General features: G+C 46.6%; 2 protein-coding genes across 3 annotated transcripts; one reads left to right on the top strand and one right to left on the bottom strand.

The window, feature by feature from the left end:
* The first annotated feature begins 53,455 nt into the window (after positions 1-53,455).
* NCR3LG1 (natural killer cell cytotoxicity receptor 3 ligand 1) lies at positions 53,456-181,097 on the top strand. 2 transcript variants are annotated; one of them, XM_069739742.1, is made up of 12 exons: positions 53,456-53,577; positions 75,417-75,755; positions 101,999-102,325; positions 135,454-135,561; positions 137,842-138,339; positions 139,540-139,896; positions 140,977-141,285; positions 159,844-160,155; positions 162,175-162,483; positions 168,741-169,055; positions 169,185-169,235; positions 175,876-181,097. In XM_069739742.1, exons 1-12 carry the CDS (start codon positions 53,523-53,525, stop codon positions 176,157-176,159), a joined length of 3,264 nt encoding a protein of 1,087 aa, XP_069595843.1. In that variant the 5' UTR covers positions 53,456-53,522; the 3' UTR covers positions 176,160-181,097. The 2 variants fall into 2 exon arrangements, with proteins under 2 accessions (XP_069595843.1, XP_069595844.1); XM_069739743.1 differs by lacking the exons at positions 53,456-53,577; positions 75,417-75,755 and having other exon boundaries at positions 102,033-102,137; positions 102,241-102,325.
* A 47,477-nt stretch (positions 181,098-228,574) lies between these two features.
* KCNJ11 (potassium inwardly rectifying channel subfamily J member 11) lies at positions 228,575-230,606 on the bottom strand. Its single transcript, XM_069738582.1, has one exon. It carries the CDS (start codon positions 230,366-230,368, stop codon positions 229,205-229,207), a length of 1,164 nt encoding a protein of 387 aa, XP_069594683.1. The 5' UTR covers positions 230,369-230,606; the 3' UTR covers positions 228,575-229,204.
* Positions 230,607-256,376: the final 25,770 nt, after the last annotated feature.

The following is a 256,376-nucleotide window of genomic DNA, read 5'->3' as shown; positions in this document are numbered from 1 at the left end:
CAAGGAGAGAGCCCACCTAAGAGAGACCCAGCAATGCCAGCTCTTGCACCGGAGATGCCTGATGGAAATGTTAGCAATGCCAGTGCTGAGGAGCCTATGGACTGTACTTTGCAAATGGACTTACAACGGCTGGGAACAAGTGATCCCAGTCTGCGCATGCATCTGATTCTACAGTACCGACAGGCTGCTGCTGCAGAACGCCAGGACCGACAGGCTGAGAGAGAGGCTACAGAACGCCGTGAGGAGAGAGCTTTCCAGCTTCAGATGGCTCAACTAGAGCGGGGTATCAGTCCTCAGATAACCCCCTCCCAGGACATAAATTCAAGGAGGCCACGTCTTGAAAACTTCCCTGTGATGGAGAAGGATACGGACTTAGATACTTTCCTTTGGGGTTTGAAAAAAACTGCACGCAGTACCATCTACCCCCGTGAGCAGTGGGCGCAGTATCTAACCCCAGGGTTGAGAGGCAAAGCCCTGGAAGTTTTTGCTGGCCTCCCACCAGAGCTAGATGTGAACTATGAGGCCATAAAAGAGGCCCTGATCAGGAAATACAACCTGACACCAGAAGTGTATCGTAGAAAGTTCCGGAACCTACAACGTGGATCAACGGACAGCTATGCGGATGTTGTGAGCACCTTGAGGACCACATTCCACCAATGGATTAGGGGACTTTGTCAACAGTTTTGAGGACTTAAACAAATCTTATGGTCAAGGATCAATTTCTTCACATTTGCTCCACGGATGTACGACAATTTGTGTGTGATCGGGAGCCACAAACTGCGGATCAGGCTGCAAGGATTACATAGTAACATAGTAACATAGTTAGTAAGGCCGAAAAAAGACATTTGTCCATCCAGTTCAGCCTATATTCCATCATAATAAATCCCCAGAACTACGTCCTTCTACAGAACCTAATAATTGTATGATACAATATTGTTCTGCTCCAGGAAGACATCCAGGCCTCTCTTGAACCCCTCGACTGAGTTCGCCATCACCACCTCCTCAGGCAAGCAATTCCAGATTCTCACTGCCCTAACAGTAAAGAATCCTCTTCTATGTTGGTGGAAAAACCTTCTCTCCTCCAGATACAAAGAATGCCCCCTTGTGCCCGTCACCTTCCTTGGTATAAACAGATCCTCAGCGAGATATTTGTATTGTCCACTTATATACTTATACATGGTTATTAGATCGCCCCTCAGTCGTCTTTTTTCTAGACTAAATAATCCTAATTTCGCTAATCTATCTGGGTATTGTAGTTCTCCCATCCCCTTTATTAATTTTGTTGCCCTCCTTTGTACTCTCTCTAGTTCCATTATATCCTTCCTGAGCACCGGTGCCCAAAACTGGACACAGTACTCCATGTGCGGTCTAACTAGGGATTTGTACAGAGGCAGTATAATGCTCTCATCATGTGTATCCAGACCTCTTTTAATGCACCCCATGATCCTGTTTGCCTTGGCAGCTGCTGCCTGGCACTGGCTGCTCCAGGTAAGTTTATCATTAACTAGGATCCCCAAGTCCTTCTCCCTGTCAGATTTACCCAGTGGTTTCCCGTTCAGTGTGTAATGGTGATATTGATTCCTTCTTCCCATGTGTATAACCTTACATTTATCATTGTTAAACCTCATCTGCCACCTTTCAGCCCAAGTTTCCAACTTATCCAGATCCATCTGTAGCAGAATACTATCTTCTCTTGTATTAACTGCTTTACATAGTTTTGTATCATCTGCAAATATCGATATTTTACTGTGTAAACCTTCTACCAGATCATTAATAACATAGTAACATAGTAACATAGTTAGTAAGGCCGAAAAAAGACATTTGTCCATCCAGTTCAGCCTATATTCCATCATAATAAATCCCCAGATCTACGTCCTTCTACAGAACCTAATAATTGTATGATACAATATTGTTCTGCTCCAGGAAGACATCCAGGCCTCTCTTGAACCCCTCGACTGAGTTCGCCATCACCACCTCCTCAGGCAAGCAATTCCAGATTCTCACTGCCCTAACAGTAAAGAATCCTCTTCTATGTTGGTGGAAAAACCTTCTCTCCTCCAGACGCAAAGAATGCCCCCTTGTGCCCGTCACCTTCCTTGGTATAAACAGATCCTCAGCGAGATATTTGTATTGTCCCCTTATATACTTATACATGGTTATTAGATCGCCCCTCAGTCGCCTTTTTTCTAGACTAAATAATCCTAATTTCGCTAATCTATCTGGGTATTGTAGATCTCCCATCCCCTTTATTAATGAGTATGTTGAAGAGAACAGGTCCCAATACCGACCCCTGCGGTCCCCACTGGTCACAGCGACCCAGTTAGAGACTATACCATTTATAACCACCCTCTGCTTTCTATCAATAAGCCAGTTACTAACCCATTTACACACATTTTCCCCTAGACCAAGCATTCTCATTTTGTGTACCAACCTCTTGTGCGGCACGGTATCAAACGCTTTGGAAAAATCGAGATATACCACGTCCAATGACTCACCGTGGTCCAGCCTATAGCTTACCTCTTCATAAAAACTGATTAGATTGGTTTGACAGGAGCGATTTCTCATAAACCCATGCTGATATGGAGTTAAGCAGTTATTCTCATTGAGATAATCCAGAATAACATCCCTCAGAAACCCTTCAAATATTTTACCAACAATAGAGGTTAGACTTACTGGCCTATAATTTCCAGGTTCACTTTTAGAGCCCTTTTTGAATATTGGCACCACATTTGCTATGCGCCAGTCCTGCGGAACAGATCCTGTCGCTATAGAGTCCCTAAAAATAAGAAATAATGGTTTATCTATTACATTACTTAGTTCTCTTAGTACTCGTGGGTGTATGCCATCCGGACCCGGAGATTTATCTATTTTGATCTTATTTAGCCGGTTTCGCACCTCTTCTTGGGTTACATTGGTGACCCCTAATATAGGGTTTTCATTGTTTCTTGGGATTTCACCTAGCATTTCACTTTCCACCGTGAATACCGTGGAGAAGAAGGTGTTTAATATGTTAGCTTTTTCCTCGTCATCTACAACCATTCTTTCCTCACTATTTTTTAAGGGGCCTACATTTTCAGTTTTTATTCTTTTACTATTGATATAGTTGAAGAACAGTTTGGGATTAGTTTTACTCTCCTTAGCAATGTGCTTCTCTGTTTCCTTTTTGGCAGCTTTAATTAGTTTTTTAGATAAAGTATTTTTCTCCCTATAGTTTTTTAGAGCTTCAATGGTGCCATCCTGCTTTAGTAGTGCAAATGCTTTCTTTTTACTGTTAATTGCCTGTCTTACTTCTTTGTTTAGCCACATTGGGTTTTTCCTATTTCTAGTCCTTTTCTAGTCCTTTTATTCCCATTGATTGATTGCGGACTGCTATGTGGCTAACAGGATGGCTGAGGTGCGGAAGCCATCGGGATTCAGCTGGAGGGGAGGTAAGCCAAACGGGGACCCTTCTCCCTCTGCCGGACGATCACCAGTGCTGTCCAAGCCCACCTTCTATGGTGCCCCGGGAAATAGACATTCTCTAGGTGATGCACGCCGGTGCTTCTCCTGCAACAAAGTGGGACATGTTAGCGCTGTCTGCCCTGATAGGGAGAAACGCCCAACTACCACCACAAAGCCGACTGTGTCCCCACCGTCTGTCCTCTTTGTAGCCGACTCTGATGCGAGGGCAAATGAGAACTGTCAATCTGTCACTGTTGGCAATAAAGTCACCAATGGTCTCAGAGGCACTGGGGCAGAGGTGACCCTGGCGCGTCCAGCCATGATAACCCCTGCCGATATCATACCAGGAAAGACTATGTCTATAACCGGGATTGGAGGGGTCGCCCTGCCGTGCCCATGGCCCGTGTGTACCTGGACTGGGGAGCAGGGAAAGGACTGAGAGAAGTGGGAGTATCAGAGGCTATTCCCACCAATGTGTTGCTAGGCACGGACCTGGGGAGGATGGTGTCCCACTATGTTCCTCCCTTGCAAGTAAATGATGCAGAGAAGGTGGAAGAAAGAGACCCACCTGAGATCCCGTGCGAGGAGGGAAAATGTCCCAATGCACAGGACTGTACGTATGTGGCAGCTGTGACCCGGAGTCAGGCTGCCGCTCAGACTCAGGCCCAGAGATTGGAGGATGAGTCCCAGACAGAACTGCCAGGACAGGAGGCCCATACTGTGATCCCGGAGCCTCCATACATGGCGGACCCACCAAGGTCCCTGATAACAGACACTGAAAACTCAGCTTCAGACCAGGGCCTGGCAGTCACACTAGGCCGGGGCCTGCAGGCTGACCGTCAGAGCTTCCTGGAGGCCCTGCAGACAGATGTCAGTCTGGAGGAGCTCAGATGTCTTGCAGACCAACCCCCTGCTGCTTCTAGCAAAAAGAGAGAGTATACTGGGACCAGGGCAGATTGCATACAGAGTCTATCCCCATGGATAATACAGAATCTTGGGACTATGAACGGCGGCTGATCGTCCCTTATCCATTTAGGGAACAATTATTGAGAATTGCCCATGAAATCCCTTTGGCCGGACACCTTGGAATACAAAAGACTAAAGCTCGCCTGACACATAACTTCTATTGGCCCAAGATGGGGACAGATATTGCCAATTTCTGCCGATCATGTGTAGTTTGTCAGAGAGTTGGGAAGTCCGGGAATATACAGAAAGCTCCATTGATACCACTGTGTGTGATTGATGAACCTTTCCAGCGAGTGGCTGTGGATATCATAGGGCCACTTGCAATCCCTAGCAGCTCTGGCAAAAAGTACATTCTCACAGTGGTGGACTATGCTACACGATACCCGGAAGCTGTGGCACTATCCTCCATCCGAGCAGACAAAGTGGCGGATGCTTTACTGACTGTGTTCTCTCGTGTGGGTTTCCCCAGGGAAATGTTGACCGATCAGGGAACCCAGTTCATGTCTGATCTGATGGAAAGCCTCTGTGAAAGAATACAAGTGCAGCATTTTGTGGCCAGCGCCTATCACCCCCAAACCAAAGGACTCTGCGAGCGTTTTAATGGAACATTAAAGCAAATGCTCAAAATGCTGGTGGAGACTGAAGGGAGAGACCGGGAGCGGTACCTCCCCCATCTGCTGTTTGCCTACAGAGAGGTACGCGAGGCGTCTACTGGATTCTCCCCCTTTGAACTGGTTTATGGGAGGAGGGTCAGGGGGCCACTTGATTTGATTAAGGACTGTTGGGAGGACGACACTAGAACTACTGGAGTCTCAGTGGTCGAATATGTACTGCGGCTCAGAGAGAGAATGCAGAAACTGAGCAACGTGGCCCATGAGAACGTGACCTAGGCCCAAATCATCCAGAAGGTCTGGTACGACCGTAATGCCACACTGAGGGCCTACGAGGAAGGGCCGAAGGTTTGGGTGTTGGTCCCTATGTTACAGAATAAATTGCAGGCCGCATGGGAGGGACCATACACTGTACATAAGCGGCTGAATGATGTTAATTATGTGGAGACACTAGATGAGCAATTGAGCATGCAAAGCGTCAGAAAGTGTTTCATGTAAATATGTTGAAGGCACATCATGCCAGTGAGGCCTGTGTCTTACCTGTCTGTAGCCTGCCTGAAGAGGGGGAGGCTGATCTGTTACTGGATATGGGGGCCGGGACTCAGTGTATGGAGTCCCTGGAGTCAGCAGAGTTTAACCCTGAGCTATCCCACAGTCAGAGGTCTGAGCTGATGGGGGCGCTCAGCGAGTTCACCGAAGTCTTCACAGGGGAGCCTGGGAGGACACACTTAGCAGTTCACCATGTGGACACTGGTACTAATCCCCCAGTATGGCAGTCTGCATTGCGTGTGTCAGCAGAGGTGAAGGCACACATGAGGGAACAGGTAGAGGAGATGCTGAAACTCAAGGTGATACAAAAATCCCAGAGTGCCTGGGCCTCGCCTGTGGTTCTTGTCCCAAAAAAGGACCATACTACCCGGTTCTGTGTAGACTTTAGGAAATTAAATGTACTGACTATATGTGAGGTCTACCCCATGCCAAGGATAGATGTGCTGTTAGAGCAGCTAGCTAAAGCATCGTACCTTACCATCATGGACCTGGGTAGGTGATACTGGCAGATACCCCTGACCAGAGAAGCTCAGGAGAGGTCTGCCTTTATAACGCCATTCGGGCTGTTTGAGTTTCTGGTGATGCCCTTTGGTATGAAGAATGCCCCTGCAACCTTCCAGAGGTTGGGCAATCACTTATTGGAAGGGTGTGATGGTTTTGCCGTCACTTATCTTGATGATATAGCCATCTTTAGTGATTCTTGGGAGGAACACCTCATACATCTTTCGCAGGTGTTGCAAAAGCTTAAAACTGCAGGTCTTACTGTTTAGCTAGGGAAGTGTCAGGTAGCCATGCGGGAAGTACAATACCTGGGACACCGGGTGGGGGGAGGATTGCTAAAACCTGAACCAGGGAAGGTAGAAGCCATTACAGCCTGGGCCACCCTACGAACCAAGAAGCAGGTACTGTTCTTCCTGGGTACGGCTGGCTACTATAGGAGGTTTGTACAAAACTACAGTGCTCTGGCCAAACCGTTAACTGATCTGACCAGGAAGAGACTTCCTAAAATTGTCTCCTGGAGTCCTCAGTGTGAGGAATCATTTTCTGCCCTAAAGTCGGCATTGGTTAGTTCACCCGTCCTGCAGGCCCCAGATTTCACTCGCCGGTTTGTAGTGCAGACAGATGCCAGCACCTATGGGCTAGGTGCAGTTCTCAGCCAGGTGAACCAACAAGGAGAGGAACACCCAATTCTGTGCCTAAGCAGGAAACTCCTGCCCAGAGAAGTGGCTTATGCCCCCATTGAAAAAGAATGTTTGGCAATTGTGTGGGCTCTGCAGAAGCTGCAACCATACCTCTATGGGCGCAATGCAATATGTGTGTAGGGACATCTGTCTAGGGTTATATGTGTGACTAGTGATAATGTAGCATCTGTCCTGAAGGCAAGTCGCACCTAGGTGTTAATAGGTACTTCCTTGGGACCAGTAAGACCTCTGTCTCCAGATCTCACCAGGAGGCCTAGCTAGAGCCAAGAACAAAGGAACACTTGACACCCTCTGAGTGCTTGGAGGGGAGATTCTAATTGCGGCTTGAGGGTTAGCTATTCCTGGGAACCATCTCACAAGTGTCTCCAGAGGAAAATAATATATATTCATTAGTAGCGTGGCCGTGGCCCAATCAATCAGGCAGCAGTTATGATATTGTCCTGAGGGGCCGGTCTAGAAACCTGACCTCAGACCAAAAGTTATAAATGTAGGCTGCAGACAGAGAATTGTGTTCACATGTGAGTGCAGCCTGAGAAGCTGATGTGTTCTACAACTGCATTCACCCCCTCTCAGGGAGCAGAAAGCAGACTACCAGTTAGATGATTTCTGTAAGTTTATCCTGTTTATTTTGACATTGTTTGCATAAGTTGTATGTCTTTTTATTATCATATTTTTATACCTTTTCTTATTGTAAGCATTGAACCTTTTGCTATTAAAGTATATTAAAGTATAAAACTTTAATAAGTTGAGCCTTGAATGTTCTACAGAATCCATAGCCTAGAGGTGTGTGAGCCTTATGAGTGATAAACATATTTTTATTAGTTATTTCTGGGACTCATCGCCCGTGTATTCGATGAGTGGTGGCAGCGTGTATGAGCGGGTGTGTGGCCTGGGTCGGTGTGTGATTTATGCTCCCATTACAGCATAGGACAGAGGTTGAATGCTGGACAGAGAGAGGGGAGATAGATTAACTGTTGCAGGCACAACCCCAAGTCACGTGCTGAGAGCGGATACGTGACAAATTAGTGACTCCACGGAGTCAGGGACCCTTCGTCCAGGACGAAGCTTTCCTCAGCGAAACGCGCGTTGGGTGTCGTGGGTCCCTGACTGGTGGCTTACATTTGGTAACTGTGGTCCTTCCTCTATATGTACTGTGAACATTTTGGTGACCGCACGGTGGTTGTCCATGATGCTGCGTCTGTCGGTGACATTGCACTTGTTACTAAGATATATTTATTCCCTATTAGTCTTTTAATATATTTAACATTAATACATACATATTTCTTATATTCTATTTAAATAATCTTTGTGCATTGTCATCTATGACCGCTGCATTGGGGATACTACTGGCTACACCTGCAGGATTTTTTTTTTCTTTCTTCCGGGTGCGTATATACGCACTATATGATTGATTGGAAGGTTACTCCTGATATATATATATATATATATATATATAGATATATATATCTATATATATATATATATATAGTTATTTGCCACTGTTCCAATCATACCTGTCGGTTGTCTCTGTATTTTGGTTGCTCCATAATTTTATGTGTGTTATATGGTTTTAGATATGTTCAAAATAAAGTTTGTATTTTTTCATATGTTATGGCCTGGTGTTCATTCTTGGTGTTAGTAATAATTATCACTTGGCTTAATTTTGATTAAAGGCGATATTATAAGTGTTAATAACGTTAATGACTAGGCCAATTTTTACAATTCTGACCACTGTCCCTTTATGAGGTTATAACTCTGGAACGCTTCCAACGGATCCTGATGATTCTGACATTGTTTTCTCATTACATATTGTGCTTCATGATAGTGGTAACATTTCTTCGATAAGACTTGCGTTTATTTGGGAAAAATGGACATTTTGGCGAAAATTTTGAACATTTCGCAATTTTCCAACTTTGAATTTTTATGCCCTTAAATCACAGAGATATGTCACACACAATACTTAATAAGTAACATTTCCCACATGTCTACTTTACATCAGCACAATTTTGGAACCCAAATTTTTTTTGTTAGGGAGTTATGAGGGTTTAAAGTTGACCAACAATTTCTCATTTTTACAACACCATTTTTTTTTAGACACCACATCTCATTTGAAGTCATTTTGAGGGGTCTATATGATAGAAAATAGCCAAGTGTGACACCATTCTAAAAACTGTGTGGTGAGCACTTTGACCCACCAAGTGTTTCACAGACGTTTATAATGCAGAGCCGTAAAAATAAAAAATCATATTTTTTCACTAAAAATGATATTTTTGCCCCCAATTTTTTATTTTCCCAAGGGTAATAGAAGAAATTGGACCCCAAAAGTTGTTGTGCAATTTGTCCTGAGTACATTGATACCCTATATGTGGGGGTAAACCACAGATTTGACGCATGGCAGAACTCGGAAGGGAAGGAGCGCCGTTTGACTTTTCAATGCAAAATTGACAGGAATTGAGATGGGATGCCATGTTGCGTTTGGAGAGCCACTGATATGCCTAAACATTGAAACCCCCCACAAGTGACACCATTTTGGAAAATAGACCCCCTAAGGAACTCATCTAGATGTGATGTGTGAGCTTTGAACCCCCAAGTGTTTCACTACAGTTTATAATGCAGAGCCGTGAAAATAAAAATTATTTTATTCCCACAAAAATTATTTTTTTAGCCCCCAGTTTTGTATTTTCCCAAGGGTAACATGAGAAATTGGACCCCAATAGTTGTTGTCCAATTTGTCCTGAGTACCCCATATGTGGGGGGGAACCACCGTTTGGGCGTATGGCAGAGCTCGGAAGGGAAGGAGCGCAATTTGGAATGCAGACTTAGATGGATTGGTCTGCAGGCATCACATTGCGTTTGCAGAGCCCCTAATGTACCTAAACAGTAGAAACCCCCCACAAGTGACCCCATATTGGAAACTAGACCCCCCAAGGAACTTATCTAGATGTGTTGTGAGAACTTTGAACCACCAAGTGTTTCACTGCAGTTTATAACGCAGAACCGTTAAAATAAAAAATCTTTTTTTTTCCACATAAATTATATTTTAACCCCCAGTTTTGTATTTTCCCAAGGGTAACAGGAGAAATTGGACCCCAAAAGTTGTTTTCCAATTTGTCATAAGTACACTTATGCCCCATATGTGGGGGGGAACCACCGTTTGGGCGCATGGCAGAGCTCGGAAGGGAAGGAGCGTCAATTGAAATGCAGACTTAGATGGATTGGTCTGCAGGCATCACGTTACATTTGCAGAGCCCCTGATGTAACTAAACAGTAGAAACCCCCCGTAAGTGACCTCATATTGGAAACTAGACCCCCCAAGGAACTTATCTAGATGTGTTGTGAGAACTTTGAGCCCCCAAGTGTTTCACTACAGTTTATAACGCAGAGCCATGAAAATAAAATATATTTTTTTTCCCACAAAAATGGTTTTTAGCCCTCCAAATTTTTATTTTCCCAAGGGTAACAAGAGAAATTAGACCACAAAAGTTGTTGTCCAATTTGTCCTGAGTACGCTGATACCCCATATATTGGGGTAAACCCCCGTTTGGGCGCACGGGAGAGCTCGGAAGGGAAGGAACACTGTTTTACTTTTTCAACGCAGAATTGGCTGGAATTGAGATCGGACGCCATGTCGCGTTTGGAGAGCCCCTGATGTGCCTAAACAGTGGAAACCCCCAATTCTGACGGAAACCCTATCCCTAGCCCCAACCCTAGCCCTAACTCTACCCCTAACCCTAACCCTAACTTTAGCCCCAACCCTAGCCCTAACTCTACCCCTAACCCTACCCCTAACCCTAGTCCTAACCCTAACTTTAGCCCCAACCCTAACCCTAACTTTAGCCCCAACCCTAACCCTAACCCTAACTTTAGCCCCAACCCTAACTTTAGCCCCAACCCTAACCGTGACTTTAGCTCCAACCCTAGCCCCAACCCTAACCCTAACTCCAACCCTAGCCCCAACCTAACCCTAGCCCTAACCCTAGCCCTAATCCTAACCATAGCCTTAACCCTAGCTCTAGCCCTAACCCTAATGGGAAAATAGAAATAAATACATTTTTTTTAATTTTATTTTTTTTCCCTAACTAAGGGGGTGATGAAGGGGGGTTTGATTTACTTTTATAGCGGGTTTTTTAGCCGATTTTTATGATTGACAGCTGTCACACACTAAAAGACGATTTTTATTGCAAAAAATAGTTTTTGTGTCTCCACATTTGAGAGCTATAATTTTTCCATATTTGAGTCCACAGAGTCATGTGAGGTCTTGTTTTTTGCGGGACAAGTTGACATTTTTATTGATAACATTTCGGGCACGTGACATTTTTTGATCGCTTTTTATTCCGATTGTTGTGAGGCAGAATGACCAAAGACCAGCTATTCATGAATTTCTTTTGGGGGAGGCGTTTATACTGTTCCACGTTTGGTAAAATTGATAAAGCAGTTTTATTCTTTGGGTCAGTACAATTACAGCGATACCTCATTTATATCATTTTTTTATGCTTTGGCGCTTTTATACGATAAAAACTATTTTATATAAAAAAGAATTATTTTTGCATCGCTTTATTCTGAGGACTATAACTTTTTTATTTTTTTGCTGATGATGCTGTATGGTGGCTCGTTTTTTTGCGGGACAAGATGACGTTTTCAGCGGTACCATGGTTACTTATATCCGTGTTTTTGATTGTGTGTTATTCCACTTTTTGTTTGGCGGTATGATAATAAAGCGTTGTTTTTTGCCTCATTTTTTTTTTTACTGCGTTCACTGAAGGGGTTAACTAGCGGGACAATTTTATAGGTGGGGTCGTTACGGACGTTGCGATTCTACATATGTGAATTTTTTTAATATTATTATTTAGATTAAAAAATCTATGGGAACAATATTTTTTTTCTTTATTTAGGAATTTTTTTTTTTTACACATGTGAATTTTTTTTTTTTAACTTTACAACATTGCCTCAGGGGGCATTATGTCATAGGGTCAGATCGCTGATCTGACACTTTGTACAGCACTGTGTCAGATCAGCGATCTGACATGCAGGGCTGCAGGCTTACCAGCGCTTGGTCTGAGCAGGCGCTGGTAAGTCACCTTCCTTCAGGACCCGGATGCAGCCCCGCGGCCATTTTGGATCCGGGGCCTGCAGGGAGAAGAAGGTAGGAGACCCTTGGAGCAACGGGATCACATCACTGTGATATTGTTTTGGGTTAGCTTCGGACCCATTTAATCGAAGCTGGTGGCAGCATACCGTGTGCGGGCCTTTGGGTGTCGTAGCGACTGCGGCGTTGATAATTATTGTTCCTGCCTGAGTGGGAGTAGTTATATCGCCTCACTGCAGCGTGCCCAATAGCCAGTACATAGCAGGCAGCCTTTCTGGCGACTAATTACCCAGGGTGCAGTACATAATCTGACCTGAGAGTAAGGGGGGCGCTAGAGAGCTGCAAGTTTCAAGTGGAACTGTAAGCGGGATATACATAAATCCCTGCAGTTCGTGGTATATTGAAGAGCAGTGGGATACCTAGAATAAGCCCCTGCTGTAAACTAAGAGGTCAATAGTCTTGTATGTTTTTTCATCACATTGTAGCAGTGGAGGGATAACTAAGATAAGCCCCCTGCACATGGGATAGCCGTCTGTTGGCCTAAAGTCACCCTGATCTGTGACGTAGGGGGGCACGGTCACGGTGTGAATCGTGACAAGCAGTGTGTGTAGTGTCGGTATATAGCAGTGTGCGTGTGTTGTCAGTACATAGCCGGTGTGTGTATAGTGTCGGTATATAGCAGTGTGTATAGTGTCGGTTTATAGCGGTGTGTGTGGTGTCAGTATATAGCAGTGTAGTGTCGGTATATAGCAGTGTGTGCAGTGTCAGTATATAGCAGTGTGTGTAGTGTCGGTATATAGCAGTGTGTGTAGTGTTGATATATAGCGGTGTGTAGTGTCGGTATATAGCGGTGTGTGTGGTGTCGGTATATAGCGGTGTGTGTGGTGTCGGTATATAGCGGTGTATGTGTAGTGTCAGTATATAGCGGTGTGTTCAGTGTCAGTATATAGCGGTGTGTGTGGTGTCGGTATATAGGAGTGTGTATTGTGTTGGTATATAGTGGTGTGTGGTGTCAGTATATAGCGGTGTGTGTAGTGTCGGTATATAGCAGTGTGTAGTGTCTATATATAGAGCGGTGTGTGTAGTGTCGGTATATAGTGGTGTGTGTAGTGTTGGTATATAGCAGTGTGTAGTGTCGGTATATAGCAGTGTGTGTAGTGTCAGTATATAGCAGTGTGTGTAGTGTCGGTAAATAGCGGCATGTGTAGTGTCAGTATATAGCAGTGTGTGTAGTGTCGGTATATAGTGGTGAGTGTAGTGTCAGTATATAGTGGTGAGTGTAGTGTCAGTATATAGCAGTGTGTGTAGTGTCGGTATATAGCGGTGTGTGTATTGTTGGTATATAGCAGTTTGTAGTGTCGGTATATAGCAGTGTGTGTAGTGTCTATATATAGAGCGGTGTGTGTAGTGTCAGTATATAGCAGTGTGTGCAGTGTCGGTATATAGCGGTGTGTAGTGTCGGTATATAGCAGTGTGTGTAGTGTCAGTATATAGCAGTGTGTGCAGTGTCGGTTTATAGCGGTGTGCGTAGTGTCGGTATATAGCGGTGTGTAGTGTCGGTATATAGCAGTGTGTGTAGTGTCAGTATATAGCAGTGTGTGCAGTGTCGGTTTATAGCGGTGTGCGTAGTGTCGGTATATAGCGGTGTGTAGTGTCGGTATATAGCAGTGTGTGTAGTGTCGGTATATAGCAGTGTGTGTAGTGTCGGTATATAGAGCGGTGTGTGTAGTGTCAGTATATAGCAGTGTGTGCAGTGTCGGTTTATAGCGGTGTGTGTAGTGTCGGTATATAGCGGTGTGTAGTGTCTATATATAGCAGTGTGTGTAGTGTCAGTATATAGCGGCGTTCGTAGTGTTGGTTTATAGTGGTGTGTGTTGTGTCAGTATATAGCGGTGTGTGTAGTGTCGGTATATAGCGGTGTGTAGTGTCGGTATATAGCGGTGTGTAGTGTCGGTATATAGAAGTGTGTGTAGTGTCAGTATATAGCAGTGTCTTTAGTGTCTGTATATAGCGGTGTGCAGTGTCAGTATATAGCAGTGTGTGTAGTGTCGGTATATAGCGGTGTGTAGTGTTGGTTTATAGCAGTGTGTGTAGTGTCGGTATATAGCGGTGTGTAGTGTCTATATATAGAGCGGTGTGTGTAGTGTCAGTATATAGCGGTGTGTGTAGTGTCGGTATATAGCGGTGTGTAGTGTCTATATATAGCAGTGTGTGTAGTGTCGGTATATAGCGGTGTGTGTAGTGTCGGTATATAGCGGTGTGTGTAGTGTCGGTATATAGCGGTGTGTAGTGTCTATATATAGCAGTGTGTGTAGTGTTGGTATATAGCGGTGTGTGTAGTGTCAGTATATAGCAGTGTGTGTAGTGTCGGTATATAGCGGTGTGTGTAGTGTCGGTATATAGCGGTGTGTAGTGTCTATATATAGCAGTGTGTGTAGTGTCAGTATATAGCAGTGTGTGTAGTGTTGGTTTATAGCGGCATGTGTAGTGTCAGTATATAGCGGTGTGTGTAGTGTCAGTATATAGCGGCATGTGTAGTGTCAGTATATAGCAGTGTGTGTAGTGTTGGTTTATAGCGGCATGTGTAGTGTCAGTATATAGCAGAGTGTGTAGTGTCGGTATATAGCGGCATGTGTAGTGTTAATATATAGCAGTGTGTGTAGTGTCAGTATATAGCGGCATGTGTAGTGTCAGTATATAGCAGTGTGTGTAGTGTCGGTATATAGCGGCATGTGTAGTGTCAGTATATAGCAGTGTGTGTAGTGTCGGTATATAGCGGCATGTGTAGTGTCGGTATATAGCAGTGTGTGTAGTGTCGGTATATAGCAGTGTGTGTGGTGTCAGTATATAGCAGTGTGTGTAGTGTCAGTATATAGCGGCATGTGTAGTGTCAGTATATAACGGCATGTGTAGTGTCAGTATATAGCAGTTGTCACGATATGGTATGAAATATCATAAGTAGTTCTCTTGCTAGCCTGCGTGGGCTAAGCCCCCCTTCTTGGAGTGATACTGCAACAGTTTGTAGCTTCAAATTCCTGGCTTTCCTTCTCAGAGAGTGTGGGGGTTTTAGGAGAGCCAAGGTATTTACGACAGCATTTCCTGCCATGTAAGCTCTTGTCCAGCTATACGTGAACTAGAAACTTCTAAAATACATGAAAGTCCTTTGTTTAGTTTTTGTACGATTTTATGCAAACCATTGACGGTAAGAACACGAAAATATACATTCTTATTCTCCATCGGTAGACCTACCCATCCCTCGAAACACGGGCTTCTAACTCCATCTAGTAAAGAAGTAGGGTTTTCTCTGTAAATATGTATCCCAGATAGGACATATTTGATCTCATTAGAATGCTCACGTTAATCCGAGATGAATGATGGGTTTGTTATGACTATGACATGTTTGGTAGCGAAGTTATAGCAAGTAGATAAATTTAAGATTGAAGTACTCAGAATGTAGAGAGAGGAGGGTCTGGACAAGCCAGCCTTTCTGTGATGTCACAGCCTTAAAGGGACTCTGTCACCTGAATTTGGCGGGACTGGTTTTGGGTCATATGGGCGGAGTTTTCGGGTGTTTGATTCACCCTTTCCTTACCTGCTGGCTGCATGCTGGCTGCAATATTGGATTGAAGTTCATTCTCTGTCCTCCATAGTACACGCCTGCGCAAGGCAAGATTGCTTTGCGCAGGCATGTACTATGGAGGACAGAGAATGAACTTCAATCCAATATTGCAGCCAGCATGCAGCCAGTGGGTAAGGAAAGGGTGAATCAAACACCCAAAAACTCCGCCCATATGACCCAAAACCAGTCCCGCCAAATTCAGGTGACAGGTTCCCTTTAAGGTTTTAAGTTTGTGGCAGACTCCCCAGCTCAGTCTTCTGCTTGATTGCTTCTTCTTGACTTCTGCTCTCCTCCTGAAGCCCTGAGCACGTCCAATGAGCTGGGACGTATGGTTGCCTGCCATGCTTTGAACATGTGAGTGTTACCTTTTCTCATTTAATCCCTGTTTATTTCATAATTACCCTTGTACATATTTGCAATTGTCTCATTTGTAACATCTTTGTAAAATATTTTGATAAAACACTGCCTGAAACTTTTGATGGGGTATATTATTTAATACTAGTTCCTTTTCCTGTTCCAAACCGTACCCTAAGTCTCTTGAAGGGAAAATACGCTACTGTTGTGTTGTGTTGGGTTAGCTTCGGACCCGTTTAATCGAAGCTGGTGGCGGCGATACCGTGTGCAGGCATTTGGGGTGCTGCTGTAGCGACTGCTGCGTTGATAATTACACTGGTCAACAGCATTTTTGGTGCCAAAGATATTTCATCGAATTTAGGGTAACTTTGGGGTGCTGATTCTGAATATGTCATCAGTTTTGCCAGATTGGCTCAAGTTTTTGAGATTTTTGGTATCTTATTTATAGCACTTGTTGGTAAATGCGACGCATCATCTCATTAATTTCTTTGGATTAGTACTTGAACTGAGCAGTTCTCAATATAGTTTTGTGTTAATTAGTGTTCTAAAAGTTTGTTCATAGCTTGATTTTTGCACTAACTTTATGTTGTTGTCTGTTTTCCAGTGAAAAGCATGAACTCATCAAGAAGAAGTTGTCTTAACGATCCAGACTCATTCTGTTACATTTGTGGTGAATACACACTGCCAAAACATAGAAGAAACATAACAGACTTCGTAAAAAAAGTGTATTTTGCCTATTTTGGGGTTATGCTTGGGGACCAAGACAAGTTTTGGGCACCACACATAGTGTGCAAAGCATGTATCGAATTATTACGAAAATGGAGCAAAGGACAAAGAAAGCTTCAAATTTGGTGTTCCAATGGTGTGGAGAGAGCAAAAAAATCATCATGATGACTGTTATTTCTGTGCAGTGCAAGTGCAAGGATTCAATAAGCATAAGAAACGAAAATGGGAGTAACCTAACATGGAATCTGCAAGAAGGCCTGTCCCTCATTGTGAAGATGTGCCTGTACCTGTGTTTACCATGTTACCTGACCTTCCCCCACCTGATGATGATGAAGTGTGTATTGGCAGTGTGTATTCACCACAAATGTAACAGAATGAGTCTGGATCGTTAAGACACAACTTCTTCTTGATGAGTTCATGCTTTTCACTGGAAAACAGACAACAACATAAAGTTAGTGCAAAAATCAAGCTATGAACAAACTTTTAGAACACTAATTAACACAAAACTATATTGAGAACTGCTCAGTTCAAGTACTAATCCAAAGAAATTAATGAGATGATGCGTCGCATTTACCAACAAGTGCTATAAATAAGATACCAAAAATCTCAAAAACTTGAGCCAATCTGGCAAAACTGATAGCATATTCAGAATCAGCACCCCAAAAATACCCCAAATTCATTAAAATATTTTGGACACCAGAAAAAAAAATTTTTTGTTGTTCACCTGTGTTATTGTTCCTGCCTAAGTGGGAGTAGTTAATCGCGTCGCTGCAGCGTGCCCAATAGCCAGTACGTAGCAGGCAGCCTGTCTGGCGACTAATTACCCAGGGTGCAGTACCTAATCTGACCTGAGAGTAAGGGGGGCGCCAGAGAGCTGCAAGTGTTAAGTGGAACTGTAAGCGGGATATACATAAATCCCTGCAGTTCGTGGTATATAGAAAAGCAGTGGGATACCTAAAATAAGCCTAAAATAAGCCCCTGCTGTAAACTAAGAGGTCAATAGCCTTGTGTGTGGTTTTTCATCACATCGTGGAGTGGAGGGATAACTAAGATAAGCCCCCCTGCACATGTGATAGCCGTCTGTTGGCCTAAAGTCACCTCAATCCGTGACATAGGGGTGACGGTCACGGTGTGAATCCTGACAAATTGGGGGCAGCGGTCAGGGGATTCGTGACAAATTGGTGGCAAGGCGGTGGGATATCTTAGAGCATTAGTGATTTGGTTTGAGTAATCATTCCTCTCACTAAAAACTTGCAGAAAGTTCTTGCGAGGACTCTGCGCAAATAAGTTTGGAGAACGAACTTTATTAGTCTTGAGACAATTGCGTACTGGTAATTATCCCCTCCCTTCTCTTCGTTTTTTCTATCCTATCTTTTATTTGGCAACCATGGCTGCGAAAGGGGAAGCCTGGTACAACCAGCAGAAGAAGGACATTCTTGCTGGGATATGCATGTACCATGGCCTGAACCCCCAGGACAAGTCCAAGGCTCAAATGGTCGCTGACCTGGTGCAATTTGAAGCCGACCAAGCCAGGTCACAGAGCTCAGAGGCCGCAGAAGCCAGCACAAGCGAACATGGTGCTGCAGCAGAGGTCCAACCACTGAATGCTGGCCCTGTTAGCAATCCGGGCGAATTGGACCCCCACCTGCAGGCGGCCTTGAACGAATTCCCCACTGACGACCATGAGGGACGTCGGCAGCTGATTCAGCAATACCGGCAGGAGGCCCAGGCCCAGCAAGCCGAGAGAGAGGCCCGAGCTGAGAGAGAGGCACAGCGAGCCGAGCGGCAAGCGGAGCGGGAGTACCAGCTGCAGTTAGCCCAACTGCAAATGCAGGGGTCGTCCCAGACCAACCGTGAGCCCAGCAGCGCTCAGATACCTAAGTGTTATGACCTGGTGGTCAGGACAATAATGGACCTGGTGGTTAAGAGCACACGGAATGACCTGATAGTTACTGATATGTTGTGAATTCTGTGGCAGAGCTCCCTCCTGTGGTCACAAGTGGTACTTCGGCTGATTCTCTCTGTGAGCTTCCGTTGGTGGAGGAAAGTGGTACTGCGGCTTCTGAGTTTCCTTCCTCAGGTGATGTGGTGAAGTCGTTAGGTGCTGCTCTATTTAACTCCACCTAGTGCTTTGATCCTGGCCTCGAGTCAATGTTCTAGTATTGGACCTGTTTCCTCCTGGATCGTTCCTGTGGCCTGCTGCTCTGCATAGCTAAGTTCCGCTTTGCTATTTTGTTTGCTGTTTTTTTCTGTCCAGCTTGTCTATTTGTTTTTTTCCTGCTTGCTGGAAGCTCTGGGACGCAGAGGGTGTACCTCCGTGCCGTTAGTTCGGTACGGAGGGTCTTTTTGCCCCCTTTGCGTGGTTTTTGTAGGGTTTTGTGTTGACCGCAAAGTTACCTTTCCTATCCTCGCTCTGTTCAGAAAGTCGGGCCTCACTTTGCTAAATCTATTTCATCTCTACGTTTGTCTTTTCATCTTAACTCACAGTCATTATATGTGGGGGCTGCCTTTTCCTTTGGGGTATTTCTCTGAGGCAAGGTAGGCTTATTTTCTATCTTCAGGCTAGCTAGTTTCTCAGGCTGTGCCGAGTTGCATAAGGAGCGTTAGGCGCAATCCACGGCTGCCTCTAGTGTTGTTGGAGAGGATTAGGGATTGCGGTCAGCAGAGTTCCCACGTCTCAGAGCTCGTTCTATGTTTTTGGGTTATTGTCAGGTCACTGTATGTGCTCTGACCTCTATGTCCATTGTGGTACTGAATTACCTTATCATAACAGTACTCGAGGCCCAAAGTACTAATGATTCTCAGTAGAGGGAAAAAAGAAGTTCTGAGACCATTTTTTTTTCTCTGCACTGTGTTTTGCCTTTTTTTTCCCCTAGACATTTGGGTGGTTCAGGACACAGGTGTAGCGATGGACATTAAAGGTCTGTCTTCATGTGTGGATCAGCTCACGGCAAGAGTACAAAATATTCAAGACTTTGTGGTTCAGAATTCTATGTTAGAACCGAGAATTCCTATTCCTGATTTGTTTTTTGGAGATAGAACTAAATTTCTGAGTTTCAAAAATGATTGTAAACTATTTCTGGCTTTGAAACCTCGCTCCTCTGGTGACCCAGTTCAACAAGTTAGGATCATTATTTCTTTTTTACGTGGCGACCCTCAGGACTGGGCATTTTCTCTTGCGTCAGGAGATCCTGCATTAAGTAATATCGATGCGTTTTTCCTGGCGCTCGGATTGCTGTATGATGAGCCTAATTCAGTGGATCAGGCAGAGAAGAATTTGCTGGCTCTGTGTCAGGGTCAGGATGAGATAGAGGTATATTGTCAGAAATTTAGAAAGTGGTCCGTACTCACTCAGTGGAATGAAGGTGCGCTTGCAGCTATTTTCAGAAAAGGTCTCTCTGAAGCCCTTAAGGATGTCATGGTGGGATTTCCTATGCCTGCTGGTCTGAATGAGTCTATGTCTTTGGCCATTCAGATCGGTCGACGCTTGCGTGAGCGTAAATCTGTGCACCATTTGGCGGTATTACCTGAGATTAGACCTGAGCCTATGCAGTGCGATAGGACTTTGACCAGAGTTGAACGGCAAGAACACAGACGTCTGAATGGGCTGTGTTTCTACTGTGGTGATTCCACTCATGCTATCTCTAATTGTCCTAAGCGCACTAAGCGGTTTGCTAGGTCTGCCACCATTGGTACGGTACAGTCAAAATTTCTTTTGTCCGTTACCTTGATCTGCTCTTTGTCATCGTATTCTGTCATGGCTTTTGTGGATTCAGGCGCTGCCCTGAATTTGATGGACTTGGAGTATGCTAGGCGTTGTGGGTTTTTCTTGGAGCCCTTGCAGTGTCCTATTCCATTGAGAAGAATTGATGCTACGCCTTTGGCCAAGAATAAGCCTCAGTACTGGACCCAGCTGACCATGTGCATGGCTCCTGCACATCAGGAGGTTATTCGCTTTCTGGTGTTGCATAATCTGCATGATGTGGTCGTGTTGGGGTTGCCATAGCTACAAGTCCATAATCCAGTATTAGATTGGAAATCCATGTCTGTGTCCAGCTGGGGTTGTCAGGGGATACATGGTGATGTCCCATTTCTGACTATTTCGTCATCCACCCCTTCTGAGGTTCCTGAGTTCTTGTCTGATTACCGGGATTTATTTGATGAGCCCAAGTCCGATACCCTACCTCCGCATAGGGATTGTGATTGTGCTATCGATTTGATTCCTGGTAGTAAATTCCCAAAAGGTCGACTGTTTAATTTATCTGTGCCTGAGCATGCCGCTATGCGGAGTTATGTGAAGGAGTCCTTGGAGAAGGGGCATATTCGCCCGTCGTCGTCGCCATTAGGAGCAGGGTTCTTTTTTGTAGCCAAGAAGGATGGTTCACTGAGACCTTGTATAGATTACCGCCTTCTAAATAAGATCACGGTTAAATTTCTGTACCCCTTGCCGTTGTTATCTGATTTGTTTGCTCGGATTAAGGGGGCTAGTTGGTTCACCAAGATAGATCTTCGTGGTGCGTATAATCTTGTGCGTATTAAGCGAGGCGATTAATGGAAAACTGCATTTAATACGCCCGAGGGCCATTTTGAGTATCTAGTAATGCCATTCGGACTTGCCAATGCTCCATCAGTGTTTCAGTCCTTTATGCATGACATCTTCCGAGAGTACCTGGATAAATTCCTGATTGTGTACTTGGATGACATTTTGATCTTCTCGGATGATTGGGAGTCTCATGTGAAGCAGGTCAGAACGGTGTTTCAGGTCCTGCGTGCTAATTCTTTGTTTGTGAAGGGATCAAAGTGTCTCTTTGGTGTTCAGAAGGTTTCATTTTTGGGGTTCATCTTTTCCCCTTCTACTATCGAGATGGACCCTGTTAAGGTCCAAGCCATCCATGATTGGACTCAGCCGACATCTCTAAAAAGTCTGCAAAAGTTCCTGGGCTTTGCTAATTTTTATCGTCGCTTCATCTGCAATTTTTCTAGTATTGCTAAACCATTGACCGATTTGACCAAGAAGGGTGCTGATGTGGTCAATTGGTTTTCTGCTGCTGTGGAAGCTTTTCAAGAGTTGAAGCGTCGTTTTTCTTCTGCCCCTGTGTTGTGTCAACCAGATGTTTTGCTTCCGTTCCAGGTCGAGGTTGATGCTTCTGAGATTGGAGCAGGGGCTGTTTTGTCGCATAGAAGTTCTGATTGCTCGGTGATGAAACCATGCGCCTTCTTTTCCAGGAAGTTTTCGCCTGCTGAGCGAAATTATGATGTGGGCAATCGAGAGTTGCTGGCCATGAAGTGGGCATTCGAGGAGTGGCGTCATTGGCTTGAAGGAGCTAAGCATCGCGTGGTGGTCTTGACTGATCATAAGAACTTGACTTATCTCGAGTCCGCCAAGCGGTTGAATCCTAGACAGGCTCGTTGGTCGCTGTTTTTTGCCCGTTTTGACTTTGTGATTTCATACCTTCCGGGCTCTAAAAATGTGAAGGCGGATGCTCTGTCTATGAGTTTTGTGCCCGACTCTCCGGGTTTATATGAGCCGGCGGGTATCCTCAAAGAGGGAGTAATTGTGTCTGCCATCTCCCCTGATTTGCGGCGGGTGCTGCAAAAATTTCAGGCTAATAAACCTGATCGTTGCCCAGCGGAGAAACTGTTTGTCCCTGATAGGTGGACGAATAAAGTTTTCTCTGAGGTTCATTGTTCGGTGTTGGCTGGTCATCCTGGAATCTTTGGTACCAGAGAGTTAGTGGCTAGATCCTTTTGGTGGCCGTCTCTGTCGCGGGATGTGCGTGCTTTTGTGCAGTCCTGTGGGATTTGTGCTCGGGCTAAGCCCTGCTGTTCTCGTGCCAGTGGGTTGCTTTTGCCCTTGCCGGTCCCGAAGAGGCCTTGGACACATATCTCTATGGATTTTATTTCAGATCTTCCCGTCTCTCAAAAGATGTCAGTCATTTGGGTGGTCTGTGATCGCTTCTCTAAGATGGTCCATTTGGTACCCTTGTCTAAATTACCTTCCTCCTCTGATTTGGTGCCATTGTTCTTCCAGCATGTGGTTCGTTTACATGGCATTCCAGAGAATATCGTTTCTGACAGAGGTTCCCAGTTTGTTTCGAGGTTTTGGCGAGCCTTTTGTGGTAGGATGGGCATTGACTTGTCTTTTTCCTCGGCTTTCCATCCTCAGACTAATGGCCAGACCGAACGAACCAATCAGACCTTGGAAACATATCTGAGATGCTTTGTTTCTGCTGATCAGGATGACTGGGTGTCCTTTTTGCCTTTGGCTGAGTTCGCCCTTAATAATCGGGCCAGCTCGGCTACCTTGGTTTCGCAGTTTTTCTGCAACTCTGGGTTCCATCCTCGTTTCTCTTCAGGGCAGGTTGAGTCTTCGGACTGTCCTGGTGTGGATACTGTGGTGGACAGGTTGCAGCAGATTTGGACTCATGTAGTGGACAATTTGACCTTGTCCCAGGAGAAGGCTCAACGTTTCGCTAATCGCAGACGCTGTGTGGGTCCCTGACTTCGTGTTGGGGATTTGGTTTGGTTATCTTCTCGTCATATTCCTATGAAGGTTTCCTCTCCTACGTTTAAACCTCGTTTCATTGGTCCGTATAGGATTTCTGAGGTTCTTAACCCTGTGTCTTTTCGTCTGACCCTTCCAGATTCTTTTTCCATACATAACGTATTCCATAGGTCATTGTTGCGGAGATACGTGGCACCTATGGTTCCATCTGTTGATCCTCCTGCCCCGGTTTTGGTGGAGGGGGAGTTGGAGTATATTGTGGAGAAGATTTTGGATTCTCGTGTTTCAAGACGGAAACTCCAGTATCTGGTTAAGTGGAAGGGTTATGCTCAGGAAGATAATTCCTGGGTCTTTGCCTCTGATGTCCAGGCTCCCGATCTTGTTCGTGCCTTTCATATGGCTCATCCTGGTCGTCCTGGGGGCTCTGGTGAGGGTTGGGTGACTCCTCCTCAAGGGGGGGGGGGTACTGTTGTGAATTCTGTGGCAGAGCTCCCTCCTGTGGTCACAAGTGGTACTTCGGCTGATTCTCTCTGTGAGCTTCCGTTGGTGGAGGAAAGTGGTACTGCGGCTTCTGAGTTTCCTTCCTCAGGTGATGTGGTGAAGTCGTTAGGTGCTGCTCTTTTTAACTCCACCTAGTGCTTTGATCCTGGCCTCCAGTCAATGTTCTAGTATTGGACCTGTTTCCTCCTGGATCGTTCCTGTGGCCTGCTGCTCTGCATAGCTAAGTTCCGCTTTGCTATTTTGTTTGCTGTTTTTTTTCTGTCCAGCTTGTCTATTTGTTTTTTCCTGCTTGCTGGAAGCTCTGGGACGCAGAGGGTGTACCTCCGTGCCGTTAGTTCGGTACGGAGGGTCTTTTTGCCCCCTTTGCGTGGTTTTTGTAGGGTTTTGTGTTGACCGCAAAGTTACCTTTCCTATCCTCGCTCTGTTCAGAAAGTCGGGCCTCACTTTGCTAAATCTATTTCATCTCTACGTTTGTCTTTTCATCTTAACTCACAGTCATTATATGTGGAGGCTGCCTTTTCCTTTGGGGTATTTCTCTGAGGCAAGGTAGGCTTATTTTCTATCTTCAGGCTAGCTAGTTTCTCAGGCTGTGCCGAGTTGCATAGGGAGCGTTAGGCGCAATCCACGGCTGCCTCTAGTGTTGTTGGAGAGGATTAGGGATTGCGGTCAGCAGAGTTCCCACGTCTCAGAGCTCGTTCTATGTTTTTGGGTTATTGTCAGGTCACTGTATGTGCTCTGACCTCTATGTCCATTGTGGTACTGAATTACCTTATCATAACACTGATAATATAGGACAAGCTCTGAGACGTGGGAACTCTGCTGACCGCAATCCCTAATCCTATCACACACACTAGAAATAGCCGTGGATTGCTCCTAACACTCCCTATGCAATTCGACACAGCCTAAGGAACTAGCTAGCCCTAAAGATAGAAATATAAAGCCTACCTTGCCTCAGAGAAATTCCCCAAAGGAAACGGCAGCCCCCCACATATAATGACTGTGAGTAAAGATGAAAATTACAAACACAGAGATGAAATAGATTTAGCAAAGTGAGGCCCGACTTACTGAACAGACAGAGGATAGGAAAGGTAGCTTTGCGGTCAGCACAAAAAACTACAAAAAGACCACGCAGAGGGCGCAAAAAGACCCTCCGCACCGACTCACGGTGCGGAGGCGCTCCCTCTGCGTCCCAGAGCTTCCAGCAAGCAAGACAACAATCAAAATAGCAAGCTGGACAGAAAAATAGCAAACCAGAGAAAAACAAGCAGGAACTTAGCTTCTGCTGGGAAGACAGGTCACAAGAACGATCCAGGAGTGAACTAGACCAATACTGGAACATTGACAGGTGGCATGGAGCAATGATCTAGTTGGAGTTAAATAGAGCAGCCAGCTAACGAATTAACCTCGTCACCTGTGGAAGGAACCTCAGAAGCCGCAGCGCCACTCACCACCACCAGAGGAAGCCCATGGACAGAACCAGCCGAAGTGCCATTCATGACCACAGGAGGGAGCTTGACAACAGAATTCACAACACCTAAGCCCCGGCCCGATCACTTCCCTGTTATGGAGAAGGACGGAGACTTGGACACGTTTCTGAGGGCCTTTGAGAAAGCCTGCAGACAGTACCGGCTGCCTACAGATGAATGGGCACGATACCTGACACCAGGGCTGAGAGGCAAAGCTCTGGAGGCGTTTGCTGCCCTCCCTCAAGAACAAGATGGTGACTATGAGGCCATCAAGCAGGCTCTGATAGCCAAGTACCAGCTTACACCCGAGGTGTACCGTAGAAAGTTCCGGACCCTCCAACGTGGCCCACACGACAGTTACAGTGATGTGGTGCATGGACTGGGGACCCACTTTGACCAGTGGACCCAAGGACTGTCAGTGACCACCTTTCCACAGCTGCGAGACCTGATGATCAAAGACCAGTTCTTTCATCTTTGCCCGCTGAGGTGCAACAGTTCCTGATGGACAGAGAACCCAAAGACGTGACGAAAGCAGCACAGATTGCCGATGCCTATGAGGCCAACCGTAGATCGGAAGTGCGGAAGCCAGTCACCACCAGCCCGCAACCAACGCCAGTACCCCTTCCAGCCAACACTCCAGAGGTCCTGGTCCCGTGGCCAACAGCACCAGACCTACCACCGAACCTCGCAAGTGTTGCACCTGCAATCAGACTGGTCATATCAGTCCCTCCTGCCCTACCAAGCAGATGAACACCCCAGCCAAGGCCCCAGGGCCTAATGCAGCAGTTCTTTTGGTGGGTGGTGTGGTTGGGAGGGTGTGTGACAACGTACAGCACGTCACTGTGGGAGGCCATGTTGCTACAGGCCTCAAAGACACCAGGGCTGAACGAACCCTCATCCGACCCGAACTGGCGGCCCCTGAAGAAATCATTCCGGGGAAAACCCTAACTGTCACTGGGATTGGGGGCATCAGCTGTCCCTTACCGATGGCCCGGGTTTTTATTGATTGGGGTGCCGGGAGCGGGGTGAAAGAAGTGGGGCTGTCTGATAATTTGCCCACTGATGTTTTGTTGGGGACTGATTTGGGGAGGTTGGTTACACACTACGTCCCTGACACCCCTCCCCAATCTACTAATAAGGGTAACGTTAACCCTGATGATGATGATGATGATGGGAAATCGCATGTGTTACCTGACCATGCTTTATCTTGTAATGATGCATCTAATAACCATTTTTTTCCTAGGATTGATGGTGAAAATGTTGTACCTGTGCCAGCTGAACCTGATAATGATTTTTCTGTGAAGGTTAATGTGTCCATAGGTACAGGCGTGCCCAGCCACGTCGCTCTGCGGAGTGAGACGGCTGAGGAACCCCTAACAGGGGCAAGTGTTGGTGCTACAGGAAATGGGGAGATGCATGGGGACCGTGAGGAAGGTGACGCCATGAAGGTGACCAGTGCCACCGAGGAAGGTAACTGGCCCATAAGTAGCACTGCCCCTGGAGTGTTGGGGGTGGATGGGGAGGTCGAGCCCATAGCAGCGTCGGCTGATGGGACTGTAGAAACCCCCGGAGAGACAGCCTACGTAGCTACTGTCACCCGCAGTCAGAGTGCCCGGAACGCAGATAACTGTCTGCCTTCCGGACCCTCCTCAGTCATCAGTGTGACTGAACCAGAGGTGGACCCAGAGCAGGTCCAAGAGGGTTCCCGTGGGGAAGGGACCCTGACGTCGCTTTTGGCTTCCCCTAGCCAGGAGTTTCAGGCCGCTCTGCACACAGATGCGAGCCTAGAGAGTTTGAGACAACTTGCCGGGACGCTCTTCTCCGAGGCTGATAAGGAGAAGGTGTTCTGGGAACAAGGAAGGTTGTACCGGGAGACAGTACCCGGAGAATCACAAAAGGAATGGTTGAGGGAAAGACAGCTGGTCGTCCCGCAGCAATTCCGGGGTGAGTTGTTGCGGATTGCCCATGAGATCCCGCTAGCTGGACACTTGGGGATCAGCAAAACTAAGGCCCGGCTGTCTCAACACTTCTATTGGCCTAAGATGGGGACAGATGTGTCAAACTACTGCCACTCCTGTATCACTTGTCAAAGAGTGGGGAAGGCGGGGCCTGCTCTCAAAGGCTCCCCTGATCCCTTTACCAGTGATAGAGGAGCCTTTCCAGAGAATCGCGGTGGACATTGTGGGCCCGCTGGCCGTCCCCAGCAGCTCAGGAAAGCGATATATTCTTACTGTGGTAGACTATGCTACCCGGTACCCAGAGGCAGTAGCTCTGTCGTCAACTAGGGCAGATAAGGTGGCGGATGCTCTGTTAGCCATCTTTTCACGTGTAGGATTTCCCAGGGAAATGCTTACTGATCAAGGGACCCAATTTATGTCTCGCCTAATGGAGGCTCTCTGTAAGAGAATGCAGGTGAAGCACCTGGTATCGAGTGCGTATCACCCACAGACCAATGGCTTGTGTGAACGCTTCAATGGTACTCTCAAACAGATGCTACGCATGCTGGTTGAGACTCAAGGGCGCGACTGGGAGCGGTACCTCCCACATCTGCTGTTCGCTTACCGAGAGGTTCCGCAGGCCTCGACGGGGTTCTCCCCCTTCGAGCTTCTGTACGGCAGGCGAGTTCGGGGACCCCTTGGGTTGGTAAGAGAATCCTGGGAACAGGAGCCGAACCCTTCTGAAGTGTCCATAGTGGAGTATGTCATGCGCTTCCGTGACAAGATGCAGACCTTGACGCAGTTGGTGCATGACAACATGACGCAGGCTCAGGCTGATCAGAAGCACTGGTACGACCAGAACGCACGGGAGCGGACCTACCATGTGGGTCAAAAGGTGTGGATGCTGGTCCCCGTACCAACGGATAAGCTTCAGGCAGCCTGGGAGGGCCCGTACGTCGTCCACCAACAGCTCAACCCGGTCACTTACGTGGTCACGCTTGACCACGCTCGGGGTAGGCGAAAGGCCTTTCACGTCAACATGATGAAGGCTCATCACGAACGTGAACCTTTCGTCCTACCGGTCTGCAGTGTGCCCGAAGACGGGGAGGAAGACACCCTCCTGGACATGCTGGCCCAAGCCAAGGCCAATGGGTCCATAGAGGACGTGGAGGTAAGCGCCTCGTTAACTGAACCCCAGCGGTTGCAGTTGCAAACCACACTGGAACCCTTCCGGGTCGTGTTCTCCAACCGACCTGGGAGGACTAAGTTAGCAGTCCACGAAGTGGACACTCCGGGAATCACGCCCCACTACGGCGAACACCCTATCGAATCTCTGACCAGGTGCAGCAGATTATGTGCCAAGAGATCGATGAGATGTTACAGCTGGGGGTGATTCGACGGTCAAAGAGCGCGTGGGCATCACCTGTAGTTCTCGTGCCAAAGAAGGACCGGACCACCCGGTTCTGCGTGGACTACAGGGGGCTCAAAGCCATCACAGTCTCGGATGCGCACCCAATGCCGCGCATCGAGGAGCTGCTTGAGAAGTTAGCTGGCGCAAATTACCTAACAATAATGGATCTGAGTCGAGGATACTGGCAGATTCCCCTGAGCCCTGAGGCACATGAGAAGTCCGCCTTTATCACAATCTTTTGACTGTACGAGTCCACGGTCATGCTCTTCGGCATGAAGAATGCCCCTGCCACTTTCCAGCGGATGGTCAACCTCCTGCTTCAGGGACTGGAGAAGTACGCCGTGGCGTACTTGGATGACATTGCCATCTTCAGTCCCTCCTGGGAGGAACACCTGCAGCATCTCGAGGAGGTGCTCAGGCGAATTCACCAAGCAGTACTGACTATCAAGCCGGGAAAGTGCCAGATGGGCATGAGGAAGGTTCACTACCTGGGGCACCGGTTAGGCGGGAACACCCTGAAGCCAGAGCCTGACAAAGTGGGAGTGATCGTGAACTGGCCCACTCCCGTGACCAAGAAACAGGTGATGTCCTTCTTGGGCACTGCAGGGTACTATAGGCGCTTCGTACAGCACTATAGTAGCCTGGCAAAACCTTTGACGGACCTCACCAGGAAGAAGCTACCCCACATCATCAACTGGACAGATGGCTGTGAGGGGGCCTTCCAGGCGTTGAAAACCACACTGTGCAACGCCCCTGTGTTGAAAGCAGTCGACAGCAGTCGACCGTTCTTGGTGCAGACCAACGCCAGCGAGTTTGGCCTTGGTGCTGTACTCAGCCAGGTTGACTCGGAGGACCAAGAGCACCCCGTGTTATACCTGAGCCGGAAACTTTTGCCGAGGGAAGTGGCCTACTCCACCATCGAGAAGGAGTGTCTGGCCATAGTCTGGGCCCTGCAGCGCTTGCAGCCCTACTTGTACGGTCGCACCTTCACTGTGGTGACCGACCACGACCCTCTGCGCTGGCTAAACACCATGTGTGGAACCAACGGCAGGTTGCTACGCTGGAGCCTTGCCCTTCAGCAGTTTGACTTCACCATTGAACACAAAACGGGCAAAGAGCATGGGAATGCAGATGGACTGTCCCGCCAGGGTGAACCTACTGAGGTGCTCATGGAGGCATACCGTCGGTTTCTACCTCCCTAGCGCACACCAAAAGGGGGAGGTGTCACGATATGGTATGAAATATCATAAGTAGTTCTCTTGCTAGCCTGCGTGGGCTAATCCCCCCTTCTTGGAGTGATACTGCAACAGTTTGTAGCTTCAAATTCCTGGCTTTCCTTCTCAGAGAGTGTGGGGGTTTTAGGAGAGCCAAGGTATTTACGACAGCATTTCCTGCCATGTAAGCTCTTGTCCAGCTATACGTGAACTAGAAACTTCTAAAATACATGAAAGTCCTTTGTTTAGTTTTTGTACGATTTTATGTTAACTGTTGACGGTAAGAACACGAAAATATATATTCTTATTCTCCATCGGTAGACCTACCCATCCCTCGAAACACGGGCTTCTGATTCCATCTGGTAAAGAAGTAGGGTTTTCTCTGTAAATATGTATCCCAGATAGGACATATTTGATCTCATTAGAATGCTCACGTTAATCCGAGATGAATGATGGGTTTGTTATGACTATGACATGTTTGGTAGCGAAGTTATAGCAAGTAGATAAATTTAAGATTGAAGTACTCAGAATGTAGAGAGAGGAGGGGCTGGATAAGCCAGCCTTTCTGTGATGTCACAACCTTAAGGTTTTAAGTTTGTGGCAGGCTCCCCAGCTCAGTCTTCTGCTTGATTGCTTCTTCTTGCCTTCTGCTCTCCTCCTGAAGCCCTGAGCACGTCCAATGAGCTGGGACGTATGGTTGCCTGCCATGCTTTGAACATGTGAGTGTTACCTTTTCTCATTTAATCCCTGTTTATTTCATAATTACCCTTGTACATATTTGCAATTGTCTAATTTGTAACTTCTTTGTAAAATATTTTGATAAAACACTGCCTGAAACTTTTGATGGGGTATATTATTTAATACTAGTTCCTTCTCCTGTTCTAAACCGTACCCTAAGTCTCTTGAAGGGAAAATACGCTACTGTTGTGTTGGGTTAGCTTCGGACCCGTTTAATCGAAGCTGGTGGTGGCGATACCGTGTGCAGGCATTTGGGGTGCTGCTGTAGCGACTGCGGCGTTGATAATTATTGTTCCTGCCTAAGTGGGAGTAGTTAATCGCGTCGCTGCAGCGTGCCCAATAGCCAGTACATAGCAGGCAGCCTGTCTGGCGACTAATTACCCAGGGTGCAGTACCTAATCTGACCTGAGAGTAAGGGGGGCGCCAGAGAGCTGCAAGTGTTAAGTGGAACTGTAAGCGGGATATACATAAATCCCTGCAGTTCGTGGTATATAGAAAAGCAGTGGGATACCTAAAATAAGCCCCTGCTGTAAACTAAGAGGTCAATAGCCTTGTGTGTGGTTTTTCATCACATCGTGGAGTGGAGGGATAACTAAGATAAGCCCCCCTGCACATGTGATAGCCGTCTGTTGGCCTGAAGTCACCTCAATCCGTGACATAGGGGTGATGGTCACGGTGTGAATCCTGACAAATTGGGGGCAGCGGTCAGGGGATTCGTGACAGCAGTGTGTGTAGTGTCAGTATATAGCGGCATGTGTTGTGTCAGTGTCACGATATGGTATGAAATATCATAAGTAGTTCTCTTGCTAGCCTGCGTGGGCTAAGCCCCCCTTCTTGGAGTGATACTGCAACAGTTTGTAGCTTCAAATTCCTGACTTTCAACTCCCAAGCCCCCCTTCCCTTTCATTCAGCCAAGAGCTGCTTTGCCAATGTACTGGGGGGAGTTTTATGGCCGAAAGGTATTTACGACGGCATTTCCTGCCGTGTAAGCTCTTGTCCAGCTATACGTGAACTAGAAACTTCTAAAATACATGAAAGTCCTTTGTGTACGATTTTATGCAAACCGTTGACGTTACGAATACGAAAATATATATTGTTAGAGTCCATCGGAGGTTCTATACATCGCTCGAAACACGGGCTTCTAACTCCATCTCGTAAAGAAGTAGGGTTTTCTCTGTAAATATGTATCCCAGATAGGACATATTTGATCTCATTAGAATGCTCACGTTAATCCGAGATGAATGATGGGTTTGTTATGACTATGACATGTTTTGTAGCCGAGTTATCGAAAGTAGATATAGATTAGGATAAAATGAGTTAACTGAAGAGGTAGGAGGGAAGAGGTGATCCAACCCCTTTCTGGAATGTTACAGGCTGTACTATAACTGTCTGCCCACTTCCCCAGCTCTTGCGTCTTGTCCTATTTTCCTGGAAGAGCTGAGCACATCCCATGAACTGGGACGTATGGAAAACTGCACTAGCCTGGGTGCCTGCCATGCTTTGAACATGTGAGTGTTAGCTTTTCTCCTTAATTCCCTTTATGTTCTAATTACCGTGTACATATTCTCAATTGTCTCATTTGTAACATCTTTATAAAATATTTTTGATAAAGCACTGCCTAATTTTTATGGAATATAATATTTAATATTAGTTCGTTCTCCTGTTCTAAACCGTACCCTAAGTCTCTTGAAGGGAAAATACGCTACTGTTGTTTTGGGTTAGCTTAGGACCCGTTTTTTTTTTGTTTCAATAATTTTTATTTGAAAAATAACACGTTCTCCCAACATGGGAGTTCTGGATTTACAGTAATTACAAAGATATCAACAGCAACTTAATATTATATGAGGGAGTTATAAATGTTAATACATTTAAGACAAGACAATGACAAGACAGAAACAAGAGGGATTAGGCACAGAATCATGAATAATATAAAACTGTTCCACAATCTTACAAAATTGAAAGAGAGAAAAGAATAAACTTCTCCTATGTCAACAAATATTAGTCGGACACCATCATTGGCCCTATCTAGTGTCCTGAGACCGCCACAGAGTCTGAAAAGAGACAATTCGTCATGGAGAAAGGGTGAGAGCCCGCCTCACTTGATCATCCGGGTATAGTTCCAGCCATGGCGACCAAATTTGGAAAAAGGAGTTCCAGTTATCGGTCCTTGTCGCTTGAATGTGCTCATAAATCATGATGGTGTTCATCCTATCTTTAACCAGAGAAATCGAGAGCAAAGGAGACTTCCACTTTGATGCAATGTGTATTTTGGTCGCCATTCCCAGCAAGACCAACAGTCTATATAGATTTTTGGGTAATCCCTTTGGTTTTAAGCCCAGTGGGAAGGTCAATGGGCTCATTGATATCTCTTTTCCATACATCCTATCCACCAAAAGCTTTACCTCCCCCCACAGATTGGTCACCATCGGGCAGGTCCACCATAGCTTCCGACCCGTTTAATCGAAGCTGGTGGCAGCGATAGTGTGCAGACTATTGGGTTATGTTACAGCGACTGCGGGGTTGATAATTATTGTTCCTGCCTGAGTGGGAGTAGTTTATCACGTCGCTGCAGCGTGCCCAATAGCCAGTATATAGCAGGTAGCCTTTCTGGCGACTAATTACCCAGGGTGCAGTACCTAATATGACCTGAGAGTAAGGGGGGCGCCAGAGAGCTGCAAGTGTTAGGCCGGCTTCACACTCAGCATATGAAAATACGGTCCGTATATTACGGCCGTAATACGCTGAAATGTCCCGAAAATAGTGGTCCGTAGCTCCTCCGTAGGCAGGGTGTGTCAGCGTTTTTTGCGCATGGCATCCTCCGTATGTAATCCGTATGGCATCCGTACTGCGTGGTTTTCTCGCAGGCTTGCAAAACCAACATACGGCTATAGAAATGATCCATGTGTCCCAAAAAGAAAAAAAAATATATATATACTGTCTATATATATATATATATATATATATATATATATATATATATATATATATATATATATGTCAGTAGACACATATATGTATATATATTAATATATATTCCAGCGCTATACAGCTTGAAAGCCGGTAATTCAATTACCGGCTTTTTCTTTCTCCTTCCTAAAACCCGACATGATTTGAGACATGGTTTACATACAGTAAACCATGTCTTCTCTCCATTTTTTTTGCAGATTTCACACTACTAATGTCAGTAGTGTGTATCTGCAAAATTTGGCCGTTCTAGCTCTTAAAATAAAGGGTTAAATGGCGGAAAAAATTGGCGTGGGCTCCCGCGCAATTTTCTCCGCCAGAGTAGTAAAGCCAGTGACTGAGGGCAGATATTAATAGCCTGGAGAGGGTCCATGGTTATTGGCCCCCCCCTGGCTAAAAACATCTGCCCCCAGCCACCCCAGAAAAGGCACATCTGGAAGATGCGCCTATTCTGGCACTTGGCCACTCTCTTCCCATTCCCGTGTAGCGGTGGGATATGGGGTAATGAAAGGTTAATGCCACCTTGCTATTGTAAGGTGACATTAAGCCTAATTAATAATGGAGAGGCGTCAATTATGACACCTATCCATTATTAATCCAATTGAATGAAAGGGTTAAATAAAACACAAACACATTATTTAAAATTATTTTAATGAAATAAAAACAATGGTTGTTGGAGTATTTTATTCTACGCCCAATCCAGTCACTGAAGACCCTCGTTCTGTGAAAGAAAAAACATAATAAACCAACAATATACTTACCCTCCGCAGATCTGTAATGTCCAACGATGTAAATCCTTCTGAAGGGGTTAAAACATTTTGCAGCAAGGAGCTTTGCTAATGCAGGCTACTCCTCGCTGCAAAACCCCGGGGAATGAGTCTAAATATAGATCAATGATCTATATTTAGCTTCATTTGCGGTGAGGCGCCCTCTGCTGGATGTTCATAGATCGTGGGAACTTTCCTAGAAAGCCTGGGAGCCTGGGAGCTTTCTAGGAAATTTCCCACGATCTATGAACATCCAGCAGAGGGCGCCTCACCGCAAATGAAGCTAAATATAGATCATTGATCTATATTTAGACTCATTCCCCGGGGTTTTGCAGCGAGGAGTAGCATTGCATTAGCAAAGCTCCTTGCTGCAAAATGTTTTAACCCCTTCAGAAGGATTTACATCGTTGGACGTTACAGATCTGCGGAGGGTAAGTATATTGTTGGTTTATTATGTTTTTTTCTTTCACAGAACGAGGGTCTTCAGTGACTGGATTGGGCGTAGAATAAAATACTCCAACAACCATTGTTTTTATTTCATTAAAATAATTTTAAATAATGTGTTTGTGTTTTATTTAACCCTTTCATTCAATTGGATTAATAATGGATAGGTGTCATAATTGATGCCTCTCCATTATTAATTAGGCTTAATGTCACCTTACAATAGCAAGGTGGCATTAACCCTTCATTACCCCATATCCCACCGCTACACGGGAATGGGAAGAGAGTGGCCAAGTGCCAGAATAGGCGCATCTTCCAGATGTGCCTTTTCTGGGGTGGCTGGGGGCAGATGTTTTTAGCCAGGGGGGGGCCAATAACCGTGGACCCTCTCCAGGCTATTAATATCTGCCCTCAGTCACTGGCTTTACTACTCTGGCGGAGAAAATTGCGCGGGAGCCCACACCAATTTTTTCCGCCATTTAACCCTTTATTTTAAGAGCTAGAACGGCCAAATTTTGCAGATACACACTACTGACATTAGTAGTGTGGAATCTGCAAAAAAAAATGGTGATATGAGATGGTTTACTGTATGTAAACCATGTCTCAAATCATGTCGGGTTTTAGGAAGGAGATAGCAAAAGCCGGTAATTGAATTACCGGCTTTCAAGCTGTATAGCGCTGGAAAAAATATTAATATATATACATATATGTGTCTCACTGACATTATATATATATATACCTATTCTATGTGTACACATTTATTCGACCTATTCTACTGTAACCTGTCAGTGTGATTTTACTGTACACCGCACTGAATTGCCGGCTTTTCTCTCTAACACCGCTGCGTATTCCTCGCAAGTCACACTGCTGGTCCGTATGTAATCCGTATTTTTCACGCTTCCATAGACTTTCATTGGCGTATTTCTTGCGCAGTACGGTGACAAACGCAGCATGCTGCGATTTTGTACGGCCGTAGAAAGCCGTATAATACTGATCAGTAAAATACGGCAGATAGGAGCAGGGGCATAGAGAATAATTGTGCCATATTTTTTGCGAGTTTTACGGACGTAGTTTCTGCGCTCTTACGTCCGTAAAACTCGCAAGTGTGAAGCCGGCCTTAAGTGGAACTGTAAGCGGGATATACATAAACCCCTGCAGTTTGTGGTATATTGAAATGCAGTGGGATACCTAGAATAAGCCCCTGCTGTAAACTAAGAGGTCAATAGCCTTGTGTGTGTTTTTCATCACATTGTTAGCAGTGGAGGGATAACTAAGATAAGCCCCCCTGCACATGTGATAGCCGTCTGTTGGCCTAAAGTCACCCCGACCTGTGACATAGGGGTGACGGTCACGGTGTGAATCGTGACAAATTGGTGGCAGCGGTCGGGGATTCATGACAGTCAGTATATAGCAGTGTGTGTAGTGTCGGTATATAGCAGTGTGTGTAGTGTCGGTATATAGTGGTGTGTGTAGTGTCAGTATATAGCGGCATGTGTAGTTTCAGTATATAGCAGTGTGTGTAGTGTTGGTTTATAGCGGCATGTGTAGTGTCAGTATATAGAGGTGTGTGTAGTGTCGGTATATAGCGGTGTGTGTAGTGTCAGTATATAGCGGCATGTGTAGTGTCAATATATAGCAGTGTGTGTAGTGTTGGTTTATAGCGGCATGTGTAGTGTCAGTATATAGCAGTGTGTGTAGTGTCAGTATATAGTGGCATGTGTAGTGTCAGTATATAGCGGTGTGTGTAGTGTCAGTATATAGCGGCATGTGTAGTGTCAGTATATAGCAGTGTGTGTAGTGTTGGTTTATAGCGGTATGTGTAGTGTCAGTATATAGCGGCATGTGTAGTGTCGGTATATAGCGGCATGTGTAATGTCAGTATATAGCAATGTGTGTAGTGTCGGTATATAGCAGCATGTGTAGTGTTAGTATATAGCAGTGTGTGTAGTGTCAGTATATAGCGACATGTGTAGTGTCAGTATATAGCAGTGTGTGTAGTGTCAGTATATAGCGGCATGTGTAGTGTCAGTATATAGCAGTGTGTGTAGTGTCAGTATATAGCAGTGTGTGTAGTGTCGGTATATATCGGCATGTGTAGTGTCAGTATATAGCGGTTTGTGTAGCGTCAGTATATAGCAGTGTGTGTAGTGTCGGTATATATCGGCATGTGTAGTGTCAGTATATAGCAGTGTGTGTAGTGTCGGTATATAGCAGTGTGTGTGGTGTCAGTATATAGCAGTGTGTGTAGTGTCAGTATATAGCAGTGTGTGTAGTGTCGGTATATATCGGCATGTGTAGTGTCAGTATATAGCGGCATGTGTAGTGTCAGTATATAGCAGTGTGTGTGGTGTCAGTATATAGCAGTGTGTGTAGTGTCAGTATATAGCGGTGTGTGTAGTGTCAGTATATAGCAGTGTGTGTAGTGTCGGTATATATCGGCATGTGTAGTGTCAGTATATAGCAGTGTGTGTAGTGTCGGTATATAGCAGTGTGTGTGGTGTCAGTATATAGCAGTGTGTGTAGTGTCAGTATATAGCGGCATGTGTAGTGTCAGTATATAGCAGTGTGTGTAGTGTCGGTATATAGCAGTGTGTGTGGTGTCAGTATATAGCAGTGTGTGTAGTGTCAGTATATAGCGGTGTGTGTAGTGTCAGTATACAGTGGGGCAAAAAAGTATTTAGTCAGCCAGCAATAGTGCAAGTTCCACCACTTAAAAAGATGAGAGGCGTCTGTAATTTACATCATAGGTAGACCTCAACTATGGGAGACAAACTGAGAAAAAAATTCCAGAAAATCACATTGTCTGTTTTTTTAACACTTTATTTGCATATTATAGTGGAAAATAAGTATTTGGTCAGAAACAAAATTTCATCTCAATACTTTGTAATATATCCTTTGTTGGCAATGACAGAGGTCAAACGTTTTCTGTAAGTCTTCACAAGGTTGCCACACACTGTTGTTGGTATGTTGGCCCATTCCTCCATGCAGATCTCCTCTAGAGCAGTGATGTTTTTGGCTTTTCGCTTGGCAACACGGACTTTCAACTCCCTCCAAAGGTTTTCTATAGGGTTGAGATCTGGAGACTGGCTAGGCCACTCCAGGACCTTGAAATGCTTCTTACGAAGCCACTCCTTCGTTGCCCTGGCGGTGTGCTTTGGATCATTGTCATGTTGAAAGACCCAGCCACGTTTCATCTTCAATGCCCTTGCTGATGGAAGGAGGTTTGCACTCAAAATCTCACGATACATGGCCCCATTCATTCTTTCATGTACCCGGATCAGTCGTCCTGGCCCCTTTGCAGAGAAACAGCCCCAAAGCATGATGTTTCCACCACCATGCTTTACAGTAGGTATGGTGTTTGATGGATGCAACTCAGTATTCTTTTTCCTCCAAACACGACAAGTTGTGTTTCTACCAAACAGTTCCAGTTTGGTTTCATCAGACCATAGGACATTCTCCCAAAACTCCTCTGGATCATCCAAATGCTCTCTAGCAAACTTCAGACGGGCCCGGACATGTACTGGCTTAAGCAGTGGGACACGTCTGGCACTGCAGGATCTGAGTCCATGGTGGCGTAGTGTGTTACTTATGGTAGGCCTTGTTACATTGGTCCCAGCTCTCTGCAGTTCATTCACTAGGTCCCCCCGCGTGGTTCTGGGATTTTTGCTCACCGTTCTTGTGATCATTCTGACCCCATGGGGTGGGATTTTGCGTGGAGCCCCAGATCGAGGGAGATTATCAGTGGTCTTGTATGTCTTCCATTTTCTAATTATTGCTCCCACTGTTGATTTCTTCACTCCAAGCTGGTTGGCTATTGCAGATTCAGTCTTCCCAGCCTGGTGCAGGGCTACAATTTTGTTTCTGGTGTCCTTTGACAGCTCTTTGGTCTTCACCATAGTGGAGTTTGGAGTCAGACTGTTTGAGGGTGTGCACAGGTGTCTTTTTATACTGATAACAAGTTTAAACAGGTGCCATTACTACAGGTAATGAGTGGAGGAAAGAGGAGACTCTTAAAGAAGAAGTTACAGGTCTGTGAGAGCCAGAAATCTTGATTGTTTGTTTCTGACCAAATACTTATTTTCCACCATAATATGCAAAAAAAATGATAAAAAAACAGACAATGTGATTTTCTGGATTTTTTTTTCTCAGTTTGTCTCCCATAGTTGAGGTCTACCTATGATGTAAATTACAGACGCCTCTCATCTTTTTAAGTGGTGGAACTTGCACTATTGCTGACTGACTAAATACTTTTTTGCCCCACTGTATAGCGGTGTGTGTAGTGTCGGTATATAGCAGTGTGTGTGGTGTCAGTATATAGCAGTGTGTGTAGTGTCAGTATATAGCGGCATGTGTAGTGTCAGTATATAGCAGTGTGTGTAGTGTCAGTATATAGCAGTGTGTGTAGTGTCGGTATATATCGGCATGTGTAGTGTCAGTATATAGCAGTGTGTGTAGTGTCAGTATATAGCAGTGTGTGTAGTGTCGGTATATATCGGCATGTGTAGTGTCAGTATATAGCAGTGTGTGTAGTGTCGGTATATAGCAGTGTGTGTAGTGTCAGTATATAGCAGTGTGTGTGGTGTCAGTATATAGCAGTGTGTGTAGTGTCGGTATATAGCAGTGTGTGTAGTGTCAGTATATAGCAGTGTGTGTAGTGTCGGTATATAGCGGTGTGTAGTGTCAGTATATAGCAGTGTGTGTAGTGTCGGTATATAGCAGTGTGTGTGGTGTCAGTATATAGCAGTGTGTGTAGTGTCAGTATATAGCGGCATGTGTAGTGTCAGTATATAGCAGTGTGTGTAGTGTCAGTATATAGCAGTGTGTGTAGTGTCAGTATATAGCAGTGTGTGTAGTGTCGGTATATATCGGCATGTGTAGTGTCAGTATATAGCAGTGTGTGTAGTGTCAGTATATAGCAGTGTGTGTAGTGTCAGTATATAGCGGCATGTGTAGTGTCAGTATATAGCGGTGTGTGTAGTGTCAGTATATAGCAGTGTGTGTAGTGTCGGTATATAGCGGTGTGTAGTGTCAGTATATAGCGGTGTGTGTAGTGTCAGTATATAGCAGTGTGTGTAGTGTCGGTATATAGCAGTGTGTGTAGTGTCAGTATATAGCAGTGTGTGTAGTGTCGGTATATAGCGGTGTGTAGTGTCAGTATATAGCAGTGTGTGTAGTGTCAGTATATAGCGGTGTGTAGTGTCAGTATATAGCGGTGTGTGTAGTGTCAGTATATAGCAGTGTGTGTAGTGTCAGTATATAGCGGTGTGTGTAGTGTCAGTATATAGCAGTGTGTGTAGTGTCGGTATATAGCGGTGTGTAGTGTCAGTATATAGCGGTGTGTGTAGTGTCAGTATATAGCAGTGTGTGTAGAGTCGGTATATAGCGGCATGTGTAGTGTCAGTATATAGCAGTGTGTGTAGTGTCAGTATATAGCGGCATGTGTAGTGTCGGTATATAGCAGTGTGTGTAGTGTCAGTATATAGCGGCATGTGTAGTGTCAGTATATAGCAGTGTGTGTAGTGTCGGTATATAGCAGTGTGTGTGGTGTCAGTATATAGCAGTGTGTGTAGTGTCAGTATATAGCGGCATGTGTAGTGTCAGTATATAGCAGTGTGTGTAGTGTCAGTATATAGCAGTGTGTGTAGTGTCAGTATATAGCAGTGTGTGTAGTGTCGGTATATATCGGCATGTGTAGTGTCAGTATATAGCAGTGTGTGTAGTGTCAGTATATAGCAGTGTGTGTAGTGTCAGTATATAGCGGCATGTGTAGTGTCAGTATATAGCGGTGTGTGTAGTGTCAGTATATAGCAGTGTGTGTAGTGTCGGTATATAGCGGTGTGTAGTGTCAGTATATAGCGGTGTGTGTAGTGTCAGTATATAGCAGTGTGTGTAGTGTCGGTATATAGCAGTGTGTGTAGTGTCAGTATATAGCAGTGTGTGTAGTGTCGGTATATAGCGGTGTGTAGTGTCAGTATATAGCAGTGTGTGTAGTGTCAGTATATAGCGGCATGTGTAGTGTCAGTATATAGCGGTGTGTGTAGTGTCAGTATATAGCAGTGTGTGTAGTGTCGGTATATAGCGGTGTGTAGTGTCAGTATATAGCGGTGTGTGTAGTGTCAGTATATAGCAGTGTGTGTAGTGTCAGTATATAGCGGTGTGTGTAGTGTCAGTATATAGCAGTGTGTGTAGTGTCGGTATATAGCGGTGTGTAGTGTCAGTATATAGCGGTGTGTGTAGTGTCAGTATATAGCAGTGTGTGTAGTGTCGGTATATAGCGGTGTGTAGTGTCAGTATATAGCGGTGTGTGTAGTGTCAGTATATAGCAGTGTGTGTAGTGTCGGTATATAGCGGCATGTGTAGTGTCAGTATATAGCAGTGTGTGTAGTGTCAGTATATAGCGGCATGTGTAGTGTCGGTATATAGCAGTGTGTGTAGTGTCAGTATATAGCGGCATGTGTAGTGTCAGTATATAGCAGTGTGTGTAGTGTCGGTATATAGCAGTGTGTATAGTGTCAGTATATAGTGGCATGTGTAGTGTCAGTATATAGCAGTGTGTGTAGTGTCAGTATATAGCAGTGTGTGTAGTGTCAGTATATAGCGGCATGTGTAGTGTCAGTATATAGCAGTGTGTGTAGTGTCAGTATATAGCAGTGTGTGTAGTGTCAGTATATAGCAGTGTGTGTAGAGTCAGTATATAGCGGCATGTGTAGTGTCAGTATATAGCAGTGTGTGTAGTGTCAGTATATAGCAGTGTGTGTAGTGTCGGTATATAGCGGTGTGTAGTGTCAGAATATAGCGGTGTGTGTAGTGTCAGTATATAGCAGTGTGTGTAGTGTCGGTATATAGCGGTGTGTAGTGTCAGTATATAGCGGTGTGTGTAGTGTCAGTATATAGCAGTGTGTGTAGTGTCGGTATATAGCGGTGTGTAGTGTCAGTATATAGCGGTGTGTGTAGTGTCAGTATATAGCAGTGTGTGTAGTGTCGGTATATAGCGGTGTGTAGTGTCAGTATATAGCGGTGTGTGTAGTGTCAGTATATAGCGGCATGTGTAGTGTCAGTATATAGCAGTGTGTGTAGTGTCAGTATATAGCAGTGTGTGTAGTGTCGGTATATAGCGGTGTGTAGTGTCAGTATATAGCGGTGTGTGTAGTGTCAGTATATAGCAGTGTGTGTGGTGTCAGTATATAGCGGCATGTGTAGTGTCAGTATATAGCAGTGTGTGTAGTGTCGGTATATAGCGGTGTGTAGTGTCAGTATATAGCGGTGTGTGTAGTGTCAGTATATAGCAGTGTGTGTAGTGTCAGTATATAGCGGCATGTGTAGTGTCAGTATATAGCAGTGTGTAGTGTCAGTATATAGCAATGTGTGTAGTGTCAGTATATAGCAGTGTGTGTAGTGTCAGTATATAGCAGTGTGTTTAGTGTCTGTATATAGCGGTGTGCAGTGTCAGTATATAGCAGTGTGTGTAGTGTCAGTATATAGCAGTGTGTGTAGTGTCAGTATATAGCAGTGTGTGTAGTGTCGGTATATAGCGGTGTGTAGTGTCAGTATATAGCGGTGTGTGTAGTGTCAGTATATAGCAGTGTGTGTAGTGTCAGTATATAGCGGCATGTGTAGTGTCAGTATATAGCAGTGTGTGTAGTGTCAGTATATAGCAATGTGTGTAGTGTCAGTATATAGCAGTGTGTGTAGTGTCAGTATATAGCAGTGTGTTTAGTGTCTGTATATAGCGGTGTGCAGTGTCAGTATATAGCAGTGTGTGTAGTGTCGGTATATAGCGGTGTGTAGTGTCGGTATATAGCGGTGTGTAGTGTCTATATATAGAGCGGTGTGTGTAGTGTCAGTATATAGCGGTGTGTGTAGTGTCGGTATATAGCGGTGTGTAGTGTCGGTATATAGCTGTGTGTAGTGTCAGTATATAGCAGTGTGTGTAGTGTCAGTATATAGCAGTGTGTGTAGTGTCAGTATATAGCGGTGTGTGTAGTGTCAGTATATAGCGGTTTGTGTAGCGTCAGTATATAGCAGTGTGTGTAGTGTCAGTATATAGCGGCATGTGTAGTGTCAGTATATAGCAGTGTGTGTAGTGTCGGTATATAGCGGTGTGTAGTGTCAGTATATAGCGGTGTGTGTAGTGTCAGTATATAGCAGTGTGTGTAGTGTCAGTATATAGCGGCATGTGTAGTGTCAGTATATAGCAGTGTGTGTAGTGTCAGTATATAGCAATGTGTGTAGTGTCAGTATATAGCAGTGTGTGTAGTGTCAGTATATAGCAGTGTGTGTAGTGTCAGTATATAGCAGTGTGTGTAGTGTCGGTATATAGCGGTGTGTAGTGTCAGTATATAGCAGTGTGTGTAGTGTCAGTATATAGCGGCATGTTTAGTGTCAGTATATAGCAGTGTGTGTAGTGTCAGTATATAGCAATGTGTGTAGTGTCAGTATATAGCGGTGTGTGTAGTGTCAGTATATAGCAGTGTGTGTAGTGTCAGTATATAGCAGTGTGTGTAGTGTCAGTATATAGCAGTGTGTGTAGTGTCAGTATATAGCAGTGTGTGTAGTGTCGGTATATAGCGGTGTGTAGTGTCAGTATATAGCGGTGTGTGTAGTGTCAGTATATAGCAGTGTGTGTAGTGTCAGTATATAGCGGCATGTGTAGTGTCAGTATATAGCAGTGTGTGTAGTGTCAGTATATAGCAATGTGTGTAGTGTCAGTATATAGCAGTGTGTGTAGTGTCAGTATATAGCAGTGTGTGTAGTGTCGGTATATAGCGGTGTGTAGTGTCAGTATATAGCGGTGTGTAGTGTCAGTATATAGCAGTGTGTGTAGTGTCAGTATATAGCAGTGTGTGTAGTGTCAGTATATAGCAGTGTGTGTAGTGTCGGTATATAGCGTTGTGTAGTGTCAGTATATAGCGGTGTGTAGTGTCAGTATATAGCAGTGTGTGTAGTGTCAGTATATAGCAGTGTGTGTAGTGTCAGTATATAGCAGTGTGTGAGGTGTCGGTATATAGCAGTGTGTGTGGTGTCAGTATATAGCAGTGTGTGTAGTGTCAGTATATAGCAGTGTGTGTAGTGTCGGTATATAGCAGTGTGTGTAGTGTCAGTATATAGCAGTGTGTGTAGTGTCAGTATATAGCAGTGTGCGCAGTGTCAGTATATAGCAGTGTGTGTGGTGTCAGTATATAGCGGTGTGTGTAGTGTTAGTATATAGCAGTGTGTGTAGTGTCGGTATATAGCGGTGTGTAGTGTCAGTATATAGCGGTGTGTGTAGTGTCAGTATATAGCAGTGTGTGTAGTGTCAGTATATAGCAGTGTGTGTAGTGTCAGTATATAGCAGTGTGTGTAGTGTCAGTATATAGCAGTGTGTGTGGTGTCAGTATATAGCGGTGTGTGTGGTGTCAGTATATAGCAGTGTGTGTAGTGTCGGTATATAGCGGTGTGTAGTGTCAGTATATAGCAGTGTGTGTAGTGTCAGTATATAGCAGTGTGTGCAGTGTCAGTATATAGCAGTGTGTGTAGTGTCGGTATATAGCAGTGTGTGTAGTGTCAGTATATAGCAGTGTGTGTAGTGTCAGTATATAACAGTGTGTGTAGTGTCAGTATATAGCGGTGTGTGTAGTGTCAGTATATAGCGGCATGTGTAGTGTCAGTATATAGCAGTGTGTGTAGTGTCGGTATATAGCAGTGTGTGTGGTGTCAGTATATAGCGGTGTGTGTAGTGTCGGTATATAGCGGTGTGTAGTGTCAGTATATAGCAGTGTGTGTAGTGTCAGTATATAGCAGTGTGTGTAGTGTCGGTATATAGCAGTGTGTGTAGTGTCAGTATATAGCAGTGTGTGTAGTGTCAGTATATAGCAGTGTGTGCAGTGTCAGTATATAGCAGTGTGTGTGGTGTCAGTATATAGCGGTGTGAGTAGTGTCAGTATATAGCAGTGTGTGTAGTGTCGGTATATAGCGGTGTGTAGTGTCAGTATATAGCAGTGTGTGTAGTGTCAGTATATAGCAGTGTGTGCAGTGTCAGTATATAGCAGTGTGTGTAGTGTCGGTATATAGCAGTGTGTGTAGTGTCAGTATATAGCAGTGTGTGTAGTGTCAGTATATAGCAGTGTGTGTAGTGTCAGTATATAGCGGTGTGTGTAGTGTCAGTATATAGCGGTGTGTGTAGTGTCAGTATATAGCGGCATGTGTAGTGTCAGTATATAGCAGTGTGTGTAGTGTCGGTATATAGCAGTGTGTGTGGTGTCAGTCTATAGCGGTGTGTGTAGTGTCGGTATATAGCGGTGTGTGTAGTGTCAGTATATAGCAGTGTGTGTAGTGTCAGTATATAGCAGTGTGTGTAGTGTCAGTATATAGCAGTGTGTGTAGTGTCGGTATATAGCAGTGTGTGTAGTGTCAGTATATAGCAGTGTGTGTAGTGTCAGTATATAGCAGTGTGTGCAGTGTCAGTATATAGCAGTGTGTGTGGTGTCAGTATATAGCGGTGTGTGTAGTGTCAGTATATAGCAGTGTGTGTAGTGTCGGTATATAGCGGTGTGTGTAGTGTCAGTATATAGCGGCATGTGTAGTTTCAGTATATAGCAGTGTGTGTAGTGTTGGTTTATAGCGGCATGTGTAGTGTCAGTATATAGAGGTGTGTGTAGTGTCGGTATATAGCGGTGTGTGTAGTGTCAGTATATAGCGGCATGTGTAGTGTCAATATATAGCAGTGTGTGTAGTGTTGGTTTATAGCGGCATGTGTAGTGTCAGTATATAGCAGTGTGTGTAGTGTCGGTATATAGCAGTGTGCGTAGTGTCAGTATATAGTGGCATGTGTAGTGTCAGTATATAGCGGTGTGTGTAGTGTCAGTATATAGCGGCATGTGTAGTGTCAGTATATAGCAGTGTGTGTAGTGTTGGTTTATAGCGGTATGTGTAGTGTCAGTATATAGCGGCATGTGTAGTGTCGGTATATAGCGGCATGTGTAATGTCAGTATATAGCAATGTGTGTAGTGTCGGTATATAGCAGCATGTGTAACATAGTAACATAGTTAGTAAGGCCGAAAAAAGACATTTGTCCATCCAGTTCAGCCTATATTCCATCATAATAAATACCCAGATCTACGTCCTTCTACAGAACCTAATAATTGTATGATACAATATTGTTCTGCTCCAGGAAGACATCCAGGCCTCTCTTGAACCCCTCGACTGAGTTCGCCATCACCACCTCCTCAGGCAAGCAATTCCAGATTCTCACTGCCCTAACAGTAAAGAATCCTCTTCTATGTTGGTGGAAAAACCTTCTCTCCTCCAGACGCAAAGAATGCCCCCTTGTGCCCGTCACCTTCCTTGGTATAAACAGATCCTCAGCGAGATATTTGTATTGTCCCCTTATATACTTATACATGGTTATTAGATCGCCCCTCAGTCGTCTTTTTTCTAGACTAAATAATCCTAATTTCGCTAATCTATCTGGGTATTGTAGTTCTCCCATCCCCTTTATTAATTTTGTTGCCCTCCTTTGTACTCTCTCTAGTTCCATTATATCCTTCCTGAGCACCGGTGCCCAAAACTGGACACAGTACTCCATGTGCGGTCTAACTAGGGATTTGTACAGAGGCAGTATAATGCTCTCATCATGTGTATCCAGACCTCTTTTAATGCACCCCATGATCCTGTTTGCCTTGGCAGCTGCTGCCTGGCACTGGCTGCTCCAGGTAAGTTTATCATTAACTAGGATCCCCAAGTCCTTCTCCCTGTCAGATTTACCCAGTGGTTTCCCGTTCAGTGTGTAATGGTGATATTGATTCCTTCTTCCCATGTGTATAACCTTACATTTATCATTGTTAAACCTCATCTGCCACCTTTCAGCCCAAGTTTCCAACTTATCCAGATCCATCTGTAGCAGAATACTATCTTCTCTTGTATTAACTGCTTTACATAGTTTTGTATCATCTGCAAATATCGATATTTTACTGTGTAAACCTTCTACCAGATCATTAATGAATATGTTGAAGAGAACAGGTCCCAATACTGACCCCTGCGGTACCCCACTGGTCACAGCGACCCAGTTAGAGACTATACCATTTATAACCACCCTCTGCTTTCTATCACTAAGCCAGTTACTAACCCATTTACACACATTTTCCCCCAGACCAAGCATTCTCATTTTGTGTACCAACCTCTTGTGCGGCACGGTATCAAACGCTTTGGAAAAATCGAGATATACCACGTCCAATGACTCACCGTGGTCCAGTCTGTAGCTTACCTCTTCATAAAAACTGATTAGATTGGTTTGACAGGAGCGATTTCTCATAAACCCATGCTGATATGGAGTTAAACAGTTATTCTCATTGAGATAATCCAGAATAACATCCCTCAGAAACCCTTCAAATATTTTACCAACAATAGAGGTTAGACTTACTGGCCTATAATTTCCAGGTTCACTTTTAGAGCCCTTTTTGAATATTGGCACCACATTTGCTATGCGCCAGTCCTGCGGAACAGACCCTGTCGCTATAGAGTCACTAAAAATAAGAAATAATGGTTTATCTATTACATTACTTAGTTCTCTTAGTACTCGTGGGTGTATGCCATCCGGACCCGGAGATTTATCTATTTTAATCTTATTTAGCCGGTTTCGCACCTCTTCTTGGGTTAGATTGGTGACCCTTAATATAGGGTTTTCATTGTTTCTTGGGATTTCACCTAGCATTTCATTTTCCACCGTGAATACCGTGGAGAAGAAGGTGTTTAATATGTTAGCTTTTTCCTCGTCATCTACAACCATTCTTTCCTCACTATTTTTTAAGGGGCCTACATTTTCAGTTTTTATTCTTTTACTATTGATATAGTTGAAGAACAGTTTGGGATTAGTTTTACTCTCCTTAGCAATGTGCTTCTCTGTTTCCTTTTTGGCAGCTTTAATTAGTTTTTTAGATAAAGTATTTTTCTCCCTATAGTTTTTTAGAGCTTCAATGGTGCCATCCTGCTTTAGTAGTGCAAATGCTTTCTTTTTACTGTTAATTGCCTGTCTTACTTCTTTGTTTAGCCACATTGGGTTTTTCCTATTTCTAGTCCTTTTATTCCCACAAGGTATAAACCGCTTACACTGCCTATTTAGGATGTTCTTAAACATTTCCCATTTATTATCTGTATTCTTATTTCTGAGGATATTGTCCCAGTCTACCAGATTAAGGGCATCTCTAAGCTGTTCAAACTTTGCCTTCCTAAAGTTCAATGTTTTTGTGACTCCCTGACAAGTCCCCCTAGTGAAAGACAGGTGAAACTGCACAATATTGTGGTCGCTATTTCCTAAATGCCCAACCACCTGCAGATTTGTTATTCTGTCAGGTCTATTAGATAGTATTAGGTCTAAAAGTGCTGCTCCTCTGGTTGGATTCTGCACCAATTGTGAAAGATAATTTTTCTTGGTTATTAGCAGAAACCTGTTGCCTTTATGGGTTTCACAGGTTTCTGTTTCCCAGTTAATATCCGGGTAGTTAAAGTCCCCCATAACCAGGACCTCATTATGGGTTGCAGCTTCATCTATCTGCTTTAGAAGTAGACTTTCCATGCTTTCTGTTATATTTGGGGGTTTGTAACAGACCCCAATGAGAATTTTGTTACCATTTTTCCCTCCATGAATTTCAACCCATATGGACTCGACATCCTCATTCCCTTCGCTAATATCCTCCCTTAAAGTGGACTTTAGACAAGACTTTACATAGAGACAAACCCCTCCTCCTCTCCGATTTTTACGATCCTTTCTAAACAGACTGTAACCCTGTAAGTTAACTGCCCAGTCATAGCTTTCATCTAACCATGTCTCGGTTATTCCCACTATGTCAAAGTTACCTGTAGATATTTCTGCTTCTAGTTCTTCCATCTTGTTTGTCAGGCTTCTGGCGTTTGCGAGCATGCAGTTCAGAGGATTTTGTTTTGTTCCAATCTCCTCACTGTGGATTGTTTTAGAAATGTTCTTACCTCCCTTCTGAGTATGTTTTCCTGGGTCGTCTTTGTTCGAGTCTAATGTTTTTCTTCCCGTCCCCTCTTCTTCTAGTTTAACGCCCTCCTGATGAGTGTAGCGAGTCTTCTGGCGAATGTGTGTTTCCCAGGTTTGTTGAGGTGTAGTCCGTCTCTGGCGAGGAGTCCATCATACCAGTAATTCACACCGTGGTCCAGGAATCCAAATCCTTGTTGTCTGCACCATCGTCTTAGCCAGTTGTTTGCATCAAGGATCCTGTTCCATCTCCTGGTGCCATGCCCGTCTACTGGAAGGATAGTGTAGTGTCAGTATATAGCAGTGTGTGTAGTGTCAGTATATAGCAGTGTGTGTAGTGTCGGTATATATCGGCATGTGTAGTGTCAGTAGGTAGCGGTTTGTGTAGTGTCAGTATATAGCGGCATGTGTAGTGTCAGTATATAGCAGTGTGTGTGGTGTCAGTATATAGCAGTGTGTGTAGTGTCAGTATATAGCGGTGTGTGTAGTGTCAGTATATAGCAGTGTGTGTAGTGTCGGTATATAGCGGTGTGTGTAGTGTCAGTATATAGCAGTGTGTGTAGTGTCGGTATATATCGGCATGTGTAGTGTCAGTATATAGCAGTGTGTGTAGTGTCGGTATATAGCAGTGTGTGTGGTGTCAGTATATAGCAGTGTGTGTAGTGTCAGTATATAGCGGCATGTGTAGTGTCAGTATATAGCAGTGTGTGTAGTGTCGGTATATAGCAGTGTGTGTGGTGTCAGTATATAGCAGTGTGTGTAGTGTCAGTATATAGCGGTGTGTGTAGTGTCAGTATATAGCGGTGTGTGTAGTGTCGGTATATAGCAGTGTGTGTGGTGTCAGTATATAGCAGTGTGTGTAGTGTCAGTATATAGCGGCATGTGTAGTGTCAGTATATAGCAGTGTGTGTAGTGTCAGTATATAGCAGTGTGTGTAGTGTCGGTATATATCGGCATGTGTAGTGTCAGTATATAGCAGTGTGTGTAGTGTCAGTATATAGCAGTGTGTGTAGTGTCGGTATATATCGGCATGTGTAGTGTCAGTATATAGCAGTGTGTGTAGTGTCGGTATATAGCAGTGTGTGTGGTGTCAGTATATAGCAGTGTGTGTAGTGTCAGTATATAGCGGCATGTGTAGTGTCAGTATATAGCAATGTGTGTAGTGTCAGTATATAGCAGTGTGTGTAGTGTCAGTATATAGCAGTGTGTGTAGTGTCGGTATATATCGGCATGTGTAGTGTCAGTATATAGTAGTGTGTGTAGTGTCAGTATATAGCAGTGTGTGTAGTGTCAGTATATAGCGGCATGTGTAGTGTCAGTATATAGCAGTGTGTGTAGTGTCAAGATATAGCAGTGTGTGTAGTGTCAGTATATAGCAGTGTGTGTAGTGTCGGTATATAGCAGTGTGTGTGGTGTCAGTATATAGCAGTGTGTGTAGTGTCGGTATATAGCAGTGTGTGTAGTGTCGGTATATAGCAGTGTGTGTGGTGTCAGTATATAGCAGTGTGTGTAGTGTCAGTATATAGCAGTGTGTGTAGTGTCAGTATATAGCGGCATGTGTAGTGTCGGTATATAGCAGTGTGTGTAGTGTCAGTATATAACGGCATGTGTAGTGTCAGTATATAGCAGTGTGTGTAGTGTCAGTATATAGCAGTGTGTGTAGTGTCGGTATATAGCAGTGTGTGTAGTGTCAGTATATAGCGGCATGTGTAGTGTCAGTATATAGCAGTGTGTGTAGTGTCAGTATATAGCAGTGTGTGTAGTGTCAGTATATAGCGGCATGTGTAGTGTCAGTATATAGCAGTGTGTGTAGTGTCAGTATATAGCAGTGTGTGTAGTGTCGGTATATAGCGGTGTGTAGTGTCAGTATATAGCGGTGTGTGTAGTGTCAGTATATAGTAGTGTGTGTAGTGTCGGTATATAGCGGTGTGTAGTGTCAGTATATAGCGGTGTGTGTAGTGTCAGTATATAGCGGTGTGTGTAGTGTCAGTATATAGCAGTGTGTGTAGTGTCAGTATATAGCGGCATGTGTAGTGTCAGTATATAGCAGTGTGTGTAGTGTCGGTATATAGCGGTGTGTAGTGTCAGTATATAGCGGTGTGTGTAGTGTCAGTATATAGCAGTGTGTGTAGTGTCAGTATATAGCAGTGTGTGTAGTGTCGGTATATATCGGCATGTGTAGTGTCAGTATATAGTAGTGTGTGTAGTGTCAGTATATAGCAGTGTGTGTAGTGTCAGTATATAGCGGCATGTGTAGTGTCAGTATATAGCAGTGTGTGTAGTGTCAAGATATAGCAGTGTGTGTAGTGTCAGTATATAGCAGTGTGTGTAGTGTCGGTATATAGCAGTGTGTGTGGTGTCAGTATATAGCAGTGTGTGTAGTGTCGGTATATAGCAGTGTGTGTAGTGTCGGTATATAGCAGTGTGTGTGGTGTCAGTATATAGCAGTGTGTGTAGTGTCAGTATATAGCAGTGTGTGTAGTGTCAGTATATAGCGGCATGTGTAGTGTCGGTATATAGCAGTGTGTGTAGTGTCAGTATATAACGGCATGTGTAGTGTCAGTATATAGCAGTGTGTGTAGTGTCAGTATATAGCAGTGTGTGTAGTGTCGGTATATAGCAGTGTGTGTAGTGTCAGTATATAGCGGCATGTGTAGTGTCAGTATATAGCAGTGTGTGTAGTGTCAGTATATAGCAGTGTGTGTAGTGTCAGTATATAGCGGCATGTGTAGTGTCAGTATATAGCAGTGTGTGTAGTGTCAGTATATAGCAGTGTGTGTAGTGTCGGTATATAGCGGTGTGTAGTGTCAGTATATAGCGGTGTGTGTAGTGTCAGTATATAGCAGTGTGTGTAGTGTCGGTATATAGCGGTGTGTAGTGTCAGTATATAGCGGTGTGTGTAGTGTCAGTATATAGCAGTGTGTGTAGTGTCAGTATATAGCAGTGTGTGTAGTGTCAGTATATAGCGGCATGTGTAGTGTCAGTATATAGCAGTGTGTGTAGTGTCGGTATATAGTGGTGTGTAGTGTCAGTATATAGCGGTGTGTGTAGTGTCAGTATATAGCAGTGTGTGTAGTGTCAGTATATAGCAGTGTGTGTAGTGTCGGTATATAGCGGTGTGTAGTGTCAGTATATAGCGGTGTGTGTAGTGTCGGTATATAGCAGTGTGTGTAGTGTCGGTATATAGCGGTGTGTAGTGTCAGTATATAGCGGTGTGTGTAGTGTCAGTATATAGCAGTGTGTGTAGTGTCGGTATATAGCGGTGTGTAGTGTCAGTATATAGCGGTGTGTGTAGTGTCAGTATATAGCAGTGTGTGTAGTGTCGGTATATAGCGGTGTGTAGTGTCAGTATATAGCAGTGTGTGTAGTGTCAGTATATAGCAGTGTGTGTAGTGTCAGTATATAGCAGTGTGTGTAGTGTCAGTATATAGCAGTGTGTGTAGTGTCAGTATATAGCAGTGTGTGTAGTGTCAGTATATAGCAGTGTGTGTAGTGTCAGTATATAGCGGTGTGTGTAGTGTCAGTATATAGCGGCGTGTGTAGTGTCAGTATATAGCAGTGTGTGTAGTGTCAGTATATAGCAGTGTGTGTAGTGTCAGTATATAGCAGTGTGTGTAGTGTCGGTATATAGCAGTGTGTGTGGTGTCAGTATATAGCGGTGTGTGTAGTGTCAGTATATAGCGGCATGTGTAGTGTCAGTATATAGCAGTGTGTGTAGTGTCGGTATATAGCAGTGTGTAGTGTCAGTATATAGCGGTGTGTGTAGTGTTAGTATATAGCAGTGTGTGTAGTGTCGGTATATAGCGGTGTGTAGTGTCAGTATATAGCGGTGTGTGTAGTGTCAGTATATAGCAGTGTGTGTAGTGTCGGTATATAGCGGTGTGTAGTGTCAGTATATAGCGGTGTGTGTAGTGTCAGTATATAGCAGTGTGTGTAGTGTCGGTATATAGCGGTGTGTAGTGTCAGTATATAGCGGTGTGTGTAGTGTCAGTATATAGCAGTGTGTGTAGTGTCGGTATATAGCGGTGTGTAGTGTCAGTATATAGCAGTGTGTGTAGTGTCAGTATATAGCAGTGTGTGTAGTGTCAGTATATAGCAGTGTGTGTAGTGTCAGTATATAGCGGTGTGTGTAGTGTCAGTATATAGCGGTGTGTGTAGTGTCAGTATATAGCGGTGTGTGTAGTGTCAGTATATAGCGGCATGTGTAGTGTCAGTATATAGCAGTGTGTGTAGTGTCAGTATATAGCAGTGTGTGTAGTGTCAGTATATAGCAGTGTGTGTAGTGTCAGTATATAGCAGTGTGTGTAGTGTCAGTATATAGCGGTGTGTGTAGTGTCAGTATATAGCGGCATGTGTAGTGTCAGTATATAGCAGTGTGTGTAGTGTCAGTATATAGCAGTGTGTGTAGTGTCAGTATATAGCAGTGTGTGTAGTGTCGGTATATAGCAGTGTGTGTGGTGTCAGTATATAGCGGTGTGTGTAGTGTCAGTATATAGCGGCATGTGTAGTGTCAGTATATAGCAGTGTGTGTAGTGTCGGTATATAGCAGTGTGTGTAGTGTCAGTATATAGCAGTGTGTGTAGTGTCAGTATATAGCAGTGTGTGTAGTGTCAGTATATAGCAGTGTGTGTAGTGTCAGTATATAGCAGTGTGTGTAGTGTCAGTATATAGCGGCGTGTGTAGTGTCAGTATATAGCGGCATGTGTAGTGTCAGTATATAGCAGTGTGTGTAGTGTCAGTATATAGCAGTGTGTGTAGTGTCAGTATATAGCAGTGTGTGTAGTGTCGGTATATAGCAGTGTGTGTGGTGTCAGTATATAGCGGTGTGTGTAGTGTCAGTATATAGCGGCATGTGTAGTGTCAGTATATAGCAGTGTGTGTAGTGTCGGTATATAGCAGTGTGCGTGTGTTATCGGTATCAGTAGGTGTCAGACTTGTTCTTGTGTTTAGAAGTGAAACTGAAACTGCAGCATGTGAGGGAGGCGACTACACAGCGGCCATTACAAGGAGGAATCTGCTGCTCTCCGGATCACAGAGCTGTGAACGAAATGAAGGATCTCAAAAATCCCCTCTATATACTGCTGATATCACTGGTGACCGCAGGTTAGTGTCAGTACCGGGCAGTGTCGGACTGGAGCACCTTGGGCCCACTATGTAGCTACATAGAAATACATTCAAGACCATCAATTGTGCGGTAAAACACGCTAATATCAGGGCATAATATAAGGTAGTACATGTCTTAATTATGTAGCAGGGGTTGGGGTAACCCCCTCATAGAATATAAAGTAGCCCCCTCAGAGAATATAATGTAGCCTCCCACAGAAAATAATGCAGCCCCCCCCATAGAGTATAATGCAGATCCCTCATAGAATATAATGTAGCCTCCCTCATGGAATATAATGCAGGCCCCCTCATATAGTATGATGTAGCCACCTGAGAGAATAATGCAGCCCCCACATATAATATAATGCAGCCCCTCCACAGAATATAATGTAGCCCCCTCAGAGTATGCCAACCCCTCATAAGGCAGCCCCCAATAGAATATTCTGTATCCTCTCATAGTGCATAATGCAGCTCCCCTCATATAGTATGATGTAGCCCCCTCAGAGAATAATGCAGCCCCCACAGAATTATAATGTAGCCCCCTCATAGGGTATAATGCAGCCCCCCTGAGAGGGTATAATGCAGCCCCCTCCACCATCATCATTTTTCTCCCCCTCCACCATTGTACTCATTACCACCTCCATCATTGCCTCCTTCCCCACCACCATTGTCCTTTCCACCACTAACATCTTTCTCCTTTACACCACAACATCATTGCTTTCTTCCCCACCATCATCATTGCCCCCACCACCATCATCATCATCATTGCCCCACCACCATCATCATCATCATCATTGCCTCCAGCACCATCATCATTGCCCCCACCACCATCATCATTGCCTCCAGCACTATTATCATTGCCCCCACCACCATCATCATTGCCTCTAGCACCATCATCATTGCTCCCACCACCATCATCATTGCCCCCACCACCATCATCATTGCCTCCAGCACCATCATCATTGCCCCCACCACCACCATCATCATTGCCCCCACCACCACCATCATCATTGCCTCCAGCACCATCATCATTGCCTCCAGCACCATCATCATTGCCTCCAGCAGCATCATCATCATTGCTTCCAGCACCATCATCATCATTGCCTCCATCATCATCATCATTGCCCCACCACCATCATCATTGCCTCCATCACCATTGCCCCCACCACCATCATCATTGCCCCTCCACCATCATCATTGCCCCACCACCATCATCATCATTGCCTCCACCACCATCATCATTGCCTCTCCCCACACACACACAGCTGCACACATGGAGGCAGAGACACACACACACATATCACCCACTCACCTCTCCGCACGTTCCCAGCAGCCGCAGCACATCCCGGCAACTTTCTGTCTGAAACAGCCGCGCTAAATGATGACGTCATCCAGCCGCGCTGATTCAGACAGGAAGTGCCGGGCAGGAAGGAGGACGGCGTGGATCCCGGCAGCTCTGCTCTGGTCCCAAGCTCCCGGGATCGCAATCAAGGATCGCCGCCCTTTAGGTGCCCACCTCTGGGGGCCCCCCATTCAGCAGCAGCGGCGGGCAGTGTTAGCCTCAGCCTGTGGCTAACGCTGCCTGCCATTAAAGTGAAATGGTATTCATGCCTCTCCATGCCCATGGGGGCGTGGGGAGGCGTGAATATTCATTTCTCTTTAGCAGCGGGGACAGGCTCCTGTCCATCTGCTGCTCTCTGGCACCAGAAGGGCCCCCCTTGACTCGGGCCCCATAGCAGCTGGGTGTGCCGCTATTAGCGACACTCCACTGGCTGGGGGGCCCCTGGAGCAGTGGGGGCTCTAGGCAGCTGCTGGCCAATATGCCAGCAGGTGTCAGTGCCTGGGCCCACCGGAAAAACCTCCGGTTCTCCGGTGGGCCAGTCCGACCCTGGTGCCGGGTCATTACTGGTGACCTCAGGTTAGTGTCAGTGCTGGGTCATTACTGGTGACCTCAGGTTAGTGTCTGTGCCGGGTCATTACTAGTGACCTCAGGTTACTGTCAGTGTCGGCTCATTACTGGTAACCTCAGGATAGTGTCTATGCTGGGTCATTACTGGTGACCTCAGGTTAGTGTCAGTGCTGGGTCATTACTGGTGACCTCAGGTTAGTGTCAGTGCCGAGTTACTACTGGTGACTCCGGGTTAGTGTCTGTGCCGGGTCATTACTGGTGACCTCAGGATAGTGTCAGTGGCGGGTCATTACTGGTGACCTCAGGTTAGTGTCAGTGCCGGGTCATTACTGGTGACCTCGGGTTAGTGTCTGTGCCGGGTCATTATTGGTGACCTCAGGATAGTGTCTATGCTGGGTCATTACTGGTGTCCTCAGGTTAGTATCAGTGTCGGGTCATTACTGGTAACCTCGGACTAGTGTCAGTGTCGGGTCATTACTGGTGACCTCAGGTTACTGTCAGTGCCGGCTCATTACTGGTGACCTCAGGTTAGTGTCTATGCTGGGTCATTACTGGTGACCTCAGCTTAGTGTCAGTGCTGGGTCATTACTGGTGACCTCAGGTTAGTGTCAGTGCTGGGTCATTACTGGTGACCTCAGGTTAGTGTCAGTGCCGAGTTATTACTGGTGACCCCGGGTTAGTGTTTGTGCCGGGTCATTACTGGTGACCTCAGGATAGTGTCTATGCTGGGTCATTACTGGTGACCTCAGGTTAGTGTCAGTGGCGGGTCATTACTGGTGACCTCAGGTTAGTGTCAGTGGCGGGTCATTACTGGTGACCTCAGGATAGTGTCTATGCTGGGTCATTACTGGTGACCTCAGGTTAGTGTCAGTGCCGGGTCATTACTGGTGACCTCAGGTTACTGTCAGTAACCGTTTAATCGAAGCTGGTGGCAGTGATACCGTGCAGACTTTTGGGTTATGCTGAAGCGACTGTGGCGTTGCTAATTATTGTTCCTGCCTGAGTGGGAGTAGTTTATCGCCTCGCTGCAGCGTGCCCAATAGCCAGTACATAGCAGGCAGCCTTTCTGGCGACTAATTACCCTAGGTGCAGTACCTAATCTGACCTGAGAGTAAGGGGGGCGCCAGAGAGCTGCAAGTGTTAAGTGGAACTGTAAGCGGGATATACATAAATCCCTGCAGTTTGTGGTATATTGAAAGCAGTGGGATACCTAGAATAAGCCCCTGCTGTAAACTAAGAGGTCAATAGCCTTGTGTGTGTTTTCTCATCACATCGTGGAGTGGAGGGATAACTAAGATAAGCCCCCCTGCACATGTGATAGCCGTCTGTTGGCCTAAAGTCACCTCAATCCGTGACGTAGGGGTGACGGTCACGGTGTGAATCCTGACCCAACTAACCTCAGGTTAGTGTCAGTGTTGTGTTATTACTGGTAAACTCTGGTAAGTGTCAGTGTCGGGTCATTAATGGTGACCTCAGGTTAGTGTCAGTGCCGGTTCATTACTGGTGACTTCAAGTTAGTCTCAGTGCCGGGTCATTACTGGTGACCTCAGGTTAGTGTCAGTGCCGGATCATTACTGGTGACCTCAGGTTAGTGTCAGTGTTGTGTCATTACTGGTGACTTCAGGTTAGTGTCAGTACCGGGTTATTACTGCTGATATCACTGGTGATTACACTGATTGCCGGCGGTGGGTTGTTGTTGGTCTTTTTTCCCGACATTACACTGATATAAGGACAGTTGGTGTCGGCTGCAGCGCTTCTTGTTCGGCGCAGGTTACCACCTCTGTGTCACCCCCTGCAGGGAGATCATAGAAATATAAAAAGCTTGACTCAAAGCCTCAATGTTCATCTGAGAATTCTTAATATTACAATGAATTTATATTCTGTTTCATCATATAACGGATTTATAGCTGAGAATGCCGGATCCATGACTAATCCAAGCCTAAGGGGCTCAGTGCAGGGTCCATATGACACTATGTAACATACATAGTAACATAGTTAGCAAAGCCGAAAACAGATATTTGTCCACCCAGTTCAGCCTATATTCCGTCAGAATAAATCCCCAGATCTATGTCCTTCTAAAGAACCTAAGGCTATGTTCACACGTTCCTGATTTCCCTCCTTTTTTTTCAGGACTAAAAACCGCAGCTCTTGGCAGAAAACGCAGGTCCTTTTTTTGGTGCTTTTTTGGTGCGTTTTTTGATGCAGTTTTCTATGCAGAGTCTGTTTGTTTTCCTCAGGATAGTGTCTATGCTGGGTCATTACTGGTGACATCAGGTTAGTGTCAGTGTCGGGTCATTACTGGTAACCTCGGACTAGTGTCAGTGTCGGGTCATTACTGGTGACATCGAGTTACTGTCAGTGCCGGGTCATTACTGGTGACATCAGGTTACTGTCAGTGTCGGGTCATTACTGGTGACCTCAGGTTACTGTCAGTGCCGGGTCATTACTGGTGACATCAGGTTACTGTCAGTGTCGGGTCATTACTGGTGACTTCAGGTTACTGTCAGTGCCGGATCATTACTGATGACCTCAGGTTAGTGTCAGTGCCGGGTCATTACTGGTGACCTCAGGTTACTGTCAGTTCCGGGTCATTACTGGTGACCTCAGGTTACTGTCAGTGCCGGGTCATTACTGGTGACCTCAGGTTACTGTCAGTGCCGGGTCATTACTGGTGTGGTGACATCAGGTTACTGTCAGTGGCGGGTCATTACTGGTGACATCAGGTTACTGTCAGTGTCGGGTCATTACTGGTGACCTCAGGTTAGTGTCAGTGCCGAGTTATTACTGGTGACCCCGGGTTAGTGTTTGTGCCGGGTCATTACTGGTGACCTCAGGATAGTGTCTATGCTGGGTCATTACTGGTGACCTCAGGTTAGTGTCAGTGGCGGGTCATTACTGGTGACCTCAGGTTAGTGTCAGTGGCGGGTCATTACTGGTGACCTCGGGTTAGAGTCTGTGCCGGGTCATTACTGGTGACCTCAGGATAGTGTCTATGCTGGGTCATTACTGGTGACCTCAGGTTAGTGTCAGTGCCGGGTCATTACTGGTGACCTCAGGTTACTGTCAGTTCCGGGTCATTACTGGTGACCTCAGGTTAGGGACAGTGCCGAGTCATTACTGGTGACCTCTGGTTAGTGTCAGTGCCGGGTCATTACTGGTGACATCAGGTTAGTGTCAGTGCCGGGTCATTACTGGTGACCTCAGGTTACTATCAGTGCCGGGTCATTATTGGTGACCTCAGGTTAGTGTCAGTGCCGGGTCATTACTGGTGACCTCAGGTTACTATCAGTGTCGGGTCATTACTGGTGACCTCAGGTTAGTGTCAGTGCCGGGTCGTTATTGGTGACCTCAGGTTACTGTCAGTGCTGGGTCATTACTGGTGACCTCAGGCTAGTGTCAGTGCCGGGTCATTACTGGTGACCTCAGGCTAGTGTCAGTGCTGGTTCATTACTGGTGACCTCAGTTTAGTGTCAGTGCTGGGTCATTACTGGTGACCTTCGGTTAGTGTCAGTGCCGGGTCATTACTGGTGACCTCATGTTAGTGTCAGTGCTGGGCCATTACTGGTGACCTCAAGTTAGTGTCAGTGCCGGGTCGTTATTGGTGACCTCAGGTTAGTGTCAGTGCCGGGTCATTACTGGTGACCTCAGGTTAGTGTCAGTGCCGGGTCATTACTGGTGACCTCAGGTTAGTGACAGTGCCGGGTCATTACTGGTGACATCAGGTTAGTGTCAGTGCCGGGTCATTACTGGTGACATCAGGTTAATGTCAGTGCCGAGTTATTACTGGTGACCTCGGGTTAGTGTCAGTGTCGGGTCATTACTGGTGACCTCAGGTTACTGTCAGTGCCGGGTCATTACTGGTGACCTCAGGTTACTGTCAGTGCCGGGTCATTACTGGGGACATCAGGTTACTATCAGTGCTGGGTCATTACTGGTGACATCAGGTTAGTGACAGTGCCGGGTCATTACTGGTGACATCAGGTTACTGTCAGTGCTGGGTCATTACTGGTGACATCAGGTTAGTGTCAGTGCCGGGTAATAAATGGTGACATCAGGTAAGTGTCAGTTCCGAGTTATTACTGGTAACCTCGGATTAGTGACAGTGCCGGGTCATTACTGGTGACCTCAGGTTAGTGTCAGTGCCGGGTCATTACTGGTGACCTCAGGTTAGTGTCAGTGCCGGGTTATTACTGGTGACCTCAGGTTAGTGACAGTGCCGGGTCATTACTGGTGACATCAGGTTAGTGTCAGTGCCGGGTCATTACTGGTGACATCAGGTTAATGTCAGTGCCGAGTTATTACTGGTGACTTCGGGTTAGTGTCAGTGCTGGGTAATAAATGGTGACATCAGGTAAGTGTCAGTACCGAGTTATTACTGGTAACCTCGGATTAGTGACAGTGCCGGGTCATTACTGGTGACCTCAGGTTAGTGTCAGTGCCGGGTCATTACTGGTGTCACGATATGGTATGAAATATCATAAGTAGTTCTCTTGCTAGCCTGCGTGGGCTAAGCCCCCCTTCTTGGAGTGATACTGCAAATTCCTGGCTTTCCTTCTCAGAGAGTGTGGGGGTTAGGAGAGCCAAAAGTATTTACAACCGCCATTTCCTGTTTAAGCTCTTGTTCAGCTATAAGTGAAGTAGAAACTTCGAGGATCCATGAGAGATTCTTTGTTTAGTTTTTGTTAGATATTAGGCAAACGATTTAAGCTAGACATACGAAAATATATATTATTATTCTCACTCGGTGTACCTACCCATTCCCCGAAACACGGGCTTCTAACTCCGTCTGGTAAAGAAGTAGGGTTTTCTCTGTAAATATGTATCCCAGATAGGACATATTTGATCTCATTAGAATGCTCACGTTAATCCGAGATGAATGATGGATTTGTTAGGACTATGAGATGTTTTGTAGCAGAATTATAGAAATTAGATATAGGTTAGGGTAAAATCAGTAAACTGAAGAGGTAGGAGGGACGAGGTGATCCAACCCCTTTCTGGGATGTTACAGGCTTAAGCTATAACTGTCTGCACACATCCCCAGCTTCTTTCTTGTCCTATTTTCCTGGAAGAGCTGAGTACATCCCATGAGTTGGGACGTATGGAAAACTGCCCTAGCCTGGTTGCCTGTCATGCTTTGAACATGTGAGTGTTGCTTTTTCTCATTTATTCCCTTTATGTTATAATTACCCTTGTACATATTTGCAATTGTCTCATTTATAACATCTTTATAAAATATTTTTGATAAAGCACTGCCTAATTTTTTATGGGATATAATATTATATGTTAGTTCATTCTCCATGCTCTAAACGCACCCTGTCTCTGGAAGAGAATTACGCTACTGTGTTGGGTTAGCTTCGGACCCGTTTAATCGAAGCTGGTGGCAGTGATACCGTGCAGACTTTTGGGTTATGCTGAAGCGACTGTGGCGTTGCTAATTATTGTTCCTGCCTGAGTGGGAGTAGTTTATCGCCTCGCTGCAGCGTGCCCAATAGCCAGTACATAGCAGGCAGCCTTTCTGGCGACTAATTACCCTAGGTGCAGTACCTAATCTGACCTGAGAGTAAGGGGGGCGCCAGAGAGCTGCAAGTGTTAAGTGGAACTGTAAGCGGGATATACATAAATCCCTGCAGTTTGTGGTATATTGAAAGCAGTGGGATACCTAGAATAAGCCCCTGCTGTAAACTAAGAGGTCAATAGCCTTGTGTGTGTTTTCTCATCACATCGTGGAGTGGAGGGATAACTAAGATAAGCCCCCCTGCACATGTGATAGCCGTCTGTTGGCCTAAAGTCACCTCAATCCGTGACGTAGGGGTGACGGTCACGGTGTGAATCCTGACCCAACTAACCTCAGGTTAGTGTCAGTGTTGTGTTATTACTGGTAAACTCTGGTAAGTGTCAGTGTCGGGTCATTAATGGTGACCTCAGGTTAGTGTCAGTGCCGGTTCATTACTGGTGACTTCAAGTTAGTCTCAGTGCCGGGTCATTACTGGTGACCTCAGGTTAGTGTCAGTGCCGGATCATTACTGGTGACCTCAGGTTAGTGTCAGTGTTGTGTCATTACTGGTGACTTCAGGTTAGTGTCAGTACCGGGTTATTACTGCTGATATCACTGGTGATTACACTGATTGCCGGCGGTGGGTTGTTGTTGGTCTTTTTTCCCGACATTACACTGATATAAGGACAGTTGGTGTCGGCTGCAGCGCTTCTTGTTCGGCGCAGGTTACCACCTCTGTGTCACCCCCTGCAGGGAGATCATAGAAATATAAAAAGCTTGACTCAAAGCCTCAATGTTCATCTGAGAATTCTTAATATTACAATGAATTTATATTCTGTTTCATCATATAACGGATTTATAGCTGAGAATGCCGGATCCATGACTAATCCAAGCCTAAGGGGCTCAGTGCAGGGTCCATATGACACTATGTAACATACATAGTAACATAGTTAGCAAAGCCGAAAACAGATATTTGTCCACCCAGTTCAGCCTATATTCCGTCAGAATAAATCCCCAGATCTATGTCCTTCTAAAGAACCTAAGGCTATGTTCACACGTTCCTGATTTCCCTCCTTTTTTTTCAGGACTAAAAACCGCAGCTCTTGGCAGAAAACGCAGGTCCTTTTTTTGGTGCTTTTTTGGTGCGTTTTTTGATGCAGTTTTCTATGCAGAGTCTGTTTGTTTTCTAGGAAGTTTTTTAGGGTTAAAATGGCTGAAAATACCCTAACCCCTACCCCTAACCCTACCCCTAACCCTACCCCTAACCCTAACCCTACCCCTAACCCTAACCCTACCCCTAACCCTATTCTAACCTTAGTGGAAAAAAAAAAAATTCTTAATTTTTTTATTGTCCCTACCTATGGGGGTGACAAAGGGGGGGGGGGGTCATTTACTATTTTTTTTATTTTGATCACTGAGATAGGTTATATCTCAGTGATCAAAATGCACTTTGTAATGAATCTGCCGGCCGGCAGATTCGGCGGGCGCACTGCGCATGCGCCTGCCATTTTGCAAGATGGCGGCGCCCAGGGAGAAGACGGCCGGACGGACACCGGGAGGCCAGGTAAGTATAAGGGGGGAGATGAGGGCACGGGGGGGGGGGGGGGCGTCGGAGCACGGGGGGTGGCATCGGAGCATGGGGGGGTGGCATCGGAGCATGGGGGGGTGGGATTGGGGCACGGGGGGGCAGCCACACTGCAGCGGTTCTGCACCACAAACCGCAGAAAACCCGCAGATATTTTTTTCATCTGCGGGTTTTACTGCGGGTTTGACCTCACAATGGAGGTCTATGGGTGCAGAACCGCTGCAGTTCCGCAAAAAGAAGTGACATGGTACTTCTTTTTTACCGCGGCTATTCAGTGCGGCTTTTTTCGCGATTTTCTGCAATGTGGGCACAGCAGTTCCTGTTTTCCATAGGGTATATTGTAATGTACCCTGCATGGAAAACAGCTGCGGACCCGCGGCGATTCCGCATGAAAAAAAGGATGGTGTGAACATGGCCTAATAACTGTAATATTGTTACACTCCAGGAAGATATCCGGGCCTCTGTTGAACTCCTCGACTGAATTCGCCATCACCACCTCCTCAGGCAAGGAATTCCAGATTCTCACTGCCCTAACAGTAAAGAATCCTATGTTGGTGGAAAAACCTTTTCTTCTCCAAATGCAGAGAATGCCCCCTTGTGACCATCACTTTCCTTGGTATAAACAGATCCTTGGAGAGATATTTGTATTGTCCCTTTATGTACTTATATATGGTTATTAGATCGCCCCTTAGTCGTTTTTTTTCTAGACTAAATAATCCTAATTTTGCTAATTTCTGCAGGTATTGTAACCCATCCCCTTGATTAATTTTGTTGCCCTCCTTTGTACTCGCTCTAGTTCCATTATATCCTTCCTGAGCATCGGTGCCCAAAACTGGACACAGTACTCCATGTGCGGTCTAACCAGGGATTTGTACAGAGGCAGTATAATGCTCTCATCATGTGTATCCAGACCTTTTTTAATGCACCCTATGATCCTGTTTGCCTTGGCAGCCGCTGCCTGGCACTGGCTGCTCCAGGTAAGTTTATCATTAACTAGGATCCCCAAGTCCTTCTCCCTGTCAGATTTACCCAGTGGTTTCCCATTCAGTGTGTAATGGTGATATTGATTCCTTCTTCCCATGTGTATAACCTTACATTTATCATTGTTAAACCGCATCTGCCACCTTTCAGCCCAAGTTTCCAACTTATCCAGATCCATCTGTAGCAGAATACTATCTTCTCTTGTATTGACTGCTTTACGTAGTTTTGTATCATCTGCAAATATTTATATTTTACTTTGTAAACCTTCTACCAGATCGTTAATAAATATGTTGAAGAGAAGAGGTCCCAACACCGACCCCTGCGGTCCCCATTGGTCACAGCGACCCAGTTAGAGACTATACCATTTATAACCACCCTCTGCTTTCTATCACTAAGCCAATTACTTACCCATTTACACACATTTTCCCCCAGACCAAGCATTCTCATTTTGTGTACCAACCTCTTGTGCGGCACGATATCAAACGCTTCGGAAAAATCAAGATATACCACGTCCAATGACTCACCGTGGTCCAGCCTATAGCTTACTTCTTCATAAAAACTGATTAGATTGGTTTGACAGGAGCAATTTCTCATAAACCCATGCTGATATGGAGTTACACAGTTATTCTCATTGAGATAATCCAGAATAACATCCTTCAGCAACCCTTCACATATTCTACCAAAAATAGAGGTTAGACTTAGGCTTCTTTCACACTTCCGTCTGCACGGGGCCGTTACAAAGCGTCAGCGCGACGTACCGATGGATGTTGTTAAAATTCGGCACAACGTGGGCAGCGGATGCAGTTTTCCAACACATCCGCTGCCCATTCAAAAGTCCCGGGAAGGAGCTAGAGATCTCCGCCCGGGCATGCGCATTCCAAAGTGCAGGATGCGGCGTACAAAAAAACGTTCCCTTGAACGTTTTTTCGTGACGACGGTCCGCCAAAACACGACGCATCCAGTGCACGATGGACGCAACGTGTGGCCATATGTCGTGATCCATCGGCAATACAAGTCTATGGGAAAAAAACGCATCCTGCGGGCACATTTGCAGGATGCGTTTGTTTCCCAAAACGACGCATTGTGACGGATCTAAAAAGACGGAAGTGTGAAAGAAGCCTTACTGGCTTATAATTTCCAGGTTCACTTTTAGAGCCCTTTTTGAATATTGGTACCACATTTGCTATGCGCCAGTCCTGCGGAACAGACCCATCACTATATAGTCCCTAAATATAAGAAATAATGGCTTGTCTATCACATTACTTAGTTTTCTTAGTACTTGTGGGTGTATGCCATCCGGACCCGGAGATTTATTTATTTTAACCCCATAACCCCCAGTTTTTTTCGGTTTTGTGTTTTCTTTTTTCACTCCCCACCTTCCCGGAGCCATAACTTTTTTATTTTTCCGTCAATTTGGCCATATGAGGGATTATTTTTTGCGGACGAGTTGTACTTTTGAACGACATCATTGGTTTCACCATGTTGTGTACTAGAAAATTGGAAAAAAATTCCAAGTGTGGTGAAATTGCAAAAAAGTGCAATCCCACACTTGTTTTTTGTTTGGCTTTTTTGCTAGGTTCACTAAATGCTAAAACTGACCTGCCATTGTGATTGTCCAGGTCACTACATGTTCATAGACACCAAATATGTCAAGGTTATTTTTTATCTAAGTGGTAAAAAAAATTCCAAACTTTGCTAAAAAAATTAAAAATTGCACCATTTTCCGATACCCGTAGCGTCTCCATTTTTCGTGATCTCGGATTGGGTGAGGGCTTATTTTTTGCGTGCTGAGCTGACGGTTTCAATTACCGTATATCATTTTGGTGCAGATATGTTCTTTTGATCGCCCGTTATTGCATTTTAATGCAATGTTGCCGCGACCAAAAAAACGTAATTCTGGCGTTTTTTATTTTTTTCTCGCTATTCCATTTAGCGATCAGGTTAATCCTTTTTTTTATTGATAGATCAAGCGATTCTGAATGCGGCGATACCAAATATGTGTAGGTTTGATTTTTTTTTTTTGTTTTATTTTGAATGGGGCGAAAGGGGGGTGATTTAAACTTTTATATATTTTTAATTTTTTCATATTTTTAAAAACATTTATTTTTTACTTTTGCCATGCTTCAATAGCTTCCATTGGATGCTAGGAGCTGGCATAGCCTGACCGGCTCTGCTACATAGAGGCGAAGCTCAGATCACCCCCATGTAGTAGAATTACATCATTGCTATGAGCCCCGATCACAGGGGGGCGCTCACAGCAATCTGGCATCAACAACCATAGAGGTCTGCAGGAGACCTCTGGTTGTCGTGCTCACGCACCGATGACCCCCGATCATGTGATGGGGGTCAGCGGTGAGCGCGATGGCCGGAAGCACTTGTTAAATGCCGCTGTCAGAGTTTGACAGCCACATTTAACTAGTTAATAGGTGCGGGCGGATCATGATTCCGCCCACGCCTATTGCGGGCACATGTCAGCATGTCACATGTTCAAAACAGCTGAAATGTCCCGGCTTTGATGCGGGCTCACCGCCGGAGCCTGCATCAAAGTGGGGGTTCTGCCATCGGACATACTATTCTGTCCGATGGCAGAAAGGGGTTAATCTTATTTAGCCGGTTTCACACCTCTTCTTGGGTTAGATTGGTGACCCTTAACCCCTTCATGACCCAGCCTATTTTGACCTTAAAGACCTTGCCGTTTTTTGCAATTCTGACCAGTGTCCCTTTATGAGGTAATAACTCAGGAACGCTTCAACGGATCCTAGCGGTTCTGAGATTGTTTTTTCGTGACATATTGGGCTTCATGTTAGTGGTAAATTTAGGTCAATAAATTCTGCGTTTATTTGTGATAAAAACGGAAATTTGGCGAAAATTTTGAAAATTTCGCAATTTTCACATTTTGAATTTTTATTCTGTTAAACCAGAGAGATATGTGACACAAAATAGTTAATAAATAACATTTCCCACATGTTTACTTTACAACAGCACAATTTTGGAAACAAAATTTTTTTTTGTTAGGAAGTTATAAGGGTTAAAATTTGACCAGCGATTTGTCATTTTTACAACGAAATTTACAAAACCATTTTTTTTAGGGACCACCTCACATTTGAAGTCAGTTTGAGGGGTCTATATGGCTGAAAATACCCAAAAGTGACACCATTCTAAAAACTGCACCCCTCAAGGTACTCAAAACCACATTCAAGAAGTTTATTAACCCTTCAGGTGCTTCACAGCAGCAGAAGCAACATGGAAGGAAAAAATGAACATTTAACTTTTTAGTCACAAAAATTATCTTTTAGCAACAATTTTTTTATTTTCCCAATGGTAAAAGGAGAAACTGAACCACGAAAGTTGTTGTCCAATTTGTCCTGAGTACGCTGATACCTCATATGTGGGGGTAAACCACTGTTTGGGCGCACGGCAGGGCTTGGAAGGGAAGGAGCGCCATTTGACTTTTTGAATCAAAAATTGGCTCCACTCTTTAGCGGACACCATGTCACGTTTGGAGAGCCCCCGTGTGCCTAAAAATTGGAGCTCCCCCACAAGTGACCCCATTTTGGAAACTAGACGCCCCAAGGAACTTATCTAGATGCATAGTGAGCACTTTGAACCCCCAGGTGCTTCACAAATTGATCCGTAAAAATGAAAAAGTACTTTTTTTTCACCAAAAAATTCTTTTAGCCTCAATTTTTTCATTTTCACATGGGCAACAGGATAAAATGGATTCTAAAATGTGTTGGGCAATTTCTCCTGAGTACACCAATACCTCACATGTGGGGGTAAACCACTGTTTGGGCACATGGTAAGGCTCGGAAGGGAAGGAGTGCCATTTGACTTTTTGAATGAAAAATTATTTCCATTGTTAGCGGACACCATGTCGCGTTTGGATAGCTCCTGTGTGCCTAAACATTGGCGCTCCCCCACAAGTGACCCCATTTTGGAAACTAGACCCCCCAAGGAACTTATTTAGATGCCTAGTGAGCACTTTAAACACTCAGGTGCTTCACAAATTGATCTGTAAAAATGAAAAAGTACTTTTTTTTCACAAAAAAATTCTTTTCGCCTCAATTTTTTCATTTTCACATGGGCAGTAGGATAAAATGGATCATAAAATTTGTTGGGCAATTTCTCCCGAGTACGTCGATACCTCGTATGTGGGGGTAAACCACTGTTTGGGCACTCGGCAGGGCTCGGAAGGGAACATTGGAGCTCCCCCACAAGTGACCCCATTTTGGAAACTAGACCCCCCAAGGAACTTATCTAGATGCATATTGAGCACTTTAAACCCCCAGGTGCTTCACAGAAGTTTATAACGCAGAGCCATGAAAATAAAAAATAATTTTTCTTTCCTCAAAAATGATTTTTTAGCCTGGAATTTCCTATTTTGCCAAGGATAATAGGAGAAATTGGACCCCAAATATTGTTGTCCAGTTTGTCCTGAGTACGCTGATACCCCATATGTGGGGGTAAACCCCTGTTTGGGCGCACGGCAGGGCTCGGAAGGGATGGCACGCCATTTGGCTTTTTAAATGGAAAATTAGCTCCAATCATTAGCGGACACCATGTCACGTTTGGAGAGCCCCTGTGTGCCTAAACATTGGAGATCCCCCAGAAATGACACAATTTTGGAAACTAGACCCCCAAAGGAACTAATCTAGATGTGTGGTGAGGACTTTGAACCCCCAAGTGCTTCACAGAAGTTTATAACGCAGAGCCATGAAAATAAAAAAAAAAAATTATTTTCTCAAAAATGATCTTTTAGCCTGCAATTTTTTATTTTCCCAAGGGTAACAGGAGAAATTTGACCCCAAAAGTTGTTGTCCAGTTTCTCCTGAGTACGCTGATACCCCATATGTGGGGGTAAATCACTGTTTGGGCACATGCCGGGGCTCGGAAGTGAAGTAGTGACGTTTTGAAATGCAGACTTTGATGGAATGCTCTGTGGGCGTCACGTTGCGTTTGCAGAGCCCCTGATGTTGCTTAACAGTAGAAACCCCCCACAAGTGACCCCATTTTGGAAACTAGACCCCCAAAGGAACTTATCTAGATGTTTGGTGAGCACTTTGAACCCCCAAGTGCTTCACAGACGTTTACAACGCAGAGCCGTGAAAATAAAAAATCATTTTTCTTTCCTCAAAAATTATGTTTTAGCAAGCATTTTTTTTGATTCACAAGCGTAACAGGAGAAATTGGACCCCAGTAATTGTTGCGCAGTTTGTCCTGAGTATGCTGGTACCCCATGTGGGGGTAAACCACTGTTTGGGCACACGTCAGGGCTCGGAAGTGAGGGAGCACCATTTGACTTTTTGAATACGAGATTGGCTGGAATCAATGGTGGCGCCATGTTGCGTTTGGAGACCCCTGATGTGCCTAAACAGTGGTAACCCCTCAATTCTAACTCCAACCCTAACCCCAACACACCCCTAACCCTAATCCCAACTGTAGCCATAACCCTAATCACAACCCTAACCACAACCCTAATTCCAACCCTAACCCTAAGGCTATGTGCCCACGTTGCGGATTCGTGTGAGATATTTCCGCACCATTTTTGAAAAATCGGCGGATTTTCCGCGGATTTCCAGTGTTTTTTGTGCGGATTTCACCTGCGGATTCCTATTGAGGAACAGGTGTAAAACGCTGCGGAATCCGCACAAAGAATTGACATGCTGCGGAAAATACAACGCAGCGTTTCCGCGCGGTATTTTCCGCACCATGGGCACAGCGGATTTGGTTTTTCATATGTTTACATGGTACTGTAAACCTGATGGAACACTGCTGCGAATCCGCAGCGGCCAATCCGCAGCCAAATCCGCACAGTGTGCACATAGCCTAATTCTAAAGGTATGTGCACACGCTGCGGAAAACGCTGCGGATCCGCAGCAGTTTCCCATGAGTTTACAGTTCAATGTAAACCTACGGGAAACAAAAATCGCTGTGCCCATGCTGCGGAAAAACTGCACGGAAACGCAGCGGTTTACATTCCGCAGCATGTCACTTCTTTGTGCGGATTCCGCAGCGGTTTTACAACTGCTCCAATAGAAAATCGCAATTGTAAAACCGCAGTGAAATGCGCAGAAAAACCACGGTAAATCCGCCATAAATCCGCAGCGGTTTAGCACTGCGGATTTATCAAATCCGCAGCGGAAAAATCCGCAGAGGACCAGAATACGTGTGCACATACCGAAACCCTACCCCTAGCCCTAACCCTACCCCTAACCCTACCCCTAACCCTACCCCTAACCCTACCCCTACCCCTAACCCTACCCCTAACCCTAACCCTACCCCTAACCCTACCCCTAACCCTACCCCTAACCCTACCCCTACCCCTAACCCTACCCCTAACCCTACCCCTAACCCTACCCCTACCCCTAACCCTACCCCTAACCCTAACCCTAGCCCTAACCCTACCCCTAACCCCTACCCCTAACCCTACCCCTACCCCTAACCCTACCCCTAACCCTACCCCTAACCCTACCCCTAACCCTACCCCTAACCCTACCCCTAACCCTACCCCTAACCCTATTCTAACATTAGTGGAAAAAAAAAAATTTCTTTATTTTTTTATTGTCCCTACCTATGGGGGTGACAAAGGGGGGGGGGGTCATTTATTATTTTTTTTATTTTGATCACTGAGATATAATCTATCTCAGTGATCAAAATGCACTTTGGAACGAATCTGCCGGCCGGCAGATTCGGCGGGCGCACTGCGCATGCGCCCGCCATTTTGGAAGATGGCGGCGCCCAGGGAGAAGACGGACGGGACCCCGGCTGGATCGGTAAGTATGATAGGGTGGGGGGGACCACGGGGGGGGGGGTAATCGGAGAGCGGGAGGGGTGGAACGGAGCACGGGGGGCGTGGAACGGAGCACGGGGGGGCTGGAATGGAGCACGGGGGGGTGGAACGGAGCACCGGGGGGGGGGGGGTGGATCGGAGTGCAGGGGGGGTGATTGGAGCACGGGGGGGTGATTGGAGCACGGGGGGAGCGGACAAGAGCACGGGGGGGAGCGGAGCACTGGACGGAGGGGAGCCGGAGCAGTGTACCGGCCAGATCGGGGGGCTGGGGGGGCGATCGGTGGGGTGGGGTGGGGGCACATTAGTATTTCCAGCCATGGCCGATGATATTTCAGCATCGGCCATGGCTGGATTGTAATATTTCACCCGTTATAATAGGTGAAATATTACAAATCGCTCTGATTGGCAGTTTCACTTTCAACAGCCAATCAGAGCGATCGTAGCCACGAGGGGGTGAAGCCACCCCCCCTGGGCTAAACTACCACTCCCCCTGTCCCTGCAGATCGGGTGAAATGGGAGTTAACCCTTTCACCCGATCTGCAGGGACGCGATCTTTCCATGACGCCACATAGGCGTCATGGGTCGGATTGGCACCGACTTTCATGACGCCTACGTGGCGTCATGGGTCGGGAAGGGGTTAATATAGGGTTTTCATTGTTTCTTGGGATTTCACCTAGCATTTCATTTTCCACCGTGAATTCTTTTACTATTGATATAGTTGAAGAACAGTTTGGAATTAGTTTTACTCTCCTTAGCAATGTGCTTCTCCGTTTCCTTTTTGGAAGTTTTAATTAGTTTTTTAGATAAAGTATTTTTCTCCCTATAGTTTTTTAGAGCTTCAATGGTGTTATCCTGCTTTAGTAGTGCAAATGTTTAGCCACATTGGGTTTTTCCTATTTCTAGTCCTTTTATTCCCACAAGGTATAAACCGCTTACAGTGCCTATTTAGGATGTTCTTAAACATTTCCCATTTATTAAGGGAACTTAATCAACCAAATTAGGGGCATCTCTAAGCTGGTCAAACTTTGCCTTCCTAAAGTTCAGTGTTTTTTTGACTCCCTGACAAGTCCCCCTAGTGAAAGACAGGTGAAACTGTACAATATTGTGGTCGCTATTTCCTAGATGCCCGACCACCTGCAGATTTGTTATTCTGTTAGGTCTATTAGATAGTATTAGGTCTAAAAGTGCTGCTCCTCTGGTTGGATTCTGCACCAATTGTGAAAGATAATTTTTCTTGGTTATTAGCAGAAACCTGTTGCCTTTATGGGTTTCACAGGTTTCTGTTTCCCAGTTAATACCCGGGTAGTTAAAGTCCCCCATAACCAGGACCTCATTATGGGTTGCAGCTTCATCTATCTGCTTTAGAAGTAGACTTTCCATGCTTTCTGTTATATTTGGGGGTTTGTAACAGACCCCAATGAGAATTTTGTTACCATTTTTCCCTCCATGTATTTCAACCCATATGGACTCGACATCCTCATTCCCTTCGCTAATATCCTCCTTTAAAGTGGACTTTAGACAAGACTTTACATAAAGACAAACCCCTCCTCCTCTCCGATTTTTATGATCCTTTCTAAACAGAATGTAACCCTGTAAGTTAAATGCCCAGTCATAGCTTTATAATAATTATAATCTTTATATAGCGCTAACATATTCCGCAGCGCTTTACAGTTTTGCACACATTATCATCGCTGTCCCCGTTGGGGCTCACAATCTAAATTCCCTATCAGTATGTCTTTGGAATGTGGGAGGAAACCAGAGGAAACCCACGCAAACATGGAGAGAACATACTCTTTGCAGTTGTTGTCCTTGGTGGGGTTTGAACCCAGGACTCCAGCGCTGCAAGGCTGCAGTGCTATCCACTGAGCCACCGTGCTGCCCTGTATATAGTAGAGTGCTAACCACTGAGCCACCGTGCTGCCTCTTTCATCTAACCTTGTCTCAGTTATTCCCACTATGTCATAGTTACTTGTAGATATTTCTGCTTTTAGTTCTTCCATCTTGATTGTCAGGCTTCTGGGGTTTGCGAGCATGCAGTTGAGAGGATTTTGTTTTGTTCCAATTTCCTCCTTGTGGTTTGTTTTAGAAAATTTCTTACCTCCCTTCCGAGTATGTTGTCTTGGGTCTTTGCCGCACCTCTTGTCCTTCTTCCGTATATTTTCTGGCTTCATGTTCGAGTCTAACGTTTTTCTTCCCGTCCCCTCGTCTTCTAGTTTAACGCCCTCCTCACGAGTGTAGCGAGTCTTATGGCGAATGTGTATTTCCCAGGTTTGTTGAGGTGTAGTCCGTCTCTGGCGAGGAGTCCGTGGTACAGGTAGTTCACACCGTGGTCCACGAGTCCAAATCCTTGTTGTCTGCACCATCGTCTTAGCCAGTTGTTCACATCAAGGATCCTGTTCCATCTCCTGGTGCTATGCCCGTCTACTGGAAGAATAGAAGAAAAAAGCATTAAGCTACTCACCGGTAGCAGTTTTTTTTTTGGAGGCCCATAACGGCACCACGAGAGAGGGGATCCGCCCATTAGGAACAGGAAACCTACAGATACAAAAGGGCGGCACCTCTCCCACATATCAGTTGTTTTACAGAGCCTGAGAGGACTGCCGCGGTTAATGACAAGCATAATATACAATATGACATTTTTAATAAATTAACAATCCAGATATCACCCGGTGGAAAAGAAACCTTTTTTTTTTATTTTAAGAACGTGCAACCCCCACGTGAAAAGGGAGGGAACTAAGGGTGCCGTCATGGGCCTCCGAAAAAAACTGCTACCGGTGAGTAGCTTAATGCTTTATTCGGACTCCCATGACAGCACCATGAGAGATTTTACAGAGACGTAAACCATCTTAGGGAGGGACTATAGCCTGTAGCACCCTTAGCCCGAAGGTGAGATCAGAAGAGAACCCCAAGTCCAACCGATAATGTTTAAAAAAGGTGGAAGGGGGGATGACCATGTGGCCGCCTTACATATCTGATCTAGTGACGCTCCAGACCTTTCCGCCCAAGATGACGCCATGGCCCGGGTGGAATGTGCCTTCAGATTCCGCGGAGCTGGACCCCCACCTGCTGTGTAGGCGAGAGAGATAGCCTCCCTAATCCATCTAGCTAGTGTATACTTCGATGCTCTACCCCCTTTGCTAGAACCTTGGAAGGAAAGAAATAGTGCATTATCTCTTTTCCAACCATTGGTGACTGAGATATACTGTACAAGACATCTTCTAACATCTAGCGTATGAAGCTCTTCCTCTTTAGGATTAGAAGGATTAGGTATAAATGATGGTAGAACTAAAACTGATATGTGGGAGAGGTGCCGCCCTTTTGTATCTGTAGGTTTCCTGTTCCTAATGGGCAGATCCCCTCTCTCGTGGTGCCGTCATGGGAGTCCGAATAAACTACCTGTGCATCTCGTTCCTTTACTTTCTTCCCCAACTCTTCAAAGTTCTTGCAGATTGTCGGTAGCTCCTTCCTTGCCGTGTCATTGGTGCCAACATGTATCAGAAGAAATGGGTGGACGTCCTTGGAACTGACGAGCTTTGGTATCCTATCGGTCACATCCTTGATCTTCGCACCTGAGAGGCAGCAGACTTCTCTTGCGGTTATGTCCAGTCTGCAGATGGCTGTGGGCCATAACCAGGGGGTAACAAGGGGTCCGTATGACACTGGGGCGCCATAACCAGGGGGTAACAAGGGGGTCACTTCCTCCTCCTGTACAATGACTGATAACACAGTATCCAATGTTCAGAATATATTATGTCACAGCTCACCTCCCTTCACAATGACCTTTTGTTCAGAAGACATGTTGCCTTTAAATGACAGTGAACTATTCTCATGGCATTTAAAGGCATTGTCCAGTAGTTTTTATCAGATCGGTGGGGGCTCTGTTGTGAATTCTGCTCCTGGGCTCCCTCCGGTGGTTGTAAGTGGCACTTTTGTGAGTTCTGCTCTTGGGCTCCCTCTTGTGGTTTCAAGTGGTATGGCTGCTCCTTGGAGTTAGCTGTATTCAGCTGCCTCCACTTATTGTCTCCTCTCTCGCCTATTTAAGCCTGGCTGTTCCTTCAGCTAGTGCCACTTGTAAATGGTTCCTGGTTGGATTCACATCTCTTTGGAGTTCCCTGTTATCCTGACCAGTTCAGCAAAGCTAAGTTTTTGCTTACTTTTTCTGTCCATAGTTTGTGGACTTATCCATTCTGTGCTTTCTTTGTTTGTCCAGCATTTTCAGTTTGAATTGTTTTCTGTCTTGCTGGAAGCTCTGGGAAGCAGATTTGCCCTCCACACCTTTAGTCAGGTGTGGAGATTTTTGTAATCTCTGCGTGGATTTTTGTAGTGTTTTATACTGACCGCACAGTGTTCCATCCTGTCCTATCTATCAAGCTAGACTGGCCTCCTGTGCTCATCCTGGTTTCATTCTGTGTATGTCTTTTTCCTCTCCACTCACAGTCATTATTTGTGGGGGGCTAATCTATCCTTTGGGGATTTTCTCTGAGGCAAGATAGTTTTCCTGCTTCTGTCTTCAGGGGTAGTTAGCTCTTAGGCTGTGACGAGATGCCTAGGGAGAGTTAGGAGCATTCCACGGCTGCTTCTAGTGTTCTGTTGAGCTTAGGGACTGCGGTCAGTACAGTTACCACTTCCCTCAGAGCTCGTTCCATGTTGCTCCTAGACCACCGCATCATAACAGGGCTCAACACCCTGTTGTTGGGGCCAGCGGGGGCAGATATCCTCCTGGGTGGGTCTGCAGTGCCCCACTATACAGGTGACTGATCTGTGTAGGTCCGCTCCAGTACTGAACACATCCGGCTGCCGCCGCCAGCATCGGGCACGGTTGATCGGCATCCACCGATCTGACTTCATCTATCCTGGTCATAGACCCTTTATACACAGACCCAGGCAAACCATTTGGGGTAACAATCTTCAGCCTGTCCTCCAGAGACCAGCGACGGAGGAGATGGCTCAGCTCAATGTGTTCAAGTCTATAAAGCAAAGCCGAATAGTGAGCTGTGAAAACCAGGAGAAACACGGGCAGAATGCCTGATTGGTGTCATACGTGTTTGTTTTCTGACATGTTCTGTTATTTCTTCTTCAGATTGTCTGATCGTCACCATGAAGAAGATGCTGATCTCCGCGATGAGAGGGGACAATGTCACCATCCCATGTGAATTTTCTGAATTTTCTCCTAATAGAATCATTAATGTGCATTGGACAAAATCACAGGATGGAAAATCTCTGGGAGTTTACAACTTTATTCCTGGAAAACCTGAGGCCTTCAGAGAAGGATGTTACATGCAGCAGGAGAGCGACATACAGCGAGGAAACGCCGCACTGCACATCCCACAGGCACAGTTCAGTGATGACGGAGAGTACACCTGTACTGTTATAGTGACCCCAGAGTCCAGGGAAGGGAGAAGCATGCTGCTGGTGTCAGGTGAGCCACATGTGCGGGGGTGTCAGGGGAGCCATGTGTGTGGGGGGTGTCATGGTAGCCATACAGGTGTCATGACTAATTAATACTTGGTACAAAAGCCTTTGTTGGTGAAGAAGCTTCCAGATGCCTCCTATATGGAGAAACTAGTCGCAGGCAATTCTCAGGTGTAATGATGAGTGAACATGCCCCGACAATGTCTTAACCAAGCATGCTCAGGTGTTATCTGAGCATCTGGCTGTGCCCATGTATTATGCGTGTGTCCCTGTGGGTCCATGATTTGTGGCTGATAGACAGCCTGAGCACATGTGAGGATGGTGTGTATTATGGCATCCCAAGAGTTCAATCTTGGTCTCATCTGACCAGACTATATTATGCCAAATGTTGCGGAGCAAACTGTAAACGTGCTTGGCCGTGCTTTCTTGTACAGAAATTGAGTCTTGCGTGGTGAGCATGCATACAGCCCATGGAGGTTGTGTGGTGATTGTGCATATAGGCCATGGAGTATTCCATGGTGAGCATGCATACAGGCCATGGGAGTTGTGTGGTGAGCAAGCATACAGGCCATGAGGGTCGTGTGGTGAGTGTGCATATAGGCCATGGAGTATTCCATGGTGAGCGTGCATACAGGCCATGGGGGTTGTGTGGTGAGCGTACATACAGGCCATGGGAGTTGTGTGGTGAGCGTGCATACAGGCTATGAGGGTCGTGTGGTGAGTGTGCATATAGGCCATGGAGTACTGCATGGTGAGCATGCATTCAGGCCTTGGAGTATTGCATGGTGAGCGTGCATGCAGGCCATGGAGGTTGTGTGGTGAGCGTGCATGCAGGCCATGGAGGTTGTGTGGTGAGGGTGCATACAGGCCATGGAGGTTGCGTTGTGAGCGTGCATACAGGCCATGGTGGTTGCGATGTGAATGTGCATACAGGCCATGGAGGTTGCGAGGTGAGTGTGCATACAGGCCATGAAGGTTGCGAGGTGAGCGTGCATACAGGCCATGGAGGTTGCGTTGTGAGGGTGCATACAGGCCATGGTGGTTGCGATGTGAATGTGCATACAGGCCATGGAGGTTGCGAGGTGAGTGTGCATACAGGCCATGAAGGTTGCGAGGTGAGCGTGCATACAGGCCATGGAGGTTGAGTACATTGCTCATAGTTTTCTGTGAAACAGTTATATCTGCTGATTCCGGTTCTTTCTGTAGCTCTCCACTGGTGTCCTCAGCTGTTGGACAACTCACCTGATAATTCTTTGCGGCTGGTTTATGGTGAAATCTTGCAGGAAACACCTGGTCGTGGTCAGTTTATGGTGAAATCTTGCGGGGATCACCTGTTCGTGGCCGGTTTATGTTGAAATCTTGCGGGGAGCACCTGGTCGTTGCCGGTTTATGTTGAAATCTTGCTGGGAGCATCTGGTCGTGGCTGGTTTATGGTGAAATTTTGCAAGGAGCACCTGTCCTGGCCGGTTTATGGTGAAATCTTGCGGGGAGCACCTGGTCCTGGCCGATTTATAGTGAAATCTTCATTGGAGCACCTGGTTGTAGCCAGTTTATGGTGAAATCTTTCGGGGAGCATCTGGTCGAGGCCGGTTTATGGTGAAATCTTGTGGGGAGTACCTGGTCGTGGCCGATTTATGGTGAAATCTTGTGGGGAGCACCTGGTCGTGGCTGGTTTATGGTGAAATCTTGCAAGGAGCACCTGGTCATGGATGGTTTATGGTGAAATCTTGCGGGGAGCACCTGGTTGTGGCTGGTTTATGGTGAAATCTTGCAAGGAGCACCTGGTCGTGGCAGGTTTATGGTGAAATCTTGCAAGGAGCACATGGTCCTGGACGGTTTATGGTGAAATCTTTTGGGGAGCACCTGGTCCTGGCCAGTTTATGGTGAAATCTTAAGGGGAGCACCTGGTTGGAGCCGGTTTATGGTGAAATCTTGTGTGGAGCACCTGGTTGTAGCCGGTTTATGGTGAAATGTTGCGGGCGGCACCTGGTTGTAGCCGGTTTATAGTGAAATCTTGCAAGGAACACCTGGTCCTGGCTGGTTTACGGTGAAATATTGCGGGCGGCACCTGGTCCTAGCCGATTTATGGTGAAATCTTGCAAGGAGCACCTGGTCGTGGCCGGTTTATGTTGAATCTTGCGGGGAGCCCCTGGTCGTGGACGGTTTATAGTGAAATCTTCCTTGGAGAACCTGGTTGTAGCCGGTTTTTGGTGAAATCTTGCAGGGAGCACCTGGTCGTGGCCGGTTTATAATAAAATGTTCCTTGGAGCAAGTGGTTCTGGCTAGTTTATAGTGAAATCTTTATTGGAGCACCTGGTTGTGGCCGGTTTATGGTGAAATCGTGAGAGGAGCACCTGGTTGTGACTGGTTTATGGTGAAATTTTGCAGAGAGCACCTGGTTGTGGTCATGTTATGGTGAATCTTTATAGGGAGCACCTGGTCCTAGCTGGTTTATGTTGAAATCTTGCGGGGAGCACCTGGTTATAGCCAGTTTATGGTGAAATCTTCTTTAGGCTACGTTCACATTAGCGTTCCGCTAATGTGCGTCGCTGTTGCGTCGGCGACGCAGCGGCGACGCGCCCCTATGTTTAACATAGGGGACGCGTGCGTTTTTTTGGTTGCGTTTTTCGACACGTGCGTCGTTTCCGACGCTAGCGTTGGACGCAAGAAAATGCAACAAGTTGCATTTTTCGTGCGTCCGATTTTCGTCAAAAAACGACGCACGCGTCGCAAAACGCAGCGTTTTTGCGCGCGTTTTTTGTGCGTCGTGCGTTGCGTCGCCGACGCACCGACGCGCAACGCTAATGTGAACGTAGCCTTAGCGCACCTAGTCGTGATGATCTTTCCACTTCATCAGGCAAGGGATCCAGCATGAAGACCTGTAGGACCTCCTTCCCCCAGAGTTAGGCCTAGTACGAGCAGGGGTGCTGCAGCGGTGCCCCTTGGTTGGGGCACCAAGGTGGCTAGGGAATCCTCCGTGGGCTATGGTTCCCGCATCCATGTGCACCTCTGCGAGTATGAGGACGCCTCAAGGAAGCTAAGATCCCTTTGGGGGGAGTTGAGGGTAGCTAAGGAGAGGTCTGACAGGGCTGTAACGGGGTCTAACAAGCTGGGGTACCTCTTTCAGTACCACCCAGTGTTTCAGGAGGTCCACTTTGCTTTTGCTGGATTCTGAACGAAGGACGCTGGCTGGAATTCCTTGGTTACATGAGAGCATATAAAAGCTGACTGCTACCCCACATATTTCCAGTCTAAAAGAACTCACTTTATTTACAGCACACAGAATATATAACACAGATACACAGGGCAGGCCAATAGAACAGGCCAGACATACATTACAATAGCCGCAGGGGGCCGGAGCCTGCTGATATTTACTGGGGGAATTACAAAGGTGGGGGAGGACAGAAGGGGGATATCTTGTCCTCTCTGCCCAGGGGCGCAGCCTGTGGACTGATGCATTTCACATGGAACCTATTATACATAATATATACTGCATAACATATTCTTGGTGCTGAGGGTTCTGTAACAAGGGCCTCCGGCAATAAGAAGGCCGAGCTATCTGCCGCGGTCAAGAAGATCAAAAAATCCATACAAGACCTGGAAAGCCAGAGATGTGAGATCCTGGATGGCAGCGGGCCCTTCCGTGAAAAGTTGGAAAATGATGACTGGTTCAGAGCCATGACCGGTGGGGCTCTGGAGGGGTCACGGAGCTCCGGCCAGGTGGTGGAGGAGGATGACGAGGAAGAGGAATGAGAGGAGGAGGTCGTGCCCTACCCACCGCCTGGTAAGAGACCTCCAGGCCCGAGCAGGTGGCTCTCCCGTCAGATTCTGGCCCTTCAGGGGACAGCGAGGGGGAGGATGAGGATGGTGGTAGTAGCAGTGAGGGGGGTTGCCTCGTCATGCAGCAGATCCGGCAGATCGAGTCCCCGGTCCGTTTTAACCAGCTGGGGTTCGGGGATGAGATCTGCGAGGACGAGGCAACCAGGAAGGGGATGAAGAGAAAGGCTAAGAAAAGGAATAAGCAGAAAACATCTACTGTGCAAATATTCGTGTATGTCCCCTTCTCTGGGGCGCCCCGGTCCCGCTGTGCAGCACCCACTACCCACCCCGGCTCGGCCTCTGTTATGGGTCCGCGGCGAGGGAGCGTGGAGATTACAGGCCATGACACGCAGGGCACTGCCTCTGTTTGTGGTAATGGAGGGAGTAGTGATGTGTCTGATATGGAGCATGATGTGGAGGGTGGCCCAGTGGTGGGCAGGAGAGTGACAGCTCTCCGGCGGTGAGCGCTGGGGTGTCCGGGTCCCCCACTTACGGATTCGTTAAAACTGGATCGCTTCTGGGGACCCAGGCACCTAGTAAAGTAAAGGGTGAGGGGCCTGCGGCTCCGGCAGAACAGGCTCATAAAAAGAAAATGGTGGGGGCTCCCATGGCGGGGTCTGCGGTGAAGTCGGGCTCACCTGCATTGGGGGCACCGCCGCTGGTGGTTGCTGAGGGGGAGTGGCCTAGCCTGGGGCCGGCCGCTGGAGTTGCTGCGGCTAGGCTGTTTGTGGCCCAGGGTGTGGTGGTGGGGGGTGCTGTGCCTCAGGGGACTGGTACCACTGGGGGGATTCCTGGGGGTGGATCCAGCTCTGGGTCGGCTCTGGGGGTCCAGCTGCGGCCGGTCTCAGAGGGCGGGGCGTGGCCTCCTCGGCACCCGCTGCCCATGCAGGTACAGCTTTGGAAAGTTGTGCTGTGCGGCTGGAGGCTGGGGGCGTGGCTTCCCAAGCAAAAGAAAAAAAAAAGGTCTTAGCTGTGGTCAGCAATAGAGCAGGGACTGCAGCAGACAGCAGCAAGGGCGTCTGCCTGGCAGGGTCCCTTGAGTCGGGGGGCTTACCTGCGGTGGGGGGTCCGGCCACGAGGCAGGATGGAGCTGGAGGCGGGTCTGCTCCTGACTTCCTACCTGCCAGTGAGGGAGGAAGCTCTGTGCCTGATGTGGTGGAAAGTGCTGCTTAAACCCTATGGCAGCACGACTCTAAGGCTACGTTCACATTAGCGTCGCGTCGCTGTTGCGTCGGCGACGCAGCGGCGACGCGCCCCTATGTTTAACATAGGGGACGCGTGCGTCTTTTTGCACGTGTTTTCCGACACGTGCGTCGTTTTAGACGCTAGCGTCGGACGCAAGAAAACGCTACAAGTTGCATTTTCTGTGCGTCCGATTTCGTCAAAAAACGACGCACGCGTCGCAAAACGCGCGCGTTTTTGCACGCGTTTGCGCGCGTTTTTCCGTGCGTCGCCGCTGCGTCCCCGACGCAACAGCGACGCGACGCTAATGTGAACGTAGCCTTAAAGGGACAGCAGCACTGTGTGTTCCAAACCCCCAGCAGGGAAGATGACACCAGTAGGTGGCGGTAGCAGTGGGGAAACAAAACCTGGAAATACCCAAAAGGTGAGGCAAAATAATACTGACCCCAGTGTGCATGTGGTTGAGAGAGGGGTGACTGATGGAGTGGATGAGGAGGGTGCAGGTATGGAAGTGTCTATGGTTGAGGATGCGAGTGGCAGTGCGTCTAAGGTGGCAAGTGTGAATAGGGTGGCAAGTGTGAGTACGGTGTCTGATGGTAGTGGGAGAAGGGGGGAGGGGGCCATCTGCCCCCCCAGCCACAGGTTCTCTGAGTTATTCAGGGGAGGTGGCTGGAGCCTCGGGGTCTAGTCAGGGGGTCTCCTGGCCTCTGGACCTCAGGGATAGTGTCTTGCGGCGCCATTTCCTGGAGGACCTCAAAAAAGGAGAACGGACAATCGAAGTAGAAGGAAGAGTGGTGGACTTGGCCTTTTGACTGGATAGACACGGCCTGGCTGCCTTCCAAGATAAAAGGGAAGAGGAAACAGTTTGGTCCCTCCCGACAGCTGGGCAGGGGGTGGCCAGGCGGAATGTGGTCCGTCTTCGGTAAAAGGGCAGTGAAGCGTGCCCGCCAAGGGCGAGGGTTGTGGTGCTCCTTCTGAAGATGGACTTCAGGGCGACGGACATCTTTGCCCTGATTCATCCGTTTGGCACCTCCTTCTTCTATGTCAGTTTTGTTCGGCCAGAGGGCTTGGAGCTTTTCTGGTCGAATTTCGAACTGGCAAGGGGGGAGCCCAGCTGGCGAGACTTTGCCGTGCAGGCGGTGACTCGTCAAAATAGTGTAAAGAGGGTGACCGTTCTGACAAGTAATGAGTCACTCTTTGGGGTCGACATAATGACGTGGCTTTCCTGTTATGGGGAAGTCACCGAGATCCCTAAAAAAATAGGGACGAGTTTTACATTTGGTCAGGGGGCTGGACCTTCATGGTAAAGTTGAAGGTTTCAGGAGGTACGGTCACCCACATCCCCTCCTCAGCATTTCTGGGGAGGGACAGAATCCAGATCTTCTACCAGGGGCAACCGAAGGTCTGCCACAGGTGCCGTGATGCCCGCCACTTCAGCGCAGGCTGCAAGGTGGAGAAATGTGCCTTGTGTGGCGGGGTAGGCCATCTTGCCGCGGCCTGTGGTGACATTAGGTGACACATGTGTGGTGACTTAGGTCACCCGTATAGCCGCTGTCCCCGTTCCTTTTCCAGCATCATCTCTGGCCCGGCAGGGGGGAGCCCAGGGGGGGTCCCTGGTGGTGCAACTTCTGCTGGGGCTGAGGGTGGAGGCGTGAGGGGAGCTGAGGGGTCAGTGAGGAAAGGCAAGGCTGGTACATCTGCCCACCAGTGGCAACAGGTGAGGCGCCGTAAGGGCAGGGGGTAGGATAAGCCTCAGGCAACTGGGGTGATGACTGCCCCCACCCTGGAGGCGGCAGCCGAAGCCTCTGAGGCCCTGGGGGAGAAGGCGGTGAGCGAAGAGATCCGGAGGATGGAAAGGGAGGAGTTGGCTGCTTCTGATAACTCTTCCCAGTATGAAAGTCTGGATGAAGAGGTGGTGGAGCAGCCTAAAATAACGGGTGACAATCGTACCGGTAAGAGTCGGAAGAAGAGGAAGAACAAGGCTAAAAAATGTAATGCCCCCCCCCCCACTGGCCACCAGGGTGCCTACGGAAGGGCTCACTGGCTCCCCTCTGATCCCCCTCGCCAATCGGTTCCAAGCCTTCGATGACTCTGCTGTGTCGGGGGTGGGGGGCCGGACACAACATCTGGGGTGCCTTCGGGGAGTGGTGAGGTCTGTCCTGGAGTGCCTCGGGGTCCAGGGGCGAGGAATCTATTTCTGGGAAGTCCAGTGTCTTTAAAGAGGAGGGATGAGTCGGGCTCCTCCTCAGAGGTGGAGAGGAAATCAGGGGGTATGGTTAAAAAACAGGCCATCTAACTCAATCACCCATGATGGCAGAACCTACCCCGTTGACTCTGGCGTCGATTAATGTCGCCAGCATAAAGTCAGATACGGCTAGATTTACGGCCTTTGATTTTTTCACCCGGGTTGAGGCTGATATTTTATTTTTGCAGGAGACCAGACTAACGGACCTGGGGTCCATCTACAAAGCAAAGAGGGAATGAAGGAGTGGGCCCTCATACTGGTCTCTTGTGGCCGAACCGTATAGCGGGGTAGCGGTCCTTTTTAAGACCGTGGAGGTGGAATGCAGACGGGTGATCGAGGTAGAAATGGGGAGATGTTTGGTCCTTGATGTCTTCATGAGGGGACAGGAGCTTTGGCTTATCAATATCTATGGCCCGCAATCTAAGTGGGACCGTAAATGTCTCTTCCTGAGGATCAAACCCTATCTTTTTACGAGCCGGCAGATGGTCTTCGGTGGGGATTTTAATACTGTAACCAGACTCCGTGATAGGGGAGGCCCCAGAGACCGTCTGGCTTATGATAGCGTAACCTTGAATAGCATAGTAAGTGAAGCTCGCCTGGTGGATGTCCACATCCGGCACACCCCAGGTCACGGGGGTTTCACCTTTTTTAGGGGAAGCAGTAGGTCTAGGATAGATAATTTTTTTTTTTAAGGAGGAAGCCGTCTCTTCTGCAGTGTCCGCTGTTGAGGTGGAGTTTTCCGATCACTGTTTCATTTTCTTTACTTTGAATGTTACATGAGACCCCCCGGATGGGGATAGGCCTATGGAAGCTTAATTCTTCCCTTCTGAAAGAAGCGGAAGTAGGACAGTCCTTTGAGGAATTTCTTCAGAGCCAGGTACCTCTCTTGGGTCTTTGTAGCAATAAGTCTGAGTGGTTGGAGATCTTCAAAAGAAGGGACGCAAGGTTCTTCCGTCAGCTCTCGAGCCTCAGGGGCCTGAACAGGTACCGCCTGTATCGGGAGCTGGGGAAGAAACTCGAGCAGCTCGTCTCGACTGGAGGGGACCGAGAGGAAATCTCCAAGGTGAAGACCTTGCTCAGGGGGTGCCAGTATGATAGGCACACATCCTTGGTTTTTGAGAGGGATTTCGGGAGGTAACGCTCGCCCGACCCTTACAATTCACTTACAACCTGCAATTTATGTAAGATAGTGACAGGACTGATTGACAGTATGGGGTCCCTGAACAGATCCAAATCGGGGATCCTGGAGGTGGCCAGATCCTTCTACTTGCACCTCTTGGGGAGGAGGGATCCTGATCGGGATGAGATGTCGGCTTTCATGACTGAAACCATCCCAGAGCCAGGGCATGACCCCTCTCTTCTTGTTTTGGCAGAAGCAATCAGGGAAGAGGAAGTGAGATGGGCGATTGATGGGCTCCAGCCCAAAAAGTCCCGGTCCGGATGGCTTAACATCTGAGTTCTACAAGACTTTTATGGACTCTTTGGTCCCCCTCTCGGCTGAGGTGTATAATGAGTGCCTCTCCTCAGACATTCTGCCCAGTTCAATGAGGAAGTCAGCCCTGATTATCCTGTCAAAGGGTAAAGACTCGTCCCGTATTGAGAATTGGCGTCCCATAGCGCTTCTCAATACAGACCGAAAGGTTCTGGCAAAGGTTCTTTTTAATCGGTTGGTGCAGTTTGCGCCCTGGCTCCTTTCGGGGGCCCAGCACTGCTCTGTTCCAGGCCGCAGTACATTTAGTGCTGTGCTCGGTGTCCGGGAGGCAGTGGAGCAGGGCAGGGCAGGTCACTGGAAGGGGTACTTGCTGTCCTTAGACCAGGCGAAGGCCTTTGACCGGGTAAACGATGAGTATCTCTGGTCCGTCCTTCTGAGGTATGGTCTGCCTGGGAGGTTTGTTGATTGGTTGACAGTTTTATACAATGGGGCAGAGACTTTTCCGCTCGTGAATGGTTGGGTTGGACACCCTTTTGAGGTGAGGTCTGCTGTCCGCCAGGGCTAACCTCTGAGCCCACTGTGATACGTGTTTGCGATCGACCCCCTTTTAAGGAGGGTGGAGGGTGGAGCGTGGACCCCTGGTGGGAATTGGGATGGACCAGGCGGAGCCAGAGGCTGCCTTGAAGGTAGTGGCGTACGCTGACGACGTTTCCTCTTTTGTATCCTCGAGAAAGGAGGTAGATTGGTTGATGTCTGAGGTTGAACGCTACTCGGGGGCATTCGGGTCCATGATCAACAGGGACAAATGTGAGTCTCTGGCTGGGAGGGGGAGATCCAAGTTTTAACCCCTTTCTGACATCGGACGTACTATCCCATCCATGTGGGGTGGGCCCCTATGACCATGGACGGGATAGTACGTCCAGCGCGATCGGCGGCGCTCACGGGCGATCGCGGCCGGGCGTCAGCTGCCTATCGCAGCTGACATCCGGCACTATGTGCCAGGAGCGGTCACGGACCGCCCCCGGCACATTAACCCCTGGCACACCGTAATCAAAGATGATCGCGATGTGCCGGCGGTGCAGGGAAGCATCGCGCAGGGAGGGGGCTCCCTGCGGGCTTCCCTGAGCCCCCCGCAGCAACGCGATGTGATCGCGTTGCTGCGAGGGTCTCACCTCCCTCCCTCCCTGCTCGAGCCCCGGATCCAAGATGGCCGCGGATCCGGGTCCTGCAGGGAGGGAGGTGGCTTCACAGAGCCTGCTCAGAGCAGGCACTGTGAAGGCTGCAGCGCTGCATGTCAGATCAGTGATCTGACAGAGTGCTGTGCAAACTGTCAGATCACTGATCTGTGATGTCCACCCCTGGGACAAAGTAAAAAAGTTAAAAAAAAATTTTCAAATGTGTAAAAAAAATAAAAAAAAATATTCCAAAATAATGAAAAAAAAAAAAAAATATTAATCCCATAAATACATTTCTTTATCTAAATAAAAAAAACAAACAATAAAAGTACACATATTTAGTATCGCCGCGTCCGTAACGGCCCGACCTATAAAACTGGCCCACTAGTTAACCCCTTCAGTAAACACCGTAAGAAAAAAAAAAAAAAAAAACGAGGCAAAAAACAACGCTTTATTATCATACCGCCGAACAAAAAGTGGAATAACACGCGATCAAAAAGACAGATATAAATAACCATGGTACCGCTGAAAACGTCATCTTGTCCCGCAAAAAACGAGCCGCCATTCAGCATCATCAGCAAAAAAATAAAAAAGTTATAGTCCTGAGAATAAAGCGATGCCAAAATAATTATTTTTTCTATAAAATAGTTTTTATCGTATAAAAGCGCCAAAACATAAAAAAATGATATAAATGAGGTGTCGCTGTAATCGTACTGACCCGAAGAATAAAACTGCTTTATCAATTTTACCAAACGCGGAACGGTATAAACGCCTCCCCCAAAAGAAATTCATGAATAGCTGGTTTTTGGTCATTCTGCCTCACAAAAATCGGAATAAAAAGCGATCAAAAAATGTCACGTGCCCGAAAATGGTACCAATAAAAACGTCAACTCGTCCCGCAAAAAACAAGACCTCACATGACTCTGTGGACCAAAATATAGAAAAATTATAGCTCTCAAAATGAGGTAACGCAAAAAATATTTTTTGCAATAAAAAGCGTCTTTCAGTGTGTGACGGCTGCCAATCATAAAAATCCGCTAAAAAACCCGCTATAAAAGTAAATCAAACCCCCCTTCATCACCCCCTTAGTTAGGGAAAAATTAAAAAAATGTATTTATTTCCATTTTCCCGCTAGGGCTAGGGTTAGGGCTAGGGCTAGGGTTAGGGCTAGGGCTAGGGTTAGGGCTAGGGTTAGGGCTAGGGTTAGGGCTAGGGTTAGGGCTAGGGTTAGGGCTAGGGTTAGGATTAGGGTTAGGGTTAGGGCTAGGGCTCCAGTTTGGGTTGGGGCTAAAGTTACAGTTAGGGTTTAGATTACATTTACGGTTGGGAATAGGGTTGGGATTAGGGTTAGGGGTGTGTCTGGGTTAGAGGTGTGGTTAGGGTTACTGTTGGGATTAGGGTTAGGGATGTGTTTGGATTAGGGTTTCAGTTATAATTGTGGGGTTTCCACTGTTTAGGCACATCAGGGGCTCTCCAAACGCGACATGGCGTCCCATCTCAATTCCAGCCAATTCTGCGTTGAAAAAGTAAAACAGTGCTTCTTCCCTTCCGAGCTCTCCCGTGTGCCCAAACAGGGGTTTACCCCAACATATGGGGTATCAGCGTACTCAGGACAAATAGGACAACAACTTTTGGGGTCCAATTTCTCCTGTTACCCTTGGGAAAATACAAAACTCGGGGCTAAAACATATTTTTTGTGGGAAAAAAAAAGATTTTTTATTTTCACGGCTCTGCGTTATAAACTGTAGTGAAACACTTGGGGGTTCAAAGTTCTCACAACACATCTAGATTAGTTCCCTGGGGGGTCTAGTTTCCAATATGGGGTCACTTGTGGGGGGTTTCTACTGTTTAGGTACATTAGGGGTTCTGCAAACGCAATGTGACGTCTGCAGACCATTCCATCTAAGTCTGCATTCCAAATGGCGCTCCTTCCCTTCCGAGCTCTGCCATGCGCTCAAACGGTGGTTTCCCCCAACATACGGGGTATCAGCGTACTCAGGACAAATTGGACAACAACTTTTGGGGTCGAATTTCTCCTCTTACCCTCGGGAAAATACAAAACTGGGGGCTAAAAAATAATTTTGGGGGGAAAGATTTTTTTTTTAATTTTCACGGCTCTGCGTTACAAACTGTAGTGAAACACTTGGGGGTTCAAAGCTATCACAACACATCTAGATGAGTTCCTTAGGGGTCTAGTTTCCAAAATGGTGTCACTTGTGGGAGGTTTCTACTGTTTAGGTACATTAGGGGCTCTGCAAATGCAATGTGACACCTGCAGACCATTCCATCTAAGTCCTCATTCCAAATGGAGCTCCTTCCCTTCCGAGCCCTCCCATGCGCCCAAACAGTGGTTCCCCCCAACATATGGGGTATCAGCGCACTCAGGACAAATTGGACAACAAATTGTGGGGTCGAATTTCTCCTGTTACCCTCGGAAAAATACAAAACTGGGGGCTAAAAAATAATTTTTGTGGGAAAAAATTTTTGTTTTATTTTTGCGGCTCTCCATTATAAACTTCTGTGAAGCCCTTGGTGGGTCAAAGCGCTCAGCACACATCTAGATAAGTTCCTAAGGGGGTCTACTTTCCAAAATGGTGTCACTTGTGGGGGGTTTCTACTGTTTAGGTACATTAGGGGCTCTGCAAACGCAATGTGACACCTGCAGACCATTCCATCTAAGTCTGCATTCAAATGGCACTCCTTCCCTTCTGAGCCCTCCCATGTGCCCAAACAGTGGTTCCCCCCACATATGGTGTATCATCGCACTCAGGACAAATTGGGCAACAAATTTTGGGGTCCAATTTCTCCTGTTACCCTCAGGAAAATACAAAACTGGGGGCTAAAAAAATAATTTTTGTGGGAAAAAAATTTTGTTTTATTTTTACGGCTCTGCATTATAAACTTCTGTGAAGCACTTGGTGGGTCAAAGTGCTCACCACACCTCTAGATAAGTTCCTTAGGGGGTCTACTTTCCAAAATGGTGTCACTTGTGGGGGGTTTCAATGTTTAGGCACATCAGTGGCTCTTCAAACGCAACATGGCGTCCCATCTCAATTCCTGTCAATTTTGCATTGAAAAGTCAAACGGCGCTCCTTCCCTTCCGAGCTCTCCCATCCGCCCAAACAGTGGTTTACCCCCACATATGGGCTATCAGCATACTCAGGACAAATTGTACAACAACTTTTGGGGTCCAATTTCTTCTCTTACCCTTGGGAAAATAAAAAATTGGGGGCGAAAAGATAATTTTTGTGAAAAAATATGATTTTTTATTTTTACGGTTCTACATTATAATCTTCTGTGAAGCACTTGGTGGGTCAAAGTGCTCACCACACCTCTAGATAAGTTCCTTAGGGGGTCTACTTTCCAAAATGGTGTCACTTGTGGGGGGTTTCAATGTTTAGCCACATCAGGGGCTCTCCAAACGAAACATGGCGTCCCATCTCAATTCCAGTCAATTTTGCATTGAAAAGTCAAATGGCACTCCTTCGCTTCCGAGCTCTGCCATGCACCCAAACAGTGGTTTACCCCCACATGTGGGGTATTGGCATACTCAGGACAAATTGTACAACAATGTTTGGGGTCCATTTTCTCCTGTTACCCTTGGTAAAATAAAACAAATTGGAGCTGAATTAAATTTTTTGTGAAAAAAAGTTAAATGTTCATTTTTATTTAAACATTCAAAAAATTCCTGTGAAGCACCAGAAGGGTTAATAAACTTCTTGAATATGGTTGTGAGCACCTTGAGGGGTGTAGTTTTTAGAATGGTGTCACACTTGGGTATTTTCTATCATATAGACCCCTCAAAATGACTTCAAATGAGATGTGGTCCCTAAAATAAAATGGTGTTGTAGAAATGAGAAATTGCTGGTCAACTTTTAACCCTTATAACTCCCTAACAAAAAAAAAATTTTGGTTCCAAAATTGTGCTGATGTAAAGTAGACATGTGGGAAATGTTACTTATTAAGTATTTTGTGTGACATATCTCTGTGATTTAATTGCATAAAAATTCAAAGTTGGAAAATTGCGAAATTTTCATAATTTTCGCCAAATTTCCGTTTTTTTCACAAATAAACACAGGTACTATCAAAGAATTTTTACCATTGTCATGAAGTACAATATGTCACGAGAAAACAGTGTCAGAATCACCAGGATCCATTGAAGCGTTCCAGAGTTATAACCTCATAAAGGGACAGTGGTCAGAATTGTAAAAATTGGCCCGGTCACCTTTCTTAAGGCAAACATCGCCAACCTCTGGTTAGAGAGGGCTCCTCTGTGGGTATTCTCCTGTAGGGGGTGGTTTCGGCCTTTCTTCCAGAAATGGGAGACAGGAGGGCAGGTGAAGGACCTTCGTACACCTCATGGGCATCTTCCGGCTTATGCTACCCCCGGTTCTGAAGGTGATCCGTCGGTGGGGTCTGGGAGTGTGGGAGATCAGGACCATGTCGAGAACGTTTCTTGACAATAGGGTCCTGTTGACCCACTTTCAGAAGCCCCTGGCGCTCAGGGATTGCCCAAGCCGGGATCTGGAGGTGGGGCTCGGGTTATTGAACTCTAAGCAGATCCCCTTGAAGTTTTGGGACTTGGCTTGGCGCTGCTTCCATGGGAAGCTGTATGTGAGGGACAACCTGAAGTGCAGAAGCTCTGATAGCTGGGATTGTCCCCGCGAGGAGTGTGGCGGTATGCTTGAAAGCATGGAGCATTTCCTGCTTCGGTGTCCCTTTAATACAGAGGTCTACAGCAGGGTTGGTGCTTCCATTGGCTGGCCCAGGCTGGCAGGCCTTTCCTATGCGGAGTGGGCCTATGGGGCATTCAGGTCCCTTGGTGGCCGAGATCGGGGCACTGTTTTCTTAGTTAGTTTAGTAACTAGGTTCCAGACGTGGAATGCATGGTGTCTAGTGTCTACTCAGCGGAAAGTCCTCCCCAGGGAAGAGTTGATTAGGAACATCCTGGGTGACCTGGCAAAAGTGCGCTTACTGGAGTTTGAGAGGCTGGGTGCAGGTAGGGCCTCTCTTCTATGGTTTTTTTTTCTCTTTTAACCCCTTCCCGACCTGTGACGCCACGTAGGCGTCATGAAAGTCGGTGCCAATCCGACCTGTGACGCCTAGGTGGCGTCATGGAGGGATCGCGTCCCTGCAGATCGGGTGAAAGGGTTAACTCCAATTTCACCCGATCTTCAGGGACAGGGGGAGTGCTACTTCAGCCCAGGGCGGGTGGCTTCACCCCCCCGTGGCTACAATCGCTCTGATTGGCTGTTGAAAGTGAAACTGCCAATCAGAGCGATTTGTAATATTTCACCTATGAAAACTGGTGAAATATTACAATCCAGCCATGGCAATATCATCGGCCATGGCTGGAAACCCTGATGTGCCCCCCCCACCTCCACCGATCTCCTCCCCAGTCCTCTGTCCTGTGCTCCGCTTCCCTCTGTCGTCCTGTCTGCTCCCCCGTCCTCCTGCCCGCTCCCCCCATGCTCTGATCCCACCCCCCGTGCTCCGATCCACCTCCATGCTCCGATCTCCCCCCCCCTCATACTTACCGAGCCTCCCGGTGTCCGTCCGTCTTCTCCATGGGCGCCGCCATCTTACAAAATTGCGGGCGCATGCGTAGTGCGCCCGCCGAATCTGCCGGCCGGCAGATTCGTTCCAGGTATATTTTGATCACTGTGATAAAACCTATCACAGTGATCAAAATAAAACAAATAGTAAATGACCCCGCCCCCCCCTTATCACCCCCATAGGTAGGGACAATGATAAAATAAAGAAAATATTTTTTTTTCCCACTAGGGTTAGGGTTATGGTTAGGTATAGGGTTATGGTTAGTGTTAGAACAAGGGTTCGGGTTAGGTTTAGGGTATATGCACACGGTGCAGATTTGGCTGCGGATCCGCAATGGATTGGCCACAGATCCGCAGCGGCTTGGCCGCGGATCCGCAGCGGATTGGCCAAGGATCTGCAGCGGATTGGCCGCTGCGGATTCGTAGCAGTTTTCAATCAGGTTTACAGTACCATGTAAACCTATGGAAAACCAAATCCGCTGTGCCCATGGTGCGGAAAATACAGTGCATAATCGCTGCGTTATATTTTCCGCAGCATGTCAATTTTGTGCGGATTCCGCAGCTTTTTTAAACCTCTTCCTCAATAGGAATCCGCAGGTGAAATCCGCACAAAAAAACACTGGAAATAAGCTGTAAATCCGCAGGTAAAACGCAGTACCTTTTACATGCGGATTTTTCAAAATCGTGCGGAAAAATCTCACCCGAATCTGCAACGTGGGCACATAGCCTTAAGGTTAGGGTTGGAATTAGAGTTAGGGTTGGAATTATGGCTAGGGTTGGAAATAGGGTTAAGAGTAGGCTTGTGGTTAGGGTTATGGATAGGGTTAGGGGTGTGTTGAGGTTAAAGTTGAGGTTAGGGTTGGGATTAGGGTTAGGATTAGGGTTTGGGTTGGGATTGGGGTTAGGGTTAGGGTTTGGGTTGGGATTGGGGTTAGGGTTGGGATTAGGGTTAGGGTTTGGGTTGGGATTGGGGTTACGGGTGTGTTGGGGTTAGGGTTGTGGTTAGGGGTGTGTTGGGGTTAGGGTTGTGATTAGGGTTATGGCTACAGTTGGGATTAGGGTTAGGGGTGTGTTGGGGTTAGTGCTGAAGTTAGAATTGAGGGGTTTCCACTGTTTAGGCACATCACGGGTCTCCAAACGCGACATGGCGCCACCATTGATTCCAGCCAATCTTGCGTTCAAAAAGTCAAATGGTGCTCCCTCCCTTCCGAGCCCCGACGTGCGCCCAAACAGTGGTTTACCCCCACATATGGGGTACCAGCGTACTCAGGACAAACTGGGCAACAACTATTGGGGTCCAATTTCTCCTGTTACCCTTGCAAAAATAAAAAATTGCTTGCTAAAACAATTTTTGAGGAAAGAAAATGTATTTTTTATTTTCACGGCTCTGCGTTGTAAACTTCTGTGAAGCACTTGGGGGTTCAAACTGCTAACTACATATCTAGATAAGTTCCTTGGGGGGTCTAGTTTCCAAAATGGGGTCACTTGTGGGGGGTTTCTACTGTTTAGGCACATCAGGGGCTCTGCAAACGCAAAGTGACGCCCGCAGACCATTCCATCAAAGTCTACATTTCAAAAGTCACTACTTCCTTTCTGAGCCCCGACGTGTGCCCAAACAGTGGTTCCCGACCACATATGGGGCATCAGCGTACTCAGGACAAACTGGACAACAACCATTGGGGTAAAATTTCTCCTGTTACTCTTGTGAAAATAAAAAATTGCAGGCTAAAAAATAATTTTTGAGGAAAGAAAAATTATTTTTTATTTTCACGGCTCTGCGTTCTAAACTTCTGTGATGCACTTGGGGGTTTAAAGTGGTCACCGCACATCTAGATTAGTTCCATGGGAGGTCTAGTTTCCAAAATGGGGTCACATGTGGGGGACCTCCAATGTTTAGGCACACGGGCTCTCCAAACGCGACATGGTGTCCGCTAACGATTGGAGCTAATTTTTCATTCAAAAAGTCAAATGGCGCTCCTTCCCTTCCGATCCCTGCCGCATGCCCAAACAGTGGTTTACCCCCACATGTGAGGTATCAGTGTACTCAGGAGAAATTGCCCAATACATTTTAGGATCCATTTTATCCTGTTGCCCATGTGGAAATGAACAAATTGAGGCTAAATGAAATTTTTTGTGAAAAAAGTACTTTTTCATTTTTTCGGATCAATTTGTGAAGCACATGGGAGTTCAAAGTGCTCAATATGCATCTAGATAAGCTCCTTGGGGGGTCTTGTTTCGAAAATGGGGTCACATGTGGAGGACCTCCAATGTTTAGGCACACGGGCTCTCCAAACGCGACATGGTGTCCGCTAACGATTGGAGCTAATTTTTCATTCAAAAAGTCAAATGGCGCTCCTTCCCTTCCGAGCCCTGCCGAGTGCCCAAACAGTGGTTTACCCCCACATGTGAGGTATCAGTGTACTCAGGAGAAATTGCCCAACACATTTTAGGATCCATTTTATCCTGTTGCCCATTTGAAAATGAAAAAATTGAGGCTAAAAGAAATATTTTGTGAAAAAAAGTACTTTTTCATTTTTATGGATCAATTTGTCAAGCACCTGGGGGTTCAAAGTGCTCACTATGCATCTAGATAAGCTCCTTGGGGGGTCTAGTTTACAAAATGGGGTCACTTGTGGGGGAGCTCCAATGTTTAGGCACACAGGGGCTCTCCAAACGCGACATGGTGTCCGCTAAAGATTGGAGCCAATTTTTCATTGAAAAAGTCAAATGGCGCTCCTCCCCTTCCGAGCCCTGTCGTGCGCCCAGACAGTGGTTCCCTCCCACATATGGGGTATCGGGGTACTCAGGACAAATTGTACAATAAGGTTTGGGGTCCAGTTTCTCTTTTTACCCTTGGGAAAATAAAAAAATTGTTGCTAAAACATCATTTTTGTGACTAAAAAGTTAAATGTTCATTTTTTCCTTCCATGTTGCTTCTGCTGCTGTGAAGCACCTGAAGGGTTAATTAACTTCTTGAATGTGGTTTTGAGCACCTTGAGGGGTGCAGTTTTTAGAATGGTGTCACTTTTGGGTATTTTCAGCCATACAGACCCCTCAAACTAACTTCAAATGTGAAGTGGTCCCTAAAAAAATGGTTTTGTAAATCTTGCTGTAAAAATGAGAAATTGCTGGTCAAATTTTAACCCTTATAACTTCCTAGCAAAAAAAAATTTTGTTTCCAAAATTGAGCTGATGTAAAGTAGACATGTGGGAAATGTTATTTATTAACTATTTTGTGTCACATAACTCTCTGGTTTAACAGAATAAAAATTAAAAATGTGAAAATTGCGAAATTTTCAAAATTTTAGCCAAATTTCCGTTTTTTTTCACAAATAAGCGCAGGTAATATCAAAGAAATGTTACCACTAACATGAAGTACAATATGTCACGAGAAAACAACGTCAGAATCACCGGGATCCGTTGAAGCGTTCCAGAGTTATAACCTCATAAAGGGACAGTGATCAGAATTACAAAAAACGGCCAGGTCATTTACGTGCAAACCACCCTTGGGGGTAAAGGGGATATAATAAAAAAAAAGAGATACAGGATGTAACTGAGGATCAGTAATGTAATGTATGTACACAGTGACTGCACCAGCAGAATAGTGAGTGCAGCTCTGGAGTATAATACAGGATGTAACTCAGGATCAGTAATGTAATGTATGTACACAGTGACTGCACCAGCAGAATAGTGAGTGCAGCTCTGGAGTATAATACAGGAGGTAACTCAGGATCAGTAATGTAATGTATGTACACAGTGACTGCACCAGCAGAATAGCGAGTGCAGCTCTGAAGTATAATACAGGATGTAACTCAGGATCAGTAATGTAATGTATGTACACAGTGACTGCACCAGCAGAATAGTGAGTGCAGCTCTGGGGTATAACACAGGAGGTAACTCAGGATCAGTAATGTAATGTAAATACACAGTGACTGCACCAGCAGAATAGTGAGTGCAGCTCTGGAGTATAATACAGGATGTAACTCAGGATCAGTAATGTAATGTATGTACACAGTGACTGCATCGGCAGAATAGTGAGTGCAGCTCTGGGGTATAATACAGGATGTAATTCAGGATCAGTTATGTAAGGTATGTACACAGTGACTGCACCAGCAGAATAGTGAGTGCAGCTCTGGGGTATAATACAGAATGTAACTCAGGATCAGTAATGTAATGTAAATACACTGTGACTGCACCAGCAGAATAGTGAGTGCAGCTCTGGGGTATAATACAGGATGTAACTCAGGATCAGTAATGTAATGTATGTACATAGTGACTGCACCAGCAGAATAGTGAGTGCAGCTCTGGAGTATAATACAGGATGTAACTCAGGATCAGTAATGTAATGTAAATACACAGTGACTGCACCAGCAGAATAGTGAGTGCAGCTCTGGAGTATAATACAGGATGTAACTGAGGATCAGTAATGTAATGTATGTACACAGTGACTGCACCAGCAGAATAGTGAGTGCAGCTCTGGAGTATAATACAGGAGGTAACTCAGGATCAGTAATGTAATGTATGTACACAGTGACTGCACCAGCAGAATAGCGAGTGCAGCTCTGAAGTATAATACAGGAGGTAACTCAGGATCAGTAATGTAATGTAAATACACAGTGACTGCACCAGCAGAATAGTGAGTGCAGCTCTGGAGTATAATACAGGACGTAACTCAGGATCAGTAATGTAATGTATATACACAGTGACTGCATCGGCAGAATAGTGAGTGCAGCTCTGGGGTATAATACAGGATGTAATTCAGGATCAGTTATGTAAGGTATGTACACAGTGACTGCACCAGCAGAATAGTGAGTGCAGCTCTGGGGTATAATACAGGATGTAACTCAGGATCAGTAATGTAATGTATGTACATAGTGACTGCACCAGCAGAATAGTGAGTGCAGCTCTGGAGTATAATACAGGATGTAACTCAGGATCAGTAATGTAATGTAAATACACAGTGACTGCACCAGCAGAATAGTGAGTGCAGCTCTGGGGTATAATACAGAATGTAACTCAGGATCAGTAATGTAAATACACTGTGACTGCACCAGCAGAATAGTGAGTGCAGCTCTGGGGTATAATACAGGATGTAACTTAGGATCAGTAATGTAATGTATGTACATAGTGACTGCACCAGCAGAATAGTGAGTGCAGCTCTGGAGTATAATACAGGATGTAACTCAGGATCAGTAATGTAATGTAAATATACAGTGACTGCACCAACAGAATAGTGAGTGCAGCTCTGGGGTATAATACAGGATGTAACTCCAGATCAGTAATGTAATGTATGTACACAGTGACTACACCAGCAGAATAGTGAGTGCAGCTCTGGAGTATAATACAGGAGGTAACTCAGGATCAGTAATGTAATGTATGTAAACAGTGACTGCACCAGCAGAATAGTGAGTGCAGCTCTGGAGTACAATACAGGATGTAACTCCGGATTAGTAATGTAATGTATGTACACAGTGACTGCACCAGCAGAATAGTGAGTGCAGCTCTGTAGTATAATACAGGATGTAACTCAGGATCAGTAATGTATGTACACAGTGACTGCATCAGCAGAATAGTGAGTGCAGCTCTGGAGTATAATACACGATGTAACTCTGGATTAGTAATGTAATGTATGTGCACAGTAAGTTCACCAGCAGAATAGTGAGTGCAGCTCTGGAGTATAATACAGGATGTAACTCAGGATCAGTAATGTAATGTATGTACTCTGTGACTGCACCAGCAGAATAATGAGTACAGCTCTGGAGCATAATACAGGAGGTAACTCAGGATCAGTAATGTAATGTATGTACACAGTGACTGCACCAGCAGAATAGTGAGTGCAGCTCTGGAGTATAATACAGGATGTAATTCAGGATCAGTAATGTAATGTATGTACACAGTGACTGCACCAGCAGAATAGTGAATGCAGCTCTGGAGTATAATTCAGGATGTAACTCCGGATTAGTAATGTAATGTATGTGCACAGTGAGTGCAGCAGCAGAATAGTGACTGCAGCTCTGGGGTATAATACAGGATGTAACTCAGGATCAGTAATGTAATGTATGTACACAGTGACTGCACCGGCAGAATAGTGAGTGCAGCTCTGGGTATAATACAGGATGTAACTCAGGATCAGTAATGTAATGTAAATACACTGTGACTGCACCAGCAGAATAGTGATTGCAGCTCTGGGGTATAATACAGGATGTAACTCAGGATCAGTAATGTAATGTATGTACACAGTGACTGCACCAGCAGAATAGTGAGTGCAGCTCTGGAGTATAATACAGGATGTAACTCAGGATCAGTAATGTAATGTAAATACACAGTGACTGCACCAGCAGAATAGTGAGTGCAGCTCTGGGGTATAATACAGGATGTAACTCCAGATCAGTAATGTAATGTATGTACACAGTGACTGCACCAGCGGAATAGTGAGTGCAGCTCTGGAGTATAATACAGGATGTAACTCAGGATCAGTAATGTAATGTATGTAAACAGTGACTGCACCAGCAGAATAGTGAGTGCAGCTCTGGAGTTTAATACAGGATTTAACTCCGGATTAGTAATGTAATGTATGTACACAGTGACTGCACCGGCAGAATAGTGAGTGCAGCTCTGTAGTATAATACAGGATGTAACTCAGGATCAGTAATGTATGTACACAGTGACTGCATCAGCAGAATAGTGAGTGCAGCTCTGGAGTATAATACAGGATGTACTTCAGGATCAGTAATGTAATGTATGTACACAGTGACTGCACCAGCAGAATAGTGAGTGCAGCTCTGGAGTATAATACAGGATGTAACTCTGAATTAGTAATGTAATGTATGTGCACAGTGAGTACACCAGCAGAATAGTGAGTGCAGCTCTGGAGTATAATACAAGATGTAACTCAGGATCAGTAATGTAATGTATGTACTCTGTGACTGCACCAGCAGAATAATGAGTACAGCTCTGGAGTATAATACAGGAGGTAAGACAGGATCAGTAATGTAATGTAATGTATGTACACAGTGACTGCACCAGCAGAATAGTGAGTGCAGCTCTGGAGTATAATTCAGGATGTAACTCCGGATTAGTAATGTAATGTATGTGCACAGTGAGTGCACCAGCAGAATGGTGAGTGCAGCTCTGGGATATAATACAGGAGGTATCTCAGGATCAGTAATGTAATGTATGTACATAGTGACTGCACCGGCAGAATAGTGAGTGCAGCTCTGTAGTATAATACAGGATGTAACTCAGGATCAGTAATGTATGTACACAGTGACTGCATCAGCAGAATAGTGAGTGCAGCTCTGGAGTATAATACACGATGTAACTCTGGATTAGTAATGTAATGTATGTGCAAAGTAAGTTCACCAGCAGAATAGTGAGTGCAGCTCTGGAGTATAATACAGGATGTAACTCAGGATCAGTAATGTAATGTATGTACTCTGTGACTGCACCAGCAGAATAATGAGTACAGCTCTGGAGCATAATACAGGAGGTAACTCAGGATCAGTAATGTAATGTATGTACACAGTGACTGCACCAGCAGAATAGTGAGTGCAGCTCTGGAGTATAATACAGGATGTAATTCAGGATCAGTAATGTAATGTATGTGCACAGTGAGTGCACCAGCAGAATGGTGAGTGCAGCTCTGGGATATAATACAGGAGGTATCTCAGGATCAGTAATGTAATGTATGTACACAGTGACTGCACCAGCAGAATAGTGAGTGCAGCTCTGGAGTATAATTCAGGATGTAACTCCGGATTAGTAATGTAATGTATGTGCACAGTGAGTGCACCAGCAGAATAGTGAGTGCAGCTCTGGGGTAAAATACAGGATGTAACTCAGGATCGGTAATGTAATGTGTGTACACAGTGACTGCACCAGCAGAATAGTGAGTGCAGCTCTGGAGTATAATACAGGATGTAACTCCGGATTAGTAATGTTATGTATGTACACAGTGACTGCACCAGCAGAATAGTGAGTGCAGCTCTGGGGTATAATACAGGATGTAACTCCGGATTAGTAATGTAATGTATGTACACAGTGACTGCACCAGCAGAATAGTGAGTGCAGCTCTGGAGTATAATACAGGATGTAACTCCGGATTAGTAATGTAATGTATGTACACAGTGACTGCACCAGCAGAATAGTGAGTGCAGCTGTCACGATATGGTATGAAATATCATATAAGTTTAGTTGCCCTTCAGCTCATGAGGTGGGCTAAACCCCCCCTTCCCTAGCTGACTCTCCTTGTTTCTCTCTGGGTTACGGACTGTATGCTAGAAGGGGGTTTTATTGCCCTGGGGTCATAAATTCCATGCTCGGACGAAAGTCCCTCACCCCTCCCACCTGCACTAGTTAGAACTGGAAAAGTGGCTCCAAAAATTCATGAAAAATTCTTTGTTTAGTTTTTGTTAGATATTAGGCAAACGATTTAAGCTAGAAATACGAAAATATATATTCTTATTCTCACTCGGTGTATCTACCCATCCCTTAAAACTCGGGCTTCTAACTCCATCTGGTAAAGAAGTAGGGATTTCTCTGTAAATATGTATCCCAGATAGGACATATTTGATCTCATTAGAATGCTCACGTTAATCCGAGATGAATTATGAGTTTGTTAGGACTCTGACATGTTTTGTAGTGAAGTTATAGAAATCAGAGAAAATAGTTTAAAGTTTACTCAGAAGGTAGAGAGAGGAGGGTCTGGATAAGCCAGCCTTTCTGTGATGTCACCGCCTTGAAGTTATAACTGTCTGCACACATCCCCAGCTCTGTCTCTCTGCTTGATTTCTTCTTCTGGACTTCTTGTCTTCTCCTGAAGCCAGCAGCACGTCCTAATGAGCTGGGACATATGGAAAACTCCACTAGCCTGGTTGCCTGCAATGTTTTGAACATGTGAGTGTTATCTTTCTCATTTATTCCCTTTATGTTATAATTACCCTTGTACATATTTGCAATTGTCTCATTTGTAACATCTTTATAAAAATATTTTTGATAAAGCACTGCCTAATTTTTTAATGGGATATACTATTATATGTTAGTTCATTCTCCTGCTCTAATCCGTACCCTAAGTCTCTTGAAGAGAATTACGCTACTGTGTTGGGTTAGCTTCGGACCCGTTTAATCGAAGCTGGTGGCAGCGAGAGTGCGCTGACTTTTGGGTTACGCTGAAGCGACTGCGGCATTGATAATTATTGTTCCTGCCTGAGTGGGAGTAGTTATCGCGTCGCTGCAGCGTGCCCAATAGCCAGTACATAGCAGGCAGCCTTTCTGGCGACTAATTACCCAGGGTGCAGTACCTAATCTGACCTGAGAGCAAGTGTTAAGTGGAACTGTAAGCGGGATATACATAAATCCCTGCAGTTCGTGGTATATAGAAAAGCAGTGGGATACCTAGAATAAGCCCCTGCTGTAAACTAAGAGGTCAATAGCCTTGTGTGTGTTTTCTCATGACATTGTTAGCAGTGGAGGGACAACTAAGATAAGCCCCCCTGCACATGTGATAGTTGTCTGTTGGCCTAAAGTCACCCCGAATCGTGACAGCAGCTCTGGAGTATAATACAGGATGTAACTCCGGATTAGTAATGTAATGTATGTACACAGTGATTGCACCAGTAGAATAGTGAGTGCAACTCTGGAGTATAATACAGGATGTAACTCAGGATCAGTAATGTAATGTATGTACACAGTGACTGCACCAGCAGAATAGTGAGTGCAGCTCTGGGGTTTAATACAGGATGTAACTCCGGATTAGTAATGTAATGTATGTACACAGTGACTGCACCAGCAGAATAGTGAGTGCAGCTCTGGAGTATAATACAGGATGTAACTCTGGATTAGTAATGTAATGTATGTACACAGTGACTGCACCAGCAGAATAGTGAGTGCAGCTCTGGAGTATAATACAGGGTGTAACTCAGGATCAGTAATGTAATGTATGTACACAGTGACTGCACCAGCAGAATAGTGAGTGCAGCTCTGGAGTATAATACAGGAGGTAACTCAGGATCAGTAATGTAATGTATGTACACAGTGACTGCACCAGCAGAATAGTGAGTGCAGCTCTGGAGTATAATACAGGATGTAACTCTGGATTAGTAATGTAATGTATGTACACAGTGACTGCACCAGCAGAATAGTGAGTGCAGCTCTGGGGTATAATACAGGGTGTAACTCAGGATCAGTAATGTAATGTATGTACACAGTGACTGCACCAGCAGAATAGTGAGTGCAGCTCTGGAGTATAATACAGGATATAACTCAGGATCAGTAATGTAATGTATGTACACAGTGACTGCACCAGCAGAATAGTGAGTGCAGCTCTGGGGTATAATACAGGATGTAACTCCGGATTAGTAATGTAATGTATGTACACAGTGACTGTACCACCAGAATAGTGAGTGCAGCTCTGGAGTATAATACAGGATGTAACTCCAGATTAGTAATGTAATGTATGTACACAGTGACTGCACCAGCAGAATAGTGAGTGCAGCTCTGGAGTATAATACAGGAGGTAACTCAGGATCAGTAATGTAATGTATGTACACAGTGACTGCACCAGCAGAATAGTGAGTGCAGCTCTGAAGTATAATACAGGATGTAACTAAGGATCAGTAATGTAATGTATGTACACAGTGACTGCACCAGCAGAATAGTGAGTGCAGCTCTGGAGTATAATACAGGATGTAACTCCGGATTAGTAATGTATACCAGGAATCTGCCTTACACTCTGTATAACAGATAATAGGGTAAGACGCAGACAAGTCAAACACTAGTGGTAACTCTGCTGACATAGTGTTGTGTGAATGGAGATGTAATAGTGTTGGGTGGTCTCTTTTACAGCTCCGCCCTCCGCCGTTCTGACACCTGGAGATGCCGTCACTGTGGAGCTGGGAAGTGAGAAAGTCGTGTCGTGTGAAGTCACCAACTTTTATCCTAAAGATGTTACTATTCATTGGGTGCGACATGAGAAAGATTCGAGGTGTGTGGCCCTGGAGCGAGGAACCTGCACCGGTGACGCCGTCAGTAACCCGGATGGGACATTCAGTGTCACCAGTCACCAGACCTTGTATCCTACCCTGCAGGACACCGGCTTCAAATACTCATGTCTGGTGAAGCACCGATCTCTGCACCAGGAGCTGATGACGAATTTCACCCTGACGGTCACAGGTGATTCCTAAATCCTCCCCGAAATGTAATTTATGAGTGTTAGGTGTGGGCAGAGGCTCTGGAGACCTCATCATCATCTTCTTCTGTGGCCATTATTCTAGGTTTCTCCAATAGTAACTGCAAAATCACCTGAACTCCAGGGACTGTAGACCGAGGTGGAGATATAAGGAGAAAAGAAAAAACACATTAAAACTAGAGATGAGCGAATATTTCAATGTTTGATTTGGATTATGATCGCCGAATTTGCAATATTTTCCAAACATAACCAAACATCATTGGAGTCAATGGGAGGCAAAAACAAACGCATGCACAACACGCATGGCACCAAATGCTGCCAAAACACATCAAATGAGGGACAGACACCAGGAAAGTGGCCTCAAATAAGGTTGATACATAAAATGAGAATAATGGGGATAGGGGAAAATATGTGCAAGTGGGTTGAGAGCTGGCTCAGGGATAGGAAACAAAGGGTGGTTATTAATGGAGCACACTCGGACTGGGTAGCGGTTAGCAGTGGGGTACCACAGGGGTCAGTATTGGGCCCTCTTCTTTTTAACATATTTATTAATGACCTTGTAGGGGGCATTCAGAGTAGAATTTCAATATTTGCAGATGACACTAAACTCTGCAGGGTAATCAATACAGAGGAGGACAATTTTATACTACAGGATGATTTATGTAAACTAGAAGCTTGGGCTGATAAATGGCAAATGAGCTTTAATGGGGATAAATGTAAGGTCATGCACTTGGGTAGAAGTAATAAGATGTATAATTATGTGCTTAATTCTAAAACTCTGGGCAAAACCGTCAATGAAAAAGACCTGGGTGTATGGGTGGATGACAAACTTAAATTCAGTGGCCAGTGTCAGGCAGCTGCTACAAAGGCAAATAAAATAATGGGATGCATTAAAAGAGGCATAGATGCTCATGAGGAGAATATAATTTTACCTCTATACAAGTCACTAGTTCGACCACACTTAGAATACTGTGCACAGTTCTGGTCTCCGGTGTATAAGAAAGACATAGCTGAACTGGAGCGGGTGCAGAGAAGAGCGACCAAGGTTATTAGAGGACTGGGGGGTCTGCAATACCAAGATAGGTTATTACACTTGGGGCTATTTAGTTTGGAAAAACGAAGACTAAGGGGTGATCTCATTTTAATGTATAAATATATGAGGGGACAGTACAAAGACCTTTCTGATGATCTTTTTAATCATAGACCTGAAACAGGGACAAGGGGGCATCCTCTGCGGTTGGAGGAAAAAAGGTTTAAGCATAATAACAGACGCGGATTCTTTACTGTAAGAGCAGTGAGACTATGGAACTCTCTGCCATGTGATGTTGTAATGGGTGATTCGTTACTTAAATTTAAGAGGGGACTGGATACCTTTCTGGAAAAGTATAATGTTACAGGGTATATACACTAGATTCCTTGATAGGGCGTTGATCCAGGGAACTAGTCTGATTGCCGTATGTGGAGTCGGGAAGGAATTTTTTTCCCCAATGTGGAGCTTACTCTTTGCACATGGGGTTTTTTTGCCTTCCTCTGGATCAACATGTTAGGGCATGTTAGGTTAGGCTATGGGTTGAACTAGATGGACATATAGTCTTCCTTCAACCTTAATAACTATGTAACTATGTAACTATGTAATTCACCCACAGTACAAATTGCTGCATGGCACTGGAGTAATCATCCAGACATGAGGTATCGGGGTCTGGCACAGTATTTACAGCTTTCAATTGAACGTCACAGTAAGACGAGGTGGGTGAGGGATCGGTGTAGACCTCCTGTCCTGGGAGCCCTGATACCACATGCAACAGCTCAACCTGCTTTCAGGCTGAGCCACACTCAGGTGGCACAAATATCAGTTTTGTAGACTACCATTGTCAGAAAATTCTAAGGATGGTAATACGGGTAATAGTGACCAAGGAAGTGGAGGCCTGACGGTCTCGGAGGCCTACTGCTACAGGCAACACACATGAAGGACACAACCAGGAGTGTTCACATTTAAACAAATGAGGGCCTAACACCACCGAAGTGGAATAACTGTCACAATAATAGAAATAGTATAATTGGGACTGAGGCATCTTCCACTACAGCTAACCCAGGAGATGCAGACCAACCATGACTGTTCACATTTCCACAAATTTGTGTTAACATCAGCACCAGCCACAGAAGCGACACTAAAGATATCACAGACTGCAGTTACGTGACATTAATGCATCACACTAAGAAATGCAATATCACCTAGTCTGTACAGACTGCGATTGGGGTGCAAAAGACCTTGGAGATCCATGACTTGTTCATCTTGATGAAAGTTAGGTGGTCAACACTTTTTTGGCATTGACGAACTGACGTGCCGGAGGTTGTAAGTTTAGAGCTGCGATGCGAACTGTGTGCTTCACTGCTGTCTTGGGGAAAAGCTCTCTTAAGTTTGTGTAAAAGCATGTTTCGATACTCCAGCATTTGCGGGTCCCTTCCTAGGGCGGGAATCATCTGGCAAAATTTGGTTTTATAACGTGGATCTAATAAAGTGGCAACCCAGTAGTCAGAATTATTTCTAATTATTACTATATAGGGATCATGTTGGAAATAGTGTAGCAAGAAGGCACTCATATGTCAGTCTCTACCAGGAGGTCCAAGCCCATGCCGTGTTGTTGGCTGGGTAACAGTGAGGCTCGTTTCCTCCGTCCCCTCCCGCCAACCACAAACAACAGAGAGGGGAGGATTATCCTCTTCATCTGAGAGTTGCTTTCCCATCACCTCTTCCTCCTCCATTTGTTCTTTGGATCTTGCACCTTTGATAACAGTTTGTCTGTTATCATCAGCCCCCCTCGATCGCAGTAATCCACCCTCCCTTGGCACCCGCCTGTGTGACGACAGTCTTGCACTTAGAGACAATGTTATCACTTCCGTATCCTCCTCTGCTTCCTCTTCTTCTGGGACCACCATCTCCTCCTGCAGCCTATTCAAAGTCTGCTCCAGCATATAGATGACCAGAATAGGGATGCTGATGACGGCGTTGTCAGCGCTAACCATCTTACGTAATGCCCTTGGCCATGTTTACTCGCCAAAGCGTCTGTGGAGAAATGCACCCTGACAGACAGAGATTTAGTCAAGGAACAGGTGATGTCTGCGACATGCTGGTGTAGCGCAGTCACAGCTTTCTTAGAAAAGTAATGGTGACTGGGCAATTGGTACTGGGGGACTCCGATGGCCATCAGCTTTTGGAAACCATCTGTATCTACCAGGCGGAAAGGCAGCATTTCCGTGGCCAACAAATTGGAGATGGTGGAGTTCAACTGTCAGGAATCCCACCGCGCTGCCACTAATATGTTATGGTTCACGGGGAGTATAACTTTATCATCCCCACCACTCACACCAATTTGTCATGAACCGGGTTGTTTGGTTGCCCCTTTTTTTTCTGAAGGGGATTTATCTATATCCCAGTTCCCAGTTCCAGTTTGGCTCTTTCAGCTCTCTGGCGCCCCCCTTACCCTCAGGTCAGACCAGGTACTGCACCTAGGATTATTAATCACCAGAAAGGCTGCCTTCTATGTACTGGCTATTGGGCACGCTGCAGCTAAGGCGATATAACTGCTCCCACTCAGGCGGGAACAATAATAATCAACTCCGCGGTCACTACAAAGCCTCCCAATTGCACAGGAAAAATTTTGCCACCAGCTCCAATTTCTTAATTATTAATGGGTCCAGAGCGAACCCAGATTAGTAGCGTAATTCACTTCAGAGAATGCGACTGTTCGTTATAGAGCAAGGAGAGACAAGCTAGTAATTTTATATTTTTACTCCATAAAACGTTGGTAGTGTGAACAGAGGTATAAAAAGATATTATAAAGAAGACAAATATCATATGTACAATACAATTATAAATAAAATGGGATTAAAGTTGAAAAACACTTACATTTTGTTATGTCATATCATCTTATGGCTGACCGTGTGCTGTGAGGGGGGGAAGGATGAGCATATATCCAGATGCATCACCCCTGTCTCTCAGCAGGACCCCAGACAAAGACACGTGAAGACTATTGCTTCACTCACTTATTTCCTAGCCTAAAACCCAGGCACTCCCCTGTGGTGACCTCACTTAGAGGCTGAAACCTCTCCTTTACTTAGAGTTATGGCACCCATTTTTATGCCTAGCTCGCTGTATGAATCTCTTATACAGAAGACACAAGGATCTGGGTGTGCACCACGTCGGTGCGATTCTTTTAAGTGTAAACACGGTGTAATTACATGACCTGCTTACGGAGAAACCCGCTCTTTACACTCGTTGAGTTTAGCTTCTAGCGATTTCAGGGAGTTATAGATCCCTTGATGGACATCCGGAATATAAAATTCTTATATCCCTAGCCCTGATCGGTGCCAATATATATATAACCTTGAAAGAACAATAAAAGCTCAGGCTTTCTATACCAGTTTTAACCATTACCAGGTGGGATGGAGGAATGAGTAGGGTAGGGAGACTTGTATGCCCACAGCATAGAGCCATATAAATTCTTGAGAGAGGAGGAAAATGAGGGGTTTGGGATTACACACTCACGCAGAGTGGGAAGAGGGATGGGTCGGAAAGGCCCACAGCATGTGTCTGAAAGCTATGGAACTTTTAGGTAGATACTCAAACTGTTGTGAATTCGGCTCTGGGGCTCCCTCCGGTGGTTCTAAGTGGCACTTTTTGTTACGGCCGCTACCGCTACTCACCGCTCCTTGTCTGGGTCCCGCCGCGCTGTCCCCGCTTCTTCTCCTGCTGTCGCCGCTGCTCTTCTCGGCCGCTCGTCTTCTAGGTCACGGCGCGCCGGTCCCGCTTCTTCTCCTGCTGTCGCCGCTGCTCCTCTCGGCCGCTCGTTCTCCAGGTCCCGGCGCGCTGGTCCGTCTTCCTCCATTGCTGCTCGTTCCTGCAGCCCGGCTTCCGGTGGGCGGTACGCTCGTCCTCGGCGGGCCCCTCCTCCACGTCTTAGACATACTGCTCCTGCGCAGGTGCGCAGGATCCTGCGTTAGGCATTCCTTCCTGGTTTCCTGATACCGGATGTGTCTCTCCGGTGTGCTGCAGCCAATCCAGGTAGAGTGCCTACTATTTCAGGCCGCCTCCTTTGCTAGGAGGTGCCTGAGTGTCTATAGCTTTAGCTTTTGCCTCCGGTCACGTTGCTGCTGTGTCTCTGTGTCTCGTGCTGGTTCTCCCCCTTTCCCTTCAGCTCCGTCTTTGCTCTCCTTCTGTTCCAGTTCATCGTTCCTATTTTCACTCATCATCTCTCCTCTCTCCCTACAGCTCCGTCTCCGGAATTCCACTACTCCAGCCTGTCATTTCATTCCCGAGTCCTCAGTCTCCGGTCCCGTAGTCCTCGGTTCAGGTTTTCTGTTTTTGCCTCATCCTCTGTTTTCTCCCTTTCCTGAGCCGCCCCTCTTGGTATCTGCTACCGTGGATAGGAGACCTCTGGGCCTGCTCCTGACAGCCCCTGTATAGGGGTTGGTTAACATCTGGTCTACTCGCCCAGGGGTAGGTCTACTACGGTCCAGAGGGTCCACTCTCGTTCTTGCCCCTGAAACGTTAGAGTACACTCAGGCCATGGACCCCGCAGGTGCCGCGTTCTCTGCTCAGAAGGAGCTAGCACATCTGCGCGAAAATTTACAGCGCATTATGTCCTTCTTAAAGAACATGGAGTCCCGTCTGACTTCTCTGCAAACCTCCGACCCAGTTATCGCTTCTCAGATTGCAGGCCTGCAGCAAGAGCTTTCTCAGCAGCGGGATACGCAGGCACGTATGCTGTCTTATATGGCTTCCATAGACGACCGTTTATTTAATTTGCAGTCTGCTTCCACGGCTTCTGCTCAAAGTACGCAAGACTCTAATCTTGCTCCTTCACCCCATCCGTCACCTCGTCTTGGCAAACCTCCTAGGTTTGGCGGAGATCCCAAGCTTTGTAGGGGATTTCTTAACCAATGCCGCCTCCACTTTGAACTCCTCCCCCAACAATACCCTACCGATCGGGCCAAGGTGGCCTTCATGGTTTCGCATTTAGAGGGTGAGGCTTTGGCTTGGGTCAATCCCCTGTGGGAGCGGGATGATCCCATAGTCTCGCAATTAGCCTTTTTCCTTGAGACCTTCCGCCGGGTTTTTGATGAGCCCGGGTGTTATGTAGGCAATCCAGTGACACAGTGTGCCAGCAATCAGAGCACATACAGTGATCTGACAATAACCCAAAAACAATAGAACGAGCTCTGAGACGTGGAATCTCTGTAGACCGCAATACCTGAACCTATCCTAAACACAACTAAAGGCAGCTGTGGATTGCGCCTGACACTACCTATGCAACTCGGCACAGCCTGAGGAGCTGACTAGCCTGAAGACAGAAAAACAAGCCTGACTTGCCTCAGAGAAATACCCCAAAGGAAAAGGCAGCCCCCCACATATAATGACTGTTAGCAAGATGAAAAGACAAACGTAGGGATGAAATAGATTCAGCAAAGTGAGGCCCGATATTCTAGATAGAGCGAGGATAGCAAAGAGAACTTTGCAGTCTACAAAAAACCCTAAAGCAAAAAACCACGCAAAGGGGGCAAAAAGACCCACCGTGCCGAACTAACGGCACGGCGGTACACCCTTTGCGTCTCAGAGCTTCCAGCAAAACGAAATGACAAGCTGGACAGAAAAAGTAGCAACAAAAGCAAAGAAGCACTTGTCTAAGCAGAGCAGCAGGCCACAGGAAAGATCCAGAAGCTCAGATCCAACACTGGAACATTGACAAGGAGCAAGGAAGACAGAATCAGGTGGAGTTAAATAACAAAGCAGCCAACGAGCTCACCAGAACACCTGAGGGAGGAAGCTCAGAAGCTGCAGTACCACTTGTGACCACAGGAGTGAATTCAGCCACAGAATTCACAACAGTACCCCCCCTTGAGGAGGGGTCACCGAACCCTCACCAGAGCCCCCAGGCCGACCAGGATGAGCCACATGAAAGGCACGAACAAGATCTGGAGCATGGACATCAGAGGCAAAAACCCAGGAATTATCTTCCTGAGCATAACCCTTCCATTTAACCAGATACTGGAGTTTCCGTCTAGAAACACGAGAATCCAAAATTTTCTCCACAATATACTCCAATTCCCCCTCCACCAAAACCGGGGCAGGAGGCTCAACAGATGGAACCATAGGTGCCACGTATCTCCGCAACAACGACCTATGGAATACATTATGTATGGAAAAGGAGTCTGGGAGGGTCAGACGAAAAGACACAGGATTGAGAATCTCAGAAATCCTATACGGACCAATAAAACGAGGTTTAAATTTAGGAGAGGAAACCTTCATAGGAATATGACGAGAAGATAACCAAACCAGATCCCCAACACGAAGTCGGGGACCCACACGGCGTCTGCGATTAGCGAAAAGTTGAGCCTTCTCCTGGGACAAGGTCAAATTGTCCACTACCTGAGTCCAGATCTGCTGCAACCTGTCCACCACAGAATCCACACCAGGACAGTCCGAAGACTCAACCTGTCCTGAAGAGAAACGAGGATGGAACCCAGAATTGCAGAAAAATGGAGAGACCAAGGTAGCCGAGCTGGCCCGATTATTAAGGGCGAACTCAGCCAACGGCAAAAAGGACACCCAATCATCCTGGTCTGCAGAAACAAAACATCTCAGATATGTTTCCAAGGTCTGATTGGTTCGTTCGGTCTGGCCATTAGTCTGAGGATGGAAAGCCGAGGAAAAAGATAGGTCAATGCCCATCCTACCACAAAAGGCTCGCCAAAACCTTGAAACAAACTGGGAACCTCTGTCAGAAACAATATTCTCAGGAATGCCATGCAAACGAACCACATGCTGGAAGAACAAAGGCACCAAATCAGAGGAGGAAGGCAATTTAACCAAGGGCACCAGATGGACCATTTTAGAAAAGCGATCACAGACCACCCAAATGACTGACATCTTTTGAGAAACGGGAAGGTCAGAAATGAAATCCATCGAAATATGTGTCCAAGGCCTCTTTGGGACCGGCAAGGGCAAAAGCAACCCACTGGCACGTGAACAGCAGGGCTTAGCCCTAGCACAAATCCCACAGGACTGCACAAAAGTACGTACATCCCGTGACAGAGATGGCCACCAGAAGGATCTAGCCACTAACTCTCTGGTACCAAAGATTCCAGGATGACCAGCCAACACCGAACAATGAAGTTCAGAGATAACTTTACTAGTCCACCTATCAAGGACGAACAGTTTCTCCGCTGGACAACGATCAGGTTTATTCGCCTGAAACTTTTGCAACACTCGCCGCAAATCAGGGGAGATGGCAGACACAATGACTCCTTCCTTGAGGATACTCGCCGGCTCAGATGAACCCGGAGAGTCGGGCACAAAACTCCTAGACAGAGCATCCGCCTTCACATTTTTAGAGCCCGGAAGGTACGAAATCACAAAATCGAAGCGGGCAAAAAATAACGACCAACGGGCCTGTCTAGGATTCAAGCGCTTGGCAGACTCGAGATAAGTCAAGTTCTTATGATCAGTCAATACCACCACGCGATGCTTAGCTCCTTCAAGCCAATGACGCCACTCCTCGAATGCCCACTTCATGGCCAGCAACTCTCGGTTGCCCACATCATAATTACGCTCAGCGGGCGAAAACTTCCTGGAAAAGAAAGCACATGGTTTCATCACTGAGCAATCAGAACCTCTCTGTGACAAAACCGCCCCTGCTCCAATCTCAGAAGCATCAACCTCGACCTGGAACGGAAGAGAAACATCTGGCTGACACAACACAGGGGCAGAACAAAAACGACGCTTCAACTCCTGAAAAGCTTCCACAGCAGCAGAAGACCAATTGACCAAATCAGCACCCTTCTTGGTCAAATCGGTCAATGGTTTGGCAATGCTAGAAAAATTACAGATGAAGCGACGATAAAAATTAGCAAAGCCCAGGAACTTTTGCAGACTTTTCAGAGATGTCGGCTGAATCCAATCCTGGATGGCTTGGCCCTTAACTGGATCCATCTCGATAGTAGAAGGGGAAAAGATGAATCCCAAAAATGAAACTTTCTGCACACCGAAGAGACACTTTGATCCCTTCACAAACAAAGAGTTAGCACGCAGGACCTGAAAAACCATTCTGACCTGCTTCACATGAGACTCCCAATCATCTGAAAAGATCAAAATGTCATCCAAGTAAACAATCAGGAATTTATCCAGGTACTCACGGAAGATGTCATGCATAAAGGATTGAAACACTGATGGAGCATTGGCAAGTCCGAACGGCATCACTAGATACTCAAAATGACCCTCGGGCGTATTGAATGCAGTTTTCCATTCATCTCCTTGCCTGATTCTCACCAGATTATACGCACCACGAAGATCTATCTTAGTGAACCAACTAGCCCCCTTAATCCGAGCAAACAAGTCAGATAACAATGGCAAGGGATACTGAAATTTAACAGTGATCTTATTAAGAAGGCGGTAATCAATACACGGTCTCAGCGAACCATCCTTCTTAGCTACAAAGAAGAACCCTGCTCCCAGTGGTGATGACGATGGGCGAATATGTCCCTTCTCTAGGGATTCCTTCACATAACTGCGCATAGCGGCGTGTTCGGGCACGGATAAATTAAATAATCGACCTTTAGGGAATTTACTACCAGGAATCAAATTGATAGCACAATCACAATCCCTATGCGGAGGTAGGGCATCGGACTTGGGCTCTTCAAATACATCCTGATAATCAGACAAGAACTCTGGGACCTCAGAAGGGGTGGATGACGAAATCGACAAAAATGGAACATCACCATGTACCCCCTGACAGCCCCAGCTGGATACCGACATGGAATTCCAATCCAATACTGGATTATGGGTTTGTAGCCATGGCAACCCCAACACGACCACATCATGCAGATTATGCAACACCAGAAAGCGAATAACTTACTGATGTGCAGGAGCCATGCACATGGTCAGCTGGGCCCAGTACTGAGGTTTATTCTTGGCCAAAGGTGTAGCATCAATTCCTCTCAATGGAATAGGACACCGCAAAGGCTCCAAGAAAAACCCACAACGTTTAGCATAATCCAAATCCATCAGATTTAGGGCAGCGCCTGAATCCACAAACGCCATGACAGAAAACGACGACAAAGAGCATATCAAGGTAATGGACAGAAGGAATTTGGACTGTACAGTACCAATGACGGCAGACCTAGCGGACCGCTTAGTGCGCTTAGGACAATCAGAAATAGCATGAGTGGAATCACCACAGTAGAAACATAGCCCATTCAGACGTCTGTATTCCTGCCGTTCCACTCTGGTGATAGTCCTATCGCACTGCATAGGCTCAGGTTTAACCTCAGGCAATACCGCCAAATGGTGCACAGATTTACGCTCGCGCAAGCGTCTACCGATCTGAATGGCTAAAGACAAAGACTCATTCAAACCAGCAGGCATAGGAAATCCCACCATGACATCCTTAAGAGCCTCAGAGAGACCCTTTCTGAACAAAGCTGCCAGCGCAGATTCATTCCACTGAGTGAGTACTGACCATTTCCTAAATTTCTGACAATATACTTCTATATCATCCTGACCCTGGCACAAAGCCAGCAAATTTTTCTCAGCCTGATCCACTGAATTAGGCTCATCGTACAGTAATCCGAGTGCCAGGAAAAACGCATCGACACTACTCAATGCAGGGTCTCCTGGCGCAAGAGAAAATGCCCAGTCTTGAGGGTCGCCGCGCAAAAAAGAAATAATAATCAAAACCTGTTGAATAGGATTACCAGAAGAATGAGGTTTCAAGGCCAGAAATAGCTTACAATTATTTTTGAAACTTGGAAACTTAGTTCTATCTCCAAAAAACAAATCAGGAATAGGAATTCTTGGTTCTAACATAGATTTCTGATCAATAGTATCTTGAATCTTTTGTACATTTATAACGAGATTATCCATTGAAGAGCACAGACCCTGAAAATCCATGTCCACACCTGTGTCCAGAAACACCCAAATGTCTAGGGGGAAAAAAAAAAAAAAGTGAACACAGAGCAGAGAAAAAAAAAAAATGATGTCAGAACTTTTTCTTTCCCTCTATTGAGAATCATTAGTTGGCTCCTAGTACTGTTATGTCTGCTAATGAAAGGTGTAATGAAGGCAATCCAGAGACACAGTGAGCCTAGCGATCAGAGCGCACACAGTGATCTGACAAATACCCAAAAACAAAAAGAACGAGCTCTGAGACGTGGAAAGTCTGTAGACTGCACACCTGATCCTATCCTAAACACAACTAAAAGTGGCTGTGGATTGCGCCTAACCACTACCTATGCAACTCGGCACAGCCTAAGAAACTAGCTAGCCTGAAGATAGAAAAATAGGCCTGACTTGCCCCCAGAGAAATACCCCAAAGGAAAAGGCAGCCCCCCACATATAATGACTGTGAGTAAGATGAAAAGACAAAACGTAGGAATGAAATAGATTCAGCAAAGTGGGGCCCGATATTCTTAGACAGAGAGAGGACAGTAAAGCGAACTTTGCAGTCTACAAAAAACCCTAAAGCAAACCCACGCAAAGGGGGCAAAAAAGACCCACCGTGCCGGACTAACGGCACGGCGGTACACCCTTTGCGTCTCAGAGCTTCCAGCAAAACAAAAGACAAGCTGGACAGAAAAAAGGCAACAAAATAGCAAAAAAGCACTTAGCTATACAGAGCAGCAGGTCACAGAAACAATCAGGAGAAGCTCAGATCCAACACTGGAACATTGACTAGGAGCAAGGATAGCAGCATCAGGTGGAGTTAAGTAACGAAGCAGCTAATGAGCTCACCAGAACACCTGAGGAAGGAAGCTCAGGAGCTGCAGTACCACTTGTGACCACAGGAGTGAATTCAGCCACAGAATTCACAACAAACATAGATTTCTGATCAATAGTATCTTGAATCCTTTGTACATTTGTAACGAGATTATCCATTGAATTGCACAGACCCTGAATATCCATGTCCACACCTGTGTCCTGAAACACCCAAATGTCTAGGGGAAAAAAAAGACTGAACACAGAGCTGAGAAAAAAAAATGATGTCAGAACTTCTTTTTTCCCTCTATTGAGAATCATTAGGTTTGGCTCCTTGTACTGTTTTGTAGGCAATCCAGTGACACAGTGTGCCAGCAATCAGAGCACATACAGTGATCTGACAATAACCCAAAAACAATAGAACGAGCTCTGAGACGTGGAATCTCTGTAGACCGCAATACCTGAACCTATCCTAAACACAAAGGCAGCTGTGGATTGCGCCTGACACTACCTATGCAACTCGGCACAGCCTGAGGAGCTGACTAGCCTGAAGACAGAAAAACAAGCCTGACTTGCCTCAGAGAAATACCCCAAAGGAAAAGGCAGCCCCCCACATATAATGACTGTTAGCAAGATGAAAAGACAAACGTAGGGATGAAATAGATTCAGCAAAGTGAGGCCCGATATTCTAGATAGAGCGAGGATAGCAAAGAGAACTTTGCAGTCTACAAAAAACCCTAAAGCAAAAAACCACGCAAAGGGGGCAAAAAGACCCACCGTGCCGAACTAACGGCACGGCGGTACACCCTTTGCGTCTCAGAGCTTCCAGCAAAACGAAATGACAAGCTGGACAGAAAAAGTAGCAACAAAAGCAAAGAAGCACTTGTCTAAGCAGAGCAGCAGGCCACAGGAAAGATCCAGAAGCTCAGATCCAACACTGGAACATTGACAAGGAGCAAGGAAGACAGAATCAGGTGGAGTTAAATAACAAAGCAGCCAACGAGCTCACCAGAACACCTGAGGGAGGAAGCTCAGAAGCTGCAGTACCACTTGTGACCACAGGAGTGAATTCAGCCACAGAATTCACAACACCCGGGCGCCTAGCCTCCACGACCGAGTCGCTTTTCAACCTGCAACAGGGCTCCCTTACTGTCGCTCAGTACGCTATCCGCTTTCGCACCCTAGCCTCCGAGTTAGGGTGGAACAATGAGGCCCTGGTTGGCGCTTTCTGGCGAGGTCTATCTAGTCGGATAAAAGATGAGTTGGCAGGACGGGATACTCCGACCTCGTTAGAAGATCTCATTTCTCTGTCAACACGCATTGACCTTCGCTTCCAGGAGCGAACTCGTGAGTCCACTAGAGAGAGGAGGTCTGTTCGTCCTTCACCATCAGTCCGTAGGTCAGGGAGTCCGCGGTCTTCGTTGTCTTCTTCGGCCTCTGCACCAGAACCTATGCAGGTAGATCGGGTCAAGCTGGCTGAGCAGCGTCGTCGGGAGAGACGTTCCCAGGGACTCTGCTTTTATTGTGGTAGCGCTTCCCATCTACTGCGAGCATGCCCCGAGAGACCGGAAAACTCCTCCGCCTAGGACAGGTAAGAGAGGCCTCCCTAGGTGTTTCTGATTCCTCTCAACCCTTGTGTCTGTCTGTCCTGTTTGTTCTTAATCAGAAACGATTTTCTGAAATAGCGTATGTGGATTCGGGTGCGGCAGGCAATTTTATCAGTCTTGAGGCAGTTCGGAGGCTTCGCGTTCCAGTTCTCTCTTTGGACTCTCCTCGTCTGATCGCTTCAGTGGATGGAAGACCCTTGCAGGATGCCATCACCTTGGTTACGGAAGAGATTGAATTATGGATCGGGGCCCTACATCGTGAGAAGATCACTTTCTATGTTCTCCCTAACCTCGCTCATGCTTTGCTTCTAGGGTTGCCTTGGCTCCGAATGCATGAACCTACTCTTGACTGGCGGTCTGGTGACGTACTCCGTTGGGGCTCTACGTGTCAAAAACAGTGTCTCTTGTCTGTTAGCCCTGTGGCTCCGCCCTCTGCAGTTTCCGTTCCCTCTGGTTTACCCTCTCCGTACTGGTCCTTCATAGACGTTTTTGATAAGAAAGAGGCTGAGACTCTTCCTCCGCATCGTGCCTACGACTGTCCGATCGAACTCCTTTTCGGTTCCACTCCGCCTAGAGGAAGAATTTACCCACTCTCTCCGGCTGAGACTAAAGCCATGTCTGAGTATATCCAAGAAAATTTGTCCAGAGGATTTATCCGAAAGTCATCTTCTCCCGCAGGTGCGGGATTCTTCTTCGTCAAGAAGAAAGACGGGTCACTTCGTCCTTGTATCGACTACAGAGGTCTGAACAACATTACGATCAAGAACAAGTATCCTCTGCCGCTCATTCCGGAACTCTTTGATCGACTTAAAGGAGCGCGAATTTTCACTAAATTAGATCTTCGGGGTGCTTACAACCTTGTCCGAATTCGAGCCGGTGATGAATGGAATACCGCATTTAACACTCGAGACGGTCATTATGAATACCTAGTCATGCCGTTCGGTCTCTGCAACGTCCTGCGGTCTTCCAAGAATTCGTTAATGACATCTTCCGTGACCTTCTCTACTCCTGTGTTGTGGTGTATCTTGATGACATCCTGGTCTTTTCTGTAGACTTACTGTCCCACAGAAGAAGTGTTCGTTTGGTTTTGCAACGTTTAAGAGAGAATCGCCTTTATGCCAAGTATGAGAAGTGTCTCTTCGAACAAACGTCTTTGCCTTTTCTCGGATACATCATTTCGGATGCCGGCCTCAAGATAAATCCAGAAAAGGTGAATGCCATTCTCCATTGGCCACGTCCCTATGGAATAAAAGCCGTTCAACGGTTTCTCGGCTTCGCTAACTACTACAGGCAGTTCATATCTCATTTCTCCTCCATAATTCGGCCTCTCTCTGCTCTCACTCGCAAAGGTTCCAACCCGAAGACTTGGACTACGGAGGTCGAGAATGCCTTTGTACTCCTGAAGAAGTCCTTTTCTTCCGCTCCAGTACTTCACCATCCAGAGGTTAATAAACCATTCGGTCTCGAGGTGGATGCCTCTTCCACGGGTGCCGGAGCAGTACTCTCCCAAAGGTCTCAAATGGGTCGATTAGTTCCGTGCGGTTTCTTTTCTAAAACGTTCTCTGCTTCTGAACGTAATTATACCATTGGGGACCGTGAACTCTTGGCCATAAAGCTAGCTTTGGAAGAATGGAGGCATCTTCTTGAAGGAGCTGTTCATCCTTTTGTGATTTTCTCTGACCATAAGAATTTGGCTTACCTTCAAACTGCGCACAGACTTAATCCACGGCAAGCTCGATGGTCCCTGTTCTTTGCTCGCTTCGATTTCGAGCTCCGTTTTCGGCCTGGTGACAAGAATGTCAAGGCAGATGCTCTGTCCAGACTTTCTCAGCCAGAGGACATTGACGAAGAACCTGTGCATATCCTGGATCCCTTCAAAGTCGTCACGGTGGCTCCTCTTAAGATGATTCGCCCTCCTCCGGGTAAAACACTAGTGACGGAGGATGACAAGATGAGAGTGCTTCGTTGGGGTCATTCCTCTAAATTGGCAGGTCATGCTGGAATAAAGAAGACCTTCCTTCTCATCTCTCGCTACTACTGGTGGCCTTCGCTACGCCAGGATATCAAAGACTTTGCCGCCTCTTGTCCTTCCTGTGCTAAGTACAAGGTGCCAAGACAATTACCTCGGGGGAGTCTGCTTCCACTTCCCGTACCTTCCTGTCCGTGGCAACATATCGCCATGGACTTCATTACTGATTTACCGAAATCCTCTGGTTGTACTGTCATCCTAACGGTCGTAGATCGGTTTTCTAAAATGGCTCATTTTGTTCCTCTGCCTGGACTACCCTCGGCTCCTGAGTTGGCGAAAATTTTTATTTCCAATATTTTCAGACTCCATGGTTTTCCTCAAAACATCGTGTCTGACCGAGGAGTTCAATTTACGTCACATTTTTGGAGGGAGTTATGCAAACTCTTGAAGGTGTCGCTGGATTTTTCGTCTGCTTATCATCCACAGACTAACGGCCAAGCGGAACGTACGAATCAAATTGTGGCTTCCTATCTTCGTCATTTCATCAACGTCCACCAAGATGACTGGGTCAGCCTTTTGCCTTGGGCCGAGTTCGCCTATAATAATCACTCTAACGAGTCCTCCGCTAAGTCTCCTTTTTTCATTGTCTTCGGTCAGCATCCGAATATGCCCCTCCCAATTTCTTCCGTGTCTGGAGTTCCGGCAGCAGATTCTTTATCTTCTAAATTCTCTGCAATCTGGGGTGAAGTTGAAGAGGCCCTCAATTTGGCCTCTGCTAAGATGAAGAGACATGCCGACAAGAGGCGTTTAGATTCTTCTCCATTTTCTCCTGGCGATAAGGTCTGGCTTTCCTCGCGTTATATTAGGCTCAAGATTCCATCCTATAAACTTGGTCCCCGCTACATCGGTCCTTTTGAGGTTCTGAGTCAAGTCAACGATGTCGCCTACAAGCTGAAGTTGCCTGCCTTGCTCCGTATTCCCAATACTTTCCATGTGTCCTTGCTCAAACCTGTTACTCTTAATCGCTTCCATCCTGCTTCTGGTGCCTCTCCTCAGTCTGTCTGCGCCGATAACATTTTTGAGGTAAAGGATATTTTAGCCATGAAGAGGGTTCGTGGGAGAGATTTTTTCCTGGTGGATTGGAGGGGTTTTGGTCCTGAGGAGAGATCGTGGGAGCCTCGGGAGAATACCAATGCTCCTCGACTTCTTAACAAATTCCTCTCCGGGATTGGGAGAGGGGATTTTAAGGAGGGGGGTACTGTTACGGCCGCTACCGCTACTCACCGCTCCTTGTCTGGGTCCCGCCGCGCTGTCCCCGCTTCTTCTCCTGCTGTCGCCGCTGCTCCTCTCGGCCGCTCGTCTTCTAGGTCACGGCGCGCCGGTCCCGCTTCTTCTCCTGCTGTCGCCGCTGCTCCTCTCGGCCGCTCATTCTCCAGGTCCCGGCGCGCTGGTCCGTCTTCCTCCATTGCTGCTCGTTCCTGCAGCCCGGCTTCCGGTGGGCGGTACGCTCATCCTCGGCGGGCCCCTCCTCCACGTCTTAGACATACTGCTCCTGCGCAGGTGCACAGGATCCTGCGTTAGGCATTCCTTCCTGGTTTCCTGATACCGGAATTGTCTCTCCGGTGTGCTGCAGCCAATCCAGGTAGAGTGCCTACTATTTCAGGCCGCCTCCTTTGCTAGGAGGTGCCTGAGTGTCTTTAGCTTTAGCTTTTGCCTCCGGTCACGTTGCTGCTGTGTCTCTGTGTCTCATGCTGGTTCTCCCCCTTTCCCTTCAGCTCCGTCTTTGCTCTCCTTCTGTTCCAGTTCATCGTTCCTATTTTCACTCATCATCTCTCCTCTCTCCCTACAGCTCCGTCTCCGGAATTCCACTACTCCAGCCTGTCATTTCATTCCCGAGTCCTCAGTCTCCGGTCCCGTAGTCCTCGGTTCAGGTTTTCTGTTTTTGCCTCATCCTCTGTTTTCTCCCTTTCCTGAGCCGCCCCTCTTGGTATCTGCTACCGTGGATAGGAGACCTCTGGGCCTGCTCCTGACAGCCCCTGTATAGGGGTTGGTTAACATCTGGTCTACTCGCCCAGGGGTAGGTCTACTACGGTCCAGAGGGTCCACTCTCGTTCTTGCCCCTGAAACGTTAGACTTTTGTGAGTTCTGCTCTTGGGCTCCCTCCGGTGGTTTTAAGTGGAATGGCTGCTCCTTGGATTTAGCAGTCTGCAGCTGCTTCCACTGATTGTCTTTCTGCTCGGCTATTTATGCCTGGCTATTTCCTTCAGCCAGTGCCACTTGTCAATGGTTCCTGGTTGGATTCACATCTCTGCTTGGATTTCCCTGATATCCTGACCAGTTCAGCAAAGATAAGTCCTTGCTTTGTTCTTTTCTGTCTACATGCGGTGGACTTAATTGTTCTGTACATTCTATGTTTTTTTTGTCCAGCTTGTCAGTATGGATTTATTCAGTTAAGCTGGAAGCTCTGGGAAGCAGATTTGCCCTCCACACCTTTAGTCAGGTGTGGAGATTTTTGTAAACTCTGTGGTGGATTTTTCTTGTTTTTTTAATACTGACCGCACAGTATTCTGTCCTGTTCTATCTATCTAGCTTAATGGATCAGAGACGTGGATACTGGCAGATTCCCCTGAGCCCCGAGGTGCAGGAGAAGTTCACCTTTATCACACCCTTCAGACTGTACGAGTATGAGTTCGGCATGAAGAATGCCCCTGCCACTTTCCAGCGGATGGTCAACCACCTGCTTCAAGGACTGGAGAAGTATGCAGCGGCGTACTTGGATGACATTACCATCTTCAGTTCCTCCTGGGGTGAACACCTGCAGCATCTCCAGGAGGTGCTCAGACGAATTCAACAAGCAGGTCTGACCATCAAGCCGGGAAAGGGCACCAATATGTCACGGATCTCAAGGAAGATAACTTTATCATCCCCACTGCTCAGACCAATTTGTCATGAACCGGGGTTGTTTGATTGCTCCTGGTTCTTTTCTGAAGGGGATTTATCTATATCCCACTTCACAACTTCACAGTTCCGTTTTGTAACTTGCAGCTCTCTGGCGCCTCCCTTACCCTCAGGTCAGACAGAGTACTGCACCTAGGATAATTAGTCGCCAGAAAGGCTGCCTGCTATGTACTGGGTATTGGGCACGCTACAGCGAGGACGATATAACTACTCCCACTCAGGCGGGAACAATAATTATGAATGCCGTCTGTCGCTACAAAGTCTCCCAAACGCACAGGACAAATCCGCTGCCACCAGCTCTGATTTCTTAATTAATAGCCCACCCAAATTAGTAGCGTAATTCACTTCAGAGGACATGACAGTACGCTATAGAGCAAGAAGAGAAAAGCTAGTAATTTTATATTTTACTCCAAAAAAACGTTAGGCAGTGTTTACAGAAGTATAAAAAGATATTATAAAAGTAGACAAGTATTGTATGTACAGTACAATTACAAATAAAATGGGATTAAAGTTGAAAAACACTTACAGTTCGTTATGATGCATTTCAGATCTGTCTCGCAGCTAGACCCAGGACAAAGGACTAGTGAAGACTGATGTCTTACTCACTTATCTCTGAGCCCAAGGCATTCCCCCGTGGTGACCTCACTCAGAAGCTGAATACTCCCCTTCCTTAGAGTTATGACAAGCCATTTCTATACATAACTCGCTGTATGAACCTCATAGAAGAACGACACAATGATCATGATGCTCACCACGTCATGGGGGTTCTTTTAAGTTTAAACACGGCGTAGATATATGACCCGCTTATGGAGAAATCCATTAGTTGCATTTCGTTGGGTTTAGATCCTAGCTATTTCAGTGAGCTATAAATCTCTCGGTGGACATTCAGAATATGTAACCCTTATATCTCTATCCCTGATCGGTGCCATTATACATAACTTTTCAAAAACAACAGAGTCCCATGCGGTTTGAAAGTTCCTGTACCAGTTATAGCTGGTATCAGGCGGGAGGGGGGATGAGGGGTTTAGGAAGAAGACTGGCTTTCACAGTGCAAAGCCATAAAAATTCCTCAGCGATTTCAGTGAGTGTTGCTGGCAGGCTGGTCTCACATTACAGCTATATAGCAGGGGGGGAGGGAGGAAGAGTGGCTTAGAATTCCAGCCTTGTGCTGGCAGGCAGAGGAAACTTCAGCTGATAGCTCTGTATGTGTAATTGAAGTAATAAGAATTTCTTCCTATTTCCTGACATTGTCCTCTACAGTTCTGTGCCAAGTGCTGAGCTGCCACATACGGTACAGACCAAAAGTTTGGACACACCTTCTCATTTAAAGATTTTGCTGTATTTTCATGACTATGAAAATTGTACATTCACACTGAAGGCATCAAAACTATGAATTAGCACATGTGGAATTATATACTTAACAAAAAAGTGTGAAACAACTGAAAATATGTCTTATATTCTAGGTTCATCAAAGTAGCCACCTTTTGCTTTGATGACTGCTTTACTCGCTCTTGGCATTCTCTTGATGAGCTTCAAGCGTTAGTCACCGGAAATGGTTTTCTCTTATCAGGTGTGCCCTGTCAGGTTTAATAAGTGGGATTTCTTGCCTTATAAATGGGGTTGGAACCATCAGTTGTGTTGTGCAGAAGTCTGGTGGATACACAGCTGATAGTCCTACTGAATAGACAGTTAGAATTTGTATTATGGCAAGAAAAAAGCAGCTAAGGAAAATGAGTGGCCATCATTACTTTAAGAAATGAAGGTCAGCCAGTCTAAAAAATTGGCAAACTTTGAAAGTGTCCCCAAGTGCAGTGGCAAAAACTATCAAGTGCTACAAAGAAACTGGCTCACATGAGGACCGCCCCAGGAAAGGAAGACCAAGAGTCACCTCTGCTTCTGAGGATAAGTTTATCCGAGTCACCAGCCTTAGAAATCGCAGGTTAACAGCAGCTCAGATTAGAGACCAGGTCAATGCCACACAGAGTTCTAGCAGCAGACACATCTCTACAACAACTGTTAAGAGGAGACTTTGTGCAGCAGGCCTTCATGGTAAAACAGCTGCTAGGAAACCACTGCTAAGGACAGGCAACAAGCAGAAGAGACTTGTTTGGGCTAAAGAACACAATAAATGGACATTAGACCAGTGGAAATCTGTGCTTTTGTCTGATGAGTCCAAATTTGAGATCTTTGGTTCCAACCACCGTGTCTTTGTGAGATGCAGAAAAGGTGAACGGATGGACTCTACATGCCTGGTTCCCACCGTGAAGCATGGAGGAGAAGGTGTGATGGTGTGGGGGTGCTTTGCTGGTGACACTGTTGGGGATTTATTCAAAATTGAAGGCATACTGAACCAGCATGGCTACCACAGCATCCTGCAGCAGCATGCTATTCCATCCGGTTTGCGTTTTGTTGGACCATCATTTATTTTTCAACAGGACAATGACCCCAAACACCTCCAGGCTGTGTTAGGGCTATTTGACCAAGAAGGAGAGTGATGGGGTGCTACGCTAGATGACCTGGCCTCCACGGTCACCAGACCTGAACCCAATCGAGATGGTTTGGGGTGAGCTGGACCGCAAAGTGAAGGCAAAAGGGCCAACAAGTGCAAAGCATCTCTGGGAACTCCTTCAAGATTGTTGGAAGACCATTCCCGGTGACTACCTCTTGAAGCTCATCAAGAGAATGCCAAGAGTGTGCAAAGCAGTCATCAAAGCAAAAGGTGGCTACTTTGAAGAACCTAGAACATAAGACATAATTTCAGTTGTTTCACACTTTTTTGTTAAGTATATAATTCCACATGTGTAAATTTATACCGTAGTTTTGATGCCTTCAGTGTGAATTTACAATTTTCATAGTCATGAAAATACAGAAAAATCTTTAAATGAGAAGGTGTGTCCAAACTTTTGGTCTGTACTGTATATCACTATTTCTAGACACACTGCCAGAACCAAACCACTGTAATAATCCCAGGAACTGGAGTGCGCAGGACGCTCAGAACTACGGGCTATGGGTGCACTAGAAGTACAGGCTATGGCTGCACTAGAGGTACAGGCTATGGCTGCACTAGAGGTATGGGCTATGGGCGCACTAGAAGTACGGGCTATGGGCGCACTAGAGGTATGGGCTATGGGCGCACTAGAGGTATGGGCTATGGGCGCACTAGAAGTATGGACTATGGGTGCACTAGAAGTACGGGCTATGGGTGCACTAAAAGTACGGGCTATGGGTGCACTAGAAGTACGGGCTATGGGCGCACTAGAGGTATGGGCTATGGGCACACTAGAGGTATGGGCTATGGGCGCACTAGAAGTATGGGCTATGGGTGCACTAGAGGTATGGGCTATGGGCGCACTAGAAGTATGGGCTATGGGTGCACTAGAGGTACGGGCTATGGGCGCACTAGAGGTACGGGCTATGGGCGCACTAGAGGTATGGGCTATGGGCGCACTAGAAGTATGGGCTATGGGTGCACTAGAGGTATGGGCTATGGGCGCACTAGAGGTATGGGCTATGGGCGCACTAGAAGTACGGGCTATGAGCGCACTAGAGGTATGGGCTATGGACGCACTAGAGGTATGGGCTATGGGCGCACTAGAAGTATGGGCTATGGGTGCACTAGAAGCACGGGCTGTAGGTGCACTAAAAGTACGGGCTATGGGTGCACTAGAAGTACGGGCTATGGGCGCACTAGAGGTACGGGCCATGGGTGCACTAGAGGTATGGGCTATATGGGCACACTAGAAGTATGGGTTATGGATACACTAGAAGTACGGGCTACGGGCGCACTAGAGGTATGGGCTATTGGCGCACTAAAGTTATGGGCTATGGGCACACTAGAAGTATGGGCTGTTGGCACACTAGAGGTACGGGCTGTGGGCACACTAGTGGTACCGGCTTTGGGTGCACTAGAGGTACGGGCTATGGGCGCACTAGAGGTACGGGCTATGTGCGCTCTAGAGGTACGGGCTATAGGCGTACTAGAGGTATGGGCTACGGGCTCAATAGAAGTTCAGGCTTTGGGCGCACTAGAAGTACGGGCTATGGGCGCACTAGAGGTATGGGCTATAGGCGCACTAGAGGTACGGGCTGTGGGCACACTAGTGGTACCGGCTTTGGGTGCACTAGAGGTACGGGCTATGGGCGCACTAGAGGTACGGGCTATGTGTGCTCTAGAGGTACGGGCTATAGGCGTACTAGAGGTATGGGCTACGGGCTCAATAGAAGTTCAGGCTATGGGTGCACTAGAAGTACGGGCTATGGGCGCACTAGAGGTATGGGCTATAGGCGCACTAGAGGTGTGGGCTATGGGCGCATTAGATGTATGGGTTATGGGAGCACTAGAGGTATGGGCTATCGGCGGACTAGATGTACCGGCTATGGGCGCACTAGAAGTATGGGCTATGAGCGCACTAGAAGTACGGGCTATGGGCGCACTAGAATTACTGGCTATGGACACACTAGAGGTACAGGCTATGGGCGCACTAGAGGTACAGGCTATGGGCACACTAGAAGCATAGGCTATGGGCGCACTAGAAGTACGAGTTATGGGTGCACTAGAGGCACGGGCTATGGGCGCACTTGACGTATGGGCTATTGGCACACTAGAGGTATGGGCTGTGGGCACACTAGAGGTATAAGCTGTGGGCGCACTAGAGGTACGGGCTTTGGGCGCACTCGAAGTACGGGTTATGGGTGCACTAGAGGTATGGGCTATGGGTGCACTAGAGGTACGGGCTATGTGAGAACTAGAAGTATAGGCCATGGGTGCACTAGAAGTACGAGTTAAGGGCGCACTAGAGATATGGGCTGTAAACGCTCTAAAGGTATGAACTATGGATGCACTAAAGGTGCGGGCTATGGGCGCACTAGAAGTATAAGCTATGGGCGAACTAGCGGTATGGGCTATGGGCGTACTAGACATATGGGCTATGGGCGCACTAGAGGTACGGGCTATGGGAGCACTAGACGTATGGGCTACGGACGCACTGGAGGTACGGGCTATGGGGGCACTAGAGGTACGGGCTATGGGTGCTCTAGAAGTACGGGCTATGGGCGCACTAGAGGTACAGGCTATGGGCGCACTAGAAGTACGAGTTATGGGTGCACTAGAGGCACGGGCTATGGGCGCACTAGACGTATGGGCTATTGGCACACTAGAGGTATGGGCTGTGGGCACACTAGAGGTATAAGCTGTGGGCGCACTAGAGGTACGGGCTTTGGGCGCACTCGAAGTACGGGTTATGGGTGCACTAGAGGTACGGGCTATGGGTGCACTAGAGGTACGGGCTATGTGAGAACTAGAAGTATAGGCCATGGGTGCACTAGAAGTACGAGTTAAGGGCGCACTAGAGATATGGGCTGTAAACGCTCTAAAGGTATGAACTATGGATGCACTAAAGGTGCGGGCTATGGGCGCACTAGAAGTATAAGCTATGGGCGAACTAGAGGTATGGGCTATGGGCGTACTAGACGTATGGGCTATGGGCGCACTAGAGGTACGGGCTATGGGAGCACTAGACGTATGGGCTACGGACGCACTGGAGGTACGGGCTATGGGCGCACTAGAGGTACGGGCTATGGGTGCTCTAGAAGTACGGGTTATGGGTGTACTAGAGGTACGGGCTATGGACACACTAGAAGTACGGGCTATGGGAGAACTAGAAGTATAGGCCATGGGTGCACTAGAAGTACAGGCTATCGGCGCTCTAGAGGTATGGGCCATGGGCGCACTAGAGTTATGGGCTATGGGCGCACTAGAAGTATGGGCTATGGGCGCACTAGAAGTATGGGCTATGGGCGCACTAGAATTACTGGCTATGGGCGCACTAGAGGCACGGGCTCTGGGCACACTAGACGTATGGGTTATGGGTGCACTAGAGGTATGGGTTATGGGCACACTAGAGGTGCGGGCTATGGGCGCACTAGAAGTATGGGTTATGGGTGCACTAGAGGCACGGGCTATGGGTGCACTAGAGGTACGGGCTATAGGAGAACTAGAAGTATAGGCCATGGGTGCACTAGAAGTACGGGCTAAGGGCGCACTAGAGGTATGGGCTATGGGCGCACTAGAGGTATAGACTATGGACGCACTAGAGGTACGGGCTATGGGTGCACTAGAAGTACGGGTTATGGGTGCACTAGAGATACGGGCTATGGGTGCTCTAGAAGTACCAAAACCAGGGATTCAAGCTTCAGGAGGCTAATTTGCATATTCCAGGTGCCTTCTGGGAGAAGCGAAGTCTCCCTAAGCTAGAAGATCGTTGGGTACAGCCGGGACCAGCTGCTTCGAAAGCATCACCAAACCAGGGATTCAAGCTTCAGGAGGCTAATTTGCATATTCCAGGTGCCTTCTGGGAGAAGCGAAGTCTCCCTAAGCTAGAAGATCGTTGGGTACAGCCGGGACCAGCTGCTTCGAAAGCATCACCAAACCAGGGATTCAAGCTTCAGGAGGCTAATTTGCATATTCCAGGTGCCTTCTGGGAGAAGCGAAGTCTCCCTAAGCTAGAAGATCGTTGGGTACAGCCGGGACCAGCTGCTTCGAAAGCATCACCAAACCTTTGCCTGTAGGACATTATTGCAAGAGAGCTTGGCTGAGTAGATTACACAAGAAGGAAAACACACAGCAAGTCAGCAGGATCTAGGAGCAACATGGCAGATGTGACAACCTACATGGTGAGCTGCAGCATGTGCTACATGTTCACAGATCGACCAGAAGAAGAATCCAATTTCACCTGTCAGAAGTGTAGACTAGTGGCCCTTTTAGAAGAAAAGGTGCGGGGTCTGGAAGAAAGAATAGCAACTTTGAAACTCATCAAAGAGAATGAAGACTTTCTAGACAGAACAGAAGCATCTCTACTGGTCACAGAAGGTGCAAAAAGTGTCAGAGAACCTCCAAAAGCAGATGAGTGGAAGCATGTGACCAAAAGAAGCAAGGAGACCATGGAGAAATCACCAACCACACAACTGAAGAACCGATATCAAATCTTTGTAGAGGATGAAGATGGCACACCTAAGAATGAAGCAATACCAGCAAGCAAAAAAGAAAAGGGCACACAGCAACAAGTGACAGCAAAAAGTACAGCCAAGAAGCAACGAAGAGTGGTGGTGGTGGGAGACTCACCACTGAGAGGCACCGAAGCAGCCATCTGCAGACCGGACATAACTGCAAGAGAAGTATGCTGCCTTCCAGGTGCGATGATCAAGGATGTGACCGATAGGATACCAAAGCTCTTCAGCTCCAAGGACGTCCACCCATTTCTTCTGATACATGTTGGCACCAATGACACGGCAAGGAAGGACCTACCGACAATCTGCAAGGACTTTGAAGAGTTGGGGAAGAAAGTAAAGGAACTGGATGCACAGGTAGTTTTTTCTTCTATCCTTCCAGTAGACGGGCATGGCACCAGGAGATGGAACAGGATCCTTGATGCAAACAACTGGCTAAGACGATGGTGCAGACAACAAGGATTTGGATTCCTGGACCACGGTGTGAATTACTGGTATGATGGACTCCTCGCCAGAGACGGACTACACCTCAACAAACCTGGGAAACACACATTCGCCAGAAGACTCGCTACACTCATCAGGAGGGCGTTAAACTAGAAGAAGAGGGGACGGGAAGAAAAACATTAGACTCGAACAAAGACGACCCAGGAAAACATACTCAGAAGGGAGGTAAGAACATTTCTAAAACAATCCACAGTGAGGAGATTGGAACAAAACAAAATCCTCTAAACTGCATGCTCGCAAACGCCAGAAGCCTGACAAACAAGATGGAAGAACTAGAAGCAGAAATATCTACAGGTAACTTTGACATAGTGGGAATAACCGAGACATGGTTAGATGAAAGCTATGACTGGGCAGTTAACTTACAGGGTTACAGTCTGTTTAGAAAGGATCTTAAAAATCGGAGAGGAGGAGGGGTTTGTCTCTATGTAAAATCTTGTCTAAAGTCCACTTTAAGGGAGGATATTAGCGAAGGGAATGAGGATGTCGAGTCCATATGGGTTGAAATTCATGGAGGGAAAAATGGTAACAAAATTCTCATTGGGGTCTGTTACAAACCCCCAAATATAACAGAAAGCATGGAAAGTCTACTTCTAAAGCAGATAGATGAAGCTGCAACCCATAATGAGGTCCTGGTTATGGGGGACTTTAACTACCCGGATATTAACTGGGAAACAGAAACCTGTGAAACCCATAAAGGCAACAGGTTTCTGCTAATAACCAAGAAAAATTATCTTTCACAATTGGTGCAGAATCCAACCAGAGGAGCAGCACTTTTAGACCTAATACTATCTAATAGACCTGACAGAATAACAAATCTGCAGGTGGTTGGGCATTTAGGAAATAGCGACCACAATATTGTGCAGTTTCACCTGTCTTTCACTAGGGGGACTTGTCAGGGAGTCACAAAAACATTGAACTTTAGGAAGGCAAAGTTTGAACAGATTAGAGATGCCCTTAATCTGGTAGACTGGGACAATATCCTCAGAAATAAGAATACAGATAATAAATGGGAAATGTTTAAGAACATCCTAAATAGGCAGTGTAAGCGGTTTATACCTTGTGGGAATAAAAGGACTAGAAATAGGAAAAACCCAATGTGGCTAAACAAAGAAGTAAGACAGGCAATTAACAGTAAAAAGAAAGCATTTGCACTACTAAAGCAGGATGGCACCATTGAAGCTCTAAAAAACTATAGGGAGAAAAATACTTTATCTAAAAAACTAATTAAAGCTGCCAAAAAGGAAACAGAGAAGCACATTGCTAAGGAGAGTAAAACTAATCCCAAACTGTTCTTCAACTATATCAATAGTAAAAGAATAAAAACTGAAAATGTAGGCCCCTTAAAAAATAGTGAGGAAAGAATGGTTGTAGATGACGAGGAAAAAGCTAACATATTAAACACCTTCTTCTCCACGGTATTCACGGTGGAAAATGAAATGCTAGGTGAAATCCCAAGAAACAATGAAAACCCTATATTAAGGGTCACCAATCTAACCCAAGAAGAGGTGCGAAACCGGCTAAATAAGATTAAAATAGATAAATCTCCGGGTCCGGATGGCATACACCCACGAGTACTAAGAGAACTAAGTAATGTAATAGATAAACCATTATTTCTTATTTTTAGTGACTCTATAGCGACAGGGTCTGTTCCGCAGGACTGGCGCATAGCAAATGTGGTGCCAATATTCAAAAAGGGCTCTAAAAGTGAACCTGGAAATTATAGGCCAGTAAGTCTAACCTCTATTGTTGGTAAAATATTTGAAGGGTTTCTGAGGGATGTTATTCTGGATTATCTCAATGAGAATAACTGTTTAACTCCATATCAGCATGGGTTTATGAGAAATCGCTCCTGTCAAACCAATCTAATCAGTTTTTATGAAGAGGTAAGCTATAGACTGGACCACGGTGAGTCATTGGACGTGGTATATCTCGATTTTTCCAAAGCGTTTGATACCGTGCCGCACAAGAGGTTGGTACACAAAATGAGAATGCTTGGTCTGGGGGAAAATGTGTGTAAATGGGTTAGTAACTGGCTTAGTGATAGAAAGCAGAGGGTGGTTATAAATGGTATAGTCTCTAACTGGGTCGCTGTGACCAGTGGGGTACCGCAGGGGTCAGTATTGGGACCTGTTCTCTTCAACATATTCATTAATGATCTGGTAGAAGGTTTACACAGTAAAATATCGATATTTGCAGATGATACAAAACTATGTAAAGCAGTTAATACAAGTGAAGATAGTATTCTGCTACAGATGGATCTGGATAAGTTGGAAACTTGGGCTGAAAGGTGGCAGATGAGGTTTAACAATGATAAATGTAAGGTTATACACATGGGAAGAAGGAATCAATGTCACCATTACACACTGAATGGGAAACCACTGGGTAAATCTGACAGGGAGAAGGACTTGGGGATCCTAGTTAATGATAAACTTACCTGGAGCAGCCAGTGCCAGGCAGCAGCTGCCAAGGCAAACAGGATCATGGGGTGCATTAAAAGAGGTCTGGATACACATGATGAGAGCATTATACTGCCTCTGTACAAATCCCTAGTTAGACCGCACATGGAATACTGTGTCCAGTTTTGGGCACCGGTGCTCAGGAAGGATATAATGGAACTAGAGAGAGTACAAAGGAGGGCAACAAAATTAATAAAGGGGATGGGAGAACTACAATACCCAGATAGATTAGCGAAATTAGGATTATTTAGTCTGGAAAAAAGACGACTGAGGGGCGATCTAATAACCATGTATAAGTATATAAGGGGACAATACAAATATCTCGCTGAGGATCTGTTTATACCAAGGAAGGTGACGGGCACAAGGGGGCATTCTTTGCGTCTGGAGGAGAGAAGGTTTTTCCACCAACATAGAAGAGGATTCTTTACTGTTAGGGCAGTGAGAATCTGGAATTGCTTGCCTGAGGAGGTGGTGATGGCGAACTCAGTCGAGGGGTTCAAGAGAGGCCTGGATGTCTTCCTGGAGCAGAACAATATTGTATCATACAATTATTAGGTTCTGTAGAAGGACGTAGATCTGGGTATTTATTATGATGGAATATAGGCTGAACTGGATGGACAAATGTCTTTTTTCGGCCTTACTAACTATGTTACTATGTTACTATGTTACTAAGTACGGGTTATGGGTGCACTAGAGATACGGGCTATGGGTGCTCTAGAAGTACGAGTTATGGGTGCACTAGAGATACGGGCTATGGGTGCACTAGAAGTACGGGCTATGGGAGAACTACAGTTAGGGCCAGAAATATTTGGACAGTGACACAAGTTTTGTTATTTTAGCTGTTTACAAAAACATGTTCAGAAATACAATTATATATATAATATGGGCTGAAAGTGCACACTCCCAGCTGCAATATGATAGTTTCCACATCCAAATCGGAGAAAGGGTTTAGGAATCATAGCTCTGTAATGCATAGCGTCCTCTTTTTCAAGGGACCAAAAGTAATTGGACAATGGACTCTAAGGGCTGCAATTAACTCTGAAGGCGTCTCCCTCGTTAACCTGTAATCAATGAAGTAGTTAAAAGGTCAGGGGTGGATTCCAGGTGTGTGGTTTTGCATTTGGAAGCTGTTGCTGTGAGCAGACAACATGCGGTCAAAGGAACTCTCAATTGAGGTGAAGCAGAACATCCTGAGGCTGAAAAAAAAGAAAAAATCCATCAGAGAGATAGCAGACATGCTTGGAGTAGCAAAATCAACAGTTGGGTACATTCTGAGAAAAAAGGAATTGACTGGTGAGCTTGGGAACTCAAAAAGGCCTGGGCGTCCACGGATGACAACAGTGGTGGATGGTCACCGCATACTTAATTTGGTGAAGAAGAACCCGTTCACAACATCAACTGAAGTCCAGAACACTCTCAGTGAAGTAGGTGTATCTGTCTCTAAGTCAACAGTAAAGAGAAGACTCCATGACAGTAAATACAAAGGGTTCACATCTAGATGCAAACCATTCATCAATACAAAAAATAGACAGGCCAGAGTTAAATTTGCAGAAAAACACCTCAAGAAGCCAGCTCAGTTCTGGAAAAGTATTCTATGGACAGATGAGACAAAGATCAACCTGTACCAGAATGATGGGAAGAAAAAAGTTTGGAGAAGAAAGGGAACGGCACATGATCCAAGGCACACCACATCCTCTGTAAAACATGGTGGAGGCAACGTGATGGCATGGGCATGCATGGCTTTCAATGGCACTGGGTCACTTGTGTTTATTGATGACATAAGAGCAGACAAGAGTAGCCGGATGAATTCTGAAGTGTACCGGGATATACTTTCAGCCCAGATTCAGCCAAATGCTGCAAAGTTGATTGGACGGCGCTTCATAGTACAGATGGACAATGACCCCAAGCATACAGCCAAAGCTACCCAGGAGTTCATGAGTGCCAAAAAGTGGAACATTCTGGAATGGCCAAGTCAATCTCCAGATTTAAACCCAATTGAGCATGCATTTCACTTGCTCAAATCCAGACTTAAGACGGAAAGACCCACAAACAAGCAAGACCTGAAGGCTGCGGCTGTAAAGGCCTGGCAAAGCATTAAGAAGGAGGAAACCCAGCGTTTGGTGATGTCCATGGGTTCCAGACTTAAGGCAGTGATTGCCTCCAAAGGATTTGCAACAAAATATTGAAAATAAAAATATTTTGTTTGGGTTATGTTTATTTGTCCAATTACTTTTGACCTCCTAAAATGTGGAGTGTTTGTAAAGAAATGTGTACAATTCCTACATTTTCTATCAGATATTTTTGTTCAACCCTTCAAATTAAACGTTACAATCTGCACTTGAATTCTGTTGTAGAGGTTTCATTTCAAATCCAATGTGGTGGCATGCAGAGCCCAACTCGCGAAAATTGTATCACTGTCCAAATATTTCTGGCCCTAACTGTATAAGTATAGGCCATGGGTGCACTAGAAGTACGAGTTAAGGGCGCATTAGATGTATGGGCTGTAAACGCACTAAAGGTATGAACTATGGATGCACTAAAGGTGCAGGCTATGGGCACCTAAAAGTATAAGCTATGGGCGCACTAGAGGTACGGGCTATGGGCGTACTAGACGTATTGGCTATGGGCGCAGTAGAGGTACGGGCTATGGGTGCACTAGACGTATGGGCTATGGGCGCACTGGATGTACGGGCTATGGGCGCACTAGAGGTACGGGCTATGGGTGCTCTAGAAGTACGGGTTATGGGTGTACTAGAGGTATGGGCCATGGGCGCACTAGAAGTATGGGCTATGGGCGCACTAGAAGTATGGGCGCACTAGAATTACTGGCTGTGGGCACACTAGAGGTACGGGCTATGGGTGCACTAGGAGTATGGGCTATGGGTGCACTAGAGGCACGGGCTATGGGCGCACTAGACGTATGGGCTATGTGCGCACTAGACGTATGGGCTATTGGCGCACTAGAGGTATGGGCTATGGGTGCACTAGAGGTACGGGCTATGGGCGCGCTAGAAGTACGGGTTATGGGTGCACTAGACGTATGGGCTATTGGCGCACTAGAAGTATGGGCTATGGGAGAACTAGAAGTATAGGCCATGGGTGCACTAGAAGTATGGGCTATGGGCGCCCTAGAGGTATGGGCCATGGGCGCACTGGAGGTATGGGCTATGGGCGCACTAGAAGTATGGGCTATGGGCGCACTAGAAGTATGGGCTATGGGCGCACTAGAATTACTGGCTATGGGCGCACTAGAGGTACGGGCTATGGGCGCACTAGAAGTACGGGTTATGGGTGCACTAGAGGCACGGGCTATGGGTGCACTATAGGTACGGGCTATGGGAGAACTAGAAATATAGGCCATGGGTGCACTAGAAGTACGGGCTAAGGGCGCACTAGAGGTATGGGCTATGGGCGCACTAGAGGTATGGACTATGGGCGCACTAAAGGTGCAGGCTATGGGCGCACTAGAAGTATAGACTATGGGCGCACTAGAGTTACGGGCTATGGGCGCACTAGAGTTACGGGCTATGGGTGCACTAGAGGTACGGGCTATGGGTGCACTAGAGGTACGGGCTATGGGTGCACTAGAGGTACGGGCTATGGGAGAACTAGAAGTATAGGCCATGGGCGCACTAGAAGTACGGGCTAAGGACGCACTAGAGGTATGGGCTATGGGCGCACTAGAGGTACGGGCTAAGGACGCACTAGAGGTATGGGCTATGGGCGCACTAGAGGTATGGACTATGGGTGCACTAGAGGTATGGGCTATGGGCGCTCTAGAAGTACGGGCTATGGGTGCACTAGAGGTATGGGCTATGGGTGCTCTAGAGGTACAGGCTATGGGTGCACTAGAAGTATGGGCTATGGGTGCACTAGAAGTACGGGTTATAGGTGCACTAGAGGTACGGGCTATGGGCGCACTAGAGGTAAGGGCTATGGGCACACTAGAAGTATGGGCTATGGGCGCACTACACCAACAGTCAGTCCCAGTGCTTCGTTAGTTATTAACTGCAACTCACGTTGTTCATTTGGTGGCTCATCAGGGGACTATTCAGCAGGACCCCAAGAAATTGAAAAAGCAAAGGAGGTATATATCCACATGTAGATGCAGATGGAAGGCGGCCATGTGCCCCAGAATCATGTATTTATTCCAATAAATTGAGTAATTTTCTGTTTTTAGAACTGAAGTCTCTGATACAATACAGTGAGGATTGATTTCAGCTAGAGAAAGCAGGAAGGAAGAGTAGGGAGTCCAAAAGTGAGAACCAGACACCTGTCCATCGCAGCACGCTGCTCCATCTTCTTACTCCGGGAGGCGCTAGTGTACAATGGGTGCCATGTCAGGTTTACTTCATATTTACAAGTGACCACATGAAATGAACCAGCAGATGCCGCCCCCCACCCATGACGAGGAGCAGACCGTCATAGAGAGCTCTTTCATGATAACATTCTGCGCTTCTACTGGTGCAGAACGTGAAATAAATACTGTTCCAAGAAGAGAGTGAGGACTGAGGACATTAATAGTGCCCCAGCAGTTCAAGTAGTTTCAAAATGGCTGCCCAGATGTCAACAGGAGGGTAATAGGTCATATATAGGAAGGACAGCAGAGGGTTAATATGAAGCTTCAGAATGTGCAGTGGATGACCTCATGGTACCGCCATATTGTGCTGATGGAGCATCGCACACCTCTATGTCTGACATATACAGATTGTATACCCCACTAGTTCTAGCCTGGACCCTCATTAGTGAAACAGACAGTGGCTGGTGCAGGCACCCCTAACACTCCACGCCATGTACAGGCTCCTGATCCTCCATGATGGTGGATACTTCGACCATGGATGAATATTGTTCCTTGTGATTACAGAGAGAGAAGATAACACGGGGACAGTAGTCGCTGCCGTGATTGGAACCGTAGTCGCCATGACTCTTCTATTATTTGGTGGTCTCCTTTACCATCAAGTGGTGAAGAAAGGTGAGGCCGGAGATCAGTGAGGCGTGTGTATGGTCGTGTCAGCAGTGGTGGTGATGTCAGCAGTGGTGGTGATGTCAGCAGTGGTGGTCGCGTCAGCAGTGGTGGTGGTATCAGCAGTCGTGGTGGTTTCAGCAGTGGTGTTCGTATCAGTGGTGGTGGTGTCAGCAGTGGTGGTGGTATCAGCAGTGGTGTTCGTATCAGTGGTGGTGTTGTCAGCAGTGGTGGTGGTATCAGCAGTGGTGTTCATATCAGTGGTGGTATCAGCAGTGTTGTTCGTATCAGCAGTGGTGGTGGTGTCAGCAGTGGTGGTGGTATCAGCAGTGGTATTCGTATCAGCAGTGTTGTTCGTATCAGCAGTGGTGGTGGTATCAGCAGTGGTGTTCGTATCAGCAGTGGTGGTGTCAGCAGTGGTGGTATCAGCAGTGGTGGTGGTATCAGCAGTGGTGTTCTTATCAGCAGTGGTGGTGGTATCAGCAGTGGTGTTCTTATCAGCAGTGGTGGTGGTATCAGCAGTGGTGTTCTTATCAGCAGTGGTGGTGGTATCAGCAGTGGTGTTCTTATCAGCAGTGGTGGTGGTATCAGCAGTGTTGTTCGTATCAGCAGTGGTGGTGGTGTCAGCAGTGGTGGTGGTATCAGCAGTGGTATTCGTATCAGCAGTGTTGTTCGTATCAGCAGTGGTGGTGGTATCAGCAGTGGTGTTCGTATCAGCAGTGGTGGTGTCAGCAGTGGTGGTATCAGCAGTGGTGGTGGTATCAGCAGTGGTGTTCTTATCAGCAGTGGTGGTGGTATCAGCAGTGGTGTTCTTATCAGCAGTGGTGGTGGTATCAGCAGTGGTGTTCTTATCAGCAGTGGTGGTGGTATCAGCAGTGGTGTTCTTATCAGCAGTGGTGGTGGTATCAGCAGTGGTGTTCTTATCAGCAGTGGTGGTATCAGCAGTGGTGGTGTTGTCAGCAGTGGTGGTGGTATCAGCAGTGGTGTTCTTATCAGCAGTGGTGGTGGTGTCAGCAGTGGTGGTGGTATCAGCAGTGGTGGTGGTGTCAGCAGTGGTGGTGGTGTCAGCAGTGGTGGTGGTATCAGCAGTGGTGGTGGTGTCAGCAGTGGTGGTGGTATCAGCAGTGGTGGTGGTGTCAGCAGTGGTGGTGGTATCAGCAGTGGTGGTGGTGTCAGCAGTGGTGGTGGTGTCAGCAGTGGTGGTGGTATCAGCAGTGGTGTCCGTGTCAGCAGTGGTGGTGGTGTCAGCAGTGGTGGTATCAGCAGTGGTGGTGGTATCAGCAGTGGTGGTGGTGTCAGCAGTGGTGGTATCAGCAGTGGTGGTGGTGTCAGCAGTGGTGGTGGTATCAGCAGTGGTGGTCATGTGAGCAATGGTGATCGTGTGTGTTGTTTGTCTCTGCTTCTTCCTCCTGTCAGTTTCTGGTGACTTTCCAGTTTATGGCCTTCCTGGCATCCTGTAAAGGCTGGTTATACTGGGGAGGATTATCGGGTAGGTTTGCCAGTCAATAAGGAAGTGGTCCCTGGTTATACTGGGATGGATTATCACTGGTTATACTGGGATGGATTATCGGGCAGGTTTCCCATTCAGGATGTGGGCACTGGTTATACTGGGATGGATTATCACTGGTTATGCTGGGATGGATTATCGGGCAGGTTTCCCATTCAGGATGTGGGCACTGGTTATACTGGGATGGATTATCACTGGTTATACTGGGATGGATTATCGGGCAGGTTTCCCAGTCAGGATGTGGGCACTGGTTATACTGGGATGGTTTATCACTGGTTATACTGGGATGGATTATCACTGGTTATGCTGGGATGGATTATCACTGGTTATGCTGGGATGGATTATCGGGCAGGTTTCCCATTCAGGATGTTGGCACTGGTTATACTGGGATGGATTATCACTGGTTATACTGGGATGGATTATCGGACAGGTTTCCCAGTCAGGATGTGGGCACTGGTTATACTGGGATGGTTTATCACTGGTTATACTGGGATGGATTATCACTGGTTATACTGGGATGGATTATCGGGCAGGTTTCCCATTCAGGATGTGGGCACTGGTTATACTGGGATGGATTATCACTGGTTATACTGGGATGGATTATCGGGCAGGTTTCCCAGTCAGGATGTGGGCACTGGTTATACTGGGATGGTTTATCACTGGTTATACTGGGATGGATTATCACTGGTTATGCTGGGATGGATTATCGGGCAGGATTCCCAGTCAGGATGTGCTCCCTAGTTGTCATACCTCCTGATTTCGGTTGTGTCTCCTTCCTGTAGATCCTCCCGTTCTTTCTGAGATCACCGGCAGCGATTTGCTGACTGACATGACCAGGACCACACTGACGTTTTATGTTCAGAACTTCAAGCCTAACGACCTGGAGATCTCTGTACGTCTGAGGAGACGAGGAGAGGAGATGAAGACCATCCACACCTGGAGATCCAGAGCTCCCGCTCCCTCAGCCCGAGCCATGAGGGATGAGGATGCTGGGGGTAGTAGTGTGAATATAGACGTAGAGCAACAGAGTCTGCTGAATGGGGCCGTCAGTCAAACACAGGGGCCCCTACACCTGGACATGGCGGCCGTGCTGGTCCCCAGTAGACCCGGGCTGCTTCGCTTCATTCGCTGGCAGAGACTTTCCACTTACAGCTGTCAATGTTCTGCTCACATCACTCCCAGCTATGCTGAGGACAACGGAGCAGAACTGTCCGTCCATGTGTCACACCCGGCTCTGACAGAAGCTGCCTGCATCAGCAGGACCTTGCGGGTCACCGGAGGTAAGATCACCTGCCAGAGTTACATGGGGTCTCTCTCTGATGATGGGTTCCTCCTCCGATTATATTTTCATTACTTCTGCAGACTTCCATTTTCTTTCAGGATACACACCAGTGAGTGTCATTTGTGGTGGCATATTTCTGGGCACATGCGGTGCATCTCCTTCATATATTGTTTCAGGGGCATCTTGGGCCCCTCAAGACTTTTCTATGATGATTATAGATAAAGTTTTCATTGGTCTCCCCATATTGTTCAGGGTTGCATCTCTTAAGGCCTCAGCTGACGCCCCTCGATATCCCTGATCATTGTCTCTGACATTCCTGGGATCCCTGATCATTGTCTCTGACATTCCCGGGATCGCTGATCATTGCCTCTGATGCCCTCGATATCCCTGATCATTGTCTCTGACATCCCCGGGATCCCTTATCATTGTCTCTGACATCCCCGGGATCCCTGATCATTGTCTCTGATGCCCCTGGGCTCCCTAATCATTGTCTCTGACGTCCCCGGGATCCCTGATCATTGTCTCTGATGCCCTCGATATCCCTGATCATTGTCTCTGACATTCCCGGGATCCCTGATCATTGTCTCTGATGCCCTCGATATCCCTGATCATTGTCTCTGACATTCCTGGGATCCCTGATCATTGTCTCTGACATTCCCGGGATCGCTGATCATTGTCTCTGATGCCCTCGATATCCCTGATCATTGTCTCTGACATTCCCGGGATCGCTGATCATTGTCTCTGATGCCCTCGATAGCCCTGATCATTGTCTCTGACATCCCCGGGATCCCTTATCATTGTCCCTGACGTCCCCGGGATCCCTGATCATTGTCTCTGATGCCCCTGGGCGCCCTAATCATTATCTCTGATGCCCCCAGGATCCCTGATCATTGTCTCTGACGTCCCTGGGCGCCCTGATCATTGTCTCTGAAGCCCCGGGTGCTATATTCCCACATAGTGAATTCACTGTTTTCAGTTCCTGTATCCATGATCTTTTCCATTGCAAACTGTGAAGTGTGATGAACCTGCTGCATCTCGACCAGGAAATCTGCGGAGGTGATTTCCACACTGGCAGAATCCCGTGGAATGTGTCCTCAGTCACTGATAACTTTCCCAAGTCCGAACCCCTGGAGAGAGTTTAATCTGTACTTCAGCTTTAATGGTTTCATCAGAAAATTCTCCTTTTTTCCTCTTGTAGTTGCTCCGACTTTACTAAAGATTGTCCGCCCAGCGTATGTGACCCACGAGGAGCAGACCACCCTGACTTGTCCAATTATGGGGTTTAAACCCAGGACTTTGCAGGTAACATGGCTGAAGGTGGATCAGGGAGGTCGAGAGACAGAAATCGTAACCTGGAATTCTACTGATGAGAAAAACACCTGCCGAAACCACGAAATAACCGAGCATGAGCTTGAGGACAAGTCCTACTGTAACCTAAGTGCCTTAATGATGAGACCAAGTGTCCAGAAAGATAATGGCGTCAAGTACATCTGTAGAGCCTATCACCCAGCCACCGAGAAGAGGGCAGAACAAGCAATGGTCATGGAGGTTACAGGTGAGAGCACTGGGGGTCCGGGCATTATGGGACCCCATACACCACCATAACGGACATTAGGATTGGACAGTCAGACAATAGATATAAGATGAGTGATTGCACCAATGGAGCTGACAATCTTCACCACCAACCACAGGGCCACACGCACTAAAGCCTTTTAACAATCTAAGGGCCACACACATCTGAGGGCTATACTGTCACACAGTATGGTAGAAAAAAGACACATGTCCCTCAAGTTCAGCTGAGGGATGGGAGAATATAAAGGAGAAAGACAAGGACCCCTCACTCTCACAGCACCGGCACCCTCCATTAACCTTATTTCCATATGATATTACCATCAATGCTCCTCTTTCAGGATGTAGAAGGCAGAGAGCCCAGGTAGCCGGTCCTCACTGGTGGTCAGAAGGAGAAGGGTGTCCACAGTCATTGCCAACTTGTCTCCTCTATGAGACCATGACAAAAAAGGTTTGATCTGTAGTTATGTGAGAAAAGATTCAGCATAACTTGTGTTTTCATCATTTAACCTCTGATCCTTCTGAGATCCTTGGTCCAGTGGGCGGTCCTGTCAGTGATTGACAGCTCTCTCTGTGAGCACACTTCTAAAAAGGAAACTGCCAGTCACTTACCGGACCGCCCACTAGACCATCCGCAAATCTACCCCCTCACCCCCAATCTATTACATGGGCCTACAGATTTGATGGCACTTTCATGGTGACAGGTTCTCTTTAATGTCATAAACATTTCCGGCAGGTGACACTTTTTTTTAGGACAAATTAGAAAGATAAAGTACAAGACAGATATAGAGATTCACATCGGTAGATTAGAAATATCAATGTGTGGTATTTAGTGTCCGCTGTAAGTAAAAATCACCACACACCCATCAATTGTTTAACAAGAAGCTCAGGAAAAACTTCTCCATGTTTGCGGGCTGTGCAGGGACTTAAACATCACTAATCCAGGGGTCACAATCCCCCCAGGCCTCCTGGTTTTCTCCCGCAGTCTATAAACTCATTGACTGGTCACATCGCTGATCCCAGGAAATGTCGGTGATGTTGTGTCTGATGTGTCCTGTTCCCTCAGCTGTTCCTGTGCTGGACGCCATAAAGCAGACCGAGGAGACGGTCCATGTGGGGGGCACCATGAAGCTGTCCTGTAAGATCCATTCATTTTATCCGCGTCACATAGAGGCTACCTGGCACACAGACGACGGCCGCATCCTGCCCTCGGTCACCACTGATGTCCTCCGTGACCAATCTGGTCTGTTCCATGCCACCAGCTCCATGAGTTACACCCCAGCACTGAAGGATCGGAGAAGGACATTCAGGTGTGAGGTGAAACATCGAAGTTCTGGAGCCCTGAAGATGGAGACATGGGACATGGAGCATCTGGGTGAGTCGTAGAAATGCACAAGTGGGACCTGTGCTCCGTATTGGGTGAATGTACAGTACAGACCAAAGGTTTGGACACACCTTCTCATTTCAAAATTTTTCTGTATTTTCATGACTATGAAAATTGTACATTCACACTGAAGGCATCAAAACTATGAATTAACACGTGGAATTATATACTTAACAAAAAAGTGTGAAACAACTGAAAATATGTCTTATATTCTAGGTTCTTCAAAGTAGCCACCTTTTGCTTTGATGACTGCTTTGCACACTCTTGGCATTCTCTTTAAGAGCTTCCAGAGGTAGTCACCGGGAATGGTTTTCACTTCACAGGTGTGCCCTGTCAGGTTTAATAAGTGGGATTTCTCGCCTTATAAATGGGGTTGGGACCATCAGTTGTGTTATGCAGAAGTCTGGTGGACACACAGCTGATAGTCCTACTGAATAGACAGTTAGAATTTGTATTATGGCAAGAAAAAAGCAGCTAAGTAAAGAAAAATGAGTGGCCATCATTACTTTAAGAAATGAAGGTCAGTCAGTCCGAAAAATTGGGCAAACTTTGAAAGTGTCCCCAAGTGCAGAGACAAAAACCATCAAGCTCTACAAAAGAAACTGGCTCACATGAGGACCGCCCCAGGAAAGGAAGACCAAGAGTCACCTCTGCTTCTGAGGATAAGTTTATCCGAGTCACCAGCCTCAGAAATCGCAGGTTAACAGCAGCTCAGATTAGAGACCAGGTCAATGCCACACAGAGTTCTAGCAGCAGACACATCTCTACAACAACTGTTAAGAGGAGACTTTGTGCAGCAGCCCTTCATGGTAAAATAGCCGCTAGGAAACCACTGCTAAGGACAGGCAACAAGCAGAAGAGACTTGTTTGGGCTAAAGAACACAAGGAATGGACATTAGACCAGTGGAAATCTGTGTTTTGGTCTGACGAGTCCAAATTTGAGATCTTTGGTTCCAACCACTGTGTCTTTGTGCGACACAGAAAAGGTGAACGGATGGACTCTCCATGCCTGGTTCCCACCGTGAAGCATGGAGGAGGAGGTGTGATGTGTGTGGGGGGGGGGCTTTGCTGGTGACACTGTTGGGGATTTATTCAAAATTGAAGGCATACTGAACCAGCATGGCTACCACAGCATCTTGCAGCGGCATGCTATTCCATCCGGTTTGCGTTTAGTTGGACCATCATTTATTTTTCAACAGGACAATGACCCCAAACACACCTCCAGGCTGTGTAAGGGCTATTTGACCAAGAAGGAGAGTGATGGGGTGCTACGCCAGATGACCTGGCCTCCACAGTCACCAGACCTGAACCCAATCGAGATGGTTTGGGGTGAGCTTGACCGCAGAGTGAAGGCAAAAGGGCCAACAAGTGCTAAGCATCTCTGGGAACTCCTTCAAGATTGTTGGAAGACCATTCCCAGTGACTACCTCTTGAAGCTCATCAAGAGAATGCCAAGAGTGTGCAAAGCAGTCATCAAAGCAAAAGGTGGCTACTTTGAAGAACCTAGAATATAAGACATATTTTCAGTTGTTTCACACTTTTTTGTTAAGTATATAATTCCACATGTGTTAATTCATAGTTTTGATGCCTTCAGTGTGAATGTACAATTTTCAGAGTCATGAAAATATAGAAAAATCTTTAAATGAGAAGGTGTGTCCAAACCTTTGGTCTGTACTGTAGATGGAGGCAAAACATTTCTGCTTCAGATCTGGAACTTTCCTAGTACCAGCTTGACTTTCTCTCCGGGGCCCATTACCTGAAGTACATGAAAGAAATATATCTTGGTACCGTGTTAGCCAGTAGATAGAAAAATATTTAGAATTGAGAGTCCTCAGTGGTTGATACATTTTAATGGCCAACTGAAAAGATGGTAATAAATTGCAGCTTTCGAGACTACATACTTCTCTTCATCAGGCAAAGACTAAAACAAATTCTGAAGAATCACATATTTATGCACAACATAGTATAGAAAAAAAAAAAAAGGAAAAAAACATGGATAAGCCAGGTGACATGAAACAGAATTACCATGGGTGATAAACAGTTACGTCCATAAATATTGGGCCAATTCTTAGATAAGGAATGTTTTATTGTCCTGTGATTAGGGTCTCTGTTGTGATGACCCTTCATGGTCTGAGGGGCAAGTTCCTTAGTTGATGTAAAAAGACATAAATCCATGTGACACATTCATTCCTGCATTTAGAGTGTCAAAGGTCGTCATCAGCTTATATTCCCAGACTCTTCTGTCTCTCTGGGATTTGAAATTCCCCTTTAGCACAAGTAATTTCATGTCCATAATGTTATGATCGGGGAGACAGAAATGTATTGCCACAGGTAGATCCATTCTTTTTTCTCTTATTGTGATGCGGTGAGAGTTCATCCTTGTTCTCAGTTTCTGCCCTGTCTCCCCCACATACAGACCCCCAGTTGGACATTTAGTACATATAATTAGGTATACCACATTAGAAGTGACGCAGCAGAAAGTATCTGGGATCTTGTAGTCCTGATGTGAGTTGTGATCGTTATCTTGTCCGTGATCATTATAAATGGACAGGTTTTACATTTTTCTGGTTGCAAGGAAAGGTTCCTGCAGCTGTTGGAGAGGACAGGGAGCTTCTGACAATGCTTCTTAGATTTGGGGGCTACCGAAAACACAGTAGTGGGGGGTCTGGAGGATTGTAAGCGGGCATCTTTTTGTAGTAAAGGCTGTAATTTCCGTGCAGCTCCCCTTAGCACCTCCAGATTTGGATTGTAGGTAACCACTAGAGGCACCCGGTTATTTTCTTTAGCTTTGTAATGTACCAGGTGATTCCTTGATATTCTGGTGGCTCTTGTGATCTGATTTTCAATTGTTCTTGGATGGTAGCCCTGATTCAAAAAGGTCTTTCTGAGGCGATCAAGGTGTTCATCCCTATCCATGGGGTGGAACATATGCGATTGTATCTGATGGCTTGGCTGTAGACAATAGAGTTTTTTATGTCTATCTGTAAAAAGTAGATAGGGCGGCACTGCCTTTAAAACGAGGACTCCAACCAAGTGATATATTAACACTTCAGTGCTTCATGGGTTAACCAATGCTGCCACATCACACACTTCGGGTGCTCCTCGACAGAAAAAAACAAATCCAACTGCATAGTCCACATCAAAGAGAAGGAAAAACGAGGGCACTCACCAGTCTTCTTTTGGTGCAAAAAATCACTTTATTCACATGACATCTAAAAGTCCAAGGTCGGGCAACGACGGAGCCGAAGCTCAAGTGAGCAGGGGGGAGCGGAGACGACGGCCGTTTCGCGCTGTGCTTGCGCTTCTACGGGTCAGTGCATGTGAGAGCAAGACAGCGGAAATATAGTACCGGCCATGGTACCACCCCCCACCGCTACCTCCCTCCCACAAACCTAAAAAACACTCATTAAAAAGCACAACTTTAAAATAATGTGGCGTGTCTAACGTTCTCACATTAAGGTATACACAAAATCTACAGAATGACAGAACATGAGTTAGTGCATAAATACAAAAAACGTTATTCAATATCTACATTTTCGTGTTCATCACATATCAATGTGAAAAACGCTCAAAGATTCTACTGAAACTAGTACCAATTCCACTACTTCAAAGAAATATAGACAAATCCACCCTATCATTAAAACCCAGGGGCCCCATCGCATCACAGCGCATGATCCACCTAGCTTCAACTCTGAGAAGTAAATTGTCCAGATCGCCCCCTCCAGCTGTTAGGGACACCCTCTCAAGCCCTGCAAAGGTGAGACAATCTGCTTTACCCCCATGCTTTTCTCTCACATGAGAGATCAGACGCGGCACCCCTTTACCTGTAACGATCGATCTGCAATGTTCCCGGAACCGCATGAACGCGTAGCCAGTTTTTACGAGTAAGCCGAGTCAACAACACAGATAAAGGGTTCACACGACAATCAGAGGAAATGGTACAAAGATTTAGAGAGAGGGGATACCCGGAAAATTTGTTACTGTCAGCGCAAGAGAAAGTATTGAGGGAAAGGAGTATGGAAAATAGGGTTGCATCGCCGGTACAATCATTTAGGAAAGAAAAAAGGTTCACCTTTTGTTTTGCGTATAGCAATATGGACCGCCAGATTAGGTTAGCCATAAAAAGAAATTGGCATATTTTGGGTCAAGATAAAGAGTTGGCGGCTGTGGTCGCTAGAGGTCCCCTTATAGCAAACAAGAGAAGTGTAAGATTGAGGGACAAATTGGTGAGAAACCGCTTGACTAAACCCAATCAGAGTTGGCTAACCAAAACCGCACCGCACGGTATTTTTAAGTGCGGTCATTGCTCATTCTGCAACCAACGAATAGTAGACCGGGTGATTAGAATGGGGGGAATTACGCATGTAGTAGAAGATTTTATCACTTGTAGGACGGATCACGTAGTATACGTGATTCTTTGTCCATGTAAGTATTACTACATTGGGAAAACCATACGACCTCTGTTCATGCGGTTCCGGGAACATTGCAGATCGATCGTTACAGGTAAAGGGGTGCCGCGTCTGATCTCTCATGTGAGAGAAAAGCATGGGGGTAAAGCAGATTGTCTCACCTTTGCAGGGCTTGAGAGGGTGTCCCTACCAGCTGGAGGGGGCGATCTGGACAATTTACTTCTCAGAGTTGAAGCTAGGTGGATCATGCGCTGTGATGCGATGGGGCCCCTGGGTTTTAATGATAGGGTGGATTTGCCTATATTTCTTTGAAGTAGTGGAATTGGTACTAGTTTCAGTAGAATCTTTGAGCGTTTTTCACATTGATATGTGATGAACACGAAAATGTAGATATTGAATAACGTTTTTTGTATTTATGCACTAACTCATGTTCTGTCATTCTGTAGATTTTGTGTATACCTTAATGTGAGAACGTTAGACACGCCACATTATTTTAAAGTTGTGCTTTTTAATGAGTGTTTTTTAGGTTTGTGGGAGGGAGGTAGCGGTGGGGGGTGGTACCATGGCCGGTACTATATTTCCGCTGTCTTGCTCTCACATGCACTGACTCGTAGAAGCGCAAGCACAGCGCGAAACGGCCGTCGTCTCCGCTCCCCCCTGCTCACTTGAGCTTCGGCTCCGTCGTTGCCCGACCTTGGACTTTTAGCTGTCATGTGAATAAAGTGATTTTTTGCACCAAAAGAAGACTGGAGAGTTTTTTATGTGTTTTGGATGGAAACTGTCCCATTTAAGGTATGTTGGACGGTCAATTGGCTTCTGATACAGGGATGTCTCTATGTTATTGTTCTGCAGCTTAACCCTCCGTCACATACAACTGATCTGACAGGCGCTTCTCTTTTACTTTCATTTCTCCTTCCTCACCAGATTGTGAGGAAACCCCCTCCCTCCAGGTAGTCTCCTGTCTCTTGAAGGTCTGTGAAACCTGATATCACAGTTGGATTTCAGAGCTTCAGGGGAGAGGATATAGCTGCACAGATCTCTCAGGCTCATTGTATGTGAATACGTCACATTCAGTAAGGTTGGTATTTTATGTTTTTATTCATCACAATAGTTTATTTAGCTTGTTTTATGAATGTATAGCACAAAATGTGAGGCTATTTCATAGAAGTAAGGGAGATTTTATAAAAGAAAGTGTGCTGCTCAGGCATATACAGTAGTTCCCTAACATATTCCTTCTCTTGCTTCAGATTATCTGCTGAAATGGAGAGGAAAATGTACAATTTATCCAAACAACTTGATGTTGAGGAAGTAACAAACATGCTGTTAGATGATAGAGACCTCACACTGAATGAGGATTTAGGAGAGGAAAGTGAGATTGATTCTCATGATGAGGTGGAAGAATGTGTCCTGGATTCTGAAACAGAGCAAGATGGTGACAGTGGTGAGGATGAAGAAGTTGGATCATATTATATTGGAAAAGAACTAGTACTTGGAGAGCTACGCAGGAGAAGCGTGAAAACAATCGGTATCCCCTCTCGCCTTCAAGTTCAGCTCAAAAGGTTCCGCCAAGAAGATGATGGTGAAAAGTCACCATCTGCACCACCTCACAAAAGAAGGAGATGCACCACCTGCCAAACGGAAAGCGGAACCAGAAGGCTTTCAAATTATGAATGTCTCAAATGTCATAAAGCAATTTGCCTAACACATGCAAAAATGGTGTGTAATTCTTGCTATTTGCTCTGCAAGTGTGACTTTTCTGGGGAAACCTCAGCATCTACTTCTGATTGAATATGTTTTTAATAGTACTTAAGGTACCTTAAAATTAAGTTTGTGTTCAAAAATTTTCTTTGTACATTTTTTTGAGAGAGTCGAACTGGGGACTATTTGGCGGGAGTTTTGAAAAGTTTGTATTTCATAGTTATTAGTTTTATGTTAAGTAAATGTTTTTTTTTGCAACTGATTATGTGTAGTCTCTTTTATTACATCCCTATGAAGGTCACTGATCACTTTTAGAGCACTGAAATTGCAAACATTAGATATTATAGGTATTTTTCCAGCAGGCGCCTGACAGGCACATTGTATGTGAACTCGTTAGTCCGAATATTGTATGTGACGGAGGGTTAATGATGGTGTCCAAAAAGTTAATTTCAGTGCAGGAGTAGTTGAGTGTCAAGTTGATGGTAGGATGAAATTGATTAAACTGTTCATGGAACGTCTTTAGCTGCGGCTCAGACTCCGTCCAGATGATTAAAATGTAATCAATGTATGATAGACTGTATGGCCTTTCTTTCCTGGGCACTGACGTTGGATGCTTCAAGCAACGGCAGCCCCCATCTAACCATGTCTCAGTTATTCCCACTATGTCAAAGTTACCTGTAGATATTTCTGCTTCTAGACGGAGTCTGAGCCACAGCTAAAGACGTTCCATGAACAGTTTAATCAATTTCATCCTACCTTCAACTTGACACTCAACTACTCCTGCACTAAAATTAACTTTTTGGACACCATAATTAAGCTGCAGAACAATAACATAGAGACATCACTGTATCAGAAGCCAATCGACCGTCCAACATACCTTAAATGGGACAGTTTCCATCCAACGTCAGTGCCCAGGAGAGAAAGGCCATACAGTCTCTGAAAACCAACAAAGAAATCATCATCAAACCTGCTGACAAGGGAGGTGCAGTAGTCATGATGAATACATCAGACTATATGAGGGAAGCAAACAGACAACTTATGGACACACACTACTACAAAAAATTGGAGTTGCATCCTACACAGGATTATTACAAGGAACTAAACAAGTTGGTATCTTGTCTGCCCGAAGAATCAATAAGAACCAATGACCTGATACCAGAAAGTCCGAGAACAGGGACATTCTACATGCTTCCCAAAATCTACAAATCTGTAAACCCAGGAAGACCAATTATCTCATGTGTGGTCACCTTACTGAGCAGGTATCTGGATGGGTAGGGGGTATTCTTAAACCCCTGGTAAAAGATACACCCGCCTTCATTCAGGACACAACTGACCTATTGAATAAACTATCAGCAATAGGTCCTCTACCAGAAGGAACCATCCTGGCCACCATGGATGTGGAATCTTTGTCCTCCAATATCCTACACCAGGATGGATTAAATGCCTGCAAATTCTTCCTGGAAAACGCAGGGACTGATGCAAATTCTGTGGTGAAACTTATAAAATTCATCCTCACCCACAATTACTTTGAGTTTGACAAGAAGATCTATCTACAGGAGACTGGGACAGCAATGGGAAGTAAAATGGCCCCACAGTATGCAAATCTTTTCATGGCCAAGCTTGAAAGCGACTTTTTGTCCTCCTGTCCCATCAGGCCTCTGGCGTACTACCGCTACATTGATGACATTTTAATCATCTGGACGGAGTCTGAGCCGCAGCTAAAGACGTTCCATGAACAGTTTAATCAATTTCATCCTACCATGAACTTGACACTCAACTAATCCTGCACAGAAATTAACTTTTTGGACACCATCATTAAGCTGCAGAACAATAACATAGAGACATCCCTGTATCAGAAGCCAATTGACCGTCCAACATACCTTAAATGGGACAGTTTCCATCCAAAACACATAAAAACTCTATTGTCTACAGCCAAGCCATCAGATACAATCGCATATGTTCCAACCCCATGGATAGGGATAAACACCTTGATCGCCTCAGAAAGACCTTTTTGAATCAGGGCTACCATCCAAGAACAATTGAAAATCAGATCACAAGAGCCACCAGAATATCAAGGAATCACCTGGTACATTACAAAGCTAAAGAAAATAACCGGGTGCCTCTAGTGGTTACCTACAATCCAAATCTGGAGGTGCTGAGGGGAGCTGCACGGAAATTACAACCTTTACTACAAAAAGATGCCCGCTTACAATCCGTATTTCCAGACCCCCCAATACTGTGTTTTAGGCAGCCCCCAAATCTAAGAAGCATTGTCAGAAGCTCCCTGTCCTCTCCAACATCTGCAGGAACCTTTCCTTGCAACCAGAAAAAATGTAAAACCCGTCTGTTTATAATGACCACGGACAAGATAAAGATCACAACTCACATCAGGACTACAAGATCCCAGGTACTTTCAGCTGCGTCACTTCTAATGTGGTATACCTAATTATATGTAATAAATGTCCAACTGGGGGTCTGTATGTGGTGGAGACAGGGCAGAAACTGAGAACAAGGATGAACTCTCATCGCCACACAATAAGAGAAAAAATAATGGATCTACCTGTGGCAATACATTTCTGTCTCCCAAATCATAACATTATGGACATGAAATTACTTGTGATAAAGGGGAATTTGAAATCCCAGAGAGACAGAAGAGTCTGGGAATATAAACTGATGACGACCTTTGACACTCTAAATGCAGGAATGAATGTGTCACATGGATTTATGTCTTTTTACATCAACTAAGGAACTTGCCCCTCAGACCATGAAGGGTCATCACAACAGAGACCCTAATCACAGGACAATAAAAAATTCCTTAAGTAAATAAGGCAGCACACTGCAGCGCTAGAACATACAAGCTTGAAAAACGAAATTTGAACTGCATTACTGCACTAGAAATATGAAAAATGAGAGCGTTTAGCGCATAAAAATGGCCAATTTTATGTGTACCTGGTAGCCACTTTACGGCGTCTCTCTTATACCAGGTCCTAAACTTGCCTTACCTCGCTGAGAATAAACGTCTCCATCTGAATGGGTACATGTGAAACCTCTTCCTAGACTAAAATTCTCTCTCTCTGTGGAGGGGTATTGAACCTGCTGTAATTAAAACACCTGTGGCTAGGAGGCGGAGTGCACGATCAGAAGGCTAGAGAATACATTTCAAAAACCTGACCGGCACATCCAAACATAGACTCAGTGTGAACAGGTGCTGAACCTAGAATCGCCAACTCGTATATAGTTAAGTAAATAAGGCAGCACACTGCAGCGCTAGAACATGCAAACTTGAAAACACGAAATTTGAACTGCATTACTGCACTAGAAATATGAAAAATGAGAGCGTTTAGCGCATAAAAATGGCCAATTTTATGTGTACCTGGTAGCCCCTGGGACAACTGCATTACCATCATGTATGGCCACTCATGATGATGCCTGTTGTGAATTCTGCTTTTGGGCTCCTTCCGGTGGTTGTAGATGGTAATGCAGTTGTCCCTGGGCTGCAGTCTTGGACAGGTGCAGGGCCGGCTCCAGGTTTTCGAGGGCCCCGGGCGAAAGAGTCTCAGTGGGCCCCCCCCCTTTAACACATACCCCGATTTATGATGCACAGATACGGCAGAGAAATGTATAGTACAATGCCAGATTTCACTTCTTACATGAGTGACAGCTATTGTAGATTCTGCAGTGTATATATACAGGAGGAAAGGTGCTGTGCAGTGTATATATACAGGAGAGGTGCTGTGCAGTGTATATATACAGGAGAGGTGCTGTGCAGTGTATATATACAGGAGGAAAGGTGCTGTGCAGTGTATATATACAGGAGAGGTGCTTTTCTGTTTTGAGTTTTTCTATGAAACAAAGACTTTTCTACATAAACAACGTTGTTTGGTTTTGCGGCCCCAACAGATCTGTGCTACAAACTAACAGGCGGCTCGGGCATCAATGAGGGACCTGATGCTGAATCCTTTCCACAAACCCTAATGACCCAATTAGTGCCCCGTCATTAGAAGCTCATTAAACGCCTCCCTGTCCCGAGCAGTCATGTACAGTATGGGGGGATCCTGCAGCCCACCCCCTGACTGCTCCATACCATACACTGCCTTCTGTCGCTCTCGCTATTATCCTGTGCATTTCTCCATCATCGTTACCCCATGTTACACTTGTCACCCCCCACTACAGAGTAGCAGGGCAGCCAATGTCACCCCCTCCCGGACCCTAATGGCAGCAGGAAATGTCTGCTCCTCTATTGGGTTGGAACCTGATTTAATCAAGGAATAATGTGGATTTGTTGCCGGTGGCTGCAGGGGAAGGGTTAAGTGATGCCATGTCCTTGGTGGGAGCAGTGGCAGCTGCTGGGACCTGGACAGAGACAACCAATGTTGCTGTGACTGCACAGTGTGACCTGGAGGAGAGAAGCTGAGACTCCGGAGCAGAAATCACCCACATGCCAGCACTGGGCAGAGTCCCTCCAGTCACCAGCCTGGGGCCACGGGGCCCCAACGTACAGCCCACAGCTCAGTTTTATCCATGGCAGCAGCTCCCCTTCCTCCTGGCATCTGGTTAACCCCATTTATGCGGGTCGGATTGTTATCTTTAAGGTTCAGCAATAACCTTCATACAGATGGGAAGGGGTTAAGCTTCTTCCTACCTCACTGGTGCAGGTTTGGTGCAGCATGCATGTATTCTGGGTGAGCTGGGCGGCTGCAGGTTGCACCCCACCAGCTGCTCCTCCAGACATCACCCACATTTTTAGGCAGTGGAGAAAGACAGCAGCAGACTGAGCCACAAGTCCATCTGCAACCACTGCTCTGCTGGATACCTTTGCAGTCACTCAGGCACTAGTAGGACAGAGCTCCTCCGGAATCTGCCTGATAAACTTCAGCACTGTCTGCAGCCACCCAGGGGGGAGAGCAGAGAACGTGCTCTCTCCGCCCACAATGTCACACTGGCTGCCTTCTGTTAACCTCTATGTGTGCCTGCCTGGCTGCACTGACTGAGTGAGAAGATGCTTGTGTCAGAGCTGGCACATAGGGGTTAAGAGAACGCAGCCAGCGTGACTTTGTGGGGGGAGAGAGCATGTTATCTCCTGCTCTGCTCTCCCAGCTGTATCTATGACAGCATGAGTGGGCCCCCCCCTCTCCCCAGGGCCCCGGCATTTGCCCGCTGTGCCGGGTGCTGACGCCGGCCCTGGACAGGTGTATCTGCTGATTGCAATTCTGACTGGGGTATTTAGGTTTGCAGGACTCATTAGTCCTTGCCAGTTGTCAATGTTTCTTGGGAAGTGTTGGATCTCTGCCTGGCCTCTCCTGCTTGCTGCCAATTCAGCAAAGATAAGTGTCTGTTTCTTTTTCTGTAGCGCTTATATTTTGTGCTATTCATTTGTTTCCTATTGTCCAGCTTAGACTGTGTCAGTGTTTTTCTCTGTCTTGCTGGATTCTCTGGAGTTGCAGATATACGCTCCACACCTTTAGTTAGGTGGTGGAGTTTTTTGTATTTTCTGCTGTGGATATTTTTGGAAGGATTTTAATACTGACCGCTTAGTATCCTGTCTTTTCCTTTCCTATTTAGCTAGAAGTGGCCTCTTTTGCTATATCCTGTTTTCCTGCCTGCGTGTGTCTTTTCCTCTACTACTCACAGTCATTATTTGTGGGGGGCTGCCTATCCTTTGGGGTTCTGCTCTGAGGCAAGATAGTATTCCTATTTCCATTTTTAGGGGTATTTAGTCCTCCGGCTGTGTCGAGGTGTCTAGGTTTTGTTAGGCACACCCCACGGCTACTTCTAGTTGTGGTGATAAGATCAGGGTTTGCGGTCAGTATAGTTACCACCTACTCCAGTGAAAGTTTTCATGCTGCTCCAAGGTCACCTGATCATAACAGATGCCAGTGTACAGTTGGGGCTCTAGATGTGTCCCAGCAGCTCTGCTTACAATGCAGGCAAAGATTTCACCACCTGTCGCTGTCCACACTGCTGCCTCGGAGATCCTGCACATTGCAATGTAGCCCAGCTCTGCGAACTCAGCATGCAGTCAGACAACACCACTATCTACTGGCTCCACTCCATAACTGCAGTAGTATATAAAGGATACATATATATACTGTGCCTATGACTAACAGGCTGCACTGGATTGCGTTAACTGCTGCCATTACTCCTGGTTATAATGCCTTCTACTGTGAGCAGAGCAGGGCCAGCTGCATGTATGTGTGCAGTACACACACACACACTTACCTCAGAATGTCCTCTCTCCTTCTCTGAACCACCGCACCGGAAGAAGATACGGAGGGGCATGGCCTAATACAAGGGGGCGTGTCGGCTGCTTCTCCTGCTGGCTGTGCGGGAGAAGCAGAGTCCCGTGCGGGACTGCAGGGCACAGCCCCAAAATCGGGACAGTCCCGCAGTATAAGAGATGGTTGGGAGGTATGGTATGATGGGCCCCACAGCCTCCCAACACACTATGATGGGCCCCACAGCCTCCCAACACACAGTGTGATAGGCACCACAAACTTCCTACACACAGTGTGATGGACCCCAAAGCCTCCTTACACACACAGTGTGAGGGCTCCACAGTCTCCTTACATACTGTGTGATGTCTCTATATACAGTGTGATGTCCCATACTGTGGTGTTTGACAGCTGTTATTTTATACCACACTTGTACTGCATAAGCCACTTCCTTGTACTGTATATGACACGTCCTTGTACTCTACACACCACATCCTTCTACTCTACACTACGACACGTCCTTGTACTGCATACGCCACTTCCTTGTACTGTATATGACAAGTCCTTGTACTCTACACACCACATCATTCTACTCTACACTACGACAAGTCCTTGTACTCTACACACCACGTCCTTCTACTGTACACTATGACACGTCCTTGTACTGCATACGCCACTTCCTTGTACTGTATATGACACGTCCTTGTACTCTACACACCACATCCTTCTACTCTACACTACAATACGTCCTTGTACTGCATAAGCCACTTCCTTGTACTGTATATGACAAGTCCTTGTACGCTACACACCACATCATTCTACTCTACACTAAGACAAGTCCTTGTACTCTACACACCACGTCCTTCTACTGTACACTACGACACGTCCTTGTACTGCATACGCCACTTCCTTGTACTGTATATGACAAGTCCTTGTACTCTACACGCCACATTCTTCTACTCTACACTACGACATGTCCTTGTACTCTACACACCACGTCCTTCTACTGTACACTACGACATGTCCTTGTACTGCATACGCCACTTCCTTGTACTGTATATGACACGTCATTGTACTCTACACACCACATCCTTCTACTCTACACTACAACATGTCCTTGTACTGCATACGCCACTTCCTTGTACTGTACATGACACGTCCTTGTACTCTACACGCCACGTCCTTCTACTCTACACTACGACATGTCCTTGTACTCTACACACCACGTCCTTCTACTGTACACTACGACATGTCCTTGTACTGCATACGCCACTTCCTTGTACTGTATATGACAAGTCCTTGTACTCTACACACCACATCATTCTACTCTACACTACGACAAGTCCTTGTACTCTACACACCACGTCCTTCCACTGTACACTACGACATGTCCTTGTACTGCATACGCCACTTCCTTGTACTGTATATGACAAGTCCTTGTACTCTACACACCACATCCTTCTACTCTACACTACAACATGTCCTTGTACTGCATACGCCACTTCCTTGTACTGTACATGACACGTCCTTGTACTCTACACACCACATCATTCTACTCTACACTACGACAAGTCCTTGTACTCTACACACCACGTCCTTCCACTGTACACTACGACATGTCCTTGTACTGCATACGCCACTTCCTTGTACTGTATATGACAAGTCCTTGTACTCTACACACCACATCCTTCTACTCTACACTACGACAAGTCCTTGTACTCTACACACCACGTCCTTCTACTGTACACTACGACACGTCCTTGTACTGCATACGCCACTTCCTTGTACTGTATATGACAAGTCCTTGTACTCTACACACCACATCCTTCTACTCTACACTACGACAAGTCCTTGTACTCTACACACCACGTCCTTCCACTGTACACTACGACACGTCCTTGTACTGCATACGCCACTTCCTTGTACTGTATATGACACGTCCTTGTACTGTATGCGCCATGTCCTTGTACTGTATATGCCACGTCCTTTTACTGTATATGCTACGTCCTTGTACTGTATATGCCATGTCCTAGCACTGTATATGCCAAGTCCTTGTACTGTATACGTCACGTCCTTGTACTGTATATGACACGTCCTTGTACTGTATATGACACGTTCTTGTACTGTATACGCCACATCCTTGTACTGTATACGCCACGTCCTTGTACTGTATATGACACGTCCTTGTACTGTATATGACACGTCCTTGTACTGTTTACGCCACATCCTTGAACTGTATACGCCACGTCCTTGTACTGTATATGACACGTTCTTGTACTGTATACGCCACGTCCTTGTACTGTATACGCCACGTCCTTGTACTGTATATGCCACGTCCTTGTACTGTATATGCCACGTCCTTGTACTGTATACGCCACGTCCTTGTACTGTATATGACACGTCCTTGTACTGTATACGCCACGTCCTTGTACTGTATATGCCACGTCCTTGTACTGTATACGCCACGTCCTTGTACTGTATATGCCACGTCCTTGTACTGTATACGCCACGTCCTTGTACTGTATACACCACATCCTTGTACTGTATATGACACGTTATTGTACTGTAAATGTGTGTAAATGGGTTAGTAACTGGCTTAGTGATAGAAAGCAGAGGGTGGTTATAAATGGTATAGTCTCTAACTGGGTCGCTGTGACCAGTGGGGACCGCAGGGGTTGGTATTGGGACCTGTTCTCTTCAACATATTCATTAATGATCTGGTAGAAGGTTTACACAGTAAAATATCGATATTTGCAGATGATACAAAACTATGTAAAGCAGTTAATACAAGAGAAGATAGTATTCTGCTACAGATGGATCTGGATAAGTTGGAAACTTGGGCTGAAAGGTGGCAGATGAGGTTTAACAATGATAAATGTAAGGTTATACACATGGGAAGAAGGAATCAATATCACCATTACACACTGAATGGGAAACCACTGGGTAAATCTGACAGGGAGAAGGACTTGGGGATCCTAGTTAATGATAAACTTACCTGGAGCAGCCAGTGCCAGGCAGCAGCTGCCAAGGCAAACAGGATCATGGGGTGCATTAAAAGAGGTCTGGATACACATGATGAGAGCATTATACTGCCTCTGTACAAATCCCTAGTTAGACCGCACATGGAGTACTGTGTCCAGTTTTGGGCACCGGTGCTCAGGAAGGATATAATGGAACTAGAGAGAGTACAAAGGAGGGCAACAAAATTAATAAAGGGGATGGGAGAACTACAATACCCAGATAGATTAGCGAATTTAGGATTATTTAGTCTAGAAAAAAGACGACTGAGGGGCGATCTAATAACCATGTATAAGTATATAAGGGGACAATACAAATATCTCGCTGAGGATCTGTTTATACCAAGGAAGGTGACGGGCACAAGGGGGCATTCTTTGCGTCTGGAGGAGAGAAGGTTTTTCCACCAACATAGAAGAGGATTCTTTACTGTTAGGGCAGTGAGAATCTGGAATTGCTTGCCTGAGGAGGTGGTGATGGCGAACTCAGTCGAGGGGTTCAAGAGAGGCCTGGATGTCTTCCTGGAGCAGAACAATATTGTATCATACAATTATTAGGTTCTGTAGAAGGACGTAGATCTGGGGATTTATTATGATGGAATATAGGCTGAACTGGATGGACAAATGTCTTTTTTCGGCCTTACTAACTATGTTACTATGTTACTATGTATACGCCACGTCCTTGTACTGTATACGCCACGTCCTTGTACTGTATATGACACGTCCTAGCACTGTATACGCCACGTCCTTGTACTGTTTACGCCATGTCCTTGTACTGTATGCGCCACGTCCTTGTACTGTATACGCCACATCCTTGTACTGTATATGACACGTCCTTGTACTGTTTACACCACATCCTTGTACTGTATATGACACGTCCTTGTACTGTTTACGCCACGTCCTTGTACTGTATACGCCACGTCCTTGTACTGTATATGACACGTCCTTGTACTGTATACGCCACGTCCTTGTACTGTATATGACACATCCTAGCACTGTATACGCCACGTCCTTGTACTGTATACGCCACGTCCTTGTACTGTATACACCACGTCCTTGTACTGTATACACCACATCCTTGTACTGTATACACCACATCCTTGTACTGTATACGCCACGTCCTTGTACTGTATACGCCACGTCCTTGTACTGTATATGACACATCCTAGCACTGTATACGCCACGTCCTTGTACTGTATACGCCACGTCCTTGTACTGTATACACCACATCCTTGTACTGTATATGCCACGTCCTTGTACTGTATATGACACGTTATTGTACTGTATACGCCACGTCCTTGTACTGTATATGACACGTCCTAGCACTGTATACGCCACGTCCTTGTACTGTTTACGCCACGTTATTGTACTGTTTACGCCATGTCCTTGTACTGTATGCGCCACGTCCTTGTACTGTATACGCCACATCCTTGTACTGTATATGACACGTCCTTGTACTGTTTACGCCACGTCCTTGTACTGTATACGCCACGTCCTTGTACTGTATATGACACGTCCTTGTACTGTTTACACCACATCCTTGTACTGTATACGCCACGTCCTTGTACTGTATACGCCACGTCCTTGTACTGTATACGCCACGTCCTTCCACTGTACACTACGCCACGTCCTTGTACTGCATACGCCACTTCCTTGTACTGTATATGACACGTCCTTGTACTGCATACGCCGCGTCCTTGTACTGTATACGTCACGTCCTTGTACTGTATATGACACGTTCTTGTACTGTATACGCCACGTCCTTGTACTGTATACGCCACGTCCTTCCACTGTACACTACGCCATGTCCTTGTACTGCATACGCCACTTCCTTGTACTGTATATGACACGTCCTTGTACTGCATACGCCACGTCCTTGTACTGTATACGTCACGTCCTTGTACTGTATACGCCACGTCCTTGTACTGTATACGCCACGTCTTTCCACTGTACACTACGACATGTCCTTGTACTGCATACGTCACGTCCTTGTACTGTATATGACACGTTCTTGTACTGTATACGCCACGTCCTTGTACTGTATATGACACGTCCTTCCACTGTACACTACGACATGTCCTTGTACTGCATACGCCACTTCCTTGTACTGTATATGACACGTCCTTGTACTGTATACGCCACGTCCTTGTACTGTATACGCCACGTCCTTCCACTGTACACTACGACATGTCCTTGTACTGCATACGCCACGTCCTTGTACTGTATACGTCACATCCTTGTACTGTATATGACACGTTCTTGTACTGTATACGCCACGTCCTTGTACTGTATACGCCACGTCCTTCCACTGTACACTACGCCACGTCCTTGTACTGCATACGCCACTTCCTTGTACTGTATATGACACGTCCTTGTACTGCATACGCCACGTCCTTGTACTGTATACGTCACGTCCTTGTACTGTATACGCCACGTCCTTGTACTGTATACACCACGTCCTTCCACTGTACACTACGACATGTCCTTGTACTGCATACGCCACGTCCTTGTACTGTATACGTCACGTCCTTGTACTGTATATGACACGTCCTTGTACTGTATACGCCACGTCCTTCCACTGTACACTACATCACGTCCTTGTACTGTATATGACACGTCCTTGTACTGTATACGCCACGTCCTTCCACTGTACACTACGTCACGTCCTTGTACTGTATATGACACGTCCTTGTACTGTATACGTCACGTCCTTGTACTGTATATGACACGTCCTTGTACTGTATATGACACGTTCTTGTACTGTATACGCCACATCCTTGTACTGTATACGCCACGTCCTTGTACTGTATACACCACGTCCTTCCACTGTACACTACGACATGTCCTTGTACTGCATACGCCACGTCCTTGTACTGTATACGTCACGTCGTTGTACTGTATATGACACGTCCTTGTACTGTATACGCCACGTCCTTCCACTGTACACTACGTCACGTCCTTGTACTGTATATGACACGTCCTTGTACTGTATACGTCACGTCCTTGTACTGTATATTATTATTATTATTATTTATTATTATAATAAATACTATATATATATACTACATATAATACTGTATATGACCCGTCCTTGTACTGTATATGACACGTTCTTGTACTGTATACGCCACATCCTTGTACTGTATACGCCACGTCCTTGTACTGTATATGACACGTTCTTGTACTGTTCATACAGCTCTACCTTCTGTCTTGCAGTGTCTGAACCTCAGGTCTCTGATATTCGCTGTCGTCCTCATACTCCGGAGTCCGGCTCGGCGGTGACCTTATCCTGTGACGTCAGTCACTTGTATCCCAGAGAATGCACCGTTCAGTGGTATAAAGGTCAGACTAAGCTGCCATCGGACAAGTGGAAGGAGACTTTTCAGGAGGATCTGGAGTCGGCAACGTTTTGGGGATCCATAGAGCTGCACTTCACCGCTGATCACACCTGTCATCAGGAGGACTTCTCTATAACGCTGAATCACTGCGGAAAGATTATTGAAAAAAAAAAAAAAATGATCCTGGGAGGTAATTATTTATCTTACATATATAGCGCCATCATACCATCATATACGTAGCGCTGTACAGACATCGTCATCACTGTCACCATCAGGGCTCACAATCTACATCCCCATTACTGGGTCTGTGGCGTGTGAGAGGAAACCGGAGTAAACCCAGGCAAACACAGAGAGAACATTCACATTCTGGGGATGTCATACTTGGTGGGATTTATATCCAGGTCCCGGCTTCTGCAAAGCAACAGTGCTAACCACTGAGCCACCATGCTTCACTATATATAGTGCAGTGCTAAAATTTAGCCACGTGCTTTCCTATATATAGTGCTGTGCTAACCACTGAGCCACCATGCTTCACTATATATAGTGCAGTGCTAGAATTGAGCCACATGCTGCCCCGTGTATAGTGCAGTGCTAGGCACTGAGCTGCCCTATACATAGTACAGTGGCAAAACCACTGATCTTCACTATATATAGTGCTGTGCTAACCACTGAGCCATCATGCTTCCCTTTATATAGTGCAGTGCTGACAACTGAGCAAACATGCTGCCCTATAAATAGGCAGTGTAACCACTGAGCCATGGTGTTGTTCTGTATCTACTGTAGTGCTACCACTGAGCTGCGATAAATGGACTGCAGTGATAATCGCTGAGCCTCTAAGCTGCCCTATATATAGTACAGTGGTAACTACTGAGCTGCCCTATATACACTACAGTGGTAACCACTGAGCCACCCTATATACAGTACAGTGGTCACCACTGAGCCGCCCTATATACAGTACAGTGGTAACTACTGAGCCACCCTATATACAGTACAGTGGTCACCACTGAGCCGCCCTATTTACAGTACAGTGGTTACCACTGAGCCGCTCTATATACAGTACAGTGGTAACTACTGAGCTGCCCTATATACACTACAGTGGTAACCACTGAGCCACCCTATATACAGTACAGTGGTCACCACTGAGCCGCCCTATATACAGTACAGTGGTAACTACTGAGCTGCCCTATATACAGTACAGTGGTAACCACTGAGCCACCCTATATACAGTACAGTGGTCACCACTGAGCCGCCCTATTTACAGTACAGTGGTTACCACTGAGCCGCTCTATATACAGTACAGTGGTAACTACTGAGCTGCCCTATATACACTACAGTGGTAACCACTGAGCCACCCTATATACAGTACAGTGGTAACCACTGAGCCGCTCTATATACAGTACAGTGGTCACCACTGAGCCACCCTATATACAGTACAGTGGTAACCACTGAGCCACCCTATATACAGTACAGTAGTTACCAGTGATCCACCCCATATACAGTACAGTAGTTACCACTGATCCACCCTATATACAGTACAGTGGACACATGCTGCTCATTAGGTGTTATAATTTGCACATACTTGCAATTCCATATGTCACAGTCCACACTGGCGATGGTGGACCTGGTGGTCTTATTTTGCTGGCTCCGCAGCCCCTGGTCCTGGCTGTGATTCTGTTCCACATTTTTATTTTCTTCTTCTGCTTGGTAGAAGCCTCATAATACCCCACCGTCCCCACCCCCACTGCCGTGTCTCCATGGGACAATGTCCGTCTCACTGGGGTCCATCGTCAGTCAGTAAGAAGGGGCCACGTGATCGGACAGGGCGTGGAGCGGCAGGCAGGGCATGGAGCGGAAGGCAGGGCATGGAGCGGCAGGCAGGGCGTGGAGCGGCAGGCAGGGCATGGAGCGGCAGGCAGGGCGTGGAGAGGCAGGCAGGTCATGGAGCGGCAGGCAGGGCGTGGAGCTGCAGGCAGGGCGTGGAGCGGCAGGCAGGGCATGGAGCGGCAGGCAGGGCGTGGAGCGGCAGCCATATAGCATCCAGGGAACACTCCTAGTTACATCGAGGTCCACCTTCTTCCACCGATTCTACATGTTATCACTCATTAATCTGTAACCTCCAATGTTCTGTCCAGAGGAATCAACGGCCCTTATATAACACTCCTCAATGTTTCATGCAGTTGTCCCATTATGACATAACGTGTCTCCTCAGCATCCTCAGGGCTCCCCGTCCTTGGTGACCTCCTCAGCGAACCCAGTGTCCCCCGCTATGGACAGCCTGTGACTCTACGCTGCCAGGTGACCAACTCTCATCCTCAACACATAACGGTGACATGGCTGAAGGGAGAGAAACCTCTGGAGAAGAGAGCAGGAATCCAGAAGCAAATCACCGAGATGGACGGGTCAATATCCTGCTCCCTCCAGATAACGGCCACAGCTCTGGACTACGGCAAAGCCTACAGCTGCTCCGTAACCTACCAGAGCGTGACCCTGAAGAAGAGCCATTACCTACCGCTCCCAGGTAAGAAGGCTGGCCAGGGTGGCATGATAGAACAATGGACCTCACACCTTGCCATCATAGAAAGAGTATAAAGGGCGCCATGCCCGTGCTGAGCTGGTGTATGTGGCGGGGCTCAGATTGGGAAACACAATGGATTTTCGTGCCAAAATGAAGGAAAATCGCCCTCCACCTTCAATAGACATATGGCATTTAATATAAATTACATGATTCCAAGAAAGGCACAAATGCACAAAAGAGAATAGTCAATCCACCGGTCCGTTACTCCCCGATAAATACAAAGGGGGGGGAGTGAGAGAAAATAATGCTCAGCGACCAGACGCCATCTTCAGCCATCAGTGCGCATGTGCCACGGTGAGTCCTAGGTGACCGGACACCGGGTGGAAAGGAGACATGTAGTGGAGGAAACGCATGTGCTGGGGGTACAAGATAGTGTCGTCATAGTAACCATACCGCCATAAGAGCACGTGTACCATGGTGAGTCCTGGGTGACCGGACACCGGGTGGAAAGGAGACATGTAGTGGAGGAGACGCATGTGCTGGGGGTACAAGATAGTGTCGTCATAGTAACCATACCGCCATAAGAGCACGTGTACCATGGTGAGTCCTGGGTGACCGGACACCGGGTGGAAAGGAGACATGTAGTGGAGGAAACGCATGTGCTGGGGGTACAAGATAGTGTCGTCATAGTAACCATACCGCCATAAGAGCACGTGTACCATGGTGAGTCCTGGGTGACCGGACACCGGGTGGAAAGGAGACATGTAGTGGAGGAAACGCATGTGCTGGGGGTACAAGATAGTGTCGTCATAGTAACCATACCACCAGAATATCCTCGTAAAGCAAATAGATGAAGCTGCAACTCAAGGGGAAGTCATTATTCTTGGGGACTTCAACTACCCTGAAATAGATTGGGGAACAGAAACCTGCAGTTCCAGCAAAGGTAATCGGTTTTTGACAACTATGAGAGACAATTACCTTTCACAACTGGTTCAGGACACAACAAGAAGGGGGGCACTGCTAGACCTAATATTAACCAACAGGCCAGACCACATATCAAATATAAGGGTTGGGGGTCACGTGGGGAATAGCAATCACAAAATAATAAGTTTTCATGTATCCTTTAATAAGATGTGTAATAGAGGGGCGACAAGGACACTAAACTTCAGGAGGGGAGAGGATCTTGGTGCAATTAACTGGGACGATATCCTGAGACACAAAAATACACAAAGAAAATGGGAGACATTTATTAGCATCCTGGATAGGACCTGTGCACAGTATATACCGTATGGGAATAAACATACTAGAAATAGGAGGAAACCAATATGGCTAAATAGAGCTGTAAGGGGCGCAATAAGTGACAAAAAGAAAGCATTTAGAGAATTAAAGGAAGTAGGTAGTGAGGAGGCATTAAATAAATACAGAAAATTAAATAAATTCTGTAAAAAGCAAATCAAGGCAGCAAAGATTGAGACAGAGAGACTCATTGCCAGAGAGAGTAAAAATAATCCTAAAATATTCTTTAACTACATAAATAGTAAGAAACTAAAAAATGATAGTGTTGGCCCCCTTAAAAATAGTCTGGGTGAAATGGTGGATGAGGATGAGGAAAAAGCCAATATGCTAAATGACTTTTCTCATGAGTATTTACACAAGAAAATCCCATGGCGACAAAATAACTAGTGATAAAAATTCCCAATTAAATGTCACCTGCTTAACCCAGCAGGAAGTGCGGCGGCGTCTAAAAATCACTAAAATTGACAAATCTCCGGGCCCGGATGGGATACACCCTCGAGTACTGCAGGAATTAAGTACAGTCATTGATAGACCATTATTTGTAATCTTTAAAGAGTCCATAATAACAGGGTCTGTACCACAGGACTGGCGTATAGCAAATGTGGTGCCAATATTCAAAAAGGGGACAAAAACCGAACTCGGAAATTATAGGCCAGTAAGCTTCACCTCTACTGTGGGCATTCTAAGGGATGCCATACTGGAGTATCTGAAGAGGAAGAACCTCATGACCCAGTATCAGCACGGGTTTACTAGGGACCGTTCATGTCAGACTAATCTGATCAATTTCTATGAAGAGGTAAGTTCCGGATTGGACCAAGGGAACCCAGTGGATGTAGTGTATATGGACTTTTCAAAAGCTTTTGATACGGTGCCACACAAAAGTTTGATACATAAAATGAGAATAATGGGGATAGGGGAAAATATGTGCAAGTGGGTTGAGAGCTGGCTCAGGGATAGGAAACAAAGGGTGGTTATTAATGGAGCACACTTGGACTGGGTAGCGGGTAGCAGTGGGGTACCACAGGGGTCAGTATTGGGCCCTCTTCGTTTTAACATATTTATTAATGACCTTGTAGGGGGCATTCAGTGTAGAATTTCAATATTTGCAGATGACACTAAACTCTGCAGGGTAATCAATACAGAGGAGGACAATTTTATATTACAGGATGATTTATGTAAACTAGAAGCTTGGGCTGATAAATGGCAAATGAGCTTTAATGGGGATAAATGTAAGGTCATGCACTTGGGTAGAAGTAATAAGATGTATAATTATGTGCTTAATTCTAAAACTATGGGCAAAACCGTCAATGAAAAAGACCTGGGTGTATGGGTGGATGACAAACTCATATTCAGTGGCCAGTGTCAGGCAGCTGCTACAAAGGCAAATAAAATAATGGGATGCATTAAAAGAGGCATAGATGCTCATGAGGAGAACATAATTTTACCTCTATACAAGTCACTAGTGCGACCACACTTAGAATACTGTGCACAGTTCTGGTCACCGGTGTATAAGAAAGACATAGCTGAACTGGAGCGGGTGCAGAGAAGAGCGACCAAGGTTATTAGAGGACTGGGGGGTCTGCAATACCAAGATAGCTTATTACACTTGGGGCTATTTAGTTTGGAAAAACGAAGACTAAGGGGTGATCTTAAGTTAATGTATAAATATATGAGGGGACAGTACAAAGACCTTTCTGATGATCTTTTTAATCATAGACCTGAAACAGGGACAAGGGGGCATCCTTTGCGTTTGGAGGAAAAAAGGTTTAAGCATAATAACAGACGCGGGTTCTTTACTGTAAGAGCAGTGAGACTATGGAACTCTCTGCCGTATGATGTTGTAATGAGTGATTCATTACTTAAATTTAAGAGGGGACTGGATACCTTTCTGGAAAAGTATACTGTTACAGGGTATATATACTAGATTCCTCGATAGGGCGTTGATCCAAGGAACTAGTCTGATTGCCGTATGTGGAGTCGGGAAGGAATTTTTTTCCCCAATGTGGAGCTTACACTTTGCCACATGGTTTTTTTTTGCCTTCCTCTGGATCAACATGTTAGGGCATGTTAGGTTAGGCTATGGGTTGAACTAGATGGACTTATAGTCTTTCTTCAACCTTAATAACTATGTAACTATGTAATAAGAGCACGTGTACCATGGTGAGTCCTGGGTGTCCGGACACCGGGTGGAAAGGAGACATGTAGTGGAGGAAACGCATGTGCTGGGGGTACAAGACAGTGTCGTCATAGTAACCATACCGCCATAAGAGCACGTGTACCATGGTGAGTCCTGGGTGACCGGACAACGGGTGGAAAGGAGACATGTAGTGGAGGAAACGCATGTGCTGGGGGTACAAGACAGTGTCGTCATAGTAACCATACCGCCATAAGAGCGCGTTTGCCGCTGTGAGTCCTGGGTGACCGAACACTTATCTGGAGGCCAGCGAGGTGAATGTGCACAAGGGTTTCCTAGATGTCACAGCAGCGCCATTTTGCCTGGCTTTTGAGGGAACTCTACTGTGACTTAAAAAAATCTCGGCCAACAGGGGGCATACCTCTAGGCCTAAGCATATGAACCTAAAAAACCAACACCAGACCCAAAGATAGAGCCTAAATCCACAGAATAATGAAGGAACAGGTCGTAGACCTAGGGTCTGTGCATAGAAAGTAGAGGTACTCAAAAAAATTATGCCAATATAAATTTATTAAAGTATCAAATATACAAAACAAGTAATAATAGAAAATAACATAATAGAGACAAAACGGGTATTGGAGAAGAGCAGCTAAAAAGTGGCATGTGATAGATGGCAGACACACACTGCGAAAGATAGCATGAAAGAAATAGAGCAACCTACTCTGACTGCAGACCCATGGATGAAAGGAAGCTACTCAGGGGTAGTGCTCAAAGTGTGCACAAGATGAAAAAGATGGGCATACTCCTGTAATAGTCCCCTGAATGTAGTGATCAGCAGGGGATGTGTGTCAAGGTAGAAACGGCATAGTTACAAATACAGTGAGTGCACTGAAAATGATGGGCTGTTACCTTGAGACATGATGGTAGATAGCAGGTTACTGCAGGCAGAGAGGGAAACCTCGACGCGCGTTTCACCTGGATGGCCTATCAGTAAATAAGGCAGCACACTGCAGCGCTGAAACATGCAAACTTGTGGCCAAGTTTACATGTTTCAGTGCTGCAGTGTGCTGCCTTATTTACTTAACTATATACGAGTTGGCGACTCTAGGTTCAGCACCTGTTCACACTGAGTCTATGTTTGGATGTGCCGGTCAGGTTTTTGAAATGTATTCTCTAGCCTTCTGATCGTGCACTCCGCCTCCTAGCCACAGGTGTTTTATTACAGCAGGTCCAATACCCCTCCACAGAAAGAGAGAATATTAGTCTAGTAAGAGGTTTCACATGTACCCATTCAGATGGAGACGTTTGTTCTCAGCGAGGTAAGGCAAGTTTAGGACCTGGTATAAGAGAGATGCCGTAAATGGGCTACCAGGTACACATAAAATTGGCCATTTTTATGCGCTAAAAGCTCTCATTTTTCATATTTCTAGTTCAGTAATGCAGTTCAAATTTCGTGTTTCAAGTTTGCATGTTTCAGCGCTGCAGTGTGCTGCCTTATTTACTTCACTTATGGCTTGCAGCCCAGCTCTGGGAGTGTTGGGGAATGTAGTAAGGCGGGAGCAGAGGAATCTGAAGATGTGATCGCTGGTGCCTGGGTAGGAAGCCTGGCAGAAAACATGAATCTGCCAGTAAAGGTATATGGGGTTTGTTCAGTCCCCCGACTCAGTAGTTGTTATTTCTATCTGATGTACACAAGTGTTCTGGGAAGAGCTGGCGCCCTCGTCTGAGGCTTAATAGATCTAGCTGGGTATCACTATCCTGTTATACGTGACCTGCAGTTACGTCTGATGCATTTACACTGGCTAAAGTAATAAGAAAAAAATACGATATATCCAGCAGGAAATTCAAGTAAAAATTCTTGTTTATTTCTTCATATTAAAATATAGATAGCCATGATTAAGACATCAACTCGAAACGCGTCGGAATAACGCTGCCACTCCATGAACTTTTTATGTGTGTTGCTGTGTAATACTTTGAGTGGTTTACCATTGTCTATATTTTAATATGAAGAAATAAACAAGAATTTTTACTTGATTTTCCTGCTGGATATATCGTATTTTTTCCTGTGGACTGTGTGCTCCTACTTCCATGCAGGAACAGATGAGAGGTGGCTGATTTCTAGGTGAGCTGACTACTTGTGTGTTTTTGGCTAAAGTAATAGTTTGATGTCAACCACCAATAATGTGAACCTCTGGAATCAAAGGAACGATGACCTCAACTTCTGTGAATAATGAACCTCTATTATTGAATAAGATCAAGTCAAAATATTCAGTCTCTGCAGGTGAGATGATTTATGAAAAAGCAGATCTGCGATCTCTGAGCTTTTGTATAAGTTTATCACTGTTCTTCACTGCATTATCCCAGACTAGGGTTTGGATCATGTGGGTGCAGGTTTGATATATTGATGACCTAAGACAAGCAACTGGGACCCAATGATTATACAAGGGATGGTGGGAGGAGCAGCCTAATGTATCCCTTGCCTGGCACGGGATTGGTGGGGGAAGACAAGCCCCTCAGGATACAATAGGGTTAAATTCCTGCAGGATCTGGCTATGCCTCTCAAAAGCAAGGTGGAGACTTTCTAGGAGCAGAGCTGGCAGTGAGTACAAGGCAGCTCAGGGAGATGGTCAGACACTGAGGAAGCAGAGTGGTGAACGCAGAGAGTAGGTCGCCACTGAGAAAAAGTGCGAGACGTCAGCATTACACAGAGTAACTGCTGTATTAAGCTGGCAGCAGCATGAGGGGTTCAGGACAGAAGCTTGCGGGGTCTCCGCTCTGCAGGGTGCGCAGGGATTGGAGTAATTTCCCTCTTTCTTGGTTTCTCCTGCAGATAAAGCTCCGGCATTTTCAGACATAACGGTGCTACCGGAGAGACTTGTCGCAGGGAGGGAAGCCATATTTACAACGATGATATCTGGATTCACACCAGACATTCGCGTGAAATGGTATAAAGACTTCAACCCGTTTTCTAGTGATGTCGTGACCACGAAAGATCCTGAGATTGGGAAGGACTTTCTATGTCATTGTCCCAGCAGCCTGAAGTTCACTCCACAGGACAGTGACCATCTGACGTCCATCCGCTGTGAGGCGACACATTCTGTCACTAAGAAAGTGTATGAGCAGCTGTACACCTTGCGCCTGTCAGGTACGAGACTCCCTCACGAGACATACATGAGGTCCAGGAGAGCGCTGTGTACTCACAATGTCTCTGTACAGCCACCGACTGAGTCTGCTCAGGTACAATAACACTTCTCACACATTGCTCTGTTATTAGGAAGGACCTCTGAGCACGAACGACGTCCCCCTGCCAGACCTCCAGGCTCCGGTAAGTGACAGGCATCTGGGCACAATAACATGGCCGCCTCCAGTCGGAAAGCGCCATCACCATCAGTCACTTGACATGGTGGAGTTATGGGATTTAGCTGCTTTTGAGTGGAAAAATGCAATAGAGATAGATGTGCTCGGGCCATACATGTAGTCCTGCTGCGGCCCTTGCAGGGCTGTTGCCCACCTGTCACATGATGCAGGACTTGTGTCATGGCTTTGGACTTTTTGGGGATATTTTGATCTTCAGGTTGAAGCCTCTTTAATAATATCATGCAATAATGATTTATTTGCCGAGAAAATAAAAAATAAACTCCATTTTTTTCTACCCACAATTGAAATAACCCCAGTTATCATGTAAAGCTTCTCAGAAGAAACATAACATGAAGCACAATTGTCCTCCTATAAAATATCATCTCTAGTGTTATTGCCCATACAATCAGTGGAAAAAACAAGACCATCCACACTGAATAATAGACTCTGAGACCCTCAGAGTCGGTACACAGACTCATCGGATCAAGCCTAAGGGGCTAAATCATGTGGAGGATGGCTGTGGATGAAACTACATGAGCTGAGCGTGTGAGCCTTGATGAGACAATGCCCGCATGGGTAACTAACAAAGCCATCCTGCTCTCAGGCCAAAGGCTCCTTGGGGCACGGACAGGTAGAGTCTAGGGGTGACCACTGTGCCACAGGTTACACTGTGAGCCTCGCATCACTGGGTTTTCCCATCTTCCGGGGATATTCTTCCACCTATGGACCCAGCTTCCACACTGATAACTTAGTCATTAAGCCTTCACCACCCGTATGTACACCAACGTGTTTTGGGCTCCGCGTTCTATTACTGTGGGTGTTTATGCTTTTTCATTGTTTTTTATGGGCAATAGAAATAAAGATGATGATTTTCTGAGGGTGTTTATACTTCATACTACCAACTTAACTCCCACAAAAGTTGTGCTGCTGTGGAAAATGTAGAGAAAAGAAGAATGCGATGGTCTGCAAATCTTATATTTGATCACACAGAATAGAGAACAGATTAGATGTTGAACTTTGGCCATTTATCCATTTTGTTTGTAAAAAGTACCTAATTTAGAAATTGATGGCAGAGACACATCTCAGAAGAGTTGAGATGAGGTTAAGTTACTCCTTCTCCTCCTCTTCCTTCTCCTCCTCTTATTCCTCCTCATACTTCTCCTCTTTCTTCTCCGCCTCATCCTTCTCCTCCTTCTTTTCCTCCTCCTTCTCCTCTTCATCTTTCTCCTCCTTCTCCTTCTTACCCTCTTCCTTCTTCACCTCCTTCTCCTCCCTCTTCTACTCCTCCTTCTCTTCTCCTCCTCCTCCTTCTCTTACTCCTTCTTCTCCTCCTTCTACTCATCCTCCTCCTCATCCTTCTTCTCCTCCTCCTTCTTCTCCTCCTCCTTCTCCTCCTCTGCCTTCTCCTCCTCTGCCTTCTCCTCCTCCTCATGTTCCTGGTTCTCCTTTTCCTCCTTCTTCTTCTCCTTCTTTTTCTCCTCCTCCTTCTTATTCTCCTCATCCTTCTACTCCTCCTCCTTCTTCACCTCCTCCTGCTCCTCCTCATCCTTCTCCTTCTTCTCCTCCTTCTCATTATCCTCTTCCTTCTCCTCCTCATCTTCCTTGTTCTCCTCCTTCTCTTCCTTGTTCTCCTCCTCCTCTTTCTCGTTCTCCTCCTCCTCTTTCTCCTACTCATCCTTGTCAGTGAAAAGAGGGAGACACAAAAGCGCAAATAGGGTCTTATCAAACGTTACACATAGTTGCCCACCAAGAGAACTACTCACCTGGTGAGATTGTAGGAAGGACATATATTAATGGCGGCTGCTGCAGATCCACAGGTCAGTGCAGGACCTGATTGAAGCACACACTTAGATAGGAGAAAAATGGATCTTCCCCATCGCTGCCGCAAGAAGAATTTCAAAAATTGTAGAGGTCTCAACGTGGTTTATTCTACGCGTTTATTCATGCTGACGTGTACTTAAACCCTGTATACCTATGACTCTTGTACAATATTTGTGGTATGTCCTGATGAAGGGGTCACCTGAACCCTGAAACGCGTAGAATAAACCACGTTGAGACCTCTACAATTTTTGAAATTCTTCTTGCGGCAGCGCGGGGATGATCCTTTTTTCTCCTATCTAAGTGTGTCCTCCTCATCCTTCTCCTTCTTCCCCTCCTCCTTCTCCTCTTTCTCCTTCTCCCTCTCCTCCTCATCCTTCTCCTCCGTCTCCTCCTTCTTTTCCTCCTCCTCCTCCTCCTTCTCCTCCTCCTTCTCCCATCAAAATGTTTACCTTCTTAATATATTGAATTCATAACATTATACACCACTGTGCACTTACTATTGCTCATTTTCCCTTTCTACTAGATAATTCTTCTCTTTTCTTTGGTCTATGTAGAAACAAAAATTCTCTTTTTCCTGCATTTATCATCCCCCTCTTCACCTCCTGACCCAGCTGCTCTTCTTGAGCTGCTCCTCCTCCTTCTGTCAGGGACTTTTGCAGTAATTACTCATGCTGGGAAAAGAGACTTCCTGTTTCAGCTTAGAAGAATCACGCGATGTCATAGACCTAATGGAAAACAGAAGAATTATCTGCGTAGAAAGGGAAAATGAGTAGGGTTGATAAGATAGCTTTGGATAAGAGCTAATCCAAATAGCAAAGCGCTTCCGAATAGTAACTTGGATACCTGGAGTGCTGCCGATAATCAGCTGTTCCGAGCCGCCGCTGCATGTGTCGCAGCTGTGTGACAGTCACAACACACAGGCTCTCCATGCATGTGTTGTCACATAGCTGCGACACATGCAGCTGCGGTGCCAAACAGCTGATTATCGGGAGCACTCCAGGTATCCAAGTTTCTGGGGCAGCTATTCGGGAAGCGCTATAGCTCATTGGATAAGCTCTTTTCCGAACCTATTCGATCAACCCTAAAAATGAGCAATTGTAAGTGCACAGTGTATAATATGATGACTGCAATATATTGAGAGGATGCACATTTTGATTCGAGTGCTTCTATAACAAAAGACAGGAAAGTAAGTGGTCCTAATGAAAATCAGCCGGAGGGTCAAAGTTCAACCAAGTCTCTTGACCATATATAGAGCATGTGAGAGAGGCAGAGTCACTCAGAAACAAAGATGGTCAGAAGTCACCGATCTGTTAACAGCTGTGTCTATAAATTGTGGAAGAATTTCTGAAAATTTTTCCTCAATATAAAATTGAAAAGTCTTTGATATTATGTCCCTTTGATGGCAGATATTTAAATGATTTAGAGATTCTGGAGAAATCCAAGTACACAAAGGAGAAGGCTGTCGGTCAGTATTGGAGGCTTGTGATCTCTGGGTTCTCAGGTGACACTACACTAAATACAGACAAGATCCGGTCATACAAATCACTGCATAGACTCAAACGCACTGCATTGGCTAACACGGTACCAAGATATTTATCTTTCCTGCATAGGCTCAAGAATACTTCCAGCAATGGTGGATTGTGCATCTTATAGAGGAGATAGAACAGCACCTGCCCCATCCACTAGTTTAGTTCAGGCAAGATCTTGTATATTTCACAATGTTAAACCCCATCCTGCATCCATCACATTAGCGCAGCTCCATAGAAGAGATGTTCAAGTGATGAACCAGCTGCATTCCGTACTTTCTTCCAATAGGAAACAGTTGGCACAAAAAATCCAGCAAAAAAAACCAAACTGTGGAGCAGATAGAATCCGACATCAGACAAGAAAGAGACAAGGTTCCGCTCCCATAACTCCAGCGATTGTCTTCACTTCCATTATTATTATTATTATTATTATTATTATTTATTATTCTAGCACCATTTATTCATGGCGCTTTACATGTGAGGAGGGGTATACCTAATAAAAACAAGTACAATAATCTTGAACAATACAAGTCACAACTGGTACAGGAGGAGAGAGGACCCTGCCCGCGAGGGCTCACAATCTACAAGGGATGGGTGAGGATACAGGAGGAGAGAGGACCCTGCCCGCGAGGGCTCACAATCTACAAGGGATGGGTGAGGATACAGGAGGAGAGAGGACCCTGCCCGCGAGGACTCACAATCTACAAGGGATGGGTGAGGATACAGTAGGAGAGGGTAGAGCTGGTTGTGCAGCGGTTTGGTCGATCGGTGGTTACTGCAGGTTGTAGGCTTGTCGGAAGAGGTGGGTCTTCAGGCTCTTTTTGAAGGTTTCTATGGTAGGTGAGAGTCTGATATGTTGGGGTAGAGGGTTCCAGAGTAGGGGTGATACGCGAGAGAAATCTTGTATGCGATTGTGGGAAGAGGAGATAAGAGGGGAGTAGAGAAGGAGATCTTGTGAGGATCGGTGGTTGCGTGCAGGAGAGTACCGGGAGACGAGGTCAGAGATGTATGGAGGAGACAGGTTGTGGATGGCTTTGTACGTCATGGTTAGGGTTTTGTACTGGAGTCTCTGGGTAATGGGAAGTCAGTGAAGGGATTGATAGAGGGGAGAGGCCTGGGAATAGCGGGGGGACAGGTGGATTAGTCGGGCAGCTGAGTTTAGAATAGATTGGAGGGGTGCGAGAGTGTTCGAGGGGAGGCCACAGAGCAGGAGGTTACAGTAGTCGAGGTGGGAGATGACATTAACAGACTGTTGGAAGAAGAAGAGCGGGCCCTGCACAATGGGGGACGTGGCTTGGGTACAATAGTGGACACGGCCCGGCACTATGATGGACATGGCCCGGGAATGGCACAAGTTTGGTTGCAGACCAGGCACAACTGTTCTGAGATGTGTTGCCACCATCAGTTTCTAAATGCGAAAATGTTTTGAAATGAAATTGACAAATGTCCAGTATTCACCTTATGAACAGTTCTGTGTGTTAAAATAAGGTGGGAACAGATTCCTAGATCATCATGTTCTGGTTTTCTGCACATTTTACTCAGCAGCACAACTTTTTGGGAATTAGAGTTATATACAGTTAGGTCCATATATATTTGGACAGAGACAACATTTTTCTAATTTTGGTTACAGACATTACCACAATGAATTTTAAACAAAACAATTCAGATGCAGTTGAAGTTCAGACTTTCAGCTTTCATTTGAGGGTATCCACATTAAAATTGGATGAAGGGTTTAGGATTTTTAGCTCCTTAACATGTGCCACCCTGTTTTTAAAGGGACCAAAAGTAATTGGACAATTGACTCCAAGGCTATTTCATGGACAGGTGTGGGTAATCCCTTCGTTACGTCATTCTCAATTAAGCAGATAGAAGGCCTGAAGTTGATTTGAGGTGCGGTGCTGCATTTGGAAGGTTTTGCTGTGAAGTAAACATGCGGTAAAGGAGCTCTCCATGCAGGTGAAACAAGCCATCCTTAAGCTGCGAAAACAGAGAAAACCCATCTGAGAAATAGCTACAATATTAGGAGCGGCAAAATCTACAGTTTGGTCCATCCTGGTGAAAGAAAGAAAGCACTGGTGAACTCATCAATGCAAAAAGACCTGGGCGCCCACGGAAGACAAGAGTGGTGGATGATTGCAGAATAATCTCCATGGTGAAGAGAAACCCCTTCACAACAGCCGACCAAGTGACCAACACTCTCCAGGAGGTCGGCGGATCAATATCCAAATCTACCATAAAGAGAAGACTGCATGAAAGTAAATACAGAGGGTTCACTGCACGGTGCAGCCACTCATAAGCATCAAGAATAAGAAGGCTAAAAAACATCTAAAAAAGCCGCACAGTTCTGGAAGAACATTCTATGGACAGATGAAACCAAGATCAACCTCTACCAGAATGATGGAAAGAGAAAAGTATGGCGAAGGCGCGGTCCAGCTCATGATCCAAAGCATACCACCTCATCTGTAACACCCGGCGGAGGCAGTGTGATGGCGCGGGCATGTATGGCTGCCAGTGGCGCTGGTCACTAGTGTTTATTGATGATGTGACACAGGACAGAAGAATGAATTCTGAGGTCTTCAGAGCCGCCATACTGTGTGCTCAGATCCAGCCAAATGCAGCCAAACTGATTGGTCCTCATTTCATACTACAGATGGACAATGACCCAAAACATAAAGCCAAAGCAACCCAGGAGTTTATTAAAGCAAAGAAGTGGAATATTCTGGAATGACCAAGTCAGTCACCTGATCTCAACCCAATTGAGCAGCATTTCACTTGTAAAAGACTAAACTTTAGACAGAAAGGCCCACAAACAAACAGAAACTGAAAACCACCGCAGTGAAGGCCTGGCAGAGCATCAAAAAGGAGGAAACACAGCGTCTGGTGATGGCCATGAGTTCAAGACTTCAGGCAGTCATTGCCAACAAAGGGTTTTCAACCAAGTGCTAAAAATGAAGATTTTATTTAAAATTATTGAATCTGTCCAATTACTTTTGGTCCCTTTAAAAGCAGGGTGGCACATGTTAAGGAGCCGAAACTCCTAAACCCTTCATCCAATTTTAATGTGGATACCCTCAAATGAAAGCTGAAAGTCTGAACTTCAACTGCATCTGAATTGTTTTGTTTAAGATTCATTGTGGTAATGTCTATAGCCAAAATTAGAAAAATGTTGTCTCTGTCCAAATATATATGGACCAAACTGTATGTGTTAGTGCAGTGAGGACATGAAACAGCAGATTATTGTCCATTATCTTCTTTCCACAGTGAAGACCAGAGGCATCCAGTGCCTGCCGGAGAGTCCCCGGGTGGGAGAGAACGTCACTCTCACATGCTATGTGGATGGATGTTGCGCGGCTGATTCTGTATTCTCCTGGAGTAAAGGGATGTTTCCTATTGATGGTGAGATCCAGAACATGACGGTGGGATCTGGCAGCTCCTCCACAGTCACCTTCACTGCACAAGAGACGGACAGAGACTGCACAATCACATGTGAGGTGACCTACAATCTGCAGACACAAGAGGAACACTTCACCCTGAAGCTTCAATGAGATCTGGTGGACTCAAAGGAGAGCGAGATTTCAATGTCAAAATTCCTGGGGACAGTGGCAGCGAGCACGGACTCATCAATGTCTATGGTCCTGAGGTAATATGGAGAGATCATGGACTGTCATGGTGGTTACTGTTGAACTCATACAGAGGCGTTGTGGCACACTTTGGGGGATGGACTGCCTGAGGTTCTGGGGCAGCATTGGATTTGAAATAATGAGACCACAGTCACCAGGATTTGGAAGTGCTCCATCTGCCATAAGATGGAGATGGCGGGAAGACTGCTGGGTTGTGGTGGGGAATCAGTGGACAGGAGATGACGGTACAGCCGGAGGAGCTGTGGCACGATGTCCAGTTAACTGCTTTTACTTATCAAGCTAACAATTTGGAAACGTTTGCAGTAATGATGAATTCCTTCCCTCAAATGAGTTCTATGTATGTCCTAAGATGCAGTGACTTACTACATCGGGGGATGGGTGTGCCGGGCACAGCAGGGTTCGTTGCCATCTGCCACAGGACCCGGCAGTATTGCACAGCTGACCTCCCTGGCTACTTTTTCATATGCCCCAAAATGACATATTTGGTATCAGCACCTCCATAATGACCCTCCTATAAAACTATCACTTGTATGCTGCACAATGAAAAACAATTAGCAAAAACTGGAAGTTTAAACCATAAACAGAACATGATCGATAATTACCACCAAACACACATATAATAAGGCACAAAAGAAGCCTACTGCAAATAATATTACAACTTTACTGATTAAACATATTTTACACAAATCTACAAAATACAAAACCTTAAAAAAATCCAAATAAAAGGAAAAAGGGCAGTGTGGTCACATATACTGTATACACAGCATGAAAATACACAGTCAACAGTATAGCAGATGGATGAGGGCATGAGGCCACAGTTCGGGGAATTCACAGGGCATTGCAGCTATATAGCAGCCATATGTAATATTGGTATAACCGGACTTCGGAGAATATAGCATCAACACTATAGGTAACAATCATGTCACTAGGAGATATAAGCGGAAATAGACACAAGACCCCCTGCATTGGTGTCCATATAGTGTCACATGAACCAACACATATACCCACCATGTGGCATCATGCATAAAGGACCACACAGCCCAACACCCAGACGCGCATTTCACGTGCAGCTTTGTCAGAGGGTCTTATGCCCTCATTAATTTGCTAGGCTGTTGACTTTTTTTTTGCATTTTCATGCTTTGTGTATATATATATATATATCTAATATATAAAGCTGAATGTGTGTGTGTGTGTGTGTATGTATGTATGTCCGTGATTGGCATCTGCACCGTCGCAGCTACAGCCACAAAATTTTGCACAGTCACACGTCTGGACCCCGAGAGCGTCATAGGCTATGTTGTGAGGCGAAATTTTAACCCTGCACGTTCCAATTCACCAAACAATTTTGCCCCTATCTACATAATGGGGAAAAAGTGAAAGGAAAAGTGTTGGAGGCAAATTGACAGCCGCCAGATGTGAACAAAGGGGACTTAAAGAGTGAGAGCGATGGCGCCAAAGAGTATATACCATACAGTTGCTAAGGTGGGGCCCTGATATGGGATACTCACCACACACGGGGATATGAACACACACACACAAAATGCGCCACAAACTACCAGATGCTTGAACACATATTACCCTCAGCACACATTTCACCACACATACACCAACCTCGTTATATAAAAGTTGAAACACAAAAGTCACCACTCAAAACTCACCACGCGCAAAATTCGCCACATGCAAAACTCGCCACATGCAAAACTAGGCTCACGCAAAACTAGCCACACGTGTAAAACTCACTTCATGGAAAACTCGCCACACGCAAAGCTTGCACACGTGGAAAAATTGCCACATGCCCAAAAGTTGCAACACATGCAAAAGTTGCCTCACACAAAACTTGCACATACTCAAAATGCACCACACATAAAACTCGCCACGCGCAAAACTCGGCATGCTCAAAACTTGCTGCGCACAACTTGCTACACTAACCTGTCACATGCAACTCGACACACAAAAAGTTGCTACACGCATATTGCCACAAAACTCAACACACACAACTTGACACATGAAACTCGCCCTAAAACACACACAAGTCTGGTATTATCCTTCAAAAATAAGGAAGTACAGCAGCTGTCAGTCACATGACCTGTCAATTATGTGTATGTGTGAGCTAATATATACTGCCAGGGGGGAGGGCTTCCTGTTGGCTGGGGATTTATCAGGCTGCTAATTTAGCTTACAAATACTGAGGTAAAAATACTGACCAAATAACACGTGACCGAGGTCTAATACATGAGGAGATGACATATAGGTACTGTAAGATTGCTCTCACTAAGTGTATTGGGGGACACTCGCTTGGCACGGATTTAACGTAGTCAGGCACGGTTTTTCCAAACAAAACAGTCCATTTGGTTTATTAAAGTATCATAAACCACATCATAAGCAGTCCATTTACACACTGGACCAGGACATCACATGAAGTCTAAGATCCTTAGTCTGCGGTAACTAAACACGCTGGTCCTCTCCTGACCAGTTGCCGTGGGTTACCACACAGTTCATATAACATAAGAAGCACCAACAATCAATGGTACCTTATGGGAGCTCCTGCTCCACCTGCTGACTCCTTGTCAGTCCTCTCTCTTGGGAAGGCTGCCTCACGGGGATCACAAACTTGCCTGGTCGGCACACATTAGTCAGTCCAGACCCACCGAAGGACTGTAGCTTCCCCACACAGTAGCTGTCACTGGCTCTGCAGATCCCTGTCCTCACCTCGTGCTGTTCAGGGATCCGGTCCTACTCCCAGGACCTCCCAACACCCAGGTTACTCGGGATCACACAGGTGGCCAGTCCAGGTACTATTCAGGACGTCCATCCCCGGCTGGGACTGTCCAATACCCAGGCCACCAGGTCTGAAGCCCCACCATGTGCTATTCAGGAAGCCTCCTCCCAGGTCTTCCAACACAGGCTTCAAACAGGAAACACAGCGACCATACACAGGGACATGTGACCCACACCCAGGTCACATATATACCCTTAAACCACTCCCCTGGGTGGGAGTGTGGGTGTGTCACTAGTTTGTCCCGCCCAGCTCACATAACTAGCCCTGCCAAACCTCCCATGACTATTATACAACATGCATCCTACTTGTGGGACTATAGGTCCCAGAACACCACATCATTTCAGGCAGGCAGCGCAGAGTCTTCTCCTCTGCGACACACATATCGTCCATTCATCACAATGCCGGACTTTGTCTTATGACCACAGCCATGCATGCAACTGCCATGCTCTCTCATGGCCTCAATACACCTCTGTGTGCATACTAGGGAGACCATGCAGCGCCCCCTACCTGTTACAGGGGTCACTGCATCACAGTACATACTATATACAGGGGAGATGACACACAGGTATATACTATATACAGGAGCAGATGACACACAGGTGTATATTATATACAGGAGGAGATGACTTACAGGTATATACTATATACAGGAGGAGATGACAAAGGTATATACTATACATAGGAGGAGATGACATACAGGTACATACTATATACAGGAGGAGATGACACACGTATATACTATATACAGGAGGAGATGACATACACGTATATACTATATACAGTAGGAGATGACACACAGATATATACTATATACAGGAGATGACATACAGGTACATACTATATACAGGGGAGATGACACACTGGTATATACTATATACAGGAGGAGAGGACACACAGGTATATACTATATACAGGAGATGACTTACGTGTATAAACTATATACAGGAGGAGATGACATACAGGTATCTACTATATAATTGTCTAAGGGTCACTTCCGTCTTTCTTTCTGTCACGGATATTCATTGGTCGCGGTCTCTGTGTCATGGAAGTCCAAGTCGCTGATTGGTCGTGGCTGTTTTGCCGCGACCAATCAGCGAAGGGCACAGTCCGGAAGAAAATGGCCGCTCCTTACTCCCCGCAGTCAGTGCCTGGCGCCTGCATACTCCCCTCCAGTCACCGCTCACACAGGGTTAATGCCGGTGGTAACGGACCGCGTTATGCCATGGGTAACGCACTCCGTAACCGCTGGTATTAACCCTGTGTGTCTCCAACTTTTTACTATTGATGCTGCCTGTGCGGCATCAATAGTAAAAAGATCTAATGTTAAAAATAATAAAAAAAACAAAAAACTATTCTCACCCTCCGTCGTCCGACGATGCGCTCGCTCCTGCCGCCATCTTCCGTGCCTGGCGATGCATTGCGAAATTACCCAGAAGACTTAGCGGTCTCGCGAGACCGCTAAGTCATCTGGGTAATTTCGCAATGCATCCTGGGAACGGAAGATGGCGCATATCGCCGGAGCTTCGGTGGATCCCAGGGGGTGAGTATATAACTATTTTTTATTTTAATTATTATTTTAACCGGGATATGGTGCCCACACTGCTGTATACTACGTGGGCTGTTAGATACCACGTGGCTGCTATATACTACATAGGCAGTGTTATATACTATGTTGGCTGTGTTCTATACTGCGTGGGCTGTGCTATATATTACGTGGCCACTGTTATATACTACGTCGCCTGTGTTATATACTGCGTGGCTGCTATATACTGCGTGGGCTGTGTTATATAGTACGTGGCTGTGTTATATACTGCGTGGCCACTGTTATATATTGCGTGGCCTGTATTAACGCCTCGGGTATTCTGCAATATGTATGCATATAGCAGCCACATAGTATATAGCACAGGCCACGTAGTATTTGTCTGCTATATACTACATGGCTCCTATATACTACGTGGCCTGTGCTATATACTATGTGGCTGCTATATACATACATAAATACATATTCTAGAATACCTGATGCGTTAGAATTGGGCCACTATCTATTATATATATATATATATATATATATATATACAGTGGGGCAAAAAAGTATTTAGTCAGTCAGCAATAGTGCAAGTTCCACCACTTAAAAAGATGAGAGGCGTCTGTAATTTACATCATAGGTAGACCTCAACTATGGGAGACAAACTGAGAAAAAAAAATCCAGAAAATCACATTTTCTGTTTTTTTAACATTTTATTTGCATATTATGGTGGAAAATAAGTATTTGGTCAGAAACAAACAATCAAGATTTCTGGCTCTCACAGAGCTGTAACTTCTTCTTTAAGAGTCTCCTCTTTCCTCCACTCATTACCTGTAGTATTGGCACCTGTTTAAACTTGATATCAGTATAAAAAGACACCTGTGCACACCCTCAAACAGTCTGACTCCAAACTCCACTATGGTGAAGACCAAAGAGCTGTCAAAGGACACCAGAAACAAAATTGTAGCCCTGCACCAGGCTGGGAAGACTGAATCTGCAATAGCCAACCAGCTTGGAGTGAAGAAATCAACAGTGGGAGCAATAATTAGAAAATGGAAGACATACAAGACCACTGATAATCTCCCTCGATCTGGGGCTCCACGCAAAATCCCACCCCGTGGGGTCAGAATGATCACAAGAACGGTGAGCAAAAATCCCAGAACCACGCGGGGGACCTAGTGAATGAACTGCAGAGAGCTGGGACCAATGTAACAAGGCCTACCATAAGTAACACACTACGCCACCATGGACTCAGATCCTGCAGTGCCAGACGTGTCCCACTGCTTAAGCCAGTACATGTCCGGGCCCGTCTGAAGTTTGCTAGAGAGCATTTGGATGATCCAGAGGAGTTTTGGGAGAATGTCCTATGGTCTGATGAAACCAAACTGGAACTGTTTGGTAGAAACACAACTTGTCGTGTTTGGAGGAAAAAGAATACTGAGTTGCATCCGTCAAGCACCATACCTACTGTAAAGCATGGTGGTGGAAACATCATGCTTTGGGGCTGTTTCTCTGCAAAGGGGCCAGGACGACTGATCCGGGTACATGAAAGAATGAATGGGGCCATGTATCGTGAGATTTTGAGTGCAAACCTCCTTCCATCAGCAAGGGCATTGAAGATGAAACGTGGCTGGGTCTTTCAACATGACAATGATCCAAAGCACACCGCCAGGGCAACGAAGGAGTGGCTTCATAAGAAGCATTTCAAGGTCCTGGAGTGGCCTAGCCAGTCTCCAGATCTCAACCCTATAGAAAACCTTTGGAGGGAGTTGAAAGTCCGTGTTACCAAGCGAAAAGCCAAAAACATCACTGCTCTAGAGGAGATCTGCATGGAGGAATGGGCCAACATACCAACAACAGTGTGTGGCAACCTTGTGAAGACTTACAGAAAACGTTTGACCTCTGTCATTGCCAACAAAGGATATATTACAAAGTATTGAGATGAAATTTTGTTTCTGACCAAATACTTATTTTCCACCATAATATGCAAATAAAATGTTAAAAAAACAGACAATGTGATTTTCTGGATTTTTTTTTCTCAGTTTGTCTCCCATAGTTGAGGTCTACCTATGATGTAAATTACAGACGCCTCTCATCTTTTTAAGTGGTGGAACTTGCACTATTGCTGACTGACTAAATACTTTTTTGCCCCACTGTATATATAAACACACTGCCCTTTTTTCAGGTTTTATGTGTTTTTTCAATGGTTTTGTCTTTTGTAGATGCAGTATGTTTATCAATAAAGTTGTAGTATTATTTGTAAAATCATTCTTTTGTGCTTTATTATATGCATTTTTTATGGTAATTATAGGATCATGATGAAAAACAGTGCCAGGACTGCTGGTCTTGTTCATTACACCTCCCAAAGAAAAAGAACTAAAAAGTGGTTAAGTCCTAATGACTAGGGTTGAGCGAAACGGATCAGTCATTTTCATAAGTCGCCGACTTTTGGCAAAGTCGGGTTTCATGAAACCCGACCCGATCCCTGTGTGGGGTTGGCCATGCGGTACGCGACCTTCGCTCCAAAGTCGCGTTTCATATGACGCGTTCAGCGCCATTTCTCAGCCAATGAAGGTGGATGCAGAGTGTGGGCAGCGTGATGACATAGTTCTCGGTCCCCACCATCTTAGAGAAGGGCATGGCAGTGATTGGCTTGCTTTCTGCGGCGTCACAGGGGCTATAAAGGGGCGTGCACGCCGACCGCCATCTTACTGCTGCTGATCTGAGCATAGGGAGAGGTTGCTGCCGCTTCGTCAGAAGCAGGGATAGCGTTAGGCAGGGAATATAAACCCCCAAACTGCTTGTGCTGTAGCGATTTCCACTGTCCAACACCACCTTTTCCTTGCAGGGACAGTGGAGGCTAGATTTCTGTGCATCAGCTCTGTAGCTTATAAGGCTGCCCTAGAAGGCTCCCTGATAGCTGCATTGCTGTGTGTACGCCGCTGTGCAAACCAACTGCTTTTTTCAAAGCACAAATCCTGTTGCTCCTTTCTGCACAGCTATCTTGTTTGTTTGTCCACACTTTTGTGTGCAGCAGTCCTTTTTATTGCTGCCTGCCATACTTTTCTGAGATTACTGTAGGGAGATAGTAATTTTAGTACAGTCCCTTTTTTTATATATATCTTCAAGCCACTTTCTGCCCCTGAAACTGTGTAGTGTGAAACAGTGGGCCTGTATTTTTCTGCACTGTCCCACACCTATAAAAAGGGAGATTTATATTGCCAATCAGCGCATCTGTGCCAGTCCAGTCTGTTGTATCTGTCTGTCAGTCATTTTCTGCCACAAACAATAATGTTAAACAGTGGGCCAGATTTATTCACTAGTCTTCCATATAAAAACAAAAAGGGGAGATTAATATTGGCAAATCTGTGCATCTGTGCCAGTCCAGTGTGTGGTATCGGTCTGTCATTTTGTGCCACTGAAACACTACTGTAAAACTGTGGGCCAGATTGATTCACTAGTCTCCCATCCCCCCCAAAAAGAAGGGGAGATTAATATTGGCAAATCTGTGCATCTGCGTCAGTCCTGTTAGTGGCATATCTGTCAGCCACTGTCTGCCACTGAAACTGTGAACTGTAATACAGTGGGTCTGATTTTCCCTGCACTCTCACACACCTATAAAGGGAGATTTAAATTCACAACAATTTTGCGTCCACCTTGTAACTGGTTTTACAGTACCAAATTACGTTTGTAAGTTTGGTTACACATTTCCAAGAATGAGGAAGTCTGGTGGAAGAGGTCGTGGCCGTGGGCGGTCATTGCCAGCTGGTAATGATGGTAGTGGTGGTGGAGCATCAGGTGGTCATGGGAAAAGCAATATAGCACCTAAGTCTCGAGTTGTTCAGCCACCGTCATCGTCTGGCTACACAATGCCTCGAACGCTCCCTTTTCTGGGAGTAGGAAAACCGCTTTTAAAGCCAGGGCAGCAGGAACAAGTTTTGGCTTTCCTTGCTGACTCTGCCTCTAGCTCTTTTGCCTCCTCTTCGGAAAGTGCAAAATGTAAAAGCAGCGCGTCGTCAGTGGAGGTTCCCGGTCAGGGACAAGTCGCTTCCTTCTGTTCTTCACCCAGAACAACAGATAAGGATGAATCAGGCGACACAACGGGTTACTCCATGGAGCTCTTTACACATAACAATTTCCCTTTCTAACCCAGGAATGGTAACAGGTCATGCCCATTACAAGATGAATCGGGCATGGAGTGCACAGATGCACAGCCACAGCCAGATTCTTATGCTGTTCCTTTGACTCAGATCACAACATTGCCCTCGCAGTGTACTGATCCTGAATCTGACCCAGATGAGACTATGGAGCCCCGTCACGAACGCTATAGCATCGCCTTACACGGTGACACCGAGGAAGGTGCACAGGACATAGAAGAGGAGGTCATAGATGACCCAGTTGTTGACCCCGATTGGCAGCCATTGGGGGAACAGGGTGCAGCCAGCAGTAGCTCTGAAGCGGAGGAGGAGGAGCCGCAGCAGGCATCAACATCGCAACATGTTCCATCTGGCAGGCCCGTATCTGGCCAAAAACGTGTGGCTAAACCAAAACCAGTTGTAGGACAACGTGGCCATCCGGTTAAAGTAGCTCAGTGTGCAATGCCTGAAAAGGTATCCAATAGTAGGAAGAGTGCAGTCTGGCATTTTTTTAACCAACATCCAAATGATCAGTGCAAAGTAATCTGTAAGAAATGCTCAAGGACCTTCAGCAGAGGTCAGAATGTTAAAAGTCTAAATACAAGTTGCATGCGTAGACATTTAAACACCATGCACTTGCAAGCCTGGACTAACTACCAAACGTCCCTCAACGTTGTTGCACCCTCTCACAATGAAGCTAGTCAGCAACGCTACATCCCTTCCCTCACTGTAAGCCCAACGTTTACCACACCACCTGCAGCAAATGTGGAGGTTTCGTCGCAAGGCCAAAGAAGTCAGGGAATCACCAGGTTCTTGGTAGGAAACACTGTATGTAGGCCAACAGCAAGAATACCATCACCACCCCTCTCTCAGTCTGCCATGTCCACCGGCACCCCCGCTAGTACCACCATATGCAGCTCTCCAGTCCAGTTCACCCTACAAGAGACTGTCGTTAGGAAAAGCAAATACTCATCCTCTCATCCGCGTAAACAGGGTTTGAACGCCCACATTGCTAGACTAATCTCGTTAGAGATGATGCCTTACCGGTTAGTTGAAAGCGAAGCTTTCAAAGCCCTGATGGACTACGCTGTACCACGCTACGAGCTACCCAGTCGATACTTCTTTTCGAGAAAAGCCATCCCAGTCCTCCACCAGCACGTAAAAGACTGCATTGTCCATGCACTCAGGCAATCTGTGAGTAGAAAGGTGCACCTGACAACAGATGCATGGACCAGTAGGCATGGCCAGGGGAGTTACGTGTCCATCACTGCACACTGGGTTAATGTAGTAATGTGGTGGATGCCGGGTCCACAGGGGACAGCAATATTGGGACAGTTCTGCCTAGCCCACGGTCTAGGAAACAGTTGGCTGTAGGCGTTGGCCCCTCCTCGTCCTCTAGCAGAAGCGACAGCTCGTCCACAGACCGCAGTCGCACGACCACTCCATCCGCAGCTGCCACTGTTGCACACGAGGTGTCCCATTATGAAACAGCTAGTGTCAAGCGTCAGCAGGCTGTATTGGCAATGAAGTGTTTGGGCGACAACAGACACACCGCGGAAGTACTGGCCGAGTACTTGCAGCAAGAAACTCAGTCATGGCAAGGCAGTGTACATCTTGAGGCAGGCAAGGTAGTGAGTGATAACGAAAGGAATTTTATGGCTGCCATAGCCCTTTCACAACTGAAACACATTCCTTGCCTGGCTCACACCTTAAACCTGGTGGTGCAGTGCTTCCTGAAAAGTTATCTGGGGTTACCCGACCTGCTCCTCAAAGTGCGCAGACTTTGCTCGCACATCCGCCGTTCGCCCGTACACTCCAGCCGTATGCAGAACCATCAGCAATCTTTGAACCTTCCCCAGCATCGCCTAATCATCGACGTTGCAACAAGGTGGAACTCCACACTACACATGCTTCAGAGACTGTGCGAACAGAGGTGTGCTGTTATGTATTTGTGGGAGGATACACATACACGGGCAGGCACTTGGATGGCAGACATGGAGTTGTCAGGTGTGCAGTGGTTGAAGCTACAAGACCTCTGTCAAGTCCTTCAGTGTTTTAAGGAATGCACACGGCTGGTAAGTGCAGACGACGCCATCATAAGCATGAGCATCCCCCTAATGCGTCTGCTGATGCAAAGTTTTTTTTTCAGTAAATATATTTATTGAAATTTTAAACAGGAAAAACAATAAAACGAATCATTACAGTGTCCAGAGCTATACATTACGCCTCTGAGAACACAGCACAAGTGTCGAAGCTGACGAAGCCGCTGCGGCGGCGATACGCGTGGGGTCTCACTCTCACCCCCCCTTCTGCTTGGCACTTGCCGGTCATGTGAGGCATGTGGACTCTGGAGCTATTTGCAGCCTAACAGCCTTTTTGTTCTCACCTGCTTCATCTTAGACCCAGCTGAGTATTTCTGGTGTGATGCCATCTATCCACTCTACACGTGAGCTCTGATTTTCCATCCAGAAATTTTCCCCCCGGTTATATTATCCTGTGGGTGTTTTTGGATTACTTATTTGGGGTCATTCTGGTGCACTTGTTCACCAGCAGGGTATTTAGGGACTTAGTACATATATTTTCGCTGTCTCTGGCTCTGGCTCTTTTGGTGCGAGCTCGCAGTATTGTACATTATTACATGCCCGGCTATTCACATGACTTCTTACATGCATATATTTTCTGCAGACATTGTATTATGTTATGGGGGTGTTTTTGTACACATTTGTTGTCATTTTAAGTGTTTTTATTTATGTTGTGGTGTTTAATAAACATGTTCTTTACTTTTCTATATTTTGTGGTCGTGCGAGCCTGTTTTAGTCCAATCTTTTTTCTTTTCTCTTGGTTATAGTAGTTATTGGACTGGGCTCTGCACCCTTGCTTTATATTGATATACAGCTGGAGTGCACCCTCTAATTTATATATTACATAGTGTAGTTAAACAAGGACTCTGGCACATAAAGGGTACATGCTTCTCATCTTGAGAATCACCTCGGGACATGGACCTTATATACAGGATACAGAACCTGTAAGAAAAGCAATTGTAGAGATAGGAGAAAAAGAAAGAAAGAGAAGAAGAGAGAGAGAAAAGGGGGGGGGGGAATGAGGAAGAAGGGGAGTAAGGAGGGGGAGGGAAGGGGGGGTTAAGGGAGACCCAGCATGCTGATGCAAAGTTTGACGCACATAAAGGAGCAGGCGTCTGCAGCCGAGGACGAGGGAAGCCATGATGACAGTCAGCCATTGTCTGGTCAGGGAAGTCTACTGGCCGAGGTGGCGGGCAAAGAGGAGGAGGATGATGGGGATGAGTATTTTTTGGATGAGGAAGCTTCTCGGGGCAATAGAAACTGGTGGCATTGCAAGGCCAGGTTCAGGGTTTTTGAGGGAGGCAAGTGACGTTGATTTGCCCGAAAGTGCTCCTCAACCCAGCACAAGCAGTGAATTGACAACTGGAACATTGGGCCACATGGCGGATTATGCCTTGCCTATCCTAAAAAGGGACCCCCGCATTATAAAAATGATGACCGATGACGATTACTGGTTGGCCTGCCTCCTGGATCCACGCTATAAGGGGAAACTGCAAAATATCATGCCACATGAGAACCTTGAACAAATATTGGCAACCAAACAAGCAACTCTTGTAGACCGTTTGATTCAGGCATTCCCAGCACACAGCACCGGTGATGGTTCTCACACGAGCTGCAGGGGGCAACAGGGCAGAGGTGTTAGAGGTGCACAAATCAGAAGTGGCGTTGAACAGAGGGGTTTTCTGACCAGGTTGTGGAGTGATTTCGCAATGACCGCAAACAGGACAGGTACTGCAGCATCAATTCAAAGTGACAGGAGACAACATTTGTCCAGTATGGTTACTAACTATTTTTTCTCCCCTATCGATGTTCTCCCTCGCCGTCATTCCCATTTGATTACTGGGCATCCAAAATAGACACCTGGCCTGAGTTGTCCGAATATGCATTGCAGGAGCTTGCTTGCCCAGCAGCTAGTGTGCTATCAGAAAGAGTATTCAGTGCTGCTGGTTCAATACTGACCGAAAAAAGGACTCGTCTGGCTACCCAAAATGTAGATGATCTAACCTTCATTAAAATGAACCACTCATGGATTTCTAATTATTTTGCCCCACCTTTCCCGGCTGACACCTAGCTTTCCTTTAAAAAGGTCTCGCATTTGGACTGGTCTTACTGAGTGTTCCAATTTCTCCATTTGCAGCAGCTGTTTGTCCAGCATACGACATGTTTACACCTCCCTAAATGGGCTGACTCCCCCCACGGGGCTGTGGTCTCGCCACTTGGCGAAAGCACCTGTGAGAGTGCCTTTTTTTTATCTGAAGAGGTGGGTGTGCCCACTTTTGGTCGACGGCACTGGCACCAGGTCCCTCATAGTACAATGAAGTGTCTCTGGCGGTGGTGGCGCGCACCCAACGTTAGACACACCGTTGAAACATGAGGGGCCTTTGGCCAGTACCGCCGGGCAAGAGAGAGTGCCCCCCACCCCCCAGCTCAAACTGTGCTCTACCACTTGCAAAATTATCTGTCACTGCTCCACCGCTGTTTAGTCTATGCGGTGACTGGCACTGACAATACCAATTTGTTGACATGTATGATGCTACTTAAAATATTCAGTGGCCGTGTCATATATTTACACCAGTAAATACTTTGCGCCAAAAAACAATTACTGAAAGTCAGCAGAGGAGCCCACCCCTGTACCTAAGTATGCCACCCTTTTTTTTTGTTTTTGTTTTTTTGCAAGACATTAACATCTATGTATTCTTTTGGAGTACTGTGTCAGACACTCCTTCCAATCGTCCTCCGCTGAACAAACCAATGCTGCCTGTGTACCCCTGCAAGATAATTCGAACTGCATTGAGCCTATTTTTTTTATTTTAGGACTACTAAGTCTGTCTGCGGTCCCTCCTTCCAATAGTCCTCCGCTGACCACACCAATGCTGCCTGTGTACCCCTGCAAGATAACTGAAACTACATTGAGCCTACTTTTTTTAATGTTAGGCCCACTAAGTCTGTCTGCGGTCCCTCCTTCCAATAGTCCTCCGCTGACCACACCAATGCTGCCTGTGTACCCCTGCAAGATAACTGAAACTACATTGAGCCTACTTTTTTTAATGTTAGGCCCACTAAGTCTGTCTGCGGTCCCTCCTTCCAATAGTCCTCCGCTGACCACACCAATGCTGCCTGTGTACCCCTGGATCCTATTTAAAAGTGCATAGAGCCACCTTTTTTATTTTAGGCCTACTAAGTCTGTCTGCGGTCCCTCCTTCCAATAGTCCTCCGCTGACCACACCAATGCTGCCTGTGTACCCCTGCAAGATAATTGAAACTGCATTGAGCCTCCTTTTTTATGTTAGGCCTACTAAGTCTGTCTGCGGTCCCTACTTCCAATTGTCCTCCACTGACCACACCAATGCTGACCGTGTACCCATGTAACCTTTTTTAAACCTGCATCGAGCCAACTTTGTGGTGTAAGGCCTACTAGCAGTGTCTGTCTGCGCAACTCAATACAGCTGTCCTCTTAAAAAAATGACCTGCAATTATCAGGTTTTCAGCCTATCGGAATTTTAAAATTGCAGTTGGGCTACTAGCTTGGTCGGGGCCTACTAACAGTGTCTGCCGCTCCAAGGTGTTCTAACATAGTAACATAGTAACATAGTTAGTAAGGCCGAAAAAAGACATTTGTCCATCCAGTTCAGCCTATATTCCATCATAATAAATCCCCAGATCTACGTCCTTCTACAGAACCTAATTGTATGATACAATATTGTTCTGCTCCAGGAAGACATCCAGGCCTCTCTTGAACCCCTCGACTGAGTTCGCCATCACCACCTCCTCAGGCAAGCAATTCCAGATTCTCACTGCCCTAACAGTAAAGAATCCTCTTCTATGTTGGTGGAAAAACCTTCTCTCCTCCAGACGCAAAGAATGCCCCCTTGTGCCCGTCACCTTCCTTGGTATAAACAGATCCTCAGCGAGATATTAATAATAATAATAATAATAATTTTATTTATATAGCGCCAACATATTCCGCAGCGCTTTACAAATTATAGAGGGGACTTGTACAGACAATAAACATTACAGCATAACAGAAATACAGTTCAAAACAGATACCAGGAGGAGTGAGGGCCCTGCTCGCAAGCTTACAAACTATGGGGAAAAGGGGAGACACGAGAGGTGGATGGTAACAATTGCTTTAGTTATTCGGACCAGCTATAGTGTAAGGCTCAGGTGTTCATGTAAAGCTGCATGAACCAGTTACCTGCCTAAGTATGTAGCAGTACAGACACAGAGGGCTAATACTGCATAAAGTGTATGAGAACATGATGCGAGGAACCTCTTTTTTTTTTTTTTATTATAAATAGGCCACACAGGGATCGTTAGGTTAATGCATTGAGGCGGTAGGCCAGTCTGAACAAATATTTGTATTGTCCCCTTATATACTTATACATGGTTATTAGATCGCCCCTCAGTCGTCTTTTTTCTAGACTAAATAATCCTAATTTCGCTAATCTATCTGGGTATTGTAGTTCTCCCATCCCCTTTATTAATTTTGTTGCCCTCCTTTGTACTCTCTCTAGTTCCATTATATCCTTCCTGAGCACCGGTGCCCAAAACTGGACACAGTACTCCATGTGCGGTCTAACTAGGGATTTGTACAGAGGCAGTATAATGCTCTCATCATGTGCATCCAGACCTCTTTTAATGCACCCCATGATCCTGTTTGCCTTGGCAGCTGCTGCCTGGCACTGGCTGCTCCAGGTAAGTTTATCATTAACTAGGATCCCCAAGTCCTTCTCCCTGTCAGATTTACCCAGTGGTTTCCCATTCAGTGTGTAATGGTGACATTGATTCCTTCTTCCCATGTGTATAACCTTACATTTATCATTGTTAAACCTCATCTGCCACCTTTCAGCCCAAGTTTCCAACTTATCCAGATCCATCTGTAGCAGAATACTATCTTCTCTTGTATTAACTGCTTTACATAGTTTTGTATCATCTGCAAATATCGATATTTTACTGTGTAAACCTTCTACCAGATCATTAATGAATATGTTGAAGAGAACAGGTCCCAATACTGACCCCTGCGGTCCCCACTGGTCACAGCGACCCAGTTGGAGACTATACCATTTATAACCACCCTCTGCTTTCTATCACTAAGCCAGTTACTAACCCATTTACACACATTTTCCCCCAGACCAAGCATTCTCATTTTGTGTACCAACCTCTTGTGCGGCACGGTATCAAACGCTTTGGAAAAATCGAGATATACCACGTCCAATGACTCACCGTGGTCCAGCCTATAGCTTACCTCTTCATAAAAACTGATTAGATTGGTTTGACAGGAGCGATTTCTCATAAACCCATGCTGATATGGAGTTAAACAGTTATTCTCATTGAGATAATCCAGAATAACATCCCTCAGAAACCCTTCAAATATTTTACCAACAATAGAGGTTAGACTTACTGGCCTATAATTTCCAGGTTCACTTTTAGAGCCCTTTTTGAATATTGGCACCACATTTGCTATGCGCCAATCCTGCGGAACAGACCCTGTCGCTATAGAGTCCCTAAAAATAAGAAATAATGGTTTATCTATTACATTACTTAGTTCCCTTAGTACTCGTGGGTGTATGCCATCCGGACCCGGAGATTTATCTATTTTAATCTTTTTTAGCCGGTTTCGCACCTCTTCTTGGGTTAGATTGGTGACCCTTAATATAGGGTTTTCATTTGTTTCTTGGGATTTCACCTAGCATTTCATTTTCCACCGTGAATACCGTGGAGAAGAAGGTGTTTAATATATTAGCTTTTTCCTCGTCATCTACAACCATTCTTTCCTCACTATTTTTTAAGGGGCCTACATTTTCAGTTTTTATTCTTTTACTATTGATATAGTTGAAGAACAGTTTGGGATTAGTTTTACTCTCCTTAGCAATGTGCTTCTCTATTTCCTTTTTGGCAGCTTTAATTAGTTTTTTAGATAAAGTATTTTTCTCCCTATAGTTTTTTAGAGCTTCAATGGTGCCATCCTGCTTTAGTAGTGCAAATGCTTTCTTTTTACTGTTAATTGCCTGTCTTTCTTCTTTGTTTAGCCACATTGGGTTTTTCCTATTTCTAGTCCTTTTATTCCCACAAGGTATAAACCGCTTACACTGCCTATTTAGGATGTTCTTAAACATTTCCCATTTATTATCTGTATTCTTATTTCTGAGGATATTGTCCCAGTCTACCAGATTAAGGGCATCTCTAAGCTGGTCAAACTTTGCCTTCCTAAAGTTCAATGTTTTTGTGACTCCCTGACAAGTCCCCCTAGTGAAAGACAGGTGAAACTGTACAATATTGTGGTCGCTATTTCCTAGATGCCCGACCACCTGCAGATTTGTTATTCTGTCAGGTCTATTAGATAGTATTAGGTCTAAAAGTGCTGCTCCTCTGGTTGGATTCTGCACCAATTGTGAAAGATAATTTTTCTTGGTTATTAGCAGAAACCTGTTGCCTTTATGGGTTTCACAGGTTTCTGTTTCCCAGTTAATATCCGGGTAGTTAAAGTCCCCCATAACCAGGACCTCATTATGGGTTGCAGCTTCATCTATCTGCTTTAGAAGTAGACTTTCCATGGTTTCTGTTATATTTGGGGGTTTGTAACAGACCCCAATGAGAATTTTGTTACCATTTTTCCCTCCATGAATTTCGACCCATATGGACTCGACATCCTCATTTCCTTCGCTAATATCCTCCCTTAAAGTGGACTTTAGACAAGACTTTACATAGAGACAAACCCCTCCTCCTCTCCGATTTTTACGATCCTTTCTAAACAGACTGTAACCCTGTAAGTTAACTGCCCAGTCATAGCTTTCATCTAACCATGTCTCTGTTATTCCCACTATGTCAAAGTTACCTGTAGATATTTCTGCTTCTAGTTCTTCCATCTTGTTTGTCAGGCTTCTGGCATTTGCAAGCATGCAGTTTAGAGGATTTTGTTTTGTTCCAATCTCCTCGCTGTGGATTGTTTTAGAAATGTTCTTACCTCCCTTCTGAGTATGTTTTCCTGGATCTTCTTTGTTCAAGTCTAATGTTTTTCTTCCCGTCCCCTCTTCTTCTAGTTTAACGCCCTCCTGATGAGTGTAGCGAGTCTTCTGGCGAATGTGTGTTTCCCAGGTTTGTTGAGGTGTAGTCCGTCTCTGGCGAGGAGTCCATCGTACAAGTAATTCACACCGTGGTCCAGGAATCCGAATCCTTGTTGTCTGCACCATCGTCTTAGCCAGTTGTTTGCATCAAGGATCCTGTTCCATCTCCTGGTGCCATGCCCGTCTACTGGAAGGATAGAAGAAAAAACTACCTGTGCATCCAGTTCCTTTACTTTCTTCCCCAACTCTTCAAAGTCTTTGCAGATTGTCGGTAGGTCCTTCCTTGCCGTGTCATTGGTGCCAACATGTATCAGAAGAAATGGGTGGACGTCCTTGGAGTTGAAGAGCTTTGGTATCCTATCGGTCACATCCTTGATCATCGCACCTGGAAGGCAGCATACTTCTCTTGCAGTTATGTCCGGTCTGCAGATGGCTGCTTCTGTGCCTCTCAGTAGTGAGTCTCCCACCACCACCACTCTTCGTTGCTTCTTGGCTGTACTTTTTGCTGTCACTTGTTGCTGTGTGCCCTTTTCTTTTTTGCTTGCTGGTATTGCTTCATCCTTATGTGTGCCATCTTCATCCTCTACAAAGATTTGATATCGGTTCTTCAGTTGTGTGGTTGGTGATTTCTCCATGGTCTTCTTGCTTCTTTTGGTCACATGCTTCCACTCATCTGCTTTTGGAGGTTCTCTGACACTTTTTTCACCTTCTGTGACCAGTAGAGATGCTTCTGTTCTGTCTAGAAACTCTTCATTCTCTTTGATGAGTTTCAAAGTTGCTATTCTTTCTTCCAGACCCCGCACCTTTTCTTCTAAAAGGGCCACTAGTCTACACTTCTGACAGGTGAAATTTAATTCTTCTTCTGGTCGATCTGTGAACATGTAGCACATGCTGCAGCTCACCATGTAGGTTGTCACATCTGCCATGTTGCTCCTAGATCCTGCTGACTTGCTGTGTGTTTTCCTTCTTGTGTAATCTACTCAGCCAAGCTCTCTTGCAATAATGTCCTACAGGCAAAAATTTGCGCGCCGTAAGGCACCTGGAATATGCAAATTAGCCTCCTCAAGCTTGAATCCCTGGTTTGGTGATTCTTTCCAAGCAGCTGGTCCCGGCTGTACCCAACGATCTTCTAGCTTAGGGAGACTCTTCGCTTTCCCAGAAGGCACCTGGAATATGCAAATTAGCCTCCTCAAGCTTGAATCCCTGGTTTGGTGATTCTTTCCAAGCAGCTGGTCCCGGCTGTACCCAACGATCTTCTAGCTTAGGGAGACTCTTCGCTTTCCCAGAAGGCACCTGGAATATGCAAATTCTCCCGGTTGCCTTTCCTGAGCTTTTATCTTCAGGCTCTTGTTAAATAGTTGTTAAATGGAACAACTGCAGTGGGGCTACTAGTTTTGTTGGGGCCTACTAATGGTGTCTGCCGCTCCTTGCTGTTCTCCTGGTTTCCTGTCCTGAACTTCCATTTTCAGGCTCTCGTTAAGTAGTTGTTAATATTACACTGCATTTGGCCTACTAGTTGGGTTGGGGCCTACTAACGGTGTCTGCAGCTCCTTGCTGTTCTCCTCCAATGAACAAAGCAGTACCGCCTGTTTACTACTGTTACCAATTTTGAACTGCATTTAGGCTACTTACTGATTTGGGCTTACTCACTGTGTCAGCCTCTCATTACAGTTGTCTTCCACTGAACAAAGCAATGCCACCTGTTTAGTCCTGTTAACAATTTTGAACTGCTTTTAGCCTACTTTTGTATTTGGGACTATATCTGTGTTTCCTCCTCATCCTGCCCATTGCCCAGTCAGTGCTAGATGACTCTGCTGGTACATTGACCCAGACCGCTACATTCCCCTTGCACGCTACACAGCCAGATTCTGACCCTGCTGAAAGTGAGGTTCCCCTTCCCGCATACTATACCACCTTACGCAGGGACAAAGAGGAAGGTGCAGATGAAAGTGCAGGTTCCTTCATCAGGTGGGGGGGATACTCGTTGGCGACGTCACTGGCACAGGGCCCCTCATAGTACGCAAAAGTGACGCTGCCGGTGGGAGGCGCCCCCGCCGTGCAAACACACCGCCGTACTTTGAGGGGCCCTGTGCCAGTGCCAATGCGAACGAGTGGGCCCCCCCTGCTTGCACAGGATCACAGCACTTGCAAAGTTGAAATACTTACCTCTCCCTGCTCCACTGCCGTGACGTGGTCCACGTTTCCTGGGCCCACTAAATACTTGAACCACCATACCCCCCACAACTTTAGCCAAATGACCCCCAATTTCCAATGCCTATTATTATAAGGTAAATTAAGATTGACAAGCTTCAGTACCAAGAATGGATGTTTTTGCCATTAAAATGGGCACTGTAGGTGTTTTCCTGGCCTCCACTCACTGCCGACTATGCTCCCCCATTGACTTGTATTGGGTTTCGTGTTTCGGTCAATCCCCGACCCCGACTTTTCCCCGACCCCGATAATCGGCCGATTTCACTCGACTCGACTTTTGAGATAGTCGGGTTTCGCAGAACCTGACTTGACCCTAAAAAAGAAAAAGTCGCTCAACCCTACTAATGACGCCTTGTGTCCTATTGGCGGCGTAGTGTGAAGACACTTTCCGGGGTTGTCCATTACTTCTGAAAGTCTTATTATTACTATATATTGAACTCCCTTTATGTAACAAAGAACTAATCCTAGTCTCAGTCATGGGCTGTTGCATTATTCCCAGATAAATGTTTTCTTGCAGCGGTTAAGAGCTGCATCAAGGTGCAGTCAATGATGGGGTGCAGTTTAACCCCATATTGGCTGTTAGTCACAAGTGAACAAGAAAGCAAAATAGATACACTACCGTTCAAAAGTTTAGGGTCACTTAGAAATGTCCTTATTTGTGAAAGAAAAGCCGTTTTTTCCAATAAAGCTAACAATAAATGATTCAGAAATACACTCATAGCTGCAAACGTCTGATTTGTGATGCAATATCTTCATAGGTGTATAGGGGCTCATTTCCAACAACCATCACTCCAGTGTTCTTATGATACTTTGTGTTTGCTAACTGTGTAAGAAGGCTAACGGATGGTTAGAATACCCTTGAAAACCCTTGTGCAAGTATGTTAGCTCAGCTGTAAACAGTTTGGCTGATTAGAGAACCTATAAACCTGACCTTCCTTTCATCTAGTTGAGAATCTGGTACATTACATTTGTTGGTTCCATTAAACTCAAAATGGCCAGAAAAAAAAGAACTTTCATGTGAAACTCGACAGTTTATTCTTGTTCTTAGAAATTAAGGCTATTCCATGCGAGAAATTGCCAAGAAACCGAAGATTTCCTACAACGGTGTGTACTACTCCCTTCAGAGGAGAGCACAAACAGGCTCTAACCAGAGTAGAAAGAGAAGTGGGAGGCCGCGCTGCACAACTGAGGAACAAGACAAGTACATTAGAGTCTGTAGTTTGAGAAATCGATGCCTCACGGGTCCTCAACTGGCAGCTTCATTAACCCCTTCATGACCCAGCCTATTTTGACCTTAATGACCTGGCCGTTTTTTGCAATTCTGACCAGTGTCCCTTTATGAGGTAATAACTCAGGAACGCTTCAACGGATCCTAGCGGTTCTGAGATTGTTTTTTCGTGACATATTGGGCTTCATGTTAGTGGTAAATTTAGGTCAATAAATTCTGCGTTTATTTGTGATAAAAACGGAAATTTGGCGAAAATTTGGAAAATTTTGCAATTTTCACATTTTGAATTTTTATTCTGTTAAACCAGAGAGTTATGTGACACAAAATAGTTAATAAATAACATTTCCCACATGTATACTTTACATCAGCACAATTGTGGAAACAACATTTTTTTTGCTAGGAAGTTATAAGGGTTAAAATTTGACCAGCGATTTCTCATTTTTACAACGAAATTTACAAAACCATTATTTTAGGGACCACCTCACATTTGAAGTCAGTTTGAGGGGTCTATATGGCTGAAAATACCCAAAAGTGACACCTTTCTAAAAACTGCACCCCTCAAGGTGCACAAAACCACATTCAAGAAGTTTATTAACCCTTCAGGTGCTTCACAGCAGCAGAAGCAACATGGAAGGAAAAAATGAACATTTAACTTTTTAGTCACAAAAATGATCTTTTAGCAACAATTGTTTTATTTTCCCAATGGTAAAAGGAGAAACTGAACCACGAAAGTTGTTGTCCAATTTGTCCTGAGTACGCTGATACCTCATATGTGGGGGTAAACCACTGTTTGGGCGCACGGCAGGGCTTGGAAGGGAAGGAGCGCGATTTGACTTTTTGAATGAAAAATTGGCTCCACTCTTTAGCGGACACCATGTCACGTTTGGAGAGCCCCCGTGTGCCTAAACATTGGAGCTCCCCCACAAGTGACCCCATTTTGGAAACTAGACGCCCCAAGGAACTTATCTAGATGCATAGTGAGCACTTTAAACCCCAGGTGCTTCAGAAATTGATCCGTAAAAATTTTCACATGGGCAACAGGATAAAATGGATCCTAAAATTTGTTGGGCAATTTCTCCTGAGTACACCGATACCTCACATGTGGGGATAAACCACTGTTTGGGCACATGGTAAGACTCGGAAGGGAAGGAGCGCCATTTGACTTTTTGAATGAAAAATTATCTCCATCGTTAGTGGACACCATGTCGCGTTTGGAGAGCCCCTGTGTGCCTAAACATTGGAGCTCCCCCACAAGTGACCCCATTTTGGAAACTAGACCCCCCCAAGTAACTTATCTAGATGCCTAGTGAGCACTTTAAACCCTCAGGTACTTCACAAATTGATCTGTAAAAATGAAAAAGTACTTTTTTTCACAAAAAATTTATTTTTGCCTCAATTTTTTCATTTTCACATGGGCAATAGGATAACATGGATCCTAAAATTTGTTGGGCAATTTCTCCCGAGTACACCGATACCTCATATGTGGGGGTAAACTACTGTTTGGGCACACGGCAGGGCTCGGAAGGGAAGGCGCGCCATTTGACTTTTTGAATGGAAAATTAGTTCCAATTGTTAGCGGATACCATGTCGCGTTTGGAGAGCCCCTGTGTGCCTAAACATTGGAGCTTCCCCACAAGTGACCCCATTTTGGAAACTAGACCCCCCAAGGAACTAATCTAGATGCATATTGAGCACTTTAAACCCCCAGGTGCTTCACAGAAGTTTATAACGCAGAGCCATGAAAATAAAAAATAATTTTTCTTTCCTCAAAAATGATTTTTTTAGCCTGGAATTTCCTATTTTGCCAAGGGTAATAGGAGAAATTGGACCACAAATGTTGTTGTCCAGTTTGTCCTGAGTACGGTGATACCCCATATGTGGGGGTAAACCACTGTTTGGGCGCACGGCAGGGCTCGGAAGGGAAGGCACGCCATTTGGCTTTTTAAATGGAAAATTAGCTCCAATCATTAGCGGACACCATGTCACGTTTAGAGAGCCCCTGTGTGCCTAAATATTGGAGATCCCCCACAAATGACCCCATTTTGGAAACTAGACCCACAAAAGAACTAATCTTGATGTGTGGTGAGCACTTTGAACCCCCAAGTGCTTCACAGAAGTTTATAACGCAGAGCCGTGAAAATAATAAATACGTTTTCTTTCCTCAAAAATAATTTTTTAGCCCAGAATTTTTTATTTTCCCAAGGGTTACAAGAGAAATTGGACCCCAAAAGTTGTTGTCCAGTTTCTCCTGAGTACGCTGATACTACATGTGTGGGGGTAAACCACTGTTTGGGCACATGTCGGGGCTCAGAAGGGAAGTAGTGACTTTTGAAATGCAGACTTTGATGGAATGGTCTGCGGGTGTCACGTTGCGTTTGCAGAGCCCCTGGTGTGCCTAAACAGTAGAAACCCCCCACAAGTGACCCCATTTTGGAACCTAGACCCCCCCAAGGAACTTATCTAGATATGTGGTGAGCACTTTGAACCCCCAAGTGCTTCACAGACGTTTACAACGCAGAGCCGCGAAAATAAAAAATCATTTTTCTTTCCTCAAAAATGATGTTTAAGCAAGCAATTTTTTATTTTCACAAGGGTAACAGGAGAAATTGGACCCCAGTAATTGTTGCGCAGTTTGTCCTGAGTATGCTGGTACCCAATATGTGGGGGTAAACCACTGTTTGGGTGCACGTCGGGGCTCGGAAGTGAGGGAGCACCATTTGACTTTTTGAATACAAGATTGGCTGGAATCAATGGTGGCACCATGTTGCGTTTGGAGACCTCTGATGTGCCTAAACAGTGGAAACCCCTCAATTATACCTCCAACACTAAACAACAACACTGGTACTGTAAACCTGATGGAACACTGCTGCGGATCCGCAGCCAAATCTGCACCGTGTGCACATAGCCTAATTCTAAAGGTATGTGCACACGGTACGGAAAATGCTGCGGATCCGCAGCAGTTTCCCCATGAGTTTACAGTTCAATGTAAACCTATGGGAAACAAAAATCGCTGTAGACATGCTGCAGAAAAATTGCACGGAAACGCAGCGGTTTACATTCCGCAGCATGTCGCTTCTTTCTGCGGATTCCGCAGCGGTTTTACAACTGCTCCAATAGAAAATCGCAGTTGTAAAACCGCAGTGAAATGCGCAGAGAAACCGCGGTAAATCCGCCATAAATCCGCAGAGGACCAGAATACATGTGCACATATCAAAACCCTAACCCTAATTCTAACCTTAGTGGAAAAAAAAAAAATTATTTATTTTATTATTGTCCCTACCTATGGGGGTGACAAAGGGGGGGGGTCATTTACTATTTTTTTTATTTTGATCATTGTGATAGGTTGTATCACAGTGATCAAAATGCACTTGAAACGAATCTGCATGCGCCCGCCATTTCGGAAGATGGCGGCGCCCATGGAGAAGACGGACGGACCCCGAGACGCTAGATAAGTAAGATGGGGTAGGGAGAGCACGGGGGGGTGGATCGGAGCATGGGGGGTGAATCGGAGCACGGGGGGTGGATCGGAGCACGGGGGGAGCGGACAGGAGGACGGAGGGGAGCAGAACACTGTACAGGACAGATCGGTGGCTTGGGGGGCGATCGGTGGGGTGGGTTGGGGGCACATCAGTGTTTCCAGCCATGGCCGATGATATTGCAGCATCGGCCATGGCTGGATTGTAATATTTCACCAGTTTTAATAGGTGAAATATTACAAATCGCTCTGATTGGCAGTTTCACTTTCAACAGCCAATCAGAGCGATCGTAGCCACGGGGGGGGGTGAAGCCACCCCCCCTGGGCTAAACTACCACTCCCCCTGTCCCTGCAGATCGGGTGAAATTGGAGTTAACCCTTTCACCGGATCTGCAGGGATGCGATCTTTCCATGACGCCACATAGGCGTCATGGGTCGGATTGGCACCGACTTTCATGACGCCTACGTGGCGTCAAAGGTCGGGAAGGGGTTAAATAGTGCACACAAAATGCCATTGTCAGTGTCTACAGTGAAGAGGCGACTTTGGGATTCTGGCCTTCAGGGCAGAGTGGCAAAGAAAAAGCCATATCTGAGACTGGCTAATAAAAGGAAAAGATTAATATGGGCAAAAGAACACATACAGTTAGGGCCAGAAATATTTGGACAGTGATACAATTTTCGCGAGTTGGGCTCTGCATGCCACCACATTGGATTTGAAATGAAACCTCTACAACAGAATTCAAGTGCAGATTGTAACGTTTAATTTGAAGGGTTGAACAAAAATATCTGATAGAAAATGTAGGAATTGTACACATTTCTTTACAAATACTCCACATTTTAGGAGGTCAAAAGTAATTGGACAAATAAACATAACCCAAACAAAATATTTTTATTTTCAATATTTTGTTGCAAATCCTTTGGAGGCAATCACTGCCTTAAGTCTGGAACCCATGGACATCACCAAACGCTGGGTTTCCTCCTTCTTAATGCTTTGCCAGGCCTTTACAGCCGCAGCCTTCAGGTCTTGCTTGTTTGTGGGTCTTTCCGTCTTAAGTCTGGATTTGAGCAAGTGAAATGCATGCTCAATTGGGTTTAGATCTGGAGATTGACTTGGCCATTGCAGAATGTTCCACTTTTTGGCACTCATGAACTCCTGGGTAGCTTTGGCTGTATGCTTGGGGTCATTGTCCATCTGTACTATGAAGCGCGGTCCAATCAACTTTGCAGCATTTGGCTGAATCTGGGCTGAAAGTATATCCCGGTACACTTCAGAATTCATCCGGCTACTCTTGTCTGCTCTTATGTCATCAATAAACACAAGTGACCCAGTGCCATTGAAAGCCATGCATGCCCATGCCATCACGTTGCCTCCACCATGTTTTACAGAGGATGTGGTGTGCCTTGGATCATGTGCCGTTCCCTTTCTTCTCCAAACTTTTTTCTTCCCTTCATTCTGGTACAGGTTGATCTTTGTCTTATCTGTCCATAGAATACTTTTCCAGAACTGAGCTGGCTTCTTGAGGTGTTTTTCTGCAAATTTAACTCTGGCCTGTCTATTTTTGGTATTGATGAATGGTTTGCATCTAGATGTGAACCCTTTGTATTTACTGTCATGGAGTCTTCTCTTTACTGTTGACTTAGAGACAGATACACCTACTTCACTGAGAGTGTTCTGGACTTCAGTTGATGTTGTGAACGGGTTCTTCTTCACCAAATTAAGTATGCGGCGATCATCCACCACTGTTGTCATCCGTGGACGCCCAGGCCTTTTTGAGTTCCCAAGCTCACCAGTCAATTCCTTTTTTCTCAGAATGTACCCAACTGTTGATTTTGCTACTCCAAGCATGTCTGCTATCTCTCTGATGGATTTTTTCTTTTTTTTCAGCCTCAGGATGTTCTGCTTCACCTCAATTGAGAGTTCCTTTGACCGCATGTTGTCTGCTCACAGCAACAGCTTCCAAATGCAAAACCACACACCTGGAATCCACCCCTGACCTTTTAACTACTTCATTGATTACAGGTTAACGAGGGAGACGCCTTCAGAGTTAATTGCAGCCCTTAGAGTCCATTGTCCAATTACTTTTGGTCCCTTGAAAAAGAGGACGCTATGCATTACAGAGCTATGATTCCTAAACCCTTTCTCCGATTTGGATGTGGAAACTTATCATATTGCAGCTGGGAGTGTGCACTTTCAGCCCATATTATATATATAATTGTATTTCTGAACATGTTTTTGTAAACAGCTAAAATAACAAAACTTGTGTCACTGTCCAAATATTTCTGGCCCTAACTGTACATTGGACAGAGGAAGATTGGAAAAAAGTGTTATGGACAGTCGAGTCCAAGTTTGAGGTGTTTGGATCACACAGAAGAACATTTGTGAGACACAGAACATCTGAAAAGATGCTGGAAGAGAGCGTGACGCCATCTGTCAAGCATGGTGGAGGTAATGTGATGGTCTGGGGTCGCTTTGGTTCTGGTAAAGTGGGAGATTTGTACAAGGTAAAAGGGATATTGAATAAGGAAGGCTATCACTCCATTTTGCAACGCCATGCCATACCCTGTGGACAGTGCGTGATTGGAGCCAATTTCTTCCTACAACAAGACAATGACCCAAAGCACAGCTCCAAATTATACAAGAACTATTTAGGGAAGAAGCAGCAGCTGGTATCTATCTGTAATGGAGTGGCCAGCGCAGTCACCAGATCTCAGCACCATTGAGCTGTTGTGGGAGCAGCTTGACCGTATGGTGCAAGCAAAAAGTGCCCATCAACCAAACCAACTTGTGGAGGGGCTTCTGGAAGCATGGGGGGAAACTTCTCCAGATGACCTCAGCAAATTAACTGCTAGAATGCCAAAGGTCTGCAATGCTGGAATTGCGGCAAAGGAGCAGTCTGTGACAAAAACAAAGTTTGAAGGAGAAAATTATTATTTCAAATAAAAATATTTTTTTCGAACCTTGTCAATGTCTGGAGTAGATTTTTATTTGGCAACTCATTTGATTAATAAAAGTATGAGTTTTCATGGAAAACACAAAATTGTCTGGGTGACCCCAAAATTTTGAAGGATAGTGTCTATAAAAACTAAATCGGTCTTGCGCCCATGGGACCCCTTGTGTTGCACTGAATACACATACACATCGGCCTCTTCCCCTGTGATTTCATCTCCCTCCTGTGCGGACAGGTGAGAAGGCCATGGTTCGGCTTTTATTGCCTCCTGTTGTGTAAGCACAGTATATTCAGTGAAGAGCCGACTGCCATCTTTGTATCTGGATCCATCTACAAAACAACTCAAAATCTACATTAAAAATTGGCTCATGTGAGACTTGGTCGAACCGCAATGTTTCGTGTTGCATCAGAGCAATGCAGTGATGAGGTGTAAGAATGTCTGCATGTGAACATAAATCACTTTCCGCCTTTTTGATTTCAGTGACCAGAGCGCAGCTGTATTCAGAACCTGGGCTGTGGAGTCAGTAAGTCAAACCTTCGACTCCTCAATTCCCATGACACCAACTCCATGACTCCGACTCCCTCATACATGGCTCATGTTTAAGTTTAAGTGATAAATTAACTGTAGTAAAATGGTAACAACAGGCTTTTAATCTTTATTATGATACAATAATCAAGCCATTTAGATAGAACATAAAATATATTTATTGGAATACAACTTTAGAACAAAAAACTTTGCATATTTACAATTTATTATACACTGCAGTAAGTGGAAAAAAAAACAGTTTTCAACAAAAATGTACTGAATAGCCTTTGTGTAGTCTATGAATTTGTTCTGAGAAATACACTGTTCAAAAAAATAAAGGGAACACTAAAATCCCACATCCTAGATATCACTGAATGAAATATTCCAGTTGTAAATCTTTATTCATTACATAGTGGAATGTGTTGATAACAATAAAACCTAAAAATGATCAACGTAAATCACAACTAGGAAGTGATGCTCAAGACAAGGAAATGATGCTCAGTAGTATGTGTGACCTCCACGTGCCTGTATGACCTCCCTACAATGCCTGGGCATGCTCCTGATGAGGCGGCAGATGGTCTCCTGAGGGATCTCCTCCCAGAACTGGACTAAAGCATCTGCAAACTCCTGGACAGTCTGCGGTGCAATGTGACGTTGGTGGATGGTGCGAGACATGATGTCCCAGATGTGTTCAATCGGATTCAGGTCTGGGGAACGGGCGGGCCAGTCTATAGCTTCAATGCCTTCATCTTGCAGGAACTGCTGACACACTCCAGCCACATGAGGTCTGGCATTGTCCTGCATTAGGAGGAACCCAGGGACAACCGCACCAGCATATGGTCTCACAAGTGGTCTGAGGATCTCATCTCGGTACCTAATGGCAGTCAGGCTACCTCTGGCGAGCACATGGAGGGCTGTGCGGCCCTCCAAAGAAATGCCACCCCACACCATTACTGACCCACTGCCAAACCGGTCATGCTGAAGGATGTTGCAGGCAGCAGATCGCTCTCCACGGCGTCTACAGATTCTGAGCCACTTGTGTGGGTTGTAGGGTCTATCTCATGCTACCACGAGTGTGAAAGCACAACCAACATTCAAAACTGACCAAAACATCGGCCAGAAAGCATTGGTACTGAGATGTGGTCCCCACCTGCAGAACAACTCCTGTATTGAGTGTCTTGATAATTGCCAATAATTCCCATCTGTTGTCTTCCATTCACACAACAGCATGTGAAATTTTTTGTCAGTGTTGCTTCCTAAGTGGACAGTTTGATTTCACAGAAGTTTGATTTACTTGGATTTATATTCTGTTAAGTGTTCCCGTTTTTTTTTTTGACCAGTGTAGTATCACCTCCATCAGATCCTCCTTTATAGATGACCTCACATCTGACCTAATTATTTTAAGGGTAGAGAACAACCTCTCTACACTAACTTGGGTTGGTGACAAAGCAGTGACCACATGGGCGACATCTCTAACAATTTCAGGGTATAAAGGAATTGCCTCGTGCACAGTCAGTTTTGATGAACGATTGAACTCTTCTACTTCTTTGAGAACAAGTGAATAATTTTGCTGAAATTTGGTCAATCTGATTTCTATGGGAGTTGTTAGGATTCACACCGTGGCCGTCACCCCCACGCGACAGATCGGGGTGACTTTAGGCCAACAGACGGCTATCACATGTGCAGGGGGGCTTATCTTAGTTATCCCTCCACTCCACAATGTGATGGAAAAAAAACACACAAGGCTATTGACCTCTTAGTTTACAGCAGGGGCTTATTTTAGGTATCCCACTGCTCTTCAATATACCATGAACTGCAGGGATTTATGTATATCCCGCTTACAGTTCCACTTGAAACTTGCAGCTCTCTGGCGCCCCCTTACTCTTAGGTCAGATTAGGCACTGCACCTAGGGTAATTAGTCGCCCGAAAGGATGCCTGCTATGTACTGGCTATTGGGCACGCTGCAGCGAGGCGATATAACTACTCCCACTCAGGCAGGAACAATAATTATCAACGCCGCAGTCGCTACAACGACACCCAAAGGCCCGCACACGGTATGCTGCCACTAGCTTTGATTAAACGGGTCCGAAGCTAACCCAAAACAGTAGCGTAATTCCCTTCAGAAGACTTGGGGTACGTTTTAGAGCATGAAGAACGAATCTAGTATTAAATATTATACCCCATTAAAGTTTAGGCAGTGTTTATAGAAAAATATACAAGGATGTTACAAAAGAGAACATTGTAAATATGTACAGAGGTAATTATAAAAATAACTGGGGTTAAAATCTCATGCCACATGAGAACCTTGAGCAAATATTGGCTACCAAACAAGGAACTCTTGTAGACCGTTTGGTTCAGACATTCCCAGCACACAGCGGCGGTGATGGTTCTCACACGAGCTGTAGGGGGCAACATGGCAGAGGTGTTAGAGGTGCACAAATCCGAAGTGGCGTTGGACAGAGGGGTTTTATGACCAGGTTGTGGAGTGATTTCGCAATGACCGCAGACATGACAGATACTACTGCATCGATTCAAAGTGACAGGAGACAGCATTTGTCCAGTATGGTTACGAACTATTTTTCCTCCCTTATCGATGTTCTCCCTCACAGGTCATTCCCCTTTGATTACTGGGCATCTAAACTAGACACCTGGCCTGAATTGGCAGAATATGCATTACAGGAGCTCGCTTGCCCAGCAGCTAGTGTGCTATCAGAAAGAGTCTTCAGTGCTGCTGGTTCAATACTGACCGAAAAAAGGACACGTCCGGCTACCCGAAATGTTGATAATCTAACCTTCATTAAAATGAACCAATCATGGATTTCAAATTATTTTGCCCCACCTTCCCCTGCTGACACGTAGCTTGCCTGAAAAATGTCTTGCTTTTGGCCTCCTCTTACTGACTTCTCCAATTACTCCATTTGCAGCTGCTGAATGTCCACCATAGGCCATTTTTATACCTTCCTAAATGGGCTGACTCTCCCCACAGGGCCGTGGTCACCACCTGGCGCAAGCACCCGTGCGAGTGCCGTTTGCCTGGACAGGTGGGTGCGCCCACTCTTGGGCGACGGCACTGGCACAGGGTCCCTCATAGTACAATGAAGTGTCTCTGATGGTGGTGGTGCACAACCAACGTCAGACACACCGTCGTAATATGAGGGGCCTTGTGCCAGTACCGCCACCCAGGAGAGAGTGTTCCCCCCCAGCTCGAACTGTGCTCTACCACTTGCAAAACTTACCTCTCCCTGCTCCACCACTGTATAGTCTGTGCTGTTAAATCCTTCAATGGCTGTTACGGGGAGCCTAGGTAGGCAAAGCTAATAACCCGGGCCCTTGCGATATCCCTCAGACAAGGGAAACCCTGTCTGTCCCTCTCCCAGAGATTACACTGATGGTGTGCTTGTCTGGGGCGCTAGGCCTGACCCTGAAATCCTGTTTCAGTACTAATCTGAAACTTCCACCCTCCACTCAGTGATAATTCCTCACACCAACCCCTACAGAAAGCAAAGACAGGGAAAACCAAAAATGCAGCACACCGCAAACACACTCAGGAAAACACTATAATGTGCACAGGGCAAAACAAAACACAAATAGGAAGGAGAAATATGACAAAGGATCATACACCACCAGATATGATATTTCCACTCCAAGACCACCACTCCGAACCGAGATCACCAGGTACAAGACACAAGCTATAATCGGCGACGCCCAAAGTTCAGAAGAACTATTTAAAGGCCGTGGGCGTGACCCAGCCTCCAATCCGAGTACCAGCTAGATTAACCCCGGACAACCTAGATAAAATCTAGCCGGCGCCACTGAGCGCATAGTGGACAAATGCAGAATTACCGCTGTCTGTCGGATGCCATAGTGTGAATAGCGTCCGACATGACAGTACCCCGCCTTCTACGAGGGACCCCAGGGCCCTCACGACTTATAGGACCCGGCTTGTCTGGATGGCGGCGGTGAAACATACTGACCAGCCGGTCCGCATGAATGTCCAAGGCTGGTACCCAAGACCTCTCCTCAGGCCCATAACCCCGCCAGTGTACCAGGTATTGTAAAGTGCGGCGCACTACTCGAGAGTCAACCACCTTGGAAACTTCAAACTCTAAATTGCCATCCACCAAAACTGGAGGTGGCATCGGCGCCACGTCCACGGAACCCACCACCTTTTTTAATAAAGACCTGTGGAACATTGTGAATCTTATATACCGTAGGGAGCTCCAAACAGTAGGATACCGGGTTAATGATGGCAGTGACCCTAAACAGACCAATAAACCTTGGACCCAATTTAAGGGATGGTATTTTGAGTCTTATTTTTTTGTGGACAACCACACCCAGTCACCCACACTCGGGTCTGGACCTGGCACACTTCTACTGTCAGCCACACGTTTGTACCTTGCCCTCACGCTCAACAGGCGCTGTTTCACTCTCCTCCAGACTGATGACAGTTGTGCTCCTAACTGGTCCTCCTCTGGGATGCCAGAAGAGCCCCCCTGACTCAAAGTACAAAATTGAGGATGGTGCCCGTAAACACAAAAAAAACGGAGACTCCCCAGAAGATTCCTGGCGGAGATAATTTATGGCAAACTCAGCCAAAGGAAGGAACGTCGACCACTCCTCCTGGTTGTCAGAAACAAAGCAGCGTAAGTACTGCTCCAAATTTTGGTTCATCCGCTCGATCTGACCATTTGACTGAGGATGAAACACCGAAGAATGTGACAACTTGATCCCCAGCCGTGAGCAAAATGCTTTCCAAACTTTTGCCACAAACTGAGAACCCCTATCAGACACGATGTCAGACGGGACCCCATGAAGTCTGACTACCTCCTGCACAAATACCTGAGCCAGAGTCTTAGCGTTAGGCAACGAAGGTAAGGACACAAAGTGCGACATCTTTGAGAACCGATCAACAATCACCAAAATGACCGTGTTCCCAGCTGAGGAGGGCAAGTCTGATAAAATCCATGGAGATCTCCATCCACGGCCTACTGGGTACCTCGAGAGGAAGTAGTGTGCCAGCAGGACGGGAGCGGGGCGTCTTAGCCCTAGCGCACGTGGTGCATGCTGACACGTACGAGACCACATCCTGTTGGATTTTGGGCCACCAAAAACGACATGACACCAACTCCAAAGTACCCCTAACCCCTGGGTTGCCAGCCAGGACAGCATCATGATGCTCCACCAATACCTTTAGGTGAAGATGGAGCAGTACAAACGATTTGCTAATGGGAAGCTCAGGTGGTACCTCCTCCTGAGTCTCGGCAATCTCAGCCTCAACCTCGGTTGTGAGAGCTGAGACCACTACGCCCTTTTGGAGGATGGGTACGGGTTCTTCCTGAGGTTCTCCCCCCGGAAAACACCTGGACAAAGCATCCGCTTTAGTGTTCTTAGACCCAGGTTGGTAAGTAACAAAAAAGTTGAACCGCGAGAAAAACAATGCCCAGCGAGCCTGCCTGGAGGACAGACGCTTGGCAGACTCCAAATAAAGCAAATTCTTATGGTCGGTAATAACAGTAACCTGGTGAACCGACCCCTCCAAAAAGTGTCACCATTCCTCAAAGGCCAACTTGACAGCCAACAACTCCCTGTTGCCGATATCGTATTTACGTTCGGCGGGCGACACTTTCTTGGAGAAATAGGTGCAAGGACGCAACTCGCTCAAGGATGAGCCTTGTGACAGCACCGCCCCCACACCAACCTCAGACGCATCGACTTCCACGGTAAAAGGTTTCGATGCGTCCGGCTGCACCAGAATGGGGGCCGAATCAAAACTGTTCTTAATTGGTACCCTTTTTCGTCATGTCAGTAAGCGGTTTAGCAATGGTAGAAAAATCTTTGATAAACTTCCTATAGTAGTTAGAAAACCCAAGGAACCGTTGAAGCGCTTTTAGGTTATCAGGCCGTTCCCAACGCAGCACCGCTTGCACCTTAGCGGCATCCATTTTAAACCCAGAAGCAGACACAATATAACCCAAGAAAGGCAACTCCTGAACCGAAAATACACATTTATCAAGTTTTGCATAAAGCTTATTCTCTCTGAGAAGCTGTAACACCTGCCTGACATGCTCTAAATGTGTATCACAGTCGCAAGAATAAATGAGAATGTCATCAAGGTACCCAATAACGAATTTCCCCAAAACATGCGAGAACACATTATTTATGAAATGTTGAAATACTGCAGACGCGTTTGTCAACCCAAAAGGCATCACCAAATTTTCAAAATGACCCTCTGGAGTATTAAAAGCCGTCTTCCACTCATCACCTTGACGGACTCTTATGAGGTTGTACGCTCCCCTGAGGTCAAGCTTGGAGAACCACCTAGCACCAGCCACCTGGTTGAACAAATCAGGTATCAGTGGCATAGGGTATAGATCACGAACCGTAATCTGGTTTAACTCCCGAAAATCCAGACATGGGCGTAGTCCACCATCTTTCTTTTTAATGAAGAAGAACCCCGCTGCCACAGGCGAGGACGAAGGCCTGATGTGCCCTTTGCTCAAACTTTCAGCAATGTAGTCCTTTAACGCTTGCCTCTCAGGACCAGAGATGTTAAACATCCTTGCTTTCGGCAATTTGGCCCCTGGTTTAAACCTGATAGTACAGTCATAGGGGCGATGTGGTGGCAATTCAGAGCAACCCTTCTCTGAAAACACATCCGCGAAATCCAGCAGTGAATCAGGAATGCTAGGAGTCACAGCGGACACACATGTGGCCAGGCAATTCTCCTGGCAGAATTCGCTCCACTGAATTATGTCCTGAGTTTTCCAGTCAATCACCGGGTTGTGCATAGATAACCATGGAAAACCCAGAACCATTTGTGCAGGAAGATTACTGAGCACCTTACATGTAACCTGCTCGAAATGTAGAACCCCAACGTGGAGTTTCACCTCAGCCACAAACTCAGTAATCTCCTGTTGGAGAGGAGCAGCATTGATGGTGACCACCCAGATGGGATGAGGCAGTTTTTCGATCCTGAAACCGGCCGTGTGCGCAAACTCCTCATCAATGAGATTAGTGGCAGAACCACTATTCACAAAAACAGTGATTGGTAGCTCTCTGCCAGCGATCATAACTTTGGCCGGGAGCATGCATTGAGAAACCACCATGGAGGATATGCATAAGCTCAGGTTGGCCTCCTCCACACCCTCTGAGCTTAGTAGTTTTCCGCCGTTGCGCTTTTCTTAGATAGCAGAGGACAAGTATTTACATAATGAACAGTTTTACCACAGCAAAAACAGGCTCCCTGCTTCCTGAGCAGAGGGGCTCGATGTTTATCATGTGACGCCCCTGCGATTTGCATAGACTCCGTGGGCTCACCTACAGCAACCTCACGTGTACCTACGCCCTCTCCCATCGGCGGCGTCTCTTGCTCCCCCTGATGCAAACGGCGATCAATGCGGACAAGACTCATAGCAGACTCTAGAGAAGCAGGAGTCTCATACATCAGGAGGGCTTGTTTAACCTTTCCTGGAACCCCATGAACAAACTGACTCCGCAGCGCAGGGTCATTCCATTGTGTGTCCACCGCCCAGCGGCGAAATTCAGAACAGTAATCCTCTGCCATTTGCTCCCCCTGGTGGAAAGCGCATATTTTACACTCTGCTAGAGCCAGTCTGTCAGGATCATCATAAATGAGTCCAAGAGCAGAAAAAAACCTCTCCACTGAGTTAAATGCAGCTGAATCAGATGGTAACGAAAACACCCATGCTTGGGGGTCCCCGTTGAGTAATGACAACACCAGGCCCACACGCTGAGCCTCATTACCTGAGGAGATCGGGCACATATGAAAATAAAGTTTGCAAGCTTCACGAAAAGTAACAAATTTACTGCGTTCCCCAGCAAACCTTTCAGGTAAATGAAACTTAGGCTCAGCAACTCTACCTGCAGATTCAGCTTGCACATTAGCTACTACTAGACCCGGTTGTTGAACTGCCCCCTTCAACTCAGTGACCTGTAGGGACAGCGCCTCCAACTAGCGTGTTATGGAAGTCATGGGATCCATGGAATACAAAAATATGGGCCGATTATAATGTCACGGGGAGCCTAGGTAGGCAAAGCTAATAACCCGGGCCCCTGTCTGTCCCTCTCCCAGAGATTACACTGATGGTTTTCTAAGATGGTCCATTTGGTGCCGTTGCCTAAGTTGCCTTCCTCTTCTGATTTGGTTCCATTATTTTTTCAGCATGTGGTTCGTTTGCATGGTATTCCGGAGAATATTGTGTCTGACAGAGGTTCCCAGTTCGTTTCTAGGTTTTGGCGGTCCTTTTGTGCTAGAATGGGCATTGATTTGTCTTTTTCCTCTGCATTCCATCCTTAGACAAATGGCCAAACGGAGCGAACCAATCAGACCTTGGAAACCTATTTGAGATGCTTCGTGCCTGCTGATCAGGATGATTGGGTGACCTTTTTGCCATTGGCCGAGTTTGCCCTTAATAATCGGGCTAGTTCGGCTACCTTGGTTTCGCCTTTTTTTTGTAACTTTGGTTTTCATCCTCGTTTTTCTTCAGGGCAGCTTGAGCCTTCTGACTGTCCTGGTGTGGATTCCGTGGTGGACAGGTTGCAGCAAATTTGGACTCATGTGGTGGACAATTTGACGTTGTCTCAGGAGAAGGCTCAGCGTTTTGCTAACCGTCGTCGGTGTGTTGGTCCCCGGCTTCGTGTTGGGGATTTGGTCTGGTTGTCTTCTCGTCATGTTCCTATGAAGGTTTCTTCCCCTAAGTTCAAGCCTCGCTTTATTGGGCCTTATAAGATTTCTGAAATTATCAATCCAGTGTCTTTTCGTTTGGCCCTTCCAGCTTCCTTTTCCATTCATAATGTGTTCCATAGATCCTTGTTGCGGAGATATGTGGTACCTATGGTTCCCTCCGTTGATCCTCCTGCTCCGGTGTTGGTTGAGGGGGAATTGGAATATGTGGCAGAGAAGATTTTGGATTCTCGTTTTTCGAGGTGGAAGCTTCAGTATCTGGTCAAGTGGAAGGGTTATGGCCAGGAGGATAATTCTTGGGTTGTTGCCTCCGATGTTCATGCTCCCGATTTGGTTCGTGCTTTCCATTTGGCTCGTCCTGATCGGCCTGGGAGCTCTGGTGAGGGTTCGGTGACCCCTCCTCAAGGGGGAGGTACTGTTGTGAGTTCCGTTCTGGAGCTCCCTCCTGTGGTTGCTAATGGTATTTTTGCGGGTTCTGCCCTTGGGCTCCCTATGGTGGTTTCAAGTGGAACTGCTGCTCCGTTGGGTGGCTGTAGCAGCTGCCTTCACTAATCGCCTTGCCTGGGTTTGTTATTTAAACCGTCTCTGGGCTTTAGTCCTTGCCTGCTGTCAATGTTCTTGGTTGGATTTGATTCTTCCCTTGGATTTCTCATATGGCCAGTCCTTGTCTGCAAAAGATAAGTTTTGCTAGTTTTGTTTGTCCATTTGCTTGGACTCTATTGCTTTGCATTTTATCTCTTTTGTCCAGCTTGTCACTATGTCTTATTCAGGCTAGCTGGAAGCTCTGGGAAAGCAGATTTGCCCCTCCACACCGTGAGTCGGTGTGGAGTTCATTTTTGTAAACTCTGCGTGGATTTTGTAGTTTTTAATACTGACCGCACAGTATCCTTTGCTCTCTGTCTATCTAGTTTAGTTTTGGCCTCCCTTTGCTGAAATCTAATTTCATTTCTGCGTTCGTCATTTCCCTCTCCTTTCACAGTCAATATTTGTGGGGGGCTGTCTTTCCTTTTGGGGGTTTCTCTGAGGCAAGATAGCTTTCTATTTCCTTCTTTAGGGGTAGTTATATCTGAGGCTGTGACGAGGTGTCTAGGGAGTGTCAGGAACATCCCACGGCTATTTCTAGTTGTGTTGTTAGGATTAGGGACTGCGGTCAGTAGAGATACCACCTTCTCAGAGCTGTTCCATGTTGCGTTTTAGCCACCAGGTCATTTTAGTGTGGCCTCTTAACCACCAGGTCATAACAGGAGCCCTCACTGCCAGTCCTGATGCATTGGGACATTTGGGAGTTCCGCCCACTAGCCTGGTTCTGCCTGCCATGATCTGAACACATGCAAGTGTTGATTTCTTATTTAATCCCTGTTATTTTTATAATTACGTTTGTACATATTTTCAATTGTCTCATATTGTAACATCTTTATATGCCTTTTTATAAACACTGCCTTCTTTCGGAGTAAAATATATAAATTACTAGTTTTCATTCTTCCTGCTCTAAAATGTACCCTTAGTCTTCTGAAGGGAATTACGCTGTTTTGGGTTAGATTCGGACTCGTTTAATCGAAGCTGGTGGAGCATACCGTGTGCTGTGCCTTTGGGAGTCGTCGTAGCAACTGCGGTGTTGATAATTATTGTTCCTGCCTGAGTGGGAGTAGTTAAATCGCCTCACTGCAGCATGCCCAATAGCCAGTACATAGCAGGCAGCCTTTCTGGCGACTAATTACCCTAGGTGCAGTACCGAATCTGACCTGCAGGTAAGGGGGGCGCCAGAGAGCTGCAAGTTCAAGCGGAACTGTAAAGCGGGATATACATAAATCCCTACAGTTTGTGGTATATTGAAGAGCAGTGGGATAACTAAAATAAGCCCCTGCTGTAAACTAAGAGGTCAATAGCCTTGTGTGTGTTTTCATCACAATGTAGCAGTGGAGGGATAACTAAGATAAGCCCCCTGCACATGTGATAGCCGTCTGTTGGCCTAAAGTCACCCGATCCGTGACGTGGGGGTGACTGTCACGGTGTGAATCGTGACAATATGTGACCCCCCTCTATTATGTGACCACTCCTATAGTACAAGTGACTCCCTATGGTACACGTGACACCCCCAATGGTACACCCCCTATGGTACATGTGACCTTCCTCTATTGTGACCCCTCCTGTATTATATGTGACGCCCTCTGTTAAGACTAGCGGAACGCACCAAATAATAAGACAGATAGAGTAAGGTGCGTTCGCAGCCCGGGGTCCACCGTGCAGAGATGGAACCTGCTGCCAAGTAATGACGGGCTATATGGCGGTACAATGTGAATACACACACGGGTTAACGTCACCCGGTGTGAAGGAAGCAAATCTTGTTGCGTCACAGGGCCGCGGTACCGCACCAAGAGCGCAAGCAAGGAGTCTCGGAACTCGATCCCAAGACACAGGATTTGAGTTCATATAGACCTCATGCGCTCGACAACGCAACTGGGGTGTCAGAGTGACAGAAATAATAATAAAGATGCACGAGATTGCATGCGGTGCTGCACTGGTGGACGCCACTAACCACCCAGACTTGGGTCAGGAAAGCGCTGTGAAAGCGCACGGCGCCGCACTGGCGGTCACAGCAATTAGACGCTGTATTGTGTGTTATGTGCTGATGGCTAAGTCGGGCGCTAGATAGCAATCATCCACCTTCCGCGAGCAGTCATACAATAGGGAGGGGATTTTAAAGAACGACTTTAACTCACAACACACACACGTTTACAAATGTACACTAGCGCATGGCCGTGCGGTCATGCAAAGCTTATATAGCTGCAGTACGTTCAGGACCTTCCCAGAAGGACCAATGGGAGGCTGCCACAGAAGTTTAGCACCTTCAAGACCTTCCTGGAGGACCTATGGGAACCACTGCAGCCAGGGCCGGCTCCAGGTTTTTGTGGGCCCCAGGCGAAAGAGTCTCAGTTGGCCCCCCCTTTAACACATACCACGATTCATGATCGCATATAAACACAGCCATGCAGTATATAACACAGCCCACGTAGTATATAGCACAGCCACGTAGCATATAACACAGCCATCTATATATATAATTGTCTAAGGGTTTTTCCGTCTGTCTGTCTGTCTGCCTGTCCTGGAAATCCCGCCTCTCTGATTGGTCGAGGCCGCCAGGCCTCGACCAATCATCGACGGGCACAGCGACGATGATGTCATATTGGTTGCCATGGCGACGATGATGTCATAAAGGTTGCCTCGACCAATCAGCGACGGGCACAATCTGCCGCGAATTCTGGAATCATCATTGTCCATATACTACGGGCATATGCATATTCTAGAATACCCGATGCGTTAGAATCGGGCCACAATCTAGTGTAGTATATAACAGCTCACGTAGCATATAACACAGCCACGTAGTATATAGCACAGCCCACATAGTAGTATACAGCACTACCCACACAGTAGTATATAGCACAGCCCACACAGTAGTATATAGCACAGCCCACACAATAGTATATAGCACAGCCCACACAATAGTATATAGCACAGCCCACACAATAGTATATAGCACAGCCCACACAGTAGTATATAGCACAGCCCACACAGTAGTATACAGCACTGCCCATATAGTAGTATACAGCACTGCCCACATAGTAGTATATAGCACAGCCACACAGTAGTATACAGCACTGCCCACATAGTAGTATACAGCACTGCCCACGTAGTATATAGCAGCCCACGTAGTATATAACACTGCCAACGTAGTATATAACACTGCCCACGTAGTATATAACACAGCCCACGTAGTATATAGCAGGCCACGTAGTATATAGCAGCCCAGCCCACGTAGTATATAGCAGCCCATGTAGTATATAGCAGCCAACGTAGTATATAGCAGCCCACGTAGTATATAGCACAGCCCACGTAGTACATAGCACAGCCCACATAGTATATAGCACAGCCCACGTAGTATATAGCAGCCCAGCCCAGGTAGTATATAGCAGCGCAGCCCATGTAGTATATAGCAGCCCACGTAGTATATAGCAGCCAACGTAGTATATAGCAGCCCAGCCCACGTAGTATATAGCAGCCCATGTAGTATATAGCAGCCAACGTAGTATATAGCAGCCCACGTAGTATATAGCAGCCCACGCAGTATATAGCACAGCCCACATAGTATATAGCACAGCCCACGCAGTATATAGCAGCCCACGTAGTATATAGCAGCCCAGCCCAGGTAGTATATAGCAGCGCAGCCCATGTAGTATATAGCAGCCCACGTAGTATATAGCAGCCGACGTAGTATATAGCAGCCCAGCCCACGTAGTATATAGTACCCCATGTAGTATATAGCAGCCAACGTAGTATATAGCAGCCCACGTAGTATATAGCACAGCCCACGTAGTACATAGCACAGCCCACGTAGTATATAGCACAGCCCACGTAGAATATAGCAGCCCACGTAGTATATAGCAGCCCAGCCCAGGTAGTATATAGCAGCCGACGTAGTATATAGCAGCCGACGTAGTATATAGCAGCCCAGCCCACGTAGTATATAGCAGCCCATGTAGTATATAGCAGCCAACGTAGTATATAGCAGCCCACGTAGTATATAGCACAGCCCACGTAGTACATAGCACAGCCCACATAGTATATAGCACAGCCCACATAGTATATAGCAGCCCAGCACAGGTAGTATATGGCAGCGCAGCCCATGTAGTATATAGCAGCCCACGTAGTATATAGCAGCCGACGTAGTATATAGCAGCCCAGCCCACGTAGTATATAGCAGCCCATGTAGTATATAGCAGCCAACGTAGCATATAGCAGCCAACGTAGTATATAGCAGCCCACGTAGTATATAGCAGCCCACGTAGTATATAGCACAACCCACATAGTATACAGCACAGCCCACGTAGTATATAGCAGCCCACGTAGTATATAGCAGCCCAGCCCAGGCAGTATATAGCAGCGCAGCCCATGTAGTATATAGCAGCCCACGTAGTATATTGCAGCCGACGTAGTATATAGCAGCCCAGCCCACGTAGTATATAGCAGCCCATGTAGTATATAGCAGCCCATGTAGTATATAGCACAGCCCACATAGTATATAGCACAGCCCACATAGTATATAGCAGCCCAGCCCAGGTAGTATATAGCAGCGCAGCCCATGTAGTATATAGCAGCCCACGTAGTATATAGCAGCCCAGCCCACGTAGTATATAGCAGCCCATGTAGTATATAGCAGCCAAAGTAGTATATAGCAGCCCACGTAGTATATAGCACAGCCCACGTAGTATATAGCACAGCCCACATAGTATATAGCACAGCCCACATAGTATATAGCACAGCCCACATAGTATATAGCACAGCCCACGTAGTCTATAGCAGCCCACGTAGTATATAGCAGCCCGGCCCAGGTAGTATATAGCAGCGCAGCCCATGTAGTATATAGCAGCCCACATAGTATATAGAAGCCCACGTAGTATATAGCAGCCCAGCCCACGTAGTATATAGCAGCCCAGCCCACATAGTATATAGCAGCCCAGCCGATGTAGTACAGCAGCCCACATAGTATATAGCAGCCCAGCCCATGTAGTATATAGCAGGCCACGTACTATATAGCAGCCCAGTCCACGTAGTATATAGCAGCCCATGTAGTATATAGCAGCCAACGTAGTATATAGCAGCCCAAGTAGTATATAGCACAGCCCACGTAGTATATAGCAAAGCCCACATTATAGCACAGCCCACGTAGTATATAGCAGCCCAGCCCAGGTAGTATATAGCAGCCCAGCCCAGCCCATGTAGTATATAGCAGCGCACGTAGTATATAGCAGCCCACGTAGTATATAGCAGCCCACGTAGTATATAGCAGCCCAGCCCACGTAGTATATAGCAGCCCAGCCCACATAGTATATAGCAGCCCACGTAGTATATAGCAGCCCAGCCCATGTAGTATAGCAGCCCACATAGTATATAGCAACCCAGCCCATGTAGTATATAGCAGCCCAGCCCACGTAGTATATAGCATCGCAGCCCATGTAGTATATAGCAACCCAGCCCACGAAGTATATAGCATCGCAGCCCATGTAGTATATAGCAGCCCACGTAGTATATAGCAGCCCAGCCCATGTAGTATATAGCATCGCAGCCCATGTAGTATATAGCAGCCCACGTAGTATATAGCAGCCCAGCCCAGGTAGTATATAGCAGCGCAGCCCATGTAGTATATAGCAGCCCACGTAGTATATAGCAGCCCACGTAGTATATAGCAGCCCAGCCTACATAGTATATAGCAGCCCAGCCCACATAGTATATAGCAGCCCACGTAGTATATAGCAGCCCAGCCCATGTAGTATAGCAGCCCACATAGTATATAGCAGCCCAGCCCACATAGTATATAGCAGCCCAGCCCACATAGTATATAGCAGCCCACGTAGTATATAGCACCCCAGCCCATGTAGTATAGCAGCCCACATAGTATATAGCAGCCCAGCCCACATACTATATAGCAGCCCAGCCCACGTAGTATATAGCAGCCCACGTAGTATATAGCACAGCCCACGTAGTATATAGCACAGCCCACATAGTATATAGCACAGCCCACATAGTATATAGCACAGCCCACGTAGTATATAGCAGCCCACGTAGTATATAGCAGCCCAGCCCAGGTAGTATATAGCAGCGCAGCCCATGTAGTATATAGCAGCCCACGTAGTATATAGCAGCCCAGCCCACGTAGTATATAGCAGCCCATGTAGTATATAGCAGCCAAAGTAGTATATAGCAGCCCACGTAGTATATAGCACAGCCCACGTAGTATATAGCACAGCCCACATAGTATATAGCACAGCCCACATAGTATATAGCACAGCCCACGTAGTCTATAGCAGCCCACGTAGTATATAGCAGCCCGGCCCAGGTAGTATATAGCAGCGCAGCCCATGTAGTATATAGCAGCCCACATAGTATATAGAAGCCCACGTAGTATATAGCAGCCCAGCCCACGTAGTATATAGCAGCCCAGCCCATGTAGTATAGCAGCCCACATAGTATATAGCAACCCAGCCCATGTAGTATATAGCAGCCCAGCCCACGTAGTATATAGCATCGCAGCCCATGTAGTATATAGCAACCCAGCCCACGAAGTATATAGCATCGCAGCCCATGTAGTATATAGCAGCCCACGTAGTATATAGCAGCCCAGCCCATGTAGTATATAGCATCGCAGCCCATGTAGTATATAGCAGCCCACGTAGTATATAGCAGCCCAGCCCAGGTAGTATATAGCAGCGCAGCCCATGTAGTATATAGCAGCCCACGTAGTATATAGCAGCCCACGTAGTATATAGCAGCCCAGCCTACATAGTATATAGCAGCCCAGCCCACATAGTATATAGCAGCCCACGTAGTATATAGCAGCCCAGCCCATGTAGTATAGCAGCCCACATAGTATATAGCAGCCCAGCCCACATAGTATATAGCAGCCCAGCCCACATAGTATATAGCAGCCCACGTAGTATATAGCACCCCAGCCCATGTAGTATAGCAGCCCACATAGTATATAGCAGCCCAGCCCACATACTATATAGCAGCCCAGCCCACGTAGTATATAGCAGCCCACGTAGTATATAGCACAGCCCACGTAGTATATAGCACAGCCCACATAGTATATAGCACAGCCCACATAGTATATAGCACAGCCCACGTAGTATATAGCAGCCCACGTAGTATATAGCAGCCCAGCCCAGGTAGTATATAGCAGCGCAGCCCATGTAGTATATAGCAGCCCACGTAGTATATAGCAGCCCAGCCCACATAGTATATAGCAGCCCATAGTATTTAGCAGCCCAGCCCATGTAGTATAGCAGCCCACGTAGTATATAGCAGCCCAGCCCATGTAGTATATAGCATCGCAGCCCATGTAGTATATAGCAGCCCAGCCCACATAGTATATAGCATCGCAGAACATGTAGTATATAGCAGCCAACGTAGTATATAGCAGCCCAGCCCATGTAGTATATAGCATCGCAGCCCATGTAGTATATAGCAGCCCACGTAGTATATAGCAGCCCAGCCCGCGTAGTATATAGCAGCCCAGCCCACGTAGTATATAGCAGCCCAGCTGCCCATGTAGTATATAGCAGCCAACGTAGTATATAGCACAGCCCAGCCAGTATATAAGAGCCCATACCTTGTCCTCCCAGCCAGGCTCTGCATCCCCCCGCAATCCTTTGTTCCAGCCAGGTAGCAGGTGCTGCACACTTCCTGCTTGGGGACGCTCAGCTCATTCTCTGGGCACTGGACGGTCGGAAGTCACTCTGCTCTGCGTATCCATGGCGATGGATTGTGGGTGGCCCTCCAGCAGCTGCAAAAGTCCCAGAGCTCCGTGCTGCCTCCTCTCTTCAATCGTGCACCTCGGACCGCAGATGCCTGCCTCAGGGGCCACATGCGGGCAGCCTGCCCCTAACGCCAGCCCTGAATGGGCCCCCCTGTCTCGCCAGGGCCCCGGCAATTGCCCGGGTACGCCTGGTGCTGACGCCGGCCCTGGCTGCAGCATCTGAGCATGTGACCCTCGATCTCCAATGGGAGATCTCACCCTGGCATGCTCAGAAGGGAAAAAGCAGGACTTGGTCCCAAAAGCGTCTGCTCGCCTCTGCCCAGCACTGGCTTCAATGGCAGAAGCAGGAAAAGCAGCAGTAATCCTATGCAGAGTGAGACTGAACAAGACGCTGGGAACGACGTCTCCACTGAGCAGACTGCACTGTGGCTGGAGAAGAATGGGAGATCGCAGCAGAGATGGTTTGAGATTCCCCCTGTGCAGAGGCGGGAACTCAACACCTAACATTACCCCCCCTCCTAGGGCCCCCCTCCTTGGACCTCGCTATGCTGGAAGGCAGCAATGAGCTGTGGAGCTCGAATGTATTCAGCAGGCTCACAGGACCTGTCCTCTGGGCCATAACCCTTCCAATCCACCAAATAGAATTTTTTGCCACGTACCACCTTGCACCCCAAAATAGCGTTCACCTCGTAATCATCCGTAGACAAACCCGATGTCCCGGCAGATGACTCAGAAAACCGGGACATGTATACGGGTTTCAAGAGGGACACATGAAAGGTGTCGGTGATACCCAAGCGTGGAGGAGGGCCAGACGGTAGACCACAGGGTTAACCTGTTCAAGGACCTTGAAGGGACCAAAGTAGCGAGGTGCAAACTTAGTGGACTCAACACGCAGCCTGATGTTACGGGCGGAGAGCCACACTAAGTCGCCAGGAGCAAAGGTCGGAGCGGGACGCCGATGAGCATCGGCGGAGGACCTCATTCTCTCCTTGGAGGCTCAAATGGCATCCTCAGTGCGGTCCCAAATGTCCCGTGACTCCACAGCCCAGTCTGCTACCCTGGAGTCAGCGGAAGACACAGGCATGGGCACAGGGACACGCGGATGCTGGCCGTAATTTAGGAGGAATGGAGTCTGACCGGTGGAGTCGGCTACGGCGCTGTTAAGCGCAAACTCTGCCCACGGTAGCAAGGATGCCCAGTCATCCTGCCTGGCAGAAACAAAATGTCGTAAATATGTGACCAAGGTCTGGTTGGCCCTCTCTACCAACCCATTCGTCTCGGGATGATATGCCGAAGATTCAACTCAATACTGAGTAGACGACAAAGCTCTCTCCAGAATCGAGACGCAAACTGGGGACCCTGGTCACTAACAATTTTGTCTGGCATACCGTGTAGGTGAAAAATATGTTTGATGAACAACACAGCCAGAGCCCGTGCAGAAGCTAGCCGTGGAAGAGGCACCAAGTGCACCATTTTGGAAAAATGGTCTGTGATCACCCAGATAATGGTGCAGTTACGAGACTTGGGTAAGCCCACTACAAAGTCCATCCTGACCATCTCCCAGGGCCTGTCCGCCACCGGCAGAGGGTAAAGCAAACCAGCTGGCCATTGCCGAGGGGACTTGTTCTCGGCACAAGAGACACACGACCGAACATATTCTGCATCATCACGAGCCATATGCGGCCACCAGTATGTCCTCACCAGTAACTCAGATGTCCTTTTGGAACCAAAATGTCCACCCACCCTGGACGAGTGTGCCCAAGAGAGAACCTCCGGTCGCAAACTGGATGGTACAAAGATCTTGCCCGGAGGCACAGACTGTAACGAAACTGGGGACACAGTTCTCAAGCTCTCGGTGGGGACAATAAGCCGAGGCTCCTCTTCCTCCTCCACAGATGACACAACGGAGCGAGAGAGAGCGTCGGCCCGAAAGTTCTTCTCCCCAGAAAGAAAATGGAGGGTGAAATGAAACCGGGAGAGCAAGGACCATCTTGCCTGGCGAGAATTTAACCGCTGGGCTGTCTGCAGGTACACCAACTTTTTATGATCTGTGAAGACTTGGAAGGGAAAACGAGCTCCCTCCAAGAGATGTCTCCACTCCGAGAAAGCCAACTTCATGGCTAGCAACTCCCTGTCCCCGATGGAATAATTCCTCTCTGCTGGTGAGAAGGTCTTAGAAAAGAAGCAAGGATGCTTCCGACCTTTAGCATCCTTTTGGAAGAGGACTGCTCCAGCACCAAAAGATGAGGCATCCACCTCCATGATAAATGGCTTATCTACATCGGGGCGATGTAGGATGGGAGCGCTAGCAAAGTGTGACTTTATGGAGTTAAAGGCCTTGGAGACCTCCTCAGACCACAATTTGGGATTTGCCTTCTTGGTGAGGGCAACCAAGGGAGCTACCAAAGTTGAGAAGTGCGGAATGAACTGGCGATAATAATAAATGAACCCCATAAAGCGCTGCACCGATTTAAGAGAATGGGGTTCCTGCCAGTCCATCACAGCCTGTAGTTAGGCAGGATCCATAGCCAATCCCTGGGTGGAGATGATATAGCCTAGGAAAGGTAAGGACTCCTGCTCGAACATACACTTCTCCAACTTGGCATAGAGGGAGTTTGCCCGTAGGTCGAAGACTTTGCAAACATCTCTCCGGTGGGAGTCAATATCTGGAGAGCAGATGAGAATATCATCCAGATAGACTACGACCGAGGAGGAGAGCATATCCCGGAAGATGTCATTCACAAAGTCTTGGAAAACGGCTGGGGCATTACAGAGCTCGAAAGGCATCACCAGATATTCATAGTGCCCATCTCTGGTGTTAAAAGCCGTCTTCCATTCGTCTCCCTCACGGATGCGAATCAGGTTGTAAGCACCCCGCAGATCTAATTTAGTAAACACCCTTGCTCCCCGAAGCCTATCAAAGAGCTCAGATATCAAGGGCAAAGGATATTTATTCTTAACGGTGATGGCGTTAAGACCCCTGTAGTCTATGCATGGACGCAATTCCCCATTCTTCTTCTGCACGAAGAAGAACCCTGCCCCAGCAGGTGACACTGACTTCCTAATGAATCCTCTTGCCAGATTTTCCTGGATGTACTGTGACATTGCCTCCGTCTCCGGGAGATATAACGGATAAACTCGAACCCCGGGGAGGCTCAGCACCAGGCAAGAGATCAATAGGACAGTCATAGGGGCGATGGGGCGGAAGGGTCTCCGCCGCCTTTTTGGAGAACACGTCTGCATAAGACCAATATTGCTTGGGGAGAGGATAGATCTGCGGGTACCTCTGTTGTAGCAACCTGAACGCACTCCCTGACACCCCCACAAGATTCACCCCATCCCAGAATTCAGCCTGAGGACCACTTGATATGAGAGTGGTACTGTAGCCAAGGTATTCCCAACAGGACCTCATCAATTCCCTCAGGAATGACGAGCAGAGATATAATCTCCTGATGAGATGGCGACATGGACAGAGTGAAAGGGATGGTCTGGTGTGTTATCTGTGAGGGCAGTGTCGACCCATTCACCACTCGTACCGTTACTGGTTGAGCTAGCATAACCAGGGGTATTGCGTGACGTTGGGCGAAGGCAGAAGACATAAAATTGCCCTCTGCCCCAGAATCCACACAGAGCTCTACCGAGTGGGAGGATGAGCCTATAATAATTGTCCCCTTAAAGGACAATTTGGAGGCAAACGTCGCCGTGTCTAGTGTACCTCCACCCACTACCGCTAAACGCTGACGTTTCCTCTACCGCTGGGGACATCTGGTGGCAAGATGTCCTGACTGCTGGCAAACATGACAGACCTTGAGTGCACAAGCGGTCCGGGACTTAGATCCCGCTCGTGACACTTCCATGGCCTCATGTGACTCAGGAACCAGGACCGGAGATTCCAGAGGTTTGGCGAAGGTAGGAGCCAGCCGAAACCTCTGCCTACACTGGGCTCGTTCTAACCGCCGCTCGTTAAAACGGAGGTCAATACGAGTAGAGACAGTTATTAACTCCTCCAGTGTGGCAGGAATCTCCCTAGTGGCCAGAGCGTCCTTCACGTGATCAGCCAGCCCCCTCCAAAATATGGGGATAAGGGCTTTATCCGACCACTCCAGCTCAGAAGCTAAAGTGCGGAAGTGGACGGCAAAATGGCTGACCAAAGACTCACCCTGAGTTAATGCCAGTAGTTGGAGCGCAGTATCATGGGTGACTTGAGGTCCTAAAAAGACCTGTTTCAGAGTGCTCAGGAACAGCGGAGCACTCTGCACCACATGATCGCCACGCTCCCACAGCGGCGTAGCCCATTCCAACGCCCTGTCCGACAAGAGAGACACAATAAATCCCACCTTAGCCCGCTCTGTGGGAAAACATGCAGCCAGGAGCTCGAGGTGAAAAGAGCACTGACTCACGAATCCCCTACAAGATTTGCTATCTCCAGAAATTTTTCTGGCAGCGGGAGGCGAGATAATGTCGGAACAGGGGTGGCAGTGGACAAGGTTGCTGCAGCCACGCTAGCAGCCTGTACAGCAACTGCGGTAACATCCACAGCTGAGGTTGAGCTCTCGAGAGCCGTCAACCTACCCTCCAGCTACTGGATATACGGCAAAGATTGCTGTATGTCCATCATTACTAGCAAGACCCTGGCGCTAGTGTAATGTTAAGGCTAGCGGAACGCACCAAATAATAAGACAGATAGGGTAAGGTGCGTTCGCAGCCCGGGGTCCACCGTGCAGAGATGGAACCTGCTGCCAAGTAATGACGGACTATATGGCGGTACAATGTGAATACACACAGGGGTTAACTTCTCCCTGTGTAAAGGAAGCGAACCCTGTTGTGTCACAGGGCCGTGGTACCGCACCAAGAGCGCAAGTAAGGAGTCTCGGAACTCGATCCCAAGACACAGGATTTGAGTTCATATAGACCTCATGCGCTCGACACCGCAACTGGGGTGTCAGAGTGACAGAAATAATAATAAAGATGCACGAGATTGCATGCAGTGCTGCACTGGCGGATGCCACTAACCACCCAGACTTGGGTCAGGAAAGCGCTGTGAAAGCGCATGGCGCCGCACTGGCGGTCACAGCAATTAGACACTGTATTATGTGTTACGTGCTGATGGCTAGTCGGGCGCTAGATAGCAATCATCCACCTTCCGCGAGCAGTCATACAATAGGGAGGGGATTTTAAAGAACGACTTTAACTCACAACACACACACGTTTACAAATGTACACTAGCGCATGGCCGTGCGGTCATGCGAAGCTTATATAGCTGTAGCACGTTCAGGACCTTCCCAGAAGGACCAATGGGAGGCTGCCACAGAAGTTTAGCACCTTCAAGACCTTCCTGGAGGACCAATGGGAACCGCTGCAGCATCTGAACATGTGACCCTCGATCTCCAACGGGAGATCTCACCCTGGGCATGCTCAGAAGGGAAAAAGCAGGACTTAGTACCAAAAGCGTCTGCTCACCGCTGCCCAGCACTGGCTTCAATGGCAGAAGCAGGAAAAACAGCAGTAATCCTATGCACAGAGTGAGACTGAGCAAGATGCTGGGAACGATGTCTCCGCTGAGCAGACTCCACTGTGGCTGGAGAAGAATGGGAGACCGCAGCAGAGATGGTTCGACATTCCCCCTGTGCAGAGGCGGGAACTCGACACCTAACACCCTCTATTTCATGTGACCCCCTCTATTACATTTGACCCCTCCTTTTTTATGTGACCCCACTCTATTACATATGACCCCCTTCTAATATGTGACCCCCCCTCTATTATATATTGCCCCCTCTATTACATGTGACCCCCCTACTATATATGACCCCTCCTCTTTTATATGTGACTCCCTCTATTACATCTGACCCCTCCTTTTATATAATAACCAAACAAAGCACCAAAAACGCAGTCAGAAAACGTCCAGTTAATGCAAAATAGGGGGAGGAAGGCCACCCGCCGAAACGCGCGTCGGGGAGGACGGGACTGCTGTGCACATACTTTGTGACTCATCACTGTGGTATGTATTTCGTACTGGACACTTGTCTATAGGGTCACATACACTGTTGATAGACGTTTGTTTATCATTGATGCTATTGTAGCATATATGGACTTTCTATCTATATGGTCCATAATAAATATTATTTATATATGGTCCCTTTATGTGAGAGATGTGTGTGCGGGCTTGTATAGGGGATTTGTTTGCCTGCCATGCTGTATACCTGTTTTTTTATCCAATAAAGTTGTTTTCTATTTTGCATTAACTGGACGTTTTCTGACTGCGTTTTTGGTGCTTTGTTTGGTTATTATATATATATATATATATGCAGTTGTCCATTTGAGGTCCTAGGTCTGCCTTGGGTGACATGGCTGGTATTACTAGTATATGACTTATATAACCAAGACGGACTATGTATGCTACTGAATTTTGTCTTTTTTCCCTCCTTTTATATGTGACCCCACTCTATTATATGTGACCCGTCCTCTACTATGTGATCACTTTCTAATATGTGACTCCTCTATTATATGTGACCACTCCTATGGTACAAGTGACCCCTCCTCTATTACAGGTGATCCCTCTATGTGACCCCTCTATTACATCTGACCCCTCCTCTCTTATATGTGACCCCTCCATTATGTGATCCCTCCTCTATTCTGTGTGACCCCCCTCTATTCTATGTAACCCCCTCTAATGTGACCCCTCCTCTATTACATGTGACCCCTCCTTTTATGTGACGCCCTCTATTATGTGACCCCCTCTATTAAATGTAACCCCACTGTGACCCTCCTTTTACATGTGACCCTTCTTCTGTGACCCCCTCTATTATGTGACCCCTCTATGATGTGACCCCCTCTATTACATCTGACCCCTCTATTATATGTGACCCCCCAATATTATATGCAACCCCCTCTAACATGTGACCCCTCCTCTTTTACACGTGACCCCTCCTCTATTATATTTGACCTCTATTATGTGACCCCCCTCTAATGTGACCCCTCCTCTATTATATGACACCCTCTATTGTGTGACAGCTCCTCTACTACATGTGACAACCCCTCTAATAAGTGACCCTTTCTCTATTATGTGACTCCTCCTCTATTATATGCGACCTCTATATGTGACCCCCTTCTCTGTTATATGTGACCTCTCCTCTATTATGTGACCTCTCCTCTATTACATTTGACCCCTCCTTTATTACATGTGACCCCCTTTAGCCATCACTGCACTTTCAGCTCCTCGGTCCCCTGTAGACCGTGAGTTCTGGAGCATGGTCTCCTCTCCTATGTGTGCACGACGCTCTGCAGCTGACAGCAACATATAAGAACAGACGAGCCGCCATCATCTACGATCAGCAGATGCCATTTTATAATAACATGGTAGGAAACTTGAGCAAACAGAAATGAAGTATGGAAGCAGCTGCTGCAGAACCTTGACCCCCCCTGAAGTCAAGTGTCCTAGGAGAGAGGGGAGGACACAGTGGCCTAGGAGCTGCTGTCACTGGGTATAAATAGCCTGAAGTTAACCCCGTCCTCTTCAAGAGGAATTCTGGAGATGCAGCGAATAAAGCGAGAGGCAAGAAATAATGCCGGGGCAAGACCGCGACAAGTCACACGGGTAAAGAGCGCTCCATGCATCAGACCGAGGCCACATAAGCCACGGGGGACCGCGACAAGTCACACGGTTACAGAGGGCTCCATGTGTCAGGAGACTGGGGCCACATAAGCCACGGGGGACCGCGACGAGTTACAGAAGTCACCACTGTCACCTCTGTGACTTTTACTGACCCTCGTGGTCCCCTCCATGTGACCCCACTCACCTACATATACAGCGATATATTCCCTTCCCCCTCCCGCTACCAAAATCACTGTCTAGCTCGGGCCTGAAGGTAAAATCCCGGTTCCCGCACACACGGCTCTGCTGCTCCTGAGACACCATTACTGCATAGAAGACCCCTGCTCTAGAACCAAGGAGGGCCCGGGGTCAGGACGGCTCCTCATCCAGCAGCGTGAACTTTGGCTTTACCCTGATGGACATGTTTCTTTTGCGGACGGTGCTCTTGGGGGAGAAGGAACGAGGGTCCTGGGGCTCCTCTTCCAGCTGTCGGGCCGTACAGGTCGGGGTGGGCACTTTGACTGTGTTCCCAAACTTGGAGTAGTCCACAGCGTAGCGGCCGTCCTCTTCTGATATGATGGGCACGAAGCGCTGACCCCACAGGATCTCGTCCGCCAGGTAGGAGGTGCGGGCCTGGGTGGTGATCCCGGTGGTCTCCACCACCCCCTCCAGGATGACAATGATCTCCAGATCCTGGTGGTGGGTGAGGTCGGCGGTGGACAGTTCGTACAGCGGGCTGTCCTTGGTGATGGTGTGGCAGACGATGAGTGGCGACACCAAAAAGATGCCGCTGGTATTGATGGGGTTCTCCATCTGGATGTCGATCTGGTGGAGGGGCAGCACCTCGCCCTCCGCGCTGCTCGACTTCCTGACCACCTGCATGCGGATGGTGGCGCTGATGATCATACTCTTGCGCAGGTCGCCCACCCGTAACATGAAGCACAGTTTACCATTGCGCAGGGCGATGACCGCGTACTTGCTGAAGATGAGGGTCTCGGCGCGGCGGTGCGCCTGCGATGTCTTCATGAAGATGCAGCCCAGCATGATGGCGTTGATAACCAGACCCACAATGTTCTGGACGATGAGGATCAGAATGGCGGTGGGACACTCCTCTGTGATCATCCGCCCCCCAAAACCAATGGTCACCTGCACCTCGATGGAGAAGAGGAAGGCAGCGGTGAAGGACTGGACGCTGGTCACACACGGCACAAAGTCGCCATCGTGGAGGTCCAGGTCTCCGTGGGCGAAGGCGATGAGCCACCAGACCATCCCGAAGAGGAGCCAGGTGCACAGGAAGGACATGGTGAAGATGAGCAGCGTGTGCCGCCAGCGGAGGTCCACCACCGTGGTGAACACGTCCAGCAGGAAGCGGCCCTGCTCGCGGATGTTCTTGTGTGACACGTTACACGTCCCGTTCTTGGCCACAAATCTCGCCCGCCGCTCCTGCGCCCGGTACCGGGGCTCCTGCAGCTCCTCGGCCAGGCGCGGGCTCAGCACATAGTCCTCCGGGATCAGACCCTTCCGGGACAGCATGACTGCAGCCGTCTGCCGCGGGAGAGCACTGGCCAGAAGGCTCCGAGCGTGCGACCGGGAGCTCCATCTGTGGCCGCCAATCACCGGCGGGGGGTGCGGGGCGAGCACGGAGCTCACAGCCCGGACCTGCAGCAGAGAAACCGCAGCTCAGGGACCAACAGACCGTGAGACCGGAGCAGAGAAGCCGCAGCCGACACCGGAGCCGCAACAGAAGGCAGAGACACCTGCAGACGGAATATCCCAGGAGCGGCCACCAGAGGGCGCAGGAGGCCAGAAGTGGACAAAGACGAGAGATCCCATGAGTGGCCACCAGAGGGCGCAGGAGGCCAGAAGTGGACAAAGGAGAGAGGACAAATCCCAGATGTGGCCACCAGAGGGCGAAGGAGACCAGAAGTGGACAAAGAGGAAAGATTCCAGAAGTTGCTACCAGAGGGCACAGAAGGCCAGTAGTGGACAAAGAGGAAAAATTCCAGGAGCTACCACCAGAAGGCGCAGGAGGACAGAAGTGGACAAAGGACAGAGGAAAAATCACAGGAGTGGCCACCAGAGCTCGCAGGAGACCAGAATGGGACAAAGAGCAGAGATCCCAGAAGCGGCCACCAGAGGGCACAAAAGACTAGAAGCGTATAAAGAGGAAAGATCCCAGGAGCGGTCAACATTGGGCGCAGGAGTCCAGTAGTGGACAAAGAGGAGAGATACCAGGAGCGGTCACCATTGGGCGTAGGAGGCCAGTAGTGGACAAAGGAGAGAGGAAAGATCCCAGGAGCGGCCACCAGAGGGTGCAGGAGGCCAGTAGTCCACAAAGAGGAGAGGAAAGATCACAAGAGTGGCCATCAGAGGACACAGGAAGCCAGAAATGGACAAAGGAAGGAGGAAAAATCCCAGGAGTGGCCACCAGAGGGAGCAGGAGACCAGAAGCTGAGAAAGACGACAGATCCCATGAGCAGCCACCATAGGGCGCAGGAGGCCAGAAGCCGACAAAGGAGAGAGGACAAATCCCAGATGTGGCCACCAGGGGGCGAAGGAGACCAGAAGTGGACAAAGGAGAGAGATCCCAGAAGTTGCTACCAGAGGGCACAGAAGGCCAGTAGTGGACAAAGAGGAAAAATTCCAGGAGCTACCACCAGAAGGTGCAGGAGGACAGAAGTGGACAAAGGACAGAGGAAAAATCACAGGAGTGGCCACCAGAGCTCGCAGGAGACCAGAATGGGACAAAGAGCAGAGATCCCAGAAGCGGCCACCAGAGGGCACAAAAGACTAGAAGCGTATAAAGAGGAAAGATCCCAGGAGCGGTCAACATTGGGCGCAGGAGTCCAGTAGTGGACAAAGAGGAGAGATACCAGGAGCGGTCACCATTGGGCGTAGGAGGCCAGTAGTGGACAAAGGAGAGAGGAAAGATCCCAGGAGCGGCCACCAGAGGGTGCAGGAGGCCAGTAGTCCACAAAGAGGAGAGGAAAGATCACAAGAGTGGCCATCAGAGGACACAGGAAGCCAGAAATGGACAAAGGAAGGAGGAAAAATCCCAGGAGTGGCCACCAGAGGGAGCAGGAGACCAGAAGCTGAGAAAGACGAGAGATCCCATGAGCAGCCACCATAGGGCGCAGGAGGCCAGAAGCCGACAAAGGAGAGAGGACAAATCCCAGATGTGGCCACCAGGGGGCGAAGGAGACCAGAAGTGGACAAAGGAGAGAGATCCCAGAAGTTGCTACCAGAGGGCACAGAAGGCCAGTAGTGGACAAAGAGGAAAAATTCCAGGAGCTACCACCAGAAGGCGCAGGAGGACAGAAGTGGACAAAGGACAGAGGAAAAATCACAGGAGTGGCCACCAGAGCTCGCAGGAGACCAGAATGGGACAAAGAGCAGAGATCCCAGAAGCGGCCACCAGAGGGCACAAAAGACTAGAAGCGTATAAAGAGGAAAGATCCCAGGAGCGGTCAACATTGGGCGCAGGAGTCCAGTAGTGGACAAAGAGGAGAGATACCAGGAGCGGTCACCAGAGGGTGCAGGAGGCCAGTAGTCCACAAAGAGGAGAGGAAAGATCACAAGAGTGGCCATCAGAGGACACAGGAAGCCAGAAATGGACAAAGGAAGGAGGAAAAATCCCAGGAGTGGCCACCAGAGAGCGCAGGAGACCAGAAGCCGACAAAGACGAGAGATCCCATGAGCAGCCACCAGAGGGCACAGGAGGCCAGAAGCCGACAAAGGAGAGAGATCCCATGAGCAGCCACCAGAGGGCGCAGGAGGCCAGAAGCCGACAAAGGAGTGAGGACAAATCCCAGATATGGCCACCAGAGGGCGAAGGAGACCAGAAGTGGACAAAGAGGAAATAATAATAATAATTTTTATTTATATAGCGCCAACATATTCCGCAGCGCTTTACAAATTATAGAGGGGACTTGTACAGACAATAGACATAACAGCATAACAGAAATACAGTTCAAAACAGATACCAGGAGGAGTGAGGGCCCTGCTCGCAAGCTTACAAACTATGGGGAAAAGGGGAGACACGAGAGGTGGATGGTAACAATTGCTTTAGTTATTCGGACCAGCTATAGTGTAAGGCTCAGGTGTTCATGTAAAGCTGCATGAACCAGTTAACTGCCTAAGTATGTAGCAGTACAGACACAGAGGGCTAATACTGCATAAAGTGTATGAGAACATGATGCGAGGAACTTTTTTTTTTTTTTATTATAAATAGGCCACACAGGGATCGTTAGGTTAATGCATTGAGGCGGTAGGCCAGTCTGAACAAATGAGTTTTTAGGGCACGTTTAAAACTGTGGGGATTGGGGATTAATCGTATTAACCTAGGTAGTGCATTCCAAAGAATCGGCGCAGCACGTGTAAAGTCTTGGAGACGGGAGTGGGAGGTTCTGATTATTGAGGATGCTAACCTGAGGTCATTAGCGGAGCGGAGGGCACGGGTAGGGTGGTAGACTGATACCAGGGAGGAGATGTAGGAAAGATTCCAGGAGCTACCACCAGAGAGCACAGGAGGACAGAAGTGGACAAAGGACAGAGGAAAAAATCACAGGAGTGGCCACCAGAGCTCGCAGGAGACCAGAAGGGGACAAAGAGCAGAGATCCCAGAAGCGGCCACCAGAGGGCGCAAAAGACTAGAAGCGTATAAAGAGGAGAGATCCCAGGAGCGGTCAACATTGGGCGCAGGAGTCCAGTAGTGGACAAAGAGGAGAGATACCAGGAGCGGTCACCATTGGGCGTAGGTGTCCAGTAGTGGACAAAGAAGAGAGGAAAGATCCCAGGAGCGGCCACCAGAGGGTGCAGGAGGCCAGTAGTCCACAAAGAGGAGAGGAAAGATCACAAGAGTGGCCATCAGAGGACACAGGAAGCCAGAAATGGACAAAGGAGGGAGGAAAAATCCCAGGAGTGGCCACCAGAGGGCGAAGGAGGCCAGAAGCGGACAAAGGAGAGAGGAAAATCCCAAAAGTGGCCACCAGAGGGCGCAGGAGACCAGAAGCCGACAAAGAGGAGAGATCCCAGGAGAAGCTTACACTTAAGGTACCTTCACACATAACGATATTGTTAACGATATCGTTGCTTTTTGTGACGTAGCAACGATATCCTTAAGGAAATCGTTCTGTGTAACAGCGACCAACGATCAGGCCCCTGCTGGGAGATCGTTGGTCGCTGAGGAAAGTCCAGAACTTTATTTCGTCGCTGGATCTACCGCTGACATCGCTGGATCGGCGTGTGTGACACCGATCCAGCGATGTCTTCACTGGTAACCAGGGTAAACATCGGGTTACTAAGCGCAGGGCCGCGCTTAGTAACCCGATGTTTACCCTGGTTACCAGCATAAAAGTAAAAAAAAAAACAACCACTACATACTTACCTACCGCTGTCTGTCTCCGGCGCTGTGCTCTGCTTCTCTGCTCTGGCTGTGAGCATCGGTCAGCCGGAAAGCAGAGCGGTGACGTCACCGCTCTGCTTTCCGGCCGCTGTGCTCACAGTCAGTGCAGGAGGAGTGCAGAGAAGCAGAGCGCCGGGGACAGACAGCGGTAGGTAAGTATGTAGTGTTTGTTTTTTTTTTTACTTTTACGCTGGTAACCAGGGTAAACATCGGGTTACTAAGCGCGGCCCTGCGCTTAGTAACCCGATGTTTACCCTGGTTACCCGGGTACCTCGGGATCGTTGGTCGCTGGAGAGCTGTCTGTGTGACAGCTCTCCAGCGACCAAACAGCGACGCTGCAGCGATATAGACAACGATCCGACCTAAACTAGATCGCTGGAGCGTCGCTGTTAGGTCGCTGTAGAGACGTCAAACACAGCTACTCCAGAATGATGCAGGAGCGATCCAGTGACATACTAATCGTTCTCGCTGGTTGTTAGCTCCATGTAAAAACATTGCAGGCATCGTTGCTTTTGCTGTCAAACATGACGAATCACGCCGACCTGATGACCAAATAAAGTTCTGGACTTTCTGCTCCGACCAGCGATGTCACAACAGGATCCTGATCGCTGCTGCGTGTCAAACACAACGAGATCGCTATCCAGGACGCTGCAACGTTACGGATCATTGTCGTTCTTGTTGTAAAGTTGCTCAGTGTGAAGGTACCTTTGAAGGGAAAAGTCGGGGTCATGAAGCTGTGCTGCTGTGATAGTCCCCCTCCCTCTCTCCCCCTTCTCTCAGTGCTGAGATCTCAGGTTTCACTGTGTCTGATAACATTAGCATTCATGGCGCACTACTGATTTCAGCCATCCTGCTGCCTCTGGGTGGAAGAGGAGGGAAGTAGGTGGTAGTGAAACCTGCCTGACCTGCTAGTTGAACTACAACAGGACCATGACTGTGTACAGATAACCCAAACCATGAGCTCTTTGTGGATGGATTGCAGTATGGCATAGGTGGCCAGTTCTATACCGAATATGCTGTTGGTCCATGAAACCATAAATGTGGAACTGCTGTCCCCACATGGCGGTCCAGGAAGAGTACTCTGACGTGACGCACAAACATGACTGCATAGATGAGTCAGGAAACAGTGGGTTTTGCACGTGTCCAATAAACCTGATCCTAATGCAGATTTTGAGTTTTTTCTTGTAGATGGCTCCAGATACCACCAGGATGGGCGATTCTATATTGGATATGCAGTAGTGTCCTCACATGAGGTAATCCGAGCTGAACCACTCGCTCCTCAAATGTCGGTGCAGGAGGCAGAGTTGAAGGCACTCACTGAGGCGTGTAGAGCTGCTGCAGGTAAAGTCGCTAATATACACAGACTCGAAATATCCCATGATTATGGCCCTATCTGGAGAAGCAAAATGTTTCTTACATCAGCCAGTAAGCCCATTAACAATGCAGAGCTGGTGGAACAATTAATAGAGGCATTGATGTTACCAGTCCAGGTTGGCATAATCAAGGTGAAAGCATACACAGTGACTCCATGGAGGTAGAGGGCAACAGAAGGGCGGACGAGGCTGCTAAAGTAGCAGCAAGGCGACCTAGGGAGCAGTGGACGGTTGCGGAGAGTCAGCGTATTCCAGCCACACTGAGCCTAGATGTCCTGAAATCCCTCCAGCTGCCCAAACAGAGAAGGAACACTGGGAGAGAACGGGAGCTGAGCTGAACTCACGAGTATGGGAGAATAAGGATAAATTGTATATACCAAGATCCCTGTTCCTAATTATGGCACAAGCAACAAATGGCCCCAGTCACACCTCAAAATGTCACATGTGTACCATGGTAGATGCCTTCTGGATCGCTCCTGGTTTCAGTTACGTAGCGGTGAAACTTGTACAGTCATGCCTCATCTGTGCACAGCACAACCCAGGTAAAACAGTAAAAGTCCCTAAGAAAGCGACACTCAGGCCTCTCTACCCGTTCCAGAGACTGCAGACTGGCTACATACAGCTACCCAAGGTAGGAGTGTGTGCAAAATATCCTAGTATGTGTAGATCTCTTCTCTGGTTGGCCAGAAGCCTATCCGGTAAAATGTGCTAATTAATGCTAAAATTACACAAACTTAAAAATTCAGAGGGCCATAACAGACACATGAAAGAATTAAAGAATTGGGGAGAGTGATTGTCTCTTGCACTCTCTTCAGTCAAACGCACTCCAAATAGAAAGACAGGCTTATCTCCTTCTGAAGTCCTGTTTGGTAGTGCGCCAAAGACGTGTCTGTACTTTCCATAAGTACAACAGCCTATGTCCAGGCCTTGCAGAAAAAGACGTGTGGTGCATAAACATGTGTTCTCATCCATTCCAGATCCTAATGAAAGTGCAGACGTGCATCAGCTGAATCCAGGTGATTGGTGGTCATATGCAGACACGTGAGAAGAAGCCTAGATCCACAGTTTGAGTGGCCATACCAAGTTCTCCTGACAACGCCTACCTCAGTGACACTCTAAGGGAGACCACCATGGATTCATGGCTAACATTAAAAAAAAAGTGGACTAACCACCCGAGTAATACATATCCTTGCCATCATCTACCTAATGTTGTTATGTATAGGAAATGGGTAACAGGTAGCTGTAAGTAAAGAAAAGGGAATTATTACTTTCTGGTGCAATTCCTCGAGTACAGTGGTGGCTACATATGGGTTTGATGCCTGTGATATAATACAGGGAAGTGGTGTGAAGAGCCAGGAGCGTCACGACTCTTGGGAAAGAGAACAATTTGTATTCTTTATTTGTGGTAATTGGGAAAGAAGAAATAAAAACTGTGGTTCTTGGACATCTGTAGGATGGGATACAAGTGATAAAGAGAGGGGATATAAACCGACCCCTGCCTTCAAACAAAGAGTAGTAAAGGGAAGTCCTTACGTGGATGACGCTACTCAAGTCCGACTCTAGTGACCAATGCAGGACAAAATGTCACCCTTTGATACTCAGTATTGAGGATCCATCACCTAATGATGTAGGAGAGTATACTCTGGGTGTATATTATAGTCAGGGGGGAAAGACCCCAACAGGCAATTTCCAACTTAAAGGGACTCTGTCACCTGAATTTGGAGGGAACAATCTTCAGCCATAGGGGCGGGGTTTTCGGGTGTTTGATTCACCCTTTCCTTACCCGCTGGCTGCAATATTGGATTGAAGATCATTCTCTGTCCTCCGTAGTACACGCCTGCACAAGGTGCAATCTTGCCTTGAGCAGGCGTGTACTATGGAGGACAGAAAATGAACTTCAATCCAATATTGCAGCCAGCGGGTAACGAATGGGTGACTCAAACACCCGAAAACCCCGCCCCTATGGCTGAAGATTGTTCCCTCCAAATTCAGGTGACAGAGTCCCTTTAAAGATATGTTGGAGTCTCAGGAATGGGCAAATGTGTAGGGTGAAAGTGACAAATCTGGAATACCATGGATTCCACTTCTTCAACATGTTTGTGTTTTTAGGGGCATAACTGCAATCCGGAACCCCACTTATGAGGATACAATTGCTATAGAGACTGGGTATACAGATGTTAACGCCTGGGTTGAGTGGATGAGGTACATTGCACAACAACAAAATAGAACCAATTGTTATGTGTCTGCGGCAGCCAGGCCCCATTTGGGATCTGTTCCCCTATTATATCTATCTTATATATCAGTGCAATTGTGCTTCTCTGGCAGGTAAGTTGTGTAGGAAAAACTTGACGTGCTAGAAAAAAACTGACTACATTTTTGGAATCAGCATGCCAATTTTAGTAAAAATCAGCTCAAAAACCTAACTCAACAGAATTTTTTTTTCAAATTGTTCCCCTGTGTTATATCTGATTTCCACATGAATAAAGACTATCAAGGGGGGTAAAAGCTTAACATTGATGCCTAATGGACAGCTCAGATGTCATGATCTATGTACTGTGTTTTCTCTTTGTCTTTTTGTGTTTGTGACTGTCCCCTGTGTGTATTATTTGCAGTGATGAGGCTAGCGTCCCTTGCCGGCCAGTGCACTAGTCAGGTAAGAGTTAGGTGACAGTGAGGGACGAGGTTCCTGGCGGCGGTGGGGGGAAGGACCCACTTAGGGCGTTAGGGCAGTGCAGGGACAGGGTCAGGTTAAATTCAGGTGGTGACCATTCCCCATTTCCCTATCGGTAAGGCCTTCCTTTCCCCACTTTCCCATCCCTTTTTGTGTGTTGTGCATTCATTGACCGACCACCTCTTGGATCATGTTACATTGTGACATCAGGTTAATAATTGATTTAGGGGGGACTGTGAAGGAGAAAATGTCTAATGAAATCAATTATTAAACCTTATATAAGTAAGTTCAGATATGGTGTAGCAAGATGGCGATTGCATCTTTGAAGATATCTTGGGGACCCTTGAAACTGTATGGGAAGGAATCTTTGGAATGCAGGAGTGAAGACATGAATATACCATATTTGGAAATGAAGCTTGGACTAAACCAATTACAAAGTGACTAGCTGTACAGAAGTTGTGCGACCCCCCTATTTCCTGCTCTTAGTAACATAGGCCGAAAAAAAGACATTTGTCCATCCAGTTCAGCCTATATTCCATCATAATAAATCCCCAGATCTACGTCCTTCTACAGAACCTAATAATTGTATGATACAATATTGTTCTGCTCCAGGAAGACATCCAGGCCTCTCTTGAACCCCTCGACTAAGTTCGCAATCACCACGTCCTCAGGCAAGCAATTCCAGAATCTCACCGCCCTAACAGTAAAGAATCCTCTTCTATGTTGGTGGAAAAACCTTCTCTCCTCCAGACGCAAAGAATGCCCCCTTGTGCCCGTCACCTTCCTTGCTATAAACAGATCCTCAGCGAGATATTTGTATTGTCCCCTTATATACTTATACATGGTTATTAGATCGCCCCTCAGTCGTCTTTTTTCTAGACTAAATAATCCTAATTTTGCTAATCTATCTGGGTATTGTAGTTCTCCCATCCCCTTTATTAATTTTGTTGCCCTCCTTTGTACTCTCTCTAGTTCCATTATATCCTTCCTGAGCACCGGTGCCCAAAACTGGACACAGTACTCCATGTGCGGTCTAACTAGGGTTTTGTACAGAGGCAGTATAATGCTCTCATCATGTGTATCCAGACCTCTTTTAATGCACCCCATGATCCTGTTTGCCTTGGCAGCTGCTGCCTGGCACTGGCTGCTCCAGGTAAGTTTATCATTAACTAGGATCCCCAAGTCCTTCTCCCTGTCAGATTTACCCAGTGGTTTCCCGTTCAGTGTGTAATGGTGATATTGATTCCTTCTTCCCATGTGTATAACCTTACATTTATCATTGTTAAACCTCATCTGCCACCTTTCAGCCCAAGTTTCCAACTTATCCAGATCCATCTGTAGCAGAATACTATCTTCTCTTGTATTAACTGTTTTACATAGTTTTGTATCATCTGCAAATATCGATATTTTACTGTGTAAACCTTCTACCAGATCATTAATGAATATGTTGAAGAGAACAGGTCCCAATACTGACCCCTGCGGTCCCCACTGGTCACAGCGACCCAGTTGGAGACTATACCATTTATAACCACCCTCTGCTTTCTATCACTAAGCCAGTTACTAACCCATTTACACACATTTTCCCCCAGACCAAGCATTCTCATTTTGTGTACCAACCTCTTGTGCGGCACGGTATTAAACGCTTTGGAAAAATCGAGATATACCACGTCCAATGACTCACCGTGGTCCAGCCTATAGCTTACCTCTTCATAAAAACTGATTAGATTGGTTTGACAGGAGCGATTTCTCATAAACCCATGCTGATATGGAGTTAAACAGTTATTCTCATTGAGATAATCCAGAATAACATCCCTCAGAAACCCTTCACATATTTTACCACCAATAGAGGTTAGACTTACTGGCCTATAATTTCCAGGTTCACTTTTAGAGCCCTTTTTGAATATTGGCACCACATTTGCTATGCGCCAGTCCTTAGTATATGCTTTTGTTTTGAGAATAAAGTTCAGTTGGGGAAAACTTTCACTGAGAGAGGCTGTCTGTATCGTATGTGTATCCGATGCATTCCTAGCCCCTAAGCACTCAGTTTATATTTGGTCAGGTACAAGCAATCATATTGATCTCACTTTAAGAGATCACCCTCACACCAGTAGTGGACAAAGGAGAGAGGAAAGATCCCAGGAGCGACCACCAGAGGGTGCAGGAGGCCAGTAGTCCACAAAGAGGAGAGGAAAGATCCCAAGAGTGGCCACCAGAGGACACAGGAAGCCAGAAATGGACAAAGGAGGGAGGAAAAATCCCAGGAGTCGCCACCAGAGGGCGCAGGAGACCAGAAGCCAAGAAAGATGAGAGATTCCATGAGCAGCCACCAGAGGGAGAAGGAGGCCAGAAGCCGACAAAGGAGAGAGGAAAAATCCCAGAAGTGGCCACCAGAGGATGCAGGAGGCCAGAAGTGGACAAAGAGGAGCGATCCCAGGAGCAGCCACCACAGGGCACAGGAGAACAGAAGCGGACAAAGGAGAGAGGAAAAAAATCACAGGAGCGGCCACCAGAGGACGCAAGCAACTAGAAGCGGATAAAGAGGAGAGATCCCAGGAGCTGCCACCAGAGGGCATAGGAGATGAGAAGCGGATAAAGAGGAGAGATTCCATGGGCGGCCACCAGAGGGTACAGGAGGCCAGCAGTGGACAAAGAGGAGAGATCCCAGGAGCGGTCACCATTGTGCGCAGGAGGCCAGAAGCGGACAAAAGAGAGAGGAAAAATCCCTGAAGCGGCCACCAGGGGGCGCAAGAGACTAGAAGTGGATAAAGAAGAGAAATCCCAGGAGTGGCCACCAGAGGGTGCAGAAGACGAGAAGCGGATAAAGAGGAGAGATACCAGGAGCTGTCACCATTGGGCGTAGGAGGCCAGTAGTGGACAAAAGAGAGAGGAAAGTTCCCAGGAGTGACCACCGGAGGGTGCAGGAGGCCAGTAGTGGACAAAGAGGAGAGATACCTGGAGCTGTCACCATTGGGTGTAGGAGGCCAGTAGTGGACAAAGGAGAGAGGAAAGATCCCAGGAGCGACCACCAGAGGGTGCAGGAGGCCAGTAGTCCACAAAGAGGAAAGGAAAGATCCCAAGAGTGGCAACCAGAGGACACAGGAAGCCAGAAATGGACAAAGGAGGGAGGAAAAATCCCAGGAGTCGCCACCAGAGGGCGCAGGAGACCAGAAGCCGAGAAAGACGAGAGATCCCATGAGCAGCCACCAGAGGGCAAAGGAGGCCAGAAGCAGACAAAGGAGAGAGAAAAATCCCAGAAGTGGCCACCAGAGGGAGCAGGAGACCAGAAGTGGACAAAGAGGAGAGATCCCAGAAGTTGCTGCCAGAAGGCATAGGAGGCCAGAAGTGGACAAAGGAGAGATGAAAAAAATTACAGGAGCGTCCACCATGGGATGCAGGAGACCAGAAAGGGACAAAGAGGAGAGATCCCAGGACTGGCCACCAGAGGGCGCAGGAGTCAAGAAGCCAACAAAGAAGAGAGGAAACAAATCACAGGAGCGGCCACCAGAGGGCGCAAGAAACTAGGAGCGGATAAAGAGAGATCCCAGGAGCGGCCACCAGAGGGCGCAGAAGACTAGAAGTGGATAAAGAGGAGATATTCCAGGAGCGGTCACCATTTGGTACAGGAGGCCAGTAGTGGACAAAGAGGAGAGATCCCAGGAGTGGTCACCATTGGGCATAGGAGGCCAGTAGTGGACAAAGGAGAGATGAAAGATCCCAGGAGCGGCCACCAGAGAGTGCAGGAGGCCAGTAGTCTACAAAGGGGAGAGGAAAGATCCCAAGAGTGGCCACCAGAGGACACAGGAAGCTAGAAATGGACAAACAAGGGAGGAAAAATCCCAGGAGTGGCCACCAGAGGGTGCAGGAGGCCAGTAGTGGACAAAGAGGAGAGGAAAAATCACAGGAGCAGTCATCAGAGGGTGCAGAGGGTCAATAGTGGCCAAAGAGCAGAGATCCCAGGTGCAGCCACCAGAGGACACAGGAAGCCGGAAGAGGGCAAAGGAGGGAGGAAAATTCCCAGGAGCGGCTGCCAGTTGGTGTAGGAAGCCAGTGGACAAAGAAGAAAGATCCCAGGAGTGGCCACCAGAGGGTGCAGGAGGCCAATATTGGACAAAGAGGAGAGATCCCAGCATTGGCCATGAGGGCGCAGGTGGCCAGTAGTGAACAAAGATGATAGATCCCAGGAGCTGCCACCAGAGGGCGCAGTAGGCCAGTACTGGACAAAGAGGAGAGATCCCAGGAGCGGCCACTAGAGGGCGCAGGAGGCCAGAAGCGGAAAAGGAAGAATCAGAGGAGCGGCCACCAGAGGGCGCAGAAGACCAGAAGCGGACAAAGGAGAGAGGAAAAATCCCTGAAACGGCCACCAGAGGGCGCAGGAGACCAGAAGTGGACAAAGATGAGAGATCCCAGGAGTGGCTACCAGAGGGCGCAGAAGACTAGAAGCGGATAAAGAGGAGAGATTCCATTAGCGCCACCAGGGGGCACAGGAGGCCAGTAGTGAACAAAGAGGATAGATCCCAGGAGCTGCCACCAGAGGGCGCAGGAGACCAGAAACTGACAAAGAGGAGAGATCCCAGGCGCGGCCACCAGAGGGCGCAGTAGGCCAGTACTGGACAAAGAGGAGAGATCCCAGGAGCGGCCACTAGATGGCGCAGGAGGCCAGAAGCGGAAAAAGGAAGAATCAGAGGAGCGGCCACCAGAGGGCGCAGAAAACCAGAAGCGGACAAAAAGAAGAGATCCCAGGAGCGGCCACCAGAATGCACATGAGGCCAGTAGTGGACAAAGAGGAGAGGAGAGATCCCAGGAGCGGCCACCAGAGGACGCGGGAAGCCAGAAACAGACAAAGGAGAGAGAAAAAATCCCAGGAGCAGCCACCAGAGGGTACAGGAGGCCTGTAGTGGACAAAGAGGAGAGATCCGAGGCGCGGCCACCAGAAGACACAGGAAGCCAGTAGTGGACAAAGAGGAGATATCTCAGGAACAGCCAGCAGAGGGTGCAGGAGGCCAATAGTGGACAAAGAGGAGAGATCCCAGTAGCAGCCGCGAGAGGACGCAGGAGGCCAGAAGTGGACAAAAAGGAGAGATCCCAGGAGCGGCCACCAGATGGTGCAGGAGGCCAGAAGCGGAGAAAGGAAAGAGGAAAGATCCCAGGAGCTGCCACCTGAGGGCGCAGGAGGTCAGTAGTTCACAAAGAGGAGAGGAAAGATCCCAACATCAGCCACCAGAGGGCGCAGGAGGCCAGTAGTGGACAAAGGAGAGAGGAAAGATATCAGGAGCGGCTGACAGAGGGCGCAGGAGACAAGAAGCGGACAAAGAGAGGAAAGATCCCAGCAGCAGCCACTAGAGGGTGCAGGAGGTCAGTGTTGGACAAAGAGGGAAAGTGAGATCCCAGAAGTGGCTGCCAGAGGGCGCAGGAGACCAGTAGTGGACAAAGAGGAGAGGAGGGATTCCTGGAGTGGTTCTGGGTCCCGCCATGGTTAGAGCAAGTTCACATGGTATATCTAATGTGGCTTCCTGCGACCGGGCTGGTCTACCTAGTAATCCACATCCCCAAGCTTTTCCACCACCTCATATGGGCCTTGCCACTTGGCCACATGCTCTCCGCCATGGGAATAAGTACTAGCACTCGGTCCCCAGGCTGGAATTGCCTTAGCCTTGCTGATCGGTTGTATACCCTTGCCTGGACCACCTGTGCATGGAGATGTTTCTTTACAATGGGCATTACATGAGCCATCCTCTCCTGCAGCTGGGCGACATGCTCAAGAAAAGGTGTTACATCGTCTACTCAAATGTTCACATTAAAATTTTTACATCACATTTTGCTTATGCAAAAGACCCACGAGCCAAGATTAATAATTTGTCAAGAGATTATTAAATAATGATCTATGAACTCTATCCAGAGTGCCATGACCCCAGCCTCCAAGGTTTATTTGGCGATGTCCAGGAGCCCTCGTGTATGTTGGCTGTACAGGAGATCTAACGGTGAGAAACCAGTGGAGGCATGAGGGACTTCTCTGATGGAAAAAAGCAGGAACAGGAGTAGATAGTCCCAGTCTCGACCATCCTTCTCAACTACCCTCTTGAGCATGGCCTTCAAAGTCTTATCGAAGCCCTTCACCATGCCATCAGTCTGCGGATGGTAGACTGAGGTCTGCAGCTGGGCAATCTGGAGGACTCGACACAGCTCCCGCATCGCTTTGCTCATAAAAGGGGTACCCTGGTCCGTCAAAATCTCCTTAGGTAAAACGGTCCTGGCAAAGATATGGACAAGTTCTCGGGCGATACTGTTAGCCGAAGAGTTCTTCATTGGCAACGCTTCTGGGTACCGGGTCGCGTAGTCCATGACCACTAGGATGTATTGATTACCGCATGCAGATTTAACTAGGGGACCTACCAAGTCCATGGCAATGCTCTCAAAGGGGACTTCTATTAGGGTATGTGCACACGTTGCAGATTTGCCTGTGGAATTTTCTGCAGATTCTTCCTCTCTTGGCAGAAAACGCAGGTGCAGATTTGATGCGTTTTTTTATGCTTTTTTTTTCATGCAGATTTGTATGTGTTTTTGAAAGCTTAATTAAGATCTATTATTGAACAAAAAAAGAATTGTGATGTCATTTCTTGTCCAACCTCTTCATTTACATACTCCATTGAAGAATAATGTTTACACACACAGATGTATAGATAGATGTATAGATATATATCTATAGGTCTATCTATATGTGTCTATAGATCTATCTATCTATCTATCTATCTATCTATCTATCTATCTATCTATCTATCTATCTATCTATCTATCTATCTATATCGATCTAAGTAAAAATATGGAACAGCACAATTTCTATTGACGGGGGCACAAGCCTTCACAGCAATCAATCCAGTATGCTAAAAATCCAACAAAATCAGAAAAAGAAGGCAGCACTCCACTATTAAAGTGAAAAAAAGTGGTTTAATTCAGACCCACATGGCGGCTTGAAATGTTCAATCTTCTTAATTATTTAAAATTTTGGATTACCGTTCAGCTTTTCGGTAAAACGGGAGTGCACATGCGCGGCCCGAGAAAATGCCACACATTACTTTTGATTGGCCGATAGCTTATGAGATGTTAATGAACGTGCACAATAGGCATAGATGAACGCTGAGAGCAGCACTAATGGCGTCCTCCTTGTGAAACGTGTGATCTTCAGTAAGACACTATAAACATTAGATATGCAGCTGTAATAGTGTAATATTTTGATTAGATTGCACTGATCATATGATCAACAACAATATAGTAGATAAATATCTGTGACACTTTGGCACAAAGGCACTTTATATAAGATGACAAAGATATGGAGTCTCTTTTTAGCAAAATCACATATGTATTGAAAAATATCACTTTTTACATTTTATACACATTATTGTAGATGCATGTGATTGTTGAATATGACTATAAAGCACACCTGTTTGTAACTCCCACTGCTTGACAAAGGCTCAGTAGAAGCTGAAACGTTGCTCAGACATGTTGGTCTGAATAAAATTTACTACTTTTTTCACCGGATTTTGGAGTGCTTATTTTTTTTCTTCTATCTATCTATAGATCTATCTATAGATACAGTAGATTGAAAGATCTATAGATAGATAATACCCAGCACGATGTTTAGTAATAAATATAAAATGGTACATAAAGAGTTAAAGAGACACACAAAATCTGCGTTATTAAACGCAATATCTTTAATAAAAAAAAAAAGAAAAAAAATGGTGTAGGCTCCCGTGCAATTTTCTGCGCCAGAGAGTAAAAGCTGACGGCCAGGGGCTAATGTTTATAGTCTGGGAAGGGGTTAATACCCATGGATCTTCCCAGGCTATGAATATCAGCCTGCAGCTGTATATTTAGTCTTTACTGGCTATTAATATAGGGGGACCCCCCAAAAAAATGACGTAGGGTCCCCCCCTATAATTTATAGCCAGAAAGGCTATACAGACAGATGTGTGCTGATATTCATAGCCTAGAGAGGGGCCATGGATATTGGACCCCCCGTCTACAAATACCAACTCCCAGCCGCCCCAGAAATGGCACATCTGTAAGATGCGCCTATTCTGGCACTAAAGGTACCGTCACACTAGACGATATCGCTAGCGATCCGTGACGTTGCAGCGTCCTGGCTAGCGATATCGTCCAGTGTGTCAGGCAGCAGCGATCAGGATCCTGCTGTGCCATCGCTGGTCGGGGAAGAAAGTCCAGAACTTTGTTTTGTCACTGGATCTCCCGCTGACATCGCTGAATCGGCGTGTGTGACGCCGATTCAGCGATGTCTTCGCTGGTAACCAGGGTAAACATCGGGTAACTAAGCGCAGGGCCGCGCTTAGTAACCCGATGTTTACCCTGGTTACCATCGTTAAAGTAAAAAAAACAACCACTACATACTTACCTTCTGCTGTCTGTCCCCGGCGCTCTGCTTCTCTGCTCTGGCTGTGAGCACAGCGGCCGGAAAGCAGAGCGGTGACATCACCGCTCTGCTTTCCGGCCGCTGTGCTCACAGCCAGAGCAGAGAAGCACAGCGCTGGGGACAGACAGCGGTAGGTAAGTATGTAGTGGTTGTTTTTTTTACTTTAACGATGGTAACCAGGGTAAACATCGGGTTACTAAGCGCGGCCCTGCGCTTAGTAACCTGATGTTTACCCTGGTTACCGGCATCGTTGGTCGCTGGAGAGCTGTCTGTGTGACAGCTCTCCAGCAACCAAACAGCGACGCTGCAGCGATCCGGATCGTTGTCGGTATCGCTGCAGCGTCGCTTAGCGTGACGGTACCTTTAGCCTCTATCTTCCCACTGCCCTGTAGCGGTGGCATATAGGGTAATAAGGGGTTAATGTCACATCACATTTGTATTGGAAGGTGACATCAAGCCTGGTTAGTAATGGAGAGGCGTCAATAAGATACCTATCCATTACTAATCCTATAGTAGTGAAAGAGTTAAAAAAATACACAGCCAGAAAAAAGTATTTTAATCTTCTTAATTTCACCATACTTACAACTATACCTAATTCCCCGAAGCCATTGATCACCTGCAAAAAATTAAAAAACAGCCGTATGCATTGGAATTTTCTTACACAGCATTGCCAAAGAGAGAATTAACTTAAGTGACCTCTCTCCCGCAGCGGCAGTGGCAGAGGGATATATATTCTGGAGGATTAACTCCACCTGTCAGTTCATCACGGGACCCCTGTAGAGCACTACTACATGGGAGATCATCGAAGGACACTAGTTATCAACTGGACTATAGTGGAAAGGTAAGTATAGGTTGAATTATAATAATAATAATCTTTATTTTTATATAGCGCTAACATATTCCGCAGCGCTTTACAGTTTGCACACATTATCATTGCTGTCCCCGTTGGGGCTCACAATCTAAATTCCCTATCAGTATGTCTTTGGCATGTGGGAGGAAACCGGAGAACCCGGAGGAAACCCACGCAAACACGGAGAGAACATACAAACTCTTTGCAGATGTTGTCCTTGGTGGGGTTTGAACCCAGGACTTGCTAAATCATTCAGCTGCCACGATGAAAACTAAATCTCCGAGCAGTCATAAATACTCGGAGGTCACTCGAGCGGGAAAACCCGAGCAACGTGTATACTCGCTCATCACTAGTCACCAGACTTCCAGAGTCCAACAGTCCCAGAACCATTACCCCATTGACGGACATGGGACATGACTACAGTCCCTCACCGAGTTGTCTGTCCATGGGTTCAGGGGACATATGACATCGGCGGCTACATATCCAGGATTGTGACATCACCAACGGACCACATCCTTCAGAACAGCCTTAGGGGACCCTTCAGCAGGATTGGGATGCCCCCAGTTGTGGGTCTAGCCACCGTCCGTGGTGAGTCCACCCCATAGGGTATCCCAGTATAGGGAAGTGGCGATGTCTGGTTTCCTGAGAGATTTTTCAACAGCCTGGTATCTCTCAACCAGGCCAAGCAGGTTGTCTGCATTCCAGGGGTCACCCTGGGCAACCCAGGTCTGTATTGGGCTGGGGAAGGAGTGGACGAACCTGTCCATCACCACACGCTCGACCATCTGGGCCGGAGTGGAAGTCTCTGGCTGTAACCACTAACAGACCAGATGCAACTAGGGATTGGTCATAATACGACTTTTAGGGTTCACCAGTCAGATAGGGTGCCAGAACCTCTGCCCACTGCTCTGGTGGTAGCCTCTCACGCTCCGCTACCAGCTGAAACACAGTCAAAAAGACTTCAACATCATCCCCTGGGGTCATTTTCTGCATGGACGTACACATCATCACCGGGAGACAGAGAGGAGACTGCCGAACTCACACGAATTGACTCTGCAAGGAGCTCCATTTGTAATGTTAGCGCCACCTGCTGCTGTTGCTGCTGGTGGTGCTGAAGCTGCTGTGTTAACAGCTTATTTGTCTCGTGCTGTGCTGCTCGCTGCTGTTCACTAGTGAGCCGATGTTGCTGCTGTACTTAGATGAGAAGATTCACACGCTCCTCCATGCTGCTGGACATCTCACTCTAAATGGAAGATTTCACCTAGGACATGCAGTTGTCCTCAGTTTCTATACGTGTTCCTGGAACTCTGCCCGCACTCAAAACACCACGTATGAGGGGTTTGCCACACATAGTTGCTTCCTCAGGTAAACACAACAACACTATGGTGGTTGCAGCACCCCAGAGTCCTGGTTGTTGCAGTAATGTCGTTCTTCCACCAGGGGGAGCGATGTTACGTCTGATGGCACCAAAGGAGTTCACCCTGCCAGGTATCACAGGCACACACACATTTCACACGCCAGCCACCAGGGGGAGCTAAGGGTTCTATCTATTAGGCCACTCCTCACACTTTGGTAAAACTGGGTGTTTGGTTAGGAAGTGAAGCAGTTCTGACTGGAGGGAGAAGGAGATAGCAGGAGAGGAGCAGACTGGGCTCGGCCCAGGAAGGAAAGAAGGACACGGAGCTGCGCCTGTACCTGATTGCGGCGGGGTTAGGGGTTAGGGTTAGGGTTAGGGTTAGGGTTAGGGGTTAGGGTTAGGGTTAGGGTTAGGGTTAGGGGTTAGGGTTAGGGTTAGGGTTAGGGGTTAGGGGTAGGGGTTAGGGTTAGGGTTAGGGTTAGGGTTAGGGTTAGGGTTAGGGTTAGGGTTAGGGTTAGGGTTAGGGTTAGGGTTGGGTTAAGGGTTAGGGTTAGGGTTAGGGTTAGGGTTAGGGTTAGGGTTAGGGTTAGGGTTAGGGTTAGGGTTAGGGTTTTAGGGTTAGGGTTAGGGTTAGGGTTAGGGTTAGGGTTAGGGTTAGGGTTTTAGGGTTAGGGTTAGGGTTAGGGTTAGGGTTAGGGTTTTAGGGTTAGGGTTAGGGTTAGGGTTAGGGTTAGGGTTAGGGTTTTAGGGTTAGGGTTAGGGTTAGGGTTAGGGTTAGGGTTAGGGTTAGGGTTCGACAACTGTCTTAATGCGTTTTCCCAGTTCCCCAAGTGTCTTAATGCGTTTTCCTGGTTCCCCAAGTGTCTTAATGCGTTTTCCCGGTTCCCCAAGTGTCTTAATGCGTTTTCCCGGTTCCCCAAGTGTCTTAATGCGTTTTCCTGGTTCCCCAAGTGTCTTAATGCGTTTTCCCGGTTCCCCAAGTGTCTTAATGCGTTTTCCCGGTTCCCCAAGTGTCTTAATGCGTTTTCCCGGTTCCCCAAGTGTCTTAATGCGATCGAACGTGCTATCCCTCCCCTGTTCTCTACTCTAACCCTAACCATTGGAGTTGCAGCCTAAACCTAATCCCAGGAGTTTGCGTTTTCCCCCTTTCCCAAGTAACTTGCCGAACCAACCCTGGTCTCCAAGTGTCTTAATGCGATCGAACGTGCTATCCCTCCCCTGTTCTCTACTCTAACCCTAACCATTGGAGTTGCAGCCTAAACCTAATCCCAGGAGTTTGCGTTTTCCCCCTTTCCCAAGTAACTTGCCGAACCAACCCTGGTCTCCAAGTGTCTTAATGACCCCTGGGGTTAGGGTTAGAGAAGTGTCTTAAAAACGCCACCCCCGGGTTAGGGTTAGGGGTTAGGGTTAGGGTTAGGGTTAGGGTTAGGGTTAGGGTTAGGGTACCTTAGGGTTAGGGTTAGGGTTAGGGTTAGGGTTAGGGTTAGGGTTAGGGTTCGACAACTGTCTTAATGCGTTTTCCCAGTTCCCCAAGTGTCTTAATGCGTTTTCCTGGTTCCCCAAGTGTCTTAATGCGTTTTCCCGGTTCCCCAAGTGTCTTAATGCGTTTTCCCGGTTCCCCAAGTGTCTTAATGCGTTTTCCTGGTTCCCCAAGTGTCTTAATGCGTTTTCCCGGTTCCCCAAGTGTCTTAATGCGTTTTCCCGGTTCCCCAAGTGTCTTAATGCGTTTTCCCGGTTCCCCAAGTGTCTTAATGCGTTTTCCCGGTTCCCCAAGTGTCTTAATGCGATCGAACGTGCTATCCCTCCCCTGTTCTCTACTCTAACCCTAACCATTGGAGTTGCAGCCTAAACCTAATCCCAGGAGTTTGCGTTTTCCCCCTTTCCCAAGTAACTTGCCGAACCAACCCTGGTCTCCAAGTGTCTTAATGCGATCGAACGTGCTATCCCTCCCCTGTTCTCTACTCTAACCCTAACCATTGGAGTTGCAGCCTAAACCTAATCCCAGGAGTTTGCGTTTTCCCCCTTTCCCAAGTAACTTGCCGAACCAACCCTGGTCTCCAAGTGTCTTAATGACCCCTGGGGTTAGGGTTAGAGAAGTGTCTTAAAAACGTCACCCCCGGGTTAGGGTTAGGGTTAGGGTTAGGGTTAGGGTTAGGGTTAGGGTTAGGGTTAGGGTTAGGGTTCGACAACTGTCTTAATGCGTTTTCCCAGTTCCCCAAGTGTCTTAATGCGTTTTCCTGGTTCCCCAAGTGTCTTAATGCGTTTTCCCGGTTCCCCAAGTGTCTTAATGCGTTTTCCCGGTTCCCCAAGTGTCTTAATGCGTTTTCCCGGTTCCCCAAGTGTCTTAATGCGTTTTCCCGGTTCCCCAAGTGTCTTAATGCGATCGAACGTGCTATCCCTCCCCTGTTCTCTACTCTAACCCTAACCATTGGAGTTGCAGCCTAAACCTAATCCCAGGAGTTTGCGTTTTCCCCCTTTCCCAAGTAACTTGCCGAACCAACCCTGGTCTCCAAGTGTCTTAATGCGATCGAACGTGCTATCCCTCCCCTGTTCTCTACTCTAACCCTAACCATTGGAGTTGCAGCCTAAACCTAATCCCAGGAGTTTGCGTTTTCCCCCTTTCCCAAGTAACTTGCCGAACCAACCCTGGTCTCCAAGTGTCTTAATGACCCCTGGGGTTAGGGTTAGAGAAGTGTCTTAAAAACGCCACCCCCGGGTTAGGGTTAGGGGTTAGGGTTAGGGTTAGGGGTTAGGGTTAGGGTTAGGGTTAGGGTTAGGGTTAGGGTTAGGGTTAGGGTTAGGGTTAGGGTTAGGGTTAGGGTTAGGGTTAGGGTTAGGGTTAGGGTTAGGGTTAGGGTTAGGGTTAGGGTTAGGGTTAGGGTTAGGGTTAGGGTTAGGGTTAGGGTTCGACAACTGTCTTAATGCGTTTTCCCAGTTCCCCAAGTGTCTTAATGCGTTTTCCTGGTTCCCCAAGTGTCTTAATGCGTTTTCCCGGTTCCCCAAGTGTCTTAATGCGTTTTCCCGGTTCCCCAAGTGTCTTAATGCGTTTTCCCGGTTCCCCAAGTGTCTTAATGCGTTTTCCCGGTTCCCCAAGTGTCTTAATGCGATCGAACGTGCTATCCCTCCCCTGTTCTCTACTCTAACCCTAACCATTGGAGTTGCAGCCTAAACCTAATCCCAGGAGTTTGCGTTTTCCCCCTTTCCCAAGTAACTTGCCGAACCAACCCTGGTCTCCAAGTGTCTTAATGCGATCGAACGTGCTATCCCTCCCCTGTTCTCTACTCTAACCCTAACCATTGGAGTTGCAGCCTAAACCTAATCCCAGGAGTTTGCGTTTTCCCCCTTTCCCAAGTAACTTGCCGAACCAACCCTGGTCTCCAAGTGTCTTAATGACCCCTGGGGTTAGGGTTAGAGAAGTGTCTTAAAAACGTCACCCCCGGGTTAGGGTTAGGGTTAGGGTTAGGGTTAGGGTTAGGGTTAGGGTTAGGGTTAGGGTTCGACAACTGTCTTAATGCGTTTTCCCAGTTCCCCAAGTGTCTTAATGCGTTTTCCTGGTTCCCCAAGTGTCTTAATGCGTTTTCCCGGTTCCCCAAGTGTCTTAATGCGTTTTCCCGGTTCCCCAAGTGTCTTAATGCGTTTTCCCGGTTCCCCAAGTGTCTTAATGCGTTTTCCCGGTTCCCCAAGTGTCTTAATGCGATCGAACGTGCTATCCCTCCCCTGTTCTCTACTCTAACCCTAACCATTGGAGTTGCAGCCTAAACCTAATCCCAGGAGTTTGCGTTTTCCCCCTTTCCCAAGTAACTTGCCGAACCAACCCTGGTCTCCAAGTGTCTGAATGACCCCTGGGGTTAGGGTTAGAGAAGTGTCTTAAAAACGCCACCCCCGGGTTAGGGTTAGGGTTAGGGTTAGGGTTAGGGTTAGGGTTAGGGTTAGGGTTAGGGTTAGGGTTAGGGTTAGGGTTAGGGTTAGGGTTAGGGTTAGGGTTAGGGTTAGGGTTAGGGTTAGGGTTAGGGTTAGGGTTAGGGTTAGGGTTAGGGTTAGGGTTAGGGTTAGGGTTAGGGTTAGGGTTAGGGTTAGGGTTAGGGTTAGGGTTAGGGTTAGGGTTAGGGTTAGGGTTAGGGTTAGGGTTAGGGTTTAGGGTTAGGGTTAGGGTTAGGGTTAGGGTTAGGGTTAGGGTTAGGGTTAGGGTTAGGGTTAGGGTTAGGGTTAGGGTTAGGGTTAGGGTTAGGGTTAGGGTTAGGGTTAGGGTTAGGGTTAGGGTTAGGGTTAGGGTTAGGGTTAGGGTTAGGGTTAGGGTTAGGGTTAGGGTTAGGGTTAGGGTTAGGGTTAGGGTTAGGGTTAGGGTTAGGGTTAGGGTTAGGGTTAGGGTTAGGGTTAGGGTTAGGGTTAGGGTTAGGGTTAGGGTTAGGGTTAGGGTTAGGGTTAGGGTTAGGGTTAGGGTTAGGGTTAGGGTTAGGGTTAGGGTTAGGGTTAGGGTTAGGGTTAGGGTTAGGGTTAGGGTTAGGGTTAGGGTTAGGGTTAGGGTTAGGGTTAGGGTTAGGGTTAGGGTTAGGGTTAGGGTTAGGGTTAGGGTTAGGGTTAGGGTTAGGGTTAGGGTTAGGGTTAGGGTTAGGGTTAGGGTTAGGGTTAGGGTTAGGGTTAGGGTTAGGGTTAGGGTTAGGGTTAGGGTTAGGGTTAGGGTTAGGGTTAGGGTTAGGGTTAGGGTTAGGGTTAGGGTTAGGGTTAGGGTTAGGGTTAGGGTTAGGGTTAGGGTTAGGGTTAGGGTTAGGGTTAGGGTTAGGGTTAGGGTTAGGGTTAGGGTTAGGGTTAGGGTTAGGGTTAGGGTTAGGGTTAGGGTTAGGGTTAGGGTTAGGGTTAGGGTTAGGGTTAGGGTTAGGGTTAGGGTTAGGGTTAGGGTTAGGGTTAGGGTTAGGGTTAGGGTTAGGGTTAGGGTTAGGGTTAGGGTTAGGGTTAGGGTTAGGGTTAGGGTTAGGGTTAGGGTTAGGGTTAGGGTTAGGGTTAGGGTTAGGGTTAGGGTTAGGGTTAGGGTTAGGGTTAGGGTTAGGGTTAGGGTTAGGGTTAGGGTTAGGGTTAGGGTTAGGGTTAGGGTTAGGGTTAGGGTTAGGGTTAGGGTTAGGGTTAGGGTTAGGGTTAGGGTTAGGGTTAGGGTTAGGGTTAGGGTTAGGGTTAGGGTTAGGGTTAGGGTTAGGGTTAGGGTTAGGGTTAGGGTTAGGGTTAGGGTTAGGGTTAGGGTTAGGGTTAGGGTTAGGGTTAGGGTTAGGGTTAGGGTTAGGGTTAGGGTTAGGGTTAGGGTTAGGGTTAGGGTTAGGGTTAGGGTTAGGGTTAGGGTTAGGGTTAGGGTTAGGGTTAGGGTTAGGGTTAGGGTTAGGGTTAGGGTTAGGGTTAGGGTTAGGGTTAGGGTTAGGGTTAGGGTTAGGGTTAGGGTTAGGGTTAGGGTTAGGGTTAGGGTTAGGGTTAGGGTTAGGGTTAGGGTTAGGGTTAGGGTTAGGGTTAGGGTTAGGGTTAGGGTTAGGGTTAGGGTTAGGGTTAGGGTTAGGGTTAGGGTTAGGGTTAGGGTTAGGGTTAGGGTTAGGGTTAGGGTTAGGGTTAGGGTTAGGGTTAGGGTTAGGGTTAGGGTTAGGGTTAGGGTTAGGGTTAGGGTTAGGGTTAGGGTTAGGGTTAGGGTTAGGGTTAGGGTTAGGGTTAGGGTTAGGGTTAGGGTTAGGGTTAGGGTTAGGGTTAGGGTTAGGGTTAGGGTTAGGGTTAGGGTTAGGGTTAGGGTTAGGGTTAGGGTTAGGGTTAGGGTTAGGGTTAGGGTTAGGGTTAGGGTTAGGGTTAGGGTTAGGGTTAGGGTTAGGGTTAGGGTTAGGGTTAGGGTTAGGGTTAGGGTTAGGGTTAGGGTTAGGGTTAGGGTTAGGGTTAGGGTTAGGGTTAGGGTTAGGGTTAGGGTTAGGGTTAGGGTTAGGGTTAGGGTTAGGGTTAGGGTTAGGGTTAGGGTTAGGGTTAGGGTTAGGGTTAGGGTTAGGGTTAGGGTTAGGGTTAGGGTTAGGGTTAGGGTTAGGGTTAGGGTTAGGGTTAGGGTTAGGGTTAGGGTTAGGGTTAGGGTTAGGGTTAGGGTTAGGGTTAGGGTTAGGGTTAGGGTTAGGGTTAGGGTTAGGGTTAGGGTTAGGGTTAGGGTTAGGGTTAGGGTTAGGGTTAGGGTTAGGGTTAGGGTTAGGGTTAGGGTTAGGGTTAGGGTTAGGGTTAGGGTTAGGGTTAGGGTTAGGGTTAGGGTTAGGGTTAGGGTTAGGGTTAGGGTTAGGGTTAGGGTTAGGGTTAGGGTTAGGGTTAGGGTTAGGGTTAGGGTTAGGGTTAGGGTTAGGGTTAGGGTTAGGGTTAGGGTTAGGGTTAGGGTTAGGGTTAGGGTTAGGGTTAGGGTTAGGGTTAGGGTTAGGGTTAGGGTTAGGGTTAGGGTTAGGGTTAGGGTTAGGGTTAGGGTTAGGGTTAGGGTTAGGGTTAGGGTTAGGGTTAGGGTTAGGGTTAGGGTTAGGGTTAGGGTTAGGGTTAGGGTTAGGGTTAGGGTTAGGGTTAGGGTTAGGGTTAGGGTTAGGGTTAGGGTTAGGGTTAGGGTTAGGGTTAGGGTTAGGGTTAGGGTTAGGGTTAGGGTTAGGGTTAGGGTTAGGGTTAGGGTTAGGGTTAGGGTTAGGGTTAGGGTTAGGGTTAGGGTTAGGGTTAGGGTTAGGGTTAGGGTTAGGGTTAGGGTTAGGGTTAGGGTTAGGGTTAGGGTTAGGGTTAGGGTTAGGGTTAGGGTTAGGGTTAGGGTTAGGGTTAGGGTTAGGGTTAGGGTTAGGGTTAGGGTTAGGGTTAGGGTTAGGGTTAGGGTTAGGGTTAGGGTTAGGGTTAGGGTTAGGGTTAGGGTTAGGGTTAGGGTTAGGGTTAGGGTTAGGGTTAGGGTTAGGGTTAGGGTTAGGGTTAGGGTTAGGGTTAGGGTTAGGGTTAGGGTTAGGGTTAGGGTTAGGGTTAGGGTTAGGGTTAGGGTTAGGGTTAGGGTTAGGGTTAGGGTTAGGGTTAGGGTTAGGGTTAGGGTTAGGGTTAGGGTTAGGGTTAGGGTTAGGGTTAGGGTTAGGGTTAGGGTTAGGGTTAGGGTTAGGGTTAGGGTTAGGGTTAGGGTTAGGGTTAGGGTTAGGGTTAGGGTTAGGGTTAGGGTTAGGGTTAGGGTTAGGGTTAGGGTTAGGGTTAGGGTTAGGGTTAGGGTTAGGGTTAGGGTTAGGGTTAGGGTTAGGGTTAGGGTTAGGGTTAGGGTTAGGGTTAGGGTTAGGGTTAGGGTTAGGGTTAGGGTTAGGGTTAGGGTTAGGGTTAGGGTTAGGGTTAGGGTTAGGGTTAGGGTTAGGGTTAGGGTTAGGGTTAGGGTTAGGGTTAGGGTTAGGGTTAGGGTTAGGGTTAGGGTTAGGGTTAGGGTTAGGGTTAGGGTTAGGGTTAGGGTTAGGGTTAGGGTTAGGGTTAGGG

The sequence above is a fragment of the Ranitomeya imitator genome, chromosome 9 (assembly GCF_032444005.1).
Source record: "Ranitomeya imitator isolate aRanImi1 chromosome 9, aRanImi1.pri, whole genome shotgun sequence".
Taxonomy (NCBI): domain Eukaryota; kingdom Metazoa; phylum Chordata; class Amphibia; order Anura; family Dendrobatidae; genus Ranitomeya; species Ranitomeya imitator.
The sequence above is the reverse complement of the archived record's forward strand: the minus strand, read 5'-3'. Positions and strand labels throughout refer to the sequence as shown.

Bases quoted from the DNA above. Each gene is read 5' to 3' on its own strand.
- NCR3LG1 (XM_069739742.1), top strand. From the start codon at position 53,523: ATGAAGGATCTCAAAAATCCCCTCTATATACTGCTGATATCACTGGTG. The intron at 141,286-159,843 runs GTGAGTCGTAGA...TCTGTCTTGCAG, and splicing joins ATGGGACATGGAGCATCTGG to TGTCTGAACCTCAGGTCTCT. The intron at 169,056-169,184 runs GTACGAGACTCC...CTCTGTTATTAG, and splicing joins GTACACCTTGCGCCTGTCAG to GAAGGACCTCTGAGCACGAA.
- KCNJ11 (XM_069738582.1), bottom strand. From the start codon at position 230,368: ATGCTGTCCCGGAAGGGTCTGATCCCGGAGGACTATGTGCTGAGCCCG.